The sequence below is a fragment of the Bufo bufo genome, chromosome 9, assembly GCF_905171765.1.
Source record: "Bufo bufo chromosome 9, aBufBuf1.1, whole genome shotgun sequence".
In the NCBI taxonomy this organism is placed as follows: domain Eukaryota; kingdom Metazoa; phylum Chordata; class Amphibia; order Anura; family Bufonidae; genus Bufo; species Bufo bufo.
The window spans coordinates 57,547,116-57,811,156 of record NC_053397.1 but is presented as its reverse complement, the minus strand read 5'-3'; the positions used below and the strand labels follow the sequence as shown (position 1 = coordinate 57,811,156).

At 44.1% G+C, this 264,041-nt stretch overlaps 2 protein-coding genes across 6 annotated transcripts in view; both read left to right on the top strand.

Moving 5' to 3' along the window:
* Window positions 1–123,273: 123,273 nt before the first annotated feature.
* On the top strand, window positions 123,274–225,083 carry LRRC8D (leucine rich repeat containing 8 VRAC subunit D). Of its 5 annotated transcripts, none has more exons than XM_040407119.1 (3): window positions 123,274–123,512; window positions 159,420–159,515; window positions 222,150–225,083. In XM_040407119.1, exon 3 carries the CDS (start codon window positions 222,152–222,154, stop codon window positions 224,708–224,710), a length of 2,559 nt encoding a protein of 852 aa, XP_040263053.1. In that variant the 5' UTR covers window positions 123,274–123,512; window positions 159,420–159,515; window positions 222,150–222,151; the 3' UTR covers window positions 224,711–225,083. The 5 variants fall into 5 exon arrangements, with proteins under 5 accessions (XP_040263053.1, XP_040263051.1, XP_040263054.1 ...); XM_040407117.1 differs by having other exon boundaries at window positions 123,499–123,613; XM_040407120.1 differs by having other exon boundaries at window positions 123,499–123,613; window positions 159,420–159,542.
* Window positions 225,084–264,011: 38,928 nt separating this feature from the next.
* ZNF326 (zinc finger protein 326) overlaps window positions 264,012–264,041 on the top strand; it is a 15,273-nt gene continuing 15,243 nt past the window's right edge. The window contains exon 1 of the mRNA XM_040408658.1: window positions 264,012–264,041. This exon is cut by the window's right edge and continues 135 nt beyond it. The gene's annotated coding sequence lies outside the window, so the exon portion shown is untranslated.

Genomic DNA, 264,041 nt, shown 5'->3' with positions numbered 1-264,041 from the left:
CCTCATGCACACGACCGTTTTTCGGGTACGCTTTTTTGCGGCTCGAGTGGGGACCCATTCACTTCAATGGTGCTGCAAAAGATGCGGACAGCACTCCGTGTGCTGTCTGCATCCATTGCTCCGTTCCGAGGCCCCGCAAAAAAATATAGTATGTCCTATTCTTGTCCGTTTTCCGGACAAGAATAGACATGTCTACAATGGGCCGCCCGTTCTGTTCCGCAAATTGCGGAAGGCACAGGGGCGGCTTCCGTTTTTTGCGGATCCGCGGTTTGCGGACTGCAAAAAACGGCACGGTCGTGTGCATGTAGCCTAACACAATAATAGCCTATTTTAAACAAAAAAATGATGTTTTAATATCTCCATGTTCTAAGAGCTATAGTTTTTTTTATTTTTTGAGCGATTTTCTTATGTAGCAATTTTGCGGGATGAGGTGATGGTGTTATTGGTACCATTTTGTGAAACATACACCTTTTTGATTGCTTGGTGTTGCACTTTTTTTATGGTATTATCGGACGGGGTGGATCATGTGATATATTTATAGAGCCTGTCGTTACAGACGCGGTGATACCTAATATGTGTGTTTTTTCCATTTTTTATTATAAAATTAGGGGAAAGGGGCGTTTTTTTACTTGAGACTTTCTTTTTTTTTTATTAAAAACACTTTTTTTTGCTTTTTTTTTTAAAACTTTATTTCTGTCCCACTCTGGGACTTCAACTTTTGAGGGTCTTATCCCCTCTGCAATGCATTACAATACATCTGTATTATAATGCATTGCCTGAGTAATACACTCACAGGTTGCCTAGGAGACCCAGCCTGGGGCTGGATCTCCTTAGCCCCCGTAGAAGGCAGGTCCCGATGCCATGCAATGCATTTGGCAGCCTGTGCATGGCATCAGGCTGCCTTGTCACCCATCGGGTCCCTGCCACACCCGATGGGCTCCCTTACTAGCCGCGTGCACCTTAGCGCTGACCGTGGCATAGAAGGGGTTAATCCACTGGCATTGGCTTTTACAGCGATGCCAGCGGATACAGCAGGGGCCCGGCTATCAGGGACTGCTGGGCCCCTCCAGTGATTGGGCGCGCACCGCTCTGGTACCCGCCCGATCACCATGATGTAATAGTACGTCAAAATGCGGCAAGTCACTTGCCACCATGATGTACTATTACGTTATATGTCGGGAAGGGGTTAATGATTGATAGCATTATATGTGTAAGTGTGTATACATAGATATCTGTCAGTCACTGATATCAGTGATTGATAGCATTCCCTGTGTAAGTCTGTATATATAGATAGCTGTCAGTCACTGATAGCTGTACACTGGGAAGGTGTTATCTGTGATTGATAGCATTCTCTGTGTAAGTGTGTATACAGAGATAGCTGTCAGTCACTGATAGTTGTACATGGGGAGCTGTTATCAGTGATTGATAGCATTCTCTGAGTAAGTGTGTATGCAGAGATAGCTGTCATCACTGATAGTTGTACATGGGGAGGTGTTATCAGTGATTGATAGCATTCTCTGAGTAAGTGTGTATGCAGAGATAGCTGTCATCACTGATAGTTGTACATGGGGAGCTGTTATCAGTGATTGATAGCATTCTCAGAGTAAGTGTGTATACAGAGATAGCTGTCACTGATAGTTGAACATGGGGAAGGGGTTATCAGTGATTTATAGCATTCTCTGTGTAAGTGTGTATACAGAGATATCTATCAGTCACTGATAAATTATACAGGGGAGGTGTTATCAGTGATTGATAGCATTCTCTGTGAAAGTGTGTATACAGAAACAGCTGTCAGTCACTGATAGCTATACATGGGCCGGTCTTAAGTACAGGAAATGCAGACCCTTCTCATCCCTTCCAGCTACTGGTTTGCCACCATGAGGATCACAAACGGTACTGGTATCACTCACTAGGATCATTTTAGGACAAGTTAGTTAGTTTTTCACTGAAAGAGCCTCTACTCACTCTGGATCAATGAATGATCACCTTGCTTACATTGTACCTTCAGCATTTGGTTAGACCATTCTTTTTTACGTGCACTGGTTGATAAACCTCACTTTGGGCACTTAGGACATTTTTTTACAATTGGATTAAAGATTAAGTTTTCTATATTTTCTATATTATTCTCTAGTCTGGGTGGTACACTCTGGTGTTTTCATCTGGTAATATTGAACAATACAGATGATACAGGTATGCTGTGACTAAAGGTGGTTGTCCATTAGAAACGCTCAAGTGAACCTGATTTTCAGTTTTTCTTCATGTTTTAAGACAAAATGATTTATCAGAGTACTGAACAAACTGGTATTTTGCAATATTGAACAATATCTTATATCATTATACATTATACTTTTTCCTGGTATTAACCACCACCTACTGTGATTAGTTTGACTTCTACGCAAAATTTATAAAAATGAAATGAGGTACCTAGTAACCTCTCTGAAGTGGGTCAATAAAGCATCCATAGATCAATGTATAAAATGTGGGTGTGCAGTTCATATGTTTTTTTGAGTATTTGCATATTGAGTCCTCTCATTGTGTTGCCTAGGTTCAAACACTAGAGTCATTTGGATTTTCCTGAAACAATAGCCAATGGCCTGGGAAAGCCTGTAGGTAGAGTTATCCTTACAGGGGTATGGCTATAGGTATCTGGGATATTGATTGCATTGACAGCACCTCTGGAACCCTCTCATATCTCTATAACGGGGCCCTGAAGTGAAGGGAGAGCAGCTGCGCATGGGTGGCCACCCTACTTTCACTGCTATGGAAGTTCTGAAAATAGTCAAAGGTCGACTCAGCAATTTTCAGCAGTCCAATAAGGGTGGATGGACAGGAGGCTATATATCCCAGCAATATACCATCAATGTCCCAAATGTAAAAACCCCTTTAAGATGATAACACTATGCAGTATTGTGATAAGCCGCTGTGACAACTTTTCATTGTGTGAAGAATAGCGTTTACTGGTAAAGTGTTGAATCGTGGTAAATGTAGTATGAATTATAGCCTGTGGTGAATGTTCCCTCACCTGAAAGACTGTTTCCTCCCTGTAGGGAATAACATATAGTTATAATATCACTGAACGCCCTACATTACAGTGTGTTCTTCAGATGAGCTAATACAGGGGTTTTAATGAGTGGAATTAGATTTCAACACAAGGGGCCTCAGTAATGTGGTACGGAGGAGAAAGCTCTCGAAGGAAAGACATTTTAAAGCCCCAGTTCTGGCATATGTTCCTCAAATGCACAATTATATAGAGAACAGTGGTGTACCTACCATGGAGGCAGACCACGCGACTGCTATGGAGTCCAGAGGAAGGGGGTCGGCATTGGAACTGCTTCTCCTGTTCCTGCCATACATTCACTGCATTTTCATGCAGCTGTCACTAGGGGGAGCTCAGTGCACAGAGATTATACAGCTTCCATCGCATTCAATGGTAACCATATACAATCCTATGTACCAGGATCCCCCTAGTGGTGACCACAGGCACCCAGTCTTATACAGTACGAACGGAAGCAGAGGATTTAGAGCAGTGTAAGAATTTTATCAATGTAGATATGCCAGTTGTTAGAAATATAGTGAGTGCCATAATTATAAGGCAAAAAATTCCTTAGTTTATTGATTGGGCAGTATTATTTAGGAAACTGGCATTTTTTGGCCACTATATGGTACACCATGGGGGGTACAAAAGAGGGTACTGCATCGGGCAGCAACTAACCTACTGTTAGTCCTAGAAAACACATCTGGGAATGTTGGCAATATTTCTTATTACTTAAATATTCCTCTCATTTACGGTTATCGGTGCACTATTATTACTGTTTTTATTGATTTCCCAATGTATTTGCTAGCTTATGGTAAAACATCAACATGTAAGAAAGTAGATTTATTGCTACCTTGTCCACTTTTTCTTTTGTCTTGAGGCAGACAAAACTCTACAGAGTCCTCTACCACCCTTCCTTTTAAGACTCCCCAGGAGACATGAAGATAATGTGAAGGCAAATGGCACAAAGACGCATATTTCCTGTCTGCGAAAGACAGGACGAGGAGGACTCCAGCTAAAGTTCATGCACTGTGTCATGGCAGCATTGACGATTGTACAGGGTGGGCCATTTATATGGATACACCTTAATAAAATGGGAATGGTTGGTGATATTAACTTCCTGTTTGTGGCACATTAGTATATGTGAGGGGGAAAACTTTTCAAGATGGGTGGTGACCATGGCGGCCATTTTGAAGTCGGCCATTTTGAATCCAACTTTAGTTTTTTCAATAGGAAGAGGGTCATGTGACACATCAAACTTATTGGGAATTTCACACGAAAAACAATGGTGTGCTTGGTTTTAATGTAACTTTATTCTTTCATGAGTTTCTCTTTGTTTACAGCCATTGACATGTCGCCGAGGTTAACACGTGAGGAGCGGATAGAAATTGTGTTGATGTCTGGTGAACGCAGTAACCGGGTCATTGCAGCAGATTTCAATGCAAGACACCCTACGAGACCACCCATCTCCCATGCTACAGTTAGCAAACTGCTTGCTAAGTTTCGTGAAACTGGTTCAGTATTGGATTTGCCAAAATGTGGACGCATGAAATCTGTCTCTAATGAAGAAACATCAGTGGCTGTCCTAGCTTCATTCAGCAAGAGCCCACAGCGTAGCACTCGCCGCATGTCACTGGAGAGTGGCATTAGTCGAACATCCCTTCGGCGGATATTAGCTACTCACAAATGGCACCCTTACAAACTCCAGCTACTGCAGCATGTCAACGAGGATGACCCAGATCGGCGCACTGAATTTGCAGAATGGGCAAAACAAAAATTGGAACAGGACCCTCAGTTTACGCAGAAGATTTTGTTCAGTGATGAGGCAAACGTTTATGTGAATGGTGAAGTTAACAAACAAAACCACCGCTATTGGTCTGACACTAACCCACATTGGATAGATCCCTCCAAGACTGTTGGAACAAAAAAAATGATGTTATGGTGTGGTATATGGGGTACAAAGATAGTGGGGCCATTCTTCATCAATGGAAACCTCAAGGCCAATGGATATGCAAAATTGCTACATGATGATGTGTTTCCCTCTTTATGCACTGAAGCTGGCACGTTCCCTGAGTTTTTCCAGCAAGATGGTGCACCACCACATTATGGGTGTCAGGTCCGAGCATTCCTAGATGAACAGTTTCCTGGAAAGTGGATTGGTCGTCGTGGGCCAGTTGAATGGCCCCCAAGGTCTCCCGATCTGACCCCCTTAGACTTTTATCTTTGGGGTCATCTGAAGGCAATTGTCTATGCTGTGAAGATACAAGATGTGCAGCACCTGAAACTACGGATACTGGAAGCCTGTGCTAGCATTTCTCCTGCGGTGTTGCTATCAGTGTGTGAAGAGTGGGAGAAGAGGGTTGCATTGACAATCCAACACAATGGGCAGCACATTGAACACATTTTATAAGTGGTCAGAAACTTGTAAATAACTAATGAAAGAATAAAGTTACGTTAAAACCAAGCACACCATTGTTTTTCTTGTGAAATTCCCAATAAGTTTGATGTGTCACATGACCCTCTTCCTATTGAAAAAACTAAAGTTGGATTCAAAATGGCCAACTTCAAAATGGCCACCATGGTCACCACCCATCTTGAAAAGTTTCCCCCCTCACATATACTAATTTGCCACAAACAGCAAGTTAATGTCACCAACCATTCCCATTTTATTAAGGTGTATCCATATAAATGGCCCACCCTGTATATATAACGGTGTGCAGCCATCTTGTTTTTTGTAATTATGTTTGCTTCATGGATATGCACCTGTGATTCTGAAGGTTCTAGTCTAAATTCTCTTGTAGTATATATTGAGGGTAGCGCCTCTTTTAGACTGAACACTCCCATCTACCTGGAACTTCTGAGCAGAGTACGTATGTAGCTGGTTCCTACACTGCCCTGAATATTGTAGGCTTAAGTAAGTCCAAAGAGAGGCAGTATATTAGTGTTAGGGACCCATCTGCGGAAGCCACCTTGACGCCTGGTAGATGGGCCCGACACGTATGTGCGCTAAGAGCTTCCATTACTCATTTATAGTCGGTATTGTACCACTTTTAACTAGAATGACCCCCATTTCTTAGCTCTATTGTTTGTATATATAACGGTGTGCAGCCATCTTGTTTTTTGTAATTATGTTTGCTTCATGGATATGCACCTGTGATTCTGAAGGTTTTAGTCTAAATTATCTTGTAGCACACATATCCAGTGACTTTAACCCTTTCAGTACAAGACCGTTTTTGCGTTTTCATTATATACTCCCAACTTTCCCAGAGCCATAACTTTTTTTATTTTTTAGAGGAAACAACCCTCGCCAAGACATTATATGTGTATGTCTAATATTAGGGCAGGTCATGTTGCAGATTTTTCTGATTCAGAGTCCGAGGCACAAGTTTCTGATAAAGACGTAGAAAAATCCACATGTTTTTGCCTGTGGATTCAACGCAGAGTTCACACTGCCAAATTTAAAGGGCTAAATCAGTGATTAAAGTCATTAACAAAAATTGTCTTGTTGCCGATTTTAAAATCTGCATGGAAGGTCAATTTCTGCGCTGAAAATTTCTGTAGCAAATATCTGCAAATTTGTTAACTCTCATCTACTCACTTGCTACTGTATTCACTGAGGAGTGGCCATATCTTCAGGTAGAATCTGCACCCGAATGGACCTACTTTTGGCGTCTTCTTGGGTTTGAAAGGAGTTCTGCAGATACAACAGTCACATATAGTATAATTTTCAATATGTCCCCGTCCTACCTTTCAGTCTTGTCTTTTCATTTGACCTTGCAACTATGGCTTAAATACCTTAGCTACAAAATGTTACCTTTTTTACTTTTACTTCCAAAAAATACCTTGTAAAGATCTCACAGAAAAACGTTATCTTTTATAGTGATTCTAGCTGTCTTTACAGACACTGGGGCATTTGTCAACCCCTGTATGACAACAAAAATCTGTCATTAATAGTTCATGGTGGGTGGTGCGGGCACAGCCTGGCACCACCCATCATAATCAATGCCAGTAAACAGGCATACATTACCAGCTTTTCGAAAGTCATAGATTTCAGTTACGGCGCACAGACCGGTACAGATGCGCCACAATTATTGATACATCTGCACCAGGTTAAGACCAGCGGGTAAAATGCTAGTATTATAAATGCCCCTTGATCCTTTATTTTTTTTTTTTTTTTTTATAAATGCCCATTGATCCTTTATTTTTTCATTTGGCTACCCATGCTACCCATGCTGTTTTTTAAAGACATTTTCCTCCAGTGTATTTTCTAATATGAGTGATATGTAAGTTGATGGTTCCCCCTAGTGGCTAAAACATATAACACACTCTTCCTTGTTTGTTTGCTTTTACATATGAATGTGATATTAACCACCTCAGCCCCCAGTGCTTAAACACCCTGAAAGACCAGGCCACTTTTTACACTTCTGACCTACACTACTTTCACCGTTTATTGCTCGGTCATGCAACTTACCACCCAAATGAATTTTACCTCCTTTTCTTCTCACTAATAGAGCTTTCATTTGGTGGTATTTCATTGCTGCTGACATTTTTACTTTTTTTGTTATTAATCGAAATTTAACGATTTTTTTGCAAAAAAATGACATTTTTCACTTTCAGTAGTAAAATTTTGCAAAAAAAAACGACATCCATATAGAAATTTTGCTCTAAATTTATAGTTCTACATGTCTTTGATAAAAAAAAAATGTTTGGGTAAAAAAAAAATGGTTTGGGTAAAAGTTATAGCGTTTACAAACTATGGTACAAAAATGTGAATTTCCGCTTTTTGAAGCAGCTCTGACTTTCTGAGCACCTGTCATGTTTCCTGAGGTTCTACAATGCCCAGACAGTACAAACACCCCACAAATGACCCCATTTCTGAAAGTACACACCCTAAGGTATTCGCTGATGGGCATAGTGAGTTCATAGAACTTTTTATTTTTTGTCACAAGTTAGCGGAAAATTATGATTTTTTATTTTTTATTTTTTTTCTTACAAAGTCTCATATTCCACTAACTTGTGACAAAAAATAAAAAGTTTTATGAACTCACTATGCCCATCAGCGAATACCTTGGGGTCTCTTCTTTCCAAAATGGGGTCACTTGTGGGGTAGTTATACTGCCCTGGCATTCTAGGGGCCCAAATGTGTGGTAAGGAGTTTGAAATCAAATTCTGTAAAAAATGACCTGTGAAATCCGAAAGGTGCTCTTTGGAATATGGGCCCCTTTGCCCACCTAGGCTGCAAAAAAGTGTCACACATCTGGTATCTCCGTACTCAGGAGAAGGTGGGGAATGTGTTTTGGGGTGTCATTTTATATATACCCATGCTGGGTGAGAGAAATATCTTGGCAAAAGACAACTTTTCCCATTTTTTTATACAAAGTTGTCATTTGACCAAGATATTTATCTCACCCAGCATGGGTATATGTAAAAAGACACCCCAAAACACATTCCTCAACTTCTCCTGAGTACGGGGATACCAGATGTGTGACACTTTTTTGCAGCCTAGGTGGGCAAAGGGGCCCATATTCCAAAGAGCACCTTTCGGATTTCACTCCTCATTTTTTCCTGAATTTGATTTCAAACTCCTTACCACACATTTGGGCCCCTAGAATACCAGGGCAGTATAACTACCCCACAAGTGACCCCATTTTGGAAAGAAGACACCCCAAGGTATTCCGTGAGGGGCATGGCGAGTTCCTAGAATTTTTTATTTTTTGTCACAAGTTAGTGGAAAATGATGATTTGTTTTTTAATTTTTTTTTTCATACAAAGTCTCATATTCCACAAACTTGTGACAAAAAATAAAAACTTCCATGAACTCACTATGCCCATCAGCGAATACCTTGGGGTCTCTTCTTTCCAAAATGGGGTCACTTGTGGGGTAGTTATACTGCCCTGGCATTCTAGGGGCCCAAATGTGTGGTAAGTAGGTAAATGACCTGTGAAATCCGAAAGGTGCTCTTTGGAATGTGGGCCCCTTTGCCCACCTAGGCTGCAAAAAAGTGTCACACATCTGGTATCTCTGTATTCAGGAGAAGTTGAGGAATGTGTTTTGGGGTGTCTTTTTACATATACCCATGCTGGGTGAGATAAATATCTTGGTCAAATGCCAACTTTGTATAAAAAAAATGGGAAAAGTTGTCTTTTGCCAAGATATTTCTCTCACCCAGCATGGGTATATGTAAAATGACACCCCAAAACACATTCCCCAACTTCTCCCGATTACGGAGATACCAGATGTGTGACACTTTTTTGCAGCCTAGGTGGGCAAAGGGGCCCATATTCAAAAGAGCACCTTTCGGATTTCACAGGTCATTTTTTACAGAATTTGATTTCAAACTCCTTACCACACATTTGGGCCCCTAGAATGCCAGGGCAGTATAACTACCCCACAAGTGACCCCATTTTGGAAAGAAGAGACCCCAAGGTATTCGCTGATGGGCATAGTGAGTTCATGGAACTTTTTATTTTTTGTCACAAGTTAGTGGAATATGAGACTTTGTATGAAAAAAAAAATAAAAAAAAAAATAAGCATTTTCCACTAACTTGTGACAAAAAATAAAAAATTCTAGGAACTCGCCATGCCCCTCACGGAATACCTTGGGGTGTCTTCTTTCCAAAATGGGGTCACTTGTGGGGTAGTTATACTGCCCTGGCATTTTCCAGGGGCCCTAATGTGTGGTAAGTAGGTAAATGACCTGTGAAATCCTAAAGGTGCTCTTTGGAATATGGGCCCCTTTGCCCACCTAGGCTGCAAAAAAGTGTCACACATGTGGTATCGCCGTATTCAGGAGAAGTTGGGGAATGTGTTTTGGGGTGTCATTTTACATATACCCATGCTGGGTGAGAGAAATATCTTGGCAAAAGACAACTTTTCCCATTTTTTTATACAAAGTTGGCATTTGACCAAGATATTTCTCTCACCCAGCATGGGTATATGTAAAATGACACCCCAAAACACATTCCCCAACTTCTCCTGAGTACGGCGATACCAGATGTGTGACACTTTTTTGCAGCCTAGATGCGCAAAGGTGCCCAAATTCCTTTTAGGAGGGCATTTTTAGACATTTGGATACCAGACTTCTTCTCACGCTTTGGGGCCCCTAGAATGCCAGAGCAGTATAAATACCCCACATGTGACCCCATTTTGGAAAGAAGACACCCCAAGGTATTCAATGAGGGGCATGGCGAGTTCATAGAAATTTTTTTTTTTTGGCACAAGTTAGCGGAAATTGATATTTTTAATTTTTTTCTCACAAAGTCTCCCGTTCCGCTAACTTGGGACAAAAAATTCAATCTTTCATGGACTCAATATGCCCCTCACGGAATACCTGGGGGTGTCTTCTTTCCGAAATGGGGTCACATGTGGGGTATTTATACTGCCCTGGCATTCTAGGGGCCCTAAAGCGTGAGAAGAAGTCTGAAATATAAATGTCTAAAAAATTTTACGCATTTGGATTCCGTGAGGGGTATGGTGAGTTCATGTGAGATTTTATTTTTTGACACAAGTTAGTGGAATATGAGACTTTGTAAGAAAAAAAAAAAAAAAATTCTGCTAACTTGGGCCAAAAAAATATCTGAATGGAGCCTTACAGAGGGGGGGATCAATGACAGGGGGGGTGATCAATGACAGGGGGGGTGATCAATGACAGGGGGGTTGATCAATGACAGGGGGGTTGATCAATGACAGGGGGGTGATCAGGGAGTCTATATGGGGTGATCACCACAGTCATTGATCATGCCCCTGTAAGGCTTCATTCAGACGTCCGGATGCGTTTTGCGGATCCGATCCATCTATCAGTGCATCCGTAAAAATCATGCGGACATCTGAATGGAGCTTTACAGGGGGGTGATCAATGACAGGGGGGTGATCAGGGAGTCTATATGGGGTGATCACCACAGTCATTGATCATGCCCCTGTAAGGCTTCATTCAGACGTCCGGATGCGTTTTGCGGATCGGATCCATCTATCAGTGCATCCGTAAAAATCATGCGGACATCTGAATGGAGCTTTACAGGGGGGTGATCAGGGAGTCTATATGGGGTGATCACCACAGTCATTGATCATGCCCCTGTAAGGCTTCATTCAGACGTCCGGATGCGTTTTGAGGATCGGATCCATCTATCAGTGCATCCGTAAAAATCATGCGGACATCTGAATGGAGCTTTACAGGGGGGTGATCAGGGAGTCTATATGGGGTGATCACCACAGTCATTGATCATGCCCCTGTAAGGCTTCATTCAGACGTCCGGATGCGTTTTGCGGATCGGATCCATCTATCAGTGCATCCGTAAAAATCATGCGGACATCTGAATGGAGCTTTACAGGGGGGTGATCAGGGAGTCTATATGGGGTGATCACCACAGTCATTGATCATGCCCCTGTAAGGCTTCATTCAGACGTCCGGATGCGTTTTGAGGATCGGATCCATCTATCAGTGCATCCGTAAAAATCATGCGGACATCTGAATGGAGCTTTACAGGGGGGTGATCAGGGAGTCTATATGGGGTGATCACCACAGTCATTGATCATGCCCCTGTAAGGCTTCATTCAGACGTCCGGATGCGTTTTGAGGATCGGATCCATCTATCAGTGCATCCGTAAAAATCATGCGGACGTCTGAATGGAGCTTTACAGGGGGTTGATCAATGACAGGGGTGTAATCAATGACAGGGGGGGTGATCAGGGAGTCTATATGGGGTGATAACCACAGTCATTGATCACGCCCCTGTAAGGCTTCATTCAGACGTCCGGATGCGTTTTGCGGATCTGATCCATCTATCAGTGGATCCGTAAAAATCATGCGGACATCTGAATGGAGCTTTACAGGGGGGTAATCAATGACAGGGGGGTGATCAATGACAGGGGGGTGATCAGGGAGTCTATATGGGGTGATCAGGGGTGATCAGGGGCTAATAAGGGGTTAATAAGTGACGGGGGGGGGGTGTAGTGTAGTGTAGTGGTGCTTGGTGGGACTTTACTGAGCTACCTGTGTCCTCTGGTGGTCGATCCAAACAAAGGGGACCACCAGAGGACCAGGTAGCAGGTATATTAGACGCTGTTATCAAAACAGCGTCTAATATACCTGTTAGGGGTTAAAAAAAACACATCTCCAGCCTGCCAGCGAACGATCGCCGCTGGCAGGCTGGAGATCAACTCTCTTACCTTCCGTTCCTGTGAGCGCGCGCGCCTGTGTGCGCGCGTTCACAGGAAATCTCGCCCATCGCGAGATGACGCATATATGCGTGACTCTGCGCAGGGCTGCCACCTCCGGAACGCGATCCTGCGTTAGGCGGTCCGGAGGTGGTTAAGCGATGTGATCTTTAAAAAATAAAATAAAAAAATCTTGCATTTTAATTGAAGCTATGAAACTATAATAAAATATCAGAAAAATACATAAAGTGTGAAAAAAAGACAAGTGTGTAACTGATGAAATCTATAGCCATCTGTACTCTGTACAGAAGGGGTGGACTGGGAACTTAAAGTGGCCCTGAAAAAAAAATCGAAAAGTGGCCCCATGTTGTAGGGGGTCCATATTGACAGAAAGTGTGGCAACACAATTAGGCAGGGTCAGCAATACCAATAGTGCGAAATACTGTCCCATCAGACCCATATACCACAATATATTACCAAAAAAGCTGTCCCACTGTGGTGGCCATCAAGAGATGCCATCTTCTGTCCTTCTCCAGTTGTCTCTGATTAAGATATGGAGCAGAGACCTCCTGATGCGGGCCACAACAGTTAAATTCAGGAGGGCATGTGTGGTCGCTGTCCGGGTACATGAGTGTTAATTACCGCTGAGAGCTCATTATATACCCGGCCAGTGGCAGAAAGCAGGGCTTGGATGGTCCCCCTGGACAACGGACTACCGGGAAATTTCCCTGTAAGGTCTATGGCCAATTCTCCCCTGTTGTACTGTCAGAATAAGTCATTAACTGGGATCCATAGACTTCTCAGCTGCATTAGAAAGTGGGATTGTAAGAAGGTGGCACAATGGTGGAATTACATCTAAATGCACAATAAAGCCGTCATGAAAGACCAAGGGACCTCAGTATACCAATGACTATAATCTATAACATGCATTGATTCTACATGTCAGATACAGTGATAGGTACACAGTGATATTGGATCCTGACGGGGAGGTATTTTCTGCTTTATCACGGTATGTATTGCTTTTGGCAAGGGTAATGTATGACCTTGACCCTGTGATTAGGCGTTTCTATGTTCCACTTTTTTATTCCCTTTCTTGTATTGATGGTTTACATAGAGGCATGACCAAGTGAAGCAAAGGAATAAAGCTGTTGCCCCTGCAATCTAGCAGGAACAGGTTGGGTCTCTGGCTGTGAGGGACCATGAGGAGAAGACAAGGGTGGTTTCTTCTGCTGCCTTCCCCTTTGCTTGATGCTGCTAGGCATTGAATGGAGGAAGCGGCATAGCAGTAAACCCAGCAATCCCGTGTCACAGGTTAGTGTGAGGCAATACTTGGCTTGTCCCAGGCGGTGGCAGGAGGTACCTTATGCCAATGATGTTCATGTATGTAACTTAACAGTACTGGATTAAGTACAGTTTATATACTTAGGATGTATTCATACAGTATTCATAGGCTTTCCTCTATTACAATCTGTGTGGTGGCATATAGAGCCCTTCCATAAGACACTCTGTATACTGCGGGGTGGTGCCTCTGTGCGGCTCAGTACTACAGACTACAGAGATATATATTCTTTGTGATATGGCCTCTGCCACCATTTCTTCTGTAAGATTCTGCAGCCTGTGCCATATTCTATATAACGCTAGACTGGTCTGAAACCATAATTATGCACGAAGCCTAAGAAACACACATACAATCACTCCGTTCTGGTAATCCTAGTGCTGTACGCTCTCCATGCGGAAATGAAGCTTATCGATTTTTCTAGGCAGCTTCATCCATAAGGCATTATTCTATTCTATAAGTACATCAAGAAGAAGTTGCTGGGTAAAGATACTTCCAAGTTACCAATAAGAACCTCACAATATCATATAGTTATAAATGGGCCTAGCTCAAATAACCTAAAACAAATACACCAATAACCCAAGAGTAAAGAAACATCGGCTAATAGATAATAGTATAGAAATATTTATTGAAGTGTACATCACATAAATATAAAAAATATATCTGCGAAAAAAACCAAGGGCAAGATGGAAAAAGCCAACTCTTAGGCCTCATACACACGGTGGTGACGTCACACATCACCGTGCGCAATATTTTGTGCAAGATCTTTAATCAAGATGCCTGCAGCGGCTTCTTCGCGCTCAATTGGGTGAGTGGGTTTTTTTTTCCAGCCATTTCAGGAAAATTCATTCGTTACCACAAAGCATTAGGAAATTCAGCTTGGCAGCAAATCCAATTTTTCCTGAAATTCTGGTGAAAGTCCACTTCAGATACTTCGATTTGCTCAAACCTGATTGTCATCATAAGGCAACAGAATACAACTTGGGGTCCTGTATTCAATTAAGCTCTGTTGACATATTTGCCATTTCTTCCGTGTATAACACGGCACAATGCCGAATCCGCCGTATAATGGTGTCACGGCTGTATGTGAGCAACAAGAGCATACACAGTGAATTAGCTACTGACCGGACCCAAACTAGGGAGGATAAAGGGTGACCCCTGTCAGACCCTAAAAGCTCTCCCTATGCTGCTAAGCACATGTCCAGATCCAGATGGTGGATCGAGACATGCCCGCGTACCTAAGGCTGATGACCACTGTAACCCCTACAATAGTGGAAGGGGCACGGCCACCGGTGCCCTGCTCAGAATATGGACGGAACCGGGGTCGCCTCGGATCCAGTCAGCAAACAAACAGAAACACACAATGTCTGTACACTTAACTGAAGGAGCTGCAGCAGCAGTGAAAACAGATCCAAAGTCAGCAGACAATATCCGAAGTACTTGCTTCAGCAGAACTCAGGTCCATTGAAAGATATCACACAAGTGAAGATACTCAAGCGAGAGATACAGCTCAAATGAAAAGTATAATCCGCACCCTACAAAGGAGGAGGGGTGATCTAAAGGCAGAGAAATCAAACACAGGAGGGACAGCTGGGAGGAAGGAAACAGAAAGTAAAGACCTCAACACAGGGGCGGAGAAACAGAGCAGAGAGAACTCCTCCAAGCTCTAGTAGTGACATCATCACAGGGGTGGAGAAACAGAGCTGTGAGAACGTCTCAAAGCTCTGGTAGTGACAGATGGATCCTAATGGCCTCCAGATAACTCCATTGGTGTTTGCCAAGGTTCTTTTTGGTTTCTGTCATTTTGATGGCAAGCAGTGTTATTCATGTTGTCAAATCTGATGGAATTTTTTACATTGCTTCCGATGCAAATGTGAACATCCTAACACCAAAATATGAAAGCGCTTTAAAGGGGTTTTCCGGTGCTCAGGGTAGGTTATCAATATAAGATCAGTGATGGACTGACACCCCGGACCACCATGATCAGCTGTTTCGGACCACTGTGTCATGGCTGTTCTGGGGTACTGCTGCTCCCATTGTGGGAGCTGAGCTACAGTTTGCCAGCGCCAGGATCTACAAAGTAGACAAAGCCTTCACTCCCCTGTATAGTTTCCAGCACATGGTCCATGGTAACGGAATCCATAACGGAATTCTTAGATAACCCGAACCTTGTACGGCGAACTTGAAAACAGAAGTTCGCTCATCCCTAGTCATGAGTTCCAGGAACCTTCAGTTCAGCACAATGTGATCCCATCTCTTGAATATCTACTGATTTAAAGGAGTTGTCTGATCTCATATAAATAAAGCTTAATTCAAAGGTTGATTACAATATGTGCGGTTTAGGGCAGGCTCCCAAACACTTTATACAAATTGTGGTTTTATCACAGCCATTGTTGTCATTCTAAGCAAAACCTCCTGGTGCAATGATCCATGGTCCCAAAACTTCAAGCACATTGCATATTCTGCTGTGCATCATGGCAAAAAAAACTATAAAATTGTTTCATGCAACTTTCTGCTGGATCTGCTGAAGAACTTCCAGGGTATGTTCACACGGCAAAATCAGCAGCTAAAAACAGGTCGTTTTTGGCGGCAGATTTCTCATTAGGTGGAGGCTTTATAGGAGTTTTTACAAAAGTATTAGAAAAGTATTTGGTTGGGGTTTCTTGACTTGATATGAAATCCATAATCAAATCTGCTTCCATGAAGTAACATGTCACTTCTCAATGTTTCTCAAATCAGAGACTGAAAAAAAACCCTGTAAAACCATTTTACAGTGTGTGAACAAGGGGGAGTTTTCAGGGAATACCATATCTCTGTATGGAGAGTGCCTAAGCGGAGTTAGGAGTCAGATAGGCCAGGCAAGCTCTGCCTCTAATACCACCAGATGTAAGTCAATGTTTGACCTTTTAAAAAGGGACATGATTTGGATATTAAATAAGCCAACATCTCATCTGCAGACAGCTGTTTCGGGGTGATTGCCCCTTATCATTGCAGAGGGGGAGTTTGTAACACTAAAGTCAATGGGGGTCATTTACAAACTTTTTATGTCAGTTTTTAGCCAAAAAAAAAAGTCACAAACGCCCTTTTTTACGCCATGTTCACCAGTTGGGAGTGGTGGGGGCATGGCAGGGGTCCAGACCTCAGCCCAGGCAAATTTACTATAATTTATGCTTGAAAACAGGTAAAAAAAAAAGAGGACCCCTGCCAAAAAAAAAGAGGAGTAAAAACTACTTCAGTAAGGGACCGGAGTAGTTTTTTACTTCAGGCACATGGACTGCTGGCTGTCTGCCTAACTTATGATGAGGTACATGCCTCCTCATAAATTAGCCAAATCCTCCAGCAGCCCAGGGGAAAACAAAGATCGGGGGAAAAAGCCGGTCTTTATAAATTGTCTTCATCGGAAATTGGCAACACACATAACCCTTTCCATGCACTATACAAGTACAGGAATATCTAAGATACATTTGACTATAACCTTGGATGGCTATATTAGGACATTTAATACCCAATTTGAATTATTTGGATCTATGTTTTAAATAAACCGAGGAATAAACTGGTGGACAGTTTTGGTTTTTAGTGTTGCACGGGCCCTGCGACCATTGGCTATTGAGACCACATGCTAAGGCTCCATTCACAAATTGCGGATTGCAACACACCCGGCCGGCACCCCAATAGAAATGCCTATTCTTGTCTTTTGCGAAGCTGCAGACCGCATCCATTCCGTCCCCATAGAGAATGAATGGGTCCGCACCCGTTCCGCAAAATTGCGGACCCATTTGCGGACGTGTGAATGGAGCCTAATATTCCACAACCTGGATTAATGTTTTAAATTTGGGTTTTATTGATTGCACATTGTGTTTTTAGTGTTCTTTTTATTATGTTATATTTGTTGTGATAGGTGAACCAATTTGGCACTGGACCAACTATCTATAAACAAAAAATTATTTATACACATAATCTTATTTTTTCATTGTTGCCAAAGTGTAGATGTGCTTGTCTATATTTATAGTCAAGATATTTGTTTGCTATCGGTGAATAAGAAAACTCATGTTTATATATAAAGGCAAATCAATCAGTACACAGCCAATTCTTCTCTCAGACCAGAAGAGGATACAATTGTATCCAGTGTAAGTAATGCTCAGTGAGCTATACAGGTTAGAAACCCAGACTGTTACATTGTAATAAACTACCAGAAGGACCTGTGCAGCAGCAACCTATGTATTTAACTCACAGAGTATTTCCTATAATTAATACAAATCTGCCCACTGTCAGGATGTAACAGCAGCTGCTGTACGCCGTTGTTCCCCCGCTTATCTCCGTTGCCCCGGCTGCTGCGCGCAGTGGTGACCTGGGGCCGGTGCTTCCCATTTCACCGCTGCGGTCCTGGGCTCTGTTTCTGTAAGTGGTATTGCTTTTAGGATTCCGCTCCACAGCTTCCACTCAGCCCTGGACACAGCATGAGGTTGGCTGGTTTCTTGTCACATTGCTCTAAGGGCAGAGCGCATCACTCCCTGGGCTGTGTGGGTTAGGTCAGGTGACCTTGCTGACCAACCCTGGCTATCCTGCAGGTATTTAAGTGGCTCAGCCCTCTTCCCAGATGCCTCAGTGTCAAGATCCTTGAGTTGGTTTGTTCCTGATACTCTCAAGTGCTCCTGTATATACTTTGTTCCTGGACTCTGCTTATCATCTGATCCCTGTCTGCTTGCCTTGTCTCTCCTGTTGCCGACCCGGATTGGATGACCTGTACCTGTGCTGCCTGCCCTCACCTTCTGCCTGTCTGACTACGCCTCTGCCTCATCCTTCAGTACTGCACTGTTGCTCCTGGTAACGACCCCATCTGCCGGACTACGCGTGTACTTCTGGTACCTACGCAGTTATCTCCTGATCTGCCTGGACCAGCTGTCACTGACTCAGGATTGCTCTGGAGTAGCCCCTGCCAACTACCCTAACGGCTCAAGTCTATCCTTACCATCTGAGGCTCTATTGAAAACCAGGTAGTTGCTTAGACACGCTCCTCCAGAGTATAGCCAGTCAGGGGTTAGTAGTACAGTACTATCTGCACATTGAAAAAAAAAAAAAAGTAATCTGCAAAATACTTTTAACCCCTTAAGGACTCAGCCCTATTTCACCTTAAGGACCAGGCCATTTTTTGGAAATCTGACCAGTGTCACTTTGAGTGCTAATAACTTTAAAACGCTTTGACTTATCCAGGCCGTTCTGAGATTGTTTTTTCGTCACAAATTGTACTTCATGACACTGGTAAAATGAAGTCAAAAAAATTATTTTTTTTGCACAAAAAAATACCTAATTTACCAAAAATTTGGAAAAATTTGCAAATTTAAAAGTTTCAGTTTCTCTACTTCTGTAATACATAGTAATACCCCAAAAAATAGTGATGACTTTACATTCCCCATATGTCTACTTCATGCTTGAATTGTTTTGGGAATGATATTTTATTTTTTGGGGATGTTATAAGGCTTAGAAGTTTAGAAGCAAATCTTGAAATTTTTCCGAAATTTACAAAAACTCAATTTTTAGGGACCAGTTCAGGTTTGAAGTCACTTTGCGAGGCTTACATAATAGAAACCACCCAAAAATGACCCCATCTAAGAAACTACACCCCTCAAGGTATTCAAAACTGATTTTGCATACATTGTTAACCCTTTAGGTGTTGCACAAGAGTTATTGGCAAATGGGGAGGAAATTTGAGAATTTCATTTTTTTGTCTAATTTTTCATTTTAACCCATTTTTTCCACTAACAAAGCAAGGGTTAACAGCCAAACAAGACTGTATCTTTATTGCTCTGACTCTGCCGTTTACAGAAACACCCAATATGTGGCCGTAAACTACTGTACGGCCACACAGCGGGACGTAGAGTGAAAGGTGCGCTGTTTGGTTTTTGGAAGGCAGATTTTTATGGACTGGTTTATTTACACCATGTCCCATTTGAAGCCCCCTGATGCACCCCTAGAGGAGAAACTCCCTAAAAGTGACCCCATCTAAGAAACTACACCCCTCAAGGTATTCAAAACTGATTTTACATACGTCGTTAACCCTTTAGGTGTTGCACAAGAGTTATTGGCAAATGGAGATATAATTTGCGAATTTCATTTTTTTGCCTAACTTTCAATTTAAACCCATTTTTTCCACTAACAAAGCAAGGGTTAACAGCCAAACAAAACTGTATCTTTATTGCCCTGACTCTGCTGTTCCCAGAAACACCCCATATGTGGCCGTAAACTACTGTATGGCCACACAGCGGGGCGTAGAGTGAAAGGTGCGCCGTTTGGTTTTTGGAGGGCTAATTTTGCTGGACTGTTTTTTTGACACCATGTCCCATTTGAAGCCCCCCTGATGCACCCCTGGAGTAGAAACTCCATAAAAGTGACCCCATCTAAGAAACTACACCACTCAAGGTATTCAAAACTGATTTTACAAACTTAATGGAAAATAGAGACACAATTTCAAAATTTCACATTTTTGGCAGATTTTCCATTTTAATATTTTTTTTCCAGTTACAAAGCAAGGGTTAACAGCCAAACAAAACTCATTATTTATAGCCCTGATTCTGTAGTTTACAGAAACACCCCATATGTGGTCGTAAACCGCTGTACGGGCACACGGCATGGCGCAGAAGGAAAGGAATGCCATACGGTTTTTGGAAGGCAGGTTTTGCTGGACTGTTTTTTTTGACACCATGTCCCATTTGAAGCCCCACTGATGCACCCCTGGAGTAGAAACTCCATAAAAGTGACCCCATCTAAGAAATTACACCCCTCAAGGTATTCAAAACTGATTTTACAAACTTTGTTAACCCTTTAGGTGTTGCACAAGATTTAATGGAAAATAGAGACACAATTTAAAAATTTCACATTTTTGGCAGATTTTCCATTTTAATATTTTTTTTCCAGTTACAAAGCAAGGGTTAACAGCCAAACAAAACTCATTATTTATGGCCCTGATTCTGTAGTTTACAGAAACACCCCATATGTGGTTGTAAACCGCTGTACGGGCACACGGCAGGGCGCAGAAGGAAAGGAACGCCATACGGTTTTTGGAAGGCAGATTTTGCTGGACTGTTTTTTTTTACACCATGTCCCATTTGAAGCCCCCCCGATGGACCCCTAGAGTAGAAACTCCAAAAAAGTGACCCCATTTTAGAAACGGCAGGATAGGGTGGCAGTTTTGTTGGTACTAGTTTAGGGTACATATGATTTTTGGTTGATCTATATTACACTTTTTGTGCAGCAAGGTAACAAGAAATAGCTTTATTGGCACGTTTTGTTTTTTTGTTATTTACAACTTTCATCTGACAGGTTAGATCATGTGGTAATTTTATAGAGCAGGTTGTCATGGACGCGGCGATACCTAATATGTATACAATTTTTTTTATTTATGTAAGTTTTATACAATAACTTCATTTTTAAAACCAAAAAAATGTTTTAGTGTCTCCATAGTCTAAGAGCCATAGTTTTTTCAGTTTTTGGGCGATTATCTTGAGTAGGGTCTCATTTTTTGCGGGATGAGATGACGGTTTGATTGGCACTATTTTGGGGTGCATATGACTTTTTGATCGCTTGCTATTACACTTTTTGTGACGTAAGATGGCAAACAATTGCTTTTTTTACACTTTTTTTTTTTTTTTTTTTTACGGTGGTCACCTGAGGGGTTAGGTCATGTGATATTTTTATAGAGCCAGTCGATACGGACGCGGCGATACCTAATATGTATACTTTATTTTTATTTATGTAAGTTTTACACAATGATTTCATTTTTGAAACAAAAAAAAATCATGTTTTAGTGTTTCCATAGTCTAAGAGCCATAGTTTTTTCAGTTTTTGGGCGATTATCTTGAGGAGGGTCTCATTTTTTGCGGGATGAGATGACGGTTTGATTGGTACTATTTTAGCGTACATGCGACTTTTTTGATCACTTTTATTACCTTTTTTGGGAAGTAAGGTGGGCAAAATTTCAATTTTCTCATAGTTTTTATTTTTTTATTTTTATGGCGTTCACCATGTGGGGAAAATAACATGACCGTTTTATAGATCAGGTCGTTACGGACGCGTTGATACCTAATATGTGTAGTTTATTTTATTTTTTTAATTTTTATTCAGTGATAAATGTTTTTTTTTTATCTTAACTTTTTTCACTTTTTTTTACATTTTTTTGACCCAGACCCACTTGGTTCTTGAAGATCCAGTGGGTCTGATGTCTGTATAATACAGTACAGTACAATATATATTGTACTGCACTGTATTTTACTTACACTGAACAGATCTATGCTTTTAGCATAGATCTGTTCAGCACCATGGACAGCAGGACGCCTGAGCAGGCGTCCTGTTGCCATGGGAACCTTCCCCGTCTGCCACAACTTCGCAGACGGGGAAGGGTAAGCACAGGGCTGAGGGCGGCTGTCGGGGGGCTCTCTCCCTCTCCATCGGGGGGCTGCAAAGGCACAGCAGCCCCCCGATGGAGAGGGAGGGAGCTCCCTGACCGATGACAGTTAACTTTTTCCATACAGCGGTCCGTACGGACCGTGGTATGGAAAGGGTTAAACGGCTGACATCTGCACAGATGTCAGCCGTTTATACCAGGGTGCCAGCAATGTGCTGGCACCCTGGTATAACCACTAGAAGCCAACGATCGTTCATGGGGAGGCGGGCGGGGGATCGCGATCCCGCCTGCCGCACCGCCCGCCTCCCGCAATGCCCCCACCGCATGCGACACCCCCCCCCCGCACCACCCGCCGGCATCAAATCATGCAGGGGTGCAGGGGGGGGTGAAAAATATTGATTTTAGGCACTGTAAAGTTTCTGATCCCCGCGGTCCCTAACTGCAAAAAGCGCAGCAAAACGCAGGTCTGAATTGACCTGCGGTTTGCTGCGATCGCCGACACGGGGGGGTCACATGACCCCCCCTGGCGTTGTGACAGGATGCCGGCTGAATGATTTCAGCCGGCATCCTGTTCAGATTAACCCCTGGGGCGCCGGAATGCCTATTTAAAGTTAGGACGTACCGGTACGTCCTTGGTCCTTAAGGACTCGGGAAATAGGGCGTACCGGTACGTCCTATGTCCTTAAGGGGTTAATAATTTTTAGAATAATGATACAGCCATTTTATTTGATACTTTTGTGCTGATTCTTTTTTTTCTCTATATTTAGTTTTATTTATATATATATATATATATATATATATATATATACAGTGGGGCAAAAAAGTATTTAGTCCTTTAGTTCTCCTACTTAAAAAGATGAGAGAGGCCTGTAATTTTCATCATAGGTACACTTCAACTATGAGAGACATAATGAGAAAGAAAAATCCAGAAAATCACATTGTCTGATTTTTAAAGAATTTATTTGCAAATTATGGTGGAAAATAAGTATTTGGTCAATAACAAAAGTTCATCTCAATACTTTGTTATATACCCTTTGTTGGCAATGACAGAGGTCAAACGTTTTCTGTAAGTCTTCGCAAGGTTTTTACACACTGTTGCTGGTATTTTGGCCCATTCCTCCATGCAGATCTCCTCTAGAGCAGTGATGTTTTGGGGCTGTCGCTGGGCAACACGGACTTTCAACTCCCTCCAAAGATTTTCTATGGGGTTGAGATCTGGAGACTGGCTAGGCCCCTCCAGGACCTTGAAATGCTTCTTATGAAGCCACTCCTTCATTGCCCGGGTGGTGTGTTTGGGATCATTGTCATGCTGAAAGACCCAGCCATGTTTCATCGTCGATGCCCTTGCTGATGGAAGGAAGTTTTCACTCAAAATCTCAAGAAACATGGCCCCATTCATTCTTTCCTTTACACGGATCATTCGTCCTGATCCCTTTGCAGAAAAAAAGCCCCAAAGCATGATGTTTCCACCCCCATGCTTCACAGTAGGTATGGTGTTCTTTGGATGCAACTCAGAATTCTTTCTCCTCCAAACACGAGTTGAGTTTTTACCAAAAAGTTTTACTTTGGTTTCATCTGACCATAATGTATGTCTTCCATTTTCTAAAAATTGCTCCCACAGTTGATTTCTTCACAGATTCAGTCTTCCCAGCCTGGTGCAGGTCTACAATTTTGTTTCTGGTGTCCTTCGACAGCTCTTTGGTCTTGGCCATAGTGTAGTTTGGAGTGTGACTGAGGTTGTCGACAGGTGTCTTTTATATTGATAACAAGTTAAAACAGGTGCCATTAATACAAGTAATGAGTGGAGGAAAGAAGAAGTTACAGGTCTGTGAGAGCCAGAAATCTTGCTTGTTTGTAGGTGACCAAATACTTATTTTACCAAGGAATTTACCAATTCATTCATTAGAAATCCTACAATGTGATTTTCTGTATTCTTTCCCCCCATTTTGTCTCTCATAGTTAAAGTGTACCTATGATGAAAGTTACAGGCCTCTCATCTTTTTAAGTGGGAGAACTTTTTTTTTTTTTTTTTTTTTTTTTTTTTTTTTTTGAACAATAGTATTTATTAACATTTTCAACAGTAGGTTACAAATGAATGCATTCAGTCACATGTAAAAAGTTATAGTACATGAATAATTAAGGCACTTATGGAAGCTGATAATGCAGTATAGAATTACACATCATAAAGCAATTAGCATAATATTTTGAGTAAATTAAGTTAAACAGGTACAAAGATGCGGGCAAGTATACTGGTATAATAATAGATAGTTTTACAGTCTAATGAAAGCATTGAGGGGGATGTTGCATTTAGCGTCGTCCAGCCAAACTTCCCAGTTTTTTAAGAATACAGTCTTAGAATTCTTAGCCGATGCCCATAGGCCCTCATATAAGCAATTATTATCTAGTGTTCTAAAAATTCTATTAATGTTAGGTAAGGAACCAGATTTCCAACAAGCTGCGATTTTTAAGCGGGTAACAAATATTAAATGACTAGCAATGGTCCTATAATGAAAAGGAAGATCTATAAGTCCTACCGATAGAAGAGCCATTTTAGGAAGTGGCTCTATAGTGTGGCATGCTAGAGTTGAAATGTATTTAAAGACTGTATTCCATAGACATCTTACTGTTGGGCAGTTCCACCACATGTGAAGATATGAACCACAAACGTGACCACACCTCCAACAAGCGGGGGAAACCTCTGGGAAAATTTTATTCAAGTAGACAGGAGTTCTATACCATCTGTACATTATTTTTCTTGCTCCTTCCAAGTGATCTGAGCACTTAGAGAGTTTAGAGACAGAGGTAAAAGCTTCAATCCATTCTGCGTCTGAAAGGGCTATACCCAGGTCTTCATTCCACATATCTAAGATATGCTGTAGGGGGTTTATATTTGATTCTTTCAATAGTTGATATCCTTTAGTAATACCTTTATCTAATCTATGTGACATATTAATCCACTCTGATAAAGAGTGATTATTCGAGATGAAGTGAAAAATCCTTGGGGATTGTAGTAAGTGTCTTATTCTTAAATATTTATAAAAATCTGCATTGGGAATGTTGAACTCTTTATGTAGGTAAGCGAAGTCAACAAGGACATCATTTTTCTTTAGTTGACCAATATCAGTGATGCCCATGGAGATCCAATTATCAATCTTGAGGTCTGGTATTGCCAATTCACAAATTTTCAGAGGGAAAGTAAGTACTGAGGTGGTAACTAATTTTTCTGTTCTGGCAATGGAATACCAAATGTTGTGAATTGCTTTTAGGGTTGATAGTGGGGTAGTATTCTTTGTACCAAAGGCTGCTGTTGCTGAGAGACGCAAGTTTAAGTCAAAGTTGCCCATTATATTATTTTCCAATGAGACCCATTTTTTTGAGGTGTCATTTTTGATTAAATATCTCATTTGGTCAAGTATGGAGGATGCATAGTAATGTTTAATAGATGGGACGTTAAGGCCCCCTGTTTTAAGTGATTTATTAAGGATAATTGCTTTGACTCTAGGTTTAAATTTCCCCCAGATGTGTTTATTGATTAAGGCCTGAAGTTTTGTGATATAACCTTTGGGAATAGTGATTGGAATATTGCGGAACAAATAGATGATTTTGGGTAGGATTACCATTTTTATTGCAGCAATTCTTCCTAGCCATGAAAGTGAATCTGTTCTTAGATTATTTAAGGAGTCGTTAATTTTATTGTATAAAGGCCAAAAATTTACTTTAAATAATTTGCTAGTAGGGAAGGCAAGCTGGATGCCTAAGTATGTCAATGATTCCTCAGCCCAGGGGTATTTATACAAGTTGGAGATTGAGCGTTTGGTAGATTGAGAAAGACCCATATCAAGGATTTGAGATTTATTGATATTGACTTTGTAGAAGGACGCTTTGCCAAAATTGGATATAATATCATTAATTGCGCTTAAAGCAGTTGTTGGATTTGATGTCAGTATTAGTACATCGTCAGCAAAAAGGCCAATGCGGTGGTCTGAGTTACCCACTGTCAACCCCTTAATGAGAGATGAGGATCTAATGTGCTCCGCAAAGGGTTCCATTGCCAGGGCGAATATCAGGGGTGACATAGGACATCCTTGTCTGGTTCCATTCTTTATATTGAATGGAGTAGACAAAAAACTAGATGAGTATATAGATGCGGTTGGGTTAGAGTATAGTGCCATTACCGCAGATAAAAAGAAATCCCTAAATCCGAACTTTTCCAAAGTAGCCTGGATGTATTTCCAATGTATTCTATCGAACGCCTTCTCCGCGTCCAAGGAAAGGAGCAGAGAGGGCGTTCGGGAGGAATATGCTACATCTAGAAGATCTATAAATCTCCTAGTACCATCTGAGGATTGTCTGTTGGGAACAAACCCAATTTGATCATTGACTATAAGGGAAGGCAAAATGTTGGATAATCTCTTTGCTAAAATTTTTGCAAAAATCTTCACATCAGAGTTTAATAGTGATATTGGTCTGAAGTTAGCCGGTTTATCAGCAGGTTTACCAGGTTTTGGGAGGGTTATTATCATTGCATTTAACATGTCTTTGGGGATTGAATTTTGCTCTGCTATCAAATTGAAGGATCTGTTCAGGAAGGGGCTTAGAATGTGGGAGAAATTTTTATAGTATTCGTTTGTGAGTCCATCAGGACCTGGGGACTTATTGTTTTTGAGGGATTGGATTGTTTCAGTTATTTCTAGATGTGTGATTTTAGCGTTAAGGGCTTGGTTTTGGGATGAGGATATGGACGGAAGAGAAATATCTTTGAGAAAGTCATTAATATATTCAGGAGTTGGTTGGACTGTGTCAGCTGATTTTTCCAAGTTATATAGGTTTTCATAGTATTTTGCAAATTCTTCTGCTATGTGTTTGGGGTTATACACTTTTTGGTTCTGGCTGTTGTATAAGAAGGGGATTCTTGATTTGGCTTCTCTTTTTTTAATTCTGTTCGCTAAGATTTTTGATGCTTTGTTGCCTTGAGAGTAATGGTCTGATTTTAATTTTCGAAGGTGGAATTCGTGTTTTTCATGAAGGTGAAGGTATAAATGATGTCTAGCAGTTTTTAGTTTATTAATGATTTTTGGATCCAGAGACATCTTGGAGGAATTTTCTAGAACATTAATGTCCGCTAGTAATTTGTCTAAGATTTCCCTTCTTTTTTTCTTTTGAATAGCTGCATGTTTTAGCAATACACCTCTTATAAATGCCTTGTGCGCACTCCATATTGTAATATCTGATACCAGATTATTGTCATTCATCTTAAAATATTCCTTTAATGAGAATTCTACGTCTGTGCGTATAGAGCCACTTTGGAGTAAAGAATTGTTAATTCTCCACGGGGAGTATATTTTATTGCTATATGTGTCATCTAGTGTAAGGGAGATGAATGCATGGTCAGACCACGTTATATTAGAAATCGTTACCTCTATTACTTTTTGAAGTAGCCATTTATCTGAGAGAAAGAGGTCTATTCTAGAATAAGTGTTATGTGGGTGTGAGAAAAAAGTAAAATCTTTTTCATTGGCATGGTGTACCCTCCAGATATCTAGGAGTCCTTCCTGAAATATGAAATCTCTGAGTTGTGAGTTTTTGGGAGATAAGATAGGGGAAGGGAGTCTGTCCATTGAGGAGTCAGGGCACATATTAAAATCACCGCAGATCAGTAAGGATCCTTTCTTAGAATCCTGAGCTAGTTTGATGATGCGTTTGATAAAATTTATCTGATCAGCATTAGGGGCATACAGGTTAACTATTGTGTATCTAGTGTTGTTTATGTCACATATTATAATAATATATCTACCTTCTTCATCTATTATTGTGTCATGACAATGGAAAGCAACAGAGTTCTTGAAACCTATAATCACACCTTTTCTTTTTTTTGAGGCTGGGGAGAAGAAAATATGTGGAAAGGAGGGATGAGAAAATCTGTATGAGTCTTCCTTATTAAGATGGGATTCCTGAATACAAATGATATCAGCTCTCTGTTTCCTCACCTCATTCCAGCAAGTTGAACGCTTAAAGGGATTATTGAGACCATTAACATTTGCAGAAAAAATTTTTATGCCTTTATTGGCCATCTTGAACTCTAAGAAAGCATGCTAGAGTTCCTAATCTGAATTGATTAACCAGTAATGTGTGAATAACATAGTAAAGTACCCAAGTGTTACCGTGTTTTGATTGTGGGGGTCGTAGCATTGTACCTTTAGGTTCGGATATTTGAGGATGAAGGTATAGACCCTTTTTATGTAACCTTGTAAAACAATAAATTAAAACATAAAAAATAAGGTAAATATTAAATAACAATAACATAACAATGGTCTAACAGTGACCACAAATTGTGATGTATCTCACTTAGTATAGGAGACGTTAGGTAAACAGTGGATTAGAGAAAGTGAACACAGAGATGGGATATGTGTTCTGGGAGGTAGAGCAACGGGTGTGGAGCCCCGTTTGAAATAGTATAGCATGAAAGTATACTTAATATAATATGGAAATTGTCCAGGATAGAACTCATGGAGGATTTCTTCCTACTTTGGACCATTCTGGAGTCAGGTTCAGTTGGCTTCTGTCCGAGGCAGACCTGTAAGGTGAAGAGTTCATTACTTTGTCTTTGTCTTTGGCGCCCTCTAGTGGCACGGTAATGTTCCATTTGGTAAAGGCATTTGACGCTTCCTGAGGAGAGACTAGTACAATTGATGAGTTTTGATATCTTACAATCAGTTTAACAGGGAAGCCCCATTTATAAGGAATATTGTTATCCCTTAGTGCTTTGGTGTACGGTTGAAATTCACGTCTTCTACTAAGCGTTGCTGGTGAGAGGTCTGTGAATAGGAGAACATTGCAAAATCTTTCAGGAATGTCTGGCCTCTTTTTTTGGGCTTCTCTCATCAGGGAATCCTTTAGGTGATAGAAATGGATTCTAGCTAAAACGTCTCTGGGAATAGAGGCTGATAAGGCTTTGGGTTTAGGAACCCGGTGAACACGGTCTATGATTAGCTCTGACCCTGGGGTGTCTGGTAAATATGACATTATAAGATCCGCAATAAAATCTTGTAATTGAGAGTCCAGAACGCTTTCAGGAATGCTTCTGAATCTTATGTTGTTTCTTCTGGAGCGATCCTCCAGATCAGCAATTTTAAGTTTCATGGTGGCTATGTCATCTTCAACCGCATTATGATTATCTACTAGCGAGTTATGTGCAGTGACAAATTCCTCCATTTTTTCTTCCAAATGTGCTGTTCTATCTCCTATGGCGACTATGTCTGCATGAATAACAGAGATTGTTTCTTTAAAGTCACCATGTATGGATCTTTTTAGATCTGCCAGCATGTCCTGCATTGTGGTAACTGTTAGTCCAGGATCTATGCCTGGTGAAGCAGGGTAAGTATTAAGGGGAGGACTGTATGGCTGTTGCTCACTCACCCTTTTTTGTTTTTTAGGTTCCTGTGGTGGTGGAGAACCGGATCCTGCTGAGGAGGGAGATCCAGAAGATCGCTGGATGGGTGCCGCTGCTGGAGATGTACAGGGCTCTCCCTCTGTGTGGCGGGAACCGGCGCCATCTTGAGAAGTCCCAGGAGCTGGGTGAAAAAACGCTGTCATCTTCTGAGGCTGTGAACCCTTCTTCCGTCCCCTGGTCATCATCGGCAGGTCTGCTGTACCGAGGGCTGTCCTGGGGTAGGTAAGTATGAAATATATTTGCTGTATTTGTGCCGCTTTGAGCCGTTATCGAGGCTCCACAACCGGAGCTCACACACTATGCGTCCTCTCCTCTCGGCATCCGGCCACGCCCCCCTAAGTGGGAGAACTTGCACAATTAGTGGCTGACTAAATACTTTTTTGCCCCACTGTAGTTATCAAGATATTGTCATGCTTGTTCTTCCAACAACATATAACTGTTAATAAAAATATACTATAAGACCGAGGTTAAGGCTGGGTTCAGAGCTGAGCATATTCGATATGCGCTGTTTACAGGCGTTTTTATCGGGTGTATTTTGGGGCGATTTTGTATTTTGGAAACGAGCGTCGTACGCGCGTTCTTGCTATTGACCACAGAGGTGTACAATGAAAAACAGAGGTGTTACGCACGACAATACGCCCCAAAGAGGCTCCTGTACATCTTGGGGCGTAGGGTGTTTTACAGCGCGTTCGTACGCGCTGTAAAACGCTCAGCTGAGACCCATGCCCATAGGGAAACATTGGTTTTTGCCTGTTGAGCGTTTTACAGCGCGTAGGAACACATTGTAAAACGCTCAGGTGTGAACCCAGCCTAAAAGAAGCTACAGGTGGTAAATAGGTCAAGCTAAGGACTTATTTGTAAACCAGTTCTTTATGTTTACATTATTAAAGTTTACTACTCTACCAGGTGTGTGGATTTTTGTGTGTGTGTGTGTGTGTGTGTGTGTGTGTGTTGTGGTGGAGGGCGTGATTGCATGCTAGGGTGGGGGAAGGCGGGATCCAGGGGGCCCAAGTAAATTCTTGCCCAGGGTCCAATCAATATTAAAGACGGCCCTGTTGAGGAGCGTAAAAAACCTAAATCCCATTCCGAATCGCTGTCTCCAGTGCAGGGCACAGGCCTTTTCCAGCCTGTGGCCTGAGACACCTGTTTCCCTGTGCCATTTGTATACTGCCTGTAGCCTATGAGAATGAACTATGCCCCACTGTAGTTATCAACTGTATCACCCTCCTGAGGACAGCCATATAATTGAATTCAGGAGGGCTCCTGCGGCCACTGGCCAGGTAATTAATCATTAGGTACCCAGCCAGAGGCAATGAGGAGGGCTCTGGTGACCCCCTGGGCATCAGCCCACTAGGAAATTTCCCTGTAGGGTCTATGGCTGGCCTGCCCCTGGGGTCAGAAGAGAATTTCATTCAACCCCATAGCATTATCCCTCCTCCACCAAACTTTACATTTGATACAATGCAGTCAGGCAGGTAACGTTCTCCAGGTAATCGCCAAACCGAGACTCGTCCATCATCGTCCTGAGGACAGAGATACAAATTGAACTCAGGAGGGCACCTGTGGCCACCGGCCAGGTACATAAATACTTGATGCTCCCAGCGTCAATTAATGGTGAAAGCTTTAAAGGAAATATTATCTGACAGTTAAAAACAGATAGTAACACATATACTTTTTTCTAATGTGTTTTTATCTTCTGATTGTAGATTTATTTTTCTCAACAGTATTTAGAAAGCATTAAGAAAATTGCTTTACGGCAGTCACATGGGCCATAGAAGCAATGAACAGGAGGAAGTCTCACTGACTTCTATGGGAGAGTTTTCTAGGCATGCTGTGTGACCTGTGCAGAGGTCACTGTACAAGGAAGGAATCAATAAGATTTTACAATCATCTATTGTGAATGGTGGATCCTGTCTTATCTATACACCGGTGATATCATTACAGGCAGGATTAGAATGACAGATGAGCAGATAAATGCAGAAAAGTGATTTGTACAGACCAAGAAGTGATGCCAATTATTAGGCTCAGGGGCCAATGTAAAAACTGCAGGATTGTATGTTTTTTGTTTAAATATAGATTGTGACATGGAAAATTAAAAAAATCATCAAAAATCCTTTCAAAAATATATTAAACATAAAAACATGATTTAAGCGATAGGTCATTTTCTGATGACATATTCCCTTTTAATCACTATGTACCCAGCCAGCGGCAGTAAGCGCCTGGATAGTCCCCTAGGCCATCAGGAAATGTCCCTGTAGAGCCTAGGGGGATTCTGCCTCTAGGAATCATTAGATATATTTCACATGTCAATTTTTTTCTAAATTGGAAATCCCCTTTACGAAAAACTGACAATGCAGTCTTGTAAATTTAAAAGCACTATTGGATGATGAGCAACATTTAATGTGTCATTGAGCTTCTGGTTCAGGTCAGATGGAACATAGTAACACAGTTTGTAAGACTGAAAAAAAAGTAATCCGTCCATCCAATTCATCCTGTTATCCTGCAAGGGTGATCCAGAGGAAGGCAAAAAAAAACAATTAATAGGTTAGAAGGTAATTTTCTTCATTTTAAGGGGAAAAAATCCTTTCCGACTCCAATCAGGCAATCAAAATAACTCCCTGGCACGGCCAGGCGCTGACATGCAGGATGGAATGGGCAGGCTGAAGCATCGAGGTGGGCAAGACTGTCAGCTGTATTCACTCACTCGGCTCAGCCATGGACACGCCCCAGTGACTCCAATAAAACCTTATTCATGACATTTTATAAGTTGGTTTTCCACATTAATAGAATGATTCTGAATTTGAAGAAAACCAGCTTTGGAAACAAGGCAGTGTGAACATGTAATTAGCTCATAGGGCCCTTGTGGTGACAGGTTCCCTTTAACTTCTGGAGACTATACTTGTAGTGTTGATCAATCTTTCACCATTTTTTGCACAAACCGCACCATGTGAATTTACCTTGACACCGGGTTATGTTGTTTGGTATTAACCGCCTCACGTCGGCCCATAGGATATAAACGTCCTATGGTTGGACGTCTATTTCTGACAGCACGTTTTAAAACGTCCTGTCAGAAATAGCAGCTGCACGCTAATCGTGCAGCTGCTGATCGGGTTGCCCGCTGTCAGTGACAGCAGGGCAACCCAGAGATAAGGCAGGGACAGTGCCCAGGTGTCCCTGCCTTTACGATCGCTGCAGACACAGCGCTCACCGAGCGCTGTGTCTGCAGAGCAGGAAGCGCTGTGCGCTTCCTGTTCCGGCCCGGCGGTCATGTGACCGCCGGGACCGGAGAGTGCAGGGGCTGTGTGAGGTCTCTCAGAGACCTCGATCAGCCCTGCTGTGAGGCTGTACAGCGCAGGATTGCTGCTGTACAGCCTCTATAGGGGTGCATTTGTCCTGTAACTGGGGCTACTATCTCAGCCCCAATTACAGGAGAAATCAACTGTGAAAAAAAAAAAGAAAAAGTGAAGTAAATGTCCCCCAGAGGTCTTGTATGACCTTATGGGGGACGAAAAGTGTAAAATAAAATAAAAATAAAATAAAGTGTTGAAAAAATAAAATAAAAAAAAGGTTCACATGTAAAAAAAAAAAAAAAATCCCAAGTAAGGAATAAAAAAAAAAAAAAAAATAGAAAAAATAAAATAAAATAGACATATTTAGTATTGCCGCGTCCGTAAAAACCAGCTCTATAAAAATATCACATGACCTAACCCCTCGGGTGAACACCGTAAAAAATAAATAAAAAAAACTGTGTCAAAACAAGCAATTTTTGTCACCTTGCATCACAAAAGGTGCAACACCAAGTGATCAAAAACGCGTATGTCCCACAAAATAGTACCAATAAAACCGTCACCTCATCCCGCAAAAAATGAGCCCCTACATAAGAAAATCTCTCAAAAAATAAAAAAACTATAGCTCTCAGAACATGGACACATTAAAACATAATTTTTTGGTTTCAAAAATGCTATTATTGTGTAAAACTTTAATAAATGAGAAAAAGTATACATATTAGGTATCGCCACGTCCATAACAATCTGCTCTATAAAAATGTCACTTGACTGAACCCCTCAGGTGAACGCTGTAAAAATAAATAAATAGAAACTGTGCTAAAACAACCAATTTTTTGGTCACCTTGCCCCATAAAGTGTTATAATGAATGATCAAAAAATCATATGTACCCAAAAATAGTACTAATAAAACTGGCACCTTATCCCCTAGTTTCCAAAATGGGGTCACTTCTTGGGAGTTTCTACTGTAAGGGTGCATCAGGGGGCTTCAAATGGGACATGGCATCTAAAAACCATGTGGAGTTCCTTTCCTTCTGCGCCCTGCCGTGTGCCCATACAGCAGTTTACGACCACATGTGGGGTGTTTCTGTAAACCGCAGAATCTGGGTAATAAATATTGAGTTTTGTTTGGCTGTTAACCATCGATGTGTTAAAGAAAAAAATTTATTAAAATGGAAAATCTGCCAAAAAAGTGAAATTTAAAAATTTGATCTCCATTTTCCTTTAATTCTTGTGGAACGCCTAAAGGGTTAACAAAGTTTGTAAAATCGGTTTTGAATACCTTGAGGGGTGTAGTTTCTACAATGGGGTCATTTATGGGGGGTATCCACTATGTAGGCCCCACAAAGTGACTTCAGACCTGAACTGGTCCTTATAAAGTGGGTTTTGGCAATTTTCTTACAAATTTGAAGAATTGCTTCTAAACTTCTAAGCCTTCTAACGTCCTAAAAAAATAAAATGACATTTCCAAAATGATGCCAACATAAAGTAGACATATGGGGAATGTTAAATAATAACTATTTTATGAGGTATCACTTTCTGTTTTGAAAGCAGAGAAATTGAAATTTAGAAAATTGCGAATTTTTCAAATTTTTGGGTAAATTTGGGATTTTTTCATAAATAAAGGTGAAATATTTTGACTCAAATTTATGACTATCATGAAGTACAATGTGTCACGAGAAAACAATCTCTGAATGACTTGGATAAATAAAGGTGTTCCAAAGTTATTACCACATAAAGTGAGATATGTCAGTTTTGCAAAATTTGGCCTGGTCAGGAAGGGGGCAAAGGGCCCAGATGGGAAGTGGTTAAACAACTCCTTACTAATTTATTTCTAATCATAGGGGCTTTGGAAAAGATAACACCGATCATTTTTTAAAACCATTCAATTTTTCTGAAAAATCTTCTGGATTTTCCCTATATTTTCACTATATTGTGTCATGAATGCAAGTCTAAAAATTTGTTGCTTTTTCTTCACCAATTTTCCAGTATGATTCTCTTTTTCTGTATTGACTTGTACGACATCCTGAATGAATTCATTCGACTTCTTCACATACTTCTGTCTCAGTACAATTATGATAAAGTCTCTGGAATTATCCCTTTGGAATATTTTTTAACCAAGGGGAATAGTGACAACTGGACAAATCTATAAATGAATGGCAATCTATAGGTTTGAAAATATTATTTAGTTTTTAAAGAGCCTCTGTTAGCACGATCAATCCTATTCAACCAGGGCTCATCATGCTGATTAAAATGCCTTTCTTTTGTCTGTATGATAAATAGCTGCAGATAAATCTGCGTTTTTATTCACTAGCAAGTTGGAGAACCAGGGGTCAGGGCTCCCCTCCAAACTCTTCACTTTACCTGTACTGCCATCCTGAGGCAACTGGGTAGGAGGACAGAACTAGGCCGCTGCAATGGCCACCACAGAGGGTAAGTTTTTAGGTATTTGGCTCTGCTGGGGTGGTATAATGTGCCCCACCTACTTGTGTTGCCCTGTCTTCTGTCAATTTGGATTCGACTACAAAATGGGGCCACTAGTTTTTTTTTCCAGGGCCACTTTAAGTTCCCAGTCCGCCCCTGATTAAGAGTATTGAGGAACAAGGCCTAATTCTATGGAAAATATATATAGACTATTATAACATGATTTGGAGGGGAAATAGAGAAGATCTTATAGAATTCATAGATACTTTAAACAGGAATGATTGATTTATTGTTTACACAGCAAATCAGCCAGACATCAATATTTTTGGGGGATTTATATGTTAAAAACGAAATCATATTTCAAACCTGTAGATTTATACATTTGTCCAGTTGTCATTATTCCCCGTGACTGGAAAATATTCCAAAGGGACAATTCCAGAGAATTTGTCATAATTGAGACATAAGTATTTTTTGGAACAAAGTGAGATTCTGAAGAAAAAGTTTTTGGAGCTTATGGAGTTATGATGCAAGGAAGTTGGATACAAGTATTCAGGATGGTGTACAAGTCAATGAAGAAAGGGTGAATCATAATGGGAAATTGGTGAACGCAGACAAAGAAAAAGCAACAAGATTAAAAATTTGCATTCATCACACAATATGGCCAAGATACAGTGCCTTAAAAATGTATTCATACCCCTTTTCCACAGTTTTTCATGTTACACCCACAAACTTCAATTTATTTAACTGAAATTTTATGTGAAAGACCAACACAAAGTAGCTAGTATGTGTGAAGTAAAAATGATACACGGTTTTCAAAATTTTAACGAAATAAAAAATCTGCAAAGTGTGGTGTGCATTTGTATTCATCCACCTGTACTCTGATACTCCTAATTAAAATCCAGTGTGACCAATTACCTTTAGAAGTTACCTACTGTATTTTCACCCTATAAGATGTACCTGCACATAAGACACACCAAGGTTTTAGAGGAGGAACATAAGAAAAAAAGATTTCATCAGACCTCAGCTCAGACCCCCAATCAGACTCCCGATATTAATCAGATCTGAGATCAGACCTCCAATGTTAACCCCTTAAGGACTCAGCCCTATTTCACCTTAAGAACTTGGCCATTTTTTGCAAATCTGACCAGTGTCACTTTAAGTGCTCATAACTTTAAAACGCTTTGACTTACCCAGGCCGTTCTGAGATTGTTTTTTCGTCACATATTGTACTTTATGACACTGCTAAAATTGGGTCAAAAAAGTTAATTTTTTTGCATAAAACAAAATACAATTTTTACCGAAAATGTTGAAAAATTAGCAAATTTCAAAGTTTCAGTTTCTCTACCTCTGTAATACATAGTAATACCCCCAAAAATTGTGATGACTTTACATTCCCCATATGTCTACTTCATGTTTGTAGCATTTTTGGGAATGATATTTTATTTTTGGGGGATGTTACAAGGCTTAGAAGTTTAGAAGCAAATTTTGAAATTTTCAGAAATCTTCAAAATCCCACTTTTTATGGACCAGTTCAGGTTTAAAGTCATATTGTGAGGCTTAGATAATAGAAACCTCCAAAAAATGACCCCATTATAGAAACTACACCCCTCAAGGTATTCAAAACTGTTTTTTCAAACTTTATTAACCCTTTAGGTCTTCCACAAGAGTTAATGGCAGATGGAGAAACAATTTTGAAATTTCTATTTTTTGGAAAATTTTCCAATATAATCAATTTTTTCCAGGAGTAAAACAAGGGTTAACTGCCAAACAAAACTCAAAATGGGTTGCCCTGATTCTGTAGTTTGCAGAAACACCCCATATGTGGTCGTAAACTACTGTTTGGCCGAACGGGAGCACATAGAAGGAGGGGAACACCATATGGGTTTTGGAAGGCAGATTTTGCAGGACTGGTTTTGTTTATACCATGTCCCATTTGAAGCCCCCTGTTGCACCCCTAGAATAGAAATTTCAAAAAAGTGACTCCATCTAAGAAAGTACACCCCTCAAGGTATTCAAAACTGGGTTTACAAACTTTGTTAACCCTTTAGGTGTTCCACAAGAGTTGATGGCAGATGGAGAAACAATTTTGAAATTTCTATTTTTTGGAAAATTTTCCAATATAATCAATTTTTTCCAGGAGTAAAACAAGGGTTAACTGCCAAACAAAACTCAAAATGGGTTGCCCCAATTCTGTAGTTTGCAGAAACACCCCATATGTGGTCGTAAACTACTATTTGGCTAAACGGCAGGACATAGAAGAAGGGGAACGTCATATGGTTTTTGGAAGGCAGATTTTGCTGGACTGGTTTATTTACACCATGTACCCTTTCAAGCCCCCTGATGCACCCCTAGAGTAGAAACTCCACAAAAGTGACCCTATCTAGGAAACTAAGGGATAAGGTGGTTGTTGTTTTGGGACTATTTTAGGGGTAAATATGATTTTTGGTTGCTCTATATTACTCTTTTTTGAGGCAATGTACCAAAAAAAAAAATTCTAAAATTGTTTCTACATTCGCTATTTCATTTTGTGGAACACCTAAAGGGTTAACATAGTTTGTAAAGTAACTTTTGAATACCTTGAGGGGTGTAGTTTCTTAGATGGGGTCACTTTTTTGGAGTTTCTAGTCTAGGCTACATCAGGGGGGGCTTCTAATGGGACATGGTGTCAAAAAAAAAAACTGTCCATCAAAATCTGCCTTCTAGAAACCGTATGGAGTTCCCTTCGTTCTATGCCCTGCCGTGCGGCTATATAGCCATTTACGACCGCATATGGGGTGTTTCTGCAAACTACAGAATCAGGGCCATAAATATTGAGTTTTGTTTGGCTGTTAACCCTTGCTTTATTACCGGCAAAAAGGATTCAAATGGAAATTTTGCCCAAAAATGGGTGTTTTGGCACTGTTTTTATTTTATATTTTTAACACCAATCATCCGAGGCGTTTGGGCTAAAGTTATTTTTATAGCGACGACTTTTACGCACGCGACGATGCCCAATATGTATGGCTCTCAGACTTTGGAGACACTAAGCAGGCATCCTAAAAACTGCGGCCCTCCAGATGTTGTAAAACTACAATTCCCACCATGCCCTGCTGATGGCTGTAGGTTGTCTGGGCATGCTGGGAGTTATAGTTTTACAACATCTGGAGGGCCGCAGTTTGAGGATGCCTGCACTAAAACTAATATTTTTTTGGGGAAAAAAAAATGTTTCCGTGTCTCCAAAGTCTGAGAGCCATAGTTTTTTATGTTCTCTAGTGGACTGTTGGGGATTATAAAAATTTAGTACTCCATGGAAGTGTGATACTCCCTGAAGCAATTGATAACGCAGAGGCCCGGATGATCGGGGCAAGTGTCGCACTGAGTGGTGGTGTCCTTCCGTATCCCCCTCCTGCGACACACTCTGCACTTTTTTTGGGTTCGTCCCTTCTTTCCAGTATGGGGGACCACACCTGGAAAGTGTTGGCCAGGGACGATCCGGGCGCCTCCAATTCCCGAGGTACTCCGGCCTGCTCTTTCCCGGTCCGAAAAGATCAGGTCCTTGAGGACTGCCTCATAGAATTGGAGGAATGTCCCTGTGCTGCCAGCGCTTCGGGATAGTACAAAAGAGTTGTACATGGCAACCTGCACCAAGTAGACCGCAACTTTTTTGTACCATGCCCGGGTTTTGCGCATGGCGTTATATGGCTTGAGGACTTGATCCGAGAGATCAACTCCTCCCATATACCGATTGTAGGCGACGATACAATCGGGCTTGAGGACCGTTGCCGCGGTACCTCGCACAGGGACAGGGGTGATGCCGTTACCATGAATTGTGGACAGCATAAGGACATCCCTCTTGTCCTTATACCTGACCAGCAACAGGTTTCCACTGGTAAGTGCACGGGTCTCACCCCTGGGGATAGGTACCTGGAGGGGGTAGGCAGGGAGGCCGCGTTGATTTTTCCGCACGGTCCCACAAGCGAACGTGGATCTGGCGGCAAGGGACCTGAACAAGGGAATGCTGGTATAAAAGTTGTCCACGTACAAGTGGTAACCCTTATCCAGCAGTGGGTACATAAGGTCCCACACGAGTTTCCCGGTAACACCCAGAGTGGGGGGACATTCTGGGGGTTGAATCCGGGAATCTCGCCCCTCGTACACACGAAATTTGTAAGTGTACCCTGAGGTACTCTCACAAATTTTGTATAGCTTCACGCCATACCTCGCCCGCTTTGTGGGAATATATTGGCGGAAACTGAGTCTCCCCTTGAACGCAACGAGAGACTCATCAACCGCGACCTCCCTTCCAGGTACGTAGGCCTGCTGAAATGTGGCCCCAAAGTGATCGATGACCGGCCGTATCTTATACAGCCGGTCATAGGCAGGATCACCTCGGGGTGGACATGCTGCATTATCGGAATAATGCAGACATTTCCGGATGGCCTCAAACCGGGGACGTGTCATGACCATACTGTACAGTGGGGTCTGGTATAGGACGTCCCCACTCCAGTATTGCCTGACACTGGGTTTTTGGACTAGACCCATATGCAGCACGAGGCCCCAAAATGTCCTCATCTCGGCTGCACTGACCGGCGTCCAGCCACTGGGTCTAGCCAAAAATGAGACTGGGTTTTGAGCGACGGGGGGTGGGGTGGGGGTCTGGTGGTGGGGGGGTCTGGTGGGGGGGGCAAGTGGCAGGGGGGGATCTGGGGTCTGATGGATGGATCAAAGAAAGTTTGGAAATAAAAGTTTTTTTTGTTTTTTTTTCCTAACTAACTTTCCCCTTCTTTCCCTGCCTAACGGTGCCTCTCCCTCACTGACCCTAACCTACCTGGGTGGCGATGGGTGCAGGAGGGTGATGGATGCCGATTAGGGGGACACAGGAGCTGGTTCTGGACGGTGCTGCACGGTCAGGGTGCTGGACAGGAAGAGGAGGGGAGAGAGGAGCGCAGGAAGTTTGAATCTCGCGCCTCTCTCCCCTGCACCAATCAGCACCCTGGACAGCAGGCATCAGCACCAGGGCCAGCACCGCCTCTTCAAATCCTCGGACTGCGATAGGTGGTGTATAATTACGCCACCGATCGCAGTCTTTTTCCGGTTCATCGGGTCACAGGACACCCGAATGGACCGGAAACGCAGAAAACCGCAGGTCTGAATTGACCTGCGGTTTTCTGCGATCGTCGATGCGGGGGGGTCAAATGACCCCCCCCTGCATTGTTACGGGATGCCGGCTGAATGATTTCAGCCGAAATCCCGTTCCGATTAACCCCTGGGGCGCCGGAATGCCGATTTCAAGTTAGGACGTACCGGTACGCCCTGAGTCCTTAAGGACTCGGGAAATAGGGCGTACCGATACGCCCTGCGTCCTTAAGGGGTTAATTAGACCCCCAATCAGACCTCATATTAGACTCTCAATGTTATTAAAGGGTTTCTACCACCTCATTTGGACCTAATTAGCTGTCAGACACTATCGATCTGCTAGTGTCTGCTGTACCTAACCATGCTATTCTAAGACCTTTGTGTGCAGCCGTTACACTAAAAAAACAACTTTTATTGCTATGCAAATGAGCCTCTAGGTGCAATCGGGGCGTCTTTTCAGCACCTAGAGGCTCCGTCTACTCACCCTGTATTCCGCCCCACTCGTCCGTCAAGCCCGCCCATCTCTAGATTGCCAGCCTCCATCTCATCCATCGGCCTTATTCTCGCGCCTGCACCGTGTGCGTCTGTATTCGGTGCAGGCGCAGTGACTGTCTGACCGGCCGGGCGTCGCGGTCAGACAGTCACTGCGCCTGGCGCCGAATACAGACGCACACGGCACAGGCGCGAGAATAAGGCCGATGGATGAGATGGAGGCTGGCAATCTAGTGATGGGCGGGCTTGACGGACGAGTGGGGCGGAATTCAGGGTGAGTAGACGGAGCCTCTAGGTGCTGAAAAGACGCTCCCATAGCACCTAGAGGCTCATTTGCATAGCAATAAAAGTTGTTTTTTTAGTGTAACGGCTGCACACAAAGGTCTTAGAATAGCATGGTTAGGTACAGCAGACACTAGCAGATCGCTAGTGTCTGACAGCTAATTAGGTCCAAATGAGGTGGTAGAAACCCTTTAAGGCTCCTATTCAGACCTCAGATCAAACCCCCAATTAAACCTTAGATCAGATGCCCAATTTTTTGAGACCCTCAATCAGTCCTCCTCAATGTTAAAGAAGAACTCCCACAAAAAAAATTATTCTCTGGCCTGCTAGAAAGGTACATGATGTAATCTGTAGTGAATGTCATTTTCTTACCAGTGGCTGTATTTGTGAGTTATACCTCCCTTATGCTTCTCACCTGTGTCATGTGACCAACAATCAGACTCACCAACTGACACAGAATCTTATGTGTGGACAGGAAGTCAGTTTCTCTATGTATTCCTATGGGAGCCTCACTCTCGGTCTCATAGGAATGAATAGAGAAGTAACTGACTTCCTGTCCTATGTCAGTTGGAGATCAGAGAGTTGGTCACATGACACAACTACAATAAGTAGAGAGGGGATAACTCACAAATACAGTCACTGATGAGAAGATTACATTCACTACAGATTACATCATGTAATTTTTTTTTGCGGGAGTTCTACTTTAATAAGGCCCTATTCAGACCTCAGATCAGACCCCCAATATTTATGAGACTACCAATCAGACTTCAGATTAGACCTCCATGTTAATAAGTCCCCATGTGAATCAGACCTCTGGCCGCCGCCATACCTGAGACTCAGCTCTCTTCCTGGCATTCCTGCCGTCCTGTGCAGTGACCCAACGGAGCGGCCGACGTCCTCACATTGTGTGCAGGGCAAAGCACAGTGTACAGAGCCCGCACTGGGAGCGCTGCATTCACAGCTTCCTGGTCCTCCTGTACTGATGAGCGTTTCCATAATAGAATCGCTTATTGATATTGGCTCCATAAGGTACACTAACATTTTCCCCCTACTTTAGGGTCAGGGGTGCATCTTACAGAGAGAAAAATACGGTAATTAGTAAATAGAGTCTCCCTGTTGTAAGGGATCGCTGTACTTGGGGGGTCATTCTCACAAGAATCGTCGTCCACCACAGCTTTCGGGGCCAAACATTGCATTTATTGGGACATTTTTCATACACGGAACAGTCCAGTTAATAATCACTGGTTGTGGTGAGGTTCCTACATACATAAAAACAAAACAAATACCTGCCCGGCTGGGCTCTCACTACACCTGTTACGTGGCCCTGACTACACCTGTTACAGAACCCTGTTCACACACAACCCATATGCGGCTTTTTCTCAGCCCGTAGTTCCCCAGCCTCTCCGGCTGTAATCAGTCCCGTACCTATATGGGAAGTGTGGCCCAACAGTGCTCCCGACTCCAGCCTTGTGACCCTTGAATCCCGGCGTCACGGCGTTCCCCAAACTTCGGGCTGTCACAGTACCCCAGGGTCTCTCAGCCTGGCGAGCTGAGACCACGCACAGAGCCTCTGCTCTGGGTCTCTGTATCTCACAGCATATATCTCTCTAGACCAGGGATGCCCAACCTGCGGCCCTCCAGCTGTTGCAAAACTGCAACTCCCAGCATGCTCGGACAGTCTACAGCTATCAGCCTACAGCAGGGCATGGTGGGAGTTGTAGTTTCACAACAGCTGGAGGGCCGCAGGTTGGGCATCCCTGCTCTAGACTGACCTACTCTGAGGCGCTTTATGCCAGCCTGATTATAGAAGGCCTCACCTGCGATCACCTCAGGTAGAAAGGAAAACCCGTACCCTGTATGCACTGTGGGGTCCCATCGCAAAGTGTTCAGCGAGGCCTCTTCCCATGGCAACGGCCAGTTGTGCGTCCTCAAGTGACTGCCAGTCACGTGGGAATTCAGCGGGAATTCACAGTGCGCTGCGTGTTCCCACGTGAATGCCTGGGTGCATATCACGTGACGAACACCGGCTTGGGGAGGGTCTGAGCGCCGTGGGGTTGAGCCCAGCCACATCATCATAGGTATGCGCATCCAGTCTAGGTGTATGTTAGGTAACGTAACTGTATATATGGTTGCCCTGTAATAAGGGTACTATACTCCACATTGATTTTATGCAGCTGCTTGAGTAACACTTTACTTATCATGTTGATTTTCATTATTTGGGACATTGAATTATATATTTGATTAGATATACCTGTGTTAATATTTTGGCCTAGTCCATCCACCCTCTATTGGCTCTGTCTCTGTAGCAGTTCTACGGGGCTTAGTTTCATCTGGCCTTAATTATCAGTTTTGATGTATTGTTATATGTAATATTTAATAAAGGATATATTTTCATTACATGCAGTATTTTTCATTCTATGGGGTTATTGGCATTTCTTTATAAGTTGTCATGGCCGTCCACCTAAACTGACAGCCCAGGCAAGGAGAGCACTAATTAGAAAAGCAGCCAAGAGGCCCATGGTCACTTTAGAGGAGCTGCAGAGATCCACAGCTCAGGTCCGTGAATCTGTCCACAGGACAACTATTATGCCTCATTCACATGTCAGTGTTTGGGTCAGTGATTTCCATCAGTGATTGTAAGCCAAAACCGGTATTGGAGCTACACAGACATAAGGTATACCTTAAAGAGCTGCACTTGTTCTGTATTTAGAGCCGCACCTGGTTTTGGCTCACAAATCCCTGACCAAAACACTGACGTGTGAATGAGGCTTTAGTCATGTACTCCACAAATCTGGCCTTTATTGAAGAGTGACAAGAAGAAAGACATTTTTGAAAGCAAGCCATAAGAAGTCCAGTTTGCAGTTTGCCACAAGCCTTGTAGGGGACACAGCAAACATATGGAAGAAGGTGCTCTGACACCAGTTTCAATTTCCTCAGTGAATACAAGTTAGTAAAAAAAAATACTCAATACATTTGCTTTCTCCTCATTACCCTCTACAACTTGTCCCTCATCACTTTTTAAAGGACCAACACTTTCAAGTTTAACCTATTTACCATTTATAGCGTTAAAAACATTTAAGAGGTTTTTTTCCCTTTGGCAATGAGCCTTTCTGTGTCCAGCTTGGCCACTTTTATCTGTCTTTTCCTTTTTTTTTAAATCCCATTTTGAGTCAGTTTTTTTTTATTTTTGAGGACATTGTCCCAGTTCGGGAGGCTAATGGCTTCTCTGAGCTGATCACATTTTGCTTTCCTAAAGTTCAGCATTCTTGTGCCTTCCTGACAAAACATCCTTTTGAATGACAATTGGAAGTTTATTACTTTATGGTCACTGTTCCCCAGGTATCCACTAACCTACACATATGTTGTTCTGTCAGGTCTATTGGTTAATACTAAGTCCAGTATGGCCGTCCCTCTAGTCGGATCCTGTACCGGTTGGAAGAGGTAATTGTGTTTAATTATTACCAAAAACCTAATCCACAGGTTTCAGTTTCCCAGTCTATATCTAGGAAGTTGAAGTTCGCTATAACAACGACCTCATTAAGATTTGCCGCCTCATCTATCTCCTCTAGTAGTAGATATTCTGTGGTATATAAGGTGGCTTATAACAAACCCCATATCAGTATTTTATTATTGTTTTTGCCTCCATGTATTTCTACCCACAGTGACTCCACATGTTCATGTCCCTCACTTATATCTTCTCGGACTTTACATAAAGGCAGACCCCTCCCCCTCTCCGGTTTTGGCGATCCTTTCTAAACAGACTGTCCCGGTGCATTAAACGCCCAGTCATAGCGATCATACAGTCATGTCTCAGTTATTCCCACTACATTATGTCATAGTCCTCACATATCACTAATTCCAGTTCACCAGTTTTATTAGTCAGGCTCCTGGCATTACTATACATACAATTAAGAAGTTTTGTGATATTTTTTACCCTACACCTTTCCTTATGAACTGTTCTAGTCCCTCCTTCCATTCCTCCCCCAGTTCCGTTACTTGGCCCTAGGTCTCTATCTGCACCATATTCCCCTCCTATAATGTAATTACGCTCCCCCCAGTCCCTAGTTTAAACACTCCTCTAACCTTGTAGCCATCTTCTTCCCCAACACTTTCCCCAACATGAACTTGGAAACTAAGGTCTTCCTATTTATTTATTTCTGAATAATTATATAGATTTATAAATTATTTTAATGAGTTTCACTATTATTTTCATTTATCCTGGTACAGAACCGTACCGAGAACTATAATATATAATCCAGGTATCAACACAGTTAATAGATTGTTTGAGGTGGAGTCAACTGCTATATCCCAGCACAATACATGGACAGGAAAGTGAGTTTTTCCTAACTGCTGGAGCAGAGATGATCGTCTTCTCCTTGCAGGACAAGACCCTGAATATCCTTTACTTTGGCAAGATGCCCGGACACCACTCCTTCCTTTTGATAAGACGCTGCACATTTCAACAGTCCAAAGCTAGAGGCAGATAGTAATAGGTCTGCTAACCCATCTAGATCTGTACATGTCAGTCTAAGGGGTGAGTAAGAAAATAACAAGAAGTAAATCAGTGGGGGGTAGACTTGAAATCCTATACAGCTCACGTCAGAGTTATATCACGTTTTATCAACAGGAATCATATGTCAAGCTTTGGGGGCACTGTTGTTGATGTACTGTCCCACCCAAATCTTAAATTAATCAAAAGACACTGACGTACGTATCATTTTTGAGCTCCTAACTGAGCATCTAATAGCTGCTATTACAGATCACATAAGGATTGGCCCACAGCTTTTCCACACTCTACCATAAATCAACCAAGGAACTTCTATTTGGAAGGGTTTCTTTGAATGCAGAAGGAAATTGACAATGAAAAGTCCTATAGGAGGAACATTTCTTATTCATTATTTATTTATTTAAAAAGGTTAATAAACATTTGTCAAAGTTTATCCAAACTATTTTACCGGCTTGTGTTGCTTGTCCCACCGAAATCTTTTTCTTGTTTCCTATTCCTATTACAGAACTGTATTTCATGCAGTTGTCTTAAATGGAGGTAAACTCATCACGGATTCGCAAGTAGAAATGGGTGCGTCATAGAAATCTGAATGCCACTGCCCGAAGAGATGCTAAAATAAAATAATAAACTTTATTAAATAATTACTATAAAAAGTGGAATATCACCCAATTCAGGCATGTATTATAGTTACCCCTTCAACCACAACTGAACAGTTGGTGTATTCTTGAGCAGTGACACAGCCTGGGTGACCTTGCTGTAAGTGCGCGCGGTTGTTTAACCCAGATGGAGGTGTCATGTGAACACAACAGTTCATACACACATGACCGTCTGCCTAAAGCTATTCCCTGCCTAATTAGTGGACACCGTTAGCTAAATAAGCCCTGCATGCACTCAAGTGCACAGAGCTGGGACGCATTCACTTAGCCTCCGGAATGCTCTGTATCCTATGGCTGTATCCTAATGCTCTGTATCCTGTGCTTATACAGTGCACTCCCACCATTGGTATACTAGCACTATACTGCCTAACAGCATTTATGGTTCATACCATACCCCCCACACCTGAGAGTCGTCTAGGACATGCACACTGTGATCCCCACCATAAGATTAGTACCTTATAAGCCGTCCATGACACCTCCATTTGGGTTAAACAACCGCGCGCACTTACAGCGGGGTCAACCCAGTCTGCATTACTGCTCTAGGGTACACCAATTGTTCAGTTGTGGTTGAAGTTGTAACCATAATACACACCTGAATTGGGTGATACTCCACTTTTATGGTAATTATTTAATAAAGTTTATCATTTTATTTTAGCGTCTCTTCAGGCAGTGACATCTAAATGGAGGTAAGACAGAAAAATGTACCAACAACATTTTTCACATTCATTTCATCTTTAAAGGGACATTTTCAGCAGAAAGAGGCCTTTTTAGAAAATAAAACTCATTATGAATAGAAGACTATTTTATAAGAATTTGGACTGTTCTTCTTTTTCATTTCGGCAGTACTATACCATTGCAAATTAAATGGAATCTGTCAACTCCAAAACAGTCCCCAAACTAGGATAAGCTGTATATAGTGTAAGTGCTGAGTTCGGTTATGTAATTTTTATTTTCATACTCACTTGCATTCCTACTCTGTGCTCAGACAAACCTGCTGTAAAATGCATTGAGAGGACTCCTGAGGTCAGGAACATAATGGAGAGGACTCAAGGAGGAGTCCTCTCAATGTATTTTACTGCTGGTTTGTGGGAGCAAGTGAGTGTGAAGATAAAAATTACATGAGCAGAATCTCCGTCAGTTACACTATTCACCGCTAACTTTAGTTTGGGGGCTGTTTCTGACATGACAGATTCTGCTAGTATAATAGTAGATGTAGAATTTGGATAACAGTGTTATAGCTCTATTGTTCTTTTAATAGGCCTAAATAAAGTTGCCCATAGAAGAGCATTTCATTTATCAGAGAACCCTTCAGTGGGCCCAGGCCCTGATACCATAATGGGCCACAAAGTCCAGGAGAAACAAACCCATTTGAAGCTTCCTTTGGAGCCAATCACTTACCACTAGGCTTTATTTCTTTGATTCAAAACCCATTAGACTTTATTAATGATATGGGGTTGTGCCCCAAGAAAATTTTCCTCTGATGGGCCCAAGGAACCACAAACCATATATGTAAGACATCACGTTACATAAATAACGTGGCATATAAACATGAATGCAGGTACATGTCCGACAGCGGCAAAGGGTCTCTTTAAGAAATATTTGTGATGCCAGTTGCAGTGAAGCAACAACGAGACAGATTCCCTTTAAGAAATGGTGTTGGTGGTGGTACCCAGGTGTAGGAATTCCAGACTGGTATAGGGTGGCCTACAATGTCCCTTAATGTTTTGTGCATGTGTCACAGTGCTCCTACCTGAATACGCTGGACCCTAGGCGTTGTCGTCCCAAGCAGAAAAAGGGGGAAAGTTAACTTGGGGATGAAGAATAAATTGAGTACAAACCTTGTGATGAAGTTGAAAAGCAGCTTTGCTTTCAATAAACGTTTCTCCAAACAATTTACAGACTTTGTCTTGGTTCCAGCAAGCTTTAGCATTAAAACTGTGGCAGGCAAACTCCTCTCTGCTTCATCTGTATGCTCTCTGGCTCTGCTTTACTGACAGGCTCGCTGAATGACTCAGCTTCTTCTTTATGCTGTACCTCACTTTGTAGTCTGGTCTATCTCTAGATTTGTCCAGGGAAGACTCCTTCTGGCTTCTGAGGCTTTAAGCTGTGGCCTCTATATCCAGAAGAGCTAAAGGTGCTCTAGCTGGCTTGCTTTGCTTAGCTGGGGCATGTCCAGCAGGGACGTGCGCCTGATGCACACCCTTCCCCTAGCTGGGGGTGTACTAGACTGACCTCTAACTAGTCCCCTCCCTTCCTTAGAGGGAGAGTTAGAATGGAAAGAAGGGTTAAGTGTAACTCTGTCATGCTTGCTGCCACCTACTGGTGAACCAGGTAAATTACATTATAATCCAACAGTTACAAGAAATAGGAAATGCACAATGTGGAGGACTTGGAATAAATACACAGATGACATGACACTAGCTAATTAGAGATAGCAGCAGGAGTGGTAATGCCACTCTGGGGCGTTACACATGGCACACTTAAGTGTGGGGAGATATAATGCAGCATGTAGGTATCCTCAGGAGGGCTCATCACTTTCAGATTGGTAGAGATCCAACTGTCAATACCCCTCTGATCAGCTGTTTGAAGATTCCATGGTGGTAGTGCGAGACCTGCGTCCCCTTCTATATTCACCTGCACGCCATCTACATTGTAGTGAGGGGTGGAATAATTATATGGGTGGAATTCCAGCCATGTTCTCTCTGAGCTCTCTACAGCTTATGGGGTTGTCTGGTTTAATGATATTGATTTACTATTCTCAGGATGTCATCCATTTTAGAAAAGTGCGGGTCCAACTCTTGGCCTTCCTCACAGTGGCAACTTGTCATCTTAGGCTATCTGCAACATTTCCCACCATTTGACAGCTACTGTATGTCCAGGGTCTGTGCACACAGGGCCTTTCACCTCCCTAGGACAGTACTTCAGCTTGCGTTTCTCACCAGCGTCGGACTGGCCAACCAGAATACCAGAGGACCCTTTGGAGGGCCCAGGCCCTGATACCATAATAGGCCTCAAATGTCCAGGGGAAACAAACCCATTTGAAGCTTCCTTTGGGGCCAATCACTTGTTACTAGGATCTATTTTTTTATCCAAAAACTATTAGACTTTATTGATGATATGGGGGTTGGGCCCCAAAAATTATTTCCTCTGGCGGGGCCAAAGAACCCCAGTCCGACACTGCTCACATCCTCTTCCCTCTCTGGTTGGAGTTATTGGCTTGACTGAGAAAGTGTTTACTGTGCTGAAAGTCCAAACAGTCCAAAGGAGGAAGAGAAAGTTAAAGAGCAAGTACGGGAAGCAGAATACATGGAGTAACTTCAAGAATCGACATCCACAAAACCATCCACCGTTTTTTTTTAAATAAATAATTAAATATATATATATAGTGTTGGTTTCTTGGTTGACACAACACATTTTTTGGAAATTGTAGTAGGAAATTTTTCAGTAATCTACCTTTGGAATTTGAACACTGGAAAAGAATCTGGTGTGTCTGTTACAAGACGGCACAAGGATTAGACTGAAACTATTGTCCTGCCAAGTTCACACAGACTACAATTCATGCTAGTGATGAGATTGTGACATGCTCACTGACTTCTGCCATGGGAATGCAGATTTTCCAATTAGTTACGTTATAACACTGCAAAGTTAATAAAGTCTACCAAAAATCTAAAAGCAATACTAACTATGATTTCTTATGCAAATAGTAAAGTCAAATTAGACGTAACCAGTGATAGCCAAGGAAGGTGTAGGGAATAGTAAGAAAAGTTGTGGTTAAGGGGGTTTTCTGGGACTTAAAGAGGACCTGTCCCCTCTCCTGACATGTCTGCTTTAGTAACTGCTTGCATTCCCCATGTAATAACATTTCTGGAGCCTCTATTCTAATGACTCTATCTTGTGCAATGCCTGTATTATTCCTTCTAGATGTTTAGAAATAAATTGCTAGCAGTCTGCAGTAAAGCTACTTTCACACCAGCATTTTTGCTGGATCCATCATGGACCAGCAAAAATGCTTCCGTTCTGATAATACAACCACCTGATGCCCACATGTACCGCCTGATGCCCACATATGCCCAGATATGTGCTCCCTCACAGTAGCAATGCCCAGATATGTGCCCCTTCACAGTAGTTATGGCCAGATATGTGCCCCCTCACAGTAGTTATGCCCAGATATGTGCCCCCTCACAGTAGTTATGCCCAGATATGTGCCCCTTAACAGTAGCTATGCCCAGATATGTGCCCCCTCACCATAGCAATGCCAAGATATGTGCCCCCTCACAGTAGTTATGACCAGATATGTGCCCCCTCACAATAGCGATGCTCAGATGTATCCCCTCACAGTAGCAATGCCCAGATATCTGCCCCCTCACCGTAGCGATGCCCAGATATGCACCCCTTCACAGTAGTTATAGCCAGATATGTGCCCCCTCACAGTAGCGATGCCCAGATATATGCCCCCTCACAGCAGTTATGCCCAGATATGTGCCCCCTCACAATAGCGATGTTTAGATCATCCCCTCACAGTAATATGCCCAGATATGTGCCCCCTCACCATAGCAATGCCCAGATATGTCCCCCCTCACAGTAGTTATGACCAGATATGTGCCCCCTCACAGTAGCTATGCCCAGATATGTGCCCCCTGAAAATAGCTATGCCCAGATGTGTCCCCTCACAGTAATATGCCCAGATATGTGCCCCCTCACAGTAATATGCCTATTTATGTGCCCTGATATATGCCCCCTCACAGTAATATGCCCAGACCAGCAGTGTGAAGCACCGGCAGGGGGGAGGAATGATGGAATTATAGGCAGCTGTCTGCTTCCTATAGAAGCCAAGCTGGCTGCCAGAGAGCACGACATACCTCCCTGTATCGGGACCGCGGGACAGCCACTGAAATCCGGGACTGTCCCGCTAGATCCGGGGCGGTTGGGAGGTATGCAGCTGATCTGCGGGGTTGCCGGGATTCGGACCTCCGCCGATCTGATATTGATGACCAAGAGAACCACTTTAACCCTTTGTGACAGAACAGCTCAATATTTTGAATAAAGGCCAATTGAAAAAATAATTTGTAGCCCCAAATGAGTAAAATGCAATCATAAAAAAATTGCCCCCGAAGGTGTACTTAGCCTTTAACCCCTTAAGGACTCAGGGCGTACCGGTACGTCCTAACTTTAAATCGGGATTCCGGCGCCGCAGGGGTTAATCGCAACGGGATGCTGGCTGAAATCATTCAGCTGGCATCCCGTAACAACGCAGGGGGGGGTCATTTGACCCCCCCGTATCGGCGATCACAGAAAACTGCAGGTCAATTCAGACCTGCGGTTTTCTGCGTTTCCGGTCCATTCGGGTCTCCTGTGACCCGATGAACCGGAAAAAGACTGCGATCGGTGGCGTAATTATACACCACCAATCGCAGTCCGAAGATTTGGAGAGGTGGTGCTGGCCCTGGTGCTGAACACTGCTGTCCAGGGTGCTGATTGGTGCAGGGGAGAGAGGCGCGAGATTCAAACTTCCTGCGCTCCTCTCTCCCCTCCTCTTCCTGTTCTGCACGAGCACCCGGCAGCATCGTCCAGCACCAGCTCCTGAGTCCCCCCTAATCGCCATCCATCACCCTCCTGCACCCATCGCCACCCAGGTAGGTTATGGTCAGTGAGGGAGAGGCACCGTTAGGCAAGGAAAGAAGGAAAAAGTTAGTTAGGGAAAAAAAAAAAAAAAAGCACTTTTATTCAAAACTTTCTTTGATCCATCTATCAGACCCCAGATCCCCCCCCTGCCACTTGCCCCCCCCACCAGCGCCCACCACCACCAGTCCCCCCCCCTCTCACCACCAGCCCCCTTACCACCACTTTTTTTTTTTTCTTTCTGCGTGCGCTGACTGGCCGGCACTTTTTAGTGTCCGTCCACTGTTAGCGCATCGCCCGCCCCACCACCCCACTGCTGATCAGCGTTGTACCGCTGATCAGCAAGTTTGAACTTTTTTTTTTCCTAACACTTGCCCTTTCTTTTTTGCCTTTTTTAGTACGCGAACACCCGTTGCTCCCACACACACGCACATATAATAAAGTTTTCCACACACGCACACATACCCATGGCCCGCCGGGTTTTCTCAGCCGAGGAGGCATACGCCCATATTGCCTCCGACTCTGAGAGCCCCAGTGAGGATGAGGATGACCCCACGTTCCTTTTATCATCCGCATCCTCCTCATCATCATCTGATGACGATGAGTCACCAAGGCGGCGGAGACGCCGCCAGGCGGAGCCAGGGGCCCCACATGCTAGGGATCCTGTGGCCCACCCTAGTACGAGCCGCCCTGGGGTTCGTACTGGTTTCCCGGCCCACCAAATAAGCCCACCGGAGCCCCCTGCCGATGAACTTAGTTGGTGTCCCCCACAGATTCCCACAGTGGGGTTTACTGAAATTGACTATTTTAGTTTTTTTTTCAGTAACCCACTGGTGAATCTGATGGTGGAGCAGACGAATCTGTACGCCCAACAGTTCGTCGCTCAAAACCCAGGCTCATTTTTGGCTAGACCCGGTGGCTGGACGCTGGTCAGTGCAGCCGAGATGAGGACATTTTGGGGCCTCGTGCTGCATATGGGTCTAGTCCAAAAACCCAGTGTCAGGCAATACTGGAGTGGGGACGTCCTATACCAGACCCCACTGTACAGTATGGTCATGACACGTCCCTGGTTTGAGGCCATCCGGAAATGTCGGCATTATTCCGATAATGCAGCATGTCCACCCCGAGGTGATCCTGCCTATGACCGGCTGTATAACATACGGCCGGTCATCGATCACTTTGGGGCCAAATTCATGGAGGCCTACGTACCTGGAAGGGAGGTCGCAGTTGATGAGTCTCTCGTTGCGTTCAATGGGAGACTCAGTTTCCGCCAATATATTCCCACAAAGCGGGCGAGGTATGGCGTGAAGCTATACAAAATTTGTGAGAGTACCTCAGGGTACACTTACAAATTTTGTGTGTACGAGGGGCGGGACCTTATGTACCCACTGCTGGATAACGGTTACCACTTGTACGTGGATAACTTTTATACCAGCATTCCCTTGTTCCAGTCCCTTGCCGCCAGATCCACGTTCGCTTGTGGGACCATGCGGAAAAATCAACGCGGCCTCCCTGCCTACCCCCTCCAGGTACCTATCCCCAGGGGTGAGACCCGTGCACTTACCAGTGGAAACCTGTTGCTGGTCAGGTATAAGGACAAGAGGGATGTCCTTGTACTGTCCACAATCCACGGTAACAGCACCACCCCCGTCTCTGTGCGAGGTACCACGACAACGGTCCTCAAGCCCGATTGTATCGTTGACTACAATCGGTATATGGGAGGAGTTGATCTCTCTGATCAAGTCCTCAAGCCATATAACGCCATGCGCAAAGCCCGGGCATGGTACAAAAAAGTTGCGGTCTACTTGGTGCAGGTTGCCATGTACAACTCTTTTGTACTATCCCAAAGCGCTGGCAGCACAGGGACATTCCTTCAGTTCTATGAGGCAGTCCTCAAGGCCCTGATCTTTTCGGACCGGGAAAGAGCAGGCCGGAGTACCTCGGGAACTGGAGGTGCCCGGATCGTCCCTGGCCAACACTTTCCAGGTGTGGTCCCCCATACTGGAAAGAAGGGACGAACCCAAAAAAAAGTGCAGAGTGTGTCGCAGGAGGGGATACGGAAGGACACCACCACTCAGTGCGACACGTGCCCCGATCATCCGGGCCTCTGCGTTATCGATTGCTTCAGGGAGTATCACACTTCCATGGAGTACTAAATTTTTATAGTCCCCAACAGTCCACTAGAGAACATAAAAAACTATGGCTCTCAGACTTTGGAGACACGGAAACAATTTTTTTCCCCCAAAAAAATATTAGTTTTAGTGCAGGCATCCTCAAACTGAGGCCCTCCAGATGTTGTAAAACTATAACTCCCAGCATGCCCAGACAACCTACAGCCATCAGCAGGGCATGGTGGGAATTGTAGTTTTACAACATCTGGAGGGCCGCAGTTTTAGGATGCCTGCTTAGTGTCTCCAAAGTCTGAGAGCCATACATATTGGGCATCGTCACATGTGTAAAAGTCGTCGCTATAAAAATAACTTTTGACCAAATGCCTCGGATGAACGGTGTTAAAAATATAAAATAAAAACAGTGCCAAAACACCCATTTTTGGGCAAAATTTCCATTTGAATCCTTTTTGCCGGTAATAAAGCAAGGGTTAACAGCCAAACAAAACTAAATATTTATTGCCCCGATTCTGTAGTTTGCAGAAACACCCCATATGTGGTCGTAAATGGCTATATAGCCACACGGCAGGGCATAGAACGAAGGGAACTCCATACGGTTTCTGGAAGGCAGATTTTGATGGACAGTTTTTTTTTTTTACACCATGTCCCATTAGAAGCCCCCCCTGATGTAGCCTAGACTAGAAACTCCAAAAAAGTTACCCCATCTAAGAAACTACACCCCTCAAGGTATTCAAAAGTTACTTTACAAACTATGTTAACCCTTTAGGTGTTCCACAAAACTAAATAGCGAAAGTAGAAACAATTTTAGAATTAAATTTTTTTGTTACATTGCCTCAAAAAAGAGTAATATAGATCAACCAAAAATCATATTTACCCCTAAAATAGTCCCAAAACAACAACCACCTTATCCCGTAGTTTCCTAGATGGGGTCACTTTTATGGAGTTTCTACTCTAGGGGTGCATCAGGGGGCTTGAAAGGGTACATGGTGTAAATAAACCAGTCCAGCAAAATCTGCCTTCCAAAAACCATATGACGTTCCCCTTCTTCTATGTCCTGCTGTTTAGCCAAATAGTAGTTTACGACCACATATGGGGTGTTTCTGCAAACTACAGAATCAGGGCAACCCATTTTGAGTTTTGTTTGGCTATTAACCCATTTTTTCCAGTAATAAAGTAAGGGTTAAAATGGAAAATTTTCCAAAAAATAGAAATTTCTAAATTGTTTCTCCCTCTCTTGAAATATCTATTCTAGGGGTGCAACAGGGGGCTTCAAATGGGACATGGTATAATCAAAACCAGTCCAGCAAAATCTGCCTTCCAAAAACCATATGACGTTCCCCTCCTTCTATGTGCTCCCGTTTGGCCAAACAGTAGTTTACGACCACATATGGGGTGTTTTTGCAAACTACATAATCAGGGCAACCCATATTGAGTTTTTTTGGGCAGTTAACCCATGTTTTACTCCTGGAAAAAATTGATTCTATTGGAAAATTTTCCAAAAAATTTAAATTTCTAAATTGTTTCTCCATCTGCCATTAACTCTTGTGGAACACCTAAAGGGTTAACAAAGTTTGTAAACCCAGTTTTGAATACCTTGAGGGGTGTACTTTCTTAGATGGAGTCACTTTTTTGAAATTTCTATTCTAGGGGTGCAACAGGGGGCTTCAAATGGGACATGGTATAATCAAAACCAGTCCTGCAAAATCTGCCTTCCAAAACCCATATGGTGTTCCCCTCCTTCTATGTGCTCCCGTTTGGCCAAACAGTAGTTTACGACCACATATGGGGTGTTTTTGCAAACTACATAATCAGGGCAACCCATATTGAGTTTTTTTGGGCAGTTAACCCTTGTTTTACTCCTGGAAAAAATTGATTATATTGGAAAATTTTCCAAAAAATTGAAATTTCTAAATTGTTTCTCCATCTGCCATTAACTCTTGTGGAACACCTAAAGGGTTAACAAAGTTTGTAAACCCAGTTTTGAATACCCTGAGGGGTGTACTTTCTTAAATGGAGTCACTTTTTTTAAATTTCTATTCTAGGGGTGCAACAGGGGGCTTCAAATGGGACATGGTATAAACAAAACCAGTCCTGCAAAATCTGCCTTCCAAAACCCATATGGTGTTCCCCTCCTTCTATGTGCTCCCGTTTGGCCAAACAGTAGTTTACGACCACATATGGGGTGTTTCTGCAAACTACAGAATCAGGGCAACCCATTTTGAGTTTTGTTTGGCAGTTAACCCTTGTTTTACTCCTGGGAAAAATGGATTATATTGGTAAATTTTCCAAAAAATTGAAATTTCGAAATTGTTTCTCAATCTGCCATTAACTTTTGTGTAAGACCTAAAGGGTTAATAAAGTTTGGAAAAACTGTTTTGAATACCTTGAGGGGTGTAGTTTCTAGAATGGGGTCATTTTTGGGAGGTTTCTATTATCTAAGCCTCACAATATGACTTCAAACCTGAACTGGGATTTTGAAGATTTCTGAAAAATTACAAAATTTGCTTCTAAACTTCTAAGCCTTGTAACATCCCCAAAAAATAAAATATCATTCCCAAAATGCTACAAACATAAAGTAGACATATGGGGAATGTAAAGTCATCACAATTTTTGGGGGTATTACTATGTATTACAGAAGTAGAGAAACTGAAACTTTGAAATTTTCTAATTTTTCAAACTTTTTGGTAAAATTTTTATTTTTTTATGCAAAAAATTTTACTTTTTTGACTTAATTTTAGCAGTGTCATGAAGATGTGACGAAAAAACAATTTCAGAACGGCCTGGGTAAGTCAAAGCGTTTTAAAGTTATGAGCACTTAAAGTGACACTGGTCAGATTTGCAAAAAATGGCCAAGTCCTTAAGGTGAAATAGGGCTGAGTCCTTAAGGGGTTAAAGAGGACCTTTCACCGATTATTACACTATGAACTAACTATACAGACATGGAGAGCGGCGCCCGGGGATCTCCCTGCACTTACTATTATCCCCGGGCGCCGCTTCGTTCTCCCGCTATGCCCTCCGGTATCTCCGCTCACTAAGTTATAGTAGGCGGAGATTCCAGTCACTAAGTTATGGTAGGCGGAGTCTGCCCTTGTTCTGCTCTAGCACTGGCCAATCGCAGCGCAGAGCTCCCAGGCTGTGAGCTCTGCAATGCGATTGGCCAGCGCTACAGAAGAACAAGGGCAGACTCCGCCTACCATAACTTAGTGACTGGAATCTCTGCCTACTATAACTTAGTGAGCGGAGATACCGGAGGGCATAGCAGGAGAACGGAGCGGCGCCCGGGGATAATAGTAAGTGCAGTGAGATCCCCGGGCGCCGCTCTACATGTCTGTATAGTTAGTTCATAGTGTAATAATCGGTGAAAGGTCCTCTTTAAGTGTCCACATGAATGATCGTTTAACCTGATGAATAAGCTTGGTAATTGGGTGATCCGTGGCATCTTTACATGGGAAGATTATTGGGTACGAGTGTTCCTACGAATGCTCATCCTGGTTAATCTGGCCGACAGTCTGGCAGTGTAAAGCCACCTTAAAGGGCATCTGTCAGCAGATTTGTACCTATGACACTGGCTGACCTGTTACTTGTGCACTTGGCAGCTAAAGGCATCTGTGTTGGTCCCATGTTCATATATGCCTGCATTGCTGAGAAAAATTATGTTTTATAAATGCAAATGAGCCTCTAGGAGCAACGGGAGCATTGCCATTACACCTAGAAGCTCAGCTCTCTCTGCAACTGTCATACCCTCTGTACTTTAATTGACAGATCCAGGCAGTGAAAACATAATCATGCCTGACCATGTCAATCAAAGAACAGAGGGAGAGGAAGTTGAAGAGAGAGCAGAGCCTCTAGGTGTAATGGTAACGCCCCCGTTGCTCCTAGAGGCTCATTTGCATATATTACATCATTTTTAATATAAACATGGGACCAACACAGATGCCTTCAGCTGCCAAGCGCACATGTAACAGGTCAGACAGTGTTATAGGTACAAATAAATGCTAATGACCCCATTCATGTTGGGCAACAGATGAAATACTATAGGTCAGAAGGTGAGGAAACAAGTAACATGTGGCTGTCTCTGAAATCACAAAATAAAGTTAGGTAATAACAGAACTGATACTATAGATGCACTCGTTCTTCAAGTATGACTTTTCTGGATAACCTTGGAAATTTAGACGCTGTTGGATTGGATTACATGTCCTCCTGTCCATCTGTCTGGGTTAAATACTTCTACCTGTAGTAATCTTACAATTTAAAAGTCCCATCCACTTCTCCTCAGCAATTTGGAATGTCCACCTCTGCCTGCAAACCCCAATGAGGAAAGACCAAGATTGCTTTAATGTTTTTGATGAGTCAAGTCTAAACAGCTGGCTCCATTTGGTTTAGATATAATCCCTGTGTAAATCTTCAGACTCTGATGCATTAGCCAATCTAAATAGTAATCAAGGTTCTGAGATGTAGATTGTAATGGTTTAATTTGTGCATGAAGTGATCAGAGCTCCAGTCTTCTCCTACAAAGGGACTGAGTATGGCACTTCTGACATTATTCATGGTCTGTTAATCTTTCACATTAAAAAAACATTAACATGGACCCTCCAAACTTTCAAAAGGTGTTGTGAATGGTGTATTTGACCTTGATCCCCAGTGCAGATGTGTGTGGCACAAAATACGTAAAAGTTCTATGTTTGGAGGAGCAGTGGAGGAAGAAGTGCTAGAGGCCCCCAAACAATTACCATAGAAAGGACACAGAGGATAGAAATATAAAGGAACATAGAAGATCCTTTATATACCGAAAAAGAAGTTACTGAGTATATCAAAGGTTTCCCCGAGGAACCGCTCATTGTAATAATGCATCAAGGGTAATATGCAGGGAAGCCTACAAGTGACCCTAGAATACATCACATATAATACACCAACAAAACGCCTCCAAGTGCCACAGGGCTACCCAGGGCAACAACTGTGTGATGCATTATTAAGAATAGAGGTTGGTGACTCCTGTTTGGCACAGGCAAAGTCTCCTACATCCATCTATGTTCTATCTTCATTACTCTTCCTATGTTTGCTCTTATACCTTATCACATGGTGCAGGGTACACTAGGAGTAGTAGACCTAGGTTCCAGCATTGGATTGTCCTTATCAGGACGGGTGTTCCATATCTGGTAGTAGTAGAATTGTAGGGTACTGATAGGGTGAACTTCCCTATTTTATTTTCCTCATGCCTTTAATCTTGGACCCTTTATGTCCTGCTCATTTTCTGTGACCAAGGGACACTGCTCAAGCGTTCAGCCCATAATTATTCCCTACCCTCGGTGCATGCACATTGGCCTGTAATTTTTACCTACCCTCAGCGCGTTCAAAGAAAGTCTTGCCTAGCCCGTTGTTGTGCACCTGCGCCGACACACCACCTACTCAGCCACTCTGGTAGCGTGCAGCAGCGAGACACGACTCCTTCAAAACCTTCTGGTGCGGCTACGTAACAACAGGAAGTGACAAAGCGGTGACATCCCTGACTCCATAGAGGTGTTAGAGCGGTGATATCCCTGACTCCATAGAAAGGTGTAAGAGCGGTGACATCCCTGACTCCATAGAGGTGTAAGAGCGGTGACAACCCTTACTCCATAGAAAGGTGTAAGAGCGGTGGCATCCCTGACTCAATAGAAAGGTGTAAGAGTGGTGATATCCCTGACTCCATAAGGGTGTAAGAGCGGTGACATCCCTGACTCCATAGAGGTGTAAGAGCGGTAACATCCCTGACTTCATAGAAAGGTGTAAGAGCGGTGACATCCCTGACTCCATAGAGGTGTAAGAGCGGTGACATCCCTGACTCCATAGAGGTGTAAGAGCGTTGACATCCCTGACTCCATAGAGGTGTAAGAGCATTGACATCCCTGACTGCATAGAGGTGTAAGAGCGGTGACATCCCTGACTCCATAGAGGTGTAAGAGCAGTGACATCCCTGACTCCATAGAGGTGTAAGAGCGGTGACATCCCTGACTCCATAGAAAGGTGTAAGAGCGGTGACATCCCTGACTCCATAGAGGTGTAAGAGCGGTGACATCCCTGACTCCATAGAAAGGTGTAAGAGCGGTGACATCCCTGACTGCATAGAGGTGTAAGAGCGGTGACATCCCTGACTCCATAGAGGTGTAAGAGCGGTGACATCCCTGACTCCATAGAAAGGTGTAAGAGCGGTGACATCCCTGACTCTATAGAAAGGTGTAAGAGCGGTGACATCCCTGACTCCATAGAAAGGTGTAAGAGCGGTGACATCCCTGACTCCATAGAGGTGTAAGAGCGGTGACATCCCTGACTCCATAGAGGTGTAAGAGCGGTGACATCCCTGACTCCATAGAGGTGTAAGAGCGGTGACATCCCTGACTTCATAGAGGTGTAAGAGCGGTGACATCCCTTACTCCATAGAAAGGTGTAAGAGCAGTGACATCCCTGACTCCATAGAGGTGTAAGAGCGGTGACATCCCTGACTCCATAGAGGTGTAAGAGCGGTGACATCCCTGACTTCATAGAGGTGTAAGAGCGGTGACATCCCTTACTCCATAGAAAGGTGTAAGAGCAGTGACATCCCTGACTCCATAGAGGTGTAAGAGCGGTGACATCCCTGACTCCATAGAGGTGTAAGAGCGGTGACATCCCTGACTCCATAGAGGTGTAAGAGCGGTGACATCCCTGACTCCATAGAGGTGTAAGAGCGTTGATATCCCTGACTCCATAGAGGTGTAAGAGCGGTGACATCCCTGACTCCATAGAGGTGTAAGAGTGGTGAGTACAACTCCTTCAAAACCCTTCCGTGCGGCTACCTCACAACAGGAAGTGACAAGGATAGCAAAATTTTACAGTTAGCATAAAATAACGGAACAGGTAGCAACAAATTACGGAAAACACTGCGCACTGACCTGTAAAAATTTGCTACCCTATTATAGGCGCGTATGCGCCGTAGCCCTTTATTGTTAACTGGACTCAGCGCTACTGCGCCAAGCCGTCTTTTTCCGCGCATGCGATGTGGGCCGGAATCTTCTGCTACCTTCGGCTAGCTAAAAAATCCGGCTCGGCGCAGGCGCAGTAGGAGCCGAAGGTAGCATAAAATTCCGGCCCACTGCGCATGCGCGAAGCCGGAATTTTCTGCTACCTTCGGTTGTCTTCTTCGCGCATGCGCAGTGGAGTGAACGCGCCGAAGGTAGCAGAAAATTCCGGCCCACTGCGCATGCGCGAAAAAGACGGCCGAAGGTAGCAGATAATTCCGGTCTACTGCGCATGTGCGAAGAAGATGACCGAAGGTAGCAGAAAATTCCGGCTTTGCGCATGCGCTGGAATTTTATGCTACCTTTGGCGCGTTCACAGTATTTTTATTAATTGGTCCCTCAGACCACATTACGTCTAGCTTGAAGTGCTGACTAATATAACATTTTAAATCTTTATTTAATTTCCTTAAAACTATTTTCCACAATATAGACATAATACTGTCAAGTAAACGTCACAGAGGTGCTGAAGAGGTCTAGATATTTGCATTTTGTTAAACTTTATTGTTAACTGACTCGGCGCTACTGCGCCTGCGCCAAACCGTCCTTTTTTATGCATGCGCAGTGAGACGGAATTTTCTGCTACCTTCGGTCGGTCTTCTTCGCGCATGCGCAGTGGGCCGGAATTTTATGCTACCTTCGGCCATGGTTTTCGCGCATGCGCAGTGGTCCGGAATTTTCTGCTAGCCTCGGCGCGGTCACGCTATGGGTGAATCCTCCGCGCCTGCGCCGACAAACCCCCGGCAGAGCCAATGAGAAGCCGAGGTGAGAGACACACCTCCCACGTCACTTCCGGTAGCAAAAATCCTGGAACACCGGAGTTTGTTCAGTCACTTCGGGCAGAGCGATCAGCTGACACACAGCTACGAGACAGGTGTCTTTCAGAAAAGCTTCTCCTGGGATTCAAACTCACAACTTTTCACATCAGAGGCAAGGCATTTACCCACACAGCTATGAAAGCTGTATTGACACTTACATAAAAAAAAAAAAATAAGACTTCTACTGTAGGTAACTTTGATACCTAGTATACATCCATACACATGACAGCTGACCCAACACACTCAGCTCTGCTACATCCATACACAGTGTACTGGGGCAGCTGTCATGTGTATGGATGTACACTACCAAAGTTATCTACAGTAGAAGTCTTATATATATTTTTTTAAGTAACTGACTATACAGCCCTTATAGCTGTGTGGATAAATGTCTTGCCTCTGATGTGAAAGGTTGTGAGTTTGAATCCCAAGAGAAACTTTTGTGAAAGTGTTTTTTTTTTGTTTTTTTTTAACCACCTCCGGACCGCCTAACGCAGGATCGCGTTCCGGAGGTGGCAGCCCTGCGTACAGTCACGCATATATGCGTCATCTCGCGAGACGCGAGATTTCCTGTGAATGCGCGCACACAGGCGCGCACGCTCACAGGAATGGAAGGTAAGAGAGTGGATCTCCAGCCTGCCAGCGGCGATCGTTCGCTGGCAGGCTGGAGATGTTATTTTTTTAACCCCTAACAGGTATATTAGACGCTGTTTTGATAACAGCGTCTAATATACCTGCTACCTGATCCTCTGGTGGTCCCCTTTGTTTGGATCGACCACCAGAGGACACAGGTAGCTCAGTAATATGTTGCACCAAGCACCACTACACTACACTCCCCCCCTGTCACTTATTAACCCCTTATTCACCCTTGATCACCCCATATAGACTCCCTGATCACCCCCCTGTCATTGATTACCCCCCTGTCATTGATCACCCCCCTGTAAAGCTCCATTCAGATGTCCGCATGATTTTTACGGATCCACTGATAGATGGATCGGATCTGCAAAACGCATACGGACGTCTGAATGGAGCCTTACAGGGGCGTGATCAATGACTGTGGTGATCACCCCATATAGACTCCCTGATCACCCCCCTGTCATTGATTACCCCCCTGTCATTGATCACCCCCCTGTAAAGCTCCATTCAGACGTCCGCATGATTTTTACGGATCCACTGATAGATGGATCGGATCCGCAAAACGCATACGGACGTCTGAATGGAGCCTTACAGGGGCGTGATCAATGACTGTGGTGATCACCCCATATAGACTCCCTGATCACCCCCCTGTCATTGATTACCCCCCTGTAAAGCTCCATTCAGACGTCCGCATGATTTTTACGGATCCACTGATAGATGGATCGGATCCGCAAAACGCATACGGACGTCTGAATGGAGCCTTACAGGGGCGTGATCAATGACTGTGGTAATCACCCCATATAGACTCCCTGATCACCCCCCTGTCATTGATTACCCCCCTGTAAAGCTCCATTCAGACGTCCGCATGATTTTTACGGATCCACTGATAGATGGATCGGATCCGCAAAATGCATACGGAAGTCTGAATGGAGCCTTACAGGGGCGTGATCAATGACTGTGGTGATCACCCCATATAGACTCCCTGATCACCCCCCTGTCATTGATTACCCCCCTGTCATTGATCACCCCCCTGTAAAGCTCCATTCAGATGTCCGCATGATTTTTACGGATCCACTGATAGATGGATCGGATCCGCAAAACGCATACGGATGTCTGAATGGAGCCTTACAGGGGCGTGATCAATGACTGTGGTGATCACCCCATATAGACTCCCTGATCACCCCCCTGTCATTGATTACCCCCCTGTCATTGATCACCCCTGTAAAGCTCCATTCAGATGTCCGCATGATTTTTACGGATCCACTGATAGATGGATCGGATCCGCAAAACGCATACGGATGTCTGAATGGAGCCTTACAGGGGCGTGATCAATGACTGTGGTGATCACCCCATATAGACTCCCTGATCACCCCCCTGTCATTGATTACCCCCCTGTCATTGATCACCCCCCTGTAAAGCTCCATTCAGATGTCTGCATGATTTTTACGGATCCACTGATAGATGGATCGGATCCGCAAAACACATACAGGCGTCTCCCTGGAGCCTTCCGGGGGGGTGATCACCCCATATAGACTCCCTGATCACCCCCCCTGTCATTGATCACCCCCCCTGTCAGGCTGCATTCAGATGTCCGTATTATTTTTACGGATCCACGGATACATTGATCGGATCCGCAAAACACATACGGACATCTGAATGGAGCCTTATAGGGGGGTGATCAATGACAGGGGGGTGATCACCCCATATAGACTCCCTGATCACCCCCCTGTCATTGATCACCCCCCTGTCATTGATCACCCCCCTGTCATTGATCACCCCTCTGTAAGGCTCCATTCAGACATTTTTTTGGCCCAAGTTAGCGGAAATTATTATTTTTTTCTTACAAAGTCTCATATTCCACTAACTTGTGTCAAAAAATTAAATCTCACATGAACTCACCATACCCCTCACGGAATCCAAATGCGTAAAAATTTTTAGACATTTATATTCCAGACTTCTTCTCACGCTTTAGGGCCCCTAGAATGCCAGGGCAGTATAAATACCCCACATGTGACCCCATTTCGGAAAGAAGACACCCCCAGGTATTCCGTGAGGGGCATATTGAGTCCATGAAAGATTGAAATTTTTGTCCCAAGTTAGCGGAAAGGGAGACTTTGTAAGAAAAAAATAAATAAAATCAATTTCCGCTAACTTGTGCCAAAAAAAAAAAATTTCTATGAACTCGCCATGCCTCTCATTGAATACCTTGGGGTGTCTTCTTTCCAAAATGGGGTCACATGTGGGGTATTTATACTGCCCTGGCATTTTAGGGGCCCCAAAGCGTGAGAAGAAGTCTGGGATCCAAATGTCTAAAAATGCCCTCATAAAAGGAATGTGGGCCCCTTTGCCCACCTAGGCTGCAAAAAAGTGCCACACATGTGGTATCGCCGTATTCAGGAGAAGTTGGGGAATGTGTTTTGGGGTGTCATTTTACATATACCCATGCTGGGTGAGATAAATATCTTGGTCAAATGGCAACTTTGTATAAAAAAATGCTAAGATATTTCTCTCACCCAGCATGAGTATATGTAAAAAGACACCCCAAAACACATTGCCCAACTTCTCCTGAATACGGCGATACCACATGTGTGACACTTTTTTGCAGCCTAGGTGGGCAAAGGGGCCCACATTCCAAAGAGCACCTTTAGGATTTCACAGGTCATTTACCTACTTACCACACATTAGGGCCCCTGGAAAATGCCAGGGCAGTATAACTACCCCACAAGTGACCCCATTTTGGAAAGAAGACACCCCAAGGTATTCCGTGAGGGGCATGGCGAGTTCCTAGAATTTTTTATTTTTTGTCACAAGTTAGTGGAAAATGATGATTTGATTTTTATTTATTTATTTTTTCTTACAAAGTCTCATATTCCACTAACTTGTGACAAAAAATAAAAACTTCCATGAACTCACTATGCCCATCAGCGAATACCTTGGGGTGTCTTCTTTCAAAAATGGGGTCACTTGTGGGGTAGTTATACTGCCCTGGCATTCTAGGGGCCCAAATGTGTGGTAAGGAGTTTGAAATCAAATTCTGTAAAAAATGACCAGTGAAATCCGAAAGGTGCTCTTTGGAATATGGGCCCCTTTGCCCACCTAGGCTGCAAAAAAGTGTCACACATGTGGTATCTCCGTATTCAGGAGAAGTTGGGCAATGTGTTTTAGGGGGTCTTTTTACATATACCCATGCTGGGTGAGAGAAATATCTTGGCAAAAGACAACTTTTCCCATTTTTTTATACAAAGTTGGCATTTGACCAAGATATTTATCTCACCCAGCATGGGTATATGTAAAATGACACCCCAAAACACATTCCCCAACTTCTCCTGAATACGGAGATACCACATGTGTGACACTTTTTTGCAGCCTAGGTGGGCAAAGGGGCCCACATTCCAAAGAGCACCTTTCGGATTTCACAGGCCATTTATTACAGAATTTGATTTCAAACTCCTTACCACACATTTGGGCCCCTAGAATGCCAGGGCAGTATAACTACCCCACAAGTGACCCCATTTTGGAAAGAAGACACCCCAAGGTATTCGCTGATGGGCATAGTGAGTTCATGGAAGTTTTTATTTTTTGTCACAAGTTAGTGGAATATGAGACTTTGTAAGAAAAAAAAAAAAAAAATCATCATTTTCCGATAACTTGTGACAAAAAATAAAAAGTTCTATGAACTCACTATACCCATCAGCGAATACCTTAGGGTGTCTACTTTCCGAAATGGGGTCATTTGTGAGGTGTTTGTACTGTCTGGCCATTGTAGAACCTCAGGAAACATGACAGGTGCTCAGAAAGTCAGAGCTGCTTCAAAAAGCGGAAATTCACATTTTTGTACCATAGTTTGTAAACGCTATAACTTTTACCCAAACCATTTTTTTTTTACCCAAACATTTTTTTTTTATCAAAGACATGTAGAACAATAAATTTAGAGCAAAATTTATATATGGATCTCGTTTTTTTTTGCAAAATTTTACAACTGAAAGTGAAAAATGACATTTTTTTTGCAAAAAAATCGTTAAATTTCGATTAATAACAAAAAAAGTAAAAATGTCAGCAGCAATGAAATACCACCAAATGAAAGCTCTATTAGTGAGAAGAAAAGGAGGTAAAATTCATTTGGGTGGTAAGTTGCATGACCGAGCAATAAACGGTGAAAGTAGTGTAGTGCAGAAGTGTAAAAAGTGGCCTGGTCTTTCAGGGTGTTTAAGCCATAGGGGCTGAGGTGGTTAAATACCGGACTGTTATTTTACTTATTTTTTTTAAGTACCTGGTTATACTGCTCTCATAGCTGTGTGGGTAAATGCCTTGCCTCTGATGTGGAAGGTTGTGAGTTCGAATCCCAGGAGAAACTTTTCTGAATGCGTTTTTTTTTTTTTTTAAATACCAGACTGTTACTTTACTGCCACGGGGAGGGGGGGCTATTGGCGCCATGATACTGGCACATGGAGGGGGCAGGAGAGAGGCACTTGATACTGGCACATTAGGGGGCTGGGGGAGAGGATGGCACTATGATATTAGCACATGGGGGGGCAAGAAATGGACATGAATCATGAGGGGCAGAAATGTGAAATGATGGGGGGGGAGGGGGCAAGAAATGGACATGAATCATTAGGGGCAGAAATGTGAAATGATGGGGGGGGGGGGCTTGTGTTGACAAAAATCCTTGCACCGGCCCTGACTTCGGGCGCGCAATCCCGCGAGACCAGTGACCTCCAGAGGTGGGTCTCGCGGGATCACGTGCCGAAGACACATGATCTTGGCAAGAGCCAAGGCAATGTGGACCTGGAGCACAGCGAGGAGCAGAACCTGGTGAGCACCCCTGGCAACCGCTGGGTATCAGAGGCAGCCTCTGCACTAGGGTGTCAGAGGCTGCAGGACAGTGACTGGCAGCAGGGTGGCACACACTTGTGTACAGGGGTCAGGGCACACCTGCTGCTTGACTAGGGGCCATAGATTCTGACTGGCACAGGGTGCCCAGCAGTGGCACATGGAGCCTAATAGGTGGCACAGACTGTCTAAAGGGCTATGAATGGTACAGGGTGCAGGACAGTGCCAGACCGGCAGAGGGCACAAGACAGCATACAGTTTTATGTTGCCCTGGTGGCACAGGATTTCAGACAGTGGCTGAATGGCGCCTGGCAGTGAATAGGTGGCGCTGCTCGTGTTTGGTGTTCCAATCTGCTGAACAGCGCAGAGTGATTGGCATCACTGGGATGGTACTAGGTGGCAGACAATGGCTGGATATTATATATACATGACCATAGTCAGACTGGCACAGGGTACGCGACCACAGTCAGACTGGCACAGGGTACATAACCATAGACTGGCACAGGGTACACGACCATAGTTAAATGTTGCATGCAATAGGTGGCTGAAAAAGGGGCGGGTAAAAGGGTGTGGTCAATGGGCGGAGTCAAGGGGCGGCAAAATTGGCTTTTGCCTAGGGTGGCAAAAATCCTTGCACCAGCCCTGGGTGAGCTTTCCTAGTTTCTTTGTCCCATGCCTTTACCTTTGAGCCCTTTATGTCTTGATGAGGTTTTTTTTCCCAATTTCTCTACTACTACTACTACTACTACTACTACTACTACTAGATGGGATTGACTGGATGCATAGTTTTATTCCATGATCACTTTTTCCAATTTCTCTACTACATGGGATTGACTGGACACATGATTAGATTCCAAAATCACTTTTTTATATTACTCTACTACATGGGATTGATTGTCCACAAGGTTGCTGTTTTTAGTGTTTACAGGTTATGTTTAAATTAAAGGGATTCTGTCACCAGGTTTGACCCCTGTCAGCTGAACATATGCTGATGTTCAGGGCGTCTTCACGATTCCTAATGTGGGCTTATAAATGTCATCTGTGGGCTTATTTAGCTAAAAAAAACTGCTTTTACTAACCTGTCAGTCAAACAAATAAGGTGCCCAAGGGGATGTTAATGGGTGCAAGGTGCCGGCCGCACCCACCGCCGTTCGTGCCCAGCGCCACCTTTCCGGACTTCTGCGCCGCCTCCTAATCCTCTGTGCCGCCTCTCGCTCTCCCTCCCTTCCCCCTCCTTCTGCTGTAAGATCTCGCGCTTGCGCACAGGGCTCTGCCTGATGCGCCCGTGCGGACTTCTCCATTTGGCTTCTTACAGCGAAGTGCGCATGCGCCGGCACTTCGCTCAACCCCTGTATGCGCGAGATCTTACAGCAGGAGGAGGGGGGAGGGAGGGAGGGAGAGCGAGAGGCTGCACAGACGATTAGGACACGGCGCAGAAGTCCGAAAAGGCGGCGCTGGGCACGAACGGCGGTGGGTGCGGCGGGCATCTTGGACCCATTAACATCCCCTTGGGCACCTTATTTGTTCGACTGACAGGTTAGTAAAAGCTGTTTTTTAGCTAAATAAGCCCACAGATGACATTTATAAGCCCACATTAGGAATCGTGAAGACGCCCTGAACATCAGCATATGTTTAGCTGACAGGGGTGAAACCTGGTGACAGAATCCCTTTAAGGTCCTTTCTGTGATCGTTTTTTTTTTTGTTTCTAACATGCAACACCACTGATGTCATCTATTTGCTTCAATGTACGTGTGACAAACAGTACATAGGGAGGACAAAAAGGACATTAAAAAAGAGAATTTCGGAGCATATTGCCAACATACGTAAGGGCTATGAAAAACATACAGTCTCTAGACATTTTAAGACACACCATAATCAGGACCCGAGTACATTACGATATGTGGCTTTAGAGAGAATACAACCAAACTGGAGGGGAGGGAACCACATTATGCATATGTCTCGCGTAGAGTCGAGAAGGATCTTTGAATTTGGTTCGCTAGTTCCGAAGGGTCTTAATGCAGAACTAGAAGTATTTGTTTTTTTATCATCTATGGGTTGCCTGGGACCGATGGGACATCAGGGTCAGGCTGTTTCATTCCAGAACCCTGATCTCCCCTTGCTCCCAGGCTCCATTATATCTGCCTTCAGCGAGAAAAATATCTGCTGAAAAATATTTACTAAAAGAACAAAATATTTGCTGAAAAAATGTCTGCTGAGGAAATAACTGCTGAAATTGTATATACCAAATTAACCTGCTGATAGTTGCGGCTTGGATCCGCTTATAAATTGGATAGGGAGTATAGATGATCAAATACAGCACATGAGAGAAAAACGCATAAGAAACGCATATATACAGTACAGACCAAAAGTTTGGACACACCTTCTCATTCAAAGAATTTTCTTTATTTTCATGACTATGAAAATTGTAGATTCACACTGAAGGCATCAAAACTATGAATTAACACATGTGGAATTATATACATAACAAACAAGTGTGAAACAACTGAAAATATGTCATATTCTAGGTTCTTCAAAGTAGCCACCTTTTGCTTTGATTACTGCTTTGCACACTCTTGGCATTCTCTTGATGAGCTTCAAGAGGTAGTCCCCTGAAATGGTTTTCACTTCACAGGTGTGCCCTGTCAGGTTTAATAAGTGGGATTTCTTGCCTTATAAATGGGGTTGGGACCATCAGTTGCGTTGAGGAGAAGTCAGGTGGATACACAGCTGATAGTCCTACTGAATAGACTGTTAGAATTTGTATTATGGCAAGAAAAAAGCAGCTAAGTAAAGAAAAACGAGTGGCCATCATTACTTTAAGAAATGAAGGTCAGTCAGTCAGCCGAAAAATTGGGAAAACTTTGAAAGTAAGGGCTATTTGACCATGAAGGAGAGTGATGGGGTGCTGCGCCAGATGACCTGGCCTCCACAGTCACCGGACATGAACCCAATCGAGATGGTTTGGGGTGAGCTGGACCGCAGAGTGAAGGCAAAAGGGCCAACAAGTGCTAAGCATCTCTGGGAACTCCTTCAAGACTGTTGGAAGACCATTTCAGGGAACTACCTCTTGAAGCTCATCAAGAGAATGCCAAGAGTGTGCAAAGCAGTAAAAAAAGCAAAAGGTGGCTACTTTGAAGAACCTAGAATATGACATACTTTCAGTTGTTTCACACTTGTTTGTTATGTATATAATTCCACATGTGTTAATTCATAGTTTTGATGCCTTCATAGTCATGAAAATAAAGAAAACTCTTTGAATGAGAAGGTGTGTCCAAACTTTTGGTCTGTACTGTATATCATAGCCTCCTGTTGTGCTGTATTTTTGTCATACATTATATGTGACGATATTCAACATTATGCATATGTAATTTGATTGGATCTTCACTCACAATATTGTCTTTATATCTGGAATCCACTCCATATTTTATTTGAGTCTTAATTTAGACTCCAGATTTTATCTGAACCCTAATTATGAACCCTATAAAATGTATGGAGGAGCGCAGTCCGGTAGCTAATGAGGAAGAGGCAAGTCGCATCGAAACGCGTCTAGCGGACTACGCACTCTACACATCCAGTACTGGTCCGGACCTAAAGTACAGAAGAATTTTGTGGATATAAAGGATATCTCTTGAAGTGGCCACCGCTAATACAGATCCCTACTGTGTTATAGGACCTGTGCACCTGCGATACAGACTTTTGCTGTAGTGTAGGACCTGTGTACCACATGACTCTACTATTGCACCAGCTGATCTGTCTATCAGGATCACCTGACTTGAACACATGTATTCAGCGTCTCGGTGATAACATCTCACTCCCCACTCTTCGGAAGGTGTCCGTGCAGACACGTGAGTTAGCGATCCTGCTGACACACCAACGGACACTATTAATACTATGAAGTGGTAAGAGTCTCACTGAGACAATCTACTAAGCTTGGCAACTATTTACCAGACTACATTGGGCGGTCTATGAGAAGAGTGGTGTTTACCTTTGTGTTACAGCTGAATAACTTTTTGCCATAGGTGTGGCACGTTTCAGGAGACTGTATACATTGGAGTCCGTATATTATGCGGGCGCCAGACCTCTGAACATTCTTTGAATTGTCACATGAAGTGACTTTTATTTAGTGGTTTTTTATTGAGTGATTTTTTATTGAGTGATTTTTATTGTTTATATTTTATTATGTGATATCCTGTACTATTGAACTGTTAATTATGCATAGAGCATTATAGCTTGAATAAATAGTCAAATACAGTATTATACAGTATTCTACATTATTTTCCAGAAGGTGGCGTGTCTGCTATTTTCCCTGCTACATTTTCTTACCCTTAACTGTGTGGGTGACCCATTGAGCAGTGAACCGACCGTTACCCTTCCATCCAGGTGTTGAGCCTCCCTACTTTGACGGGGCGTTTTTTGTGTCCATTAATGCAGTACATGCCATTCTGATAAAGGCTTAGTCAGGACTGTAATCTTAATAGAATCTTTAGACATATCTCAGTAAGATGTCAGATGATGTATTAAGATGGACCTTCCGTTTAAAACAGAATACAAAAGCAGAACAAATCTAAAATTGTCCTACAATATCTTTTCTGTACTGCAAACTTTTACTTGTGTGAACCTTCCATAAGCATTGGAGCGGTATACCCAATGCTCAACTTTGTACCCAGGGAATATGGTACTTAACTAATTGCTACAAACAGAATGCCTGCCAGAAGGAAAAACAATATCCCATTCTAAAAAAAAAAAAACTGTGCAAATCGCTAGGCACGGTAATTGCCATTCTCTATGTCACATTTATATGAAGGTTATTTTATCTACTTTATTTAACTATTATTTTCAGTTGCAATCTCCTCTTCTTCAGCCATAAGCAATCAAAATATAAAAATTGCTATTACTAGCAAAGAGGGAAAAGGAGACATGAATGCAAGGTGAATGCACACATTTTTTCTCCGGTTATAGCCTCCGGTATGTTCGTAGTTAGGCTCCACACACTTGATCCTGCCGCGGTCTTCTTCTCCTATGCTGTAGCGCTGGCCAATCGCAGCGCTCAGCTCATAGCCTGGCTATGAGCTGAGATTGGCCAGCGCTACAGCATAGGAGAAGAAGACCGCTATTGGAGGCTATAACCGGAGAACGGAGCGGCGCCCGGGGATAACAGTAAGTGCAGCGGGATCCCTGGGCGCCGCTCTACACTTCTGTATAGTCAGTTTAGAGGCTTTCTTCTGGTGAAAGGTCCTCTTTAAGGAGGTTTTCCAAAATATTGATGGCCTAGGCCAGTGATGCCAAACCTCTGGCACTCCAGCTGTGGTGAAACTACAACTCCCAACATGCTCCATTCATTTTTATGGAGTTATGAGAACAGCCAAGCAAGTGTGCATTTTGGGAGCTGTAGTTTTACCACAGCTGGAGTGCCGGAGGTTAGCCACCACAGGCCTAGGCCATCAACATCAAGTCAGCGGGTATTCGACACCCACCTACTCCACCCGATCAGCTGTTACCTTAAAGCTCCATCCATTGTGCAGTGTTTATTGCTATTAAATGCAACTCTGCTCCCACTCACAGGGAATGTGGAGTGTTAGACCCCTGCTGATATTATACTGACAGCCTATCATGAGGGTAGGATATCAACATCAAAATCCTGGAGAACCTGAAGACTGTTACATTATTGGCCTATCTCTAGCATAGGCCATTAATATCTCATGGTTGGGGATCCAACTCCTGGCATTATGCTGATCAGCTGAACGAAGGCAATGCTTTCCCTTCATTGTTTTCTAGTGAGCTTTAGTACCATGCACAACCACAGTCATATGTACCAATTGGCGGAGGTGCAAGGAGTTGGACACTCATCGGTCAGTTATTGCTAGTATATCCTAGGTACATGCCAATGTCTAGAAAAAACACGTTAACATTGTCCTCCTGTAAAGAGCTTGACTCGTAAAGACAACCTTGTCCTTATGCCCCATCATCCTTGATCCTAATTCTAGAGAGTAACTGCATTTTCAGTTGTTGCTTGGGCTACAGGTTATCATCAACAGCTCACTGCTTCATCAGAAGAATACCAATCTTTTCTTCCTCTGAGGTCACAGGTAACTTTGTGGAACATGCAGGGTTATACAGTGGGGAAAATAAGTATTTCATACACTGGTGATTTTGCAAGTTTTCCTACCTACAAAGAATGGAAAGGTCTGAAATTTTTTTGCACAGGTATGCTTCAACTGAAAGACAGAATCTAAAATAAAAAACAGAAAATCACATTGTATGATTTTTAAATAATCAATTTACATTTTATTGCATGAAATAAGTATTTAATCACCTACCAACAAGCAAGAATTTTGGCTCTCACAGACCTGTTAGTTTTTTCTTTAACCACCTCAGCCCCCCTAGCTTAAACACCCTTAATGACCAGACAACTTTTTACACTTCTGCACTACACTACTTTCACGGTTTATTGCTCGGTCATACAACTTACCACCCAAATGAATTTTACCTCCTTTTCTTCTCACTAATAGAGCTTTAATTTGGTGGTATTTCATTGCTGCTGATATTTTAACATTTTTTGTTATTAATCGAAATTTACCGAAATTTTTGCCAAAAAATGACATTTTTCACTTTCAGTTCACTACATTTCTATATAGATTTTTCTCTAAATTTATTGTTCTACATGTCTTTGATAAAAAAAAAATGCAATAAGTGTATATTTATTGGTTTGGGTAAAAGTTTACAAACTATGGTACAAAAATGTGAATTTCCGCATTTTGAAGCAGCTCTGACTTTCTGAGCACCTGTCATGTTTCCTGAGGTTCTACAATGCCCAGACAGTAGAAAACCCCCACAAATGACCCCATTTCGGAAAGTAGACACCCTAAGGTATTCGCTGATGGGCATAGTGAGTTCATAGAACTTTTTATTTTTTGCCACAAGTTAGTGGAAAATGATGATTTTTTATTTTTTTTATTTTTTCTTACAAAGTCTCATATTTCACTAACTTGTGACAAAAAATAAAAACATCCATGAACTTACTATGCCCATCACGATATACCTTGTCGTGTCTTCTTTCCAAAATGGGGTCACTTGTGGGGTAGTTATACTGCCCTGGCATTTTAGGGGCCCTAATGCGTGAAAAGTAGTTTGAAATTCAAATGTGTAAAAAATGTCCTGTGAAATCCTAAAGGTGCTCTTTAGAATGTGGGCCCCTTTGCACACCTAGGCTGCAAAAAGGTGTCACACATCTGGTATTGCCGTACTCAAAAGAAGTAGGGCAATGTGTTTTGGGGTGTATTTTTACATATACCCATGCTGGGTGAGAGAAATATCTCTGTAAAAGTCAACTTTTCCCATTTTTTTATACAAAGTTGTCCTTTTAGAGAGATATTTCTCTCACCCAGCATGGGTATATGTAAAAAGACACCCCAAAACGCATTGCCCTACGTCTCCTGAGTACAGCGATACCACATGTGTGACACTTTTTTGCAGCCTAGGTGCTCAAAGGGGCCCAAATTCCTTTTAGGAGGGCATTTTTAGACATTTGGAGTCCAGACTTCTTCTCACGCTTTAGGGCCCCTAAAATGCCAGGGCAGTATAAATACCCCACATGTGACCCCATTTTGGAAAGAAGACACCCCAAGGTATTCCGTGAGGGGCATGGCGAGTTCATAGAAGTTTTTTTTTTTTGGCACAAGTTAGCGGAAATTGATTTTTTTTTTTTTTTTTCTCACAAAGTCTCCCTTTCCGCTAACTTGTGACAAAAAGTTCAATCTTTCATGGACTCAATATGCCCCTCAGCGAATACCTTGGGGTGTCTTCTTTCCAAAATGGGGTCACTTGTGGGGTATTTATACTGCCCTGGCATTTTAGGGGTGAGAAGAAGTCTGGAATATAAATGTCTAAAAATTTTTACGCATTTGGATTCTGTGAGGGGTATGGTGAGTTCATGTGAGATTTTATTTTTTGTCACAAGTTAGTGGAATATGAGACTTTGTAAGAAAAAAAATAATAAAAAATCAATTTCCGCTAACTTGTGACAAAAAAAAAAAAATCTTGTATGAATTCGCCATGCCCCTCAAAAGTGATCTTTATAGCGCCGCAGCGATTTTACGGTGTTTTTGCAGTGATCAGAAAAAATAAAAATTCTGTCACTGCAGTGGGGCGGACTGAACGCAAGTGTGCGCACAAGATCAGGCCTGATCGGGCGAACACTGCGTTTTTTGTAGAGCCTATAGAACATGTCCTATTCTTGTCCGCAATTGCGGACAAGAAAAGGCATTTTCTATATAGTTCTGGCAATGTGCAGATCTGCAAAATGCGGAAAGCACATTGCCGGTGTCCGTGTTTTGCGGATACGCGTTGTTCGTGTTTTGCGGATCCGCAAAACACATGCGGACGTCTGAATGGAGCCTTACAGGGGGGTGATCAATGACAGGGGGGTGATCAGGGAGTCTATATGGGGTGATCACCCCCCTGTAAGGCTCCATTCAGACGTCCGTATGTGTTTTGCGGATCCGCAAAACACATACTGACGTCTGAATGGAGCCTTACAGGGGGGTGATCAATGACAAGGGGGGGATCAGGGAGTCTATATGGGGTGATCACCCCCCTGTAAGGCTCCATTCAGTCGTCCATATGTGTTTTGCGGATCCGCAAAACACATACGGACGGCTGAATGGAGCCTTGCAGGGGGGTCATCAATGACAGGGGGGTGATCAGGGAGTCTAATATGGGGTGATCACCCCCCTGTCATTGATCACTTCCCTGTAAGACTCCATTCAAACGTCCGTATGTGTTTTGCGGATCCGCAAAACACATACTGACGTCTGAATGGAGCCTTACAGGGGGGTGATCAATGACAGGGGGGTAATCAGGGAGTCTATATGGGGTGATCAGGGGTTAATAAGGGGTTAATAAGTGACGGGGGGGTGTAGTGTAGTGGTGATTGGTGCTACTTACAGAGCTGCCTGTGTCCTCTGGTGGTCGATCCAAGCAAAAGGGACCACCAGAGGACCAGGTAGCAGGTATATTAGACGCTGTTATCAAAACAGCGTCTAATATACCTTTAAGGGGTTAAAAAAATCGCATCTACAGCCTGCCAGCGAACGATCGCCGCTGGCAGGCTGCAGATCGTCTCGTTTACCTTCGGTTCCTGTGAACGCGCGCTCCTGTGTGCGCGCGTTCACAGGAAATCTCGCCTCTCGCGAGATGACGCGCCGGCGAACAACCCCAAAAACACCATCCCAACCGTGAACAAATGGAGGTGGAAATCATACTTTGGGGATGCTTTTCTGCAAAGGGGACAGGACGACTGCACCGTATTGAAGGGAGGATGGATGGGGCCATGTATCGCTAAATTGTTGCCAACAACCTCCTTCCCTCAGTAAGAGCATTGAAGATGGGTCATGGCTGAGTCTTCCAGCATGACAATGACCCGAAACACACAGCAAGGGCAACTAAGGAGTAGCTCCATAACAAGCATTTCAGGTTTCTGCATTGGCTTAGCCAATCTCCAGACCTGAACTCAATCGAATATTTTTGGAGGGAGCTGAAACTCAAAGTAGCCCAGCGACAGCTCAGAAACCTGAAAGATCTGGAGAAGATCTGTATGGAGGAGTGGGCCAAAATCCCTGCTGCAGTGTGTGCAGACTTGGTCAAGAACTACAGGAAACCTATGAACTCTGTAATTGCAAACAAAGGTTTCTGTACCAAATATTAAGTTCTGTTTTTCTATTGTATCAAATACTTATTTCATGCAATAAAATGCAAATTAATTATTTAAAAATCATACCATGTGATTTTCTTGATTTTTTTTTTTAGATTCTGTCTCTCACAGTTAAAGTGTACCAACAATAGGAATTGAAGACCTCTCCATTCTTTGTAGGTGCGAAAACTTGCAAAATCGCCAGTGTATCAAATGCTTATTTTTCCCACTGTATATCTGTAGGGGTCCATGCGTAATAGTCAAACATGGGCCCTGGTGCCTCGGGGGGCCCTTAAGCCACATATAAAGACACCAACTGGCACATGGTAGGTAGGGGCTCTATTACTGATTTTGCATTAGGACCTTCAATATAACACAGTTGGTAATCATTCTCCAGAGGAAGCAGGCCAAGTGGACCTTGAGACTTTCACACTGCAAGGTAACTAGTAAGATGTTGAGGTTTGACCTTTCTCTTTATACTTTCCCTTATATATGAACCATAAAAAACAGTATGCCTAAAAAATGAATACACATAAGTGACGAAAACATAAGTATAAAAAAAGCCCTAGGAAAAAAAAAATCACATAAAAGATGGCCAGAGCAGGAGCTAACCAGTCATTACTGGGCTGAGGGCAGGATAATAGTACATCTACTTGTGAGCAGAACAATGAAGCGCAGCACGGCTGGCATAGCATGTAGGAAAATCAGGAGGTGAATGAACAATGGCAGATGCAACACATCCATTAAGGAGGCCAATTAAGTGGTTAGGTGAAGCCATTTTACTTCTTCAAAGTGTTCCATTTTATTATTTTTCCCTAGGCATAGCAGCATGTATACTAACGTGCCCATTTTATATAAATTCATCATATCATTATTGCACATTTAGGTTCACCCAAAGCCAAATTAATTATCTTCTTTCTATAAAAATGATTACTAAAAATCTCTGCAACGTGTTTACTACTTAGAAGCGTAGTTTACAGAGAGAGCTATGCTCTTGTAACATATTCCGGCTGCACATTTACAGTTGCAAGAAAAAGTATGTGAACCCTTTGGAATAATATGGATTTCTGCACAAATTGGTCATAAAATGTGATCTGATCTTCATCTAAGTCACAACAATAGACAATCACAGTCTGCTTAAACTAATAACACACAAAGAATTAAATGTTACCATGTTGTTATTGAAAACACCATGTAAACATTCACAGTGCAGGTGGAAAAAGTATGTGAACCCTTGGATTTAATAACTGGTTGAACCTCCTTTGGCAGCATAACTTCAACCAAACGTTTCCTGTAGTTGCAGATCAGACGTGCACAACGGTCAGGAGTAATTCTTGACCATTCCTCTTTACAGAACTGTTTCAGTTCAGCAATATTCTTGGGATGTCTGGTGTGAATCGCTTTCTTGAGGCCATGCCACAGCATCTCAATCGGGTTGAGGTCAGGACTCTGACTGGGCAACTCCAGAAGGCGTATTTTCTTCTGTTTAAGACATTCTGTTGTTGATTTACTTTTATGCTTTGCGTCGTTGTCCTGTTGCAGCACCCATCTTCTGTTGAGCTTCAGCTGGTGGACAGATGGCGTTAAGTTCTCCTGCAAAATGTCTAGATAAACTTGGGAATTCATTTTTCCTTCGATGATAGCAATCAAGCCCTGATGTAGCAAAGCAACCCCAAACCATGATGCCCCCACCACCATTTTCTCCACACATAGTGTTGTGTGTTTCTTCCAAACAACTCAAGTTTGGTTTCATCTGTCCACAGAATATTTTGCCAGTACTGCTGTGGAACATCCAGGTGCTCTTGTGCAAACTGTAAACGTGCAGCAATGTTTTTTTTGGACAGCAGTGGCTTCCTCTGTGGTATCCTCCCATGAAATCCATTCTTGTTTAGTGTTTTACGTATCGTAGATTCGCTAACAGGGATGTTAGCATATGCCAGAGACTTTTGTAAGTCTTTAGCTAACACTCTAGGATTCTTCTTCACCTCATTGAGCAGTCTGCGCTGTGCTCTTGCAGTCATCTTTATAGGACGGCCACTCCTAGGGAGAGTAGCAACAGTGCTGAACTTTCTCCATTTATAGACAATTTGTCTTACCGTGGACTGATGAGCAGCAAGGCTTTTGGAGATACTTTTATAACCCTTTCCAGCTTTATGCAAGTCAACAATTCTTAATCGTTGGTCTTCTGAGAGCTCATTTGTGCGAGGCATCATTCACATCAGGCTTCTTGTGAAAAGCATACCCAGAACTTGTGTGTGTTTTTTATAGGGCAGGGCAGCTGTAACCAACACCTCCAATCTCATCTCATTGATTGGACTCTAGTTGGCTCACACCTCACTCCAATTACGGTAGCTCTTGGAGATGTCATTAGTCTAGGGGTTCACATACTTTTTCCACCTGCATTGTGAATGTTTACATGGTGTGTTCAATAAAAACAGGGTAACATTTAATTATTTGTGTGTTATCAGTTTAAGCAGACTGTTGTGACTTAGATGAAGATCAGATCACATTTTATGACCAATTTGTGCAGAAATCCATATCATTCCAAAGGGTTCACATACTTTTTCTTGCAACTGTATATCTGTTCACACCCTGTGCATTTTTTTTATTTTCTCTTGAAGCAAAAAAAAAACAACATACCGCTATTTACATACTAAACATGTTCATGGGCTCAAACATGCCGAGGAAGTGGCCTTCGGTCATATCTTAGGGTAGTTTGTGACTGGGTAAAGCTCTTTTCAGACTGTGCTTCAGTCACCTATTTGCTGTACGTGTTGGTAAAGCTCACGGTGCAAGCATCAAGGATAAGCCATGTTCACTGGAGAGACGCCAAAAAAATGTCCTTTTGACCTCCATTTGGCTGGTAAGGTTCTGTGAGCATTGTAATAAGTGACGTACAGGTATTTGTTGACACCAAGCTTTTTCAGACAAAGATACAACTGAGAGAAACAAGTGAACGCAATTTCAATAACTTGGAAACTATAGTAAGTATATTTAGGGGGTTATGCCCCTTACCCCCTTAAGGACTGGGCCAATTATTGTTTTTGAATTTTCTCTTTTTTCTGCCCACCTTCTAAGAGCCATTCTGCTTCTTTAATTTTCCACTCCAAAAGCCAAATGAAGGGGGGTGGGGGTTGTTTTCTTTAAGGGACACATCTTTTTTAATTGCACCATTTGATTTGCAATACCTTCTATTGGAAAATGGAAAAAAAAAATCTTTGTGATGTGACATTGAAAAATAAAAAGACAGTCCCATCATGGCTTTGTTTCTATGGTGTTCACTATGCACTAAAATTGACATGACACCTTATTCTGTGGGTTAGTATGAGTTTGGCAATGCCAAATGTACAAACCGGATTCCAAAAAAGTTGGGACACTATACAAATCGTGAATAAAAACTGAATGCAATGATGTGGAGGTGCCAACTTCTAATATTTTATTCAGAATAGAACATAAATCACGGAACAAAAGTTTAAACTGAGAAAATGTACCATTTTAAGGGAAAAATATGTTGAATCAGAATTTCATGGTGTCAACAAATCCCCAAAAAGTTGGGACAAGGCCATTTTCACCACTGTGTGGCATCTCCCCTTCTTCTTACAACACTCAACAGACGTCTGGGGACCGAGGAGACCAGTTTCTAAAGTTTAGAAATAGGAATGCTCTCCCATTCTTGTCTAATACAGGCCTCTAACTGTTCAATCGTCTTGGGCCTTCTTTGTTGCACCTTCCTCTTTATGATGCGCCAAATATTCTCTATAGGTGAAAGATCTGGACTGCAGACTGGCCATTTCAGTACCCGGATCCTTCTCCTACGCAGCCATAATGTTGTGATTGATGCAGAATGTGGTCTGGCATTATCTTGTTGAAAAATGCAGGGTCTTCCCTGAAAGAGATGATGTCTGGATGGGAGCATATGTTGTTCTAGAACCCTAATATATTTTTCTGCATTGATGGTGCCTTTCCAGACATGCAAGCTGCCCATGCCACACGCACTCATGCAACCCCATACCATCAGAGATGCAGGCTTCTGAACTGAGCGTTGATAACAACTTGGGTTGTCCTTGTCCTCTTTGGTCCGGATGACATGGCGTCCCAGATTTCCAAAAAGAACTTCGAATTGTGACTCGTCTGACCACAGAACAGTCTTCCATTTTGCCACACTCCATTTTAAATGATCCCTGGCCCAGTGAAAACGCCTGAGCTTGTGGATCTTGCTTAGAAATGGCTTCTTCTTTGCACTGTAGAGTTTCAGCTGGCAACGGCGGATGGCACGGTGGATTGTGTTCACTGACAATGGTTTCTGGAAGTATTCCTGAGCCCATTCTGTGATTTCCTTTACAGTAGCATTCCTGTTTGTGGTGCAGTGTCGTTTAAGGGCCCGGAGATCATGGGCATCCAGTATGGTTTTACGGCCTTGACCCTTACGCACAGAGATTGTTCCAGATTCTCTGAATCTTCGCATGATGTTATGCACAGTTGAAGATGATAGATGCAAAGTCTTTGCAATTTTTCGCTGGGTAACACCTTTCTGATATTGCTCCACTATCTTTCTGCGCAACATTGTGGGAATTGGTGATCCTCTACCCATCTTGGCTTCTGAGAGACACTGCCACTCTGAGAAGCTCTTTTTATACCCAATCATGTTGCCAATTGACCTAATTAGTGTTAATTGGTCTTCCAGCTCTTTGTTATGCTCAAATTTACTTTTTCCAGCCTCTTATTGCTACTTGTCCCAACTTTTTGGGGATTTGTTGACACTGTGAAAATTGGAATCAACGTATTTTTCCTTTAAAATTATACATTTACTCGGATTAAACGTTTGATCTGTCATCTACGTTCTATTACAAATAAAATATTGACATTTGCCATCTCCACATCATTGCATTCAGTTTTTATTCACAATTTGTTTAGTGTTCCAACTTTTTTGGAATCCGGTTTGTATATAGTTTTTATTATGTTATAAATTGGATTTTGTAGACTCATAACAGAAAAGTAAAAAAAAACCTGTTTAACCACCTCCGGACCGCCTAACGCAGGATCGCGTTCCGGAGGTGGCAGCCCTGCGCACAGTCACGCATATACGCGTCATCTCGCGAGACGCGAGACTTCCTGTGAACGCGCGCACACAGGCGCGCGCGCTCACAGGAACGGAAGGTAAGAGAGTTGATCTCCAGCCTGCCAGCGGCGATCGTTCGCTGGCAGGCTGGAGATGTGTTTTTTTTAACCCCTAACAGGTATATTAGACGCTGTTTTAATAACAGCGTCTAATATACCTGCTACCTGGTCCTCTGGTGGTCCCCTTTGTTTGGATCGACCACCAGAGGACACAGGTAGCTCAGTAAAGTAGCACCAAGCACCACTACACTACACTACACCCCCCCCCCGTCACTTATTAACCCCTTATTAGCCCCTGATCACCCCTGATCACCCCATATAGACTCCCTGATCACCCCCCTGTCATTGATTACCCCCCTGTCATTGATCAACCCCCTGTAAAGCTCCATTCAGACGTCCGCATGATTTTTACGGATCCACTGATAGATGGATCGGATCCGCAAAACGCATCCGGACGTCTGAATGAAGCCTTACAGGGGCGTGATCAATGACTGTGGTGATCACCCCATATAGACTCCCTGATCACCCCCCTGTCATTGATTACCCCCCTGTCATTGATTACCCCCCTGTAAAGCTCCATTCAGACGTCCGCATGATTTTTACGGATCCACTGATAGATGGATCGGATCCGCAAAACGCATCCGGACGTCTGAATGAAGCCTTACAGGGGCATGATCAATGACTGTGGTGATCACCCCATATAGACTCCCTGATCACCCCCCTGTAAAGCTCCATTCAGATGTCCGCATGATTTTTACGGATGCACTGATACATGGATCGGATCCGCAAAACGCATCCGGTCGTCTGAATGAAGCCTTACAGGGGCATGATCAATGACTGTGGTGATCACCCCCCTGTCATTGATTACCCCCCTGTAAAGCTCCATTCAGATGTCCGCATGATTTTTACGGATGCACTGATAGATGGATCGGATCCGCAAAACGCATCCGGACGTCTGAATGAAGCCTTACAGGGGCATGATCAATGACTGTGGTGATCACCCCATATAGACTCCCTGATCACCCCCCTGTCATTGATTACCCCCCTGTCATTGATTACCCCCCTGTAAAGCTCCATTCAGACGTCCGCATGATTTTTACGGATGCACTGATAGATGGATCGGATCCGCAAAACGCATCCGGACGTCTGAATGAAGCCTTACAGGGGCGTGATCAATGACTGTGGTGATCACCCCATATAGACTCCCTGATCACCCCCCTGTCATTGATTACCCCCCTGTAAAGCTCCATTCAGACGTCCGCATGATTTTTACGGATGCACTGATAGATGGATCGGATCCGCAAAACGCATCCGGACGTCTGAATGAAGCCTTACAGGGGCGTGATCAATGACTGTGGTGATCACCCCATATAGACTCCCTGATCACCCCCCTGTCATTGATTACACCCCTGTCATTGATTACCCCCCTGTAAAGCTCCATTCAGACGTCCGCATGATTTTTACGGATGCACTGATAGATGGATCGGATCCGCAAAACGCATCCGGACGTCTGAATGAAGCCTTACAGGGGCATGATCAATGACTGTGGTGATCACCCCATATAGACTCCCTGATCACCCCCCTGTCATTGATTACCCCCCTGTAAAGTTCCATTCAGATGTCCGCATGATTTTTACGGATGCACTGATAGATGGATCGGATCCGCAAAACGCATCCGGACGTCTGAATGAAGCCTTACACGGGCGTGATCAATGACTGTGGTTATCACCCCATATAGACTCCCTGATCACCCCCCTGTCATTGATCACCCCCCTGTCGATGATCAACCCCCCTGTCATTGATCACCCCCCCTGTCATTGATCACCCCCCCTGTCATTGATCACCCCTCTGTAAGGCTCCATTCAGATATTTTTTTGGCCCAAGTTAGCGGAATTATTTTTTTTTTTTCTTACAAAGTCTCATATTTCACTAACTTGTGTCAAAAAATAAAATCTCACATGAACTCACCATACCCCTCACGGAATCCAAATGCGTAAAATTTTTTAGACATTTATATTCCAGACTTCTTCTCACGCTTTAGGGCCCCTAGAATGCCAGGGCAGTATAAATACCCCACATGTGACCCCATTTCGGAAAGAAGACACCCCCAGGTATTCCGTGAGGGGCATATTGAGTCCATGAAAGATTGAAATTTTTGTCCCAAGTTAGCGGAACGGGAGACTTTGTGAGAAAAAAATAAAAAATATCAATTTCCGCTAACTTGTGCCAAAAAAAAAAAATTTCTATGAACTCGCCATGCCCCTCATTGAATACCTTGGGGTGTCTTCTTTCCAAAATGGGGTCACATGTGGGGTATTTATACTGCCCTGGCATTCTAGGGGCCCCAAAGCGTGAGAAGAAGTCTGGTATCCAAATGTCTAAAAATGCCCTCCTAAAAGGAATTTGGGCACCTTTGCGCATCTAGGCTGCAAAAAAGTGTCACACATCTGGTATCGCCGTACTCAGGAGAAGTTGGGGAATGTGTTTTGGGGTGTCATTTTACATATACCCATGCTGGGTGAGAGAAATATCTTGGTCAAATGCCAACTTTGTATAAAAAAATGGGAAAAGTTGTCTTTTGCCAAGATATTTCTCTCACCCAGCATGGGTATATGTAAAATGACACCCCAAAACACATTCCCCAACTTCTCCTGAATACGGCGATACCACATGTGTGACACTTTTTTGCAGCCTAGGTGGGCAAAGGGGCCCATATTCCAAAGAGCACCTTTAGGATTTCACAGGTCATTTACCTACTTACCACACATTAGGGCCCCTGGAAAATGCCAGGGCAGTATAACTACCCCACAAGTGACCCCATTTTGGAAAGAAGACACCCCAAGGTATTCCGTGAGGGGCATGGCGAGTTCCTAGAATTTTTTCTTTTTTGTCACAAGTTAGTGGAAAATGATGATTTTTTTTTTTATTTTTTTTTTCATACAAAGTCTCATATTCCACTAACTTGTGACAAAAAATAAAAAGTTCCATGAACTCACTATGCCCATCAGCGAATACCTTGGGGTCTCTTCTTTCCAAAATGGGGTCACTTGTGGGGTAGTTATACTGCCCTGGCATTCTAGGGGCCCAAATGTGTGGTAAGGAGTTTGAAATCAAATTCTGTAAAAAATGACCTGTGAAATCCGAAAGGTGCTCTTTTGTATATGGGCCCCTTTGCCCACCTAGGCTGCAAAAAAGTGTCACACATCTGGTATCTCCGTAATCGGGAGAAGTTGGGGAATGTGTTTTGGGGTGTCATTTTACATATACCCATGCTGGGTGAGAGAAATATCTTGGCAAAAGACAACTTTTCCCATTTTTTTATACAAAGTTGGCATTTGACCAAGATATTTATCTCACCCAGCATGGGTATATGTAAAAAGACACCCCAAAACACATTCCTCAACTTCTCCTGAGTACGGAGATACCAGATGTGTGACACTTTTTTGCAGCCTAGGTGGGCAAAGGGGCCCACATTCCAAAGAGCACCTTTCGGATTTCACAGGTCATTTACCTACTTACCACACATTTGGGCCCCTAGAATGCCAGGGCAGTATAACTACCCCACAAGTGACCCCATTTTGGAAAGAAGAGACCCCAAGGTATTCGCTGATGGGCATAGTGAGTTCATGGAAGTTTTTATTTTTTGTCAGAAGTTTGTGGAATATGAGACTTTGTATGAAAAAAAAAAAAAAAAAAAAAAATCATCATTTTCCACTAACTTGTGACAAAAAATAAAAAATTCTAGGAACTCGCCATGCCCCTCACGGAATACCTTGGGGTGTCTTCTTTCCAAAATGGGGTCACTTGTGGGGTAGTTATACTGCCCTGGTATTCTAGGGGCCCAAATGTGTGGTAAGGAGTTTGAAATCAAATTCAGGAAAAAATGAGGAGTGAAATCCGAAAGGTGCTCTTTGGAATATGGGCCCCTTTGCCCACCTAGGCTGCAAAAAAGCGTCACACATCTGGTATCCCCGTACTCAGGAGAAGTTGAGGAATGTGTTTTGGGGTGTCTTTTTACATATACCCATGCTGGGTGAGATAAATATCTTGGTCAAATGACAACTTTGTATAAAAAAATGGGAAAAGTTGTCTTTTGCCAAGATATTTCTCTCACCCAGCATGGGTATATGTAAAATGACACCCCAAAACACATTCCCCACCTTCTCCTGAGTACGGAGATACCAGATGTGTGACACTTTTTTGCAGCCTAGGTGGGCAAAGGGGCCCATATTCCAAAGAGCACCTTTCGGATTTCACAGGTCATTTTTTACTGAATTTGATTTCAAACTCCTTACCACACATTTGGGCCCCTAGAATGCCAGGGCAGTATAACTACCCCACAAGTGACCCCATTTTGGAAAGAAGAGACCCCAAGGTATTCGCTGATGGGCATAGTGAGTTCATAGAACTTTTTATTTTTTGTCACAAGTTAGTGGAATATGAGACTTTGTAAGAAAAAAAAAAAAAAAAAAAAAATCATCATTTTCCGCTAACTTGTGACAAAAAATAAAAAGTTCTATGAACTCACTATGCCCATCAGCGAATACCTTAGGGTGTGTACTTTCCGAAATGGGGTCATTTGTGGGGTGTTTGTACTGTCTGGGCATTGTAGAACCTCAGGAAACATGACAGGTGCTCAGAAAGTCAGAGCGGCTTCAAAAAGCGGAAATTCACATTTTTGTACCATAGTTTGTAAACGCTATAACTTTTACCCAAACCATTTTTTTTTTACCCAAACATTTTTTTTTTATCAAAGACAACTAGAACTATAAATTTAGAGCAAAATTTCTATATGGATCTCGTTTTTTTTGCAAAATTTTACAACTGAAAGTGAAAAATGTCATTTTTTTGCAAAAAAATCTTTAAATTTCGATTAATAACAAAAAAAGTAAAAATGTCAGCAGCAATGAAATACCACCAAATGAAAGCTCTATTAGTGAGAAGAAAAGGAGGTAAAATTCATTTGGGTGGTAAGTTGCATGACCGAGCAATAAACGGTGAAAGTAGTGTAGGTCAGAAGTGTAAAAAGTGGCCTGGTCTTTCAGGGTGTTTAAGCACTGGGGGCTGAGGTGGTTAAAATATATAAAAAAAAATTTAAAAAAATATAAAAGTTTAAATGACCCTTTCTGTATAATAAAAAATAAATACATAAATAACAAAAAATATAAACATCATGAGTATCACCACGACCAAAAACGCCCGTACTATTGAAATATAAAAATATTTTTCCAAATACGGCGAATGGTGTAAAGGAAAAAAGGGTAAAAAAATGGCCAATTTGGCATTTATTCATTGCTTCTCTTACCCATAAAAATTTTATAAAATGTGATCAAAAAGTCACACACGCTCTAAAATGGTATCAATAAAAACTAAAGATTGTCCCGCAAAAAATGAGCCCCCAAATAAAAATTTTCTCAAAGTTCAAATTTATTTTTACACTATTTAGACATAAGAAACCTATACATATGGGGTATCGTTGTAATCGTACTGACTCAGAGAATGAACTCGTAAAATGGTGGAGGAATTGCATTTTTTTCCAATTTCACCCCATTTGACTTTTTTCCCCACACTTCCCACTACATTGTATGCCATATTAAATGGTGGCATTAGGAAGTACAACTTGTCCCGAAAAAATAAGCCCTCATATAGCTATGTGAACGGAAAAATAAAAAAAGTTATGGCTCAAGCAAAAACGAAAAAACCTTCGGTATACTACGGGTTAACAGAGAAATGCTGATGTTAAATGTATATTTAGAAACGAAAATTAGCTAAAATGTGTTTACTACTTTTTTACTGCTAACATTTTAGATTTTTCTTTGGCATTTCAGATTTTCAATATTGTTTTATATGATCATTGTTAACTGTGAAGTCTTATCAGTGAATTCAGCTGCAGAAAAGGGGCCAAAACACGTGCTACACTTCTTCTTTTCTCACAAAAGGCAGTACATTAGACCAGGGCTCGACAAATCCCAGGCGCCAGGTCGCCATGGCGACCAGAAATTTAGTCCTGGCGCTTGGGTAATTGTCAGCCCGTTTTCAAAGGTGCCCGGGCGATGGGTGCGGAGCTGCCGTTCTGTCCGGAGGCAGCACCGTTTGAAACAGCTCCGTCACAGCACACAATAGCAGAGACGCTGGCAGCAGGGAGGGGAGGGGCTCGGGAGGAGTGTAATCTGATCCTAGAGTGGAAGCTGCTTCTGCCAGCCCCTCCCCTCCCCGCCCACCAACCAATCAGAGCTGAGGCAAGCACTAGCAGCTCTAGGTCACTGACACAAGTACAGGAGGGAGTCTAGAAAGAATCGAATGAGTCTCAGGTTAAAAGAATCTAAAGATCCGATTAGTAAGAGACTCATTCGATTCTTTGAGTTAAAAGAGCAGTCAGTCAGACTCTAGAACAGGTTACACTGAGGCTGTCGCTGATGCTTTTGTTGCAGCAGTGATCAGATTAAGGGACAGGAGCAGAGATGAGAGAAGTGACAGGACACAGTTTAGATTACAGGTTGAATTAACCCTTTAGGATCAAATTGGCTTCTCAAGGAGCTATACATGTTAAAGGCATCCCTTCTTCTGTCTCATTCAGTAGCTATATAACTAAGGGTACTTTCACACTTGCGGCAGGACGGATCCGGCAGGCTGTTCACCCTGTCGGATCCGTCCTTCCGCTGTTTCGCCGGACCACCGCTCCGTCCCCATTGACTATAATGGGGGCAGAGCTCTGGCGCAGCACGGCAGTGCATGGTGAAAGGCCGCCGAACTAAAAGTACTGCATGTCCAACTTTTTAGTCCGGCGGCCTCTCACCGCGAACTGCCGTGGCGGAGCTCCACCCCCGTCCCCATTATAGTCAATAGGGTCCGGGGACGGAGCGGCGGTATATGCAACATGGTATACAGCATTATTGGGGGGCTCTATGGAAAAGTGGGGGGGGAGCACTATGGGGGCACCTACTGGGGGCTTTATGACGCGGCTCCGCCTGGCTCCTAACTTTTTTAGCTGGCTCCTAGATTCCAAGGAAATTTGTCAAGCCCTGCATTAGACAGGGGAGCACGGGTTGAATTGTATCCTGGTTGGGAAGTCACACTGTAATATAGTTGTACTTTTGTGTCACCTTAGGCTACTTTCACAGCTGCGTTTTTGCTGGATCCGTCATGGAACAGCAAAAACGCTTCCGTCATTATAATACAACCGTCTGCATCTATTATGAACGGATCCGGTTGTGTTATCTCTAAAATAGCCATGACGGATCCGGCACTAAAATCATTGTAAGTCAATGGGTGCCGGATCCGTTTTCTTTTGTGTCTGAGAAAACGCATCTGCCACCATTGACTTACATTTTGTGTCATGACGGATCCGTCTTGCTCCACGTCCCATGGTGGACAGAAGAGCGTTTTTCTGTCCGACATGGGGACGCAACCAAATGGAACGGACTGCATTCTGGTGCACCCCGCTTTGTTCCTATTGACAATAAATAGGGACAAAACTGAAGCGTTTTCCTCCGTCACAGAATCTCAATAGCGGAAAGAGAAAGTGCAGGTGTGCTCTAAATGTATGGTGATACAAATCCGCCAATGGCTCCTACGTGTTATACTTGCCAACACTGGAGCAAACACTATGAACAATTAGTTGGGGCAGATATTGCATTGAGAATGAAGAAGAGAAAGGCTAAAACGAATAGCATAAGTGGTCATTAAAAATTTAGGGTAGTGTCCCTTTAAGTGGTGAAGGGTTGTCCAAACTGAACAATCCTATTAAATATCCGGTTGCGGTTTCTCATGACGTATTGCGCTTACCTTTTCACTGTTTGCCTATTCTTATGTATCTGGAAATGTCTTGAGCACTTTGAATTCATGGTGGTCAGGAAGCGTTCATACACAGTAAGGATATACAATATACTAATTAGTTTCTGATGTCTTGACTTAGAGCTTAGAAAATGACGCCAGCTTGATGTTTTTCCAGGCTCAGACATGTGTCTAAATAAAACAACAACACGTCATGGTTTTCCGTCTTACAGCACAGATACCTTCCATGATATGGCTATCTTACACACACTTTGTATTTTAAAGGGAACCTGTCACCAGGATTTTGGGTATAGAGCTGAGGACATGGGTTACTAGATGGCCGCTAGCACATCCGCAATATCCAGTCCCCATAGCTCTGTGTGCTTTTATTGTGTCAAAAAAACGATTTTATAGATATGTAAATGAACCTTAGATGAGTCCTGTCTCCTCCATGCTTGAGAGATGAGTCCAGCGTTCTCTGACTTTGAGCCCAGTCACGCCCACTGTGAAGGAGCCCAGCACCGCCCCGCGTCCTCCGAATCTACTCCTTGCTCCCCAACGTCACAAAGATAGAGCGCCGTAATCTCGCGATGCGCAAGCTAGTGCATGCGTAGCTCGTTCCCTAAAGCTGATGCAAGCACAGGGAAGGAACACTATGCCGACACTGCGCATGCGCTAGCTCGCAGATCGCAAGATTACATCGCTCCATCTTTGTGACATCGGGGAGCAAGGAGGAGATTTGGAGGATGCGGGGCGGTGCTGGGCTCCTTCATAGTGGGCGTGACTGGGCTCTGGAAACTTTAGTAGCCTCATTTATATATATATAAAATAGTAGATTTTCCTAGCTGCTTGTGCAGGAAAATATAGATTTTATTAAAGACAGGAGACGAACATTATATGCTATACTTCTTTACTGGACTCCAATCAACAGCAAAGTTTAAATAAAGATAAGAAAAAAAAAAGTAAAGAAATATGCAGTGAGGTACATTGGCAGCCAATCACAACACAGCATAGGATATATAAGCTCCTGTAATGTGCCAATCCTCCTCTTTCTTTGATGTAAACGAACAGAAATAACGAACTCCCATGTCATCCATCTTTCCTGAATGAAAAACTGGAAATCATCCAAAATTCAATGAGCCATGTCGAAGGGAAGAGATCGACTGAAAAATCCCAGAAGAAAATTAAACTAGACGAGAACAGAAACCGGGTGGGTTATAGGGTGGGATAATGTTCGTCTCCTGTCTTTAATAAAATCTATATTTTCCTGCACAAGCAGCTAGGAAAATCTCCAATTTTATTACAAGCAGGAGACTCCATTATATGCATGGTTAAAGCTAATACAATACATGAGTAATAAACTTGAACTCTATATCATGCGATTAGATTAAGAACATGGAAGTATGAGGTTCGGGTCGAAAGTAGAATGTTTTGAATATGGATTCGGACAACCAGTCGGCTGCCTTAAGAATGTCAGATAGAGAGGCACCAGCCTGCCTAACTTTTGTAGACGAGGCACCCCGAACAGAATGAGCCCAGAATACGGAGGTATCGATACCCGCTAATTGCATAGACTGCCTAATCCATCTGGCTAGAGTTGGGGATGAAACCGGAAGGTGAGGTTTACAGTACGATATTAATAATTGGGAATGAGTTGGTTGCCTAAGAGATTCAGTCTTACGTTCGTAGACCTTAAGACAACGAACAATACACAAATGTTCTTGTTGAGGAAAGGCGGGGTAAAAAACGGAGGGAAATGGAGAAGGATACGCCTTGTGGGGAAAATTGTCTCTGGGATATGTCTAAGGCTCTGACATCTGAGACTCTTTTGAAAGAGAGGAGGCATAGAAGAAATTGGACCATAATGAGTAAATCGTAAGTATATTATCAGACGAACACCTCGGGACCGTAGTAGAGATACTACTGGTTTTAATAGTTTGCGGTAACAAAAGGTCTCTCAGGAGACATATTCCCTCAATTTTGAAGTGTTGGTAAAGCACGAAACTGTTGAGGAATCTCAAATTGATAACTGGTCTGTGACCGCCATCTCTCTTTTTCACTAGAAAGAGATTGATTACAAATCCTGGGGATTCTGAGGGTATTGGAATAATAGCGCCCTTGGAATAGAGTTCCTCTATTTCTAGTTGAACTAGTGTGCGGTCTGACTCTGAGAAAGTTATTGGATGAGGTGAGTGTGTTTGTATTGGTGGAAATAGGAATTCTATTTGATATCCTGAGGCCGTATTTAAGACCCATGAATCTGATGTAATCAGAGACCAAACGTGGGAAAAATGTTTTATCCTGCCCCCTAGGGGTATTTGTGAAAAATACTGGCTGGGGACACTCACCTGCCGAGGGTCTGGTTCTCGGAAAACCTCTATGGCCTCTCGCCCTCCAGGGTCGGCCCCTACCGGGACAAAAGGGCGTTGGGTTAAAGGAGTGGGATGGAGCTGGATATCTGTCCGCTCGGGGAAGGCCTCTTGGATATTGATTCTCGTGGGTCGGATGGCTGGGAAACCAGCCTCTTCTTTTCCTAGCCCTCCAAAAAACACGACCCTGGAAAACTTTTTTTTCATGGAGGATTGTGCTTTGTCAAGCGATGAAAACAATCCTATTTATCTGTTTAACTCCTTAATAAAGGAATCCCCAAAAAGGTAGCCATCTGATGGGATGTTACTGTCAGATGATGCCATAAGGAAAAGTTGGGGGTCCAACTTCATTAAAATACTATGTTTTCTTTCCATGCAAATGGAGGCGTTAATATTGCCAAATAAACACACCGCTCTTTGTGCCCAGCCTTTTAGAACTAGTAAATCTATAGGGGCATCTGAAATTGTGGCTTCCTCTGTCAAATCTATTATTTTTGTTAAGGGGCCTAGTAAATCCAAAAATCGATCATGAATGGCCCTGAAGGCACGGTTCACGCCTTTCTTGGGGTTTTTCCCCGATTTGCTAAATACTTCACTAAAGTTGGATCTAAGTCAGGGGTGTTTGCCACTTTTAATTGCAAAGTGGGTCTAGGGCACTCTGCCCGCAATTTGCTACGGGCCGACTTATCCAGGGGTTTCCTTATCCAAAAATTTAGAAATTTAGCCACCTGCGGTTGGGGCACCCATTCCTCTGATCTGGGGTGTTTAATATCATTACGATTTAAAAACGGGATTCCTGCGGCATTCAAAATGGCAGAATCCGCAGTATTTGAACCCCAAAAAATTTCCTTATCGTAAATGTCTTCGTATTCCGAATTCTCCTCTTTGTCAGAGGAGACAATTTCATCCGAGAAAGATTCGCTCGGAGATGTAATATATGTCTGGGCTTGACTCGGGATGTCGAAGCCTTTAGTGCCCACTTAGTTTTTAACTCCTCAGGGGCGGAGGGTATGGGATGTAAACTATTGACATCTGAATGTACGCTTTTTTGTAGCGTTAAAGTATGAACCTGATCCTCTTTAGTTTTAGCCATTTTGGCTTGTTTCTTCGGCTGAGGATCGGTAATTATAAAGCGGTGTTTGTAAGAGCGTTTGCCTTGTTTGTGAAGGCCCTGCGCCATATTAGATGCGGAATCTTCCGCTGACAAAAAAATATCCGACGGAGTGGCCAGAATCGCTTGAGGTAAATTCGGAGTGGCAGAATGAGATATGGCTTGGGCCACAGATTTATAATAACCTCGTGCATAGATGACATAGCAGAGTTTAATGCCGCGTGAACGGACTTTTGTATGGTTTGTTCCATCAGAGACTGGATTCGATTTTCGTCCAAAAATTCAAGACCCTGAGGATCTGAGGCTGCTTCAGCATTCCCTTCAGCCATGAGGAATATATGAACAATTGTCAAGGACTAAAAGAATTTCAATAATGTAACATATGACAAAATTCTATGTCCTGTGCTTGTGGTGTGGAGAGTGAGTGATTAGCTCCGTGCACCACAGCATAGCACAGCAGCTGGTGATAATGAGATGGTAACCTATGAGGTGATTAGGAGAGGCAGAATGCAGATACAATATGCCAAACCACTGTCTATAAAAAAATAACCCTTTATAAATGCTACCAGAAAGACATTTATATATATATATATATATATATATATATATATACTTTTATGATGGAAACTGTGTATAAAAACTGTAACTGTTATATGAAAGGATACTTGTGGTAAATGGAGCAGAGAGCTGAAATTTGGCGGGAAAATCTCTTCAGTGCCAAGCCTGAGGTAGTGAGGGGATTGTGTGCAGAAAGGCACAGCTGAAGACCAGCGGAGAGCAGCGTCTTCTCACACAGCGGAGAGCAGCGTCTTCTCACAGGGGAGAAAATGCAGACTCGCCGGAGGGAGTGGATTAAGCCACCAGAGGACGGTAGCAGGGAAGTGGTAAAGTAAGATACTAACACTAAGGGGAAGTGTATGAGAGTTGGGTAATAAACCTAAACAAGGACCACCTTACCACAGGAAATAGTGGGGTACCGTGGTAGTAGCTATATGTGGTAAATATCTATGGGGTGAATATAAAAAAAAACTGTATACTTAGCTGGAGTCAACAGCAAAGAAAGAGGAGGATTGGCACATTACAGGAGCTAATATATCCTATGCCGTGTTGTGATTGGCTGCCAGTGTACCTCACTGCATGTTTCTTTAAAAAAAAAAATCCTATCTTTATTTAAACTTTGCTGTTGATTGGAGTCCAGTAAAGAAGTATAGCATATAATGGAGTCTCCTGCTTGTAATAAAATAGTTTTTGACACAATAAAAGCACACAGAGCTATGGGGACTGTGTATTGCAGATGTGCTAGCGGCCATCTAGCAACCCATGTCCTCAGCTCTATACACAAAATCCTGGTGACAGGTTCCCTTTAAGCGAATGCAGGGGTGCTCCACCAATGAGGCCAGGTGAGGCGATCGCCTCAGGCAGCACCAGGTAGGGAGGGGCAAGAGGGGGGCAGCGGAAGGGCCATGGGCAATTAGCGATTTCATTGTGGCAAAGGGGTTAGGTTAACCACTTCACGACCGCCCATTGACTATAAATGTCCTTGGGCTGGTCGTTTATCTCTGAATGGACGTTCTGGAACGTCCATTCAGAGATCGCAGCTGCACACTAATCGTGCAGCTGCAGAGCGGGGGGCCCGCTGTCAGGGACAGCAGGGCAATCCAGAGAGAAGGCAGGGACCGTTCCTGTATGTCCCTGCCTTCTAGATCGCTGTATACAGGAAGCGAAGGTTCATATAAAAATAAATAAATTTCCCCCCAAATATGGGGAACGTTAATTAATAAATATTTTATGAGGCATCACTATCTGTCTTAGGCCTCATGCACACGACCGTTGTTGTGTTCCGTTCCGCAAAATGGGGTTCCGTTGTTCCGTGATCAGTTTTTGTTTCCGTGTGTCTTCCTTTATTTTTGGAGGATCACCAGACATAAAAAAAAATCTAAGACAGGTTTGCCATGCAAATGATAGGAAAAAAACGGATAGATGTCCAAAAAATAAAAAAATGGAGACAGCACGTCCAAAAGGCGGAAATTTATTCCAGATGCAACGTTTCGGCTTAGTGATAGCCTTTGCTTGACAAAGGCTATCACTAAGCTGAAATGTTGCATCTGGAATAAATTTCCGCCTTTTGGACGTGCTGTCTCCATTTTTTTATTTTTTTGGACATCTATGAGTTGTTATTTTGGGGGGCTTTTTACCACCTCCCCTGGAGACGAGCACCCGCAGCATCATTACTAAGGAGTGCTGTTCACCCGTGTTTTTGTTACAGCAAAAAAATGGGCGCGGACGCGGATGACAATCTTGTGTGCCTCCGTGTTTTTTAGCAGTCCCATTGACTTGAATGGGTCCGCAAACCGTTTTCCGCGAAAATAATAGAACAGGTTATATTTTTTTGACGGACTGGAACCACAGACGCTGATGACAAACGGTGCATTAGCCAAGCTTTCAACAGACCCATTGAAAGTCAATGGGTCCGCAGAAAATCACGAAAAAACAATGGACACAGAATAAAACAACGGTCGTGTGCATGAGGCCTTAAAAGCGGAGATATTAATGAACTTTTGGATTTTTTTTAACCCCTTAAGGACGCAGGGCGTACCGGTACGCCCTATTTCCCGAGTCCTTAAGGACTCAGGTCGTACCGGTACGTCCTAACTTTAAATACAGATTCCGGCGCCGCGGGGGTTAATGGGAACGGGATGCCGGCTGAAATCATTCAGCCGGCATCCTGTGACAACGCCAGGGGGGGTCATGTGACCCCCCCTATCGGCGATCGGCGCAAACCGCAGGTCAATTCAGACCTGCGGTTTGCTGCGCTTTTTGCAGTTTCTGATGGATCAGAAACTTTAGTGTCCCTCAAACATAGATTTTACACCCCCCCGTGCACCCCGGCATGATTTTCTGCTGGCGGGTGGTGCAGGGGGGGGGAGTTGCAGGCGGTGGGGGCGGTGCGGCAGGCGGGATCGCGATCCCCCGCCCGCCTCCCCTTGAAAATTCGTTGGTGTAGAGAGGGTATACCAGGGTGTCAGCACATTGCTGACACCCTGGTATAAACGGCTGACATCGGTGATGCGATGTCAGCCGTTTAACCCTTTCCATACAGCGGTCCGTACGAAAAAATTAACAGTAAGAGGGAGCTCCCTCCCTCTCCCATCGGGGGGCTGCAGTGCCTTTGCAGCCCCCCCGATGGAGAGGTAGAGAGCCCCCAGACAGCCCCCCGACAGCCCCGTCCTTACCCTTCCCCGTCTGCGAAGTTCTGACAAGTACTGAGCAGATGGGGAAGGTTCAGGCATCCTGCTGTCCATGGTGCTGAACAGATCTTTGCTAAAGGCAGAGATCTGTTCAGACAAAGTGTAAGTGAAATACAGTACAGTACAATATATATTGTACTGTACTGTATTATACAGACATCAGACCCACTGGATCTTCAAGAACCAAGTGGGTCTGGGTCAAAAAAAAAGTAAAAAAAAAGTAAAAATCAAAAAACACATTTATCACTGATAAAAAATGAAAAAAATAAAATTCCCTACACATGTTTGGTATCGCCGCGTCCGTAACGACCTGATCTATAAAACGGTCATGTTACTTTCCCCGCACGGTGAATGCCATAAAAATAAAAAATATAAACTATTAGGAAATTTAAATTTTGCCCACCTTACTTCCCAAAAAAGGTAATAAAAGTGATCAAAAAAGTTGCATGTACGCCAAAATAGTACCAATCAAACCGTCATCTCATCCCGCAAAAATCATACCCTACCCAAGATAATCGCCCAAAAACTGAAAAAACGATGGCTCTCAGACTATGGAAACACTAAAACATGATTTTTTTTGTTTCAAAAATGAAATCATTGTGTAAAACTTAAATAAATAAAAAAAAAAGTATACATATTAGGTATCGCCGCGTCCGTATCGACCGGCTCTATAAAAATATCACATGACCTAACCCCTCAGACATCTAGTCTTGGGCAGACTAGATGGGCCAAATGGTTCTTATCTGCCGACACATTCTATGTTTCTATGTTTCTCAGATGACCACCGTAAAAAAAAAAAAAAAAAAACGGTGTAAAAAAAGCAATTTTTTGTCATCTTACGTCACAAAAAGTGTAATAGCAAGCGATCAAAAAGTTCCCCCCAAAATAGTGCCAATCAAACCGTTATCTCATCCCGCAAAAAATGAGACCCTACTTAAGATAATCGCCCAAAAACTGAAAAAACTATGGCTCTTAGATTATGGAGACACTAAAACATTTTTTTTGTTTTAAAAATGAAATCATTGTGTAAAACTTACATAAATAAAAAAAATTGTATACATATTAGGTATCGCCGCGTCCGTGACAACCTGCTCTATAAAATTACCACATGATCTAACCTGTCAGATGAATGTTGTAAATAACAAAAAAAAAAACGTGCCAAAAAATCTATTTCTTGTTACCTTGCCGCACAAAAAAGTGTAATATAGAGCAACCAAAAATCATATGTACCCTAAACTAGTACCAACAAAACTGCCACCCTATCCCGTAGTTTCTAAAATGGGGTCACTTTTTTGGAGTTTCTACTCTAGGGGTGCTTCAGGGGGGCTTCAAATGGGACATGGTGTCAAAAAACCAGCCCAGCAAAATCTGCCTTCCAAAAACCGTATGGCATTCCTTTCCTTCTGCACCCTGCCGCGTGCCCGTACAGCGGTTTACGACCACGTATGGGGTGTTTCTGTAAACTACAGAATCAGGGCCATAAATAATGAGTTTTGTTTGGCTGTTAACCCTTGCTTTGTAATTGGAAAAAAAATATTAAAATGGAAAATCTGCCAAAAAAGTGAAATTTTGAAATTGTATCTCTATTTTCCATTAAATCTTGTGCAACACCTAAAGGGTTAACAAAGTTTGTAAAATCAGTTTTGAATACCTTGAGGGGTGTAGTTTCTTAGATGGGGTCACTTTTATGGAGTTTCTACTCTAGGGGTGCATCAGGGGGGCTTCAAATGGGACATTGTGTCAAAAATCCAGTCGAGCAAAATACGGCGCACCTTTCCCTCTACGCCCTACTGTGTGCCCGTACAGTAGTTTACGGCCACATATGGGGTGTTTCTGTAAACGGCAAAGTCAGGGCAATAAAGATACAGTCTTGTTTGGCTGTTAACCCTTGCTTTGTTACTGGAAAAAATGGGTTAAAATGGAAAATTAGGCAAAAAAATGAAATTCTCAAATTTCATCCCCATTTGCCAATAACTCTTGTGCAACACCTAAAGGGTTAACGAAATTTGTAAAATCAGTTTTGAATACTTTGAGGGGTGTTGTTTATAGAATGAGGTGGTTTCTATTATGTAAGCCTCGCAAAGTGACTTCAGACCTGTAGTGGTCCCTAAAAATTGGGTTTTTGTAAATTTCTGAAAAATTTCAAGATTTGCTTCTAAACTTCTAAGCCTTGTAACATCCCCAAAAAATAAAATATCATTCCCAAAATGCTACAAACATGAAGTAGACATATGGGGAATGTAAAGTCATCACAATTTTTGGGGGTATTACTATGTATTACAGAAGTAGAGAAACTGAAACTTTGAAATTTGCTAATTTTTCAAAATTTTTGGTAAATATGGTATTTTTTTATGGAAAAAAATTAACTTTTTTGACCAAATTTTAGCAGTGTCATGAAGTACAATATGTGACGAAAAAACTATCTCAGAACGGCCTGGGTAAGTCAAAGCGTTTTAAAGTTATCAGCACTTAAAGTGACACTGGTCAGATTTGCAAAAAAATGGCCAAGTCCTTAAGGTGAAATAGGGCTGAGTCCTTAAGGGGTTAAATAAAGGTAAAATATATTGACTCAAATTTACCATTAACATGAGGTACAATGTGTCATAATCTCTGAATGGCGTGGATAAGTAAAAGCATTCCAAAGTTATTACCACATAAAGTGACACATGTCAAATTTGCAAAATTAGGCCTGGTCAGGAAGTGGTTAAGTAATTGGTTTCAGTTTTGGCCTCAGGCAGCAGAAAAGCTAGGTGCTCTCACGGGGGTGCCAGCAGGTCCAGAAGCAATGAGCGCTTCCATCAATACAGATGGAAGCGCTCATTGCTGAAGTGCTGACACCCACATACTGCGGTGGGGCAGGGAGCGGAGCGCATAGTTCCCTGCCCCACCGCCGATCACCACCATAAGCTTCAGGCCTAGTAGGCCTGAAGCCTATGCGGTAGTGAAATCCCGGCGCAGGCGCGTGTGATGACGTCATCACGCGCGCCTGTGTCGGGACTCAGCAGCACAGTGCCGGGACTCTGCAAGCAAGCGCAGGTAAGTATTTAGCTTTTAGGGTTTTTTATTTTTTTTTTATGTGCCAACTTTGGGCGACATGAGGGGGCCGGGGTGCACACAGGACGTTTTGGGGAAAAATATGGTGGGATACTGTGTGGGGGCAAATTTTTTTATTTTATGTGCCAACTTTGGGGGACATGAGGGGGGTGCACACAGGAGGATGTGGGGGGGGGGGGGGAATATGGTGGAATACTGTCTGGGGGGAAATTACTATATGGGCAATGTGGGGGACACTACTGTGTGGGGGCAGCGTGGGGGACACTACTGTGTGGGGGCAGTGTGGGGGACACTACTGTGTGGGGGACACTACTGGGGGGGCAGCGTGGGGGACACTACAGTGTGGGGGACACTACTGTGTGCGGGGCCGTGTGGGGGACACAACTGTGTGGGGGCAATGTGGGGGACACTACTGTGTGGGGGCAGCATGGGGGAAACTACTGTGTGGGGAACACTACTGTGGGGGAGCAGCGTGGGGGACACTACAGTGTGGGGGCAGTGTGGGGGACACTACTGTGTGGGGGACACTACTGTGTGGGGGAAATTACTGTGTGGGGGGCAGCGTGGGGGACGTTGCTATTGGGGAGGCACTGTAGGGGCCATTCTATTATTTCTGGGGACACTATACAGGGATTATTTCCTGGAGCACAATATAGGGTGTTATTATTACTGGGGGCACTCTAGGGGACATTATAGCTGCTGTGGACACTATAGGAACATTTGGGGTAATTTATCAAACTGGTGTAATGTAGAACTGGCTTAGTTGCTCATAGCAACAAATCAGATTCCACCTTTCATATTTGACAGCTCTTTCGGAAATCCAGTTCTACTTTAGACCAGTTTGATAAATGACCCCAATTATGTCTATTAGGCCTCTTTCACACGGGCGTTGTGGGAAAATGTGCGGGTGCGTTGCGGGAACACCCGCGATTTTTCCGCGCGAGTGCAAAACATTGTAATGCGTTTTGCACTCGCGTGAGAAAAATCGCGCATGTTTGGTACCCAAACCCGAACTTCTTCACAGAAGTTCAGGCTTGGGATTGGTGTTCTGTAGATTGTATTATTTTCCCTTATAACATGGTTATAAGGGAAAATAATAGCATTCTTAATACAGAATGCATAGTAAAACAGCGCTGGAGGGGTTAAAAAATAAATAAATAATTTAACTCACCTTAGTCCACTTGTTCACGGCCCAGCATCTCCTTCTGTCTCCTTTACTGAACATGACCTGTGGTGAGCATTCATTATAGGTCAAGGACCTTTGATGACGTCACTCCGGTCATCACATGGTACGTCACATGATCTTTTACCATGGTGATTCACCATGGTAATGAATGCTCACCACAGGTCCTGTTCAGTAAAGGAGACAGAAGGAGATGCCGGGCCACGAACAAGTGGACTGAGGTGAGTTAAATAATTTTTAATTTTTTTTTAACCCCTCCAGCACTGTTTTACTATGCATTCTGTATTCAGAATGCTATTATTTTCCCTTATAACCATGTTATAAGGGAAAATAATAATCTCCATCCCGATCGTCTCCTAGCAACCGTGCGTGAAAATCGCACCGCATCCGCTTGCGATTTTCAATCAACCCCATTCACTTCTATGGGGCCTGTGTTGCGTGAAAAACGCAGAATATAGAGCATGCTGCGATTTTCACGCAACGCACAAGTGATGCGTGAAAATCACCGCTCATGTGAACAGCCCCATAGAAATGAATGGGTCGGTATTCAGTGCGGGTGCAATGCGTTCACCTCACGCATCGCATCCGCGCGGAATACTCGCCCGTGTGAAAGGGGCCTTAGGGTCACTATTTTTTCAGCAGTATAGTACCTGGGGCATTGGGGGGCAGAACGGGCACAGTATTGGGGGTGGCAGCAGGATGACACTGTGGGGACACCAGGATGGGGAGGTTGATGGAAAAATTTAGAAATTTAACGTGTCTGTGTTACAAACTCTGTGGAAACGAGATGCGGCTGAAAGAATTTGCCATGGTGGTCTGGGTCAAATGGAGGAGAAGAGGAAAGAGAAGGTCTACATGACAGGAGCACGCGACTGGTTTCATCCTAGGGCTCAATATCGGAAATTAGGAGTTTTATCCTAATGCATTCTGAATGGAAAGCATTCGTTCAGTATGCTTTAGGCCCCCTGCACACGAACGTGTGCTTCCCGTTGCCATATTGCGGACCGCATTTGCGGATCCGCAATACACAGGTGCCGTTCCGTGGGCATTCCGCATCACGGATGCGGTCCCATTCACTTGAATGGGTCCGCAAATCCGGAGATGCGGAATGGTACGGAACGGAAGCACGGAACGGAACCCTACGGAAGCACTACGGAGTGCTTCCGTGGGGTTTCGTCCCGTACTTCCGTTCCGCAAAAAGATAGAACATGTCCTATCTTTTTGCGATCCCCTGCGGCTGCCCCACAGACTGTGCTCGTGCATTGCGGGCCGCATTTTGCGGGCCGCACCACAACCACGGGCCGCACACGTTCGTGTGCAGGGGGCCTTAGGATGTCTTCAGTTCAGACCCTCTTACGTTTTTTGGCCGGAGAAAATATCGCCGCATGCTGCAGTTTTCTCTCCGGCCAAAAATCCTGAACACTTGCCGGAATGCCGGATCCGGCATTAATTTCCATTGAAATGTATTAGTAGACCCGGCATTAAAATTGCCGCATTGACGGATCCGTTCTTCCGGTCCGCACATGCGCAGACCTTCAAATCTGTGAAAAAAATAAATACCGGATCCGTTTTTCCGGATGACACTGACGAGTCGGATCCCATATTTCAATGCATTTGTCAGACGGATCCGCATCTGGATCCGTCTGACAAATGCCTTCTGTTTGCATCCGGATTGCCGAATCTTGCAGGCGACAGAACTGCCTGCCGGAATCCTCTGCCGCAAGTGTGAAAGTAGCCTTATGCCTCATGCACACGACTGTTGTGTGCATCTGCGTCCGTTCCGTCATTTTTCACAGTTTAGCGGAGGTCCCATTCATTTCTAAGGAGCTGTGAAAAAAAAATTATAGTCCTCCGTTTTTTCTCATCGTCCGTGATCCGTGATTCCAGTCCGTCAAAAATATAATCTAACCTGTCCTATTCTTGTCAGTGGAAAACGGAGGACGGACCCATTCAAGTGTCCGTTTTTTTCTACAAGACCTTGGTGCAATAAAATTACACTTTTCATTAACCTTTCTTTTTTTTTCCCTGTCAGACAAAAAAAAAGGAAGACACAAGGAAACACAACTGAAGCAAAATCGGACACGGACCACTGAAGCCAAATCACTGACAGTGAAAAAACACTGTCGTGTGCATGAGGCCTTACATGACTAAATCAGAGAGGATTAGGCTTTGTTATGTAATATGGCTCCTATTACAATACATAATAGCAGGCTCGGACTGGCCCACAGGGGTACAGGGGAATCCCCCGGTGGGCCTCTGAGCAAGGTGGGCCCCTAGTCTCCCACCCCCTGCACAAGTGGCACATAACACATTAGATTTAGTACACTACATATATTCAATGTACAGCACCTAAACCAGCTTATGTTCATATAAAAAAAAAAAATTGATTATTTATTATATTTCAATGTATCCGTATGGTGGGCCCCCAAAATAAATTTTACTGGTGGTCCCTAGGTACCCCAGTCCGACACTGCATAATAGCATTAATGTACCGGACCCATCATGGGTGCTCTAGAGATGAAGCAGGAGCTGTGTCTCCATTTATCAGCATGCAGAAAACAAGATTAAAGGGGTTCTGCACTTTCATTTAACTGATGATCTATCTAACCCCTTTAAATATCAATACACCGCTGGGACCTGCCCCTATCTCCTAAACGGAGCTCCAAAAGTGGTGGAGGGTGCACTGCGTATGTGCCCTCCATTCATTTCTATGGGGCCGCTGAAAATAGCCGAGCACTGGCTCGGCTATTTCCGTCAGGCACATAGAAGTGAATGGGAGCTGTGGCCGGTCATGAGCGGTGCGCTCCCATTCACTTCTATGGGGTGATTGCTTGGTGGAGCCCTCCAGCCAGGGGCAGATTAAGTGCATGATAGGCCTGGGGCTGTCTACCCAATTTTTATTTTATTTTTTTTCTGTATGAAGAGGCTGCGGTGCTTCGTAAGCGCCACAGTCTCTTCCTAGGCATATTACATCGTTCACATTGCCTAGGCGCAGCTCTGTCCCATCTGAGTGATTGGGGCTGAGCTGCAATACCAAGCACAGTGCTATAAAAGGGACAGCGCTGTGCTTGGTAATCGGCAAAGAGGCTGCGGCGCTCACTTTAACATTGCGGTCTCCTCAAACAGCTGATTAGTGGGGGTTCCAGGAGTCGGACCCCCACCATCTCATAACTCTCTGAGTCCAGATTTTCTAGATGTTACCTTCAGTCCTATGTAACACCCCACATAACACAGTGAACTATTGTGTTATGTGGGGTGTTACATAGGACTGCATGGAACATCTACTACATTATCTGTACACAGAAAGTTATCACTGTTATCTGGGCTGTTACATAGGACTGCAGGTGACAAATTAAAATTGTAGTTGCCAAATTTAAAATGAATACGATTATGATTAAGGAGAAGATGAGACGCAGGTCACAGTAGTGAGCCGGCTCTACATATAGGGGAATACAGCACCACATACCTCTTACTTCCTTTCATTTAGATCTTCTCTTTCCTCTTCTCCTCCGTTTGACCCACACCGCCATAGCAAATTCTTTCAGCCGCCTCTCGTCTCTACAGAGTTTGTTACACAGACACGTTAGATTCCTCATTCTCATAATTGAGATCATTTATCAAACTGGTGTAAAGTAGAACTGGCTTAGTTGCCCATAGCAACCAATCAGATTCCACCTTTCATTTTCCAAAGGAGCTGTGAAAAATGAAAGGTGAAATCTGTTGCAATGGGAAACTAACCCAGTTCTACTTTACACCAGTTCGATTACCAGTCCCTATAGTGTCTACAGCAATTATAATGTCCCCTAGAGTTCCCCCAGTAATAATAACACCCTATATTGTGCTCCAGGTAATAATGCCTGTATAGTGTCCCCAAAAATAATGTCCCCTAATAGAAATGCCCCCACACTAGCCCCATACAGTAATTTCCCCCACACTACCCCATACAGTAATTTCCCCCACACTGCCCCATATAGTAATTTCCCCCACATAGTAATTTCCTCCATATAGTAATTTCCCCCACACTGCCTCCCATGTAGTAATTTTCTCCCTACACTGCCCCCATTAGATAATTCGCCCTGATACTGCCATCCATTAAAGCGAACCTTTCACCTGGATTTCACTTAATAAACTATCAAAAGTACCTTATAGATCATCCTCATTGTGTTAGCACACGGTCTTGTCCCGCTCTTCTGTCATGTATATGCATGGAAAAATCGCTTTATAAAGTACTCTTCTCCAGCTCCACAAGTCACGGTAGAAGTCAAGGGGGTAGCCCTTCCCTCACTCCAGGCTGTAACTCCCCTGCCCTAACCCCGCCTCTATGCAGTCTAATTGACACCCGGCTCAGTCACCGGGACCGCGCTTGTACAGGCGGCGCATGCGCCGTCAGACTCAAGCGCGATCCTGTAACTGAATCGCACGCGAGGAAGAGAAGACAGGCAGGCATCAGGGACGGCGCACGCGCGATTCAGTTACAGGATCGCGCTCGAGTCCGACAGCGCATGCGACGCCTGTACAAGCGCGGTCCCGGCGACTGAGCCGGGTGTCAATTAGACTGCATAGAGGCGGGGTTAGGGCAGGGGAGTTACAGCCTGGAGTGAGGGAAGGGCTACCCCCTTGACTTCTACCGTGACATGTGGAGCTGGAGAAGAGTACTTTATAAGGGGATTTTTCCATGCATATACCTGCCAGAAAAGCGGGACAAGACCGTATGATAACACAATGAGGATGATCTATAAGGTACTTTTGATAGTTTATTAAGTGAAATCCAGGTGAAAGGTTCGCTTTAGGTAATTTGCCCCCACACTGCCATCCATCAAATATTTTGTCCCCACACTGACCTTCATTAACCTCTTCACGACCGCAATCTGTATATATACGTGATAGCTGCACATACCCCGTGCAGCTACCACGTGTATAGACGTCATGGCAGCTCTTTAACCACCTCCGGACCGCCTAACGCAGGATTGCGTTCCGGAGGTGGCAGCGCTGCGCAGAGTCACGCATATACGCGTCATCTCGCGAGACGCGAGATTTCGCTCCAAGCCGGCCCGCGCATGCGCATCGCGGGCCGGCAAAATTCAAAGAACAAGTTCGTCACCAGCCTGCCAGCAACGATCATTGGCTGGCAGGCTGGCGATTTTCAAAAAATCCAATCCAAAGTCATATAACAGATCATATTAGTAAATATGATCTGTTATATGGCTTGTCTGCTCCTGTGCTGGTCCTTTTCGTCGGTTGGATCCAGCACAGGAGCAGACTGAACTGTGAGTACACCAAACACTACACCTTAGCCCCAGATCACCCACCTGCACCCCAATTAACCCTTTGATCACCCCTTTGATCGCCCCTGTCAATCACTAGTGAAAGGAAAAAAAGTGATCAGTGTAAACTGTCACTTTTTTTTTTTCACTGGTATTGGCTGTTAGGTTTTAGGGATAGTTTAGGCCCCTTGGTTAGGTAGTTAGCGTCAGTTAGCGCCCACCCCACCGCACCGCAGTCACTTTTATTCGCTGTTTAGCGTATCGCTAATCAGCATTTGTACTTTTATAGTATCTGTAAGTGATCAAAACTGATCACGGTCAGATCTATAATAGTATTAGTGTCACCTTAGCTCGCCCTCCACCCAAAACGCAGTGTTTGCCCGATCAGGCCTGATCGGTCGCCCACACGTGCGTTCACCCACGCCCGCCCCACCGCAGTGACAAAAAATTATTATTTTTTGATCACTGCACATTCATTTTACACGCACTGCGGCGATAAAAAAATCAGTTTTGATATTTTTTATCAACCGCAGCAGCCTCCGGTACTTCGCTAGCCTCCCCTTTGTAAGACAGGTTTGCTTTTTTTCTTGGGTAGTCTCAGGGAATACCCCTAAATTTAGTAGTCCAAAATGTCAAACAGGGGGTATTCTTCTGAAGAGGCCTACAGGATTCTGACCCAGTCGGATGAGGAGTGGGAACCCTCATCTGACGAATCTAGCGGGTCAGAATATGAACCTGTGGAAAGCAGTGGCTCTCTGACCCAAAGTTCGGACGAGGAGGTGGAGGTCCCTGGCAGCACCAGGCGTACCCGGCCCCATGTCGCTAGACCACAGGTTACGCAGGATCCGCTTCAAGAGCAGCAGAGTGGGGCTGTCGCTGCCGGATCACGTGGTGAGGCATACACCAGCAGCGCAGCCCTTCCTGGACCTAGTACCAGCACTGCCGTACAACCTGGTGAAGTAGCGAGCACCAGAAGGGCAGTTGAAGCTGGTACGGTGGCACGTGCAATAGTTACCCCGTCGCAGCCACCGCAAAGACGGGCCCGTAGAGCCCCTAGAGTCCCTGAGGTGCTGGCAAATCCTGATTGGCAGTCACCAACTTCAGCCGCACCAGTAGTTCCCCCTTTCACCGCCCAGTCTGGAGTTCGGGTTGAGACGGCTCAAATCGGTTCGGCCCTGGGATTTTTTGAGCTGTTCTTGACTGCGGAGCTCTTGGACTTAGTCGTGGCAGAGACCAACCAGTATGCCACACAATTTATAACCGCTAACCCGGGAAGCTATTATGCCCAGCCTTTCCGGTGGAAACCAGTCCAAGTTTCCGAGCTTAAAATTTTTTTGGGCCTTCTCCTCAACATGGGCCTGACAAAAAAGCATGAATTGCGGTCATATTGGTCAACGCACCCAATTCATCACATGCCCATGTTCTCTGCTGCTATGTCCAGGACACGATTTGAGACCATCCTACGTTTTCTGCATTTTAGCGACAATACCACCTCCCGTCCCAGAGGCCACCCTGCTTTTGACCGGCTCCACAAAATTCGGCCCCTCATAGACCATTTCAACCTGAAATTTGCAGATTTGTATACCCCTGAGCAAAACATCTGCGTAGACGAGTCCCTAATACATTTTACCGGGCGCCTTGGCTTCAAACAATACATCCCAAGCAAGCGTGCCCGGTATGGGGTCAAATTGTATAAGCTCTGTGAAAGGGCCACAGGCTATACCCACAAATTTCGGATCTATGAGGGAAAAGATCAGACCCTGGAGCCGGTCGGTTGCCCTGACTACCTGGGGAGCAGTGGGAAGACAGTCTGGGACTTGGTGTCACCCTTATTCGGCAAGGGGTACCATCTTTATGTGGACAATTTCTACACAAGTGTGGCCCTCTTTAGGCATTTGTTTCTAGAACGGATTTGCGCCTGTGGCACCATGCGAACTAGTCGCGTGGGCTTTCCCCAACGGCTTGTAACCACCCGTCTTGCAAGGGGGCAGAGGGCTGCCTTGTGTAACGAAGAACTGCTCGCGGTGAAATGGAGAGACAAGCGTGACGTTTACATGCTCTCCTCCATTCACGCAGACACGACAATCCAAATTGAGCGAGCAACCCGTGTCATTGAAAAGCCCCTCTGTGTCCACGACTATAATGCGCTCATGGGAGGGGTGGACTTCAATGACCAGATGTTGTCTCCGTATTTAGTTTCCCGCAGAACCAGACGCTGGTATAAGAAGGTGTCTGTATATTTAATTCAATTGGCGCTCTACAATAGTTTTGTTCTCTACAGTAAGGCTGGGAGAACAGGATCCTTCCTCAAATTCCAGGAAGAGATCATCGAGAACCTCCTTTACCCAGGAGGTTCCGTGGCCCCATCCACCAGTGTAGTTAGCCGTCTACACGAGCGACATTTCCCCAGTGTCGTTCCTGGTACCTCAACCCAACCGTCACCCCGAAAAAGATGTCGTGTCTGTAGCAGGAGTGGAATAAGGCGTGACACCCGCTATTTCTGTCCTGACTGTGCTGACCACCCTGCCCTATGCTATGGAGAGTGTTTCCGGAAGTACCACACACAGGTACACTTAGCATAGGGATCACATCTCACCAGGACAGGCACACAGGGCTATTAGGGCCCATTCACTCACAGCTGCTGCAAACCTCTCCTTTCACCTGGGATAAAGTGCATAATGTACTTCGCCACATCTTTGGGCGATTTGCGCTTTGCACATTGTCCCATGGGGAAGGAGAGGTTTGTTCTATAAAAGGTAAAAAAAACTAAACAAAAAAAAAAATACCGGTAAGTAAAAAAGTTAAATGTTCAGTTAAAAAAGTTTAAAAAAAGTTTCTATGTTCTGTTCAACAGTTAATAAAGTTATTGCTTTGCGGCCTGGTTTTTTCTTTTTTGTTTTGTTTTTTTTACCTTTCAGGTGGACCAACCGATCGACTAGCTGCAGCACTGATGTGCATTCGGACAGAAGCATTGCGCTGCTGTCAGATTACACGCAAGTCGGTGTATGCGGCGCTGCAAGACGAGATTTCTCCTCTGCAGTAAAAGATACGTTTGCCGAGGCATATGAGCTGAGGAGGTGGCGGTGTTCATATACTTTGGCAAACACTTTGTATATATAAAAAAAAAAATCCCGGCAATGATTTATTCATCCACATCGATTGATGTGAATGGAGAAATCTGGTTTGCCAGGGCATACGAGCTGAAGTGGGTATGGATGTTGGGCGGAGCTCCTATGTCCTGGCAGACGCCTTTCCCCTCCTTTTTCTTTTTTTGGCAGAGATTTTTTCATCCACATTGATCGATGCGAATGAAGAAATCTGTGCCGTTCATTTTTTTCTTTCAGCCCAGAGGCTGAACGGAAAAAAAAAATCTCATTACCCGTATGCTCAATATAAGGAGAATAGCAGAAACTCCTAATGCTGGGCATACATGTAATGATTGCGGAGACCCTCAAATGCCAGGGCAGTACAAACACCCCACAAATAACACCATTTTGGAAAGAAGACACCCCAAGGTATTCGCTGAGGGGCATATTGAGTCCATGAAAGATTGAAATTTTTGTCCCAAGTTAGCGGAAAGGGAGACTTTGTGAGAACAAAATCAAAAAAATCAATTTCCGCTAACTTGTGCCAAATTTTTTTTTTTTCAATGAACTCGCCATGCCCCTCATTGAATACCTTGGGGTGTCTTCTTTCCAAAATGGGGTCACATGTGGGGTATTTATACTGCCCTGGAATTTTAGGGGCCCCAAAGCGTGAGAAGAAGTCTGGTATCCAAATGTCTAAAAATGCCCTCCTAAAAGGAATTTGGGCACCTTTGCCCACCTAGGCTGCAAAAAAGTGTCACACATGTGGTATCTCCGTATTCAGCAGAAGTTGGGGAATATGTTTTGGGGTGTCATTTTACATATACCCATGCTGGGTGAGATAAATATCTTGGTCAAATGCCAACTTTGTATAAAAAAAATGGGAAAAGTTGTCTTTTGCCAAGATATTTCTCTCACCCAGCATGGGTATATGTAAAAAGACACCCCAAAACACATTCCCCACCTTCTCCTGAGTACGGAGATACCAGATGTGTGACACTTTTTTGCAGCCTAGGTGGGCAAAGGGGCCCACATTCCAAAGAGCACCTTTCGGATTTCACAGGTCATTTACCTACTTACCAGACATTAGGGCCCCTGGAAAATGCCAGGGCAGTATAACTACCCCACAAGTGACCCCATTTTGGAAAGAAGACACCCCAAGGTATTCCGTGAGGGGCATGGCAAGTTCCTAGAATTTTTTATTTTTTGTCACAAGTTAGTGGAAAATGATGATTTTTTTTTTTTTTTTTTTTTTTCATACAAAGTCTCATATTCCACTAACTTGTGACAAAAAATAAAAATTTCCATGAACTCACTATGCCTATCAGCGAATACCTTGGGGTCTCTTCTTTCCAAAATGGGGTCACTTGTGGGGTAGTTATACTGCCCTGGCATTCTAGGGGCCCAAATGTGTGGTAAGGAGTTTGAAATCAAATTCAGTAAAAAATGACCTATGAAATCCAAAAGGTGCTCTTTGGAATGTGGGCCCCTTTGCCCACCTAGGCTGCAAAAAAGTGTCACACATCTGGTATCCCCGTACTCAGGAGAAGTTGAGGAATGTGTTTTGGGGTGTCTTTTTACATATACCCATGCTGGGTGAGATAAATATCTTGGTCAAATGCCAACTTTGTATAAAAAAATGGGAAAAGTTGTCTTTTGCCAAGATATTTCTCTCACCCAGCATGGGTATATGTAAAATGACACCCCAAAACACATTCCCCACCTTCTCCTGAGTACGGAGATACCAGATGTGTGACACTTTTTTGCAGCCTAGGTGGGCAAAGGGGCCCATATTCCAAAGAGCACCTTTCGGATTTGACAGGTCATTTTTTTCAGAATTTGATTTCAAACTCCTTACCACACATTTGGGCCCCTAGAATGCCAGGGCAGTATAACTACCCCACAAGTGACCCCATTTTGGAAAGAAGACACCCCAAGGTATTCCGTGAGGGGCATGGCAAGTTCCTAGAATTTTTTATTTTTTGTCACAAGTTAGTGGAAAATGATGATTTTTTTTTTTTATTTTTTTTTCATACAAAGTCTCATATTCCACTAACTTGTGACAAAAAATAAAAATTTCCATGAACTCACTATGCCCATCAGCGAATACCTTGGGGTGTCTTCTTTCCAAAATGGGGTCACTTGTGGGGTAGTTATACTGCCCTGGCATTCTAGGGGCCCAAATGTGTGGTAAGGAGTTTGAAATCAAATTCTGAAAAAAATGACCTGTCAAATCCGAAAGGTGCTCTTTGGAATATGGGCCCCTTTGCCCACCTAGGCTGCAAAAAAGTGTCACACATCTGGTATCTCCGTACTCAGGAGAAGGTGGGGAATGTGTTTTGGGGTGTCATTTTACATATACCCATGCTGGGTGAGAGAAATATCTTGGCAAAAGACAACTTTTCCCATTTTTTTATACAAAGTTGGCATTTGACCAAGATATTTATCTCACCCAGCATGGGTATATGTAAAAAGACACCCCAAAACACATTCCTCAACTTCTCCTGAGTACGGGGATACCAGATGTGTGACACTTTTTTGCAGCCTAGGTGGGCAAAGGGGCCCACATTCCAAAGAGCACCTTTTGGATTTCATAGGTCATTTTTTACTGAATTTGATTTCAAACTCCTTACCACACATTTGGGCCCCTAGAATGCCAGGGCAGTATAACTACCCCACAAGTGACCCCATTTTGGAAAGAAGAGACCCCAAGGTATTCGCTGATGGGCATAGTGAGTTCATGGAAGTTTTTATTTTTTGTCACAAGTTAGTGGAATATGAGACTTTGTATGAAAAAAAAAAAAAAAAAAAAAATCATAATTTTCCACTAACTTGTGACAAAAAATAAAAAATTCTAGGAACTCGCCATGCCCCTCACGGAATACCTTGGGGTGTCTTCTTTCCAAAATGGGGTCACTTGTGGGGTAGTTATACTGCCCTGTCATTCTAGGGGCCCAAATGTGTGGTAAGGAGTTTGAAATCAAATTCTGAAAAAAATGACCTGTCAAATCCGAAAGGTGCTCTTTGGAATATGGGCCCCTTTGCCCACCTAGGCTGCAAAAAAGTGTCACACATCTGGTATCTCCGTACTCAGGAGAAGGTGGGGAATGTGTTTTGGGGTGTCATTTTATATATACCCATGCTGGGTGAGATAAATATCTTGGTGAAATGCCAACTTTGTATAAAAAAATGGGAAAAGTTGTCTTTTGCCAAGATATTTCTCTCACCCAGCATGGGTATATATAAAATGACACCCCAAAACACATTCCCCACCTTCTCCTGAGTACGGAGATACCAGATGTGTGACACTTTTTTGCAGCCTAGGTGGGCAAAGGGGCCCATATTCCAAAGAGCACCTTTCGGATTTGACAGGTCATTTTTTTCAGAATTTGATTTCAAACTCCTTACCACACATTTGGGCCCCTAGAATGCCAGGGCAGTATAACTACCCCACAAGTGACCCCATTTTGGAAAGAAGAGACCCCAAGGTATTTCGTTATGGGCATAGTGAGTTCATAGAAGTTTTTATTTTTTGTCACAGGTTAGTGGAATATGAGACTTTGTAAGAAAAAAAAAAAAATCATCATTTTCCGCTAACTTGTGACAAAAAATAAAAAGTTCTATGAACTCACTATGCCCATCAGCGAATACCTTAGGGTGTGTACTTTCCGAAATGGGGTCATTTGTGGGGTGTTTGTACTGTCTGGGCATTGCAGAACCTCAGGAAACATGACAGGTGCTCAGAAAGTCAGAGCTGCTTCAAAAAGCGGAAATTCACATTTTTGTACCATAGTTTGTAAACGCTATAACTTTTACCCAAACCATTTTTTTTTTACCCAAACATTTTTTTTTTATCAAAGACATGTAGAACTATAAATTTAGAGCAAAATTTCTATATGGATCTCGTTTTTTTTGCAAAATTTTACAACTGAAAGTGAAAAATGTCATTTTTTTGCAAAAAAATCGTTAAATTTCGATTAATAACAAAAAAAGTAAAAATGTCAGCAGCAATGAAATACCACCAAATGAAAGCTCTATTAGTGAGAAGAAAAGGAGGTAAAATTCATTTGGGTGGTAAGTTGCATGACCGAGCAATAAACGGTGAAAGTAGTGTAGGTCAGAAGTGTAAAAAGTGGCCTGGTCTTTCAGGGTGTTTAAGCACTGGGGGCTGAGGTGGTTAATCCAAGCGCTGCAAAGCGCTTGGATTAAAGCTTCTGCCCGTGTCCTGCTGCTGTCACGGACAGCATACAGTCTAGTAATGCCAGCAAGGGGCCAATCAGAGTGGCCCCTTGCCGGCAATCGATCCGATTGGTTAGTCTGTGCAGACTAACCAATCGGATCGCGGCAGTGTTAAAATGCCGGTTTTGGGCTCTGATCTGCGCTCTGCAGATCAGAGCCTGAAAGCCGATAGTGTTCCTCATGTGCCCCTCCAAGCCCTTAGTGCCCCTCTGTGCCCCCCCATCTGTGCCCCGACGATCTGTGCCCCTCTCCTGCGCTGATGGCATGCGGTCCGCCCCCTGCATTAATTTTCGAGCCGCCCCTCCTGCCCCAGCCTTCCTCGATATTGTGGGCAGCCTCCCGAACCCCCCCTTTACAGCGCTGCAACCCCCCCCCCCCCGATCCCCCTGCTGTGTGCGATGGCGGCGGCTCCATTACTGAGCCGCCGCCATCAGCAGAGAGTGTCAGCTCTATGCTGACACTCTCCTGTAACCCCTATAGATGCCGCGGTTGCGGCATCCATGGGGTTAACAGAGGGAGGGAGCTCCCTCTCTCCACCATCGGGGCTGCAGCGCTGTGATTGCAGCACCCGATGGTTGCCATGGCAAAGGCGTCCAGTGCTGCCACCTACAGGCAATCTGGAAGTACTATACTTTGAAATGCAAGAGCATTGCAAAGTATAGTACCACTATCAGCCCCACTGGATCTTCAAGATCCAAGAGGGAACTGATAAAAAAAAAAGTGAAAATAATAAAAGTAAAAATAAATAAATAAAAATGTAAAATTAGAAAAAATAAAATTGCCTTTTCCTATAAAAAAATGAAAAAATAAAATACACATATTAGGTGTCACCGCGTCCGTAACGACCATCTCTATAAATATATCACATGATAGACCCTGTCCGATAAACACCATAAAAATAAAATTAAAAAAACAGTGCCCAAAAAGCTATTTTTGTCACCTTTCATCACAAAAAGTGCAACAGCAAGCGATCAAAAAGGCTTATGACCCCCAAAATAGTACCAATCAAACCGTCACCTCGTCCCGCAAAAAATGATACCCTATTTAAGACAATCGCCCAAAAAAAAAAAAAGCTATGGCTCTCAGACTATAAAGACACTAAAACATCATTTTTTGGGTTTCAAAAATGCTATTATTGTGTAAAACTTTAATAAATAAGAAAAAGTATACATATTAGGTATTGCCACGTCCGTAACGATCTTCTCTATAAAACTATCACATGACCTAACTCCTCAGATGAACGCTGTAAAAATAAATAAATGAAAATTGTTCCAAAACAGCCAATTTTTGGGTCACCTTGCCCCATAAAGTGTAATAATGAATGATCAAAAAATCCTATGTACCCAAAAATGGTACCAATAAAAACCTCAACTCTTTCTGCAAAAAACGAGCCCCTGCACAAAACGATCGGCACAAAAATAAAAAACATATGGCGTTCAGAAAACCAATCCAGCACAATCTACCTTCCAAAAACCGTATGGCATTCCTTTCCTTCTGCGCCCTGCCGTGTGCCCGTACAGAAGTTTACGACCACATGTGGGGTGTTTCTGTAAACCGCGGAATCAGGGTAATAAATATTGAGTTTTGTTTGGCTGTTAACTCTCAATGTGTTAAAGAAAAAAAAATTATAAAATGGAAAATCTGCCAAAAAAGTGAAATTTAGAAATTTCATCTCCATTTTCCTTTAATTCTTGTGGAACGCCTAAAAGGTTAACCAAGTTTTTAAAATCAGTTTTGAGTAACTTGAGGGGTGTAGTTTCTACAATGGGGTCATTTATGGGGGTTTCCACTATGTAAGCCCCACAAAGTGACTTCAGACCTGAACTAGTCCTTATAAGGCTACTTTTACACTAGCGTTCGGGGCTCCGCTTGTGAGTTCCGTTTGAAGGCTCTCACAAGCGGCCCCGAACGGATCCGTACTGCCCCAATGCATTCTGAGTGGATGCGGATCCGCTCAGAATGCATCAGTTTGGCACCGTTTGGCCTCCGCTCCGCTCAGCAGGCGGACACCCGAACGCAGCTTGCAGCGTTTTCGTGTCCGCCTGGCCGTGCGGAGCCAAACGGATCCGTCCAGACTTACAATGCAAGTCAATGGGGACGGATCCGTTTGACATTGACACAATATGGTGCAATTTCAAACGGATCCGTTCCCCATTGACTTACAATGTAAAGTCAGGATTATACCATCAGATCGGAGTTTTCTCCAATCCGATGGTATATTTTAACTTGAAGCGTCCCCATCACCATGGGAACGCCTCTATGTTAGAATATACCATCGGATTTGAGTTACATCGTGAAACTCAAATCCGACAGTATATTCTAACACAGAGGCGTTCCCATGGTGATGGGGACGCTTCAAGTTAGAATATACTGAGAACTGTGTACATGACTGCCCCCTGCTGCCTGGCAGGTGCTGCCAGGCAGCAGGGGGCAGACCCCCCCCCCCCCCCCTCCTGTATTCAACTTATTGGTGGCCAGTGCGGGCCCCCCCTCCCTCCCCAGTATTAATTGTAACCAGTGCGGCCCCCCTCCCTCTATATTCATCGTGGCCAGTGCGGATATTAAATATGACCAGTGCGGTCTCCCCCTCCCTCCCTCCCCAGTATTAAATATGAGCAGTGCGGTCTCCCCCTCCCTCCCTCCCCAGTATTAAATATGAGCAGTGCGGTCTCCCCCTCCCTCTATTCATTGGTGGCCAGTGCGGATTCAAAGTATTGTGATCAGTGCGGCCTCTCCTCTCCCCCCCCCCCATCATTGGTGGCAGCGGAGAGTACCGATCGGAGTCCCAGTTTAAATCGCTGGGGCTCCGATCGGTTACCATGGCAGCCAAGACGCTATTGCAGTCTTGGCTGCCATGGTTACTTAGCAACAAATAGCAGCATTATACTTACCTGAAGAGCTGCGATCTATGTGACCGGCCGGGAGCTCCTCCTACTGGTAAGTGACAGGTCTATAGGCAATGCGCCGCACAGACCTGTCACTTTACCAGTAGGAGGAGCTCCCGGCCGGACACAGACATCGCAGCTCTTCAGGTAAGTATAATGATTCTATTTGTTGCTAAGTAACCATGGCAGCCAAGACTGCAATAGCGTCTTGGCTGCCATGGTAACTGATCGGAGCCCCAGCGATTTAAACTGGGACTCCGATCGGTACTCTCCGCTGCCACCAATGATGGGGGGGGGGGGGGAGAGAGGAGAGGCCGCACTGATCACAATACTTTGAATCCGCACTGGCCACCAATGAATAGAGGGAGGGGGAGACCGCACTGCTCATATTTAATACTGGGGAGGGAGGGAGGGGGAGACCGCACTGCTCATATTTAATACTGGGGAGGGAGGGAGGGGGAGACCGCACTGGTCATATTTATTATCCGCACTGGCCACCGATGAATATAGAAGGAGGGGGGCCGCACTGGTTACAATTAATACTGGGGAGGGAGGGGGGGCCGCACTGGTTACAATTAATACTGGGGAGGGAGGGGGGGCCGCACTGGCCACCAATAAGTTAAATACAGCAGGGGGCAGTCATGTACACAGTTCTCAGTATATTCTAACTTGAAGCGTCCCCATCACCATGGGAACGCTTCTGTGTTTAGAATATACTGTCGGATCTGAGTTTTCCGAAGTGAAAAATCAGATCTGAAATAAACTGTTATGCAAACGGATCCGTTCTGAACGGATGCAAGCGTTTGCATTATAGGAGCGGATCCGTCTGATGAAACATCAGACGGACCCGCTCCGAACGCTAGTGTGAAAGTAGCCTAAAGTGGGTTTTGGAAATTTTCTTAAAAATTGTAAGAATGGCTTCTAAACTTCTAAGCCTTCTAACGTCCTAAAAAATAAAAAGACATTTCCAAAATGATGCAAACATAAAGTAGACATATGGGGAATGTTAACTAATAAATATTTTATTAGGTATGACTTTCTGTTTTAGAAGCAGAGAAATTGAAATTTGGAAAATTGTGAATTTTTCCAAATTTTTGGTAAATTTGGGATTTTTTCATAAATAAAGGTGAAATATATTGACTCAAATATATGACTATCATGAAGTACAATGTGTCACGAGAAAACAATCTCAGAATGGTTTGGATAAGTAAAAGTGTTCCAAAGCTATTACCACATAAAGTGACACAAGTCAGATTTGTAAATTTTGACCTGGACACTGGGGCATCAATGACCCTTGGTCATGAAAGGGTTAATAAGTAATATGCCCAACTGCCCTTCATTAAGTAATTTGCCCCCCAACTGCCCTTCATTAAGTAATTTGCCCTATCAAGTAATAACCCCCCACACTGCCCCCCATTAGATAATTTGCTCCGACACTGCCATCCATTAAGTAATTTTCCCCCCACACTGCCCCCACAGTATTAATTTCTCTACACTGCCCCCACAGTATTAATTTCTCCACACTGCACTCACAGTATTAATTCCCCCAATGGTAGCAATTTTCCACCACAATATTAATTGTCCCCCACACTGCCCCCACAGTATTAATTTCCCCCACACTAGTAATTTGCCCCCAAGTAGTAGTTTGCCCCCCCCCCCCCCCCCCACTGTCCCTTCAGTAATGTCCCCCAAAGTTGGCACACAAAAAATAAAAGCTAAAACTTACCTGTGACCCAGTTGGCGCTCACTCGTAGATGGTGCAGGCGTCCGGGCACAGGCGTGGCGGAATTATGTCATCACGCCCGCCTGCGCCGGGATTTTACTACCGCATAGGCTTCCGGCCTACTAGGCCTGAAGCCTATGGCGATGATCGGCGGGGCAGGGAACTATGCGTTCCCGTGCCCCGCCTCAGTTTGTGAGCGTTTGGGTCGCCACTAGGCCCCCAAGCAATGCCGGGCCCGGGGCTACAGACCCAAACACCCCAATTATAATCCACCACTGCCTCCAGCCACCACTTTAGCCCGCTCTGTTCTCAATATAGATGTGGGTCCCAGTGGTGGGACCCGCACCTATAAGGCAATGGGGGCATATCCTGGCGATATGCCCCCATTGCATCAGATGAGAAGACCCCTTTAAAGGGCATCTGTCAGCAGATCTGTCCCTATGACACTGGCTGACCTGTTACATGTGCGCTTGGCAGCTGAAGGCATCCGTGTTGGTCGCATGTTCATATGAGTCCACATTACTGTAAAAAATTATGTTTTACTATATGCAAATGAGCCTCTAAGAGCAACAGGGGCGTTGCCATTACACCTAGAGACTCTGCTCTCTCTGTAACTGCCCCGCCCTCTGCACTTTGATTGACAGGACCATACATTATGAGGCTTTCACTGTCTGGCCAGGTCAAACAAAATGGAGAAGGTCGGGCAGTTGCAGAGAGCTGAGCCTCTAGGTGTAATGGCAACGCCCCTGTTGCTCTTAGATGCTCATTTGCATATAGTAAAACATCATTTTTCTCAGCAATGTGGGCACATATGAACATGGGGCCAACCCAGTGTATAGTATGGCACTATTAGGCCTCATGCACACGACCGTATGGCTTTTTCAGTGTTTTGCGGTCCGTTTTTCACGGATCCGTTGTTCCGTTTTTTGTTTCCGTTGTGTTTCCGTTTCTGTTCCGTTTTTCCGTATGTCATATACAGTTTACAGTAATTACATAGATGAAATTGGGCTGGGCATAACATTTTCAATAGATGGTTCAGCAAAAAACGGAACGGAAACGGAAGACATACGGATGCATTTCCGTATGTGTTCCGTTTTTTTTGCGGACCCATTGACTTGAATGGAGCCAAGCACCGTGATTTGCGGACAAGAATAGGACATGTTCTATCTTTTCACGGTACGGAAATACTGAAACGGAATGCACACAGAGACACTTCAGTATTTTTTGCTGAACCATTGAAATGAATGGTTCAGTATATGTTCCGCATACTGAACTACAAAAACGGCCAGTATACTGAACGCAAAATACTGTCGTGTGCATGAGCCCTAAGTGTCATTGCACTACTTTGTGTTTGGTACGCTTACTTTTTCACTGCATAGCACTGCTTTCAGTATTTGGTACTCTCACTCTTAGGCCTCTTTCACACGGGCGTTGCGGAAAAATGTGCGGGTGCGTTGCGGGAACACCCACGATTTTTCCGCGCGAGTGCAAAACATTGTAATGCGTTTTGCACTCGCGTGAGAAAAATCGCGCGTGTTTGGTACCCAAACCTGAACTTCTTCACAGAAGTTCGGGCTTGGGATCGGTGTTCTGTAAATAGTATTATTTTCCCTTATAACATGGTTATAAGGGAAAATAATAGCATTCTGAATACAGAATGCATAGTAAAACAGCACTGGAGGGGTTAAAAAAAAAATAAAAAATTTTTTAACTCACCTTAATCCACTTGCTCGCGATGCCCGGCATCTCCGTCTGACTCTTTTACTGTATAGGACCTGTGGAGAGCATTAACTATAGTTTAAGGACCTGGGATGACGTCACTCTGGTCATCATATGGTACGTCACATGATCTTTTACCACGGTTCCGTTTTTGAGTTCCGTTGTGTTTCCGTTTCCTTTCCGTTTTTCTGTTCTGTTTTTCCGTATGCCATGTACAGTATACAGTAATTACATAGAAAAAATTGGGCTGGCCATAACATTTTCAATGGATGGTTCAGAAAAAACGGAACGGAAACGGAACGGAAACGGAAGACATACGGATGCATTTCCGTATGTGTTCCGTTTTTTTTGCGGACCCATTGACTTGAATGGAGCCACGACCCGTGATTTACGGCCAAATATAGGACAAGCTCTATCTTTCAACGGAACGGAAAAACGGAAATACGGAAACGGAATGCATACAGAACACATTCCGTTTTTTTTTGCGGAACCATTGAAATGAATGGATCCGTATACGGACCGTATACGGAACACAAAAAAACGGCCCGTACACCCGCAAAAAAAACGTTCGTGTGAACTAGGCCTTAGGCCTCTTTCACACTACAGTATGTCCATTTCAGTGTTTTGCGTTCCGTTTTTAACGGATCCGTTGTTCCGTTTTTTTTGGTTCCGTTGTGTTTCCGTTTCCGTTCCGTCGTTCCGTTCCGTTTTTCCGTATAGCATATACAGTATACAGTAATTACATTGAAAAAATTGGGCTGGGCATAACATTTTCAATAGATGGTTCAGAAAAAACGGAACGGAAACGGATGCATTTCCGTATGTGTTCCGTTTTTTTTGCGGACCCATTGACTTTAATGGAGCCACGGAACGTGATTTGCGGCCAAATATAGGACATGTTCTATCTTTCAACGGAACGGAAAAACGGAAACGGAATGCATACGGAACACATTCCGTTTTTTTTTGCGGAACCATTGAAATGAATGGTTCCGTATACGGACCGCAAAAAACGGACCGCAAAACGGAAAAAAAAAACGGTAGTGTGAAAGAGGCCTTAGTGCTCATGCACACGACCGTATGGCTTTTTCAGTGTTTTGCTGTCCGTTTTTTACGGCTCCGTTGTTCCGTTTTTTGTTTCCGTTGTGTTTCCGTTTCCTTTCCGTTTTTCCGTATGCCATATACAGTATACAGTAATTACATATAAAAAATTGGGCTGGGCATAATATTGTCAATAGATGGTTCCACAAAAAACGGAATGGAAACGGAAGACATACGGATGCATTTCCGTATGTGTTCCGTTTTTTTGCAGACCCATTGACTTGAATGGAGCCACGGAACGTGATTTGCGGGCAATAATAGGACATGTTCTATCTTTAAGGCTGCATTCACACGTCCGTGGTGTGTTGCGGACCCGCAAATTGCGGGTCCGCAACACACCAGCCCGGCACCCCCATAGAAATGCCTATTCTTGTCCTCAAGCTGCGGACAAGAATAGGACATGCTCTATCTTTTTGCGGAGCTGCGGACCCAAAATCGGGGCTGCTCTACGCAATTGCGGCTGCAGACAGCACACTGTGTGCTGTCCGCATCCATTCCGTCCCCATAGAGAATAAATGGGTCCGCACCCATTCCGCAAAATTGCCCATTTTGCGGACGTGTGAATGGAGCCTAAACGGAATGGAAACGGAATACATTCTTTTTTTTTTTGCGTAACCACTATTAGTATTTGGCACTCTTACACTATATGGCACCACTATTAGTATTTGACACTCTTATACTGTATGGCACCACTACTAGTATTTGGCACTCTCACTGTTGCACTATATGGCACCACTATTAGTATTTGGCACTCTCACACTATATGGCACCACTATTAGTATTTGGCACTCTTACACTATATGGCACCACTATTAGTATTTGACACTCTCACACTATATGGCACCACTACTAGTATTTGGCACTCTTACACTATATGGCACCACTATTAGTACTTGGCACTCTTACACTGTATGGCACCACTATTAGTATTTGGCACTCTTACACTGTATGGCACCACTATTAGTACTTGGCACTCTCACTGTTGCACTATATGGCACCACTATTAGTATTTGGCACTCTTACACTATATGGCACCACTATTAGTATTTGGCACTCTCACACTATATGGCACCACTATTAGTATTTGGCACTCTTACACTATATGGCACCACTATTAGTATTTGGCACTCTTACACTATATGGCACCACTATTAGTATTTGGCACTCTCACACTATATGGCACCACTATTAGTATTTGGCACTCTTACACTATATGGCACCACTATTAGTATTTGACACTCTCACACTATATGGCACCACTACTAGTATTTGGCACTCTCACTGTTGCACTATATGGCACCACTATTAGTATTTGGCACTCTTACACTATATGGCACCACTACTAGTATTTGGCACTCTCACTGTTGCACTATATGGCACCACTATTAGTATTTGGCACTCTCACACTATAAGGCACCACTATTAGTACTTGGCACTCTTACACTGTATGGCACCACTATTAGTATTTGGCACACTTACACTGTATGGCACCACTATTAGTATTTGGCACTCTTGCACTATATGGCACCACTATTAGTACTTGGCACTCTTGCACTATATGGCACCACTATTAGTATTTGGCACTCTTGCACTATATGGCACCACTATTAGTATTTGGCACTCTCACTGTTGCACTATATGGCACAACTATTAGTATTTGGCACTCTTACACTGTATGGCACCACTATTAGTATTTGGCACTCTTACACTATATGGCACCACTACTAGTATTTGGCACTCTTACACTATATGGCACCACTATTAGTATTTGGCACTCTTGCACTATATGGCACCACTATTAGTATTTGGCACTCTCTTACACTGTATGGCACCACTATTAGTATTTGACACTCTCACACTATATGGCACCACTATTAGTATTTGACACTCTTATACTGTATGGCACCACTACTAGTATTTGGCACTCTCACTGTTGCACTATATGGCACCACTATTAGTATTTGGCACTCTCACACTATATGGCACCACTATTAGTATTTGACACTCTTATACTGTATGGCACCACTACTAGTATTTGGCACTCTCACTGTTGCACTATATGGCACCACTATTAGTATTTGGCACTCTTACACTATATGGCACCACTACTAGTATTTGGCACTCTTACACTGTATGGCACCACTATTAGTATTTGGCACTCTTGCACTATATGGCACCACTATTAGTATTTGGCACTCTTACACTGTATGGCACCACTATTAGTATTTGGCACTCTCACACTATATGGCACCACTATTAGTATTTGGCACTCTTACACTATATGGCACCACTATTAGTATTTGACACTCTCACACTATATGGCACCACTACTAGTATTTGGCACTCTTACACTGTATGGCACCACTATTAGACGCCTTCACACCCCATGACATTACAGCTCTACCAGCATTAGGGCAGGTGCACATTTATACCGCAATGATGGCGCACACACACATCTGCGGCTCCCCCTATGACAGCAGCAGTGCAGCCATTGCCGGGGGTGGGCCGCCGTTCACCTGCCGGGCTGCAGGGTGACTCAGGGCGGAAGGCCCGTAAGATGCTGATGAGAAATGGCGAGGAGGCTGTTATGCAATGTCTCCGCCTCCTCCCGTCCTGTGCGTGCAGCCTGGCCGGGCTCCCAGCTCACTCACAAGCTCCAGGAAGCCGCGTCTATGTGTCAGCAGCCTCCTGCCGCCCTGTGCCCGGAGCATGTGCCTGTGACTGAGGGGAGAGGACACCTGCCGCCGCCGCCGCCCGCTCAGGTGAGAGACCCGCTGCAGCCTCGGGGGCCGGTCCCGCCGGCAGAGCTCGTGCACGAGGCGCAGGATAACGGCATATGGCGGTAAACGGCAGCAAACTGACGGTAATCCGGGCTAGTTCGTGTGGTAGCCGGGGGCTGGAATGGACCGGTTGCTGCCGCTTGATGGCCACGCATTGGTCTGTGTGGAGTTTTCTTGTTGGAGTTTGCATCTGCAGGGACGACATGGTGGCACCTGCCTGGCACCTTATTTTGGGGAGGGGGCCATGCTGTTTGCAGTTCATTTTACCAGATAGAATTCAAAGATGGACCCCATACCTGCTGCTCACAATCCACAGTCCATACTGACATTACCGGTCCCCAAATCCACAGTCCATATTGCTGGTCCCTTTATCCATGGACCAGCTGTACATTTACCTGTCCCCAAATCCACAGTCCATACTGACACTACCTGTCCCCGTAGCCACAGTCCATATCGCTGCCGCTACCTGTCCCCGTAGCCACAGTCCATATCGCTACCTGTCCCCGTAGCCACAGTCCATATCGCTACCTGTCCCCGTAGCCACAGTTCATATCGCTACCTGTCCCCGTAGCCACAGTCCATATCGCTGCCGCTACCTGTCCCCGTAGCCACAGTCCATATCGCTACCTGTCCCCGTAGCCACAGTCCATATCGCTACCTGTCCCCGTAGCCACAGTCCATATCGCTACCTGTCCCCGTAGCCACAGTCCATATCGCTGCCGCTACCTGTCCCCGTAGCCACAGTCCATATCGCTGCCGCTACCTGTCCCCGTAGCCACAGTCCATATCGCTGCCGCTACCTGTCCCCGTAGCCACGGTCCATATCGCTGCCGCTACCTGTCCCCGTAGCCACGGTCCATATCGCTGCCGCTACCTGTCCCCGTAGCCACGGTCCATATCGCTGCCGCTACCTGTCCCCGTAGCCACGGCCCATATCGCTGCCGCTACCTGTCCCCGTAGCCACGGCCCATATCGCTGCCGCTACCTGTCCCCGTAGCCACGGCCCATATCGCTGCCGCTACCTGTCCCCGTAGCCACGGCCCATATCGCTGCCGCTACCTGTCCCCGTAGCCACGGCCCATATCGCTGCCGCTACCTGTCCCCGTATCCACTTCCCATATCGCTGCCGCTACCTGTCCCCGTATCCACTTCCCATATCGCTGCCGCTACCTGTCCCCGTATCCACTTCCCATATCGCTGCCGCTACCTGTCCCCGTATCCACTTCCCATATCGCTGCCGCTACCTGTCCCCGTATCCACTTCCCATATCGCTGCCGCTACCTGTCCCCGTATCCACAGCCCATATCGCTGCCGCTACCTGTCCCCGTATCCACAGCCCATATCGCTGCCGCTACCTGTCCCCGTATCCACAGCCCATATCGCTGCCGCTACCTGTCCCCGTATCCACAGCCCATATCGCTGCCGCTACCTGTCCCCGTATCCACAGCCCATATCGCTGCCGCTACCTGTCCCCGTATCCACAGCCCATATCGCTGCCGCTACCTGTCCCCGTATCCACAGCCCATATCGCTGCCGCTACCTGTCCCCGTAGCCACAGCCCATATCGCTGCCGCTACCTGTCCCCGTAGCCACAGCCCATATCGCTGCCGCTACCTGTCCCCGTATCCACAGCCCATATCGCTGCCTGTCCCCGTATCCACAGCCCATATCGCTGCCGCTACCTGTCCCCGTATCCACAGCCCATATCGCTGCCGCTACCTGTCCCCGTATCCACAGCCCATATCGCTGCCGCTACCTGTCCCCGTATCCACAGCCCATATCGCTGCCGCTACCTGTCCCCGTATCCACAGCCCATATCGCTGCCGCTACCTGTCCCCGTATCCACAGCCCATATCGCTGCCGCTACCTGTCCCCGTATCCACAGCCCATATCGCTGCCGCTACCTGTCCCCGTAGCCACAGCCCATATCGCTGCCGCTACCTGTCCCCGTAGCCACAGCCCATATCGCTGCCGCTACCTGTCCCCGTATCCAGTCTGTCCTCATGTTGGTCTTTATGAGCCATGAAGTATGTACCCGGCATCTGGAGGACACCCGTCTCCCTGTGTAATCTGGGTGCCGGCAGTCCTTCCTCTCAGGACCCCTCCATCTCTGGGGGTGCTGATATCGGAGCTGCTCAGGTTACAAAGTGTCGGTAAAATGTCTCAGACCTCAAGGTAAACGTCTCCTAATGTGAACTAGAACCAGATCAGACAGAACCCAAGATGGCGACATTCATCAATATGTTGCATCAATCGCAATTACTGAATCTTCAGAAGGGGGAGGGGGTCCTTGTCGGACAATATAATGTGCTGACTGTTATAGATGTGCCACGTGTCCAGTTTTGCTTTCACATGTTTTTTTTGCAGTAAAACTGCTAGCACCAGATGTTAGCGCAGTGTCTATGGGAAATATTAAATGTAGGGCATTTATTTTTTTTAATTTTTTTTACTGTCCTCTTTAATGGTTGAAATTTTTTATTTTTTGTCTCAGATTCATTTTTAAACGCCGCATGATAATAAATCGGAGCAACTGACTAGAAACAACACTGGGGAAAAAAAAACAACCTATGGGGGTCATTTACGTAGACCGCCTTTTTCCACCAGTCTATGTATTCCCTTTGCGCTGGCAGAATGTGCGCCTCATTTACGACAAGGCCTGCACCTCGTCATAAATTAGGCGCCACGTCCTGCTTTGTGCATCTATCGTGAAAAAACGACACCATTTCCTAAGTGGAATCGTTTTTCAATTACTTTTACTCCTAAATGTAAGTTAATATGCCAGGGCCATTGGCGCAGCCCTGACCCCCAATATGTCCCCACCACTCCCTCTCCACCCCCAAGGACGGCGTAAAAATACCTATGCGACAAAATATTGTCGCATGGACGTAAAAAAAAAAGTCTGAGGTCTTGCACTTTGTAAATGACCCCCTATGTTTGAAACTAGCCTTAAAGGGGTATTCCGGTTGTGTAAAGTGACCCCCTATTACCACTACTTTTTATAAAAAAGTTACAACAATTAAATCTAGAGTGAAATGAGTTAAAGGGGTATTCCGGTTATTTGACGTTATCTCCTATCCACAGGATAAGGGCTAACTATTAGATTGGTGGGGGTCTTACCGATCATGAGAACAGGGACCCTGTACCTTGTGGAGCGGCCGGTTGGGCATCCGTGCAGCCGCTCCATTCATGGGAATGCCTGAGGTGTCCGAGCGCTGTACTCTGTCTCCGGAACTCCCATAGAAATACGTCCTCTTTCACACGAGCGAGTTTTCCGTACGGGTGTGATGCGTGATGTGAATGCATAGCACTCGCACTGAATCCTGACCCATTCATTTCAATGGGTCTGTGCACATGAGCGTTTTCACGCACCATCTCTGCGTTAGGGAGCATTCACACGACCGTATAAATGGATCCGCATCCGTTCCGCAAATTTGCGAAACGGGAGCGGACCCATTCATTTCAATGGGGCTGCAAAAGGTGCGGACAGCACACCGTGTGCTGTCCGCATCCGTTGTTCCTTTCCATGGCCCCGCAAAAAAGTTAGAGCATGTCCTATTCTTGTCCGAATAGGCATTCTCTATACAGCGCCGGCCATGTGCGGATCCGCAATACACCCGGCCGGCACCCCCATAGAAATACCTTTTTCTTGTCCGCAATTTATTTTTTTCCAAAGCTGCGGACCGGAAGATCGGGGCCGCTCCCTGGAAATGCGGACCGCAAAACACATACGGTCGTGTGACTGTAACCTAAGCGGGGTGTTGTGGAGAAAGTAAAAGAAGCAAAGAAAAATAAATCCACAAAATGGCATTAAATGACATATTACTTTATTGCAGACTTTCAGAAGGACCCGGCTTCGTACGGTTATATTTCATTTAATGTTTGTGTGTGTCGTTAAAAGATATCATCAGTGACCCCTACAGCACCCTGCCCCATCCCCTTAACTGTGACCTTCACAGCAGCCCGCCCCTTTAACAGTGAGTGTCACTACACCCCACTCCTTTGACAGTGACCTCCTCAGGGTCCCACCCCCTTTAACAGTGACCTCCACAGTGTCCATCCCTTTAACAGTGACCTCCACAGCCCCCTGCCCCTTTAATGCTAGGGCTACACGACGACATGTGTCGCGCAACTTTTTGTCTCAACAATGTTTATAATGATAGTCTATGGTGTTGCACTGCAATATGTGACATGCTGCGACTGCAACGCAACAGTCGCAGAAAAATCCATCTTGGATGGATATATTGCAACTGTTGTGTCGCAGCATGTCGCATATTGCAGTGCAACACCATAGACTATCATTATAAAAATTGTCGCACGACACATGTTGTCCCGTAGCCTAAAGCTGACCTACAGCAGTAAAGAAAAATGGCTGGGTTGTTATGGAAACCTGGAGTAAAACTGTGTGTATGTGGAGACTAAGGGCTCTTTCACACCTGCGTTATTGTCTTCCGGCATAGAGTTCCGTCGTCGGGGCTCTATGCCGGAAGAATCCTGATCAGGATTATCCTAATGCATTCTGAATGGAGAGTAATCCGTTCAGGATGCATCAGGATGTCTTCAGTTCCGGTACGGAACGTTTGTTGGCCGGAGAAAATACCGCAGCATGCTGCGCTTTTTGCTCCGGCCAAAAATCCGGAACACTTGCCGCAAGGCCGGATCCGGAATTAATGCCCATTGAAAGGCATTGATCCGGATCCGGCCTTAAGCTAAACGTCGTTTCGGCGCATTGCCGGAGCCGACATTTAGCTTTTTCAGAGTGGTTACCATGGCTGCCGGGACGCTAAAGTCCTGACAGCCATGGTAAGTGTAGCGGGGAGCGGGGGAGCAGTATACTTACCGTCTGTGCGGCTCCCGGGGCGCTCCAGAGTGACGTCAGGGCGCCCCAAGCGCATGGATCACGTGATCGCATGGATCACGTCATCCATGCGCATGGGGCGCTCTGACGTCATTCTGGAGCGCCCGGGGAGCCGCACGGACTGTAAGTATACCGCTCCCCCGCTCCCCGCTCCTACTATGGCAACCAGGACTTTAATAGCGTCCTGGGTGCCATAGTAACACTGAAAGCATTTGGAAGACGGTTCCGTCTTCAAATGCTTTCAGTACACTTGCGTTTTTCCGGATCCGGAGTGTAATTCCGGCAAGTGGAGTACACGCCGGATCCGGACAACGCAAGTGTGAAAGAGGCCTAAGGGCCTGCGAGCTTCTATTGGCTGATAAGGGACATGTGACCATGTGTATGGCAGTTGGGATATGAAGAGAGACCTGAAGGCTTGTATTGACTAATACAGGTCATTTTTTGGGAATATCTCAGGAACGGTACGTCCTAGAGAGCTGAGACCCTCACAAGATTTATTTCCAGGTAGCACAGGATGTGTATACCAAGTTTGGTTGCTATCGATGGTTGCGTTTTTGAGTGATCGCGTCACATACATACATACACATATATGCGTCCTTCTCATATATATATTGTAATTGGGCTGTTAATCGCCTTGTCATAAATTAGCCCCTGCGCTGCTCGGCTAAGCGCCTATCGGAGACCGGCGTAAAAGAATCTTTGATAAGTGACCCCCAGCGCTTTAATTATCATGGATTTCAAAAGTCTCTTAAACTAAATGGATAAAGGAAGCGCGTCTCTTCTGTGGCAGATGATGTAAGATTTTCAGCTGTAAGAGCCCAGAAGGGTCCGATGTGTTCTGATCATTTCATGCCAGGGACGGCCTGTACTAACCGAACGCACTGCAGCTGGCTCTTTCCAGAAATCATAAAAAATAGTCACGTGCGACGTGTCATTTGTATATTAATAAGAAGACAGATTGAGGGGCCCCCGGACATTATGGAGGGGGACGCATGGCCATACTGGCATTTGCCTATGGTTATTTGACCTGTGGTAATTGTCTGCATGGTGATAGATGGGTTATTGTTAGGCAATTTTGGCGGGAAAAGGGTTTCCCGCTTTTGTGGGATCACTGGGCAGAGGAGTATTTCTGCCCAGTGAACACCCTGCAATTGGTGGGAATTTTAGCCTATGATGGCCCAGGGTTGTAAGGAAGGTTAGCGGAGCCCTGGAGACGACCGCTGATTGGCTTAGGGCTCTTTCACACCTGCGTTATTGTCTTCCGGCATAGAGTTCCGTCGTCGGGGCTCTATGCCGGAAGAATCCTGATCAGGATTATCCCCATGCATTCTGAATGGAGAGAAATCCGTTCAGGATGCATCAGGATGTCTTCAGTTCCGGAACGGAACGTTTTTTGGCCGGAGAAAATACTGCAGCATGCTGCGCTTTTTGCTCCGGCCAAAAATCCGGAACACTTGCCGCAAGGCCGGATCCGGAATTAATGCCCATTGGAAGGCATTGATCCGGATCCGGCCTTAAGCTAAACGTCGTTTCGGCGCATTGCCGGAGCCGACATTTAGCTTTTTCAGAGTGGTTACCATGGCTGCCGGGATGCTAAAGTCCTGACAGCCATGGTAAGGGGAGCGGGGGAGCAGTATACTTACCGTCCGTGCGGCTCCCCGGGCGCTCCAGAGTGACGTCAGGGCGCCCCAAGCGCATGGATCACGTCATCCATGCGCATGGGGCGCTCTGACGTCATTCTGGAGCGCCCCGGGAGCCGCACGGACTGTAAGTATACCGCTCCCCCGCTCCTACTATGGCAGCCAGGACTTTAATAGCGTCCTGGCTGCCATAGTAACACTGAAAGCATTTGGAAGACGGTTCCGTCTTCAAATGCTTTCAGTACTCTTGCGTTTTTCCGCAGTACATGGAGTACATGCCGGATCCGGACAACGCAAGTGTGAAAAAGCCCTTAAGCGTATGCAGAGGGGGCTATAATTAGCCGTGCTCCGCAGGCTGGGCTTGTCTTGGACTTGAACCTGCCTGTGGAGCCGGATCCTGTGTGCCCCTTATCTATGGTAAGTTTTGGGGATGTGATTGATGTTTGGGTGAAGTAATGATAGTCGTCCCGTGATGGGATGGACTCTGAGTTTTAGTTATATATATTTATTTATTATTGGACTCTGAGTTTATGACTGGACTCTTAAAAGTTTAAGTTGAGTTATATTTGGTACTTTATTTAATAAATCTGTTCCGTTTACCTCCACTCTCTAGTCAGTGTATTCTTTATTGTTATGGTGTGTTTTATTTAATAAAATTTAGGTTGGGCACAATATGCCATGTATTGCCATGGGCCTCATTCACACGTCGGTGAATCGCGGACAGCACACGTGCCCATTCATTTTAAAGGCTCATGCACACAAATGGGTGTGGCCTGTGCCCGTGCTGCGGACCGCAAATAGCTGTCCGCAGTGCATGGGCACCAACCGTGTGCCCGCTGTTTTGTGGATGCAGACCCATTCACTTGAGTCCATAATCCGCAACGTTTAGTCCGCACCACAAAAAAAATAGAACCTGTTCTATTTTTTTTGTCCAATGTGGAAATCCGTGGGCTTCCGCTCTGCACCGTTCCGTATCTTGTGGATCGCGGATCATGCCCATTAGAGTCTGTGAAAAAAAACACGTTAGGATGCCAGGTAGCCGATACTGTTTTACATTGATTGCTATGCAAAGCTGGCAGTACGTCATGCGTGTAAGGTGCAGATGTTTTAGTATACGGCTCTAAATTTCGCACACGGTCCACAACTGGTTCAATGAACCGTAATTAACAAAAAAGTGGCGCCAATATGCGGACCCGCCATATGCAGTCCACAATACAGGCACAGAGCCCTTATACTTTGGAAATGAGGTTAGTATATTTAGTAGTATATCACCCGATTTTTGTTGTGGCACAGTTATTTCCTGTAACAGACAGTATTATCTGCAGCTACAGATAATATGGCTACTTTCACACCTGCGTTAGGTGCGGATACGTCTGGTATCTGCACAGAAGGGTCCGCACCTAAATGCAAACGTTTGTATCCGTTCAGAACAGATCCGTTTGCATTACCATGAACAAATGCATTTTTTGTTCACGATAATGCAAACAGATACGTTTTGACTTACACTAAAAGTCAATGGGGGACGGATCTGTTTTTAATTGCACCATATTGTGTCAGTGAAAACGGATCCGTCCCCATTGACTTACATTGTAAATCAGGACGGATCCGTTTGGCTCTGCATCGTCAGGCGGACATCAAAACGCTGCGAGCAGCGTTTTGGTGTCCGCCTCTAGAGCGGAATGGAGGCTGAACGCATTCTGAGCGGATCCTGAGCAAACTGATGCTTTCTGAGCGCATCCTTATCCATTCAGAATGCATTGGGGGCTAAACTGATCCGTTTTGGGCTGCTTGTGAGATCCCTGAAACGGATCTCTCAAGCGGACCCAGAAACGCCAGTGTGAAAGTAGCCTTAGTCATTTACGTTTTCTTGTCATGACGCATCGATTCCTTTGTAGGATGATGTTCCCTACATAGGAAAGCGGTCACCGGCAATTCCTTGCTGCATGCTACTAGCTGTCGTTCTAGGCTCGTAGTGAGGAATTTGCCGTTGGGTATGTTTTTTTTTTTTTTTTTTTTTTTTAGGTCAAGATGCTGCTGTAGCAAGGAGGACGTTTTTCTTAGCCTACATGCACACGAACGTTTGTGTTTTGTAGTCCTGCAAATTGTGGATCTGCAAAAAAACGGATGACTTCCGTATGGCATCCTTTTTTTTTTGGCGGATCCATTGTAACAATACCTATCCTTGTCCGCAAAACGGACAAGAATAGGGCATGTTCTATTTATAATTTTTTTTTGCGGGGCTACGGAACGAAGCAACGGATGCGGACAGCACACTGTGTGCTGTCCGCATCTTTTGCGGCCCCATTGAAGTGAATGGGTCCGCACCCGAGCCGCAGAAAAAAATGCGGCTTGGATGCGGAACCAAACCACGTTCGTGTACATGTAGGCTTAGAGAGGCATCCATCATTAGAAGTAGATTGCTAGCTCTTTGGTATAGCGAGCATTGTATCAGTAGAGCTTTCAGCGTTGCTATATCTAAAACCAGACGGGAACATTTGTACAAGAACAAAACATGTAAAAAACGGAATCACAGTTCTTTGACTTTTAGTACTCCTTAAGCCTAATTCACACGTCCGTGGAACACGGTCCCTGAGATACCGGACTGGCATCCTGCTTAGTGCAGGAGCGCACGTTGTCATTGGTTGCTATGACGCCATGGTCTTCTTGCCCATACGAGTGTTACTGTACTGTGGCGGCACAAAGCGCATGGCGTCATAGCACCCAGTGACGCGGTGCGCTCCTGCACTAAGCAGGATGCCAGTCCGTTATCTCAGGGACCGTGTTCCACGGACGTGTGAATTAGGCTTAAGGAGGACTAAAAGTCAAAGAACTGTGATTTAGTTTGTTTTTTCACGGATGTGTGAATTCAGCCTTATAGCCAACAATATGATAAGGTGGTGGGTTAGGGTATCGTCAAAAAATACTTACCTGTATTATACACTGAGGACACATTGCGGAACGTGCTCACTGCAGGCGCTAGAATTGCAGCAAGACGCGCGGTTACCGTTGAGAACCTCAAGTCTCCAAGTTTGTATTTGGAGCCTACAATGAAATCTAATGAAAAAATGTGGCTGAGTATTAAAGGGATTCTGTCACCCCTTTTTACCCTTTAGAGATGCGGACATGCACGGCTAGATCGCCGCTAGCATGTCCGCAATATACCTGTCCCATATCTCTGAGTGGTTTTATAGAGTGTAAATTATTACACTCGAGGGGCCGCACTAACTGCTCTGGAGCCCAGCCTCGCCCCCTGTGAAGGAGCCCAGCACCGCCTGAATCCAGGAATGTCCTCCTTGCTCACAAAGTCAGATCGCCGTAATCTTGCGGTGCGCGAGCTCGCGCATACGCAGTTACTTCCCTGAGGCGGATGCCAGCACAGGGAATGAACACTATGCCGACACTGTGCATGCGCAAGCTCGCGCATCGCGAGATTACAGCGATCTGACTTTGTGAGCAAGGAGGACATTCCTGGATTCAGGCAGTGCTGGGCTCCTTTACAGGGGGGCGTGGATGGGCTCCAGAGCAGTTAGTGCAGCCCCTTGGGCTCCTTACCAGGCTGATTTACATATATATAAAATCTTTTTTTTTACACTCAATAAAACCACTCAGATATGGGACGGGTATATTGCGGCCATGCATGTCCGCATCTCTAGGGTAAAAAGAGGGGACAGAATCCCTTTAAGGCCCCTTTCACACGAGCGAGTTTTCCGCGCGGGTGCAATGCTTGACGTGAACGCATAGCACCCGCACTGAATCCTGACCCATTCATTTTAATGGGTCTGTGTACATGAGCATTGTTTTTCACGCATCAGTTCTGCGTTGCGTGAAAATCAAAGCATGTTCTATATTCTGCGTTTTTCACGCAGCCCTGGCCCCATAGAAGTAAATGGGGCTGCGTGAAAAACGCATTGCATCCGCAAGCAAGTGCAGGTGCGATGCGTTTTTCACTGATGGTTGCTAGGAGATGTTGTTTGTATACCTTTTTAGTTTTTTATCACGCGCGTGAAAAACGCATCAAAATGCATTGCACCCGCGCGGAAAAAACTGAACAACTAAACGCAATCGCAGAATGCTGTATTCAGAATGCTATTATTTTCCCTTATAACCATGTTATAAGGGAAAATAATAATGATCGGGTCTCCATCCCGATCGTCACCTAGCAACCGTGCGTGAAAATCGCACCGCATCCGCACTTGCTTGCGGATGCTTGCGATTTTCACTCAACCCCATTCATTTCTATGGGGCCTGCGTTACGTGAAAAACGCACAAAGAGGAGCATGCTGCGATTTTGACGCAACGCACAAGTTATGCGTAAAAATCACCGCTCATGTGCACAGCCCCATAGAAATGAATGGGTCAGAATTCAGTGCGGGTTCACCTCACGCATTGCACCCGCGTGGAAATCTCGCCCGTGTGAAAGGGGCCCAAGGGTTCCTATTAGTGTCGAGCAAATCGAAGTCCAAGAAGCGAACTTCAATACAAATTTCAGGGAAAATTCGATTCGCCGCAAAGCCGAATTTACTCGTGCCTCATGGTAGCGTATTGATTTTCCCTGAATGGTGATAAAAAAACAAAAAAAATAATCAAACTTGTCTCATCCATTTGATCGCGACGAGCTGGCCGCCGCCATCTTGATTGAAGATCTTGCACTGAATCCTCTGCGCGGTGACGTAGGACGTTGTTATGGGCTGCGCTAGATTTCGCACCAGATCTTCAATCAAGATGGCGGTGGCTGGCTCGTTGCAATCAAATGGATAAGGGAAGTATGATTTAATTTTCTTTTTGCTTATTTTGCACTCTGTATTTACTGTCAGATGCCTCGATCAGCTATGAACGTGACATCTGAGGGGTACAGTGACGGAGAGGGACATTGCACCCACTACTTACAATGAAATGCGCTTCGTGATGAAGTGATTTGTCACAAAACATATATTTTTTTTTTGTAAGATTCGGTGAGGCAGCCGAATCCCTACATCACTAGTTCCTACCTATGCGGCAGCAGGCGGTGTCATTCATGCCGAGTCGCTTTGCCGTAAAAGCATTAAAATGTATTGCCTCAACTTCGGCTGCAACTAATTTTGCCTCCAATACATTTTAAGGCTGTACGAAGACAGGACCCCGGACAAGATTAAAACTACGGTAAGTGTTTGACCGAATCGACATCAGATCTATGATCCGAGGCTCAATTCGCTCAACACTAATGTGGCAGTTAATAGGACAGGTTCTGTGCGACTTTCTAAAGCCAGAATTCTGGAGTGCAGGGCTTGATAACTTATCCCCCCCCTCCCACTATATTTTTCAATGTATTTACACTAGGAATAAGCAAATTGATCGATTCATCTCATCAACCAGAGTTTTTACCTGTTAGGCCCATTTCACACGAACGATACGGATTTGCTCCGGATGCGTTCAGTAAAACTCGCACCATTTTGCAAGCAAGTTCAGTCAGTTTTGTCTGCCTTTGCGTTCAGTGTTAGTTTTTTCCACGCGGGTGCAATCAGTTTTGCACCCGCGTGAAAAAAAATGAAGGTTTACAAACGGCATCTCCTACAGTGAAAAGCGCATTGCTCCCGGAATACATCCAGATGTAATGCGTTTTTCACTGAAGCCCCATTCACTTCTATGGGGCCAGGGCTGCGTGGAAAACGCTGAATATAGAACATGCTGCGATTCTGATGCGTGAAAAAAGGATTCAGTGTGGGTGCTATGCGCGCATCACACCCGCTCGTGTGAGAGGGGTCTAAGGGGCTTTCCTCGTGGGTGAAAAATCTCACCCTTACCACTTGATTGAGAGGGCCCGACATCCCACTCGGCTCCGACAATCTCATGCCGGCCCGCCGCTACTTGGAGGCACATGCAGAAGTGTAGAGGCAATAATAATAAAGTGAGCGGCAGGCACTGTACACCCTGGGGTTGTACGGACAATTTATTCATGATTATAGAAGACGATCATAAAATGGATAAAAAGCAATGGATGTACAATTTTGGGCTACTTTCACACTACATTTTTTTTTTTACAGATCCATCATGAATTTGCAAAAATGCTTCCGTTACAATAATACAACCACATGCATCAGTCATGAACCGATCTGGTTGTATTATGTCTTCTATAGTCATGACAGATCCATCTTAAACACCATTGAAAGTCAATGGGGGCCGGATCCGTTTTCTATTGCGCCAGATTGTCAGAGAAAACGTATCCGTCCCCATTGACTTACATTGTGTGTCAGGACGGATCCGTTTGGCTCAGTTTCATCAGACAGACACCAAAACGCTGCAAGCAGTGTTTTGGTGTCGGCCTCCAGAGCGGAATAGAGACGGAACGGAGGCAAACTGATGCATTCTGAACGGATCCTTATCTATTCAGAATGCATTAGGGCAAAACGGATCCGTTTTGGACCGCCTGTGAGAGCCCTGAACGGATCTCGGAAACGGAAAGCCAAAACGCCAGTGTGAAAGTAGCCTTATATGGGTACACCTCCTTAAATACTATCTCAATATGTACAAAGGCCTTAATTAATCTATTTATGCACTAAAATGGATTGTATATAACATCAAAATAGAAAACCATAAAAATACAAAAATATGTAAAAATGAATTCTAGTGAAATAGTTCGTGAAGACGGAATCATAACTTCATGAGTGGATGGCCATCATAAAATAGCTGCTATTTTATGTAAAAAGGTCTTCTAGATTTGGCGTCCCCCTGATGAAATGTATTGGATTAGATTGCAGTTCATTCAATAGTCGGGCATAGTAAGGCCAATTATCGAGTCAGATTATAGTAAAGGGAGGCGTTGGATCATTCAGCAGTAAAATGCTGCGTGTAATTACATTGCCCTCCTCGAAGAATTACTCCGTAGTGCTGATGGGTAGGTTTGCTGTTGGTAGCCCACAAGCTACGTGGTGCAGCTGCTTGTCGTACTGAGCTCAGTAAGTTGAATTCTCCCGGCGTCCCACGTGGTCGGGGGTGTTCTTTTAGACGGCGTGGATAATCAGCGGAGTCTTTACAACAGTATAGGTATGCAGAGTCTTTATATCGAGATGAATAAAAACCAACGATGAGGATGGTTATCGCCTTATAATCGTATCCAAATTACATCATATAGCCCAAAATATAAAACCAAACGCGTTTCGGAGCTATGCCTACTCCTCCTTCAGTGGTATAGTATATAGAAGCCTGATCGATCTTGGCTTTTTATGATATCATCTATTAAGAGAGGGGAGGGGGAGCTGCATTGCGTATAATTTGAGTCTAGTGCGAAACTCGGAGTTACAACCACATGTGTTAACACAGTTCTTGAGGTTAATGGTCATTCTAACTGCAAATCAGATGCTATGGGATCAAAGTACATAGTTGATAAAATGAAGAACAAAAATAGAATAAAACAGACATCTTGCAGCCGTGGGAGATATACATATTTATACAAGAACGCTTATAGGTTTCTTTCGTTATCCATGCGTTTTTTCATTAAAAAAACGCAAGTGCGTTTTCTATGCATTTGCATACGTTTTTATCAATTACTATTATTTGCCGTAAATATTCCCATCATGGTTGCATTCATAATTTACTTATATATTCTCAAAAGCATTAAGTTTATACTCCTAAAATGTTTGTATAGAGCCTTTTTTATTGTTTTAGTGTTCTTCTCGATCTCTTAATCGGGGTGAGGACCTCAGTATGAAAAAATGAAGATAACGAAAAAAATTCGGATAAGAAAGATGAGGGGGCTAGCAGCGTTTTGGTTTTCTATTTTGATGTTATATGCAATCCATTTTAGTGCATAAATAGATTAATTAAGGCCTTTGTACGTATTGAGATGTACCCATAGTAATTGTACATCCATTGTTTTTAACTATTTTATTATCTTCTATAATCATGTTCCATAATATCTATTTTTATTTTATTTGGTATCATATTTTAGAATAAATTGTTATTTATCGATTCATCCGATTGTTGTGTATAGTGCCTGCCGCTCACTTTATTATCTCTTTTCTATACGGCAGTGGGTGTGCCATAGGCCGTGCACCCATATTTCCATATCTGAGGGTGAGCCCCTGTTTTACCTATTACAGAAGTGTGGAGGCGCATGCACAGTTGCTGTTCAGGTAGCGGCAGGGGGAGATTCTTCACCAGCGGGGACAGGCCCTCCCAGGTGAACAACTCTAATTATGAGACTAATCATTTTGTAAGAATTGATTCGCTCTTCCCTAATTTACACAGGAAAACGGGCCTGAAATGATCGGGCTCCATTCTGTTGCAGCATTAGTACAACTGACCTCTTATTTTGCTCTTTCTGCATCAGTAAGGCCTCATGCCCATGGCCAGCAAGCGGCGGGTCTGCAGTATGACGGGCACCGGCTGTGTGCTCCCCGCATCCGGATGCCGACCCATTCACTTAAATGGGTCCACAATCCGGAGCCCTTTCATGGGGTTTCTCTCCGTGCCTCCGCACCGTAAAAAAAATAGAACATGTTCTATTTTTTTGCGACGCGGACGGATCACGGACCCATTCAAATTAAATGGGTCTCGATCTGTCCCAGCCGCCTCACGGACGTTGCCCGTGCATTGGGGGGGGGGGGGGGGTGCAAATTGTGGTCCCCAATGCACGGAACGGCCGCACACCGGCCGTGTGCTTGTCGACAGAGTATTAATTGTGTCTGTGTTCTGCTCATTTGGAGAAGCGTTGATGTGAGGATTCTGGGACAAAACCTTGAATTGGGTTCCAGTAAAAGCTGTGACCTTTCTGCATGGTTAAGAGCTCAGTGTTTTATCTGCTGTCTCCTTTCACTGATTAAATTGTCTTCAGCGTTTTATAACTTTTTTTACCACCTAGTGTTGGCTTCTGCAGAGGGGTAATGATTATGTGGTTTCTTGTACAATAGAGAGTTAATATTTGATTAACCTTTTTTGCTTTAACTTTTCCTTTAGGGTTACTGCCTAATGTGTTGACTGTGTTTCTGTTAGGCTGCTTTCACACTCGCGTTTGGTGCGGATGCGTCATGGATCTGCACAGACGGATCCGTTCAGATAATACAACCGTCTGCATCCGTTCAGAACGGATTCGTTTGTATTATCTGTAACATAGCCAAGACGCCAGTCAGTGGAGGACGGATCCGTTTTCTATTGTGTCCGTGAAAACGGATCCGTCCCTATTGACTTGCATTGTGTGCCAGGACGGATCCGTTTGGCTCAGTTTCGTCAGATGGACACCAAAACGCTGCAAGGAATGAAGGCAGAACGGAGGCAAACTGATGCATTCTGAGCGGATCCTTATCCATTCAGAATGCATTAGGGCAAAACTGATCCGTTTTGGACCGCTTGTGAGAGCTCTGAACAGATCTCGCAAATGGAAACCAAAACGCCAGTGTGAAAGTAGCCTTAAGATGTCACCCACCTACTATTTATATAGGATCTAAAGAGGCTCCACACCAAGAGGGCCTGCAAAATGTGTTGACACTCATGCATTATAATGTGCATTTATTAAATTTTGATGTCCTGGAGTGCCGCTACAGCAGGGGGTGTGAGGAGGCTGATAGCAGAGAGCATCCAGTTGTATCCGTGCAAGCAGCTGTATTCATATTTTTTTCCCTCTATTGTAATTACAGTGGAATCCTGTTAGAGACACTACCGTTAAATGTATCACGTTTTAACAGCCTATATCTGAATAGTCTATGTAATTTTTTATTTTACAAAAAAATTGTGGTGGATGGCTTTCTGGATATGACAGCCTCACTTGACTTTCTCAGTTGGACCATTTTAGTACACTAAGGGCTCATTCACACGGCCGTTTGGCTGTTCCGTGCACACTCTAACTTGCCATTATTCTGTTCCGTTAGAGGAACAGAACAAAAGAAAAATGGAACTGTCAGATGGGTCACATCACTGATCTGAACAGACCCGAGTAGACTTCATTGAGTCCGTTCAGTTTTTGTTTGGAATCTGTTTTCTTTTTACTGGACAAAAAAGTCCTGCAGACTTTTTGACGAAATCTGCGACGGAGGCCCCAATCGGAGCCTCCAATGCAGATTTGGAAAGTCCTATATCAGTTGATGAAAATTTGGCTTTCCAGTGCTCTAACCAGTACACCATAGCCTTAAATGGGACACAGCACTTGACTTAGCCAAACCTGTTAGGGTACTTTCACACTAGCGTTATTCTTTTTCGGTATTGAAATCCGGTAAAGGGTCTCAATACCAGAAAAAAACGCATCCGTTTTGTCCTAATGCATTCTGGATGGAAAGCAATCCAGTCAGTATGCATCAGGATGTCTTCCGTTCCGTCCCTTGTACGGTATTTGACCGGACAAAATACCGGAACAATACTGCACTTGCCGGATCTGGCATTAATTTCCATAGAGATGTATTATTGCCGGATACAGTACCAAGTGTACCGGTCTGTGCATGCATCAGGATATAGGAGGAGCTATTTTATCTTTAAATACTGAATCCGTTATTCCGGTTGAGACGGATCCGGTATTTCACTGGATCCATCTAAGGGAGCCGGAAAAAAACGCTTTCCGTTTGTACACGGCCTGCCGGAATAAAAAAAATGCTAGTGTGAAAGTACCCTTAAGTGGGTTGTGCAGCCAGTAATATTGATGGCCTATCCTGATCGGTGGGGTCCCGTCACCTCCGCCGATCAGCTGTTTGAAGAGGAGGCTGCTCTTGCACAAGTGAAACTTTCTCCAAGATTACACTGCACATAGTCTTGGACGGCTCGGCGGCAAAGTGTAATTACAAGTGGTTGTTCCATTCACTGTGCTGCCGAGACGTCCGGGATGACGCGCAGTGTAATCTTTAAAGAGCAAGTTGGGCTTGTGCGAGAGCAGCCTACTCTTCAAACAGCTGATCGACGGGAGTCGGAACCCCACCAATCGAGAGAGGTCATCAATATTCCTGGCTGCACAACCCCTTTAACACTGTGGGTAGAAAAATGCTGCAGTCAACATACTTTGTTCCGGCACAAACTCGTAGGATGAACCCTAAGCTAGAACTTTCTTGAGTTACCACTTAATGCTGCCCCATGCATATTTAATACAAGATGACACTGGCATATGCAGCCTACATACTACCACCAGAGCCCCCATAATATTACAGCTCTGCTCCCAAATAATACCTCCGTACACTGCTAAATAATAGGAGGTAGTTTAGGACCTCCTCTGAGTAGGGGGCTCTGGCAGTTGCCGTTTGCTACCCCATAACACTGTCCTTGTACCGCGCTATTCTAGCCATGAAAATGGCAGAAACATTGTTGAAGCCCCGTGTGACATCATCATAACTTAATGGAATCCATCGGCCGCTCCACCGTATTTACAGAAGACGGGCCCTACCAAAGTTTTAAGTGAGCAGAGAAGGCAAAAAGGAAAGTCATCCGCAGCAGCAAGTGTTATTGTGTGCAGTAATGAGATCTTACATAGGCCACCTTCAAATTAAGATGGGAACGGCGGCAGCAAAGTCTCACTGATCCGCTCTCCTATTTCTGTATACCTGCCATTTACACTCTGTGGCTAGAAACTGTTGAGTTATAACTGCGACTTTGACCTTGTCCAATTAAAGGGAACCTGACGCATTGAAAATGCAGGCTACCATGGTACAGAGCAGGAGCCGCTGAACAGATTTATATACATATTTGCAGAAAGAGATTTGGCAAATCTAGTAATTTACTCATGTAAACCCCTGCGCACTCAGGGCTTAGGAGTCCAGTGGGAGGTCCTATATGTGACTGCTTTCCTTGTGTACCTGCAGAGACCGCTGTCAGTCACTGTGTGACCTCTAAGCCTGGACTGAGCAGAGATATATATATATATATATATATATATATATATATATATATATATATATATATATATATATATATAAAATTTAAAACTCCTGTGGTAACGTCTTACCCTTGTCTGCAGAACGGAAAAGAATAGGACACGTTCTATCTTTTCTGCGGGGCCATGGAACGGACATACGGATGCGGACAGCACATGGTATGCTGTCCGTGTCTTTTGCGGCCTGGTTGAAATGAATGGGTCTGGATCTGATTTGCATAAAATGCAAATCAAATGTGGACCAAAAACACGGTCGTGTGTATGAGGCCCTAATCTTTTCCCACAAAAATTGATATCAATCTGCTCAGCTCCATTTATCCTGTTGAAGTCATAGTCATTGATAGAAATTGACTTTTAGTGGATGCATGGAATAGCCTTCCTGCAGAAGTGGTAGCCTGTCTGCATTATGGACAAGGATAGGACTGTCCCTGTTAGGGGCCAGCTGTTCCGTTCAGCAAAATACGGAATGCACACGGAGGTCATCCGTATTTATTGAGGATCCGTATTTTGCGGTCGTGTGCATGAACTCTTAGGTTCAGGATGTTCCTGTACCATGGAACACTTGCATAGCTATAATATATAAATATAAAATTCAGCAACTGCATATAAATCAGTTCTCCGATATACTGACCTGTGTACCTTTAATTAGCAACGCCACTTTACATTCCAGGCTGAGCAGAGGTGCTCAGTAGGCATTGTAATCTGATTAATGCCAGGGTCTAAATGGGCACACAGGAGACCGAGAGATTATTTGCATAAAAGTAGCAGCTGCCAGTAGACTGAGTGCTTGAATAGTGGAGGTGACGAAATATAATATTTGTAAATTTACAGTGCAATCAGTGCATTTGCTCCATTTTTGGGTCCGTATGTGTGTCGCTTCTAGGAGTACAGGGAACAGTCGGTGTCTTAGTGCTTGGCCTGGGTTTAGACACGCAACTTTATAAAAAGTCACAAGAAAAGTTTCAGAGTGGAAGTTAATGGACGTGATTAATGTTGTGACAACCGAAAAAGCCAGATGCTGTCAAAACTTTGTCACCACTTTGGCCAATGAATTAGCTGATCTTAAAGGGGTTTTACACTGATGACCTATCTTCGGGGTTGGGTCATCTGTATCTGATAAGCAGAGGTCCGGGGCTGTTTGAGAAGGCAGCCGCACTTGTAGTAGTGCAATGGACTTCTCCTGCTTTTCCTAGGCCATGTGACATCACATTCAAGAAGTGAATAGAAATAAATGGTGCTGAGCTGCGATACCAAGTACAGCCGCTATACAATGTACTGCGCTGTGCTTGGTGAGCAGATTGGCAGGAGTCCCAGGTGTCACACCCCCACCGATCCTCCGAATAGGTCATCAGTATAAAACTCCCAGAAAACCCTTTTAAACTGACCTGCTAGCTAAAATGACACCAATTTTGATAATTATGGACCAATGACTTTAGACCACTGTTTGGAAAATGTTTGTTTTAGTCTGGGCTGCCCAAAAAACCTCAGTTTATTCAGAGGCACTTCTAGGTATAGTATGTGGCCATAGAAAACTCTAAAACTCTGGAAGCTGTATTTTGAATCCATGCGGTACAGATGCATAATACAGCCATTTCTATGAACCTGTAGATCCGAGTAGTGCAAGGCCCTCAGATGTTCTGCATTTCTTTAAAGGGGTTATCCCCCCAAATTTAAAACTCTTTTGCTGACTTATCAGGAGGCCTTGGGTGGTCAGCAGCTTATCAAGCACCTCCCTGTCTCTGGATGGATGCAGTGCATTTAGCTCCTGTTAACCCCTTTCCTCCCCTACAAAATATGCCATCACATATAGCCCCAGAGATGCATAGGATGTGTAATGCCCCTTCAGCTTCCATATCCACCGTCTAGAGCAGGGATGCACAACCTGCGGCCCGGGGCCACATGCGGCCCCCAACCATCTGGTGACCCATGTATGATAGGAATCCTAGAGGTGTAACCAGACATGTATAGTATATACTATATGTACAATATGCCATAAATACAGTATTTCAGTTGGTAATACCCCTTTAACTTTTATTTTCGGCCCTTGGGATTCCTTCAGACTGACAATGTGGCCCCCTATCAGAAAAAGTTGGGCACTCCTGGTCTAGAGAGATACAGCTATAGATTTCCATGAATTTAGAAGTAGGGATGAATGATTGAAAAATGACTGGACAACTTCATCTGCCTTCCTATGAGATCACTATGCTAGCACTTAGGCCACCACACACATTAAAAGGGTTATCTAACTTCATAAGTAGTACCTTGGAACCGAACCGGAGTTCAGTAATGATTAATTCAGTTATTACACAAAGCCTCGTGAGACTTTGTAAAGTAATAACTTCGGCTCATCAGAGCCAATACATTATAATACTGTACGGAGCTCCCGCGCTGTACAGTACTCTAACAAAGTTTTATGCAAATGAACTTTGTATGAAGCATCCGAAGTCAATTCGCTCATCCTTAGTTATGGCTGAAAGTTGTCACCACTTATGGGACTCTTGATGGAGTCTGACAACCCCTGTAGTTAGTGCATAAATATCAAATTTAGAGGGGTTGTGCCACAAAAAATATTCTACATTTTTCAAAACGGCACCTGGATCTGAATACTTTTGCAATTGCATGTAATTTGAAAATGTAGTATAGTCACTGAGCTATTCAATAAAAAGTATTCGTATTTTGTTCCTTTCTTTATTTCTTGTCCAACTCACTGAGGTGGTCGCACACGCTCAGTTTAAATCTTCAGCTGTCACCAGCCATATCTCCTGTTAGAAGCTGTGGCAGTACAAAAGAGCTGCAGCAGAAAGGACACACTCCCTGAGCTGCCAAATTGATATAAATATTGCATAACAATTAAAACAATGGGGAGATCTCTGGATCCATGTGAAGTACAGGTATGGTTCTAGCTTTGTTAGAAAGAGTTTATGTACTATATCATGTCAGATTTTTCAGGCATATGTAAAAAAAGTAAAACTGAGGGTTAATCAGATCTTGAGGTAAGAAAGTATCCAAAAGATAGGATAAACTCGAGGCGCCAGTGGAGTGTTTATTGGTGGGTTGGCTAAAGATTTTCCCAATAGACAGGTGGATCAAGGAGGAGAAAAAGTAGGTCGCCAAGAGATAGTATGAAGGGATAGGCTGCTAATGGGATAGACCACACGGCTAGCAATCAGCGTGTGAAGCAAGTGCAGTAAAAAGGAATGCTTGTGTCAAATGGGTTCGAGAGTGGACCCAAAGGGCAAAGGCGGTTTTTCCATTTCATCCACCATGACGGCCACAACGAGAGATGACCCTTGACCTCTGTTGGGGCAGGAACACAGAGTTTAAATATACCCCTCACTTCCTCAGTGTTTTCCTGCCCCTACGGGGGTTAACACATGGAGAGAGTCCTCCCTGAGGGGAGGTAAAGAATTAGAAGGTTACCGATATCTCCTGCGGCAGGGGCTAAGGCTGGACAGCGGGAGCAACAAGGACCCTCGTCCTGGCTCAAGCTGGGGCCTGTGGTCCTTCCCATATGGCGGGCTTCTTTCCTCTGCTGGAAACCCGCAGCCGGGTGTCGGAACGTGACGCGTGTGCGATGTGCCGCGTCTGACGTATTCTATGAAGCTGTCTGGGGGGAAGGTGCGGCGCATGGAGTTCTTGGTTATGCGGGGACCATGTGGCGCATGGAGCACGCCGAGGATCTATCTCTATCTTGATGGGAGAGTGAAAAAACAAACAAAAAAAAAAACAGGGTGCTCATGCAGAATCTCTCTCTGCATCTCTGCCGTGATGTCCGCATCTGAAGCACTGGAGGGCCCTGATCCCTCTGCTACCGCCAGTACTGTGAGTTCCCTATGGGGGTGGATGTGTGTGTATATGTGTGTGTGTATGTATGTGTGTGTATATATATATATATATATATATATATATATATATAATATATGTGTGTGTGTATATATATATATATATATATATATATATATAATATATATATTATTATAATGATTTATTGGAAATTGGCTGATATTTGGTTGTCCTCTTTTGTCTTCAGGGCACAATAGACTGTAAATCAAAAGTAAAGCCTCTAAAGTGCAATGCCTGTTCAAAAAGACTACCTGAAAACTATAAGACACAATTATGCAGATCCTGCATGTCTGAAATTCTGAAAGAAGAACAACCAAATATAATTTCAGATTTTTTTTTTTGAGATGAAGTTTTTCATTCATGAAGAAATTAAATCTTCCTTAGCCTCTGTCTACTCCCAGCACTCCTAATCCTTCGGCTAAAAGGCCAAGGCTTTTTGTTCAATCCTCCTCAGACCAAGATGACATTGAGGAGGGCTCCGCTTCTTCTAGACAAGTTATGGAGGAGGATCTCCTTTCAGAGGGAGAGATCAGAGAAAACAATAAATATTTTTTCTCTTCTGAGGACATGGAAGATCTATTAAAACTGTAAGATCCACAATGGGTATCGAGGACACTCCTAAACTTCGCACTGTGCAGGATGAGATGTTTGGGGGTCTTCGCTCAAAAAAGATCCACTGTATTCCCTATAAATGAGAAGATCAGGGAAATGATTATGGAGGAGTGGCTAGATCTGAAAAAGAGTCTAGGTGTCTCTAAAGAATTCAGAAATAGACTATGTTTTGATCAGTCTGAATGTAAGGTATTTGATGATATTCCTAAAGTAGATATACAAGTAGCCAAGGTTGTGAAAAGAACAGCATTACCATTTGAAGATTCCTCCCAGCTAGGGGATCCTATGGATTGCAAAGCTGATGGTTTACTAAAAAGATCTTGGGAATCCGCTATGTTTACTTTGGATTAAAAACTAACATAGCAGCGACTTCTGGTTAGCAGAACTAGAGGATCATCTAAGAAATAAGACGCCTAGAGAAGATATTATAAATTCTATACCTTTACTCAGATCAGCAACTGCTTTTCTGGCAGATGCCTCTGCTGAATCAATAATGTTTCTGCTAAGGATGCAGCCCTCTCTAACACAGCACGCAGAGCCTTATGGATGAAGACTTGGTCAGGAGATAAGGTGTCAAAAGCTAAACTATGCTCCATCCCCTTTTCAGGAGAATTTATGTTTGGACCTACTTTAGATAAGATACTAGAGAAAGCAGCCGATAAGAAAAAGGGATTCCCAGAGGAGAAAGAAATAAAGAAGCTCTTTTCGTCAATTTCAATCTCAACCAAGATCGTATAGGGGAAGGGGGAAATTGAGCCGGTGGAGCTATCCCAAAGGGGGTAGCGGAAGAGGATTTATTCTTAATCCCCAAAATAGACAAGGGAACAAGCAATGATGCCAAACTAGGAGGCAGATTGCAGAGATTTATTGTTCAGTGGAGCCAGATCACATCAAACCCCTGGGCACTAGACCTCATTGCTCAAGGCTACAAGATAGAATTCTCTTCAATGCCTTCAGAAAGATTTCTGATCACTACCCAAAACAGGGGAGTCATAACAAAAATCTGGCAAGGGGTTCAGGAATTACTAAGGTTAGGTGTAGTCCAGAAGGTTCCAGATGCAGAGAAGGCGAGAGGTTTTTACTCAAACCTTTTTCTAGTGAAAAAAAGCCAGACAACACCTTCCGCACGATAATAAATCTGAAACCTTTAAACACATTAATTGCATACAGAAGATTTAAGATGGAGTCGATTGTCTCAACAATACCGTTAATCCAGGAAGGGGCGTTTATGATGTCAATAGACTTGAAGGACGCCTATTACCACGTTACAATCCACCAGGTATCCCAGAAATTCCTAAGATTTGCGTTAAAAGATCAAAAAGGAATCCTTCATCACTTCCAGTATGTAGCCCTTCGGCATCTCATCAGCACCAAGAATATTCACAAAGTTAGTAGTACAGATGGTGGCATCCTTACGCAAAGAAGGAATTATCATTAGCCCCTATCTGGACGACTTCTTAATAGTTGGCAGATCAGAAGAAGAAAGTTTGTGGACCACCCAAAAGGTTTTAGACACTCTCTTTCAGATCTAGGATGGATTGTAAATCTAAAGAAATCTACTCTAACTCCATCTACAAGGATAAGATTCCTAGGCGTAGAGTTAGATTCCAGATCTCAGAGGACATATCTACCCTGGGACAAAGCAGAAGCCCTCCAAGAGAAGATATCGCACTTTAAAAAGACTCACAGGTGTTCCATCAGGGAGGCTATGAGTCTATTAGAAAATCTAACTTCCTGTTTGATCTCAGTTCCTTGGAGTCAGGCTCACACAAGAGTGACACAGACCTGGATTCTAAAAGAATGGAATGGGAGACAATCAACTCTAGACAAAAAGATCCAGATACTACTAAGAGTAAAGACAGATCTCATATGGTGGAAGTTAAAGAGAAATCTTCAGGGTACAGACTGGCTCAGAAAGCCAGAGGTACAGATCCTAACCGACGCCAGTGCTGCTGGCTGGGGCGCAAAGATAGGTGGTCAGTTTCTTCAGGGAATTTGGCCCAGCAGTATAAGAAGAAAATCCTCAAACTACAGAGAACTATATGCAGTTCTCAGGACTATCTTGGAGGGGGAGAATCTTTTAAAAGGCTGACACCTGAAAATACTCTTCGACAACGTCCCAATGGTAGTGTAGCTGAAACGCCAGGGAGGAACAAGATCCAACCTATTAGGGAAAGTGGCAAGAAAATTTTTTCTCCTGGGCAGAAGAAAATACTCCATCATTAACAGCAGTCCACCTAAAGGGTTCCGAAAATATAGAAGCAGATTTTCTAAGCCGGAGAAGGATAGACGGGGGAGAATGGTCCCTAAATCGGATATCTTCCAGAACATCACATCCAGGTAGGGTTGGACACAAATAGATCTATTCTCATCAAGAGAAAATGCTCAGGTGGATCTATTTTGTTCACTAAATCCAAGAGACCAGACCATGGGCAGTAGATGCCCTATCAATAAGTTGGGATTGTACTCTAGTCTATGCATTCCCTCTGATTCCCTCGGTCATACAGAAGATAAAAAAAGAAAACCGTAATCTTAGTGACCCCACTTTGGGCAAAAAGAAGTTTGTTTTCCACACTCAAACAATTAGCGTTGTTGGAACCTTGGGAGAGTCTGTTCCAGAAAGACATGCTGATTCAGGGTCCCATACAACATCCAGACCCTCAAATATTCAGACTAGCTGTTTGAATCCGGAAGGCGAGACGCTCAGAAAAAAGGGTCTATCAGAAAACCCTGAAAGCCAGCAGGAAAAGAGTAACATCGGCCATATATCTCAAAGTCTGGAGGAGATTTTGTAGTTGGCTGGGAGAGGAAGATCCAGATACTTCCTCTCCTCCAATAAACAAGATCTTCGATATTTTTTTTTTTTACAGAGTGGATTAGAGCTAGGTTTCAGGCCTAGTACACTTGGGGTACAGATAACCGCTTTAAGCACCTTTTTATGACACTTGTTTGGCGGAACATAGGTGGATAAGGAGATTAATAACAGCTGCTGTTAGGTTAAGACCAACGTTGAGGTCCAGAGTTCCTCAGTCGGACCTAAACATAGTACTAGAGGGGCTAACAAAACCACCTTTTGTTCCCTTATTCGAAATTTCCATTAAACACCTTTCTTTTAAGACAGCCTTTTTAATAGACATCACTTCCGCAAGATGTGTAGGGGAGATCCAGGCAATTTCTTGTAAACAACCTTACCTCCAGATTCTTGACTATCATATAAAACTTAGATTAGAGCCAGGATTCTTGCCCAAGGTAGTCTCAGACTTTCATCGTGATCAGGAGATCATCTTACCCTCGATCCCCAAATTTCAGGAAAAGGAGATTGCGGAGAAGATGAGACTCTTGATGTAAAACGGACGGACTCCAACCTCTTGTGGATTTTCGGTAAAGTATATAGAATGGGTGTACAGGGTTTGTCACAGTACAAATAAGAAAAATGCTTAGCATCAATAATATCGGCCTCCAAGGCCTGATTCAAAATATCACGTAACTCCCGCAAAAGACCAAATTTGGGATCTTGTGTGACTCGCCTGTACACTTGTACGTCATTCAATTGACTAGGGATCTTTTTTTAAATGTGATCTATCATGAATTTTGTTCATTTTAAAGTTAATTGGATTTTTTGTATCCTGAATTGATACACCTATATATATTGTGGTTGTAACACATGTGCACATAGCTTGAGAAAGACCGCAACAAGCGGTTGAAACATCGCTGCTACATGACACTGGGTGAATAAACCACACTTTTTTTTTATCTTAATGGTGTGCTGCTGGCTTCTTCCTTCTTATTAGATAGATTGATATAGGAAACTGGGGAATGAAGTAATATCCTAAGAACTCCTATTACAGTTCACCTACCTTGGTAATTAAACACTGAGGGGTGGGGGGTAGATTTAAACTCTCTGTGTGTTCCTGCCCCTACAGAGGTCAAGGGTTATCTCTCATTGTGGCCGTCATGGTGCATTCAAGGAAACTGAATTACTGGTAAGACTAATTTCGTTCTTTTTCTCCAAAATAAAAGCAGCAAGTCCCTAAGGTGGGGAAAAAAGCTGTGTGTCAGTGCCCCTCTAAAAAGGGTAGAATATTGGAAAATAGGCCCTAGCTGTCCACTAGGGTTGGTGATCCCCTCTTTTTGTGTATAGTGACGTATACAATAGGCCACAGTAGGGACAAAAAAAACAGCCCCTTATTTAGGTAAAGGGATATTGCAACTGGCATCAGATAAATAAAATAAATATTGTAAAAGTATGAGCTTTACTCACTTCACAGGGGGGTCGTTTCCTGGATAAGCTCAAGACACCAGGAAACCCCCCCCCCCCCCCCCAAAAAAAAAACAAAACAAAAAAAAAACCTTGCCTGGATCGCTTGTAGATTAGTAGAAATTGAAGGCAGCCACATCCACAGGGGCCTCTGATCAAATTCTTTATTGGTAAATCCAGCTCAACGCGTTTTGGTTACACAGTCCCAACAAAACCTCAAAAACTAACCATAAAATGCACAAATGAAACTGTCCAAATACAAAACAGTAATGCAACTATTCAATGTGCCATAATAAAAATAGCTATATAGATCCTAGCTAATGATGCCATACTACCACCATACACTACGTAAGAATGCTAAACCATGCTCATAAGGGTACAGCTACACTGTGACTTTTGTTGCCCAACATTTATGTTGCGCACCTTTTTTTGTAATGATAGTCAATGGTGTTGCACTGCGACGTGAGTCACAAAAAAAAACTTGGATTTTTGTGTGACTGTCCCGTCGCAGCATGTTGCAGTGCGACCCCTATTGACTATCATTTAATAAAAATGTTGCTCAACATTGCTGCAACAAACAGTTGCGTGACACATGTTGTTGTGTAAAAGAGCCCTACGTGTTCAGGTTTTCATTCTAAAGGCCCCCATACACATTAGTGTATTTTTGGATGAACCTACCGAGCATGGGGCACCCGACCACATCATCTGGGCAAGATCAGGCAGATTATTTTCACCTGATCCTTTTGTTCTCCCAGGAGATAAACCACCTCCAAATGTGTCTGGCAAAGGCTTTCTTCTCTCTCCCTACTGACAATACATACACGCTTAGCTGAACATGTATGTGTATGGGGCAGTCGAGAGAGACAGCTGTCGACTGAGCGATCGTATGGCCGACAGGTACTGAATGTGTATGGTCCGCTTAAAGGGGTTGTCCGTGAATACACAAATTTTAACTGATGCCCGCAGCCTGTCTCCACTGTCTATATATTGATGTTTACCTGCCCCCTATTCTCCAGTCCTGTGCACTGTGCTGGTTTCCTTCCTCTCTGGCATGGGTATGGTCAACTGTTCTGCTGTGGCCTCAGCGGTGATGTGCCACCAAAAGTTATCGCCAAGGAGGAGCTAATTGCTCAGTTTAAAGGCCACCACTCATGACCACATAGTACCACTGGTCACCCTCCGTTTACCACACCTTAGTAGGGTAAAGCAATCCTTTACTTCCTACCATAACCCCAATGTCCTGCAATTGCTTTCTAGAGTTCCTCCTGTATTCTTAGCAGAAATATCGCACTTCTTTCATTTTGCCCAGGGATGGGCTCCATACTTTTCCTTTGTCCTCCCTACTCTTCCTGTGTCCTCCTTATTCGCCTAATTTATTTTCTTGCCTTTCCAAACCTTTCTTCTTTGAATGGGGTTCTCTCCAGCCGCTGTATTGAAGACTTCACCTCCTGATTTATTTCTGTTTCTCTGCTACCTGTAACAATGTGCGTTGCTGTTTTGTGTTGCTTTGTTGTCTTAAAATTCACAATTTGAAAAACCACTGAATTTTAAATCCTTAAACCCCTTAAGACCGGCCCTTCATTTTTTATTTTTTCCTCCACAGGTCCCAATAGCCATACTAGGGCTTATATTTTGTGGGACAAGATGCATTTTTTATGGCACCACCTAATTTTTTTGTGGGGCTAAATTTGGGCTAATTTATTTGTGGGGAAAAATCTTTTGTGGGGCTAAATTGAATAAAAACACACTTCCACCCTGATATTTTGGGGTTTTAAGATCACGTAGTTCACTGTGCGCTAAAAATGATATGACGTCCTTATTCTGCAGCTCAATATGATTATGGCAATACCAAACTTGTATAGTTTTTATTCTGTTTTACTACTTTAAAAAAATATATAAAAACCTTTGAAAAAAAAAATCGAAAAATTTCCTTTGCACTGCAATTTTCTGACAGCCATAATTTTTTTTTATATTTTGGTCTACAGAGCTGTAAGAGGGCTTGTTTTTTGAGGAACGAACTGTAGGTTTTATTGGTACTGTTTTTGTGGTATTTACGACTTTTTGATCACTGTACAATTTTTTGGGAGGGACAAGGTGACAAAAAAATTGTGAATTGTGTTTTTAATTTTTTATTTTTATTACGTTCACCGAGCTTGAAAACGTTAAAAATATTTTAATAGTTTATTTTTGGATGCGGTAATACCTAATGATTTATTTTTATTGTTTATACATTTTTATATGTAAAATTAGGAAAGGGGGTGATTTTTAACTTTTAATATATATATATATATATATATATATATAAATATATAAAATCCCAAATATTGCAGCAGCACAGTCAGACGTTGTGCACTGGGTGCAATTCCTCACAGAGGCCGGCCCCTCCTCCAAGATATATACTTAACAAAATGATGAGGCAGCACTTCCAGCTTTAAGGTGACAGGGTGAAGACCCCAATAGACTTTAATCCGGCAACGTTTCGGCCTGCTCAATGAGGCCTTTATCAAGCTTGATAAAGGCCTCATTGAGCAGGCCGAAACGTTGCCGGATTAAAGTCTATTGGGGTCTTCACCCTGTCACCTTAAAGCTGGAAGTGCTGCCTCATCATTTTGTTAAGTATATATATATATATATATATATATATATATATATATATAATATATATATAATTTTTTTTTTTTTTTTTTAAACCTTGTTTTTACCTAATAACTTTTATCCCCCTTTTGAGGGCTAGAACCTGGGATCTTTTATTTCCCTGTCCTATTCATCCTAATAGAGATGTGTTGGAGTGAATGGCATTTAGCCGTCTGACTGCTGAGCTATGCCTCGTGCACAGTTTATCAGGCATGTTACTGTGACAACCCTGGGAAGCCTCAGCAGGCTCCAGGCTGTCCTGGTAAGTGAACAGAGCCCCGCTATTTCTATGCAGGTGCTCTGATCAGAAGGCAGAGGGAGCCGCATCACACTGCCTTACATCACGGATGCCACCATTGCTGTTGAACATGGCCTCTGAGGGGTTAAACGATGGGTTTGGCATGAATTCCATTCCCCGAGCATTGCAGCCGGGTCCCTGCTGTATTACACTGCAGCAGCCCACTTCATACAATTGTGGGCGCCTAATGCCATACATGTATAGAATTATGCGTTACGGACTTCTCTTTGGTTTTTACTCCCCGCCTTTTAGTAGCCATAACTTTTTTACTTTACCTTCACACGGTGTGAGGGGTTGCTTTTTTATGGGACAAGTTATATTTTCAAATGGAACCATTTAATCGTCCATATAATGTATTGGGAAGCTGGGGAAAATATTAATGGAGTGAAATTGAGGGGGAAAAAAGGAAATTCTGCCATTGTTGTACGGGTTTTGTATTTATGGTACTCACTGGGCAGGAAAAAGAAATTTGACATTAACTTTTATTCTGTGGGTCAGTACAATTACAGTGACACCAAATTTATATAGTTTTTATTATGTTTTAATACTTTTATAGGAATTTTTTATTTTTTTTATTTGCATCGTCATATTCTGACACTGGTAGCTTTATAGGCAGAAGTATAAAAAAAAAGTTATGTGAGGTCTTTGCGGGGCGATCTGTAGTTTTTATTGGTACCATTGTGAGTGTTATGTATGACTTTTTAATCACTTTTCATTACATTTTTTTGGGAAGGTGAAGGGGACATGAGTTCGGCCATTTTGCTTTGTTTTCTTTTGCGGTATTCACCATATTGGATAAATACGTCTATTTTGAAAGTTCTGACATTTTTGGATGCAGCAGAACAACTGTTTATATTTTTCTTCAGTTTATTTTTATAGGTAAAATAGAGGGTAATTTGAATGCTTTTAATTTTTTAAAAGTTTTGTTTCATTTTTAATAAACTTTATTCCTGGTCCTCCTAGGGATCTTGAATGTGTAAATGTTAGATTGCTTCTATCATAGACCACAATGGTTTACTATTGCAGTCTACGGTAAATTGCTAGGTTCCTCTGAATAGGAGCTTTGCCATCACAGGCCTGTAAGCTACCAGCTGCCACCACAAAATGGTCCCAGAAAATAACCCCTCCGACGCAAAGGTCACAATTGACCATGGCATCTGAAGGGTTAAATGTCCATTGCCTGCAGATGTCTGCTGTATAATACATCTGGACTGTCTTTGCAATAGCTTCTAGTAAGAATAACAGAGGAATGGAACAATTTAGAGTCCTAAGAATAGATGACCCGGAATTGTTAGACTAAGGGTCCATTCACACGTCCGCGATTCTGTCCCGCATTTTGCGGAACGGAATTGCGGACCCATTCATTTCTATGGGGCCGCACAATGTGCTGCCCGGATCCACACTTCCGGGTCCGCAATACCGTTCCCGAAAAAAATAGAACATGTCCTATTCTTGTCCTCAATTCCGCGGACAAGAATAGGCATTTTCTATTAAGTGCTGCTGATGTGCGGTCCGCAAAATGCAGAACGCACATTGCCGGTGTCCGTGTTTTGTGGATCTGCAAAACACTTACCGACGTGTGAATGGACTCCAAGGGCTCATTCAGACGGCCGTATGCTGTCCCTAAAAATGCGGCTCCGTTTTTTTGCGGATTAGATGCTGTCCCATTCACTTCTATGGGGCCCTTATCTTCCATTGCACTGCTCGGCAAAAAAATAAAAATGAAACGTCCTATACTCAGTGAAAATCAGGACATGGCCCTATTGGAGTCTATGGATCAGCAAAAAAAACCGAATGCAATTTTTTTTTTTTTTTTGCGGACATGCTGAACTGTCCGCAAAAAAACGGATCCGCATTTTTGCGGACATCATACGGCTGTCTGAATGAGCCCTAATTAAAAGGCTTGCCAGGAGAAATTGCAGGTCCTCTATAAACCTGCACTTAAGTCTTTCTGCTACTATAAAGTCAAGTCATTTATAATCTGCTACATTATATGCTGGTAATAAACAGCAAAGGCCACTACGACCATTCATTATAAAGGGCTAGTATCGCTTTAGTTTCGTTAATAGGTTGTAAACTCCAAGCAGACAGACAATAGGTTAGTCTTTAGGAGTCATACATAATGTATTAACTCTTTTATTACCTTTTTATTACTATATTAACTTATTATATCCTTACACCACAGAAATAGTTTCTTAACATGTGACAATGCTTTATAGTCTTGGGCCCCATTTATGATGAGCAAGTTTCTGGAAATTGGATTCAGGTGAATTGAAAGTGCGTAAATCTCCCTGAAGCACTCATTTATGTTCTGGTTTTCCCTCTTTCTCTCTCTGCAAAAATTCTCCTGAATCAAATCCCATGAAATTTGGATTCTGTCCGATACAACTTTTTGGAAAATTTGGGTCAAATTTTGATTCTATAGAATTGATTCACTCATCTCTAGAGGCAGTTGTTTTGTCATTGTATTTCTACTTATTTAGGGCTACAAATATTTTTTTTCAATTGGTCTTTAATAAGAAAAAAAAAATTAACAGTTTTTACTCAGCTTTTTTTTTTCAGTGTGTCTGCAAACTGTTGCTTTCTGCTTCACAAATACCTGGGTCCATAAAGAGAACATGCCTAGCAGAATCGCTAGCAGTGCCCGTTGTGAGCTCACAACCCGTGTGGTGTTACCACCCTTTAATGTAATCAATGTCGCAGCATGCACTGGTCACCTTCAAGGGACGCATGGTGGATGGATCAAACATGGCCGCTGGATTATTGCCATAAGGGACAGGAGCCTGAAAATTAGCTTCCATATAATAAGGTGGCAGACAGGGGCAGTTGCTGGTATGCGGTTTGGCTGGTTAGGTGCGTCGCTCAATATACAAATTATTGCTGTTGTGGCCTGCAATCTCCTGATAATGCCTCTTTTGTATGAGTATTACATAAAGGGGCCTCATGAGCCCATTCATTGACCACTATATACATTTTAACAAATTATCAAACTTATACTTGCATTTAATCCTTACATCCTGAAACTACATGTGAAGAGTACATTGTGGTGCAGCAGGTGACCGGCAGTTGGATCCAACGAATGGATAAGAGGAGAGAAAATGGGCCATTCCCATACTGACACAAGAGGAAAGCCAAACCCCCCCCCCCCCCCCAACCCCTAGTTTCATACCCACTTCTCCAACCCCAACTGCTCTCCTGCCCTACAGGTCGAAGAACCCTTCTTTTGCCATCTGCTTTTCCCCTTTTTTCTCCAAATCATCTAATACTGATATGTCATCAGGAATATCCAGCTACTCCTCTCCCTGTGCAATGTGCGTCCCCCAGGGCCAAACGTGTCCCAGGTTTATAGGAATGCTGAGTGGTGTGGCCCAAACCGGTTTCTATGTGTGTGTCACGGTGCTCCTACCTGGATACCGTCGCTCCCCAGGGTTAGGATCTGAAGCAATAAAGGGGATGAGTAATGGTGGAGGTGAAGAATAAGTCGAGTCCAGACTTTTATAAAGTTTAACAGCTTTACTTGAATCAACTTGCATCCAGACAATATTCAGGCTTTTTCTTGGTACTAGCAGGCTTTGGTATAAACTGGCAGGCAAACTTGAGTTCTCTGCTTTCTCGCTCTGCTGTGCTAAACCCGACTCTACTGGCAACTAGACACTCGATCTGTTATCTATCTGTGGAGTGGGATGTCTTTAGCTGTTGACCCCCTCCTTGCAATATTCTATATGTAAGGAGTCATGGTGCTCTATGAGCTACTTCTCTTTTGCGACTTCTGCTGCAGGAGGTGGAGCTTTCCCCTCGCTGCTACATCTTTCATATCTTCTCAGTTCCACTATCGAGTGTAAACTAGAATAATCTAGAACTGCAACCCCTCCTTCTTGTTGGAAGCAGGACTGGCCCACTTCTGCCCAAAAGGAGGAGAATTAAATGGTGAGTTCCATTCTATCTAAGGATCTCTCTACCATATACGCTGCCACCTGCTGGTGAACCAGGCACATTACATAAACAAAACAGTTTCATAGCAACATTGTCAATGCACAGTGACAAAAGACTTGGAATAAGTATACAGACAGGACTGGGAACTTAAAGTGGCCCTGGAAAAAATGCTAAAAGTGGCCTCATTTTGTAGTCTGGTCCAAATTGATGGAAGACAGGGCTAACACAAGTAGGTGGGGCCAGTAATAACCTATTGTGGCACATTATACCACCCCAACAGAGCCAAATACCACAGTCCATCACAAAATGCCAGCAGCACAAAATACATCCCCAAAAACTTCTACCGATCGGCCGTGAGGAGGGTCCAGGCGGCCCCCTGGGCATCAGCCCACCGGGAATTTTCCATGTAAGGTCAATCCGCCCCTGTACACAGATGACATTGTGGTTAGCAGTTAAAGACAGTATCAGGGTAAGAAATGGTAATACCCCTCTGGGGTATAACATCTGCATCTTGCTGACTTTTCTCAGACATGGAGACCTCAAAGGATGATTTGGAAGAAGTAAAGCCAGCAAAAGATGAGGATGGTCATTATTGAGACCTGTGCCCCTAAGGGGTGCATAAAAAAGAATGATTTCCATATTGTACTACATACTACTTCCATAGTCATGGAAAGGGAGGGACTGCAGTACCAGCAACTTGGCCAGGTGCATGTTCAACTTCTGCGCTGTTGGATGAGTGCATGCATACTGTTGTCTTTTTTTCAATCACCTTGGTGATCGATTTACTGTAAAATAAAAAGTGCTAAGGGGAAGGAGGAACATCAGGAGTAATAGACGACATTGAAGTCGATGGGAAGGAATGACTGCTTCCTTCTGCTGATGTTTAAGAGCCTTTTTGTACTACATACTACTTCTGGCTCCCGGCATAATCCCACTGATCAGCTCTTTGAAGAGAAAGCAGTGCTCATACAAGTGATGCCTTCTCTTCTCTGTTTACCTGCTTGCCTTTGAAATTGCGGCGGTGAACAACTGTAATTGCAGCTCCTCCGTCCCATTCACTTCAATGGGAAGGAACAGATGGAATGTAACTGCTCCTTCCCATTGAAGTGAATTGGATGGCGCTGTTGTAACTACATCTGTTCGTCGTTGTGATGAGGGCGAGCGGGTAAACAGTGAAGAGAATGCAGTGCTCATACAAGCTCCGCATTCTCTTCACACAGTTGATCGGTTGGTAGCTTTGGTTTGTATAATTGAGACAACAAGAAAGGCCTCATGCACACGGCCGTGTTCCGCGGCAGAGAGCGGTCCGTGGTAACCCGGCCGGGATTCCGTCTGACAGCAGGAGCGCACGGCGTCATTGGTTGCTATGACGCCGTGCGCTTCATGCCGCCGCTGCTGTACAGTAATACACTGGTATGATCTATACGAGTGCATCACTGTACAGCAGCGGCGGCATGAAGCGCACTGCGTCATAGCAACCAATGACGCCGTGCGCTCCTGCTGTCAGACGGAATCCCGGCCGGGTTACCACGGACCGCTCTCGGCCGCGGAACACGGCCGTGTGCATGAGGCCTAACGTTGACTTTATACTGACGTATAATGAACACAGTTAAAATATCAACTCAAGTACATTCACAGCCAATAGAAACAGACAATTAAGGACCATACATTTGCATACTAAATTAAAAAGTGTCACAAAGCAAAACAAAGAGGAGATACGGATGTCAAATGATTAATATCCTATACAAAAGACTAGATTAATATCTGTACCTCTTCTTTCTTTTGCTTTGTGACGCACGTTTTCATTTTAATATGCAAATTAGTGATGCAAATAATTGTCTGTTTATAGACTGTGCAAATACTTGAGTTGGTATTTTAATTGTGTTCGATTTATGTAGGTATGCATTAAGAAATGGTTAGTGTAGCCCGAAACGCATCAGTGTTACTTATATTTTACCCCTGTTATAATAAAGTTCCTGTTTTTTGGTCACATTGCAGTGCTGGACCCATCATTTGAACTTTGTCTCGAAGCTCCAACTCGGTCTGAGCCACGCCATGCTCCAGGTGAACTGTAATCGGATCCCGCTGTAGCTGGTGAGAAGTGTTGCAGTGCTTTTTGGGGTGATTTACTTCTGTTTTTATTAGGTGCACCATGCCATGGACATGTAGGGTTAGTCTCCCTCCTTAGTCTTTTGGGTTTGACAGGCTTCAGAGCGTGCTGGGTGTACCACCTAGCTTGCCTATCTTTCTTTTACATCTTTATGATTTTGGGTACCCGCCCCTGTGTGTGAACCATCCTTTTACCATTGGCAATTACGTGTATATATTTTGGCGCTGAACTGATTTTAGTAATAGCAAATAAAAGTTTGATTTTCTTCCATGAGAATTGGTTACTTGCGCACAATCACTAAACATCAAGTTACAGCCATAGTCATACCCTCTGGACACTTAAAGGGGAATCGTGGGAATCTGGGATGGGCCACCGATTCTCCCTAGGTGCAATCACCGGGGCTGTCTGACAGCTGAGGGTACTCGCGTTCATTTCTACCCTACCCCACTGTACAGTGCCAGGCTATAATGTGAACACAAGGAATTGGCAAGGATTACTTTAATATGAGAAGTGGAGCTCTGAAGCCTTAGTGAATGCAGCTCTAGGTCATAGCAGACTATAGTTCAGAATAAGGCTACATGCACACAACCGTTTTGTGGAATTTGCAATTTGCGGAACGCCACGGACAGCCATATATATAACTGCCTATTCTTGTCCGCAAAACGGACAAGAATAGGACATGTGAATATATATATATATATATTTATATATAATATATATTTTTTTTTTGCGGCCCACGGAACGGAGCAACGGATGCGGACAGCACACTGAGTGCTGTCCGCATCTTTTGCGGCCCCATTGAAGTGAATGGGTCCGCATCCGAGCCGCCAAAACTGCGGCTCGGATGCGGACCAAAACAACGTTTGTGTGCATGAGGCCTAAGTGCAAGAAAAGTAATGCGATTTTACAATATTGCTTCACATTTTTATTTATTTAAAGGGGTTCTGCACTTTGTTTTAACTGATGATCTATCCTCTGGATAGATCATCAGCTTCTGATCGGCGGGGTCCGACACCCGGGACCCCCGCCGATCAGCTGTTTGAGAAGGCAGCGGCGCTCCAGTAAGGAACGGAGCTAAGCTGCGCCCACGCTAGTTGATAAAAGTCGTGACGTCAGTGGGCCAGCGGTAAACAGTGAGAAGGCCGCAGCGCTGCTGCCTTCTCAAACAGCTGATCGACTGGGGTCCCGGGTGTCCGACCCGCGCGATCAGAAGCTGATGATCTATCCAGAGGATAGATCTTCAGTTAAAACAAAGTGCAGAACCCCTTTAAATCTGTGTCAAATTGTATGCTGAAGGATGCGCAAATACCTCTCCTAAAAAAAAATGTTAGAACCTGATACCTCTGCTGACATGTCTGTTGCAGGGGTGTATGCAGTCAGTGGTGCTAGTGTCAAGGCTATTCTGGGACACCCGCGCCCCCCCCCCCCCCCCCCCCTCCCAGCTGGTAACACCCATCTGGACCTGCACTGCAAACTGATAGTAATTCATTCATAACTTCTAGCAGGAATAGTAAAGGAATGGCACATAGAGACATAAGAATAGATGCTGCAGAATTGCTTTTTACATAGGGAAAGAAAGTAGTAACTAAGGGTACTTTCACACTAGTGTTTTTCTTTTCCGGCATAGAGTTCCGTCCTGGGGGCTCAATACCGGAAAAGAACTGATCAGTTTTATCCTAATGCATTCTGAATGGAGAGCAATCCGTTCAGGATGTCTTCAGTTCAGTCTTTTTGCCATTTCAGGACAGAGAAAATACTGCAGCATGCTGCCGTTTTCTCTCCGTCCAAAATTCCAGAACACTTGCCGGAATGCTGGATCCGGCATTTTTTCCCATTGACATGCATTAATACCGGATCCGGCATTAAATGTTCCGGCAAAACGGATTTGGCATTGCGGTCTGCGCATGCTCAGACGGGAAAAAAATAAATGCCGGATCCGTTTTTCCGGATGACACCGGAGAGACGGATCCGGCATTTCAATGCATTTGTCAGACGGATCAGGATCCTGATCCGTCTGGCAAATGCCATCAGTTTTGACAGATTCGGCAGGCAGTTCCGGCGACAGAACTGCCTGCTGGAATCCTCTGCCGCAAGTGTGAAAGTAGCCTAAAGCAGACATGTCAGGAGAGGTAAAAGGTCCTCCTTAAAGGAAATGTCACAAAATTTTTTATCTGCCAGATAGTAACAGATCAAATGTCTGTGTTTTTATTTTCTGATTGTAGATTTTAATTTTAATTTAATTTCCTGAACATGATTATGGGCGCGGCCATCTTGCCTGAGCTGTTCTTAACAGCATTTACAAAGCATTAAAACGAATTGCTTTACGGCAGCCCCATGGTCCATAGACGCAATGGACAGGAGGGGACCTCATTGACTTCTATGGGAGAGTTTTCTGGGCATGCTCTGTGACCTGTGCAGATGTCATTGTACAAGGAAAGAATAGATAATCTTTGAGAATTACCTGTTGTAAATGGTGGATCCTGTCTTATCTATACACAGAGGTGATATCATTACAGGAAGGATTATAATGGCAGATAACTGCAGTAAAGTGATCTGTACAGACCATGAAGTGGTGCCAATTATTAGACATAGTGGCCAGTGCGAAAACTGCAGGATTTTTGGTTTTAGCTTAAATATTAAAAGTGGCATGGAAAACAAAAAATATCATCAAAAATTATTTAAAAAAAAAGTCATTTAGAACATTTAGATTATTTTCTGATGACGCATTCTCTTTAAATGAAGCCCTTACTCGGGCTGTTGATAATGTAACAGCAGAAGTGGGCAGGACAGATATAAACTAGGGGTGCACCGAAATTCCGGCAGCCGAAAATATCGGCCGAAAATGCACCTAATCCACTTCGGCCGATATTGTTACATATCGGCCGAAAATATGGGGTGTGGGATTTGTCACCCACCATCTGCGGGCGGGCGCCGGGCGGGCGGTTTACTTTGTCACTGCATCTTTATTTTACCTTACAATCGTGACGCTCCAGTAACTAACAACTCTGCAGGCAGAGCGGAGGCCGGCGTAACGTCACTTACTCACGTGACGCGCCTTCTCCGCCTCCTTCATTCATAAAGTGGGCGGAGCAGGTGCGTCACGTGAGTAAGTGACGTTACGCCGCCCTCCGCTCTGCCTGCAGAGTTGTTACTGGAGCGTCACGATTGTAAGGTAAAATAAAGATGCAGTGAGTGATGCTGTGAGCAGCAGGGCCGGGGCTGTTATGGGTAGGGGGATCGGTCTATGGCACTGCTATGGGGAGGGGGGATCTGTGCACTGTTATGGGGAAAGGGATCTGTGCACTGTTATGGGGAAAGGGATCTGTGCACTGTTATGGGGAAAGGGATCTGTGCACTGTTATGGGGAAAGGGATCTGTGCACTGTTATGCCCATAACAGTGCACATATCCCCTTTCCATAACAGTGCACAGATCCCCCTCTCCATAACAGCGCCACCCACAGATCCCCCTCCCATAACAGTGCCACCCACAGATCCCCCTCTCCATAACAGCGCCACCCACAGATCCCCCTCTCCATAACAGCGCCACCCACAGATCCCCCTCTCCATAACAGCGCCACCCACAGATCCCCCTCTCCATAACAGCGCCACCCACAGATCCCCCTCTCCATAACAGCGCCACCCACAGATCCCCCTCTCCATAACAGCGCCACCCACAGATTCCCCTCTCCATAGCGCCACCCACAGATCCCCCTCTCCATAACAGCGCCACCCACAGATCCCCCTCTCCATAACAGCGCCACCCACAGATGAATTTCATTCATGAAAAAGAATTATTAATAAAATCATTAAAAAAAAAGTATTTTAAAAGTATTTGGGCAAAAAGGCAGTTTCGGTTTCGGTTTTCGGTCAAGGGCATCCTGAATTTTCGGTTTCGGACCAGAATTTTCATTTCGGTGCACCCCTAATATAAACCATCATCCAATAATCTAAAAACCTACTACCAGTAAAGGCAAATATTCAGTGCAGGATGGGTTGTGTTTCGGATGTTCCCGTTCTTCAGGGTCTGAGGGACCTAATCGCCTGATACGATGCAGTCCGTCTGCTCTAGCGGTGTGGATGTATTTTACACAATACCTGGTTCCTGTCATTGTTATTCTTCACACAAGACCTTGAGCTCTGTTCTTGGTAAACAGATTTCGCTGTTTGCTTTGCTGAGCCTTGGTGTCCTGTGTCCCTTCCAAGTCGGAGTGTGGAGAGGAGGTTGTTTTGTATTGTAGAGCGGGCAATCTGCAGCCGGCTATGCTGAATTATGCTGCATCGTCTACAGCAGCCAAGCATTGATTACATTGTAGGCCAGAAATCACAGTCTGCTTGCGAGATATAGTAGTGGAAGCGAGCACTCACTCTATGGCATTACTCAGATACATTTAATATAATCCTTCAATAAAATAAAATACAATATAAAATACAATCAATATAAAATACAATATAGCATAAAACTAAATGGTCGACCATAAATGTGACACTGTTGAGATAGCAGCAACTGTAGACATCACCTGAATATCATTCAATATCAACAATGGAAGTAATAGCAGCTATACATGAATAAATATAATATAACGTGGAAAGTTCACAATGGTGTCCTGAAGTGGCAAAAAAAATAAATTTGTGTACGAAAATTGAGTAAGTGGAATATGTCCTAGATTCAGGACTACAATATGAAAAAACAATAGCAGGTTCTGAGTGGATATAAGAACAGTGTGTCGAGAAGAAAGGTGTATCAAAAAGAGAGGGACACCTGTTGGATCCCTGCACGTTGGTGCACGCTGATCTACTTAGAACATTTCCTCTAATTGTTGATATACAAGTAAAAGCATCCAGATCAATGCATCATCCTATAAAGTTGTCCACCTATACCGCCATAACTGTGGTCTGTATTCGGCTGTTGGACAATTGACTTGTGTAAAAAGTCTCTAATATCGACCAGGCACTAATCTCTAGATAGAGAATGGCCCTTGCTGATTGAGGAGAAAAGTGTCTTACCTCCTGTGTCCCACTCCTACCACATGCACCGAAGATAACATTTACTAAAGCCCCCAATTTGGGTTTAAAGGTAGCACCGTCTGTCCCAAATAAAATTAAAAAAGACAATACTTTAGGTACCTTCATGAAGATGAAGGGATTTTATAAATGTGGAAGATGCATAGGGTGCAAGTTGAACAATTTGTCACGGAAAACTTTAGAGGTTCGTTCAACCCAGAATAGATATATATGGGAAATTAACGATAAAGGTCGGACGAAACGACCCCTCAAAACAAGAATTAGGGAGCATATCTCCAATATCAAAAAAGGGTATGACAAGCACTCATTGTCAAAGCACTACAAAGAAGTACACAATAGTAATCCAGGAGACCTAAAATTTGTGGGACTAGAGAAAATTAATCAACATTGGAGAGGAGGTGACTACATTCAGAAAATGTCCAGAGCAGAATCTAGGCAGATATATGAATTTGGATCCCTACTACCATTTGGATTGAATTCTGATATGGAGCTGTGAGGTTCGGGCCCCATCCCCGATGGCGAGTCCCAAGCTGGTGGTCATTTACTTGAAGCATTAATTTCGAAAAAGTATTCAATCCCTCTAATCAATACTTGGTATAAAGTTAAGGCGGGTTTACACGGTCTGATTGTCTATCAGGGATGAACGTTCCTTATAATCTGTCCGTCTAAGGCCCCCTGCACACGAACGGGTGCTTCCCGCTGCCGTATTGCGGACCGCATTTGCAGATCCGCAATACACTGGTGCCGTTCTGTAGGCATTCCACATCACGGATGCGGACCCATTCACTTGAATGGGTCCGCAAATCTGGAGATGCGGAATGGTGCAGAATGGAAGCACGGAACGGAACTCCATAGTGCTTCCGTGGGGTTTCGTCCCGTAATTCTGTTCCGCAAAAAGATAGGACATGTTCTATCTTTTTGTGGAACGGCCGGATTGCGGACCCATTAAAGTGAATGGGTCAGCGATCCGCTGCGGCTGCCCCACAGACTGTGTTTGTGCATTGCGGCCCACATTTTGCGGGCCGCAGCACGACTACGGGGTGCACACGTTTGTGTGCAGGGGGCCTAAAGCTGAAACGATCGATCATGCAGGCTTCTAAATTATGGCTGTATGAGGACGAGCGATCGCAATAGCTATAATGTGGAGGTGCCGTACTTCACCGCCACTAACGAGGAGACAATTATTGGGAAGGAACACTTCCTTCCCGATAATTGTGTGCTCATCAGTGCAGTATAAAGACAGCAGTAGGCAAAAGTGTCTACCCTTTCACATTATCATCCAGCGCAGGTCCTCCCTGCCTTCCAAGTATTATAACTATTTTTTTTTTTTTTTTTTACAAGTTGTATATTTGATGGTATCCGTTAATGTTCCATACAATATATTTAGAAACCAGGAAAAAAAATTGTGTGGTAGAAATGGGAAAATCTGCCATTGTTTTTAGGGTTTTGCTTTTTAAAAAAATGACGTTAACAATATTTGGCAGTTCACTACGGTTATGGAAATACAAAATTTATATAGTTTTGTTATGATTTACTTTTAAAAAAATTGAAGTATTGATATCCTCAAAATCTCCAAGTTTAGCAGACATCTATCTCATGTATGTAGACTGCTTTAGTTGGGTCCAATTCGCATAATCTAAATCTTGTAACTGTTGTAATAATAGTAAGTGGTTTAGAGAAGAGATTGAGGCCTGAATATCCTATTACATGGGAATGGGTGTGGGGGGGGGACAAGAAATGCTGACACGAGCGATTCATTCCTGCACTGTTCCATCTGCTGTGTGGGTGGTTCCCATAAGCACACTTAGGTTTTGCACAATGCCAGCTTGCTAGCGGATCTATAATATATGTCTGACACTTATTTTTAGATGCACGGTCCTCACATACAGGCAGGACTCGGTGTGAAATCCTCTGTGGCCAAAGAAGATCTCTAGCGCTTCAGAGCACAGACAACCCAGATTTTTGTAGGTGCTGTTAAATCAACATAATCTACACTGTTTATTCTGGTGTTGGCAGCATAGAATCAACGTATGTATTTTTCACTTTATAAGACTCGCCTGAAAATAAGACGCACCTAGGTATTAGTGGAGGAAAATGTGAAAAAACTATTTTTAATCAGACCCCTTATCTTCATCAGACCTCAGATCAGACCCCTTATCTTCAGCAGACCTCAGATCAGACCCCTTATCTTCATCAGACCAGACCCCTTATCTTCATCAGACCTCACATCAGACCCCTTATCTTCATCAGACCTCACATCAGACCCCTTATCTTCATCAGACCTCACATCAGACCCCTTATCTTCATCAGACCTCACATCAGACCCCTTATCTTCATCAGACCTCAGATCAGACCCCTTATCTTCTTCAGACCTCAGATCAGACCCCTAATCTTCATCAGACCTCAGATCAGACCCCTAATCTTCATCAGACCTCAGATCAGACCCCTAATCTTCATCAGACCTCAGATCAGACCCCTAATCTTCATCAGACCTCAGATCAGACCCCTAATCTTCATCAGACCTCAGATCAGACCCCTAATCTTCATCAGACCTCAGATCAGACCCCTAATCTTCATCAGACCTCAGATCAGACCCCTAATCTTCATCAGACCTCAGATCAGACCCCTAATCTTCATCAGACCTCAGATCAGACCCCTAATCTTCATCAGACCTCAGATCAGACCCCTAATCTTCATCAGACCTCAGATCAGACCCCTAATCTTCATCGGACCTCAGATCAGACCCCTAATTTTCATCGGACCTCAGATCAGACCCCTAATTTTCATCGGACCTCAGATCAGACCCCTAATTTTCATCGGACCTCAGATCAGACCCCTAATTTTCATCGGACCTCAGATCAGACCCCTAATCTTCATCGGACCTCAGATCAGACCCCTAATCTTCATCGGACCTCAGATCAGACCCCTAATCTTCATCGGACCTCAGATCAGACCCCTAATCTTCATCGGACCTCAGATCAGACCCCTAATCTTCATCGGACCTCAGATCAGACCCCTTATCTTCATCAGACCTCAGATCAGACTATAAAATAAATAAAACAACTTACCTCTCCTGCTCGAAACCGCTCGCTCTTCCTGCACGCACTGTTCCCTGGTCATCTTCTGCGCTGCGTTGTGACCGGACACAGCAGGTCATATTGGCGACCTTTCACATCTGCGGGATGTGTTCCGGCAGGCTGCTCTGGTAGAGAACAGTCCGCCAGAATTCTCCAGATCTCCTATAATGGAGCAGGAGAATGGAGAGGCTGAACGCTGATGTGAACTCAGCCTAAGGTGCACTGCTGGGGGAAAAAGTCTCTCATAAAATGAAAAATACAGTATTAGGTGGCATAAGGTTTCTCGCACACGACCATGGCTTTGGTCTGCGTCCAATCCGCATTTATTGGATGTCGTCTGTGTGCTGTCCGCATTCGTGTGGTTCTCAAATTATACATGTCCCATTCTTGTCTGTTTTGTGGACAAGAATAGCCGGTTCTCGTAGTCAAATGCAGCATACACAAGGTAGGTGTCCGTATTTTGCAGATCAGTGGTTTGCCGACCTCCAAAATGGATACGTCTGTGTGCATGGTGGTGGTGGTCCTTCTGGAGGAGAGCTAGTTTCCATACTTTTCGCAGGGAGATTGCCTACAGCAGCTGAATCTCTGCACTTCTTCTACTCTGTACTGACGAGGAGTGAAAACATTGAAACAGCGCTGTCTATAGATGGGTGTCTCTGGTTTGGAGGATGTTCCTAGTCATGTTTCATGCCTCTTTAATGGGTTGGACATTGGCTGAATGCCGCTTTACACAGTCTAAAAATTTTAGGAATGAACTTGAACTTTCCTGATGATTGCCTGGTCTTCAGCGGAGATAAGAGCTCCATTTACATTAATTTATCACCTCCCCGGTATGGACACAAACGATGGTTACTGCGGTCCCCCGCCCCCATACGATCTGCTTAGAAACTGATTTTCGGTGCTGCACTAACTAAGCTTTCACCATATGAACAAGCATTTGCGCATTCATCAGGTTAACACCTTTAGGGCTCATGCACACAACGTATGTGTTTTGTGGTCCGCAGAAAATACGGATTACATCTGTGTGCGTTCCGTATTTTGTGGAACTGAACATCTGGCCCCTAATAGAAAAGTACTATCCTTGTCCGTAATGCGGACAATAATAGGACATGTTCTATATTTTTTTTTGCAGAAGGGACATACGGCAACGGAATGCACATGGAATAACCTCCATTTTTTGTGGACCCATTGAAATGAATGGTTCCGCATACGGTTCGCAAAAAAAACGGAACGGACATGGAAAGAAAATACGTTCGTGTGCATAACCCTTATACAGTACAATACAAGAGCGCGTTTGAGAGCGCCTCCTTCTGGTGCATTATTTCAAGTAGGCACAAGGATTTGACTATATGGTAACATCCAGAGATGTTGAAGTCCTACCGAATGATAATTATGATTAAAATTTTAAATAAACTCGCCTTAAAATAAGGCCTCTTTCACACGACCGTATGGCTTTTTCAGTGTTTTGCGATCCGTTTTAAACGGATCTGTTGTTCCGTTTTTTTGTTTCTCTTCCGTTTTTCCGTTCGGCATATACAGTATACAGTAATTTCATAGAAAAAATTGGGATGGGCATAACATTTTCAATAGATGGTTCCGCAAAAAACGCAACGGATACGGATGCATTTCCGTATGCATTCCGTTTTTTTTTGCGGACCCATTGACTTTAATGGAGCCACGGAACGTGATTTGCGGCCAAATATAGGACATGTTCTATCTTTCAACTGAACGGAAATACGGAAACGGAATGCATACGGGATACATTCCGTTTTTTTTTTTTGCGGAACCATTGAAATGAATGGTTCCGTATACGGAACGCAAAAAACGGCCCACAAAACGAAAAAAAAAAACGGTCGTGTGAAAGAGTAAAATTTTTAGTAAATTGCACAGAGCAAAAAAACATACTCTCCTTTACTGATCCCCGTGGCTTATTCCCATGCCTACTGCATCCCGCTGGACCCCCCTTCCAGGTCTGATATTGACATGCAGGAAATAGGAAAAAATCCTCCAGCACCGCTGTTAAAATCCAAGTTTTATTCTGTATACATTAAAAGTACAGGAACACGAGCTATAACATGTTTACGCGTTTCGACATCAAGTCTGTCATAACCAGGTTGAACTTATGACTAAGACTTGATGTTCAAACGCGTCAACATGTTATAGCTCGTGTTCTTGTACTTTTAATGTATACCGATTAAAACTTGGATTTTAACAGCGGACGGTTTTTTCCCCTATTGCAAGTTTCCTAGTGCGGGAGCTCTGTGCAGGTCTCTTACTAGCTGCGGGCGAGCTGATGAAATTTTTTGGACAAATGTCAGGAATTGTCATTGTGTTGAACCCGACAAGGAAGCGGAGAGCAGCGGGGACCTGGTAAGCATCAGTCAGTATGGCAGAAGTGGGGGACTGGTGAGTATGACCTTTTTTTTTTTTTTTCTTTTTAATCACTCCTGGCACATTTTGCCAAACCGGACAATTTTATTTGTTTTTGCACCAGTCTGCTTAGTTTACCAATTGTCATAAACAATTGTTGCCTGCTTTATATAATGTCACGTTGGCGGGCAGTGATTGGTCATCACATCGGCACGTAAATGGAGAGCAGTAATGGAATAAGTAGACCGATGGGACACCGGTGTTGTAAGAATGGCGCCAGCATAGGACAAAGTTCTGCATGGTTTTGGTTAGCTATCTTGTATATACTGTGTGTGCTTTTGTTTTAACCTGTTAACTATTCTAATTAACCCTTAGAGGATCTTGCGATGTTCCATTTTTGCGTTTTCGTTTTTCACTCCCCACCTTTGCAGAGCCGTAACTTTTTTATTTTTCCGTTAACATAACCGTATGAAGGATTGTTTGGACAAGTTGTAAAAAAATTCCAAATAGGGTGAAGTTGGGGAAAAAAAAATGCACTTCTGACACAGGTTTATGGGGTTTGTTTTTATGGCATTCCCTATGCAGTAAAATTGACCGTCTCCTTCATTCTCCAGGTCAGTACGATTACAACGATACTACACTTGTATACGGTAGTTTTTCTTGTGTTTTAATACTGAAAAAAAGAAAAACTTTATAAAAAAATATATATATATTTTTCTTTTTATTGCCATGTTCTAAGCCCTGTTACTTTTTTATATTTAGGTTTATGGAGCTGTATGACGGCTCATTTTTTGGCGGGCTGATTTTCACTTTTCAGCGATACTTCTTTTTGATCACTTTTTATTAAATTTTTTATTTTTTTTGGTGGAAATGTGACAAAGGGGAATTGGTAATTTTTTTTTTTTTCCGTTGCACCATTTGCCTTGTGGGATAAATATTATTATTTTAATAAATTGCCAGTTGTATTCTGTGATGGGTATTTATCCTCCACTGTATTCCAATACAGTGCTGCCACCTATCGTAATATACCAGTGATGGGTATCAGAGCCTGCTTGAGGCTCCGGACTATCACTAGCATATAACAGCTTCTCTGATCTCAGCCAGAGAGGGCTCTTATGTGCACCGGAGTAAGCGGCTCCCGCATCTTCACTGCTCAGATGCTGTGGTCACATTTGACCACAGCATCTTAGGGGTTAAATGTCTGCGATTGGCCTTATGGCTGATCGCAGAGATTAGCCCTGATCCTCTGCTGTTTGAAAAAGCAGAAACTTAGCAGCTATGGCACCCGCCGCACTTAGGAGCGGCTACCATCTTTAAAATGACGAGTTCCGCCATACATGTATGGCCGAGGTCGCCAAGGGGTAAAAGTCAAACGTTGCTTTAATCAGGTGAACCACAGCTATCTGTCTATGCAAACAGTTGGTTAGGAGGTCGCTGGTGACAGTATCCCTTTTAATTGCAAAATATTGTGACTTTTAACAGTAATAACCTTTGTCTATTATAAACTTGACTATTTTAGCGTTTTAGGGCTATGTATCAATTTTTGTGTAGTAAAAGGTTTTCTTTTCTTGTTTTCTGTGTTTATGTAGTTCAGTACTTCTAATCTTTCTAGTGTTGAACGTGCAGTATATTTGTATTTTAGGCTACTTTCATATTCGCCTTTTCAATTCCGCTATTGAGATCCGGCAGAGGATCTCAGTAGCAGAAGAAAAGGCTTCAGTTTTGTCCCCATTCATTGTCAATGGGGACAAAACTGAATGAAACGGAATGCACTAAATGCATTGCATTCCGTTCCGTTTAGCTGCGCTCCCATCACGGACAGAATAACGCTGCAATGTAAGTCAATGAGGACTGATCCGTTTTCTCTGACACAATAGAAAACGTATCTGTCCCCCATTGACTTTCAATGGTGTTCATGACGGATCCGTCATGGCTATAGAAGACCTAATACAACCGGGTCCGTTCATGACGGATGCATGCGGTTGTAATATGGTAACGTGAGTGTTTTTGCAGATCCATGACTGATCCGCAAAAAAAAACGCTAATGTGAAAGTAGCCTTGGGGTCCATTCACACGTCCGCAAAATGGGTCCGCATCTGTTCCGCAATTTTGCGGAACAGGTGCGGACCCATTTATTTTTAATGGGGCCGGAATGTGCTGTCCGCATCCGCATTTGCGGATCTGCAAAATATAGAACATGTCCTACTCTTGTCTGCATTTGCAAACAAGAAAAGGCATTTTCTATGAGTGCCAGCGATGTGCGGTCCTTAAAAATGCGGAACGCACATTGCCGGTGTCCGTGTTTTGCGGATCCGCAAAACACATACGGGCATGTGAATGGACCCTTAGGTGAGACTGGGAGTTACCAGGTATGAGACACAAATAGATCTTCACACTAAGGGCTCATGCACACGACAGTATTTTGCGTTCAGTATACTGGCCGTTTTTTGAGTTCAGTATGCGGTACATATACTGAACCATAAATTTCAATGGTTCAGCAAAAAAACCTGAAGTGTCTCCGTGTGCATTCCGTTTCAGAATTTTCGTACCGTGAAAAGATAGAACATGTCCTATTCTTGTCCGCAAATCACGGTGCTTTGCTCCATTCAAGTCAATGGGTCCGCAAAAAAATTGCAACACATACGTATGTCTTCCGTATCCATTCCGTTTTTGCGGAACCAGCTATTGAATATGTTATGCCCAGGCCAATTTTTTCTATGTAATAACTGTATACTGTGTATGGCATACGGAAAAACGGAAAGGAAACAGAAACACAAGGGAAGTAAAAAACGGAACAACGGATCCGTAAAAAACGGACCACAAAACACTAAAAAAGCCATACGGTCGTGTGCATGAGCCCTTACAATCTGAAATCTGCTGTGTGACTGTGCTAAATGTACAAGCAGACTGCGGAATAATTCCATAAATTACTCATCTACTTGAAATATCACTGAGATACAAATAGATATTTCCTAAATTTTATTGGCCCCACACAAAGTAAGGGCTCGTTTTTTGCGTTCCGTATACGGAACCATTCATTTCAATGGTTCTGCAAAAAAATCGGAATGTACTCTGTCTGCATTTCATTTCCACTTTTCTGTTCCGTTGAAAGATAGAACATGTCCTATTATTGCCCGCAAATCACGTTCTGTGGCTCCATTTAAGGCCTCATGCACACGACCGTTGTTTTGGTCCGCATCCGAGCCGCAGTTTTTGCGGCTCCGATGCGGACCTATTCACTTCAATGGGGCCGCAAAAGATGCGGACAGCACTCCGTGTGCTTTCCGCATCCGTTGCTCTGTTCCGTGGCCCGCAAAAAAAATATAACCTGTCCTATTCTTGTCCGTTTTGCGGACAAGAATAGGCAGTTATATCAATGGCTGTCTGTGCCGTTCCACAAATTGCGGAACGCACACGGACGCCATCCGTGTTTTGCGGACCGCAAAACACACAACGTTCGTGTACATGAGGCCTAAGTCAATGGGTCCGCAAAAAAAAAGAAAACATACGGAATGTACTCCGTATGTCTTTCGTATCCGTTCCATTTTTGCAAAACCATCTATTGAAAATGTTATGCCCAGCCCAATTTTTTCTATGTAATTACTGTATACTGTATATGCCAAACAGATCCGTGAAAAACGGCCCTCAAAACACTGAAAAAGACATACGGTCGTGTGAACGAGCCTTAAGACCCAGAACTGTAAATTCCGATCTCCCTCATTTCTTGACTCCTCCTCCAGCACTGTTTGACTAGCTCCGATATGTACAATATGATCTATAAAGTATTAACGGCTCTGAACATTTCTGCAATGTTTGATATATAATGGCAGCCAACTATAGGGATCGACCGATATTGATTTTTTAGGGCCGATACCGAGAATTTGTGAACTTTCAGGCCGATAGCCGATAATTTATACCGATATTCTGGGAATTTTCATTTTTGAGAAAAAATAAAAATTCCTACACAAATCTGCTGAAAATTAATATGTTTATTGTTAATGTGTATTTTTTTTGTTTATTGTTAATGTGTATTTTTTTTGTTTATTGTTAATGTGTATTTTTTTTTTATAAGTCTTTTTCATTTATACTTAATATTTTTGTGTTTTTTTTTTTTTACTAACTTTTAGCCCCCTTAGGGACTAGAACCCTTGTCCTATTCCCCCTGATAGATCTCTATCAGGGTGAATAGGATCTCACACTGTCCCTGCTGCTCTGTGCTTTGTGCACACAGCAGCATGGAGCTTATCATGGCAGCCAGGGCTTCAATAGCGTCCTGGCTGCCATGGTAACCGATCGGAGCCCCAGGCTTACACAGCTGGGGCTCCGATCGGAGGAGCAGGGGAGAGGGGATCCTGTGGCCACTGCCACCAATGAGTAATACTGGGTGGGGGGGGGGTGGGGGCGCACTGCGCCACCAATGATTAATACTGGGGGGCTTGGGGGGGGGGGGGGGGGGCGCACTGCGCCACCAATGAAGATAAATCTCTCATTCATTCATATACAGGAGGCGGGAGCTGGCTGCAGAATCCCATAGCCGGCTCCCGACCTCTATGAGCGGTAGCTGCGATCCGCGGCACCTGAGGAGTTAACTACCGCGGATCGCGGCTATCGCTCATAGAGGCCGGGAGCCGGCTATGTGATTCTGCAGCCAGCTCCCGCCTCCTGTATATGAATGAATGAGAGGCTTATCTTCATTGGTGGCGCAGCGGCCACAGCCCCTCCCCTCCTCTTGTCTTCTCTTCTGTCATTGGCGGCAGCGGCAGCAGCACAGGGGGAGGAGACACTGCTTCCTTCTCCCCTGTGCTGCGGAGGGAACACAGAACGCGCTGAGAGCAGCGCGATCTGTGTTCCTCATACGTTATCGGTATATCGGCAAAATAGATGCCGATACCGATAACGTTCAAAATCCTCTATATCAGCCGATAATATCGGCCAAACCGATAATCGGTCGATCCCTAGCCAACTATAAGTAAATAAATATTCCAGAAACCTGTTTATACAACTAAGGGATCATGCCCACGGCTGTAGCCGTTTTTGCGGTCCGCAAATTACGGATCCTCAAAACGGGGACACCGTCGTGTGTGCTCCGCGTTTTGCTGAACCGAACGTCTGGCCCTCTGTAGAACTGTCCTATCCTTGTCTGTAATACTGGTGATGCGGAACGGATATACGGATGCGGACAGCACACGGTGTGTTGTCTGCATCTTTTGCAGCCCTATTGAAGTGAATGGGTCTGCATCTGATCTGCAAAAAATATGGATTGGCTGCGGAAAAAACAATGGTCGTGTGCATGAGCCCTAACTGCTATATTAGAAGTCTATCGCATGTCCAATGTCCTGTTTTACCATTGTAGGGACCATTTATTATAGATGTTGTAGGAAGGCGCTGGGGGCGACTTGTCTCATGACAATCATGCTACACCCATGCAGTAAGAAGCCATCTGCCATTGAATGTGTTCCTTACCAAAAGCCAAAAATGGAAGAGTCTACCACGTGTTCATCGACCTATGTTACAATTGTGGGGACCACGTACTTTAAATGTTGTAGTAAGGTGCCAGGAAGCAGGCTGCAATTGATTTCCATGTATTCCATATTTCTTTCTTAGGCTACTTTCACACTGGCGTTTTGGCTTTCCGTTTGTGAGATCCGTTCAGGGCTCTCACAAGCAGCCCAAAACAGATCAGTTTTGCCCTAATGCATCCTGAATGGAAAAGGATCCGCTCAGAATGCATCAGTTTGCCTCTGTTCTGTCTCCATTCCGTTTTGGTGTCCGTCTGAAGAAACGGAGCCAAACGGATCCGTTCTGACACACAATGTATGTCACTGGGGACTGATCTGTTTTTTATGGCACAATAGAAAACGGATCCGTCCTCCATTGACTTCAATGGTGTTCATGACGGATCCGCACCAAACGCGAGTGTGAAAGTAGCCTTCTACAAATTATTTTGACTGAAGCATACACGAACAAAGGATGAGCTGCAGAAGTTTAGTAGTCTAGAGGTTCTGACTTGGTTCTTGTGATGTTTGTCATCAGCAAGGGTGTCCAGTCCCTTTAGACCCATTGGGTCGATCAGTGTGTACACCCAAACTCCTCTAACGATGCATTACATAAAATGGTTGTGTGATGGTCTCTCCAATTAGACTATCTGCCGTCTGCTGTCAAGTTTGATTTGGAGCCTCCTTGACCGTCCCCATCAGATTTGATAGGAAGAATAGTTCTGCACGCAGTGCTATATGTAAGGGTTTGGCGTGATGGTACAGATGATAAGCTACAGTTCAGATTCAGCATATGGTAACACCAGATATGAATGTCAAATCTTGTGGCTCCATAAAGGAGTTTTCCGGGATTTTCATAGGGATTGCCTATCCTCAGGATAGGTCATCAATATGCGATTGGCTGGGGTTCGATTCCCGGCACACCCCTCAGCTGTTTGAGGAGACCGCGGCGCTGCTGCAGTGCCGTCCATGTGATATCAGCTGTGCTTGGTATTGCAGCTCAGCCCCATTCACTTGAATGGGACTGAACTTCGCCTAGGTCATGTGACCGATGACATGACATCACATGTCCTAGGAAGAAGTTAACGTGCTCATTGAGTGTTGCAACCTCTTCACACAGCTGATCTACCCCTGACGATTTCATATTGATGACCTATCCTGAGGACTGGCCATCAGTATGAAAATCCTGGAAAACCCCTTTTAGTAAAGCAACAAAGAAAAAATAGGTATGAATATATTCCAGGGGAATCGAGCAGGCTGAGATGACTTTGCAGCAGCTCCATAGAATATGGAATAGTAGAGTCAGGCTTGCAACACAATTGGCTTGACTTGAAGTGACCGAGGGCAAGGTAGGCTGGCATCAAGAAATGCACCAAATGAAACTTGGCATGAAATGGCTAAACAAGAATACTGCTGTGTAATGCCAAGCTGTGTCCATACAGCAATGAAGCAGAGATGAAGCACACATGGAATAGCTGAACAGTGGCTTGACGCAGAGCTGGGAATGTGCACCAATGAAGCTGATTCAAAACACACCTGGAATAGTTGTAGTTGTAGTGGTGCTGTACAGTGCAGAGCTTGCCTTGACTTGAGAATGGTGGAAAACTAGGCAGGCTAGCATCAGAACCGGGCTTCAATGCAAACAGACATGGCATGGCTAGGAGGGGCAGAGGGCCAGACCGACTGCAATCAGGACAGACAGGCCATATGGACCAGCTTGATGATGAACAGACTAGGCTCGTGCACGGGTCAGCACACACTGGAAAGAACATGGACACTGGAGTAGTTGAACTGGCTTGATCAGAAATAGACATACCAAACAGACTGTCTGGCATCAGGAGAAGATTCTATCAGAAACCACGTGGTTTGGTTAGGAGTAGCAGAAGACCACCAGTCAGGCTGGCAGCAGGAACACATGTGGCAGGCAAGCTGGCTGTTGTCAGAAGTAGACTTTATCAGGAACCCAAGTGGCTTGATTAGAAGTGGCAGATGATCAAGTTGGCATCAGGAATGGACATTACCAGAAACCAACGTAATGGGCTGGCTGGCATCAAGAGTAGACTTGACCGAGAACCCACATGGCTAGGCTAGAAGTAGCAGAATACCAGTTAGGCTGGCTTCGAAAACGAACTTGACAGGCAGCAGGCCACCATCCAGAGAAGACATAGACAGAAACTGATCAACATATTAGAAACTGCCTAGCAGCTGCACACAGAACCAAAGGAGGGTTTAACTCTTGCAGTACTGCAGAATGAGGTAAGATTCAATAAAGAATATCAGAATGCATTCTCCCCAGTGGACACGTGCATAACCCACAGGAATAGGGTGTGCCCTCCATATTGGAGTACAGAATACACACTCAGATGCAAGGGTGCAAGTACATACAGAGTACAGGTCTAGCATGGAGATTGGTAACGGAAGACCCAGCAAAGCAGGTGAACAGAGCACTTGAGATCCGGCTATGCATTGCAGTTTAGCTTATAAACAGAAAGCGCAGCCCAGGTGTGAACAGATGTCCATTATTTAGTTTGGAGGGTACTGGAGCGCAGCCCAATAAGGAGGTCACCTAATGCCAACTGTGCAGAAGTGATGGTCAATATGCCACATGTCCTGTTCTGCTCACCTGAGGGTCTAACCAGTACGTGCGATATTTGTTGATGCGCAAAATACTGATGTATACGGATAACGCTGTGAGAAATGATTAAAATATCTTCAAGAGAGGAATTTCAGGTTCTGTGGCAATGTAAAGGATGCATTTAGTGAAACGCCTCAAAAATTGCTGTTTAGATGTACGGTACAAACTACAAAGTGATTTCAATTTCCTATACATTATCATTAATTCTGGCTGTGCTGCAGGAAGTCCTGGCTCGTGTAAAGCCGATTGCTGCATTTTTAATTAAAAGAAAAGCTTACTGCTTTCATTTCAACCTACGCCCTTGGGAGATGGCCGTTATAAAGGCTACCCAATAAAAATAACCCTATTTGTGGTAGAATATACTGGAGTTGTCCCGCTGTTCTGATTATTATTTTATCCAGTTATATATCGGGCACATGATATGGCGGTCTCAGACAATGGGCTTTGGGTGCACCGCCTTCCAGAGTTTGACCAGACTCCCCAGAGTAGAAATAATGAGATGGTGGCAGTCTACTTTCTCATATACAAATGGATCACTGTATTCACCCAGCTGACTTTTTGCAGCATTTGAGATTTTTACAGTCACAATGTGAAACAGGCCACTTTTGAGAGTATAAAACTTAAGCCCTTTATGCACACGACCGTTTGTATGTTTTGCGGTCCGCAAATTGTGGATCCGCAAAGCATGGATGGCGTCCGTGTGCGTTCTGCAATTTGCGGAACGGCACCGACAGCCATTGATATAACTGCCTATTCTTGTCCGCAAAATGGACAAGAATAGGACAGGTTATATTTTTTTTGCGGACCACGGAACGGACCAACTGATGCGGACAGCACACGGAGTGCTGCCCACATCTTTTGCGGCCCAATTTAATTCAATGGGTCTGCATCCAAGCCGCAAAAACTGCGGCTCGGATGCGGCCCAAAACAACGGTCGTGTGCATGAGACCTAATTATGATGAGACTAGAAGAGCCAATGCAGTCACCAGAACAGGCAAGATGGAGGCCCAAAAACCTGATTGGCTTTGGAGGCCAAGTGCAGAAAGCCCTGTAGCAAACTGTTCTTTCAAATCAGAAAAAGCCCCACTTTCCTATTTACTAAGCTACACGCACCCGAGTTCTGTCTCAGTTGGTGCCAAGAAACCGGCTTAAAGGATTTGCACCACATTGAGTGTGTTTTTAGACATTTTTGTGCCTCGCATAACTCAAAATGCACCACATTGTTCCAAAACTTCGACCCAAAAAAAACTGGTCTAAGGCTACTTTCACACTAGTGTTTTTGCTGGATCCGGCAGGGCTCAACAAAAACGCTGCCGTTACTGATAATACAACCATCTGTATCAGTTATGAACGGATCCGGTTGTATTATCTTTAACATAGCCAGGACGGATCCATCATGAACTCCATTGAAAGTCAATAGAAATCTGTCCCCCATTGTGTCAGAGTTAAACGGATCCGTTAAAAGGCTTTTTGGAGCATTCTGTTCTGTTCACTTACATTTTGTCCCCATTGACTATGAATGGGGACAAAATGGAAGCGGTTTTCTCCGGTATTGAGACCCTATGACTGATCTCAGTATCGGAAAATAGAAACGCTAGTGTGAAAGTAGCCTTAAGCAAGCCAACCAAAAGGTGGCATAAAGTTAGACAAATGTCTCTAAATGTGCACCAAATTTATCATGCATCATGAGCCGCTAGGTTAGTTCTAAGCGGTCTACAGTTAAGATTGTGTTGATGAATGTCTGTTTTTTGCTGCATTTTCTTTGGGTGTTTTATGCACATAGTGTCTTACCACTAATATTTCCTTCATGGCGTTTTTTTCCTCTATACAGAAGGTGCTGCCAAACCACCTGAAGAAACGCCAAAAGCTACAGCATGCTATGTTTTTGAAATGAAGCCTGAAAGAAAAAAAACAAAACACCTAATTAACAAAAACTCCACAAGAAAAAAAATATATAAATGCTTGTGTGTCCTGCGTTAATATTTTTTTTTTATAGACTTTCAGCTAACATCTGGAGCTGGCAGTCCTGCTGCAAAAATCCACCGAAAAATGCAAAAGGACAGAAAAATTCCCACAATTTTTTTTTTTTGTAAAAGCAGACACAATGTTTTTTTTTTTTGTTTTTTTTTACCAGACAGGCAATTTTGCAGTATGTTGCTAGGGGCCAACTATCAAAATAATATTTTATGCAAATGGATTTACAAGGGTTTTCGGAGATTTTGATACTGCTGACCGATGGGGGGGTCTAACACCCAGGACCCCCACTAATCAGCTGTTTTGAGAAGGCACCGATACACCTGTGAGCACTGCAGCTTTCTCTCAGCTTACCAAGCATAGAGCCGTACACTGTATAGCGGCTGTGCTTGGTATGACGCTCCGATCCATTCACTTCAATGTGGCTGAATGCGATACCAAGCACAGCCACTATGCAATGTACGGCGCTGTGCTTGGTGAGCTGATAGAAAGATGCAGTGCTCACAGGAGCGCTGGTGCCTTCTCAAACAGCCGATCGGCGGCGGTCCCAGGTGTCGACCCCCACCTATCAGATACAGATGACCTATCCTGAGGATAGGTCATCAGTATCAAAATCTCAGAAAACCTATTTAACCATCCACACGTCATTCAGACTGCTAACCAAAAAGAGAGGGTATTCACACCTAATGTAAGCAACATGCTACCTACCAACCTATTGGCTCAGCGCAAATGTTTTGTAAGGGTACTGTAGATTTTACACGGTTCATACAGTAAGGCCTCATGCACACAACCGTTGTGCTGGTCCGCATCCGAGACGCAGTTTTGGCGGTTCGGGTGCGGACCCATTCTCTTCAATGGGGCCGCAAAAGATGCGGACAGCACTCCGTGTGCTGTCCGCATCCGTTGCTCTGTTACGTGGCCCCGCAAAAAAAAATATAACCTGTCCTATTCTTGTTTGTTTGGCGGACAAGAATAGGCATTTTCTACAATGGGCCGCCTGTTCCCTTCCGCAAATTGCGGAAGGCACATGGCGGCTTCCGTGTTTTGTGGATCTGCGATTTGCGGACCGCAAAAAAAAACTAAAAAAAAACGGTCATGTGCATGAGGCCTTACTCTGAAATCATTTCATGACTTCAATCACCATATGACTGATTGCTTCCAATTTTATTCCGTCTTTTTATTTCTTTTTGAAATGCCGGTGGAGATTATATTTTTTATAATGTGGAAACTTTACTTTTTGGAATTATTTTTAAACATCTGTGTGACTACATAAATCAGCCCTTTCCCATCTCATGCTATTTGTAGTTTCTGCCAACATAATGATGCCATTAGTTATTCAAATTATTGTTTTATTAGTAAGGATTTGTAAAGATCTCTGGAATATTAGATAATTTGCCCTCCAGCAGAAATGGCGTAAGAGTTGTCTCTGCTTTGATCCATGGTGTCCCAGAGTACATTGTCCACAGGAAGGATTTAATTGCATAAAAATTTCCTTTTAAATACTCTAGGTATTATGTCACTTTCAAACGGCAGTCTCTCACTATCAGTATTTTTCAATCAAAACCTGGAGTCGATCCAAAATGCAGAAGAGGTACAACTCTTTATTATACCTTTTTGTTTGATTATGTTCTATTACTGGTTTTGGCTTACAAATACTGATGTAATACTGACCAATATACTGGTGTGTGAAAGTGGCCTTCCAGTGCTAGTGGCCAAATATTTAAAGAGATGTCTTTTGATTGACCCTTCGCTGTACTTACGGTCTTGACTTCCTGCTCTGTTTCCTGTAAGTAACTGTTATGTTTTCTCCTATCCCTTCCATATAGTGACAGAATTATCATCTGCTTGCATTTGTCGCCTATGATTGAGCCAGCCCTGAGAGTGTGAGCTGTGACTGCAGAGAATTAGGTGCAATGCTGGGTTTACACGGCCCAATTGTCACGCCAATTATTGGGAACGAACGGCAGTTCCCGATAATGGGCCCCTGTAAATTTGCTGCGGATTACCCACTCGTTCTTTCGGGGTAGTGATCTTTCATGCAGCACATCAAATCATTGTTTCTGGTCAGCAGATCATGCTGTGTGAACAGGACTCTGCTGCCCAGAAACGATGAATCTGTACGAGGACGAACGATGGCTACTGCAGCTCCTTACCTCCACTGAGGAGCAGGCAATTATCAGGAAGAAGTGGTTCCTTCCCGATAATTGCCTGCTCGTTCGGGCAGTGTAAATGCAGCGGCTCCCATTCACATCTGCATTGGATCTTCCATGAGCAGTCTCCATTGCAGATTCTGTCAAATTTGCTGTGGAAAAAAATGCATTACGCTGTGCTATTTTATTTTTTTTCCAGTAAAAGCATGGCACCCTGATGAATCCCTGCTGGGGAGACCATGGCTGTGACTTGTGCCAGTCTGACCCCACTGCCAGGTGGGAAATGTAAGGTCCTTGTATTGGGGTCCCTTTAAAGTCTATGTACACCTTTTGGAGACAATTTTTGTTTATGATTGCATTTTACTCATTTCTGGCTAAAATTCATATTTTCAATTGGCCTTTATTAAAAATATTGAGCCATTTTATCACAAGGAGTTAATTGTTTTCCTAACTGTCTGACTGGTACATTCACTTTTTGCCTGTCATCTAATAAACCTTATCTCTAAAGTTCTAAGAGGTCATAAACACTTATTTAAGCCACATTCTTATCGGTAAGATAAGAACTGAGCTTTAAAAAAAAAAACATTTCCCAGGCTGTGAGCTCTGCGCTGCGATTGGACAGCGCTACAGGCAGGGAGAAGGAACGCCCAGGGAGAAACAGGGCAGATTCCTCCCTGGTGAACCGATGGTAGCAATTACCATACAGCACGGGGAAAGGTAACTGGGCCACAGCGGGCGAACGGAGAGGCGCCCAGGGATAATAGTAAGTGCAGTGAGATCCCTGGGCGCCGCTCTACATGTCCAGATAGTTATCTTACAATGTTCGCACCCGCGAAAGGTCCTCTTTAATGAGTGTTTATAATGTCAGAAAGCAGAGATAAGGAGTCCGTCTGCTCCCGAGATGACGGAAAATACAGAAAATCCACAGGCTGCTACTACAGCACCTTGGCTATGTACAGAAAAAAGGATTCCATATTTTTAATAAAGAAAATTTGAAAATTTTTTTTTTATCTCAAAATAAGTACAATGCAAAAATATAAATTGCCCACAAAGGTTTGACATAGCCTTTAAAGCTTGAGATTAGAAAAACCTGGCTTCTCCCATGGAGTGGCACTGTTTTTAGAAAAAAACTAAATTAAACTTTTTCTAAACTGAGACTAAGGCCTCTTTCACACAACATTATGGCTTTTTCATTGTTTTGCGGTCCGTTTTAAACGGATCCGTTCCGTTTTTTGTTTCCGTTCCGTTTTTCCGTATGGCATATACAGTATACAGTAATTTCATAGAAAAAATTGGGCTAGGCATAACATTTTCAATAGATGGTTCCGCAAAAAACGGAATGGATACGGAAGACATACGGATGCATTTCCGTATGCATTCCGTTTTTTTTGCGGACCCATTGACTTCAATGGAGCCACGGAACGTGATTTGCGGCCAAATATAGGACATGTTCTATCTTTCAACGGAACGGAAATACGGAAACGGAATGCATACGGAACACATTCCGTTTTTTTTGCGGACCCATTGAAATGAATGGTTCCGTATATGGACCGTATACGGAACGCAAAAAACGGAAAAAAAAAACGGTCGTGTGAAAGAGGCCTAAGGCTAGGGCTACACGACAACATGTCGTGCGACACACAGGGCACAACTACACTGCAACATGACAATTTTTATAATGTTGTGTCGCAGTCGCAGCATGTCAGTGCGACACCATAGACAGTGCGACACCATCATTGTAACTTGATCATCCTTGGAACCAACAAGAAAACAAATTCTTGGTTGTTGTGTTTAGCAGATCTGCACCCAGTGGGAGAACTATTTTTTGCATCGTCTTTGGAAAGAACAGATTGTCACCTGCCGGTTCATTACTATAGCGTTTCTAACCTTTCTATAAATGTAGGTAGTTCTATTTTAATGTAACAATGAAGAACAGCCAGGGGTAAAAAGTATAAAAACAAAACCTTTCTAAATGACTTGCTGTAGTGCCAGGACGTATCCAAATTTACCGCAGGAACCATTAAATTGTCACGAATGGCGCAGGGGTCTCAACAGTGTAGCATTCAGGGGGGGTTTATGAGGCCTTTTACATCGCTTTTGTGGTGTGAAAAGTTGCAAACTGTGACGCTTGCCATGTTTGTGACTTTTTGCTTTTCTCACCACTTTTCTAAAGTGTAGAGGAAAAGGATGGGAGCCTCTCAGACATCACCTTACGGCTGATCACATACATTCGCCGCGGGTCTCTTAAACAGCAGAAACCCTGCGGCTATGGTGCATGTGAGAGCGGGCACCATCTTTAAAGTGCCGACTTCCGCCGTACATGTACTGTGGTGGTCGCAAATGGGTTAAAGAGGCTGTGGTGCTCCAGTGATTGCCGCAGCCTCTTCCTAGGCCAGTGACATCACATTAATCAGTCACATAGTCTAGGCGCAGCTGAGTCCCGTTCAGGTGACAAGGCCTGTGCTGCAATACTAAGCACAGCCGCTATACAGTAAATGGTGCTGTGAAGAGGCCGCGGCGCTCCCCAAAGTGCTGTGGCCTCTTCAAATAGCTGATCGGCGGGTGTGCCTGATGTTGAAACCTCTCCAATCGGATATTGATGACCTATCCTGAGGTTAGTTCATCAATATCTTCCTCCTGCAGCCCAGTGTTCCCCTGAGCTGGGTTATGATTAGTGCTTTGGGGGGGTAACTGTTGGGAAGGGTCATCCATTCCAGGGAGGTTACCCTGCTGACCCCAGGTGCATGACAGGGATACTAACGTAAGTACCTACCATAGTGGACCCAGCCTTTTCCAGCAGTTGTACCACCATATGAAAAAAGTCTCCCAATAGCAGGTGTGCCAGCTTAGCAGCCGTATGTGCTGCCCATATGTTCTAATGCCCATGAAAAGGGGTTAACGCCTTTAAATAAATATCTTCTTATTCCGGACGCTATGCTATGGGGTTTTGAGTTTCGCATTCTCTATATTTGCATTTTCTTTAAAGAACAGAAACTGTCCAGTGTGACAAAAGTGTTAAACTTCTGAAATGTAGTTCTTCTATTTGCTTATGCACGGTTAAGAACTGTGCACGTCTGTAATACCTGCCTTTAGTAATTATGGACTTGCATGCTAAATTGTGGGGTCTACAAATGTATTTTCTTTCTATAAATCTTTATTAGGGCACATGAATGTGCGCCTCCTGCGGCGGAGTGCAAATAGTGGTCCACAATACACGAGCATCGGCCTTGTGGCTGCCGTTTACGGATGCAGATCACTTGAATGAGTCCACGATCTGCAAGATTCAGCCTACACCGCCAAAAAAACAAAAACATAGAACATTTTTTTTTGCGTTGTAGAGGCACGGACCGAAATCCCACGGAAGCGTTCCGTAGTGCTTGCGTGGCCTTCCATTCCGTGCCTCTGCTCCGCACCGCTCTGTATCTTGCGGAATGGGTCCTCATCCATGACACGGAGCGTATACGGGCGGTGCCAGTATATTGCAGACCCACTGTTTGCGGGCCGTGCACATACGTGTGCATGAGCCCTTTTGTATATTCACGGTACAAATAACCATAAACATATGAGACAATAAAAAATATAAATGTATTACCGCCCAAAAAACTACCCCAATCCACTCCTGGAGAGAGAGAAAGAAGTCTGGGCCACAAGTTGATCCTTAGTTAAATAATATATGTTTTCATAATTTTAAGGGGTTGTCTCATCTCAGACAATGGGGGGGGGGGGGGGCGGCATATCGCACTGAGAATGGAGCCCCCGAAAGTTATTTCAGTCGGGCCCATAGAAGTGAAAGGGAGCGGTGGCCGGTTATGTGCGGTGCTCTCCCATTCACTTCTATGGGGGAGAGCACATGGTGGTGGCTGGACCGGAGTCCTCCAGCCGCCACTTTGCGGGGCTCTGTTTAGGAGGTGGGACCCGCACCTATCAGACAATGGGGGCATATCCTAGCAATATGTCCCCATTGTCTGAGATGAGACAACCCCTTTAACTCTTGATCAGCTTTTCCCATTCACTCATGCAAGGGATTTTCCTGGAGCCCCAAATCCTAATGATCACATCCTTGCCAGAAGCAGTAGTCTAAGGATCCGTGCTCTTTCCACCTGTGTCTTCTAAATTGCTCAGTTCACTCCAAATTACTACCTCAAAAGTGAGTGGACAATTACTTCCAGTCATGAACACTATTTAGTTTACGTTGGCAGACTGCTACTGTTCTATATTCTGATTTAGGATATGTCCAAGAACAAAGTTGCGAGATTTAAAAAAATTGGAAAGTTCTCTTCCCGTAGACCACAGGGGATTTGTCAGTCAGACTGTCTCTGCAGGAGTCATGCTATTGTCTTTCATGCACGACTTGGACTTGCTTTTAGCTTTCTTCCTCCTCTTCTTAAAAACTCGGCTGCGGAAAATAATGCACTGAATTTCATATTTCCTTAGATATTTCCTGAACTTTTATTCTCTATCGTAAAGTATCAATTTTACAAATTTTTGCCCACTCTCATGAAACAATGAAGTTGTGATTTGATTAATGGCGTTCCTTTGATGTTTATACATGTAGACAGAAGCAGTCTTCCTCAAGAATAACGTGTAACTGTACACGTTTGCAGTAGCCACTTTACAGCTTGTAGCTGTTATCATCCTCGAGTTTAAGGCCGCAGTAAAAGAATAAAATCCTTACAAGTACTTGTATTGGAACTAATAAAATATATATAATTTTTCAGCTCACCAAGTCTCTATCAATCCACCTTGCAGCAAAAACTGGTGCATGGAGAAAATGCCACTCTGTTCTAGGCACTGGGTCAATATTCTAGAAAATGGCTTACAGCCCTTGTATTAGCCATCAGTCCGAAAAAATATATCTATTTTATTGCGTAAAAGTAAAAAATACAAGACGCAATGCGTAGTAAAATACAAATCGCCAAAGACAAATTTTTACTTTATTTTATTATGGATTGTGTCATGTATTTTTAGAATATTGAAAGAGTACTTGTATTACCAGTGGTTAAAATAGTTCCTCACTGAGGGTCCATTCAGATGTCCTCAAGTGTTTTGCGGTCTGCAAAACACGCATCCCAGCAGTGTGCGTTCTGCATTTTGCGGACCGCACATGGTCCGCCCTGTGATAGAAATGCCTATTCTTGTCCGCAATTGTGGGCAAGAATAGGACATGCCCTTTCTTTTTTGCGGAAAGGATGCGGACCCTGTAATACGAATGTCTGCTGTGTCCTAACCAGGGACTTATTTAGCATTTCTAGGGATCCAAGCAAAGTTATGGCTGGGGCCCCCATAGCACTGCTAAGCTCCACCTGTCACACCTCTAAGCTGAGCTCTAATTAGCACACTAAGCCTTACTTAGCAGTGCAGCCCGGGCCCTTCTACTATTTCTCTCTGCGCTTCCCCTGGGTCCCGGAGTGCCTGAATCGGCTGCACGGATGGTATGTCCACTCCTTCAGTAATTTTTTTTTTCAGCCAACCACTTGTGGTCAGCAAATGACCCCTTGATCTCTGAGGCCCTAACCGTTTGCTTGGTTTGTATGTTGGTAAAGTCCACCACTGGTCCCACCACTAGTCCTGTTTTATCTGTACTGTTGGAGTGACGTGACGTCCGTGGTGACGTCACGTTAAATGACAGAGGCAGGTATTCTATTGAATGGTGAATCAGGTTTTAGCTTCTCTCATCTCATAAGTGAAGCTGGACATACACATTAGATTAACGGTGGCCGAATCCACTGATTTTGGTGGGACTGGACTACAGTCTAATATGTATGGGTGATGGCCACAATGAGAGATGTCAGGGAAGGGGGATCGGTCCGCTTGATTTCAGCATGCCCCAATCCTTTTATTTTCAGGGGAGGTAAGCAAGCATTTAGGAGGGACAGCCAATAGCCAGAACAAACATTCCAAAATGCATGGCCGGCCTAAAATTGAGCCACAAATTGTGAGTCAAGGAAAATGGCTGTGGACAAAGTATTTGTAAAAATGAGCCTGGTACACAAAAATATGCTCACAAAACTGTAGACCGCAAGTGTGAGCCCAAAGGGTTAGACCTTTTGCATGAGTATCTCCTTTGGGTGGACGTCAAATTACCATGCATTGCATGGTTGGCTATTTAAATGCCTGGTGTGCCGAGGGTTCCTCAGCAACTGTTTGCCAGGGGATGCCAGGAGCAGGCCCATGGTGATCGAAGGATTGTTCCGGCCTACATTCTGAAAGGGGTTGTCTTTGGGACAACTCCTTTATTTTAATTTTTGTTCTGGTAGCGCAAATGAAATGCACATTTTTGATCTTCAGGTTGAAAAAGAGGTTCAGCATTTGTAACCTTAAAGAGGACCTACATAGAGCGGCGCCCAAGGATCTCACTGCACTTACTATTATCCCTGGGCGCCGCTCCGTTCGCCCGCTGTGTCTTCCGGTATTTTCACTGAATTGGTTCTACTAGGCGCCAAGGGATAATAGTAAGTGCAGTGAGATCCCTGGGCGCCGCTGTATGTAGCCTGATAATTATCTTACAATGTTTGGACCGATGAAAGGTCCTCTTTAATTAATGTTTGATATTTACCAAACTGGGTAAGCCCTCATCTAAATTTTATAGAATCTATAAAATGCTGCATAAACATTATGAAAAAGCAGAACTGTCACATATGTCCTGTCTATTGAGTAAGAGGAACAACCTCGTCAAATGTAGGTTAAGGGCCACGTCAGCATCACAAGAGATAGTGGTTGTGAGCGACCTACTTAGAGTTGTCAGCTGTATGATTGTTGTGAATGTTTTACTGTTGATGCTGGATGTGCTTTATTAGTGCTTATTTGTATTCATTGTGTGTGGGCCTTGAATGCAGAACATTAGACACAATTGTAGAATGTGATTATTTATGTAGTTTATTGGTGGTACTTGTTCATTTTTCAAGGTTTTAAAGAGGCCCTCTATCTCTGTTCTGACACTGCCGTCATTCTGATCAAACTGGATCACCTTGAGAAAAGCCGTCGGCGTTACATTTTTAGCTCTGACATACACATGATATAAATAACATATGCTGAGTTGGTCAGTACTGCCTTCTTGCGTAACCACTTCTGTGTTTGTGTATGTACAGTATACACATTTATACAGTCTTTCAAAGGCTACTGAGTCTCCTTGCAGAAATCCATCAGGTAGAGATACTTTAGGGCAGTGTTTCCCAACCAGTGTGCCTCCAGCTGTTGCAAAACTACACCTCCCAGCATGCCCGCACAGCCAAAGGCTGTCCGGGCATGCTGGGAGTTGTAGTTTTGCAACAGCTGGAGGCACACTGGTTGGGAAACACTGCTTTAGGGCAATGCTCCATAGAAAAAAACTATGCAAAATCGATATATAGAAGAAAGAAAACGGTCTTCCTAGGACAGTGGTAGTAAACCTGTGGCCCCTCGTGTCTGAGGCGGCACTCAGAGGCCTCTGTGGGCACGCGCGCAGGCCCGAATTATAGGCAGACAAGCCCAGACTGGCAATCTGGGGGGCAGCCTGTCCGCTCTTTAAATGTGTGGCTTGGTGACTCATCTTGGCTGGCGGCATGCCTGCCCTCCACTAGCTCTGTGTGGGCCGTTTGCAACTGCCGTGCGCAGGAAGGACGTCAGACACTTTTCTGCATATCTGGCTCCCACACTCCCCCCTGTAGCCTCAGTGTGCGGTGGACTCCTATACAGTTTGGGACCCCCGAGTCGACGTAGGTAGGCCTCAGCCTTGTATATGGACTCCATATTTTGGAGGTCCTCCATTGGAGAATGTATGTAAGGAGATGAAGAGCTATGTATTATACTGATATATTATTACACAAAGAAAGGACAGCAGCACTTGTTGGTAGAGTCAGGTGCAAAAATCCTCAAACCTTGGGCTAAAAGGTCATCAAATGGTTGTAGTTTTCCAAAAATGAGGCAGCACTCCAAGATAAAAGTGAAAATGACCCGCTTTATTCCCCTCTGCAACGTTTCAACTGCTCCTTGCAGTCTTTCTCAAGCATACAATTGGTGTCAAAATATCCACATTGTCTGAGATGAGACAACCCCTTTAACTCTTGATCAGCTTTTCCCATTCACTCATGCAAGGGATTTTCCTGGAGCCCCAAATCCTAATGATCACATCCTTGCCAGAAGCAGTAGTCTAAGGATCCGTGCTCTTTCCACCTGTGTCTTCTAAATTGCTCAGTTCACTCCAAATTACTACCTCAAAAATGACCCGCTTTATTCCCCTCTGCAACGTTTCAACTGCTCCTTGCAGTCTTTCTCAAGCATACAATTGGTGTCAAAATATCCACATTTATACCCACAAAGCCTTGTGGGTCAATTAATACAGTAAGTGGCAATTACATAATCAATTGTACAAAAAATGTCCAGTGAACATAATTCAGTGTGAAATAATTACATACAACATATGTCAAATAATCAGTGCATTTACATTGTGAAATCATCGTCATTAATCTTCAAGGGATCGCAAACATGAATAACCATTCTCATAAAGTGCCTTGTGCTTTTAATTGAAGTGATCACCTGTGTATACTAAGTGGCGGTCAATCGGCCGCACAAATTATAAAAAATAAACTTACACAGCGGAGTACTGTGATGGCGCCTGTCTCTGAGTCCCCGGTCCTCCATTGCGCATGCTCGGTAGCCAGGCAACCAGTGCACACAACCCGTGACACGCCCCCTGATGTGTGACGTCAGCGCACCGGCAGCCAGGCCCCTCCCCAGAAGCGTGACAGGCCAGAAGGAGACCCCCCACCGCCCAGCCACAGGATCACATGACGCATCATGTGAGCCGTCGCTCGGGAAGCGTCCACCATACCGGCATATCACTAACCTCCAGGGCCGGATAGAGCACCGCAATGTGGCCTATACAGGAAAATAAAGTACCACATAGGGAATGATCAGGTTGTGTAATGTTATTGGCTAGATTTATGTGTGTGCAGTGGACTCCTTATACAGTTTGGGACCCCCGAGTCGACGTACAGTCAGGTCCATAAATATTGGGACATCAACACAATTCTAACATTTTTGCCTCTATACACCACCACAATGCATTGGAAATGAAACGAACAGGATGTGCTTTAACTGCAGACTGTCAGCTTTAATTTCAGGGTATTTACATCCAAATCAGGTGAACGGTGTAGGAATTACAACAGTTTGCATATGTGCCTCCCACTTGTTAAGGGACCAAAAGTAATGGGACAGAATCATAATCATAAATCAAACTCTCACTTTTTAATACTTGGTTGCAAATCCTTTGCAGTCAATTACAGCCTGAAGTCTGGAACACAGACATCACCAGACGCTGGGTTTCATCCCTGGTGATGCTCTGCCAGGCCTCTACTGCAACTGTCTTCAGTTCCTGCTTGTTCTTGGGGCATTTTCCCTTCCCTTTTGTCTTCAGCAAGTGAAATGCATGCTCAATCGGATTCAGGTCAGGTGATTGACTTGGCCATTGCATAACATTCCACTTCTTTCCCTTAAAAAACTCTTTGGTTGCTTTTGCAGTATGCTTTGGGTCATTGTCCATCTGAACTGTGAAGCGCCGTCCAATGAGTTCTGAAGCATTTGGCTGAATATGAGCAGATATTGCCCGAAACACTTCGGAATTGATCCTGTTGCTTTTGTCATCAGTCACATCATCAATAAATACAAGAGAACCAGTTCCATTGGCAGCCATACATGCCCACGCCATGACACTACCACCACCATACTTCCCTGATGAGGTGGTATGCTTAGGATCATGAGCAGTTCCTTTCCTTCTCCATACTCTTCTCTTCCCATCACTCTGGTACAAGTTGATCTTGGTCTCATCTGTCTATAGGATGTTGTTCCAGAACTGTGAAGGTTTTTTTTAGATGTCGTTTGGCAAACTCTAATCTGGCCTTCCTGTTTTTGAGGCTCACCAATGGTTTACATCTTCTGGTGAACCTTCTGTATTCACTCTGGTGAAGTCTTCTCTTGATTGTTGACTTTGACACACATACGCCTACCTCCTGGAGAGTGTTCTTGATCTAGTCAACTGTTGTGAAGGGTGTTTCCTTCACCAGGGAAAGAATTTTTCGGTCATCCACCACAGTTGTTTTCCGTGGTCTTCCAGGTCTTTTGGTGTTGCTGAGCTCACCGGTGCGTTCCTTCTTTTTAAGCATGTTCCAAACAGTTGTTTTGGCCACGCCTAATGTTTTTGCTATCTCTCTGATGGGTTTGTTTTGTTTTTTCAGCCTAATGATGGCTTGCTTCACTGATAGTGACAGCTCTTTGGATCTCATCTTGAGAGTTGACAGCAACAGATTCCAAATGCAAATAGCAGACTTAAAATGAACTCTGGACCTTTTATCTGCTTATTGTAATTGGGATAATGAGGGAATAACACACATCTGGCCATGGGACAGCTGAGAAGCCAATTGTCCCATTACTTTTGGTTCCTTAACAAGTGGGAGGCACATATGCAAACTGTTGTAATTCCTACACCGTTCACCTGATTTGGATGTAAATACCCTGAAATTAAAGCTGACAGTCTGCAGTAAAAGCACATCTTGTTCGTTTCAATTTTAAATCCACTGTGGTGGTGTATAGAGCCAAAAATGTTAAAATTGTGTCGATGTCCCAATATTTATGGACCTGACTGTAGTTAGGCTTCAGCCTTGTATATGGACTCCATATTATGGAGGTCCTCCATTGGAGAATGTATGTAAGGAGATGATGAGCTATGTATTATACTGATATTAATATCAGTAGTGTTCGCCCGCAAACACATGCGAGCTGCCATCTTAAATCACAAGTCCGGCGATGCACAGGTAAGTCCTTACCTGTGCCTGCGCCGCAAGCCGGTCTGAAACAAATGCGGTCACCGGGAGCAGGCAGTTCCGAGAACAGCCCGATGAAGGCCCCCGGCAGCTGTTCTCGGAACTGCCTGCTCCCGGTGACCGCATTTGTTTCAGACCGGCTCGCGGCGCAGGCACAGGTAAGGACTTACCTGTGCATCGCCGGACTTGTGATTTAAGATGGCAGCTAGCATGTGTTTGCGGGCGAACTGGCCATCACTGTATGTTAGGAAGTGATGAGCTACAGTATGTATTATAATGAAGTATAATTTCCAGCTCATCCCTCATGACGGCACAACAGGAGGTTGTTCCCCTTTCACCTTCTTGGGGCAGGAAACAGAGAGGTTAAAAGGTCTCTCCCACCTCCACCCACCAGTGTTCTTCCTGTCCCTACAGGGGATAGACGCAGAGAGGTTCCCTGCTCTAGGTTTGAAGAAATTCTACAATAACTTTTAGGGCCTAAGGCTGGGACTAGGATCGGGGGGTGTCTGGCCTCTCCTTCCAGGTCTCGAATAGCCTTGCTAACACCTCTCGGGGTAGAGGGACCCTTAGCAGCCCGGAACCTACCTGGCGGAGCCTATAGGTGGGTTCTCTGATGGCCTGGGTTCATCCTCATCCTTCCTACCCTATAAGTGGCTGTGCCAGTAACCACTTATGTGGAGGTCCCCTGGCTTGCTCCTAACCCTGATGAAGTGGGTAATGCAGCTGGTGGTTACCTCACTATGGATGGCTATGGGAGCTTAGATCTGCTGTTCCTTAATGGAGTTCAGCAGGATCGCGCCTCGGTGCGCCTGAAACAGTCAGCAGCTGGAATGGGGCCAGTGGCCCCCCCCTGACACCTGCCTCGGGCCAGTGGCCGCCCCTGACACCTGCCTTGGGCCAGTGGCCCCCCCCTGACACCTTTAGCGCAACGCTGTATTTAGAGCCACATTCCTCCATGGACAATGTAGACAATATTGATGGAAATAGTATGTACTTCAAGGAGTGTAAGACATATATGTGTACAGGCCATGTGCTTTATAGGGTGTCGTATACTCTACACCTGGAGATAGTATGGGTCAGCCTAAAGTTAAAGGAACATTAGTGTGACAAAAGCACTGAAATTTAGTAAAGATCCTACCCAGACCTGTTATAATGGGAGGCAGCACCATCCTGGCTGGGAAGTCATCTTGTATGGATTATAGCTATCCTTCTATGGCAATAAATTGGTATATCTACCTCAAGTGATTTTTAGTAAATGTCAACTTAAGGTCAACTAAACTCTTCTCTATATTATTCTATCTATTTACACCTAAGGGTGCGTATGTCACGAACATTAGGGACCCTGCCTTCATTGCAGCTAATACCCATAACATCAAGGGTACCTCTGTCGTCTCCGGGAAGGAAACTTCCCTCACTGTACGCCAACCCAGGGAGCTACAAAACTGCAATAGAGACGGTGCATTCCTCTGTCCACATTCTCACTTGCAGCCATGCTCACACAGATAAGCTGCGGCTATGTACGCTGCACAAGTCCTGTAACCTTTTGCCACTCCTCAGTCCCTGTGTCTCCTGGTGTCATGATGGGATGTGGGGGGGAAACTCCTCATTGAAGGGAAGCGGGAATAAAGACTAGGCCAGGACACCGGGGAAAGGGAGCAAGGAACCTCTTAATGCATCCCTAAACCTCTCCCTGACTCCTAACCGTATGAGCGGACCCAGAAGGTAAAAGGGCTCATACACAGGAACCTCGGGCCCTACTAACCCTAAAGATCCCTGGAATTAAGGTCAGGAACTAGAGACGACCTGTTCCTCCACAACCTGTACGAACAGGAGTCTCCACAGGCCTAGCAGCAAAGATAGGGGAAGACAGTGAACAGCAACTGGATCGACAGGTAAGAACCCAGTGATACAACAATATACCGGAACAACAAGCACTTACCTGCCGCAGCAACAGGGTGAAACACCAAAATCAATAACTACTAGGACCCCCATGCGGACAGGATGCATGACTGCACCAGGCAGAGCTGCTCACTGACTTGTGGTTCCCCCTCCGGGGAACCCAGGAACCCTCTCACCGACCGCACAGACCGACACAGTAAATGTCTAGCAACCATGCTGGACTACAAACACCAAACAGACCAGACATGGAACACCAAACTAGATATAACACACCCAAAACATAAACCACACCAAACACAACAGGTGAGGATGGGTAAAGGACATAGAAACAAGGGGAAGAAATAGGAGAGACATTGATGTCTAACTAGGTGGCCCTCACACTGGACAGATCCAAACAGGAGCAAGGCTCCAGCACCAACCAAGGCTGGAACACAACTGACCTCAAACTCACAGCAACAGGATAAGTGGAGCCATGAGACCATACCCAGATCCTCACCTTAACCCCATAACCACCAGATTGGGGAGAGGCCAGGAAACAGGAGCAGTGCACACACATGCAGCTCCTGGTATGGGATCCCAAGCTTATGCTGCATCGGTATGAAGTTTAATGTTTGGTTACCTCATCGTTGATGTCCATGCCTGCCATGTGCCAGTGCTGTCAGCTTGGCTCGGTTTCTTAGATATACCTTTGTAGACATTCTGGAGTTAGTTTATCATGTTATAACAATTAAGTTCTTGGGAATGAACTGCAATGGGGGTCTACAGTAAATGTTTACTTGGTGTAGTGGTTATATATGATGTTACAATATTTTATCTAGTTTTAGAGTGAGTCGCTTTTACGCAATAGTACTTACCATATAGACTAGGCTTAGAGGTAAAGGGCATCCTTTTTATGGCCGATGTTGAATAAGACAATTTATTCTTCCTCTAAGTATTTAAGTCTATAAACAGAGGTAGGTCTGTTGATCAAGGATGCAGATAGAGACATTTCAGTTACGACTGGGTTCACAAATTTTGTCATCAAGATTGTTTTCTGGCAGAATCAAAAAGTTTCTGTCGGGTCTATTCCTGATTCTATGAAATGGTATTTTTATCTAATGATAAATATCTGAGATGCTGTCGTCCTTAGACTTGGTCCCCCCCCCCCCTAAATTATAATTTTGGTACGTTTCATGTTGTGCTGTAATGAGGGATGAGCTGGAAAATGGGAATTAGACTTACTGGTAATTCGGTTTCTAGAGATTCCCTCATGACAGCACCCGTACATTCCCTCCCTTTCTAACTACTAGGTAAATATTGCATATAAGATTTTCTTATTATTTTAATAAATCTGTTGCATCCATCCTGGTGTAGTAATCTGGAAAAACAGATATAGTAAGGGATCTCTCTCTTTCTCTCGTCCAAAAGGTGTTGTGTCGCTGGGCCCCCCCAAACTTCAGGCTTTACAAAGCCTCTGAGCTCCTCACACAGAGCCTCTCAGGCTTCCTCAGCATTTCTCCCTCTACCTCATACACAGAGGGTTGTTTTTATCCCTCCTTGATTACAGCAGCAGGCCTCACCTGCTATCACCTCCGGCAAAAGACAATACATGTAGTGGAAGGGTGTGGACTGGCAGATCCCACTACCAAACCTATCCCCCAGCCCCCAGCCCAGAACAACATCTAGACAAAACTGCTTTATGAATGAAGCAGGTGCGTGACGTAGTGAGTGGCGTTACGCTGCCCCCCGGCCTGCCTGCTACTGGAGTTTCAAGTGAGTACTATGTGGATTGCGATACTTCTGCAGAGGATTTCTATAGTTTAACAAAGCTCCCATGCCTACACATTACATATGAATACTACAGTGAGCAGGGCCCGGTGTAATAAAATACAGTGATTGCACCGGGCCCCGCTGCCATTCCAATATCAGTTGCCAGCCCCGCCTCCCTCTCCGCTGATACATCGCTGATATAAGTGTGTATATATATATATATATATATATACTCACCTAAAGAATTATTAGGAACACCTGTTCTAGTTCTCATTAATGCAATTATCTAGTCAACCAATCACATGGCAGTTGCTTCAATGCATTTAGGGGTGGTCCTGGTCAAGACAATCTCCTGAACTCCAAACTGAATGTCAGAATGGGAAAGAAAGGTGATTTAAGCAATTTTGAGCGTGGCATGGTTGTTGGTGCCAGACGGGCCGGTCTGAGTATTTTCACAATCTGCTCAGTTACTGGGATTTTCACGCACAACCATTTCTAGGGTTTACAAAGAATGGTGTGAAAAGGGAAAAACATCCAGTATGCGGCAGTCGTGTGGGCAAAAATGCCTTGTGGATGCTAGAGGTCAGAGGAGAATGGGCCGACTGATTCAAGCTGATAGAAGAGCAACGTTGACTGAAATAACCACTCGTTACAACCGAGGTATGCAGCAAAGCATTTGTGAATCCACAACACGCACAACCTTGAAGCAGATGGGCTACAACAGCAGAAGACCCCACCGGGTACCACTCATCTCCATTACAAATAGGAAAAAGAGGCCACAATTTGCACGAGCTCACCAAAATTGGACTGTTGAAGACTGGAAAAATGTTGCCTGGTCTGATGAGTCTCGATTTCTGTTGTGACATTCAAATGGTAGAGTCCGAATTTGGCGTAAACAGAATGAGAACATGTATCCATCCTCTGATGGCTACTTCCAGCAGGATAATGCACCATGTCACAAAGCTCGAATAATTTCAAATTGGTTTCTTGAACATGACAATGAGTTCACTGTACTGAAATGGCCCCCACAGTCACCAGATCTCAACCCAATAGAGCATCCTTGGGATGTGGTGGAACGGGAGCTTCGTGCCCTGGATGTGCATCCCCTGAGGTTTGTGTGTTAGGGCTGTTTTTAAGTCCCCGTCCGGCCCATGTTAATGTATGAGTTGTTTTTTCTAAACTAAAACCTCAGTATTCAGGTTAAATTGCTGTGTTGGCACTTTGTGGTAAATAAGTGGGTTTTGGGTTGCAGTCCGGGCACTCAGTCTCTAAAAGGTTCACCATCACTGCCCTAGGATCTCCTATAAGTAGTTTTATTGCAGAAATAGTGTTGGGCCCTGTAAAGGCCCTAAAACTTAAAGAGGTTGTCCAAGTTATGGGGGAAAAAAATATAGGACTATAAATCTGATTGGTCAGCGATTATATAACTAAGGTAAGCAAGTTTTAAGCAAAAAATATATATTTCCTGATTTCCCTGGTTCTCCTCTGGCCCTTTGTTTACTTGCAATAAAAACTATCTCTGCCCCTCCCCCTGCACTACTAAGGGAGTGAATACAAGTGCTGCCCTAAGTGACATGTTTGCCTGCTGGGAGACTCAGCAGCATGTTGTATGTATAGAACTAAAAGTCCTAGCTGTTCAATGACACTGCTGATATACACAGAATCTTCCCCCACCTGCAATGCTCTGTAGAACTTCTCTTTCAGCTCCTGTGTCCAGCATTTGTCTCCTCACTGCCTGCAGCTACCCAGTAAACACTTCAGCCCTGAGTCTGTGCAGCTGAAGGGGTTAAGAATCCTGTGAGAGAGCAATAAGCAGCAGACGGCAGTGAAGCGGGGCGTGGCCAGAACACTGAGTCTCCTACAGATCTCTCAGGCTTGTGCACCAATTATCAGAGTAGGGAGAGAAGCTGACATCACAGGTCATGTGACCCTCAGTGAAATCTGAGAAACCAGCCACTGGAGATAAAGTCAGTTAATTGGAAAGTTTTTACATTGGCCTAGTTAGAGACATAGAATAAAAAAAATAACTTGGACAACCCCTTTAATTCAGGTTATCAGCCAAACCAGAGTCGCCCATCACAGCACTGTACTGGATCTCCTCATCAATACAGAGTAGGGTTCTGGTTGAGTTTGTGAGATGCATTGTGTGCGTTGTCTCATAGGGTACTGATTCCCCTTGCCAAAATCCAGCTAGTAGGTAGCCTTTAAAGGGGTTCTGCAGTTTTTTTAAACTGATGATCTATTCTCTGGGACCCCCGCCGATCAGCTGTTTGAGACGGCAGCGGCGCTCCAGGAGCACCGCGGCCTTCTCGCTGTTTACCGCAGGCCAAGTGACGTCACGACTAGTATCAATTGGCCTGGGCGCGGCTAAGCTCTGTTCACTTGAATGGAGCTTAGCCGCGCCCAGGCCAGTTAGTTGATACTAGTCGTGATGTCACTGGGCCTGCGTTCTCAAACAGCTGATCGGCGGGGGTCCCGGGTGTCGGACCCCTGCTGATCAGATGCTGATGATCTATCCAGAGGATAGATCATCAGTTTAAAAAAAACTGCAGAACCCCTTTAAGGCACTGCTCCTTGGAAACAAAAAGTCACTGTAGTGTGAATTTATCACCCCTTGCTCTTTATATTGGCATCATAGCCAGTACATCTTTGCTAAAACCCTTGACTTCTGTTACATCCTGTTCTCATTCAGCAAATCAGTGTTTTTGTCCTTGTACTGTATGTTATTGTATGATCACATCTTAGATGTTCTGTGTGTTCGAATAGCAGTCTGTGAATTCTGTTCAGAAATCCTCGGCATGATTGCCTTGATGTTGAGGTCCAGCTTAACCCCTTCCCGACCTTTTGACGTACTAGTACGTCATGGGAACTACTGAGTTCCCGCAATTTGACGTAATAGTACGTCATAGTGATCGCGCGGGAATCGGAGCGGTGTGCACGCGATCACTGCAGGGGCCAGGCAGTCCGTTGTAGCCGAGCCCCTGCTGTATCTGCCGGCAACGCTGTAAAAGCCGATGCCGGCGGATTAACCTCTTCTATGCCGCGGTCCACGCTGACCGCGACATAGAAGAGGTTTGTGTCAGGTGAACGATCGCATCGAGTCCCCGCGCTGCTGTGGTGGGGACCCGCTGCGACACAAGGTAGCCCGATGCCGTGCAGAGGCTGCCCAATGCCTTGCACGGCATCGGGACCTGCCTTCTACGGGTGCCGAGGAGATCCAGCCTCAGGCTGCGTCTCCTAGGCAACCTGTTAGTGTATGACTCAGTGTCATACACTAACAGGCAATGCATTACAATACAGATGTATTGTAATGCATTGCAGAGGGGATCAGACCCCCAAAAGTGAATGTCCTAAATAAAGTAAAAAAAAGTGTTTTTAATAAAATTTATAAAATAATAAAATGAATAAAGTAAAAAAGAAAAAAGTCCCTTTCCCCTTATTTTATAATAAAAAAACTAAAAAACAAAACAACCCACACATATTAGGTATCGCCGCGTCCGCAATGACCGGCTCTATAAATATATCACATGATCCACCCTGTCCGATAAACACCATAAAAAAATAAAAACAGTGTAAAAAAAAAAGCTATTTTTGTCACCTTACATCACAAAAAGTGCAACACCAAGCGATCAAAAAGGCGTATGCCCCCTAAAATGGTATCAATAAAACAGTCACCTCATCCCGCAAAAAATGAGCCCCTACCTAAGACAATCGCCCAAAATAATAAAAAAATATATAGCTCTCAGAACATGGAGACACTAAAACATCAATTTGTTTCAAAACTGCTATTATGTGCTAAAGTGAAATACATAAAAAAATATACATATTAGGTAATGCCACGTCCGTAACAACCAGCTCTATAAAAATATTACATGACCTAACCACACAGATGAACACCGTAAAAAAAAAAACATTTTTGTCACATTGCATCACAAAAATTGCAAGTAATCAAAAAAGGTGTATGCCCCCCAAAATAGTACCAGTCAGACCGTCACCTCATCCCGCAAAAAATGAGACCCTACCTGAGAGAATCGGTCAAAAAATAAAAAAAGCTATGGCTCTCAGACTATGGAGACACTAAAATATGATAATTATTTTGCTTCGCAACTGCTATTAGGCTACTTTCACACTAGCGTTCGGGTGTCCGCTCGTGCGCTCCGTTTGAAGGGGCTCACGAGCGGTCCCGAACGCATCCGTCTGGCCCCAATGCATTCTCAGTGGAGGCGGATCCGCTGAGAATGCATCCGCCTGCCATCGCTCAGCCTCCGCTCCGCTCAGTGAGCGGACACCTGAACGCTGCTTGCAGCGTTCGGGTGTCCGCCTGGCCGTGCGGAGGCGAGCGGATCCGTCCAGACTTATAATGGAAGTCAATGGGGACGGATCCGCTTGAAGATGACACAATATGGCTCAATCTTCAAGCGGATCCGTTCCCCATTGACTTTCAATGTAAAGTCTGGACGGATCCGCTCAGACAACTTTCACACTTAGAAAATTTTCTAAGTTTTAATGCAGACGCCTCCGTTCTGAACGGATGCGAACGTCTGCATTATCGGAGCGGATCCGTCTGATGAAACATCAGACGGATCCGCTCCGAACGCTAGTGTGAAAGTAGCCTTATTGTGTAAAACTTAAATAAATGAGAAAAAGTAGACATATTAGGTATTGCCACGTGCGTAACTATCTGCTCTATAAAAAATAAGTCACATGACCTAATCCCTCAGGTAAACGCTGTAAAAATAAAAAACGGTGCCAAAACATCAATTTTTTTGTTACCTTGCCTCGCAAAAAACTTAATATAGAGCAATTAAAAATCATATGTACCCCAAAATAGTACCAATAAAACTGGCACCTTATCCCGTAGTTTCCAAAATATGGTCACTTTTTTTAGTTTCTACTGTAGGGGTGCATCAGGGGGGCTTCAAATGGGACATGGCATCTAAAAACCAGTTCAGCTAAATTTGCCTTCCAAAAACCATATGGCGTTCCTTTCCTTCTGCGCCCTGCCGTGTGCCCGTACAGCAGTTTACGATCACATGTGGGGTGTTTCTGTAAACCGCAGAATCAGGGTCATAAATATTGAGTTTTATTTGGCTGTTAACCCTGCTTTGCTACTGGAAAAAATGGATTAAAATGTAAAATCTGCCAAAAAAGTGAAATTCTGAAATTTCATCTCCATTTTCCATCAATTTCTTGTGGAACACCTAAAGGGTTAACAAAGTTTGTAAAATCAGTTTTGTATACCTTGAGGGGTGTAGTTTCTAAAATGGCGTCATTTTTGGGTGGTTTCTATTATGTAAGCCTCAAAGTGACTTCAGAGCTGAACTGGTCCTTAAAAAGTGTGTTTTGGAAATTTTCCGAAAAATTTCAAGATTTACTTTCAAACTTCTAAGCCTTCTAACGTCCCCAAAAAAATGAAAATGTCATTTTCAAAATGATCCAAACATGGAATAGAAATATGGGGAATGTAAAGTAATTACTATTTTGAAGGTATTACTATCTAATATAAAAGTAAAGAAATTAAAATTTGGAAATTTGCTAATTTTTCAAAATTATTGGTAAATTTGGTATTTTTTTATGAATAAAAATGTTTTTTTTTAACTTATTTTTACCACTGTCCTGAAGTACAATATGTGACGAGAAAACAATCTCCAGAATGGCCTGTATAAGTAAAAGCATTTTAAGTTATCGCCACATAAAGTGACACATGTCAGATTTGCAAAAAATGGCCTGGGCAGGAAGGTGAAAACAGGGCCTGGGTTGAAGGGGTTAAAGAGGACCTTTCATGACATTTTTATGTTTAATCAAGTACCTTTACTTGCGGGGTACCCTTCAGTCATTCTGCCATCCTTGTTCATTTTTTGAAATGCCCCACTGTGCCCCCCTGCGCCCCCCTGCAGTTTTCGCACCCAGTATGCTAATACTGAGCATCGGTACAGGGAGGAGGAGATGCCAGGGTTTCTCCACGGGCATCTCCGTCTCCCTAGGTGTGCCACGGTCCAATTGCACTCAAACTGGCTGTGACTCTCTCCTCTGCGATTGGACCACGGCACCGCTAGGGAGAAGGAGACCCCCCCCGGCATCTCCTCCTCCCTGTACCGATGCTCGGTTTTAACATACTGGGCACAAAAACTGGCAGGGAGCTGCTGGCTACAGCAAGTGTGTATGGGAAGTGAGGGAAAGCAGTTTTGGCCTCCGAGAACTGGCAGAGGAGCCATCTTGAGAAGGTCCTCATATATTGTAAATGTTTAAACAGCTTTAAGAGAAAAACTTAAGTAAAACAGTGGTATGCGAAGAAACTAAAGATTGCTTTGTGCATAATGCTGCTGCAGCAGTAACATATGCTATAATAGATTTTTTTTTTAATGAAAACATGACGGTTACACTTTAATACCCTTACCTTTCAGCCCTTTATGAAGATTCCTCACTCCCCCAAATCCCTTTTTAAAGGGTCATTCCCATCTCTTAAAGGGGAAACATAATGTTAGGCTATGCCATCACTTTGTGATTGCAGAAGTCTGACTTTTGATGTCAATCACATTTGTGATTGTGGCGGTCTACCACCGAATTCCAGAGCGAAAGGGCTACATCATTAATTTAATGCCGTGGCCCCTTCATGGTTTTCTACGTGCATCGGTGCTACACTTGAAAGGGACTGTGCTACAGTCGCCTGCAAAGCGGATGACGGGGAGCACTACTGTGCAAAGGGAATACACTGAAGGAGGCACAACGCTAAATCATTGCTGCGACCCATTTATTCTCAGGCTCCTTGACGCCCCAGAGATTGGACCTCCACCAATCACTGGTAGTATGCCACCATTTTTGGGGAATAACTTATTTTATAGGGGTTGTCTCACCTAGGCAAATGGCTTTCATCATGTAGAGAAAGTTATTACAAGGCACTTACTAATGTACTGTGATTGTCCATATTGCCTCCTTTGCTGGCTGGATTCATTTTTCCATCACATTATACATTGCTCATTTCGGCCACTGCTGCAGTGCAGATACGAGGTGGTCAAGATGGGAGTTGCTGTGCATGCATGCCTATGCGCACTCCCACAGTCCCGTCCACCAGAGAGGCCGGCTCCTGTTTTCTACATCGTGCAGTCACGACCACCACTGCTGTATTACAGGATGGTCGTAACCCTTGGATACGGACAGTGTGTGGTGGAAAAATGAATCAAGCCAGAAAAGGAGGCAATATGGACAATCACAATATATTAGTAAGTGGCATGTATTAACTTTCTCTGCGTAATGCCACTTTCTGAAATGAGATGACTCTTTTTAAAGGGTTTGTGACTTGTCTCTGATAATTTCAAATATATAAATATTGATGATATGGTTGTTGCAGTTTCCACGTAGGGTACCGTATATGCATCTTCACCAGTTATCTGAGGATTTTTGTGGCGCTTTGTGTAATTGGGCTGTTTATCCTCATATATTTTGATGATGTTGAACAGCTTCTGTTTCAGCTCCGTGGGAATTAGTATTGATTGTCTTCACTGGCTTTGGCTCTAATTGCAAAATGGTTTCTTGACTTTAAGATGAGATAAAAATCAAACATAATTTTGTACCCGATATTGGGATAGTGCTTTATCAGACCCTGCCAAGAATTTATGTAATGAATGGCAAGATATAGCATCACATCAGTCTAAGTGATGTTTGCTGTGGGCACAAGGAAAGCATAAAAAATGAATATGCAGCAATGCGAAATGATCTTGCATATTGCTTGTTGAGGCTACGTGTAGGACAGAGGTGAACTGATGTATGTACTGTAACATGGTGTCTGGAAAAGTACTGGAGGGGATGTATATCTCTCCCAGAATGCTCAGATGGGTGATGTAAAAGAATCCAGGAAAGCTGGGTACTTTCAGAAAAGAGTAGTCTGCTTAGACACGTTTTTCTAAAGTGTTTTATGGGCTGGATTTTTATGGAATGCTAGTTAGATTTGTAGAGAGATCTGCCATTCCTCCCCCCACTCCAGTACAACTATATCACAAGCCCAAGGCAAACCCAGGTGTATCAGATTCTGGGCTCATTACTGTAGGTATAAAAGAGGCCTGAAAGTCTCACTGTTGGTCAGAAGCCTGGAAGCCATGACGGTCTGAAAAATGCGCCAAACTTATCATAGTGGCTTATGCTGTGTGATAAATCTGGCATGTTTTTAGACTTGTTTGTCTAATTTTACACCACCTATTTGTTGTCTTGGTTTATACCAATTGTGTGCCAAAATGTTGATGCATTTTTTTGGCGCATGTTATCTTTTCTCTAAACCTCACCTCCTTGTCAAGGCAATTTTGAAAAAGCTTCAGACATGCCAGAAACATTTAGGCCCAGATTTACTAATGTGTCTGCACCAAATATCTGTCTAAAAAGTGTCACAATTTGGTGCATCTAGTTTCTACATTGTTTTTCTCACATGCTTGACGAGGGGTAAGGCTTAGTAGAAAAGGGTGAAGCTTCACCGGGAAATGGGGTGGGCTTAAGGTGCACCATTTGGCGCAACAATTCTGGCATGATAATCTGTCTCAAAGCAAGACAACCAATAGTTGGTATAGAGTCAGAGAAAAGTGTCTATCCCTGCACCACATTTATGATCTAAGGGCTCTTTCACACTTGCGTTCTTGTCTTCCGGCATAGAGTTCCGTCGTTTTGCTCCGGGCAAAAATCCGGAACACTTGCCGCAATGCCGGATCCGGAATTAATGCCCATTGGAAGGCATTGATCCGGATCCGGCCTTAAGCTAAACGTCGTTTCGGCGCATAGCCGGAGCCGACATTTCGCTTTTTCTGAATGGTTACCATGGCTGCTGGGACGCTAAAGTCCCGGCAGCCATGGTAAAGTGTAGTGGGGAGCGGGGGAGCAGTATACTTACCGTCCGTGCGGCTCCCCGGGCGCTCCAGAGTGACGTCAGGGCGCCCCAAGCGCATGGATCACGTCATCCATGCGCATGGGGCGCTCTGACGTCATTCTGGAGCGCCCGGGGAGCCACACGGACTGTAAGTATACCGCTCCCCCGCTCCTACTTTGGCAACCAGGACTTTAATAGCGTCCTGGGTGCCATAGTAACACTGAAAGCATTTGGAAGACGGTTCCGTCTTCAAATGCTTTCAGTACACTTGCGTTTTTCCGGATCCGGAGTGTAATGAAGCCCGTGCTGTGGACCGCTGAGCACGGGCACCTGCCGCGTGGCAGCCGCATAAGGATCACGGCCCCATTCACTTGAATGGGTCTGCGATCCCTCCGTTCCGCAAAAAAGATAGAGCAAGCTCTATCTTTTTTTGCGGTGCGGAAGCATGGAACGGAACCTCAAAGCACTCCGTAGTGCTTCCGTAGTGTTCCGTTCCGTATCTTCGGATTTGCGGACCCATTAAAATGAATGGGTCTGCATCCGTGATGCGGAATGGCCACGGAACGGGACCCGTGTATTGCGGATCTGCAAATGCAGTCTGCAATACGGGCACGGGCTTCACACGGCCGTGTGAATAAGCCCTAATTGTGTGCAAGTGTAGACAGCCAGTCTAGGGCTGTATTACACTGGCACAGGGTCAGCCGCATCATCGCAAACAAGTTCGTAGGAATCTGATTTTCCTGTGTAAATGTGCAGCCGAATATGCAGTCAGAAAAATCGTTTGGCGGCAGCAGATTGTCGGTTTATTACGCTCTGCTACTGACAAATCATGATTCTGTATGGGGACAATCGATGGCATTAGTTCCTTCCTGACAGTCGCCTGCTTAATCCCTCAGTGTAATACAGCCCTACGATTACCCCATCTTTAGGATTAGTAAAGCTGGACCCTCGTCTTTTGGCACAAATTTTTGATAAGTGTCTAAAAGCATTGGTGCTAATCCTGCCACGAATATGGTGGAAATGGAAGTAAATCTGGTTAATTTAATCTTGCTATTACAGTTACGGCATAATGACAGGATGTAGCAAAAATGTCTGCGACTGGTTCCCCGACTTATCTTGGGAGCATTGAAGAATTCAACCAAGGTTGTCCTATTGTTGAAACTTTCTCCTAAGTGTTTTCTTATTTCATCTGTTTGTGGCAAAGCCAAGTGACAACCCTGAAAGACTGATCTGCCTACATAGGCAGGATTCATATGGCTGTAATACGTCCGGGACCCCTGTGGTTCTCCAGGACTGAACGGAGATCATCGTAAAACCCTATGAGAATCCACCTTTAGATTAGCAGGACAGGGGTGGTTGTCTGGGTTTGGCAGTATTGCTTTGATCTACAAAATGTCTTCATATTTCTCCAGATGAATTTGCACAAAATGAACAGAAATGTGAACGATGGTGTCGTTTCATTTGCTTGAGTAATTCGGCAGAGTCCCTATGTTACTTTGCCTGTAGGAACATGGACAACTATTAACGGTTCCTTTTTATGTTCTCGGGTTTTAATGCTTTTCGCTAATCTCCGCTTAGCACAAGAAGATTACAGCGTCTGTACTTATTTCAAGATCTCTTGTATTTGACCTGTGGTGGTCTGCTAATTTAAAGGGTTTGTGCCATAAACTACGTTTCACTGTAAAGTTTATTTTTCAGTTACTGTAGCTCCTATTCCTCCCTGCATAGTTTTTTTTTTCATTTTTTTTTTCTTCCAAATGTACCTCATCTGCAGTTTTCTCTTATCCCCCATGTTTGAAGCCTACTTCCTTGTTTGTCATGTGACTGCTGTCCCATCATGCCTCATGGCAGCGAGATGTGTCCTGACAGCAGATCATGTGACATTACCGCTCCTCACACCAATGAGGCTTCCTGCGTCCTGTAGGCCTCCAATGCAGGATGTAACCTACAGCAACTGAATATCGATCAGATTTGCCACATAGGTAGGCTAATGACTGTAGAATAAGGCAGTTTTGATCAATTGTGGTATTTAGGGAAAGTAATAGAACGGCAATACCTATTGGGCGGGATGCATTTATATTAGTGTCGCAACCCCTTTAAGTCCATTACTTAGGGTTTAATACTTGATTAACTAAATGACAGAGGCACAACCACCCTGCCCATTGCTGAAGTATTTCTGCATATGAAAGCTGCTCAGGGTGTTACGTTTTTTTTACTTATTGTAAATTCGTTGTGGACTGCATCGGGCGAGGAATAACGTGTATATAGGGTCTTTTATGCTGTACTACTTTTGCACAATAGAAAGATTAGATTGTGGCCCTGTTTGGAGCAGAGATGAATGTATATAAGGACAATTTCTGTACAGCGCTGTTGGATATGTTGGTGCTATATATAAGTTTTATGAATAAATACACACTATGAGGCCTATAATTTGTGAATGGAAAAGGCTGGGAGGTGAGTTTGGTGCATATCCGCATATTACTGCCTGCTAGATAAATCGATTTTGCGGAACAATGTCGGGGATAGAAACGCATTAGATTTTCTTGGACTTTGATATCGATGACCAATTCTTAGGACAGGCAATCAGTATCAAATCGGTGGAAAACCAACACCCAGCACCCCCACAGATTAGCTGTTGGGGGCAGCGTCCTACATCGGAAACTAGACAGTGTATGGGAGACTCCACACCCAGCTCAGTTTTCGGCACTGACATACTGCTTCTCAGCTCCCATTCACTTGAATGGGAGCTGAGCTGTAGTACCCAGCACGGCCACTACACAGTGTGTGGAGCCTTCTGCGTCATAGTTTCCTCCACCGGCAGCTACCCTAAGCAGCTGACCTGTGGGGGTGCTGGAAGCGGTACCTCTATCGATTTTGATATTGATGACCTACGAATTGGTCATCAATATCGAAGTCCTGGAAAACCCCTCCAACAACAAGAAGCTTTTGGGTGGTACTTCACTTTCTTATTTTATAGGCCAAGGGTCATCAGTTTTATAGTTTAACAAGTTGACACTTTTCCCACTCTAGAGCCTAAAAATCTGGGCTGAGAGGACTGGGGAATGTGTGTTCTTTAGGATATTCAAATTGGGGTGATTGCAAAAATGTTTCAACCATTAGCGAAGTATTTTTAATGTTTATACTTGTAGACGTTATTTAAGGGTATTTTCACACTTGCGGCAGAGGATTCCGGCAGGCAGTTCCGTTGCCAGAACTGCCTGCCGGATCCGGCAATCTGGATGCAAACGGATGCATTTGTGAGACTGATCAGGATGCAGATCCGTCTCACAAATGCATTGCAATACCGGATCCGTCTTTCTGGTTGTCATCCGGAAAAACTGATCTGGTATTTATTTTTTTCACAGATTTAATGGTCTGCGCATGCGCAGACTGAAAGAACGGATCCATTTTGCATTTCAATGAAAGTTAATGCCGGATCAGGCATTCCGGCAAGTGTTCAGGATTTTTGGCCGGAGAGAAAACTGCAGCATGCTGCAGTATTTTCTCCGGTCAAAAAACGTAAGAGGGACTGAACTGAAGACATCCTGATGCATACTGAACGAATGCTTTCCATTCAGAATGCATTAGGATAAAACTGGTCAGTTTTTTTCCGGTATAGAGACCCAAGGACGGAACTCAATACCGGAAAACAAAAACGCTCGTGTGAAAGTACCCTTACTTGTCTAGTTTCTTACACAGCATGGTCTAGAATAACTGTCAGCACCATTATTATGCTTACACACAATGTATAATGCCTTGTCGTCAGCTCTTCTGACCTTTCATTTGTGACAGTCAGAGCTGACGAGGGGCCTGGTGCGGCATGCGTTCTCATGTGGTCAGTTCCATAATCACCGGGATTAATACAGGACGGGACATGTCTGCATCCTGCACACAGCTTGAGTGTTGTGTATAGTGTAAATGAGAGGGCAGACGTGATACATTCTCGCTCCTGCTTTCCTAACACTGTCAGCTGTCACTAACACTTGGGTACACTACCTAGAAAAGAATTATCTGCCAGATTCAACATCCTGTATATGATATACTAGTTATACAAAACTGTAAATGTCGTTAAAGGGAATGTGTCATCAGAAAATAATCTATTATTTAAATCACGTTTTTGTGTTTTGGTGGTGATTTTTTTTAATTTGTCAATATCTATATTTAAACAAAAACCATAAAATCCTGCAGTTTTCGCATTGGCCACTAAGCCGAATAACAGTCACCACTTTTTGGTCTGTACAGATCACTTTACTGCAGTTACCTGCTCATCTGTCCTTCTAATCCTGCCTGTAATGATATTACCTCTGTGTATGGATAAGACATGATGCACCATTCACAATAGGCGATTGTCAAAGCTTCTCTATTCTTTCCTTGTATAATGACCTCTGCACAGGTCACAGAGCATGCCTAGAAAACTCCCATACAAGTCAATGGGGTCCCCTCCTGACCATTGTGTCTATGGTCCATTGCTTTGTAAATGCTGTTAAGAGCAGCTCAACAAGATGGCCGCCCCCATAATCATGTTCAGCAAACATAAAATACGGTTGTATTATCTTTAACATTGCCAAGACTGTTCCATCTCTAAAACCATTGTAAGTCAATGGGGGACGGATCCATTTTCTTTTGTATCCGAGAAAAAGGATCCGTCTCCATTGACTTGCATTGTAAGTCAACACGGATCCGTCTTGCTCCGCATCCCAGACGCACTCAAACGCTGCTTGCTGCGCTTTTGTGTGCGTCATGGGAACTCAATGAAACAAAAAGTTCTTTAGTTCTGTTTTGTCCCCATTGACAATGAATGGGGACAAAACTGGAGTGTTTTCCCCTGCTATTGAGATCCTATGATGGATCTCAATAGCGGAAAGGGAAAACGCTGGTGTGAAAGTAGCCTAAATAGAGATGTCGCTATCTGGTTTTACGGGCAGAAAATATTCTTGGTGGCACATTTCCTTTAACCCCTTAAGGACCTCCGCCGTACATGTACGACGCTGGTCGACGTGACTTAAAGACCAGCGCTGTACATGTACGGCGGGCTGATCGGGCGGGTATTAACCCCCTTGTTTGCCACGGTCAAAGCGGACTGCGGCATGCAGAGGGTTTGTGGAGGGTACGGGCTAGGCCTCACAGGCAGGCTGTCTGCACAAAAGCTGACAGTCAATGCATTACAATACAGGATGTATTGTAATGCATTGCGGAGGGGATCAGACCCCTAAAGTCCCAGAGTGGGACAAAAATAAAAAGTAAAAAATAGTGTTTTTCATAATAAAAAAAAAAAAACAGTTTCAAGTTAAAAATAAATAAATAAAATTTCCCCAAATAAAACACAAAATTGTAGAAAAAATATGAAAAACAGACAAATTGGGTATTGCCGCATCCGTAATGACCGGCTCTATAAAATATCACATGATCTAAACCCGTAAAAAATAATAATAATAAAAACTGTGTAAAAAAGGCATTTTTTTTGTCACCTTACATCACAAAAAGTGCAACACTAAGCGATCAAAAAGGCATATGCCGCCCAAGATAGTACCAATCAAACCGTCATCTCGTCCTGCAAAAAATGAGACCGTACCTAAGACAATTGCCTAAAAAAACCAAAAAACTCTGGCACTCAGAATATAGAGTTGCCAGGAATGGGCTGCTGTCAGGCAGAGGCCTACACAGACCTCAGAAGGCCAAGTAGCCTTTCCCACTCCTCCCCCAGTGAGTTGTAGGGCAAATTACAAGTGGAAGAAAATTTTAATTTAAAAAAAGAAAGTCTCACTCCGTCTCGCCTACTTTACCCAACTTTTATGTCAGAAGAAGTGGAACAGGTACTCTTTCTGAACACCCTATTGCTCAATGTGTTTACACCAGACAACTGGCATACATCTTCACCCCATGGCTCTAAAATGATGTTGTTTTCCTTTAAAGTGTTTATCCAGTAAATAATATTGGCCTATTTTGCCGTTCTGTGCTTGGAAAGTTGCTGGGAGATGGGAACGCAGCGGCTCCCTGAAACAGCTGATCGGCGGGGGTACTATTCCCGGCATCTGATAATGATCACCTATCCTGAGGATAGAGGATCATTATCTGTACGCTCAGGGATAATTTTTCACAGTGATGTCACAGCAATAAGGCTCACAGTGATACCGCAATAGTATGATATGCATGGTGATGTACAGAAATAAACCAGTCAGGTCACAGCACACTTCAGTTATCCCTATATATCACTAGAGATGGGGCCCCCTTAGATACTGGACTCCATAACCGCTGCTGTGCCTGCTATCTTATCTTAGCTCGTTTGTCAGGTAAACGGCGGCCCATTTACGCCGCGCGATCATCATAGTAACGCTTGTTAGCGATAATCTATGTGATTCTTGGCCCATGTAAAGGACCCTTAAGGCCCCATTCACAAGACTGTGGGGCCACTGTGCCCGTGCTGTGGAGTGCAAACTGCTGGTCCACAAAACACGGGCACTGGCCACGTGCACTCCAAATAGCAGTGCAGACCCATTGACCTCAACGGGCTCACAATCTGAAAGATGCAGCGAAAGGTAGGACATGTCCTTTCTTTTGCAGTGCGGAGGCAAGGACCCAGAAGCACACGGAAAGGCTTTCGGGTCCCATGCTACAAAAGATAGGACATGTCCTATCTTTTGCCACATCTTCTGGATCGTGGACCCATTGTAGTCACTGCGTCTGCACCGGGATGCAGAGCGCACACTGCTGGTGCCAGTGTTTTGGTCGTGTATGGGACCTAAAGCTGTAAGGAAAGACTGGTGTTCGTGCAGTTTCCAGTAGATGTGGTCTGGATGCACAGCACATGCACACGGCTGCATCATGACGTCCAGCGTGGCAGTTGATTGTTGCTGCGGTTAGGGTTGGTATGGCATACTACAGATACGTTGGCATCTTCATTGATATTTTGAGTTAATGGCAAATTTGACAGCGTGTGTATATGTTGGACATTTAGGATAGTTCACAAAGTAACATAACGAGAAAAGGAACAGGCAAGACAAGTCGCTGGAAAATAAAGTAACGGCCCATCTGTTAACAGCTTGAGGACAGCTATCTTGACGCTTGAGGGTCAGTGTTTTTTTTAACGTTTTTTCATCACCGCGTCTCAACAGCCATAACCTCTTTATTTTTCCATCGACGTTGTCATATGATGGCTTGTTTTTGTTTTTTTCTTTGCTGGGTCAGTTGCAATTTTTTTTTATGCCAACCTTTTGGAATACATATAATGTATTGCAGAAACAATTTAAACTTTTTTTTGGGGGTGGGAAAATGAGAAAAAAAACTGCTATTCTGCAAAATTTTGGGGGATTTTGTTATCACAGCATTCATCATGAGGTCTTATTGCGGGAGCTGCGATGGGGTGACAGAGCCCTCTCCCTGCGTCTATCCACTTAGACGCTGCTGTCAATATTTGTTAAACAAGTGGGATCGAAGTTATATGTAATGCTGGCAATTGCAGTAGTGTGTTAGGTTAAAACCCCATTCACACGTAAGTGATTCACGGACATGCGCTATATGTGTTCTTCACAGACGGCACGCTTTCCTATTTATTTTAAAGTGTATATTCACACATCAGTGTTTTAGCACAGACCCGGGGTGGGTGTGCAATGAGCCGGACCGTGGTACGGTTACACGGATGCCAATTATGCAGTGGGTCAGGATATGTGTATAATAGTCTATAGTTTGTTCGTGACGCCAATTGCAGCGTGCGCAGGGTACAGTCTCAGGGCCCTTTTAAGGTGTTGCAACTCACGTACCAGGTGAGGAATGCAAGAGTGGGGATAATGTCTCTATGTAGTGTCAACGGTGTCTCCCTCCTTGGTACGGCTGGACTCCTGGCTCACTTGCAATAAATGAGTGTTGCTAGTAGGAGTAACTGAGGATTTTAGTAGTAGTAAATGAGATCCAGACTTGTAATAATAATCCAACTTGTCTTTACTGAATGCAGCTTGAATCCATACGAGATACAGCATTAGTCTCTTAGGTCCCAGCAGGTATTTGGCAATGTATGGTCTCTTCTGCTTCTATACTATGTGCCTGGAGAATATGGCAGGAATCTGTCTACTGCTCTATCTTCTGCTTGATATGGGCTGGCTGAGGAGGAATTCGGCTTCTCCTGGTCTTTGGATAGTTACTCACAGTTCCGCTCGCAGGGAATGTTTCGTCCTGGAGATCTATAGTTCTGGAGGTGCTGCTTGCTTTCTACCAGCACTGAGGCTGAGGGCTCAGTCTGGGGATGGTGATCTTTGGTCTCAGCCGAGACATATCCTGGCTTGGGATCCTTATTTCTGGGAGCTCCTACCAGCGCAGCCTTCCCCTAGCAGGGGTAGCTGGCACACTAACTAAACTTCCTTCTCCTCCCCATGAGGCAGGATGTGGGAACATTCCACACCTCCTCAAAGAGGGGAGAGCTAAACTGGAATATACTATTCCAATCTAGATATGCTAAACTGTTACTAAGGCTTTGCTAAACATTGCTGCCACCTGCTGGTGTACATGGAAATTACAGCAAATATATGTAACCGGTTTTGAATATGCACATTTGTGAGGATGTGATGTTAAATTACACAGGATGACAATGCAGATACACTTAACAGATTGTAGCGGGGTAAAAGAGTTTAGTAACATAACTCTGGGATGTTACAGGTGGTTTTAGCACAGATGCATGCTCTGCAGGTGATAATTTTTGAATATCGTGCAAAAGTTCATTTATTTCAGTAATGCAAATTAAAAGGAATTGCCGTAATGCAGCTTAAAATTTTAATTTTTTGAAAAGGTTCAATATTCTAGGCTCAAAGTGTTACACTCTAGTCAGCTAATTAGTCCATACCCCCTGAGCAAAGGGTACCTCAAAATTGTGACTTTGGGGTTTCATAAGCTGTAAGCCATAATCATCCAAATTATAACAAAGACTTGAAATATCTCGCTTTGCATGTAATGAGTCTCATATATTAGTTTACCTTTTAAGCGGCATTACTGAAATAAATGAATTTTGCACGATATTCAAATTTTTCGAGTTTCACCTGTAATATGTCCGTGCTCACTGATGATCACACCCATTGTCTGAGTCCGTGAAAAACACGGAAGCACCACGGATGGCATCCATGTTTAATGGACCATTAGGAGGAAATGCTGTGAAAATTCATTTTCAGCTGTGCAGGTCAGTAAAACACAGATGACACACGGAGAGCAAAAAACAGACACACTGACCCAACACTGATCCTTCACAGACAGCTTCACGAATGAATCACTGACGTGTGAATGAGACATTAGGGTAGTCTCACACTGAGTTATTTGGAAGAGATTTTGGGGGAAGCTTTTCATGCAGATTTTTCGTCCAACGCCAGAAGTGTATCCAGCAGGAAGGAAATGTCCAGGTCCTTCCTTTATATTTCTGATTTCTTTCGAATCCACTTTTGGCTTTGGGTGGAAAATCTGCAAGAAAATCATCCTCAAAACCTCCTTCAAAAACAACGGAGTGTGAAATTACCCTTAACATATACAGTGCATATAAAAAGTCTACACACCCCTGTTAAAATGTCAGGTTTCTGTGATGGGCCATTCCAAAACTTTAATCTTCTTCTGGTGAAGCCATTCCTTTGTTGATTTGGATGTATGCTTTGGGTTGTTGTCATGCTGAAAGATGAAGTTCCTATTTGGAACTGTTCATAATTCCCTCTAGCTTAACTAAGGCCCCAGTTCCAGCTGAAGAAAAACAGCCCCTTGGCATGATGCTGCCACCACCATGCTTTACTGTGGGTATGGTGTTCTTTTGGTGATGTGCATTGTTGTTTTGGGGCCAAAAATATATTTTGGAATTATGGCCAAAAAGTTCAACCTTGGTTTCATCAGACCATAACACCTTTTCCCACATGCTTTTGGGAGACTTCAGATGTATTTTTGCAAAATGTAGATTGGTTTGGATGTTTTTCTTCGTAAGAAAAGGCTTTCGTCTTGCCACTCTACCCCATAGCCCAGACATATGAAGAATACGGGAGATTGTTGTCACATGTACCACACAGCCAGTACTTGCCAGATATTCCTGCAGCTCCTTTAATCTTGCTGTAGGCCTCTTGGTCGCCTCCCAGACCAGTTTTCTTCTAGTCTTTTCATCAATTTTGGAGGGACGTCCAGTTCTTTGTAATGTCACTGTTGTGCCATATTTTCTCCACTTGATGATGACGACTGTCTTCACTGTGTTCCATGGTATATCTAATCCCTTGGGAATTCTTTTGTACCCTTCTCCTGACTGATACCTTTTAGCAATGAGATCCCTCTGATGCTTTGGAAGCTCTCTGTGGACCATGGCTTTTGCTGTGGGATGTGACTAAGACAATTTCAGGAAAGACCAACTAGAGCAGCTGAACTTTATTTGGGGTTAATCAGAGGCACTTTAAGTGATGGCAGGTGTATGCTGACTCCTATTTACCATGATTTTGAATGTGATTGCTTAATTCTGAATACTGCACTTATAAGAGGGTGTGCACACTTATGCAACCAAATTATTAGTTTTTTTTTTGTTCCCTCCACCTAAAAGATTTCAGTTTGTTTTTCAATTGAGTGGTACAGTTTATAGATCACATTAAAGGTGGAAAAAGTTCTGAAATGATTTATCTTTGTCTAATTTTTTTTTACATCACAGAAACCTGACATTTTAACAGGGGTGTGTAGACTTTTTATATCCACTGTATCATCCGCATCATCCACTCATGCTGTGGATGATGCAGGCACATCTTTGGCGTCTCCACCATCCTCGTGCCATGAGTTATAACAGCGCTTGGCATGAACTACCCAGTGTCAGCGCCAGAATCTGAGCGTTGGTATTAAAATGTTTTCAAAAGCATGTGGGGCTAAAATTATTAGAAATATCTTTCCGCTGGTCTTGTCTGGAGAGATGGAGATTTCCTTTGTCACTGGCTACGTAGGCCACTTTCGTTCATTCATATTTAAATCCGGACAAAGAACGGCTGAGGACATTTCTGTATGGGGCCCACCTCTCATTCCACACAGCAGAACAGTAAAGCTTTTATCGGTGCCCACACACTGGGTTTTGCTCTTTTTAGAGGTCAAAATACATTACCATCCAGTGCATTAACATTTCAAATGTGCTGAACATAACCATTAATCTGAATCCCTTTGCCTACCCGAAAACAGTCTCCTATATTTCAAATTAAAATGTGTTCTTGTCGTAATTGATGGTTTCATGTGGAATTAATTTCATGCCGGAAAAAATGTGTCTTTCACCTAGGTAGATAGGTGAGAGTCTGATCTGATGTCAGGCCATTTTGGGGGGATAACCAGCATGCCTGACAACCATTGCTCAAAAGTCATTAACGGAAATCTGAGAGACGGCGCAATCTTTTCTATTTCTTATGGAAAAGAGAAGGATGGGTCCACCGATGGCTGATATTCCAAGTGTAGGCAGATGTCTCATCAGCAGTTGGCATTGGAGAGGCATTTGGCATCTTCACTTTCTTGTAATGCTCAACTGCTTAAAAAGACAACAGTAAAATGTAAGGGCCCTGCCAAGTGTGAAGGAGCCTGACGTGGAGCACATCTATCTAATTATTGCTGTACAGAAATGAATAATGAATGCATATGTATTGCAGAAATTTTTGAGACCGTTTTATACGTCTGAATGCACTTTGCATAAATCCATGGGTTTGTCGTCAAAACAACCCCATTCCGATGACTGGGACTGGTTTTTCATTTTTGTAACAAATCTGCTGTTTGTGAATCTATCCTTAGGGCTCGTTAACACGACCGTTGGTGGCCCGTGTCCGTGCTGTAAACAGCAAATTGCAGTCCACAATGCACGGGCACCTTCCGTGGGGCAGGCGCATGGGGATCACAGACCCATTCACTTGAATGGGTCTGCGATCCCTCCGTTCCGCAAAAAGATAGAACATTCTCTATCTTTTTTGCGGTGCGGAGGCACGGAACGGAACCCCAGGATGCACTCCGTAGTGCTTCCGTAGTGTTCGGTTCCGTGCTTCCGTTCCGCATCTCCGGATTTGCGGACTCATTGACATGAATGGGTCCGTAATGCGGAATGACAACATAACGATGCCCGTGTATTGCAGATCCACAAATGCGGCCCGCAATACGTGAACGGGACACAAACTGTCGTGTGAACGAGCCCTTACACTGATGTTTTGTATATAATTTTAGCTTAAGCATGAGCATACTTAAAGAGGACCTTTCATGTTTTTTTTTTATTAATTTAGATAAATAACTTTCCTTGCGGGGTACCCCCTGCTGCTGATGCTGCCACCCTGCCTGTTTTTTTTTTTTTAAATATCACTCCTACGCCCCGCTGTGCCCCCCTGTAGTTTTCCCACTAAGTATGTTAATAGAGCGATATTTTAAAAAAATCAGGCAGTGTGGCAGCATCAGTGGGGGGTACCCCGCAAGTAAAGGTATTTATCTTCATTAAAGGGGTTATCCCATCTTAGGCAATGGGGGCATATCGCTAGGATATGCCCCCATTGTCTGATAGGTGCGGGTCCCACCGCTGGGACCCGCACCTACAAGGAGAACGGAGCCGGGGAGAGTTGTGGCTGGAGGACCTCAGGTTTCCCGGGGTCTGTCCACCAACAGGCGCAGCTCTCCGCCTCTCCCATTGAAGTGAATGGGAGCGCACCGCGCATGCGCGGCCACCGCTCCCATTAATTTCTATGGGGCCGACGGAAATTTTCGGCGGCTCCATAGAAATTAATGGAGGGGGCGGCTTCGCATGCGCAGTGCGCCCTCCTCAAGTTTCTCCGCTCCGTTCTGCTTGTAGGTGCGGGTCCCAGCGTTGGGACCCGCACCTATCAGACAATGGGGACATATCCTAGCGATAGGCTCCCATTGTCTATGATGGGATAACCCCTTTAATACAATACCATGAAAGGTCCTCTTTAAAGGGATTTTTGGAGTTAATATTTTTTTTTTTTTCTCGTTAAAGGGGTCATCCGTGCTTTTTCCATTGATGACCTATCCTCAGGATAGGTCATCAATATCAGATCGGTGGGGGTCCGACACCCGGCACCACCGCCGATCAGCTTTTTGAGGAGACTGCATGCGCAGTGCACATGTGCCATCTCCCTTTTCTCTTCCTGCTCACTGCTGTATGTCTATGGGACAGCAGCAGCGGAAAGGAAGAGAGATTGGAGACGCCACCTGTGCACTGTGCACGTCGTCTCCTCAAACAGCTCATCGGCTGTGTTGCTGGGTGTCGGACCCCCGACAACCTGATCCTGAGGATAGGTCATCAATAGAAAAATTCCGGGCAACCCCCTTAAAGGCAGCGAAGGCACATCGTTCCAAACCTCCACCTCTGCTTCCGTGCTCCCTGATACTTCAGCCATAGCATGGACATTTATTAAACACTTTATGCCATTATTATGTGCACTTGAGAAAATGGGGCGGGGGGGGTTAGTGGGAGGGGATGAGGCTTTGCGTCGCCCGCTGCATTTACTATAGCTAAAGTCTACACTAGCCTGCAGCTGGCGTAAACTTCAGTATCTAGAGCTCAGCAGAGCAGAGATGCGTCTTATTTATTAAGAGGCATCTGCCTCTTAAGAAATTAGGCGTATGTCTTGCCAGTGTCGGGAGATCAAGACTGGCGTATGGATACGACAGTCTTGATAAATGTGCCTCACGTGAAAAAAAAAAATATAGCAAATCTGTACGTTTTTAATGGCATTTTATTTTTTCACTGATGCCTTTCTGAGAAACAGCTGACTAAACCGGTTTCCTTTTAATTGTATGGAGGCTGCCAGTCCATGAAAAAGTACAACTAACCCCATAGACTGCCATTGTTCTTAAGCGATTGTGTGACGTTTTTACTGTCATGTGTAGCCTAAGATTTTTTCTTTAATTATTTTAATACTTTCACTGCCCTAGAAAAAAAAACTTTGACAACCCCTTTAGGCTACTTTCACACTAGCGTTCAGAGCGGGTCCGTCTGATGTCTGCTCAGACGGATCCGCTCCTATAATGCAGACGTTTGGATCCGTTCAGAACGGATCCGTCTGCATTATAGTTTGAAAAAAAAAAAACTAAGTCTGAAAGTAGCCTGAACGGATCCGTCCAGACTTTACATTGAAAGTCAATGGGGGACGGATCCGTTTGAAGATTGAGCCATATGGTGTCATCTTCAAGCGGAGCCGTCCCCATTGACTTCCATTGTAAGTCTGGACGGATCCGCTTGCCTCCGCACGGCCAGGCGGACACCCGAACGCTGCAAGCAGCGTTCAGGTGTCCGCTCGCTGAGCGGAGCGGAGGCTGAACGCTGGCAGACTGATGCATTCTCAGCGGATCCGCGTCCACTGAGAATGCATTAGGGCTGGACGGTTGCGTTCAGGGCCGCTTGTGAGCCCCTTCAAACGGAGCTCACGAGCGGACACCCGAATGCAGGTGTGAAAGTAGCCTAAAAGAGGAGCTATCACCAGTAAAAGCCCTTATTTTTCACGGATTAAAGGGTTTACTCCCACAAAAAAGTTTAAATATAACTAATTAAAAAAAAGGGAAAAAAAAGTCTTTAGGGAAGTACTCCTACCGTGTTTCCCCCGAAAATAAGACATCCCCCGAAAATAAGACCTACTTCTAGTTTTGCCTCTCGCTGTAATATAAGGCATCCCCCCGAAAATAAGACCTCCCCGATAATAAGACATCCCCTGAAAATAAGGCATCCACGATAATAAAACATCCCCCGAAAATAAGGCCTCCCCTTTAATAAAGCCACCCCAGAATATAAGGCCCCCGAAGCTACGGTACCGTAAGGCGCCTGACTCCTCTGGACCCTACGGGCGCCGCCACGCAGCTCACTGGCCGCAGCGCAGGTGGTGCGAGGTCTCTTTAAATCAGAGAGCCCGCGCCGCCGCCAGGACAAGCTGCCGCCTTCTTCCGCCCGCTGCTTGCTCTGCCCTGACGGAGTCTGGCTGACTCACAACTTGGCTGGCACGGACACACAGGGGTGACAGGTGGGAGGGGGGGGGGGGATATCTGATGGAAGGTGGGGGGGGGGGGAGACTAAATACGGTAATCCACTGGCACAGGGGAGGGGGATCATTTAAAATGACACAGGGGGATCAGGGTGGGGAGGGGGATCATTTAAAATGACACAGGAGGATCAGAAGGGGGTACTAAAATGGTACAGTAATCCCCCCCTCTGATTCTCCTGTGCCATTTTGATTCCCCCTTCTGATCCCCCTGTGTCATTTTAAGTGATCCACCTCCCCACCCCGATACCCCTGTGCCATTCTTCTTCATGGAAAAATAAGACATCCCTGAAAATAAGACCTAGCGAATCTTTGGGAGCAAAAATTAATATAAGACACTGTCTTATTTTCGGGGAAACAGGGTATTCTAAAAAGGCCACTTCTCTCAGTGCATACAATATCTCTAATGACTGGTATCATGCCCAGCACTGCCGATGTTGCACAACCCCCAGCAGCATAAACTCAAACCTGCAAAATATTGTGGCTGTCAATAAAGAAGTGGTAATCCTTCTGAATTATTATGCTATAATTAAAATGTAATAGTACTTCTTTTTGTGTGAATGTGACGTTAGCAGCGCTGGGCATGACCGGAGACGTCAGAGATGTTGCATGAAAGACTCTAGAAACATGCTTCATAAAAAAACAACTAGAAATTACATTATAATTATAGTGTGTGTGTGTGTATGTGTATATATATATATATATATATATATATATATATATATACACATATATACAGTACAGACCAAAAGTTTGGACACCCCTTCTCATTCAAAGAGTTTTCTTTATTTTCATGACTATGAAAATTGTAGATTCACACTGAAGGCATCAAAACTATGAATTAACACATGTGGAATTATATACATAACCGACAAGTGTGAAACAACTGAAAATATGTCATATTCTAGGTTCTTCAAAGTAGCCACCTTTTTGCTTTGATTACTGCTTTGCACACTCTTGGCATTCTCTTGATGAGCTTCAAGAGGTAGTCCCCTGAAATGGTTTTCACTTCACAGATGTGCCCTGTCAGGTTTAATAAGTGGGATTTCTTGCCTTATAAATGGGGTTGGGACCATCAGTTGCGTTGAGGAGAAGTCAGGTGGATACACAGCTGATAGTCCTACTGAATAGACTGTTAGAATTTGTATTATGGCAAGAAAAAAAAGCAGCTAACAGTCTATTCAGTAGGACTATCAGCTGTGTATCCACCTGACTTCTCCTCAACGCAACTGATGGTCCCAACCCCATTTATAAGGCAAGAAATCCCACTTATTAAACCTGACAGGGCACACCTGTGAAGTGAAAACCATTTCAGGGGACTACCTCTTGAAGCTCATCAAGAGTGTGTGTGTGTGTGTGTGTGTGTGTATATATATATATATATATATATATATATTATTAGTTTGGAATATTTTTGAATTAATTTTTTGTTGAGTCTAACTCTTTTAAAAACTCCCACCTCTCCTGGGGAGGGCGGACACCCAATAACAAAGCTTATTGTTGCTGTATTTATCTCCAGATATTGCTGAAATATTATGTGTCTCCATTGTGGTAGAGCAATAATAATACGTGTAAATAATTTGCTAACTTGACTTTGTTTTGCTTTTTTTTGCAGGAATGTTCACCCTTTCAGAAGTAGCATCACTTAATGACATACAGCCCACTTACCGGATTCTGAAACCATGGTGGGACGTGTTTATGGATTATTTGGCGGTGGTCATGCTCATGGTTGCCATCTTTGCTGGCACCATGCAAATAACCAAAGATCAGGTTGTTTGCTTACCAAAGTTAGAATCCGCAGTATGTTTAACACCTCCAGCAAGCAGAGATGGAGAGAACAAACCGCAAGGGTCTTCTCAACTTGAAACTACTACAGAGTCTGGTAAAGAATGGCTAAGTACCTCACCTAAACTTGAGACACATTTGAGAACACAAACGGACACTTTGATTAATCCAACTCCTTTAATTCCGGATCTTAATAAAATGGCAAGCAGCCCTGGAGGAAGAAAAACAAATCTGGATTATCAACAATATGTATTCATCAACCAAATGTGCTATCACGTGGCACTTCCATGGTACTCCAAATATTTCCCATACCTTGCACTTATTCATACGATTATATTAATGGTCAGCAGCAACTTCTGGTTCAAATATCCAAAGACTTGCTCAAAAATTGAACATTTCGTCTCCATACTTGGAAAGTGCTTTGAATCTCCTTGGACAACAAAAGCTCTGTCCGAGACCGCATGCGAGGACTCGGAAGAAAATAAACAGAGGCTAACCAGTGCTCAATCACTCCGAAAACATCTCTCAAATAGCAGTGAAGAGGGAAGTCCAAGCCCCAGTACTCCAATGATCAGTAAATCTGGATTAAAGTTCTCGGCAGACAAACCAGTGGGAGAGGTGCCTGGAATGACCATCTTAGACAAAAAGGATGGAGAGCAAGCAAAAGCCCTTTTTGAAAAAGTTCGGAAATTTCGTACTCATGTTGAAGACAGTGATTTAATTTATAAACTTTATGTAGTCCAAACAGCGGTCAAGACAGTGAAGTTTATCTTCATTCTGTGTTACACCTTGACTTTTGTAACTGCAATTAGTTTCAAACATGTTTGCACCCCAAATGTGGAGCACCTTACGGGATATACAGACTTTGAATGCACTCATAACATGGCTTTTATGCTAAAAAAGCTTCTCATCAGCTACATTGCCCTCATTTGTGTTTATGGCTTTGTCTGTGTATATACCTTGTTTTGGCTTTTTAGACGACCTTTGAAGGAATATTCATTTGAAAAAGTGAGAGAGGAAAGTAGTTTCAGTGACATTCCAGATGTTAAAAATGATTTTGCATTTCTTCTACATATGGTGGACCAATACGATCAGCTATACTCCAAGCGCTTTGGTGTCTTCTTGTCTGAAGTTAGTGAAAACAAATTGCGTGCGATTAGTCTGAACCACGAGTGGACCTTTGAAAAACTTAGGCAGCACATTTCTCGCAACGCGCAGGACAAACAGGAGCTACATCTGTTCATGCTTTCTGGAGTACCCGATGCTGTGTTTGAGCTTACTGATCTTGAGGTTCTAAGACTTGAACTTATTCCAGAGGCTAAAATCCCTGCAAAAATTTCTCAAATGACTGCTCTTCAAGAGCTGCATCTTTACCACTGTCCTGCAAAGGTCGAACAGACTGCCTTTAGCTTTCTAAGAGACAACTTGAAGTGCCTGCACGTGAAATTTACTGATGTGGCTGAAATACCCGCCTGGGTCTATTTGCTCAAAAATCTACGGGAGTTATACTTGATGGGTAATTTAAACTCTGAGAATAATAAAATGATTGGATTGGACTCTTTGAGAGAGTTAAGACATCTAAAGGTTCTCTATGTGAAGAGCAATTTGACCAAAATTCCATCAAACGTCACAGATGTGGCTCCTCATCTGACCAAGCTTGTCATTCACAACGATGGCACCAAGCTTGTTGTTCTAAATAGCCTTAAGAAGATGATGAATGTTGCAGAGTTGGAGCTCCACAATTGTGAATTAGAGAGAATCCCTCATGCTATATTCAGTCTGAGCAACCTGCAAGAGCTGGATCTTAAGCTGAACAGCATCCGTACCATAGAAGAGGTGATAAGTTTTCAGCACTTAAAACGGCTGACTTGTTTGAAGCTGTGGCACAATAAAATAGTCAGCATTCCTCAGTCCATTTCGCAAGTGAAAAATTTGGAGTCCCTGTATTTATCGAACAACAAACTCGAGGTGCTCCCCGTAGCTCTCTTCCACTTGCAGAAACTGCGGCATCTGGATGTGAGCTACAATTGTATTTGTGCGATTCCTCTCGAGATTGGCTTACTTCAGAACCTTCAGTACTTGTACGTTACAGGGAATAAAGTGGACATCTTGCCAAAGACACTATTTAAATGCATCAAGCTAAGAACTTTATGCTTGGGTCAGAACTGTATTACAGCATTACCAGAGAAGATAGGACATTTAGTACAACTGACGCATCTAGAGTTAAAAGGAAATTGCCTAGATCGCTTGCCTTCTCAAATCATTTACTGCCGTCTCCTCAAGAAAACCGGGCTTGTGGTCGAAGACCATCTTTTTGATGCATTACCATCGGAGGTGAAGGATGCATTAAACCTAGACACCAATGCATCTTTTGCTAATGGGGTTATTTAAGGCTATGTACAGAGCAGAGATTTTGACAGATATATATTTTTTTTTTTTTGTCCAAGTGCAAGACTTATAAAGTGTTTTGCTGAAAAAAATGGGGCAATCTACTTTGCTCAAAACAAGTAAACGTTTTTTTTTTGGACAGTATCAGTTCACTTACAGAGTTTCCGTTGTTCAATAGCAAAGCAAATAATTGTCTTAATCGATGCAGGTATATTCCCGTAATTCAATCAATTTATATATTTTGCAGATATTAGAAAATAAAAAGGTTTTTTTGTTTTCTTATGTGATCTGAACATATTCCTATCTGGATGTTTACGACTTACCTGTATGCCTACATGTTTATAGATCAGATGCCTATTAAATCTTTAGTTATAAAGTCTCTTTTCTTTTCTTTGGCAAAAATAAAAAAATAGATACCTAAAATGTAGATTTTATACGTACATCAGCTTGAACCTGTACAGAGGGACACTAGGTACAAATGTAAGTGTGTGTAATATACATATATATTTCTGAACATTCTCCATCAGATAGGGGTCATTTCTCTGTATTACTTTATGCTGTGGTGTGATGCCTCCATATACCATTGTATAATGCATGTTTTTCTGAAATGAAATCTGAGACCTGTGCAGGTATACTATGGTCCATATAATTCTGTAGGTGCCGTATTCAGCTCTGTGCATCTCAAAGGTTGTATGGATCTATAATATGCCATGTGTACAAGGATAAAAACACCTCATATGGATGACTCTTTATAAAACTAACAACAAGCTTAAAAATTCATCGGGAAGAAAAAAAAAAATCTTTCTCCGACTTTGTATAAGTGAAGGGAAGGTAAATCTAAGAAATGTCCATACTATCATTTTAGGTTAAGGTATATTGGATGATCTGATAATTAATACCGAAAACGATTGCATCGACTACTCTTAGGGTACGGCCACACAGTTTTTTTGGATGAGATTTTGTGGCAGCTCTGCCTGCAGGACTTTTTGCCAAAGGCCTCATGCACACGACCGTTGTTTGGGTCCGCATCCGAGCTGCCTTTTAGGACCCATTCACTTCAATGGGGCCGCAAAAGACGCGGACAGCACTCAGTGTGCAGTCCCCATCAGTGGCTCCGTTCCGCGGCCCCGTTAAAAAAAAATAGCATGTCCTATTCTTGTCCGCGCTTTGTGGACAAGAATAGGCATTTATATTGCCGGCTTCCGTTCCGCAAATTGCGGAAGGCAACACGGGCGGCTTCCGTTTTTTTGCGGGTTTGCGGACCGCAAGAAACTGCACGGTCGTTTGCATGAGGCCAAAGTCAGAAGATGATTCGACAGGAATCGTAAATATAAAAGAAGGACTTATTCTTCTCTTTCCTGATGGATCCACTTCTCGCTTTGGATGAAAGTCTTGCAGGCAGATGAGCCTTAAAATCTTATCCCAAAAACTCTTAGAGTAAGGCTCCATTCACACATCCGCAAATTGCGTAACTGGTACGGACCCATTCATTCTCTATGGGGACGGAATGGATGCGGAGAGCACACTATGTGCTCTCCGCATCCACATTTCCGGAGCGTGCCGCCGATCTTCCTGTCCGCGGCTCCCGAAAAAAATAGAACATGTTCTATTCTTGTCCGCAATTGCAGACAAGAATAGGCAGTTCTATAGGGGTGCCGGCCGGGTGTATTGCGGATCCGCAATGCACTACGGATGTGTGAATGGACTCTAAGGCCGCATGGTCAGGTTTCCTGATGCAGTTTAGGAATCCAAAATCAAGAGCTGATCATAAAAGGAAATAGAGTATAAAGGACAGATACGACTTCTCTTCTTTTTTTTTATTTTTATTTAATAACTTCTGGTTTTGGCTTCCAAACCTGCATGCAAAAACCTGACCTTGTGGCCGTACCCTAAGGGTCTTTTCACACGGCGGCGTTTACAGTGTAACTTTGGTGTGCAGAGCCGTGCTGAAATTCCAGAGAAAACCTGTCTGCGGCCGCACCCTTTCGCCCTCCAGTACATCTCAATGCTGAGGATTGCAGAGCAGCGACTTATAGCTGCTCTGAGAAAAGATGCTTCCCATTGAAATGAATGGGAGGCAGAAAGGACGCTGCTGCTAGTGGTTTTTTGGCAAACTTTAGACATGGTTGTCCACTACAAAATTGCTTCGTAAAACACACCATGTGAAGAGGCCCTACAGGTGGCTGCACATGGTGCAGTCTGCATAAATCCCGTTTTTGATGGGAGTTTTTGTGCATTTTTTATGCAATTTTTTTTTTTTCTGTGCGGATTTTCCGCAGATCTAACCTTTCCATTGAAAACAGTGAAATCCGCACAAGAAAAACACCACAATTGACACACTGCGGATCTCAAAAGAAGCAAAGTGTCCATGAGATTTGTGTAATCTCATACACTTTGTTGTATTACGGTTTTTACACGCAAAATCCAAACCGAAAAAAAAGTATGTAATAAGCAGCATGTTCAGGTAGCCTTTTATTGTGTGAATTCACTGTGCATACAATTCTATTATACCCTGGATCTGGCCATACAGATTTTATCAAATTAGTCCAAAACTGACACATTTGGCAGTATTGACTGATGACTACATGAGTATAGGCTTCCCAACTGTCCCCTGATGGCAGATCTCAGGGGAAAGAAGGATCAGCCATGTTGGGTGTCAGTATATTGATGTACGAAATATGCCTTTCTCCCATGCATAAAGGGTGTCCCCTGGCCTTTTGTTCAGCTATTGGCATGAATACCTAAAGTCAGTTCTTTGATTTGAACACTCCTTGTAAGACAGACCTCTCCTCCCATTTTAAAGAGCTGGTTTGCCCTCCTTTGAACCATCCTCGGCTCTCGTGGAGCCCAGAGCTAAATCCCAAATTCAAGATGTGGTCTTACAGGGTATTTATAGAAGGACAATATTAGCTTTGCACCAAAATTTGCCTTGCAGCTGCTGCCGGACATTGAGTACTACTGCTTAGCTTACTGATTAGTGCAGAAATAGGTTACATAAAGAATAGCGTAGAAAAACAATAAAGCCCCTAACTAGAGCTTAACTCAGAAGATAACTAGATAACCTAAAAAAGAAACACTGAGCACTATTAAGCTAAAAAATATTATTTTATTGAGCATATAGTTAAAAACATATACAAAGAGATGACGAACAAGTGCAAAAAGTGCAGTACAATCCTGGGAGAGTTTATCCAGTATGACCGTAATAAGGTAAGTGACCAAAGATATAAGCGCCTGTATATAGAGAAGCTCCTATGCAAAATATACACTTAAAAAGAGTATCCACAATGCAAATGAATGCATCAAATATAAAAGTGCAAGTGCATATTGTCTATTGTAAATAAAGGGCAAAAATATCAACCCTCAAATGTGGCTCTTTCTAGATGTGTAATTGTATCTATACAGCTGAGTCTAACAAACAGTAAAGTGCATGTGCAAGCTGTAGGAGATAATAGATAAATAACATGACCAAAATTGGTTTAAAAGGCAAAAAACCGCAACAGGAATCATCAGACATGCGGTCCAAACAGAACAAAGTCACATACCGTGTATGAAAGGTAACAGGTCCACAGGAAGACTGCACACCCCGACGCGCGTTTCGATTTGAAACCTTCCTCTGGGGGTACAGTCTTCCCACTGGAGAGCTAGTATTTAAATACCCATGCCACCAATCCAAAACATGCTAGTAGGTCATTTGATATCCGGAAGATTGATTGTTCAAAGGCACAGGTGAACTGCGCAGTGGCCAATTGCGCCAGTGCAGCTGCGCCCTTTGACCAAAGGACCTTCCATGACGTCAAACGCGTCATGATCCCGCGAGATATTCAGAGGCCGCGTAATGGCCAGTCACGCAAGCGGCGAAGTCAGGGGGATGGGTCACATGATCTCCTATAGTTCATCCCCCAAAAATCGGAGGTAAGTATAACAGATCATAAACAAATAAATACATAGGCATTAATGGTACAATTGTGTAAACAATGAAAGTGCATTGTGCATACTACATGGGCAGTAATAAATTAATGAATAGACTGAAGTTAGTGAAGTGACAATCATAGTCACGGGATCACCGAATGATGCGGCAGCCAATAATGGACGCCCCCACAAGAGGGGGATCGCATGACTAGGGGTTATGGGTAATCAAACAATGACAAAAAAATGGGGTAGATTGAGTCGCGGCCACAGGATCTCCCAAACATGCGGAGGCCAGAAATGGACTTCCAGCAGAGGGAGATCATGTGACAGAGAGTCACAACCACCAAAAGAGGAAAAAGTGAAGTGAGTCACAGTCACGGTCACGGGGTCTCCCGATGGTGCGGCGGCCAAAAAAGGCCACCCAAAGAGGGGGATCGCATGACAGAGAGTTATAAAATGATGATAAAGTGTTGAAGAGATAAGGTTAAGTGAGTCGCGGCCACAGGGTCTCCTCATGCGGTAGCCAAAAAATGGGCATCCACCAGAGGGAGGTCATGTGGCAGAGAGGCACAACCAAGAAATATGACAACATAATTGGTGCAATTTTTGAGTGATACATCAGGTCATGATATATCTGGATAAGTGACAAGTTGAATACTGAGGTAAAGTGAGTCGTGGCCACAGGATCTCCCTATTCATGCGGTAGCCAACAAATGGGCATCCAACACCCTCTTTGGGTGGCCTTTTTTGGCCGCCGCACCATTGGGAGACCCCGTGACCGTGACTCACTTCACTTTTTCCTCTTTTGGTGGTTGTGACTCTCTGTCACATGATCTCCCTCTGCTGGAAGTCCATTTCTGGCCTCCGCATGTTTGGGAGATCCTGTGGCTGCGACTCAATCTACCCCATTTTTTGTCATTGTTTGATTACCCATAACCCCTAGTCATGCGATCCCCCTCTTGTGGGGGCGTCCATTATTGGCTGCCGCATCATTCGGTGATCCCGTGACTATGATTGTCACTTCACTAACTTCAGTCTATTCATTAATTTATTACTGCCCATGTAGTATGCACAATGCACTTTCATTGTTTGCACAATTGTACCATTAATGCCTATGTATTTATTTGTTTATGATCTGTTATACTTACCTCCGATTTTTGGGGGATGAACTATAGGAGATCATGTGACCGGGATTCATGATCATATGACCCATCCCTCTGACTTCGCCGCTTGCGTGACTGGCCATTACGCGGCCTCTGAATATCTCGCGGGATCATGACGCGTTTGACGTCATGGAAGGTCCTTTGGTCAAAGGGCGCAGCTGCACTGGCGCAATTGGCCACTGCGCAGTTCACCTGTGCCTTTGAACAATCAATCTTCCGGATATCACATGACCTACTAGCATGTTTTGGATTGGTGGCATGGGTATTTAAATACTAGCTCTCCAGTGGGAAGACTGTACCCCCAGAGGAAGGTTTCAAATCGAAACGCGCGTCGGGGTGTGCAGTCTTCCTGTGGACCTGTTACCTTTCATACACGGTATGTGACTTTGTTCTGTTTGGACCGCATGTCTGATGATTCCTGTTGCGGTTTTTTGCCTTTTAAACCAATTTTGGTCATGTTATTTATCTATTATCTCCTACAGCTTGCACATGCACTTTACTGTTTGTTAGACTCAGCTGTATAGATACAATTACACATCTAGAAAGAGCCACATTTGAGGGTTGATATTTTTGCCCTTTATTTACAATAGACAATATGCACTTGCACTTTTATATTTGATGCATTCATTTGCATTGTGGATACTCTTTTTAAGTGTATATTTTGCATAGGAGCTTCTCTATATACAGGCGCTTATATCTTTGGTCACTTACCTTATTACTCTGTCATACTGGATAAACTCTCCCAGGATTGTACTGCACTTTTTGCACTTGTTCGTCATCTCTTTGTATATGTTTTTAACTATCTGCTCAATAAAATAATATTTTTTAGCTTAATAGTTCTCAGTGTTTCTTTTTAGGTTAGCTGCTTAGCTTACTGGTAAGCCCTTCTCTCGTCCTGTTATCCCCAGTATATTGTATCCCTTTGTCTATCCTGGCAGGGGAACAGCAACATTACGGCAGAGTGATCCGGCAAGCAGTTCCGGCAAAACGTATGCCAACTGATGGCATTTGTAAGACTGATCAGGATCAGAAAAATGCATTGAAATGCCGGATCCGTCTTTCCGGTGTCATCCGGCAAAACGGATCCAGCATTATTATTTTTTTCCCACCTTTTTTTCGGTCTGCGCATCAGGCATTCTAGTATTTTGAATGCCTGATCCGGTACTAATACATTCCTATGGAAAAAAATGCCGGATCTCAGGCATTCAGGCAAGTCTTCAGTTTTTTTGGCTGGAGATAAAACCATAGCATGCTATGGATTTCTCTTTTGCCTGATCAGTCAAAATGACTGAACTGAAGACATCCTGATGCATCCTGAACGGATTACTCTCCATTCAGAATGCATGGGGATATATATGCCTGATCAGTTCTTTTCTGGTATAGAGCCCCTGTGACGGAACTCAGTGCCGGAAAGAAAAATAAAAGTAGAAAGTGTGAAAGTAGCCTTAGGCCTCTTTCACACTTGCGTTGTCCGGATCCGTCGTGTACTCCATTTGCCAGAAGTGCCCGCCGGATCCGTAACACCGCAAGTGAACTGAAAGCATTTGAAGACGGATGCGTCTTCAAAATGCGTTCAGTGTTACTATGGCACCCAGGACGCTATTGAAGTCCTGGTTGCCATAGTAGTAGTGGGGAGCAGTATACTTACCGTCCGTGCGGCTCCCGGGGCGCTCCAGAATGGCGTCAGGGCGCCCCATGCGCATGGATGACGTGTCCATGCGATCACGTCATCCAATGCGCGTGGGGCGCCCTGACGTCACTCTGAAGCGCCCTGGGAGCCGCACGGACGGTAAGTATACTGCTCCCCACTACACTACCGAAACGACGTTTAGCTTAAGGCCGGATCCGGATTAATGCCTTTCAATGCGCATTAATTCCGGATCCGGCCTTGCGGCAAGTGTTCAGGATTTTTGACCGGAGCAAAAAGCGCAGCATGCTGCGGTATTTTCTCCGGCCAAAAAACGTTCCGCTCTGGAACTGAAGACATCCTGATGCATCCTGAACGGATTTCTCTCCATTCAGAATGCATTAGGATAATCCTGATCAGGATTCTTCCGGCATAGAGCCCCGACGACGGAACTCTATGCCGGAACAGAACAACGCAAGTGTGAAAGAGCCTTTAGCGTTTCTTTGAAAAAGCTCAAAATTATTATTCTAGTTAAAGCATCAACAACAACCAGATGCACATAGTGGATAGTTTAAGGGGTTGGCCAATTTCTTAGGATCTTCAGCATAGATCATCAATATCAGATTGGCGGTGGTCGTACGGACGCCTGGCTGTTTGAAGAGAACGCAGCACTTGTACGAGCGCCGACTCCTCTTCTCCGTTTACCTGCTTGATGGCAGCATTGCAGCGACAAGCAGGTGTAATTGCATGTCCTATGTCCCCATTCGCGTCAATGGGAAGAAGCAGACTGTGTGTAACTGCTCCTTCCCATTGATGTGAATGAGACAGGAGCTGCAATTACACCTCTTCGATGCTGCAATGTCGAAGGTGAGCAGGTAAACGGAGAAGAGAAGGCAGCGCTTTTAGGAGTCCTGCATTCTCTTCAAACAGTTGACCGGAGGGGTTGCCGGCAGTTGGACCCACACCGGTCTGGTATTGATAATCTATCCTGAGATTAGGTCATCAATATTGGAAAGTGGCTAACCCCTTTAAAGAGAGAGGCTTACCACAGGATTGATGCTCTGTGTGCTTGTGAACACTGTCTCTAAGTATCATTTTAATATAAGATACGATGCACTCATTATTTCACTCCCATATAAATCACACATTATCATTTGGAATAATGCCACACAAAGTATGGCCCGAATAGAAAAGTCAATATTTTCCCATTTAAAAGGAATTATTTCTTGTCAAGTGAAAACCATGAATACAACTATAAGGAAGGCTTTAATAATGGCTTAACCCAAATTTTACCCTAACTGGTATTATAAAATATATTATCTGTGCACAGGGATGGCAGAATTGATTACTAGAATTATGCTGAAAAAAATGTGTTTAACCACCTCCGGACCGCTGTACGCAGATTCGCGTTCCGGAGGTGGCAGCGCTGCGCACAATCACGCATATACGCGTCATCTCGCGAGACGCGAGATTTCGCTCAAAGCCGGCCCGCGCATGCGCATCGCGGGCCGGCAAAATTCAAAGAAGAAGTTCGTCACCAGCCTGCCAGCAACGATCATTGGCTGGCAGGCTGGCGATTTTCAAAAAATCCAATCAAAAGTCATATAACAGATCATATTAGTAAATATGATCTGTTATATGGCTTCTCTGCTCCTCTGCTGTTCCTTTTCGTCGGTTGGATCCAGCACAGGAGCAGACTGAACTGTGAGTACACCAAACACTTCACTGTAGCCCCTGATCACCCCCCTGCACCCCAATTAACCCTTTGATCACCCCTTTGATCGCCCCTGTCAATCACTAGTGAAAGGAAAAAAAGTGATCAGTGTAAACTGTCACTTTTTTTTTTTCACTAGTATTGGCTGTTAGGTTTTAGGGATAGTTTAGGCCCCTTGGTTAGGTAGTTAGCGTCAGTTAGCGCCCACCCCACCGCACCGCAGTCACTTTTATTCGCTGAATAGCGTATCGATAATCAGCATTTGTACTTTTATAGTATCTGTAAGTGATCAAAACTGATCACGGTCAGATCTATAATAGTATTAGTGTCACTTTAGTTCGCCCTCCACCCAAAACGCAGTGTTTGCCCGATCAGGCCTGATCGGTCGCCCACACGTGCGTTCACCCACGCCCGCCCCACCGCAGTGACAAAAAAAATATATTTTTTGATCACTGCACATTCATTTTACACGCACTGCGGCGATAAAAAAATCAGTTTTGATATTTTTTATCAACCGCAGCGGCCTCCGGTACTTCGCTAGCCTCCCCTTTGTAAGACAGGCTTGCTTTTTTTCTTGGGTAGTCTCAGGGAATACCCCTAAATTTAGTAGTCCAAAATGTCAAACAGGGGGTATTCTTCTGAAGAGGCCTACAGGATTCGGACCCAGTCGGATGAGGAGTGGGAACCCTCATCTGATGAATCTAGCGGGTCAGAATATGAACCTGTGGAAAGTGGCTCTCTGACCCAAAGTTCGGACGAGGAGGTGGAGGTCCCTGGCAGCACCAGGCGTACCCGGCCCCGTGTCGCTAGACCACAGGTTATGCAGGATCCGCTTCAAGAGCAGCAGAGTGGGGCTGTCGCTGCCGGATCACGTGGTGAGGCATACACCAGCAGCGCAGCCCTCCCTGGACCTAGTACCAGCACTGCCGTACAACATGGTGACGTGGCGAGCACCAGAAGGGCAGTTGAAGCTGGTACGGTGGCACGTGCACTAGTTAGCCCGTCGCAGACAGGCCCGTAGAGCCCCTAGAATCCCTGAGGTGCTGGCAAACCCTGATTGGCAGTCACCAACTTCAGCCGCACCTGTAGTTCCCCCTTTCACCGCCCAGTCTGGAGTTCGGGTTGAGACGGCTCAAATCGGTTCGGCCCTGGGATTTTTTGAGCTGTTCTTGACTGCGGAGCTCTTGGACTTAGTCGTGGCAGAGACCAACCAGTATGCCACACAATTTATATCCGCCAACCCGGGAAGCTTTTATGCCCAGCCTTTCCGGTGGAAACCAGTCCAAGTTTCCGAAATTAAAATTTTTTTGGGCCTTCTCCTCAACATGGGCCTGACAAAAAAGCATGAATTGCGGTCATATTGGTCAACGCACCCGATTCATCACATGCCCATGTTCTCTGCTGCTATGTCCAGGGCACGATTTGAGGCCATCCTCCGTTTCCTGCATTTTAGCGACAACACCACCTCCCGTCCCAGAGGCCACCCAGCTTTTGACCGGCTCCACAAAATTCGGCCCCTCATAGACCATTTCAACCAGAAATTTGCAGATTTGTATACCCCCGAGCAAAACATCTGCGTAGACGAGTCCCTAATACATTTTACCGGGCGCCTTGGCTTCAAACAGTACATCCCAAGCAAGCGTGCCCGGTATGGGGTCAAATTGTATAAGCTCTGTGAAAGGGCCACAGGCTATACCCACAAATTTCGTGTCTATGAGGGAAAAGATCAGACCCTGGAGCCGGTCGGTTGCCCTGACTACCTGGGGAGCAGTGGGAAGACAGTCTGGGACTTGGTGTCACCCTTATTCGGCAAGGGGTACCATCTTTATGTGGACAATTTTTACACAAGTGTGGCCCTCTTTAGGCATTTGTTTCTAGAACGGATTTGCGCCTGTGGCACCGCGCGAACTAGTCGCGTGGGCTTCCCCCAACGGCTTGTAACCACCCGTCTTGCAAGGGGGGAGAGGGCTGCCTTGTGTAACGAAGAACTGCTCGCGGTGAAATGGAGAGACAAGCGTGACGTTTACATGCTCTCCTCCATTCACGCAGACACGACAATCCAAATTGAGCGAGCAACCCGTGTCATTGAAAAGCCCCTCTGTGTCCACGACTATAATGCGCTCATGGGAGGGGTGGACTTCAATGACCAGATGTTGTCTCCGTATTTAGTTTCCCGCAGAACCAGACGCTGGTATAAGAAGGTGTCTGTATATTTAATTCAATTGGCGCTGTACAATAGTTTTGTTCTCTACAGTAAGGCTGGGAGAACACGATCTTTCCTCAAATTCCAGGAAGAGATCATCGAGAACCTCCTTTACCCAGGAGGTTCCGTGGCCCCATCCCCCAGTGTAGTTAGCCGTCTACACGAGCGACATTTCCCCAGTGTCGTTCCTGGTACCTCAACCCAACCGTCACCCCGAAAAAGATGTCGTGTCTGTAGCAGGAGTGGAATAAGGCGTGACACCCGGTATTTCTGTCCTGACTGTCCGGACCACCCTGCCCTATGCTATGGAGAGTGTTTCCGGAAGTACCACACACAGGTACACCTAGCATAGGGATTGCATCTCACAGGACAGGCACACAGGGCTATTAGGGCCCTTTTACTCTCAGCTGCTGCAAACCTCTCCTTTCACCTGGGATAAAGTGCATAACGTACTTCGCCACATCTTTGGGCGATTTGCGCTTTGTACATTGTCCCATGGGGAAGGAGAGGTTTGTTCTATAAAGGTAAAAAAAACTAAACAAAAAAAAAATTACCGGTAAGTAAAAAAGTTAAAAAAGTTTAAAAAAGTTAATATGTTCTGTTCTAAAGTTAATAAAGTTATTGCTTTGCGGCCTGGTTTTTTCGTTTTTGTTTTGTTTTTTTTACCTTCCAGGTGGACCAACCGATCGACCAGCTGCAGCACTGATGTGCATTCGGACAGAAGCATTGCGCTGCTGTCAGATTACACGCAAGTCGGTGTATGCGGCGCTGCAAGACGAGATTTCTCCTCTGCAGTAAAAGATATGTTTGCCGAGGCATATGAGCTGAGGAGGTGGCGGTGTTCATATACTTTGGCAAACACTTTGTATATATAAAAAAAAAAATCCCGGCAATGATTTATTCATCCACATCGATTGATGTGAATGGAGAAATCTGGTTTGCCAGGGCATACGAGCTGAAGTGGGTATGGATGTTGGGCGGAGCTCCTATGTCCTGGCAGACGCCTTTCCCCTCCTTTTTCTTTTTTTGGCAGAGATTTTTTCATCCACATTGATCGATGTGAATGAAGAAATCTGTGCCGTTCATTTTTTTCTTTCAGCCCAGAGGCTGAACGGAAAAAAAAAATCTCATTACCCGTATGCTCAATATAAGGAGAATAGCAGAAACTCCTAATGCTGGGCATACATGTAATGATTGCGGAGACCCTCAAATGCCAGGGCAGTACAAACACCCCACAAATAACACCATTTTGGAAAGAAGACACCCCAAGGTATTCGCTGAGGGGCATATTGAGTCCATGAAAGATTGAAATTTTTGTCCCAAGTTAGCGGAAAGGGAGACTTTGTGAGAACAAAATCAAAAAAATCAATTTCCGCTAACTTGTGCCAAAATTATTTTTTTTCAATGAACTCGCCATGCCCCTCATTGAATACCTTGGGGTGTCTTCTTTCCAAAATGGGGTCACATGTGGGGTATTTATACTGCCCTGGCATTTTAGGGGCCCCAAAGCGTGAGAAGAAGTCTGGTATCCAAATGTCTAAAAATGCCCTAAAAGGAATTTGGGCCCCTTTGCCCACCTAGGCTGCAAAAAAGTGTCACACATCTGGTATCTCTGTATTCAGGAGAAGTTGAGGAATGTGTTTTGGGGTGTCTTTTTACATATACCCATGCTGGGTGAGATAAATATCTTGGTCAAATGCCAACTTTGTATAAAAAAATGGGAAAAGTTGTCTTTTGCCAAGATATTTCTCTCACCCAGCATGGGTATATGTAAAATGACACCACAAAACACATTCCCCACCTTCTCCTGAGTACGGAGATACCAGATGTGTGACACTTTTTTGCAGCCTAGGTGGGCAAAGGGGCCCACATTCCAAAGAGCACCTTTCGGATTTCACAGGTCATTTACCTACTTACCACACATTAGGGCCCCTGGAAAATGCCAGGGCAGTATAACTACCCCACAAGTGACCCCATTTTGGAAAGAAGACACCCCAAGGTATTCCGTGAGGGGCATGGCGAGTTCCTAGAATTTTTTATTTTTTGTCACAAGTTAGTGGAAAATGATGATTTTTTTTTTTTTTCATACAAAGTCTCATATTCCACTAACTTGTGACAAAAAATAAAAACTTCCATGAACTTACTATGCCCCTCACGGAATACCTTGGGGTGTCTTCTTTCCAAAATGGGGTCACTTGTGGGGTAGTTATACTGCCCTGGCATTCTAGGGGCCCAAATGTGTGGTAAGGAGTTTGAAATCAAATTCTGTAAAAAATGACCTGTGAAATCCGAAAGGTGCTCTTTGGAATATGGGCCCCTTTGCCCACCTAGGCTGCAAAAAAGTGTCACACATCTGGTATCTCTGTATTCAGGAGAAGTTGAGGAATGTGTTTTGGGGTGTCTTTTTACATATACCCATGCTGGGTGAGATAAATATCTTGGTCAAATGCCAACTTTGTATAAAAAAATGGGAAAAGTTGTCTTTTGCCAAGATATTTCTCTCACCCAGCATGGGTATATATAAAATGACACCCCAAAACACATTCCCCACCTTCTCCTGAGTACGGAGATACCAGATGTGTGACACTTTTTTGCAGCCTAGGTGGGCAAAGGGGCCCATATTCCAAAGAGCACCTTTCGGATTTCACAGGTCATTTTTTACAGAATTTGATTTCAAACTCCTTACCACACATTTGGGCCCCTAGAATGCCAGGGCAGTATAACTACCCCACAAGTGACCCCATTTTGGAAAGAAGAGACCCCAAGGTATTCGCTGATGGGCATAGTGAGTTCATAGAACTTTTTATTTTTTGTCACAAGTTAGTGGAATATGAGACTTTGTAAGAAAAAAAAAAAATCATCATTTTCCGCTAACTTGTGACAAAATATATAAATAAAAAGTTCTATGAACTCACTATGCCCATCAGCGAATACCTTAGGGTGTGTACTTTCCGAAATGGGGTCATTTGTGGGGTGTTTGTACTGTCTGGCCATTGTAGAACCTCAGGAAACATGACAGGTGCTCAGAAAGTCAGAGCTGCTTCAAAAAGCGGAAATTCACATTTTTGTACCATAGTTTGTAAACGCTATAACTTTTACCCAAACCATTTTTTTTTTACCCAAACATTTTTTTTTTATCAAAGACATGTAGAACAATAAATTTAGAGCAAAATTTATATATGGATGTCGTTTTTTTTGCAAAATTTTACAACTGAAAGTGAAAAATGTCCTTTTTTTGCAAATAAAAGTTAAATTTCGATTAATAACAAAAAAAGTAAAAATGTCAGCAGCAATGAAATACCACCAAATGAAAGCTCTATTAGTGAGAAGAAAAGGAGGTAAAATTCATTTGGGTGGTAAGTTGCATGACCGAGCAATAAACGGTGAAAGTAGTGTAGGTCAGAAGTGTAAAAAGTGGCCTGGTCTTTCAGGGTGTTTAAGCACTGGGGGCTGAGGTGGTTAAAGGGGTTTTACAGGAGTACAATAAAGATAAGCTATCCAAAGGATAGGTCATCAACATCAGATCGGTGGGGGTCCAACTCCCAGTACCCCTGCCGATGAGCTGTTGATAGGGCTGCAGTGCTCCAGTTTCTGCAGTTTTCTTACAGCATACCAAGCACAGCGCCGTACATTGTATAGTGGTTATGCTTGGTATTGTATCTCAGGAAACTGAGCTGCACATAGGCCATGTGACCGATGGAGATGACGTCACTACCCTAGGAAGAAGCCGCAGCACTTAATAGAATGCTGTGGTCTCTTCAAAGAGCTGATCATTGGGGGCCCAGGAGTCATATCCCCACTGATTTGATGATATTGATGACCTATCCTTGAGGATAGATCATCAATATTGTACTCCTAAAAAAAAATTACAAAAAATTGTTGCATATACCACAAAATGATCCAAAAATGTATTTGCAATGATGATGTAATGATTTATTCACCCAATGTACTGCAACGCTTCAGTCTCTCTATGGAACCATTCTCAAGAGAACTGATACCTTGTGGTACGTTGGGTAAATAAATCGCTGGATTGCATTTGAATAGAAACTGGAGTGCTGTTTTGGTCAGTGCTACATGAAGAAGGCTTCATGGTGGTAAATGAAATCCCCTGCAGCAACCTACCATAGAGTCGCACTGACTCAGTGTGCTGGTATATGATGCTCCATCCATTGCCATAAAACAGATCTTTTTCCCAGAGGAAATATTTCTCTCTAATACCGAATTTGATAGAGCGGAATCTGACCAAAAAATAAATATATATATATTTTTTTTTTTTTGCCCCATATGAAAGCTGTCGGGTTTTACATTACGCATTCTGATTATACTGTGGATTTCATAATTTAGTAAATAGGTGGACTGCACACCTCCCAAGCGTCCTGGATCTGGTGGGACAGTCCCTAATTTTGGTGGCTGTTGTGGGAGGGCTGAGGCAAGTCCCGCTCTTAAATGTTTGATTCCTTAGGACGCAGGAACAGTTGACTGTAATAGTGAAGCAGGGAGCTGTCCGTCTTGCTTCACCATGCAGCTCAGCTGTCAGCGCTCCCAGCAGGCATAATGCGGTCATACCTCATGCTGCCGAGCTGTGGAGGGGGAGCGTGCCGGCCTGTGCAGTCCTCCTACACAGCCTAGTAAGCGCTGTGTGTGTGTGACTGCATCACGCCTGCTGGGGAGCGCAGGATGGCTCCAATCATTGGGGGAACGATAGGTGGCGCTACTGTGAGAGGGCACAATGTTGGCATAGCTACTGAGAGGGGCCACAATGTGGGCATAACTTGTGTGTGGAAGCGCTAAGGGGACTGGATGGGGTTGGACTTGTATAGATATGCATTGGATGAAGTTAGAAGCGTGGCTTAGTTTAAAAAAAATTGCTGGGGCCCGCTACGCTTTTTGTTTTAAAAAAAAAACTCTAAATGATTTTCCCACCCTGTTAGCTAGGGGGTTCAGTGTGGTGATGCTCATGGCCGTATTATAATAGATCCTTGGTAAACAACCTCCAGCTGTTATGAAACTACAACTCGTAGCATGAAGACTTTTCCTGGTGTCCTTGGAAGTCCCATAAAGGTGAATGGAGCATGCTGGGTGTTGCAGTTTCACAATAGCTGACGTGCCCGGAGCTTACAGACGAGGGCTGAAACAATTACTCTATTAAATCAAGTAACTCGACACAAAAAAATTTGCCTCGAGGATTTGTTTGTGCCATGTGACCACGGAGCGTGAGTGAAGTGCTTGCTGTTTACTCACGCTTCGTGGTCTCTTGCCGGCCGGCACTGCGTTGCACTGTATCCTGACTTACACACACATTATTATCAGGATGTAGTGCGGGTAAGCGCGCACCATGAACTGACGCTGTGTGACGTCAGGAGGACAGTGCAGCGTGTGGAGAAGCCAATGCAACTGCGCAGTGCCGGCGGCCCCCCTACAGGAAAGGTAAGTTTTTTTTATTTTACTGGCGCTGCGGACTGATGGGGGGGCTGACGGGGTTGATTGCTAGGAGGGGGAGACTGTGGCATTGGCGGGAGGGGAGCATGATTGCACTGGGGGGAACTCATGGGGCTGATGGCTAGGAGGGGGAGACGGTAGCACTGGGGGGGGGACCTGATGTCATGGGGAAATCTGATGGCACTGGGGGGAGCCTAATGGTGCTGGGGACTCATGACTAGGAGGGGGAGATGGTGGCACTGGGAGGGGGGGAGCCTGATGGTGCTGAGGTCTGATGGCAGGGGGATATGATGAGTTTTTATAAAGGAAAATGTTTTTAGTTAGTTTTTTTTCTCATTAGAGTACTCGATTAATCGTTAGATTAATTGGTAGAATACTTGATTACAAAAATAATCGATAGCTGCAGCCCTATTACTGACCGCTGTATTAGGCACTAAAAATGCTGCTGTACAACATACGACATATCAAAAAGTTTTCCTAAAGTGCAGTTACTCTTTAAATAAAAGTAGAAAGATCTACATGGAGTGTCCTGTATCTAGCCATGGATGTTTGGTGACCCTGTCACTTTGAAGTCCATGGGACGTTTGACTAGACTGCTGAATACAGAGCCTCTCCTGCAGTGTACTGCATTATGCTGCTATGCAGAGGCGTTCTCCGACACCTCGGCTGAAAGCAAGTGATATAGCTCTTGGCTTTCTGCGGTGTGGTTGCAGCGCCAGCCCTCTACAACCGTATAACTTTTCAATCAATAGGCTGCGTCACCAAGACTCTGTTTCTTTTATCAGATTACGAGTAGATCTGATACTTCTAAAACCCACAGGAAATGTTTAGTCCACAGACTTCAATTTAGGATAGGGGCTAAGTATATGATCGGTGGCGGTCTGACCCCTGTGACCCTCACGATGCTGCCGCTTCATTTATTCTCTGTGGGATGTCGGAAATTTTAGAGTACAGCCCCAGAGTGAAAGGAGTGGCAGCGTGCATGCTCGAAACGCCGCTCTAATCATTCACATGAATGAGACACCTGGGGATAGGAGATAAAGTTGTATTGTGGGGAACCCCTTGAATGGGACAGTTCGATAAAAATTCATGCTTAGTGCAGGACCTGAGGAGCAGTGCTTTGTCATGCTCCACCCTCTGTGTCTGTGCACAACGCATTTCATAGTATATCAGTATTGCTTGGGATGTTCCTTTGACATGTAGCATTTACTACCAGTCTTCACATAACACCATTGCGTACTGACACAACCAGATTTTTGGGGGCAATATGCTTTTATACAGCCATGGAATCCAGAGATGTCCATGAAATTACAATTCTGCAGCACCTATTCTTATCACTGTATGTTGTGGCTTTCCTCTATTACTCCTACTAGATGTTTATGAATACGTAACTGGACGCTACTAGCTGGAGATGTCCTTCCACGGTCTGACATCTGTCCAAATAAATTTATAGTAGGATTATCAGAGGAACCATAAAACACACAGTTATAAGAATTATTACATAGGGAATACAAGCATGACGGGCAGGGTTGCCAACCGTCCAGAAATTTCTGGACAATCCGTAAAAAAAAGGAACTTTTTTCCTGTGTCCGTGAAAGACAAACAGATGTGTCCGCAATTTTTTGGAGGCTGTTGGTACTTAACTAGATTATTTTGGTAGTAATTATCATCAATTTACAGTAAATGCTGGTAGTGGGGTTTATCAGCATATTGAGCTTATATTGGATTACTTAGAATTTGTATTGGTCATTTTGGTTTCTAATTTGTAAAAAATGTTGGCTGTCCGTGATTTTGGGATAAGTTGTCCAGAAAAAAGAAAAAATCCGGCTTTGCAACCCTGCGTGACAGCAACTCTTGATGTAGAGCCTTTTTTAGTGACTACTTCATGTTTAGTGGCAAAGCACCACAACATCCATTTACTTAATGACATGTGGTGAAACCATTCAATTATCTAACCAGTAAACAGATGATGTGGATGCCGGCCTAACACGTTAATTTCTTGTCTTTTTAAAAATATAGTCGCTTTATTTTCAAGAAACTAGATATTGGCAGAAAAAGTTGCATACGGAATAATGAATTCCTGGTGACGGGCTTCCTGGAAGGGAGTATTCTGGTTGTAGCAAGTTATCCCCTATCCAGCTGGAGTGCCAGAGGTTGCTGATCCCGGGTCTAGTGACTATTGAAGAGGGAGCCGTGGAGCTAGACACGAGTGCTTGTGCTGAGTGTGCTGGGCCAGAAGCGGTTTGGTGGTCCAAAGTGTCTTTTATACGGAAAGGTTGTCCTGTTTTTTACAACCTTTTAAATAATGGGTTGCACTAGATATGGTAGAAACAATCCCCCCCCCCCCCCAAAAAAAACAAAAAACTAATGTACCAATGGTATTTTACAGCGTTTCTTCATCATGTTTTCTACACTGTATACACATGCATACTTGGCTTGATTGGCCTGTGAGATAAACAACGTGCCCAATCTTGCCAAATCTTCTTTCCTCAAATATGCCAAGTATGCTAGTCAGCATGTACTGCCAAAATCTATGAGCTGGCAGGGATTCTTCTCATGTGTATGGGCATCTTTAGGGTATCTGCAAACATAGCGGAATATGTTCATGTACAGAAAAACCGCGACGTAGTAAAGTAACAGCAAAGTGTATGAGATTACACAAATCTCGTACACTTTGCGGATGTTTGCCATGTGGAAATTGACCTGCTGTGCGGATTTAGAAATCTGCAGTATTTCAATTATGTTTGCGATTTTAGCTGCGGATTTCACTCTTTTCTAATGAAGGATGAGATCAAATCCACACCAAAAAACGCTGTTAGAAATTGTGGTCTTTAGTACGGTTTTCGTGAACAAATGCACAGAAATGGGCACTGATCTTCTAAATGTTGGACTGTACCCATGTGCAGGTACCCTTTAGGCCAGTGAAGGCGAACCTATGGCACAAGGGCCAGAGGCGGTACTCAGAGCCTTCTCTGTGGGCACCCGCACCATGGAAAAAGTCTATGCCATGCCAATATGCTTTAGACTTTTCCTGCCATTCTTCAGCGCAGGGCACACTATGAACAGCACAGGCAGTGCACTGATGGAAGATATAGAATATTGGACTGTAGTATTCAGGTTAAATTGCCATGTTGATATACAAACAAACTGAAAAAATGGCGTGGTATTAAACAGGCAGGAAGTGTTCAAACACACATGCAGTTGTGCATGTATATACAGGGGAGCAAATCCTGCACTTGTAGCCCGTTGCTAATGGCAATCCCCAGCAAAAATGCATACAGTGGAGGATGCCCTCAGCGGACCACAAGTACCACAATAAACATCCTACACAAGATAGCAATTATGTGAATGTTATAACCAATATAACAATATTTGCAAAGACAGGTGCACTCTGCGGTCTTAGTAAACCCTCAAACTGATGATAAAATTAAGAGATTAGCCAACATATCCTACTATGGAGGACATGTCTGAGCCCGAGCACCGCGCCAAGGTTTCTCAAGTAGCTCGGGTCCTAACACTCACCTTTAGGTGCACCTGAAAGGCCTGGGCCATATCAGCTAGTCTTGAGTGGGACTCGCAGACTCCTCCCTCCTCCCATTGCTAGCATGGCTACATGCTGGAGGTAACTGGTGAGTTGTCTGTGAGTTGGACCTCACGCTCCTGTAATTCGCCCACTGGCCCCTGGTATTGCCCATACGGCACAGGTAGGTGAGTGTTGGGACCCGAGCTACTTGAGAAACCTTGGCGCGGTGCTCGGGCTCAGACATGTCCTCCATAGTAGGATATGTTGGCTAATCTCTCAATTTTAACATCAGTTTGAGGGTTTAGTAAGACCGAAGAGTGCACATGTCTTTGCAAATGTTATTATATTGTTATATTGCTATGTTGGCCCTTTGCAATAAATAAGTGGGTTTTGGGTTACAGTTTGGGCACTCGGTTTCTAAAAGGTTCGCCATCACTGCTTTAGGCTATGGGATTCCATCCATTGACAGTGAGAGCCATTATTTCCAAATAAAAAAGAATTGCAACAGTGAGTGAATCTACCCAGACCTACTACAAGATCACAGCAATCATCCGTAATTCAGCCTAAAGAAGCATTCGAGGATCTGCACACTGTATGGAATAATGTTTGGTGGAGAGAAAAAGCAAAAGTGGAAACATTTAGCCAAAGCAAGTGTCACAGCATAGATATAGGCCCTGATTTATCATTCCTTCATTTCAGAATTCTGGCATCAAAAAGTCGCAAAATAGGGCTTTTGCAACTTTTTTTTTTTTTGCACTCGCGCAAAATATAAGCGCTTACGCAAAAATTTGAGACTTTTTGCATCTGTCCACCACTCACTCCAGTTTTGTAATATGGGTTGAAAAGTGGGTGGGGTTAGCTATGTTAATGAGTTTCACTCCAGATTTATCATTGTGACTTTTTTGTGACTTAAAAAAAGTCGCAATCTCACTCCAGGAGGAGGGTGGAGTAGGAAAACTGGAGTAGCTTCTCTAGACAAAAGTGTTAGGTCTAAGGATAAGACAAATTTATCAAACAACCTGCGACATTTGATAAATGTGGCACAAAGTACTCCAACACAGACTCGAGCAAAACTGACTTCAAATATTCTCCTCATGATTAATTCCCCACAGAATTTTCAGATCTTCAAACCATTAGGCCTCTTTCATACGAGTGTGGCGTGTGAGGGCCTGATAAGATGCGGGTGCGTTGCGGTAAAATGTGCGATTTTTTTTTTTCCGCGTGAGTGCAAAGCGTCTTAATGCGTTTTGCACACGCGTGAGAAAAATCGCCATGTTTGGTACCCAGACTTCATCACTGAAGTTCAGGTTTGGGTTAGGTGTTGTGTAGATTTTATTATTTTCCCTTATAACATGGTTATAAGGGAAAATAATAGCATTCTTAATACAGAATGCAAAGTAAATTAGGGATGGAGGGGTTAAAAAAAAATAAAAGTTCACTTACCTGCGCCATAGCTGCCGGTCTCTGTTCTATCTTCAGGACCTGGCAAAAGACCTGTGGTGACGTCACTGTGCTCATCACATGGTCCAATCACATGGTTCATCGCCATGGTGAGGGACCATGTGATAGGACCATGTGATGTGACGTCACCACAGGTCCTTAGCTGGCAGCTCAACATTACAGAAGAAGACCGAGATCCGCAACTACGCGATCAAGTGGGCTCGGTGAGTTTTTATTTTTTATTTTTAACCCCTTCATCACTATTTTACTTTGCATTCTGTATTCAGAATGCTATTGTTTTCCCTTATAACTATGTTATAAGGGAAAATAATAAAGATCGGGTCCCCAGCCCGATCATCACCTAGCAACCATGCGTGAAAATCGCACCGCATCCGCACTTGCTTGCAGTTTTTCACGCAGCCACATTAATTTCTATGGGGCCTGCGTTGTGTGAAAAACGCACAATATAGAGCATGCTGCGATTTTCACGCAACGCACAAGTGATGCGTGAAAATCACCGCTCATGTGCACAGCCCCATAGAAATGAATGGGTCCGGATTCAGTGCGGGTGCAATGCGTTCACATCACGCATTGCACCCGTGCGGAAAACTCGCCCGTATGAAAGGGGCCTTAGGGTATAGTATAAGGTTGAGAGGGGAGCACCAATAGAAGTATATGTGGTTCAATAATAAATAACAAGCTAATCACACATCCATCATGGTTATAGTATCACATTTTTATTAAACATATATTGCAGACATGATTGGCATACACAAATAAATAAAAAGTTAAAAACATCAACACCGTGGTGGTGACCACACGGCAGGATAAATGCAATAAAGTGCATGTGCAAAAAGTATTTTTAGGGAGCAGTGATGGCCAGTTCGCCAGCGAACACATGCGAGCTGCCATCTTAACTCACAAGTCCGGCGATGCACAGGTAAGTCCTTACCTGTGCGCGAGCCGGTCTGAAGCAAATGCGGTCACCGGGAGCAGGCAGTTCCGAGAACAGCTGCCGGAGGCCTTCATCGGGCTGTTCTGGGAACTGCCTGCTCCCGGTGACCGCATTTGTTTCAGACCGTCTCGCGCACAGGGTAAGGGCTTACCTGTGCATCGCCAGACTTGTGAGTTAAGATGGCAGGTCGCATGTGTTCGCTGGCGAACTGGCCATCACTGTTAGGGAGGTACTATAAAGTGCAGATTCAAGAGTACATAAATAAGCATTATACCCACAGCCTAATGGTATGGCTATAAATAGTACAGATCAAATAACATGTAAAAAATAAGCGATGGAGAAAGCTGATGGCGAAACGCGCGTTGGGGCGTGGTGGTCTGACCTGAGGCTGGACACAATTATTTGCTTGGTACTATATAGATATCTCCTTATATACTTTGTATTATACTGCATCCCTTATTTTTCACGTTATTTGCAATATATGTTTAATAAAAATGTGATACTATAACCATGATGGATGTGTGATTAGCTTGTTTTTTATTATTGAACCACATATACTTCTATTGGTGCTCTATTCTATGGTGTATATGGGTTGATTATAGGGGGGATATGGGTTTGGTGTTTAGAATCAGTGTGGGTGATTGAGTCAGCACAACCCTGTATGTAGGTGCGAAATACATTAACCCCGTCCGGTGCCATTACAGCTTTCATCGGATCCAGGGATGCAAGTACCAACATGCATGCTGAGCCCACTATATACTTCTCCTGGAGCCAAATGGCTACTGGTAGGTGCTATATAAGCAGACACAGTTTTATACTGACTTTAAAACCAGCCTCCAGGAGAGATTGACTGGTCAGGTGTGCATGACTGAATGGAGATCGCCACGCCTCCAATATATACTACAAAGAAAAAATGTGGGTGATTGAGTCAGCACAACCCTGTATGCAGGTGCACATCACTATGGCGAAATACATATACAAACGGAAAATACAAATGCAATAGCACTCTGCAACCAGCATTCTGCCCTGCCTCCATGCTGGATGAGGCATTGGTGTATATTTTGGCCAAAGCGTAATAAGCCACTCACCACGTCAAGGTCGCCTCTATGGAGTGGTCCCTAACACTAGTTCCTACCTGTTTATGGGCCATGACAGCCCATGGCACCGGACGGGGTTAAAAGCAGAGTGTGCTTGGCGTGCATGCTGCACCTGCATTCCCTGGACTTTGTGTGGCTGTCATGGCCCATAAACAGGTATGAACTAGTGTTAGGGACCACTCCATAGAGGCGACCTTGACATGGTGAGTGGCTTATTACGCTTTGGCCAAAATGTACACCAATGCCTTATCCAGCATGGAGGCAGGGCAGAATGCTGGTTGCAGAGTGCTATTGCATTTGTAGTTTGCGTTTGTTTAGAATCAGGTTGAGCCTCTGGACTTGGCCATCTTGGGCAATCACTATGGTTTTTCCACTGCACCAAAAAGTGTCTGAAAGGTAATGTTCTGGCCTATAGTTGTGCCGACAATTTTGCTGATCACCATGGGTTTGGCTTCTGTAACCATAATTGATCAGAAGTGATTAATTATATATTATATATATTTAGATGTTTTGTTTGTCTGTTTAAAGGGTTTGAGGAGAATCTGGCAGGGATCCTCATTCTACACTCTCCACTTATTGTACAAACACTGCCACCTTGTGGTGTATGCAACAATTGACGAATTTGTGTACAAAGTAGATTTTGTTCCTTTTGAGAGGATTAAATAGTATTGCCATAATAAAATATTTGCAATAATAATGAGACAGAAAAGAAGCACACACACACACACACACACACACACACACACACACACACACACACACACACACACACACACTAAATACCCAATGATATGTTTGGTAGTACCTGGTTGCCCTGAGTTATGTTCTTCTGTAGTTCTGTTATCAGGGTGAACACGAGTGCAGATTTCAAAACAAAAAAATCTGCCCATTTTTTTTTCATGTGGATTTCTATGCGTTTCCACTCCAAAAAACGTGTGTTACTTGGGTTTTTGGTGCAGATTTGATGCAGTTTTGCTGCAGATCTCCATTGAAAAGGGTGAAGTCTGCATCAAAAATTGTACAAACAATTGACATGCTGAGGATTTCTAAGGCTACATTCACACTGTGTTAAAAAAAAAAAAAAGTCTGTTCTTAATAGAACATTTTCTATTTTTTGACGTCCGTTATTCATTAGCAGTCAAAAAAGAAAAAAAAAAACTGCTGTGTGAATAACCCCATAGACTACCATAGTTTGTAAAAAGCAGACTTGCGATAGCCGTCGTGTAGACGTAGCCTAAATCCACACAGCAGGTCAACTTCTGCACGGAAGAAAAAAAAGCAAAGTGTGGAGACTTGAATGAAATCTCATATACTTTGCTGGTACAGTATTACGCTACAGTTTTCCTACATATAAATCCGCATATAATTTGCACCGTGTGCAGGTACCCGAAGGCCCCTTTCACACCTCAGTGAATCACGGATGTGGGCTGTCTGTGTTCTCCATGGATGGCACATGTACCCCATGATTTGTATGTGCCTGTTCACACATCAGTCGCTGACCCTGGGTCAATGTGGAACAACCACAGCAACATGCACGCCTTTAGGCTACTTGCAGACGAGCGTGTCCGGATTAGGCCCGAATGCGTTCAGTGAAAAATGTGCGATTTCGCAGGCAAAGTCATTCAGTTTTGTCTGCATTCGCGTTCAGTTTTTATCGTGCAGGTGCTATGCGTTTTGATTCATTTTGCGTGTGATAAAAAACTGAATGTATACAAACAACATCTCGCAGCAACCATCCGTCAAAAACACAACGCATCCGCACTTGCGTCGCTTTTCACGCAGCTCCATTCACTTTTATGGGGCCTGCGTTGCGTGAAAATCGCTGAATATAGAACATGCTGCGATTTCCACGCAACGCACAAGTGATGCGTGAAAACCAACGCCCGTGTCCACAGCCAGATTGGAATGGGTCCGGATTCCGTGGGGTGCAATGCGTTGGCATCACGTATTGCACCCGCGCGGAATACTCGCTCGTGTGAAAGGGGCCTTAGTCTTTTATGTGGACCAAACCCACAAACCTATTTGAAGTCTATGGGTTTGTGAAAAACACTGACACAACACGAATGGCATCTGTGTTCTGTCAGTGGTTTTCACAGACCATTGGTAGAAGATGCTTTGGAAATCTAAATGTCCGTGGAATATGGAGGGCAAAAAACGGACACCCGTACCAAACGAGGATCCTTAAAGGGAACTTGTCACCATGAAAATGTAATGTAAGATACAGGCATCATGTTATAGAGCAGGAGTTGCTGAGCAGGCTGATATATAGTTTTATAGGAAAAGATTCAGTAAAACCTGACTTTTATCCATTAAAATATTGCTCATTCTTGGCCTTGAAGTCCAGGGGGCGGTCCTATCAGTGATTGACAGCTATCTCTGTATTTATAGTCATAGAGGCAGGGCTGTCAATCACTGATAGGACCGCCTTCTTGACTTCGAAGCCCAGAATGAGCAGGAATTTAAATGTATAAATTACAAGTTTTACTGAATCTTTTCCCATAAAACTATATATCGGTCTGCTCAGCTCCTCCTGCTCTATACCAGGCTGCCTGCAGCTCAAACGCCATGTTCAATGTGACAGGTTCCTTTTAATGGACATCTTCATGGATGAACATCTGGCCATCTTGTCATGGATGTCCTCAAGGACACAAACTTGTGAAAGAGGCCTTAGGCCTGTTTCACACTTGCGTTGTGGCTTTCCGGTTTTTCAAAACCGAGCCAGAATGGATCAGTTTTGTCCCCATTCATTGTCAATAGGGACAAAACTGATCACGATGCATTCTGTTTTGTGATTGGAGACAAAACCACTGCAAGCTGCGGTTTTGTATCCGGTCTGCGAAATAGAATAAACTAGATCAATGTAAGTCAATGGTGCCGGATCTGTTTTGTTTTAAACGCATTGTGCGGATGCGATGCGTTTTTCACTGATGGTTGCTAAGAGATGTTGTTTGTCAACCTCTATTTTTTTTTTTTTTTTTTTTTTAATCACGCGCATGAAAAACGCATTGCACCCGCGCGGGAAAAATGGAACAACTGAACGCAATCACAGACACAACTGACTGAACTTGCTTGCAAAATGGTGCGAGTTTCACTGAACGCAGCCGGACCTAATCCGTATCGTTCATGTAAAAGAGGCCTTACTGTCAAAATGAAATGACAGAAGCCCTTTTCTTTCTTTTGAGGCTACTTTCACTTTCACATTAGCGGCAGCCTTCTCAGATCCGTGCTGCCGGAAGTCCGCTCCGGCCCTATTCGCTATAAGGGGCGCAGGCCGGAGGACCTGCTGCAGCATGGCAAAAATGCTGAGAGGCAGCCAGAATAAAACTACGTCGTCGTTTTATTCTGGCCGCCTCTCGACATGTTTTCCATGCTGCGGCCGGACCTCCGGCCTGCCCCATAGTTTTATTCCGTCTGCCTCTCTGCATGTTTGCCGTGCTGCGGCTGGACCGCCCCCATTATAGTGAATGGGGCCGGAGCGGGCTTCCAGCAGCATGCGTGCACTAGTGGCAGCACAGATCCGGCAGGCTGTTCCGCCGCTGGAACAGCCTGCCGCTAATGTGAAAGTAGCCTAAGGCCTCTTTCACACGGGCGAGTTTTCCGCGTGGGTGCAATGCGTGATGTGAACGCATTGCACCCGCACTGAATCCGGACCCATTCCGAGAACAGCCCGATGAAGGCCCCCGACAGCTGTTCTCGGAACTGCCTGCTCCCGGTGTCCGCATTTGTTTCAGACCGGCTCGCGCACAGGTATGGGCTTACCTGTGCATCGCCGGACTTGTGAGTTAAGATGGCAGCTCGCATGTGTTCGCTGGCCATCACTGCTCCCTAAAAATACTTTTTGCACATGCACTTTATTGCATTTATCCTGCCGTGTGGTCACCACCACGGTGTTGGTGTTTTTAACTTTTTATTTATTTGTGTATGCCAATCATGTCTGCAATATATGTTTAATAAAAATGTGATACTATAACCATGATGGATGTGTGATTAGCTTGTTATTTATTATTGAACCACATATACTTCTATTGGTGCTCTTCTCTCAACCTTATACTATACCCTAAGGCCCCTTTCACACGGGCGAGTATTTTGCGCGGGTTCTAGGCGTGAGGTGAACGCATTGCACCCGCACTGAATCCGGACCCATTCATTTCTATGGGGCTGTGCACATGAGCGGTGATTTTCACGCATCACTTGTGCGTTGCGTGAAAATCGCAGCATGCTCTATATTCTGCGTTTTTCCACGCAACGCAGGCCCCATAGAAGTGAATGGGGCTGCGTGAAAATCGCAAGCAAGTGCAGATGCGGTGCAATTTTCACGCATGGTTGATCGGGATGGGGACCTGATCATTATTATTTTCACTTATAACATGGTTATAAGGGAAAATAATAGCAGTCTTAATACAGAATGCTTTGTAAAATAGGGCTGGAGGGGTTAAAAAAAAATCTAAAATAATTTAACTCACCTCATCCACTTGTTCGCGCAGCCCGACTTTTCTCTTCTGTCTTCTTCTTTGATGCCCAGGAGGAAAAGAACCTGTGGTGACGTCACTGCGCTCATCACATGATCCATGATTTTTTGGTAGCTAAAAAATCTATCCGTCGCCCATTGACTTATAATGTTTTTTTTAGACTGGATCTGTTTTTTTTTTCAGTTTAGATTTAATACAACTGCGTCCGTACAAAATGGATGCATTAAATGGCACCAATGCGTTTAATTTTGGTTTTGAGATCCTCTGCCGGATCTCAAAACCGGAATTAACAACGCAAGTGTGAATCAGGCCTTACACTGTAGCGGTTAGTGCTATTATTAGGCCCCTTTCACACGAGCGAGTTTTCCGTGTGGGTGCAAAACGTGACGTGAACGCATAGCACCTGCACTGAATCCTGACCCATTAATTTCAATAGGTCTCTGTACATGAGCGTTTTTTTAGTTCAGTTGTAGGAAAATCGCAGCATGTTCTATATTCTGCGTTTTTCACGCAGCCCTGGCCCCATAGAAGTGAATGGTGCTTCAGTGAAAAACGCATTACATTCGGAAGCAAGTGCGGATGCGATGCGTTGTTCACTGATTTGTTGCTAAAAGAGATGTTGTTTGTCAACCTTTAGTTTTTTTATCACGCGCGTGAAAAACGCATGGATCATGTGACGGACCAAGTGACGTCACCACAGGTCCTTTTCCTCAAAGAAGAAGACAGAAGAAGCCGGGCTGCGCGAACAAGTGGATGAGGTGAGTTAAATTATTTTTGAATTTTTTTTAACCCCTCCATCCCTATTTTACAAAGCATTCTGTATTAAGAATGCTATTATTTTCCCTTACAACCATGTTATAAAGGAAAATAATAAAATCTACACTACAACTAACCCAAACCTGAACTTCTGTGAAGAAGTTCGGGTCTGGGTACCAAACACGCCGATTTTTCTCACGCGCATGCAAAACGCATTAAACGCTTTGCACTCGCGGGGAAAAATCTTGCATTTTCCCGCAATGCACCCGCATCTTTTCTCACACGTCACCTGCAACGCCTGTGTGAACCCAGCCTTACTCACCTCTCTGGAGCTCTCCACTGCCTTGAGGAAGATATAGCTACATATATTTCTATGAACTTACAAGTAGGACTGAATGTCAGGGGTCTGGCATCTCCACTATAAACTCACTACACTGGTACCAAGGGGAAGAAGAAAGTAATTGAGTTTGTTAGTTCACCACTGAATGCAGAAGATGGTGGATCAGAAGGATAAACAGCAGGGGGCGCTGCCATACAGAAAAATTCACCTGAAAGCACCTTACAATATTTTTGGCTCCATGTTCATATGTGCCCGCATTGCTGAGAAAAATGTTTTAATATATGCAAATGAGTATCTGAGCAACTGGGGCTCTGTTCTCTCTGCAACTGTTGCACTCTGCACTTTGATTGACAGGTCCAGACAGTGTAAATATCATCATGCCTAGCACTGTCATCCAGCGGATGCGGATTGCGGACCTCATTCAAGTGAATGGGTCCTGTGTCTGCATACAGCGGCCCTACGGTCGGTGCCCGTGCATTCCGGACCGCCAACGTGCACATGAGCCTTTAGGGTGATCCGAATGCAGATCTGCTGGTGATCAACTGACAACCAAGTATCGAGCTGCTGTGCGATGGAAACAGTAATTGCCCAATGTAAATACACAAAAAGATTTCTCTACATCCAGCATCTGACGGAGAATGCCACAAATCTCTGATTGAAAGCAGAGGCATTAAAACTTACCGTAATCTGGTGTGTGCATGAGGCGGTACGGTAAGTGCGTGTTTTTATGTTCTCCCACTACGGGGGCATAAGGTCACATGCACACAGTGTCTGTTAGGTGCCTATCTTGAAATCCACTTCATTTCAAATTGTTTTTGCAAATTTTCAGTGCACCCTTTGCAATGGGTGAGATTCGGGGCACATCCACGTGAAAAATCAGCAAGTAACATATGTGGAAACATAGTGAAAACTGTAGGAAGGTCTGCACAAGGAATCTGCATAACCGGCATTGCCGTGTGCATGTACCTGAAAAGTAAAAAACACACTTTCTTCTCCTCCATTTCACCATTTACCTCTGTTTCAACTCCTGCCTTTAGAAGAAAGAAGGCAGACACTGGTGATGTCATCAGCCGTACCTCACCCACATTAGGGTACCTTCTCAGACAAGATCCATGTGTGGTACTCCAGACCTGGGGGTACTACAATTTGTATATTATGTATTTTATTGTTTGTTTCCTAGACGTTACTACCAGCAAAGAAGGAATGGCAAAGTTGACCAACCTGTTTCCCCCTCCTGGTAGGAGTTGGCTGGTCCTTCTCCCTGCCAAGAGGGGGGGGGGGGCTGCTGAGAAGCTACAGGGAGGAGAAGGAGTAAATGAGAAGATTGAGCAGCTCTCACCTGCTGCAGAGCACGGTACCAGCAAATCAACAAAGAGAGAAAATCCGGCTCTTGAACAACTGTAGACACTTTATTTAGCGGTAAAACTTCCAATCCTCATAGGCAGGGTATAGTCAACATGTTTCGGACCTTCGTATATCAGTCAATCATGATACAGGGAGGAGAGGATGCAGACTGCAGTGCTCCTGCTCCTCATAAAGATTCTTCAGACAGAACTATTACAAATCGTCCTCAAGTAAAGCCTTCAGAGTCCAGGTAGCAGTTCTCTGCTGTCTGGACTCTCAAGGCTTTGCTGGTGCCAGGTGTGCTGTCCTCATCTTTTGCTGCCCCATTGAGATGAATAGGTCTGCATTCGATCCGCAAAAAATGCGGATCGGCTGCGGACCAAAACTATGGCCATGTGCATGAGCCCTTAAAGAGGACCTGTAACCTCTCCTCCCATATCTGCTTTAGTAACTACTTGCATCCACCCTGTAATAATAATACTGGAACATCTACCCTCATGACTCAATGATCTGGCGTTTCCTTTATTATTCCTTCTGGAAGTTATGAATTAAAGAGGACCTTTCATCACAATAAAAAATCTAAACTAAGCGTACAGACATGGAGAGCGGCGCCCAGGGATCTCCCTGCACTTACTATTATCCCTGGGCGCCGCTCCGTTTTCCCGGTATAGGCTCCGGTATCTTCAGATTTTTCGGCTCAACTGGGAGGAGCCTGCTCTTGTTCTCCTGGGCGTCTCATTCTCCCAGCGCTCAGCTTATAGCCTGGGAGAAAAAAAACTCTCAGGAGAGGGATAGGGATAATAGTAAGTGCAGGGAGATCCCTGGGCGCCGCTCTCCATGTCTGTAAACTTGGTTTAGATTTTTTTTATTGTGATGAAAGGTCCTCTTTAAATACTGGAATATAGAAAAAAATGTGGCGCACAGGAATGACACACAATCGAGGTAGAGGCGCTCACAGTAAAGAGGAATCACCCTTCCTCTGAGCGGATAATAGAGTTGAACAAAAAATACTGGGCACTCTCAATATATAGGGACCATACAATTTATATGCCTATAAAACAATAGTAAATAACAATAGATAAAACTGAGAAGTTAATATCCTAAAATCATTGCATACATAATTCAATATCCTAAAATCAATGCATATATGATTCTAAACCTCATATGAAAATCTACCTTGGTACAGATACGTGATGTGGGATGGTACAATATTGAAACTCTGTAATAGATGACACAGCAATAGTCTTGAAATATGTTTCTATTAGTGTCTTATACGGGCTCTCTGTTCAGTAACAATGTTTGCATATCCTCCCAATGCGGTAGTGACACAATAGCTACGTGTTAGATATCAGCAATTGTTTAGCGGCGTCCCGTTATACTCACTGATCAGCGGCGTCCCGCTATACTCACTGATCAGCGGCGTCCCGCTATACTCACTGATCAGCGGCGTCCCGCTATACTCACTGATCAGCGGCGTCCCGCTATACTCGCTGATCAGCGGCGTCCCGCTATACTCGCTGATCAGCGGCGTCCCGCTGAGCTGTTTCAGTAGTTGGCTTTACAGTATTACTACTCCGGTTGGTATGCTGCTCGGAAAACTTCTTATGTGCCTTCTCCGTATCCCTCAATAGCTCTAGATGCCGCTCCGGTATAACGAGGACCCGGTGTTTTGCGAGCTCGAACCCTCCTTCTCCCGCGCTGGTATTTGTTTGCACGTGTTGGTTTGATGTGTGACCGTGCAGTGATTTCTATTAATAGTGCGTCGGGTTTGGATTTTCAGGATTGGTTTGGCATCGAATTATTCAGCAGATGATGTTCCGATATGGTATGATACCACTGAGGAAGGGGTGACTTTAAACCCCGAAACGCGTTTGGTTGAAGACCCCCCCCCCACCCCGATGGATCGGAACATCATCTGCTGAATAACTTGATGCCAAACCAATCCTGAAAATCCAAACCCGACGCGCTATTAATAGAAATCACTGCACGGTCACACATCAAACCAACACGTGCAAACAAATACCAGCGCGGGAGAAGGAGGGTTCGAGCTCGCAAGACACCGGCTCCTCGTTATACCGGAGCGGCATCTAGAGCTATTGAGGGATACGGAGAAGGCACATAAGAAGTTTTCCGAGCAGCATACCAACCGGAGTAGTAATACTGTAAAGCCAACTACTGAAACAGCTCAGCGGGACGCCGCTGATCAGTGAGTATAGCGGGACGCCACTGATCAGTGAGTATAGCGGGACGCCGCTGATCAGTGAGTATAGCGGGACGCCGCTGATCAGTAAGTATAGCGGGACGCCGCTGATCAGTGAGTATAGCGGGACGCAGCTGATCAGTGAGTATAGCGGGACGCCGCTGATCAGTGAGTATAGCGGGACGCCGCTGATCAGTGAGTATAGCGGGACGCCGCTGATCAGTGAGTATAGCGGGACGCCGCTGATCAGTGAGTATAGCGGGACACCGCTAAACAATTACTGATATCTAACACATAGCTATTGTGTCACTACCGCATTGGGAGGATATGCAAACATTGTTACTGAACAGAGAGCCCGTATAAGACACTAATAGAAACATATTTCAAGACTATTACTGTGTCATCTATTACAGAGTTTCAATATTAAAGAGAAAGGTTGATTCCAGCTTCAGCATATAAAAAGTTTTCTTTATTCGGCTTGTAATAAAATCCAACAAAGATGTCACATGGAGAGACACAAGATTGTGACGCGTTTCGGGCTGTGGTATTAAGCCCTTCTTCAAGAAGGGCTTGAAGAAGGGCTTAATACCACAGCCCGAAACGCGTCACAATCTTGTGTCTCTCCATGTGACATCTTTGTTGGATTTTATTACAAGCCGAATAAAGAAAACTTTTTATATGCTGAAGCTGGAATCAACCTTTCTCTTTGTTCTTGGACTTATCAAGTGTGGCTAGGTTCAAGACACTTCCCTTTCCGTGCTTCAGGCAGGTGACCAGAGGTGAGAGCTGCTAAAATCCTTTCCCTTATCAGAGTTTCAATATTGTACCATCCCACATCACGTATCTGTACCAAGGTAGATGTTCATATGAGGTTTAGAATCATATATGCGATGATTTTAGGATATTGAATTATGTATGCAATGATTTTAGGATATTAACTTCTCAGTTTTATCTATTGTTATTTACTAGTGTTTTGTAGGCATAATAAATTGTATGGTCCCTATATATTGAGAGTGCCCTCTTTAAATACTACCAGTTTGCAATAAAGCTCCAGATTGGTGTTACCAGTTGGAGGTTTGTCCTTGCACAGTCCGACACTATCCAATCAGTGCAGCCAGACTGTGCAGGGACATCCCCCCAACTGGTAACACCCAGCCGCTGGTAATTCATTAATACATTTCTAGCAGGAATAATAAAGGAATGACACATCATAGAGCCATAAGAATAGATGCTCCAAAAATTTTATTACATGTGGAATGCAAGTAGTTACTAAAACGGACATGTCAGGAGAGGTGACAGGTCACAAAGATAGGTAACAGGGTTGATGTTCCTGGAGGGAAACGCCAAATGGAAAAGGATTTAGGAAAACTAGAAGAATGGTCAGAACTCTGGAAACTGAAATTTAATGTGGATAAGTGCAAGATAATGCACCTGGGGCGTAAAAACCCAAAGGCAGAATATAGAATATTTGACACAGTCCTGACCTCAGTATCTGAGGAAAGAGATTTAGGAGTAATTATTTCAGAAGACTTAAAGGTGGGAAGACAATGTAATAGAGCAGCACGAAATGCCAGCAGAATGCTTGGATGTATAGGGAGAGGTATAAGCAGTAGAAAGAGTGAAGTGCTTATGCCGCTGTACAGAACACTGGTGAGACCTCACTTGGAGTATTGTGCGCAGTACTGGAGACCATATCTCCAGAAGGATATAGATACTCTAGAGAGAGTTCAGAGAAGAGCTACTAAACTAGTACATGGATTGCAGGATAAAACTTACCAGGAAAGGTTAAAGGACCTTAACATGTATAGCTTGGAAGAAAGAAGAGACAGAGGGGATATGATAGAAACTTTTAAATACATAAAGTGAATCAACTCGGTAAAGGAGGAGAGCATATTTAAAAGAAGAAAAACTACCACAAGAGGACACAGTTTTAAATTAGAGGGGCAAAGGTTTAAAAGTAATATCAGGAAGTATTACTTTACTGAGAGAATAGTGGATGCATGGAATAGCCTTCCTGCAGAAGTGGTAGCTGCAAATACAGTGAAGGAGTTTAAGCATGCATGGGATAGGCACAAGGCCATCCTTCATATAAGATAAGGGCCGGGGGCTATCCATAGTATTCAGTATATTGGGCAGACTAGATGGGCCAAATGGTTCTTATCTGCCGACACATTCTATGTTTCTATCTTTAAGAGCACGGCTACACTGGCCGCACGACGTGTTGCAGCCAGGATAGCAGAGTAGAGGTAATCCCATTGAAATTAAAAGGGTTCTCTGGGCTGTTAATATTGATGACCTATCCTCAGAATAAGGCCTCTTGCACACGCTCCGTTTTTTGCTTTTCGTAAACGGACTGTATACGGAAGCATTTATTTCAATGGGTCCGCAAAAAAAATGGAATGTACTCCGTATGTATTCCGTTTCCGTATTTCCATATATCTGTTCCGCTTAAAGATAGAACTTGTCCTATTATTGTCCGCATAGCGGACAAGGATAGGACTGTTCTGTTAGGGGCCAGCTGTTCCGTTCCGCAAAATACAGAATGCCCACGGACGTCATCCGTATTTTTTTGCGGATCCGTTTTTTGCAGATTGCAAAATACAAAAAAAGGCCTCCTGCACACTAACGTGTGCACCCCGTGGCCGTGCTGCCGCAATGCACAAGCACCGACCGCGGGGCAGCCGCAGCGGATCGTGGACCCATTCACTTTAATGGTTCCGCGACCCGCCCGTTCCGCAAAAAGATAGGACATGTTCTATCTTTTTGCGGAACGGAAGTACGGGACGAAACCCCCACGGAAGCACTCCGTAGTGCTTCCGTAGATTCCGTTCCATGCTTCCGTTTCGCACCATTCCACATCTCCGGATTTGCGAACCCATTGAAGTGAATGGGTCCGCATCCATGATGCGGAATGCCCACGGAAAGGCTGCCCGTGTATTGCGGATCCGCAAATGCGGTCCGCAATATGGCAACGGGCAGCACACGTTCGTGTGCAGGAGGCCAAAGAGATACGGTTGTGTGCAAGAGGCCTAAGTCATCAATATCAGATCGGCAGGGGTCCGACAACTGGCACCCACATTGATCAGCTGTATGAAGCGCACTGCGCGTGTGCCGTCTCCCTCCTCGCCATAGACAGCAGCAGCAGTAAGCAGTGTCAGACCCCCACCGACCTGATGTTGATGACCCATACTGAGGCAGGTTATCAATATTGAAAGCCCGGAGAACCTCTTTAATGGGATCTTTGCGCAAGTCTCAAAATATCCAGCTGGATCTTTTGAGACTTCCTTTGTATGGGATCTCGTCTGCGATCCTGGCTGCCGCACATGTTGGGCGACCAGTCTCGCCGTGTAGCTGTATCCTAAATGCCTAACCTAATCTGAATTTAAATGTCTAATTTAATTTGAATAGGATTATATGAGACATGGTATCTCTGATCAGGACCTCCTGCTGTGCATTGATTTGGTTACATGTAGAAAGACAATCAGCAAGTGTTTTCTCCTGCAGATGGCACAAAGGGGACGCTAAACAGCATGCAGATATCCGGTATTAGCATATGAAGGTGGTGGTGGCAGCAAGCTGTGCTGCAGGGTGTGTCCCCTCACGTCTGGAGCTCATGAGTACTGGGTACATTGGGGTGAAAAAAGGGCGCGGAACACTTAGGCCCCTTTCACACAAGCGAGTTTTCCGCGCGGGCGCAATGCGTGACATGAACGCATAGCACCCGCACTGAATCCTGACCCGTTCATTTCAATGGGTCTGTGTACATGAGCGTTTTTTTTTCTCCACGCATCAGTTCTGCGTTGCGTGAAAAACAGGATGTTCTATAGTCTGAGTTTTACACGCTGCCCTGGCCCCATAGAAGTGAATGGGGCTTCAGTGGAAAACGCATTGCGTCCGCAAGCAACTGATGGTTGCTAAGAGATGTTGTTTGTAAACCTTCAGTCTTTTATCACGCGCGTAAAAAACGCATCAAAACGCATTGCACCCGCGCAGAAAAAACTGAACAACTGAACGCAATCGCAGACAAAACTGACTGAACTTGCTTGCAAAATGGTGCGAGTTTCACTGAACGCACCCTGAACGCGTGAGAATCGCGTGAAAGGGGCCTTTATGTCTCTCTCATTGTGCAAACATTCAGAAAAACAAGGTGAGTTGCTAGCTGAGAGATGTAAATGAGATTTTAAGGCCGGACTTAGGCGATCGAGTTCAATGCAAGAAACTTTGCGTATGGGGGCGTGATTTCCCTTTCTGACCTCCGCGCCTCTGACAGGATCGCGTGGCGTTATAATTAGGGATGAGCGAATCGACTTTGCATGAAACATCCGAAGACAATTCGCATAAAACTGCGGTCCAATACTGTACGGAGCGAGCGCTCTGTACAGTATTAGAATGTATTGGCTCTGATGAGCCGAAGTTATCACTTTGCAAAGTCTGGAAGCAGGTACATCACACCCCTGCCTCAATCAGTTTTTTTGGAGGGCAACTGGTATATCACGCCAGTTGCAATTAGTTGTTCCAATGGCGTTTGTCCCTCTGTATAGCTGCGGTATCTCAGCAGAACCGCACACAACTGCTGCACAATACAAATGCACTATATAGAAATTATAGGTATAGCACACCCCTGCCTCAATCAGTTTTTTTTTGGGGGGGGGGGGGCAACTAGTATATCACACCAGTTGCAATTAGTGTCCCACACAGCAACCTCTCCCTACACCGGCAAAAGACTGAATGTAAAATGGCGGCCAGATCGGGTTTATTTATAGGGCAGGGGGTATGTCCATGTGCTGAAACGTCTCAATTGGCTGTCCTGTCCCACCTGATGGATGTGTCATGGATCAAAGTTCTGAATAATGCAAAAGAATATGGCGCCGGCGGACATCGCCATATGTTTACCTGTTCGGCGAATCGCGAACAAGCAAAGTTTGCCGCGAAACGACTGCCGGGCGAAGCGCAAGGCCATCTCTATCCATGATGACAGAAAGCAGGGCCAACATATGTAGGCAGGGCCAGCAATACCATATTGTGGCACATTTATACCACCCCAACAGAGCCAAATACCACAGTCCATCACAAAATACTGCCCCGATCAGCACAAAATACACCTCCAAAAACTTCCACTGGCCGGCCGTGAGGAGGGCCCAGGTGGCCCCTTGGGCATCGACCCATCAGGAAATTTCCCTGTAAGGTCTATGGCCAATCTGCCCCTGCTCCTACTCCAGTTGCCTCAGGATGGCTATAGAGGTGAATTCAGGAGCATCGGATCATTACTTTCCATTACTCGCAGCCATGAGGAGGGCTCAGGTGGCCCCCTTGGCATTGGCCCACCAGGAAGTTTCCCTGTAGGGTCTATGGCCTGTCGCCCAGCTTTCAGTCTTTTCACACTGCATTGGCAATGTACGGTCAGGATACCTGCACACGGTACAGATTTGTATGCAGAAAATCTGTGTGATCAAAACCAGACATAAATCTGTGCTATTTATTGTGGTTTTGTGTGCTTTTTCTGTTTATTTGAATCTGCCTGGTGTGCAGGTAGCCTTAGTACATGTGCCGAAGAGTACAATGTGGGATCGCAGTTCTGGGCGGGAGCAATGGCTTGGATAATGGTACATTATGGATCAGGCACTTTTATCCCGGGGCCACCACAATCAAGCAGATGTCCATCTATAGCCATCTGTCACTTCTCCAACCTTCTGGATAAAATTCTGCCATCAGTATTAGACCTTATTCACACGGCCATTTTCAGAACAATGGAAGCACGTACAAAGACAGGAGACACAAGGAGCTGCACTGGTACCAATAAAACCTTGGTTTATTAGATTAAAAAACCATAAAATATATAAAAAAGAAAAACTGGCTTAGTTGCCCATAGCAACCAATCAGATTCCACCTTACATTTTTCAGCGCTCCTTTGGAAAATGAAAGGTGGAATCTGATTGGTGGCTATGGGCAACTAAGCCAGTTTTCCTTTACACCACTTTTGGTAAATCCTCCCCAATGACAATCCATCTTCACTCGTGTTTTTTTTGTAACAGACGGTGAATGCTGGCCGTCAAAAAATAGGACATCACATTTTGGCCTCCCATACAAGCAAAAGGGGCTGTTTTTAATGGCCAATTTTCGGAATGGCATCTGTGAACTAACGTCTGCAAAAAGTGTGGGGGGCCATCAGCCCTGGCAAATTTGCTATCATTTATACCAGGAACCAGGGACTGGACCAGATTTCAAAGTAGGCGCATGGACCTGGCGGAGGATGTGCCCAAGGCCTCATGCACATGACCGTTGCACAGTTTTTGCGGCTTGGATGCGGACCCATTCACTTCAATGGGGCCGCAAAAGATGCGGACAGCAATCCGTGTGCTTTCCGCATCCTTTGCTCCGTTCCGTGGTCTGCAAAAAAAATATAACCTGCCCTATTCTTGTCCGTTTTGCGTTATATTTATGGCTGTCTGCGCCTTTCTGCAAAATGCAGGTTTTTTTTTATCTTTTCAGCTTGCTGCTTAGAAAACAGCACTGATTCAGGCCTCATGCACATGTCCGTGTTTTCCGGTCCGCAAAACACGGATACCGGCCGAGAGCCTGCCGCCATTTTTTTTCACTCCTTTATAAATGTCCTATCCTTGTCCGCAAAATGGACAAGAAAAGGACATGTCCTATTTTTTTTTATGCAGGACAGCAGAACGGACTTACGGATGCGGACGGCAAATCTTTTGAAGTGAATGGGTCCACAGTCAACCTGCAAAAAATTGCAGATTGGATGCAGATAAAAGCCCTCAATGGGAGGAGGAACTGAGGCGTTTTAAGAGCTGATTTTGAGGCAGAAGAAAAAAAAAAGCTTCAAAATCAGCACCAAAAAAACTCTACAAATGAGCTTGTTTTTTGGTGACTGAAAAACACTATAAAAACTAGTTCCCACACAGCACGCAGCTTTTATGGCGGTTTTTATTTTTAGACAGCACATTGTTTCTATCACTGTACACACACGCAGGGTGATACCCAGCTTTCCACGTCACAGACACACTACTACTCAGTCAGGGCGGCTGTGACAAAAGACAAGCGCTCGGTGGGCGGGGCATTCAGGAAAGACACCGCGTGACGCTTTGCAACCGGCCAATCGCGACAAGGGCGGGATCGTCGTGACGTCACTCCCCACCGCGG

What these genes read in the sequence shown, in the direction of transcription:
- LRRC8D (XM_040407119.1), top strand. Translation starts at nt 222,152, where the DNA reads ATGTTCACCCTTTCAGAAGTAGCATCACTTAATGACATACAGCCCACT.